This window comes from Carcharhinus amblyrhynchos, chromosome 29 (assembly GCF_965287045.1).
Source record: "Carcharhinus amblyrhynchos chromosome 29, sCarAmb.v2.hapA, whole genome shotgun sequence".
Classification (NCBI taxonomy): domain Eukaryota; kingdom Metazoa; phylum Chordata; class Chondrichthyes; order Carcharhiniformes; family Carcharhinidae; genus Carcharhinus; species Carcharhinus amblyrhynchos.
In genome coordinates this window covers 15,338,891-15,582,683 of record NC_137352.1, presented here as the reverse complement: position 1 = coordinate 15,582,683, position 243,793 = coordinate 15,338,891, and the positions used below count along the sequence as shown (strand labels likewise).

The 243,793-nt window shown below is 41.0% G+C and overlaps 4 protein-coding genes across 4 annotated transcripts; all 4 read right to left on the bottom strand.

The window, feature by feature from the left end:
- Positions 1-5,540: 5,540 nt before the first annotated feature.
- Positions 5,541-120,295, bottom strand: LOC145359822 (uncharacterized). The gene is made up of 39 exons (XM_080214605.1): positions 120,283-120,295; positions 118,146-118,287; positions 106,760-106,811; positions 103,534-103,693; positions 101,918-102,005; positions 101,763-101,819; positions 100,966-101,092; positions 99,194-99,276; positions 98,467-98,561; positions 96,917-96,979; positions 95,071-95,125; positions 93,155-93,320; positions 87,010-87,046; positions 86,644-86,827; positions 84,344-84,717; positions 79,800-79,914; positions 74,288-74,407; positions 65,184-65,264; positions 59,215-59,336; positions 53,072-53,198; positions 51,285-51,410; positions 49,642-49,743; positions 49,212-49,298; positions 46,929-46,996; positions 43,641-43,726; positions 42,016-42,053; positions 35,648-35,689; positions 34,939-34,982; positions 28,040-28,445; positions 25,715-25,777; positions 24,080-24,229; positions 21,917-22,056; positions 18,889-18,945; positions 18,622-18,718; positions 16,409-16,512; positions 13,878-13,965; positions 12,155-12,906; positions 10,150-10,276; positions 5,541-8,487 (listed from the first exon to the last, which is right to left on the bottom strand). Exons 2-39 carry the CDS (start codon positions 118,224-118,226, stop codon positions 8,275-8,277), a joined length of 4,977 nt encoding a protein of 1,658 aa, XP_080070731.1. The 5' UTR covers positions 118,227-118,287; positions 120,283-120,295; the 3' UTR covers positions 5,541-8,274.
- An 8,019-nt stretch (positions 120,296-128,314) lies between these two features.
- LOC145359857 (heat shock cognate 71 kDa protein-like) lies at positions 128,315-134,009 on the bottom strand. The gene is made up of 9 exons (XM_080214680.1): positions 133,898-134,009; positions 132,108-132,317; positions 131,541-131,746; positions 130,969-131,121; positions 129,938-130,493; positions 129,605-129,807; positions 129,298-129,496; positions 128,871-129,103; positions 128,315-128,669 (listed from the first exon to the last, which is right to left on the bottom strand). The coding sequence occupies exons 2-9, from the start codon at positions 132,310-132,312 to the stop codon at positions 128,493-128,495; spliced, it is 1,932 nt and encodes a 643-aa protein (XP_080070806.1). The 5' UTR covers positions 132,313-132,317; positions 133,898-134,009; the 3' UTR covers positions 128,315-128,492.
- A 7,152-nt stretch (positions 134,010-141,161) lies between these two features.
- Positions 141,162-153,272, bottom strand: LOC145359856 (heat shock cognate 71 kDa protein). Its single transcript, XM_080214679.1, has 9 exons — positions 153,119-153,272; positions 150,373-150,582; positions 149,671-149,876; positions 148,598-148,750; positions 145,812-146,367; positions 145,327-145,529; positions 144,386-144,584; positions 143,804-144,036; positions 141,162-141,538 (listed from the first exon to the last, which is right to left on the bottom strand). Exons 2-9 carry the CDS (start codon positions 150,575-150,577, stop codon positions 141,356-141,358), a joined length of 1,938 nt encoding a protein of 645 aa, XP_080070805.1. The 5' UTR covers positions 150,578-150,582; positions 153,119-153,272; the 3' UTR covers positions 141,162-141,355.
- A 7,181-nt stretch (positions 153,273-160,453) lies between these two features.
- Positions 160,454-201,283, bottom strand: crtam (cytotoxic and regulatory T cell molecule). Its single transcript, XM_080214745.1, has 16 exons — positions 201,207-201,283; positions 192,357-192,503; positions 186,816-186,968; positions 186,198-186,338; positions 184,010-184,171; positions 182,990-183,034; positions 181,562-181,660; positions 177,197-177,245; positions 175,791-175,882; positions 175,657-175,707; positions 169,715-169,810; positions 169,570-169,620; positions 167,376-167,477; positions 165,305-165,454; positions 164,476-164,565; positions 160,454-160,870 (listed from the first exon to the last, which is right to left on the bottom strand). The coding sequence occupies exons 1-16, from the start codon at positions 201,253-201,255 to the stop codon at positions 160,734-160,736; spliced, it is 1,614 nt and encodes a 537-aa protein (XP_080070871.1). The 5' UTR covers positions 201,256-201,283; the 3' UTR covers positions 160,454-160,733.
- Between the last annotated feature and the right edge of the window lie 42,510 nt (positions 201,284-243,793).

Here is a 243,793-nt window from a genome sequence, read left to right as displayed (position 1 = left end):
GAATATTGTATATATTTCAATATTTTTATCACAAAAAGTAAAAATCTTTATAAACCATATCCATTAATCATGTTACACTCTGAGGTGCTTTGACACATTTGTATAGAATTAGAATTAAGCACACAGTCTGAGTGATTTTACCTGGTTACTAGCCCCTCGTTGTACATTGGCTGAAAGCTCTTATACAGTGGCCTTTCCCCATTGTGCTTTGGTGGCAGCTGCCCCAAGCTTGAGTGCATCCCTCAGCATGTAGTTCTGGACCTCGGAATGTGCCAGTCTGTAACACTTGGTCGAAGACAATCTTCACTCTGAAAGATCAACAATTTTCAGGCAGACCAAAGAGCACCTTTCACCAAGTTGATGATCCTCTAGCAGCAGATAATGTTTGGCTCTTTGTGCATTTGTGGGAATAGCCATAGAGCACTCTGTAAATATGTTGTTGTAGTTGCTCCAGCTGCCAATACTTAGCCCAGCTGTATCACTGATTCCGATAACTGGGTCAATCTTTTTTCATTCATTCATTTGACATTCATTTTGGACTGCATGCTAGCACAGTGGTTAGCACTGCTCCCTCACAGCTCCAGTGACCTGGGGTCAATTCCCAGCTTGGGTAACTGTGTGTGAAGTTTGCACATTCTCACTGTGTCAGTGTGGGTTTCCTCCGGGTGCTCTGGTTCCCTCCCACAGTCCAAAGACGTGCAGGTTAGGTGCAATGGCAATGCTAAATTGCCCCTTAGTGTCTCAGATGTGTAGGTTAGAGGGATAAATGGGGTAAATACGTGGGGTGATGGGGATAAGGTCTAAGTGGGACTGTTGTCAGTGCAGACTTGATGGGCCGAATGACCTCCTTCTGCACCGTAGGGTTTCTATGACTCTACATGAGCATCGCTGCCTAGCCAGCATTTATTGCCCATCCCTTGTTGACCTTCAGAAGGTGATGGCAAGCTGCTTTCTTGAAACATGCTGTGGGTTGACAGTGCTGTTAGGACAGGAATTATTAGATTTTGACCCAGCAATTACAAAGGAACAGCAATATATTTCCAAATCAGGATAGTGAGTGGTTTGGAAGGGAATTTGTAGGTGGTGGTCTTTCCTTGTATCTGCTATTCTTCTAGATGGAAGTGGTCACGTGTGCTGTCTCTAAGGGTTTTTGGTGAATTCCTGCAGTGCAACTTGTAGATAGTACACACACCACTGCTACTGAACATTGGTGGTGGAGGAACCGGATGTTTGTGGAAATGTGGTGCCAATCAATTGGGCTACTTTGTCCTGGATGATGTCAAACTTCCTGAGTATTGTTGGAGCTGCTTCTCTCCTACTCTATGCAGTTTACTGCCATTGACTGATTTCATAACTAATTACTTAGGGAAATGGATCTTATCCAAGCTTATACTTTGAGACATTTTATAATTGTTTTTAAATAGAACATAAAATGAAAAGGTTAGAGGGTTGCTGCAGTAGCACAACAGATGGCTGACAAAGCATTAGTCATATTGCAACTAACCACCCCCATGGAAAGTAAAAGGATGTGGTCCAGAAAACAATTTAATTCAGGAATTTGTTATTTATTTCACGATAATCTCTTGCCAATTGGAACACAAGTTAAATTCTCCATGTAACGTCCCACACACTGTTCTCTTCCTTTGTTAATGGATAGCAGTCTCCCAGATGTCGAACCTCCCAAAAGCAGTAAACAATTCAATGGATGTTAGATCCAGTCTCAAGGGGAGGCAGTGGCGTAACGGCATTGTCACTGGACTACTAATCCAGAGATCCAGGTTAATACTCTGGGGACCTGGGTTTGAATCCCACCATGGCAGATTTAAATTCAATAAAAAAATCTGGAAGTAAAATTTTAATGATAACCATGAAATCATTGTTGTAAAAACCCTTTCGGTTTACATTCTTGTGTAATTCCCTTTAGGGGAGGAAAGCTTGGTGACTCCAGATCCATAGCAAATACTCTGAGCCGCTCGATTCAAGGGCTACTAGGGATGGGCAATAAATGCTGGCCAAATCAGCAATGTCCCCATCTCATGAATGAAGACACAATTCATTGCAGGTGTAGGAAGGGCTAAGTTAGGCTAATAAAACACAATCTTGGTTTAAGAACACTGCCATAATACTGACTTAAGAGTCAATGATCTTAGACTATGGAGAGCTGACAAGAAGATTGCCATTATACAAGATAGCTCTATTTGAATGACAAATGTACCTCATTTAAAACATGTATTTTGAATTTACAAAATGGATGCAGTTTGCTTTTAGAATGCATTTTGTGAAACCTCAGTCAATGGCAAGATACAGCAGGGCTTGATGGGATGAGGTAGGAGACAGTGCCTGCATGCCAGAGGACAATAGTTCTACAGAATGTGACTATATTATCAGCAGTTGTCAGAAACAAAATGGTTATCAATGCCAGTTTGATGAATAGAACCATACAGCTCCAAGCTGATAACACAGGTGCAAGGCAGACATAAGAGTTTTCTCAGGACTGGACGAGTGCCATGTGGGTTTGAGACAGTAGGTATCATTCTGTCTCACTGTCCAGTGTTGCTGGGTAATTGAAGGGAGGTAATGTGTGTAATTAATGACAAATGAGATCCCATGAGGTCAGGATTGTTCTTGACTGGAGTTAATTAGTGATGATTATTGACTGATTTGTATTAATATTTACTAGATTATGTCCACTGGAAAGGTGGGAAATATGAATTTGAAAATGTATAATTGCCCCACACAGGCATTGTATTTCAGAGTGATATTGAGCTGCCTGCATTCTCTACCTGGAGTGCTGAGCTTCTTTATGCCATTCGCTCATTTGGTTAATAAAGGCACATCTTAAACTCAGTACATTGAGTTTAACAAGTCTCATGATTTAAGTTTAGCAATACACAGCCTCAAGAGAAAACTCCTGTCAACACTTGCATTGCTACATAATGGAAGGAGCAAAGAAAACAATGATTTGATGGTTCTCGCGGTGTTTTGGATTGTAGGTCATCCTAACTTTGTTGAGAAAGCCCACTCTTGTGCTTTCAAGGTGTTCAAACCAAAACCAAAACTAACTCCCCGCAGAAAAATAACTGCAGCCAGATTTGGCCGCTTTCTAAAGTTCAGCAATTCGCAGCTTCTTGCAAAGATAACCCCTATTGATGATAGCAAAATGGAACAGTCCAACTATAGCCATGATCGTGAAAGGTTTTACTAGCATGATGTTCAAGAAAGATCATGGCAATTGCAAATGAGAAAATGAGGGCCCCAGGTGGTTAATAGACAGTTTATACAGAACTTATACAAAATACTCCAAAATGAACATGAGACAAATAAGGCATCAGACCAATCAACAAGGACACAGCAGTAGGTCATAGAGTGGGAATGCCAAAGAAATTAGAAAGCACACAGAGGTTATTTATTATGAGAAACTCAGTGGACAACTGAAAGGATAAAACACAAGTTATCTTACACTGGAGATTATGGAGGATAAGCAGGGTGGAAGGAAGAAATGGACATGTTGTATGCATTTTCTCATTGGTGATTATTTTTAGGTGCTTGTAAATAAAAACAATGCAAATGATAACACAATGATGGCATCACCACCATTCGCGACTGCACCGTTCATTGCAGGTTAAGTGGAGGTAGACAGTCTGCATTCCGCAGCTGATCTTGCTGCACTCAAAAATCCTTTCCTGCAAAGAATCCAATTCTGAGACTGATCTGGGCCATGGGTGAATCTCAGGGGAGCTGAACATATGGAATTTTGTCCAAGATTTTTGAAAGTGTGGATATAGCTTGAACAGATTACAAGCTTCCAAGATGGCATCATCTCTCACTGCCAAACAACTGATCTTGCTGGATTTGCCAGTTTTTGGTGGACTTTCTAAAATGCTGGGTGCACATTTCTGCCTAAAGAAGGGTCTGTAATGGTCAACTGGATCAGCAGTATAGCATTGCGAGTCAGATTACATAGATATGAACCACAGACTTGCTGTTTAGGATTTCAGATGGTCATGAGGCACCAAAAGTAGACATTTCTTTGTTGAACTCAGAATCCACGTGTTAAGAATTGGAGTTGTGGGTTTAGCTACAGGCTTCTTTCAAACATTTCATTCATTCTGACTGACCAAATGAAAAGGGGTTACTCAAGATTGGTTGGCATGATTTTTTAAAAAAATTGTCTCATCCTTGCAGGCTGTTAGCTCAGTTTACTGATGGTGGACTTAGAAGGAAATTCAATGGAGTAGTGTGCTGGAGCAAAATTACCTTTTTGCTTCTAGGCTCTTCGCTGTCTGGAGAATTTTCTTTCAGGAGAATTTACTTTGCGCCTGTAGCTTCAGTTAGGCATTTTTTTCAGTTCAGAATCCACTGAAGGTGCCCTTTTCCTTAGTTTTTCTGCGTACTTGTGAGGTTAATAAGGAACTTTGATCCAGATTCTGCCACCATGAAGGGCAGTGTGACTGCTGCCTCACAGCGTTAGGGCCCCGGGTTTCTCGACTTGGGTCACTGTCTGTGTAGAGTTTGCACATTCTCTGCGTGGGTTTCTTCCGGGTGCTCTGGTTTCCTCCCACAGTCCAAAGATGTACCAGTTAGGCGGATTGGCTATGCTAAAATTGCTCCTTAATGTTAGGGGGACTAGATAGGGTAAATGCATGGAGTTATTGGGTTAGGACCTGGGTGGGATTTTGGTTGGTGCAGATTCAATAGGCCGAATGGCCTCCTTCTGTACTGTATGATTCTATAATGAAGTAGGCTTCATAGTCTTGTGTATATTAACAAGTCTTTATTAACAACTCAGAACTATGTGCATATATACGACAGAGGATACAGGTAATAACTTATAACTATTGTATCTGCATCCCCTTTGGAATAATAGCCTATATTTTATGCACCTATCAAATTATATCACTTACTTCTCTGCATTAAATGTCATCTGCCATATGTGGGCCCATTCCACCAGCCTATGGCCTCTTAAAGTCTATTGCTATAGGGAAAGATGGTGGCATTGCCAGTGAACCAGCAATCCAAAAACTCAGGCTAACTGATCTGGGGACATGGGCTCAAATCTCAGCTGGTGGAAGAATGTGAAAGCTTTAAAAGAGAGTTCAGAAAATATTTACAAGAATCGTTCTGGGATGATAGATTTTCAGCTACACTGGTGAAGCTGAGGCTGTTCTCCTTAAGAGAAGAGAAAGTTGAGAAGAGATTTGATAGAAGTACTCAAAATCATGATGGGGCCAGATAGTGTAGCTGGAATAAACTGGTCTCATCAGCAGAATAATCAAACAAGAGTTCACTGGTTTAAGGTATTTGGCGCAGTCAATGAAGTGAGAGAAAACTTTTTTATGCAGTGAGTGGTTAGAATCTGGAATACACTACCTGGAAATGTGGTGAAGGCAGATTCAATCTTAGCTTTGAAAAGGATAATTATCTGAAGAGAAAATATTTCTAGGACTATGAGGAAAGGTTGGGGTGGGCCAAATGGCCTCCTCCTGTACGGTAATCATTCTATAATTTATAAAAGTAACCGCCCCCCCCCCCCCCCCCCCCCAAAACCAATATTCCATTAGATTGTATGTACACGAGGCCACTCTTGAAGACAATTAATTAAATAGATTTAAAACACCGTGATAGGCAATTACTCATATTTAGCACTATATTATTGCTAGGCGGCAAGGTGGCACAGTGGTTAGCACTGCTGCCTCACAATGCCAGGGGCCCAGATTCAATTCCAGCTTCAGGTCACCATCTGTGTGGAGTTTGCACATTCTCCCAGTGTCTACATGGGTTTCTACTGGGTGCTCCGGTTTCCTCCCACAGTCCAAAGAAATGCGAGTTAGGCTGATTGGCCATGTTCAATTGCCCAAGTGTCAGGGAAATTGGGAGGGTAAAGTTGTGGGGTTATAGGGATAGGACCTGGATGGGATTGTTATCGGTGCAGGTTTTTTGGCCTCCTTCTGCACTGTAAATTCCATGTAATGGTATCTCATTGGTTTTAGACAGGAGTATAATGAAAATACCTGCTTGTCATCAGCTGTAAAATTAAACTTGCAAATATATGGTGTGAACTGAAAAAAATGACTGCAGTCTTTGACACTGAAGAAAATAAATATTCAGACAGGAAAACCACAGAGACAGTTTACTGTCCTTTGTTTTTCTCTCAAATCATGTATAGACAGTGAAATTAGCCAAATGCTTTGATTCCCTTGTAATTATAGACAAACCACACAAAGTTGATTTAGACTAAAAAATACAGACATCATGTCAGTGTCTGGCCTGCAGCTAACACAACATCACCAGTGTCACTTTTGCAATATTAAACTCATACCCATTTAACTGGAACATTTTCTTCACAAGAGTAACATAAATAACAATGTTTTAGAATTCAATTCAGAGGTGCATGTTCTCAAATCCAACATAAATTAGAGTTCTCCTTCAGTTTACCCAAACAAGTGCCGGAGTGTGGCATCCAGGGGATTTTCACAGTAATTTCATTGTAGCGTTAATGTAAGCCCACTGATGAAACTATAAAATAAACATTAAAAACAACTTGGCCCTGTTGCTGAACATTCATTCACAAATCATCTATAAATGGCAACAAATTCAAAACAATGTTGGAATCAAGGTTCTCTCTGTTTTAGGGTCCACTAAACCTTTGTAGGCAATTTATTGAGGTTAGCACTGACCAAAAAATCCAGGCCATTGTCCTTGTGAGCTTCCACAATACGTAAATAAAGTACATGACATATAAAAGCATGAAATTATATAAATGAAATAATTATCCACTGCAACCGTTAGGTTCAAACCGCTTTTCCATGTGCCAAATATGATCATACTTTCAAAATAATATTTTTTTTTAAATGACACAATTCAAATTTTACATGCTACTTCTGACATGATTAGCTGATTCTTGTAGTGTTTAAACTTCAATTTCAAACTAATATTGCAATAGGTTTAGACAGAAAATTGTAAGTTCCTTTTGAAGTTTTACCAGTGGACTACCATATGCTTTCACAGTATCAATTCACCAATACAAACTTAACAAGCATTTTTTTTTATAACCTGTACCTATTTGTTATAGTCACCTTTCAGCACTTTATCCTGGCCAAGAATGGACAAAATGGTGCACTGAACCTTTACAGACAGAATGCCAAATAAAACAGCTTGCAGTAAATATCAAAAATCAAGTGAAAAGAGAATGGTGAGTGGACTTGGGAGAACTTGTACCTGGATTACAGGCCAATATTCACTTGCCATCAGTTGTCTACGCCTCAAGTTCTGGAATTCCCTCCTGACATTTATTCGCCTTTCTACCTCACTTTCCTCCTGTTTCTATGTAGCAGCTTTTTTTTTTGTTCTATACCACTTGATGACTGGTAGCTTCCTGATATACTTTGACGGATAAAAGTTGATGTCACATTTTGCCATTCTAAATGCTGCGTGTGGCTTGTAAGTCATGACACAGAAATGCTAAAGTGGAGAGGAAGTGTATGCAATAGCCAATGCTTAAAAGATATAAACTAAACATTGACTGTAACATAATGCTTAATATTAAATTCCATGTAATGGTATTTCATTGGTTTTAGACAGGAATATAATGAAAATATCTGCTTCTCATCAGCTGTAAAATTAAACTTGAAAATATATGGTGTGAACAGAAAAAAATGACTGCAGCCTTTGACATTGAAGAAATTAAATATTCAGACAGGAAAATCAAATGCACTGCCATATTTTGACCTACAACAACTCAACCAGCAAACAATTAAAAATAAGGAGTTAAGAATGAATATAACAAACAAACAAAGTTCAATATCTAAGGAAAAAATTAATAAAGCTAGTTTGATCAGAAAAAACTTCGCACTTTTACTCAGTAACACTTACCCACTTTCTTGCAGATGTGAAAAATCTGCAAGCATCTAACTGGAAGAAACTGTCACATGCATTAGAAAGGGGTATCACACCAAAGCAAACTGATTATTGGTATTATCATTATTTAAAGCAAAATGGTATTGTCACTATACTAAAAACAAAGCTACACTGGCAGTGTAATTACAGTTCATAAAGAAACAGAACGATGATTTACAGGAGGTCAATGCACAAGTTTAAAATCAATTTTGTCGTTAGTTGCATCTATATTGGAGACTAGATATGGTAGAAACATTGCAGATTTTTTTTTTAGTTGCATGGCAATTTCAAAATAACAGCCATTTGTTAGCCAACAGCAAATATGTTGCCTACGATAAATTTCATGTCCAAATTTGATTGGTAATGTTTCTTCAAACTCTACAAGGTATCAAAACTGCCTTCCAGCTCCAGTATGTCTCCAAGCGGTAATGATTCAAAGCATAAGGGATCTGCACTTGCAGACATAAGGCTACCGAATCTATCAGGTGTTGCTGGTGACCGATCAGGCTGCAGTGTGGAGTGGCTGGGGAAGAAAGAGCTTTCATAGTTTGCAGAGCCAAATGGAAAAAGTTCTGAAGGAGAAGGATGTGTCTGAAAGATAGACAAAAGACACAAGGTAATTAAATTTGCAAACAACAATTGAAGTGTTCTCGTGATTTACAATTAGTAACAGATGTGAAGCGTCTTACTTACAATATTTATGTTAGCGACCATTTTGATTCATTACAGGTCAATGAAATTTATTACAGGCTTTAAATCAAATGTTACAAAATGTTTAATTTGCAAGTCTAGAAAATAACCAAATCGGATTGTTGTTGGTAATAAACACTATAACAAAAAGTACAGCTACTTTTTGTTTGCAAAGCAATGTAAATTTTAGGTTATTATGCTCTGCCTATCAATTTAGTTCTGCTTCAACTGTGGTGACGTGTCACAATCTTCTACTTGTTTATTTTTAATAACATGACTGGAAACAGGACCATAGCATTTAACAGCAGCAGTGTTCAAGCTGGCAAAAATATATGGAAGCTACAATCTACAGTAATAAAATTCAAGTTGGCAAATTAATGGCACAGTGGTTAGCACTGCTGCCTCATAGTGCCAGGGATCTGGGTTTGATTCCTAGCTTAGGTCACCCTGTGTGTGGAGTTTGCATGTTCTCCCCGTGTCTGAGTAGGTTTCCTCTGGGTTGTTTCCTCCCACAGTTCAAAAGACGTGCTGGTTAGGTGCACTGACTGGAACAGATGCCAGAGTTTGGCAACTAGGGAAATTTCATAGTAACTTCATTGCAGTGTTAATGCAAGCCTTACCTGTGACTAGTAAATAAACTTGTTTTTAAATCTTTATTAAAGAGAATCAAGCAGTTATTTCTTTACTCCTTTACATTTTTTCACAAAATTCTAATGCAAAGTTCTTTCATCTTTAAATTTCATGCATTGTAACACTTTCAAAATGAGTGGGTCAATAATATTTTAACATTACATCCTGAAAAAGTAAATAAAAATGGTACACATTAGCCCAATGCTAAAATCAAATATAAGCAATGAGTGGACCTGACTTTAAAATACATTTGCAATTGAACAAATCCATTCACCTATCAGGCATCTTATTTACACATATATTGATTTTGACATTGTTTCTGTTCATGTGAGGAAGGCAATCTGTTTTACTGTAATGGAAAAGGTAAGAAAAGTAACTGTCAAGTGTGATATGCATGAAAGAAACAAAGACCAAGAATAGTATAGCCATCAATGAAAGGGAGGGAAGCAGCAATTTAGTAACAGCAATGGAAAAATAATAAATACAACATTTTGGAGCTTCATTTTTTTGTTTGGTGGCAGTCATTTTATTGAGAGTATCTGACGTCAGTTTGTTTTATTATTCAATGTGGCATGTGGTGACACTGTAATAAAGGCAATATTGGGCAGCATGGTTAGCACTGCTGCCTCACTGAGTCAGGGTCCAGGTTCAATACTGGCCTCAGCTCACTGTCTGTGTGGAGTTTGCACATTCTCCCCGTGTCTGCATGGGTTTCCTCCGAGTGCTCTGGTTTCCTCCCACAGTCCAAAGGTGTGCGGGTTAGGTTGATTGGCCACAATAAATTGACCCTAGTGTTAGTGGATTAGCAGGGTAAATGCGTGGAGTTACAGCAATAAGGCCTGGGTGGGATTGTGGTTGGTAGCCACCGACTGTATTGCAGGAATTCTATGTGTGATTAGAAATACAACAACCACAGAGATAAATTGTACTTACCATTTCTAGACGGGTGCCCTGGATAACATGGCGAGACACATATCTAACTAGATCAATGACAGATAAGCCTGACAGAGTACCACCATTTTCCTCTTTCACTTTATTAATAAGTGAATGAAATACATCTCTGTTAAGATAAAACCAAAGGATAAAACTAGTCAGGTTATAGGCCTTAGAAGATTAATCTGAAAAGATTACATATCACTCAAATTATTGAGCAAAAAACAGCTGAACCACTATGTACTCACTGAATGTCTACAGTTTCCATCATGACCCCCATTTTTTCGCCAAAGCTAAATGCAGCAATCACAAACACATGCAGTGCACATACTTCAAAGTTAAATATACTAAACAGTGATTTTTTTTAAAAAAATTGCTTTTTCTCATCAACCACCAACTCATTTAATAGCAATTTCAAATGTGTGACTCCAATTAGTGAAGCTGCTGGTATTCAAGCAAGATACATGAGCCACTTTACACAGCATCTTGGCACAAGGAATAAGTAGTGAGTTTTATTACTTTCTGTGTTTCTCGAACCACGCACATTCTGTAGCTGGCAGACACCTCAAATGAAAATTGTCACTTTCAAGCTAGCTAGTTGGGGTGGTACAGTGGTAGCACTGCTGCTTCACAGCACCAGGGACCGAGGTTTGATTCCCTGCTTGGGTCACTGTCCATATGGAGTCACTCTCCCCATGACAGTGTGGGTTTCCTCTGGTTTCCTCCCACAGTCCAAAGGATGTGCCGGTTAGGTGCATTGGCCATGCTAAATTCTCCCTCAGTGCACCCAAACAGGCAATGGAGTGTTGCGACTAGGGGATTTTCACAATAACTTCATTGCAATGTTAATATAAGCCTATTTGTGACACTAGTAAATAAATAATACCAAGAAGACCTCAAGCTTATTTCAGAGATATGGCTTCACATGTGCATAAATGTTGGTATCAACCTTTTTTAAATACGCTATCATATTGCTCTTCAGCACTTCAACAGGTTACACCAAAGACCGACTGGTGGCATACTCAATGGAGTCAAAAAATGCAGGATTCAAACCACAGTGGAGTTTGGGATCTGTACCAGATAGCGATGATCATTGTCACAACATAAATGTTTTTACTGTGAGCACTAATGTAGCAGCCTGTGACTGTGAGTAAAATAGAATCATTGAAAGGAAACCACATGCAGACAAACATCAGGCCAGAAATACAAACACAGCAAGGTGACATAAAAACTGACATAGAAATTGGCCTAAAAGCAAAGGACACTGGGATTACCTCAGTCCAAAACAATCTGCCTGCAGACAGGCCCTTCGCAAGATTCGAGCTTAGACAATTGAAAACCAAAGATGCGCCAGGACATATTAGTATGTGTAAAAGGACAGTTAAACATTTCCTGAGAAACAAATTACTACTAGGTACATGGGACAGACATGCATCAGTGAAACAAAAGATCTGATGCATATTGAAAGCTGAAAACTAGATATCTAGCTATGCAGGACACAAACACTAAGGGTCCACTGTTGAAACTCATTAACACCCATTGAAACCCATCAATGATGTGAAACTAATCAGATCTAAGCACTGATATGCCAAATCTTCCAGATGCCGGAAGGTAGCCAGACAGATATAAGAAAGCTATGCCAGCTGCGTCTGAAAGAAACCACCTCTCCAGCTTCCCCAGAAGCGTTTCAGAACATGGCAGCGACAAGAGAGAAAGACTGACAGACTTGAGAGTTTAATGTATTGATGGAATCATGAGAATCTAGGGTAGTACACAAATTTCTAAATAGTCAATTAGCTAAAGTGAGAATTGTTAAAATTGGAAAACTTAAGTCTTTTACTGTTTGGAATAAAGTTGTGACTTGGTTATTTACTATTTGTTCGTGTGTGTAGTCCTGATGTATGCAGAGGTTTTGAGCAAAATCAATTAAACACAGTGCTGGCTGAGTGAATCCCCAGGATATTGGAAATGCCCTGGATGACACTATAATAAAATGAAAGCTTACATGCTTGTTGCAGGGAATTTGTGGAAAAGTTGTTCCATTACTGCATGATAGGATGATCTTGGTTCTGCAAGTACAGATAATCCGCCATCAATTCCTAAACTGCTGGTAGTGGATGTCCCACCATGTAGCCTTTGGCTCTGTAAAGCCTGGAGGTCCTTATTTCTCTTGGCAATTGATTGCATAGACTGTAAATGATTGAAGGGTTTGGATGTTGAATGAGAAGGCTCAAATAAGTGGTTTTGGTGATTCTCCGAAACACGTGAAGTTCGTAATGTAGCAAGAGAAATGTCTGGGATTAATGGTTTTTCTTCATCTGGCATTTCTATACCTCCACTGGCAAGGTGAAGGGGAAATGGTCTTTTTTGGCCAGCCAATAACCTAAATTCTAATTCAAGATCAGATTGGGCACGGTCTAACTGATCAAGAGCCGAATTAGATTGCATAGTTGGTAGTATTGAGTAACTGGGTGGCCAAGCAGCTGGCATGGAGGCATCCTTTTCTGCTCTCAGTGATGTTTTCGCATCAAGTCCTATATCCCTGGATCCTGGTGAAAACCAGGCACTTTTAGCAGAATCAGAGTTTCCAGCAAATATAACATTCTGACCCATTTCAATGGCTGCAGGCGATGGCATTTGTTGATTCGTAGAATATTTTTGATGTTCAAATTTGTATTGGGATGGCATCAAATTGCAGGAACTCTTGGAAAAGGCACCATCATTATACATTCCCATATCCTGTGGCAAAGAGGCGGCCTAAAAAAAATAAATTATTAGTAAACTCCCATACAATACTGCACACTAGGCACATACTTTGATATGTTTTCAATCCAGATATGTATTATACACTGTTAGCCAAAGGTAGGCAAGCAATGGACCTTTTGTAAAAAGTCCATGGGTGCGGTGGTGCATGGGGAGGGAGTAGGATACGTGAGTGTCAAAGATATCCTCCAGTTTAGCATGGGTGCTAGGCATGAAGCTTAGCAAGAGTTGAGCATTAGTTAGTGGTGGCTGTTGCTTATCAGAAGGCAATGCTGGGAACCTCAACGGAGATCTTTTGCAGAATGCAAAGGGCCGAACATAGGGCAGCTATGGTCTCGTTTACGGGGGAAGGCAGAAGTGTAATCATGGTTGGGGTAAGGATGGGAGGTGCAAAAGTACTGAAGGAGGAAGAACTGCAAAGCCATGAGAGTGACAGGAAGGTGAGGAGACAGGTGAGATAAAAGTGTGAGATGGCATCTGAAGTGAACACACACACACGCATACATAGATAAGTTTTGAAGAACGAGAGCAGCCGGAGCCCAAGAAAGTTTGAGAGGAGTATGAGGCAGCGGGAAAGGTTGGGGCCCAGGTGAGTCTGAGCAGAGTGCTAAGCAGCCAGGGTTGCGGAGGACCCAGGTGAGTCTGAGCGTCAGGCATCCAGAACAGTGGGCACAAGGATTTTGCTGATTGTTATACATTGGAAAAAGAAAGATGACAAAGCAAAGTTTCTCATCAAAACTAAACAGGCTGAAATTTTGATTCAAGAACCTTGTTATAATAAGCAAAAGCAAATAATTCATCCAATTTTTTTTAAGATTAGGCAAGGCACTTGGTGCATCTTTATGATGTGTAATGTTCTCATCTGGAAATTATCTTTGAATGCATACTGAGGAAAATGCACAATTTCCCATTGCTGTGGAAATGCCAAGAAAGTCAAAATTAACTAAAAATTTTGAAAGACTTACATTGACCAGAGTAATTTGTTCCTGAATTCCTTTCATTCTTTTTTCCCACATGTTACAAATAGCAATTACATCCGGAGAATTAACATTCCTTCAAGATATAATCAGAAACATATGAAGGGATACCAGTTTAATTTAGAACTGTTAAGGTAATCATAATTTCTCATTTTAAATGAGAGAAGCAATATTACTTTCACAACCAGTAAGTACTGGGTAACTCTTAGTGAGGTAACTTGGGTAATAAATGGTTATGCAAACAGTTTGGAACAAGTTTAGAAACAGTCAAATCCTAATACTACATTGCTTAGCAGAAAATGCTCAATTTAAACGTAACAACATTATTGTTCAGGTAAACTTTTGTCACAGATTTATTGAAATGCAAGTATAAGTTGAAAAGGCAGAAATCTATTGAATAGTTCCCCTCTGTACACAGCCATCAGGGCGGCGTGATGGCACAGTACTTAGCACTGCTGGGACCGGGTTCAATTCCTACCTCGGATAACTGTCCTTATGGAGTTTGCACGTTCTCCCCGTGTCTATGTGGGTCTCCTCCAGGTGCTCCGGTTTCCTCCCACAATCCAAAGATGTGTGGGTTAAGTTGATTGATCATGATAAATTGCCCCTTAGTGTGAGGGGGACTAGCAGGGTCAATATGTGGGGTTACAGGGATAAGGCTTGCATGGGCTTATTGTTAGTGCAGGCTCGATGGGCTGAATGACCTTCTCCTACACTGTAGGGATTCTATGAAACATCTGATCAAGCTTACTCTGTAATATTTCAGCAAACTACATATTACTTTTCTCAGTTACAAATCTCAAAAATACAGCAGTGAAAATGCCTTTATTTAATTCCTGCTTCAAGTGTTACTGTGAAAGAAGTTAAGCCACTGCATGCAGTTAAGAATTGTCGTCATCTCAGTGGGGATGGTAGAAATTAGGGACGTTGCTCTATTCACATAGTGCACCACTGCGCTATTATTTTGGTGGAGGATTTTTCATGTTTTTTTTAAGAGATCTTCTCCTCAACCACATCCTCAATTCCTAACCACAGGAAATGTCATTATGGGGACAGGCACAAAGAGAACAATTTCCCTTCACCAATGAAATAAGTTGGGTGCAACCCATCAATGGACAAATTGTTCATGACTTGTGGAAATAACAGATTTGAATACCATTTTTTCAATTTTCACCTTCTCACATTCAATCAATTTTATATCTGTAAAAGAATCAAAGTTACACGTGATGAAAGGTCTGTGAAGTATGCCACTATCAAATCCTGATTCGAGATTCAAAATCATTACAAATATCAAGTTTATGGAATTGTTATTTGTGGACTTGCTCTTTGATTTAAAATAAAATGGTGGAAAGAAGGACATCATGTGACTTTTCTGGACTCTGCCTGACAAGAAACTTGAGTGGCTTGATTGTTAAAGAGGGCCAGGTTAATATATTGGGATGGAAATGCAAGACATTTGTAAGTGTAATCAATGGCAAGAGCATCCATGATGGCTCAGTAGACTGCTGGTTTCCAGGTTTCACGAGAAGGTGTTAGGAATATCAGGTTTTATAAATGGTTGTACCTCAAGTTATCGATTCAATTCCAAGGTAAAATAAAATTGAGGGACTAGAGGGCAGCTGATGAGTATTTTTACCTGGATACAAAATTCATGTGATTCACGTTGCCTTCAGCTGGGCTTTAAGAACATAAAGGTCAATAGAAAGCTGTTGTGATATCGATTGCAGCTTTCTTAAGATATTCCTGACCCTCAAAGACAGGTGGCTGCAAGAAACAGAGATAGCGAGCAGAGAGATGGAGGCAGCTGGTTCTGCACCTGAAGCAGGGAAAATTCTGTCTTTATTATTGACCAAGTGGAAGATGGGTGGGAGTTCACACTCAGATGGAAAATACTAATTATTGAGGATTTAAACAAGGCTGGAAGATCACCTAACACTAACTGGAGGGAGAAATCTCCAGAATAACCCTCATTGTGAAAGTCAGGTTATGTGACTGAGAAAGCAAAAAGGAAGCAGGCCATTGGGAGCATAAAACACTTCGGACTCATTCCGAGAGAATCAAGTGTCTATTTAAGGGACAAGTCAAGTAACCAATGGCAAGGGATTTGGCTGTTTGTAGAGTTAAATGGGGAAACATTTCTGTGGTTTCGAGTTAAGTTACCTATAAAAGTTGTTTACTCAGTATTATTTTTTAGTTTAATTGTTACAATGTAAGTCTTAAAACTTGGCATTTTGCTGAGTGATCCTTCCAGTTAGTGAAAATGCAAACACTTTTCCAAATGTTATCCATCTCTACCTTAAATCTATCTCAAAAAATCTTTCCAAACCTGTTTCTACTTTCTGCTGCATCAGATTTTGGTTCCAACGTTTTATTAAAGTCAGCATGAAATGAGCAATGTTCCAGGAATCAAGAAACAAGTTATGTCTTGCATTCAACTCGTGATCTTTTCGTTTATGGCATCAACAGATTCACACATCTCTTTAACATCCAATACATGACAAACAGTAATGAACACTTACTGGCTCTTCTGTGCAGTGTAAAACTTCACATTTTCAACAGCCTCCTGAAGTAGACTATTAAGAAAATATAACCTTGTATATTTCTTCCATTCTTGAATCTGTGTCTAGAGAAGGAAACAAATTAACATATGGAAAATATGTATAGAAAAGGCAATTATGTTATCTTTAATTAAATAATATACCAGATATGTAACCATAAACAGAAATTTTATTATTCTGCCATTAGTGCATACTCTGAACATTTATCCTGATTACAGCATGCCTAGAAACGCTGTGACTCTCCGAAATATCTGTGCCCCTCTAAATCTGGCCTCTTGAGCACTCTCAATGGTCAAACGGGCAAATAAGTGGGAGATGGAATTTAACTCTGAAAAGTGTGAGGTGATACATTTTGGAAGGAACAATTTGACAAGGATGTACTCAATGGATGGCAGGACACTAGGAAGTTCTGAGAAACAAAGGGACCTTGGCGTGATTGTCACAGATCTCAGATGGGCATGTTAGTAGGATGGTGAAAAAGGCATATGGGACACAACTTTATCAATCGAGACATAGAATTCAAAAGCAAAGAAGTCATGTTGGAGTTGTATAGAACTTTGGTGAGGCCACAGCGAGAATACTGGGTGCAGTTCTCATCACCACATTATAGGAAGCATGTGATGCACTAGAGGAAGTGTAGTGGAGATTCACCAGAATGCTGCCTGGGATGGAATATTTAAGTTATGAAGACAGGTTGGATACGCTTGGTTAATTTTCATTGGAGTGGAGAAGACTGATCGAGGTGTACAAGATTATGAGACACATGGATAGTTTGGATAAGAAGCGTCTGTTCCCCTGAATTGAAGAGTCAGCCACAAGGGAACATAGGTTCAAGGTGAGGGGAAGAAGATTTTGGGAAATGTGAAGAATAACTTTTTTACCCAGAGGGTACTGATGGTCTGGAATGAACTGCCTGGAAGGGTGGTAGACAGGATGTCTCACATCCTTTATAGAGCACCTGGATGAACATTGGCATCCCATAACATACAAGGCTATGGGCCAAGTGCTGGTAGATGGGATTAGATGGGAGTTCAGGTGTTTCTTGCATGCTGGTGCAGACTCGATGGCCTGAAGGGCCTCTTCTGCACTCTATGTTTCTAAGATCTTCAATTTTAAGTGCACAACCATTGATGGCCATGCCCCCCACTTGCTTGGGCCCTAAGTTCTGGAATTCCCTCCACAAGTCTTTTTGTCTTTCTACTTCTCTTCCTTCCTTTACTCTTTCAAATGTATCACTTTGTTCAAACTTATTGTCATCTGCCTAATATCTCCATTATGTGGCTAGGTGTCAAATTATGCTTCAGCAAAACGCCTTGGGCTAATTATCACGTTAAATTGCTGAATTACCAAAGATCACATAGATAGGGTAGATTTGAGCAATGTCATTTTTACAATATGACTTTATATTGTTAAATTCCATAAACTGACATCTGTACAGATGATCTCCAAAATTTTCCAATGTATGAGACAGGAAAGACATCAGCTAAGCTGCCATTGGGCAGACAAGTTAAATGAAGAGATGCAAGTGATTCCATTTTGTGTGTCCTTATAAATATAATACAATTTGCAATATGCTAACAGCACAAGAATCTGATAGTGCATCATGCTTCATCAAGAACTGAGTGATGGAGTGGAAAGGTGGCAAACTGCCTCATTCCATTTGTGAGTCTTAGTCACGTTCTTATGAAAAGATTCAAAACAGACATCAACCATTTTTACTACCAGGTCACTCTTGAATGCACTTTGGGGATTTATTCTGAGTGGTAGAGGCGTGGGAGCAGAAGCAGACAATGCTTGGACCCGAGCCAGAGCTGAGAAAAACCAGAGAGAATCAGGAAGAATAATCTCTTTAAAAATGACTGTAATTTAAGGTTATTTTGGGAGTGAAGGATGTGGGTTATCATAGAAATAAAACTAATCGACAATGCAAATGAAACAGTTCAATTTATCAGATCGGCAATACGAACATCATACCTTTCTTTAAATCTACATGTACAAGTAGCTGTAATTAAATTCCACATGAACAGAAATAAACCACAATTCTCCAAGTAGATAAAAGTAAAACTAAAGAATAATCTAAGTATCAGTTTGCTCCACATTGATTTCACTTTTGTCAGTTTTTCACACGTATCTATGCAAGCATCATTTACGTAATCTTTCCCAGTAACAAGTACCTCAACAGAAAGCAGTCTGTTTGCCGATTCTCTACAATTTTCCTTCACCTTTCGACAATTTTTCTGCAATTTCTTCCTCTCACTGATCAATTTTTCCCTGAAAGGGAAATCAATCTGATGAAGGCAGCCTCAAAATTACTGGTTGTTTGTTATGTGCAGTATGGACAGTTTAAGATATATGGTGCAGCTCTAAACATTAACATATATTTAAGCACTTCAACTGCCAATATTAAAAAGCCTAAAATAAGTTGAGCACTGCAAAAATACCTTCCTTCTTTTATTTTCTGGACTTCAGTATCATTTTCATGAATAGCTTTTTTGGACCTGGAAAGAAAAGTTAGATTTGAGATTTTATTCTACCTCCTTGATCAAGCTTTTAGACATCTGCCCCAATATCTACAGTCTTGTGTGGTAGAGCGTCAAATTTTAAATAATGCTTCCAGAAGTGCCTTTGGAGACATTGTTACATTAAAGATGCTACATAAATACAAGGCTTTGCTGTTTTCAAGTATATATGCAATTCCATAAAACCTCTGCAGCAGTCTTTCAAGTTGCATGCAAAGTAAAAAAAGTATTTTTAAAAAAATCATTCCATTTTTGTTTTAAAAGGCTAGAATGAGAAAACACAATCGATTTATTTCCATGAAATAAAGATGTCTCCAGTTTAGGAACAGAGACTAAAAATTCAGCCATTTTAAATACATCTGAAATCAAAATACAACGGGTGGGATTCTTCCAAAAAATTCTAAGTGTCGAATTTGTGTGAAAACTGGACTAAATCCCGCTGATTTGTTCAGCGGGACTTTCAAACTGAATCTCCCACACTCTTGCATTCAGTGTGCACTAGCGTGAATACCATTAAATATCAGTGGGTGGGGCACATCCCTGCTGAAGAGGCCGGCAGCAATTGCTGAATGGGCCATTGTGAGCCGATGTGTCATGATCAGCGTATCCACAGTAGCCCTGTACTGCCGGCCTCCCGATTGCCGGCCGGCCACATGACGCTGCCCCTCCAATGCCCCCACCCCCCATTTGCTGGCATCCTGGACAGGTCTGGGCCAGCCTCAACACTCCCCTCACCCCGGGCCAGCCTTGATTCCCTGCCCCCCTCCCCAATGGCCTCCCTCTCTGTCACCACAGAGTGCAGAATGACAGTGGGTCTGTTCCTCCCTCCCCCACCTATCTCCCCCACCTCCCTGGAGGCTCCATCCCTTGGCAGTGCCTGATTATCAGTGCCAAGGTGCCCTTTGAACACTGCCACTCTGTCCTTGGTGCACTGCCAAGCTAGCAATGCGCAGGGGCACCCCCCTCACCCTCTACCTCTTGCAGACGTCCATGCTCCCCCTTCACTCCAGCAGGATGGAGCTGCCAGCTGCCCTCAAGTGGGGAGCTATTGTAAACTCCACTGGAGTTTAACACTTCTGCCAAGCAGGATGGTTGGGGTGGGTGAAGACACAATCTCGTGGGCCCGAGACTTCAGTCCCAGGCCCACTAATGACATGGAAATCACCATCTAAATAACTAATGCAGCTTCATGCCAATTTTTGGCGTGGAGCTGACGGCGCCGGAAATCCGATGGCTGAAGACCATAGCACCAGCAAGGAGCCCCCTACACAGCCTATACTTGAGTCTTCTGCACTGCGGACTGCTGCACTACAATCACCCCCAACTAAATTTGAAGTAATGCAAAAATGACATTAAGTTCTAGGGCTAAATCATCATGTTCTCAAATATTTGCACATTAGTTAAATTTGTAATGACCGTGAAAGGGAATTGACTTGTTGTGAAGGCATGACAAAGTAAATGCCATTCAAGGTTAGGTATGGTATGTTAACCCATTCAGTGCTCTGCACCGACCTCCCAATAAGTTATTAACGTGACTCAACAGAAAACCATTTCACCTCTGAAGGGGTTTTGCTAAAATATCAATTGTTTGAAAAACTTGATAAGACCAGGTTTCTGAAACCTGTCAGTTAACTCCAAAAGGATTACTTATTTTTATTCATTCATGGGATATGGGCATCACTGGCTGAGCCAACGTTTATTACCCATGTCTAACATCCCTTAAACTGAGGACATTTTAACGGTCAACCACATTGCTGGAGCAGATTTAAAAGACATTAGTGAAGCAAATGAGTTTTTCCAACAATCAACAATGGTTTCAAGTCTAATTTCAGGTTTTTAATCAGTTCAAATTTCATCATCTGACATAATAGGATTTCAACCCACATCTCTGAGCTTTATTCTGGGTCTCTGCTTTAATAGACCAGTGACATATAACACTGCGCCACTGCCTCCCCTGTTACATAGGATATATGGCACAGAAACAGACTATTCAGCCCAAACTAGTCCATGTCAATGATTAAGCTTCACTCAAGCCTCCTCTCATCTTGTCATCTAAATCTGCTCTCATAACCATTTATTCCCATCTTCCTCATATGCTTGATTTGCTTCCACTGAAGTGGAGCTATTCCATTCCCTTCAACTATGCTGCAGGGGTGGGTTTCACATACTTACAACTCTCTGGGCGAAGTTCTGAATTCCCTATTGGATTCAGTCACTATCAAATATTAATCACCTCCAATTATGCTCTTCCCTACAAGAGAAAACACTGCTTCTCTCTCTCTCTCCATTCTTTCAAAACATTTTACAATTTTAAAAATCTTGATTAGGTCATCCCTCAGCCTTCTTTCTTCAAGACTGAAGAGATGAAGCCTGTCAATCCTTTCCCAGTTAAATGTTAATTATTTGATGCAAAATTGTCAATGTGAAGAATATGTCGATTGCTAAATGTATTAAATCCTAAATCCATGCTTATCTACTGAAGTTTTTTAAAACATGCTCAAATTTAAAATTTATTTATTAGTGTATTAGTGTTACAAGTAGGCCTATATTAACACTGCATCAAAGTTACCATGAAAATCCCCTAGTCGCCACATTCTAGTGCCTGTTTGGGTATACCGAAGGAGAATTTAGCATGGCCTGTGCACCTAACCTGCACATCTTTGGACTGTGGGTGGAAACTAGAGCACTTGGAAGAAGCCCATGCAGACACAGGGAGAACGTGCAAACTCTGCACAGAAAGTGCCCCAAGCTGGGAACTGAACCCGGGTCTCTGGCGCTGTGAGGCAGCAGTGCTAACCACTGTGCCACTGTGCTGCCCGAAAGGCTATGAAACTTCAGTCCAACTTTTCAAAAAAAAACATCCTTAGAATATACAGAGTTGGAAATTATTGCCCAACTTTGAAACTCAGGAGCTTCAGGAAATCTGTTAAGACATTTAGATTCATCATACCTTTCTAAATTATGCTTTATAGATTTAAGTTCTTCCTGTTGCGCACTGAGTTCTTGCGACTGACATTTTCTTTGATCATGAAGTTTCTCTTTTTCAGTCTCCAACCGTATCTTTAGTGTTGTGAGTTCATCCCTCAGTTTCTATTACAAAGAGTTAGCAAAGGAATAATCTTACTTTACATAGTTATATTCTATGCCTCTTTCTAATTTCCACCATTTTCCTTTGGTAAATTAACTATACATCCTCCAAAACCATGAAAACCTAATACATTGACAATATGCTTGTAGGATTTTAAAATATCTGTACTTTATTGAACTTCCCCAGTCTTGCAACTTGAATAGTTCCTTAAACCTCAATTAGAATTTTAAAAAATGATTTCTCACCAATCATTAGTATACCCGTTCCTCTAAAGACTGCAGCAGCAATTTCTATCTTCTTTTCGATGTAAGAAAATAAAACTTATCTCCACCAAGACTCTCAATATTCAGTTTTGTTTACAATTCCCAGTCCCAAATAATTTTGGAATGTTGAATGTGGATGGATGATAAATCTATTCAGTTCTCAAAATATTAAGAAATTAAACTGATAACATATATATTGCACCAGGTGCAAGATAGCAATTACTATGGCTAATATGGAACTGATCTTATAGTTTTAATGTGCTGTGATTTTAAGATCTTACTTCACTATTTCTCCAGTAAAATTTATTCTGTCCAGTTCAGTAGCAGAAATAAGGTAGATTATTATTTGAATGGGTGTAAATTGAGAAGGGTGGATACACATGACACCTTCGTCTCCTCATGCATCAGTCGTTGAAAGCAAGCACGCAGGGACAGCAGGCAGTAAAGGACGCAAATGGCATGGTGGCCTTCATAGCGAGAGGATATGATTACAGGAATAGGGATGTTTTACTACAATTGTATAAGTAAATATAGTCCCAGATGACCATAGGCCGTAACTGGTGCTGATTTAAGCTGAGGATCACCACACTCAAGTGAGGGGCAAGGTTGAGAAGGTGAGCCTTCATGAATTGTATAGTGCATCGGTGAGACAACACTTAGAAGACTGTGTGCAGTTTTGCTGTCCTTAACTAAAAAAGAATGTTCTTGCCATAGAGTGAGTGCAGCAAAGGTTTACCAGGCTCATTCCTAGGATGACAGAACTGTCATGAGGAGAGACTAAATCGGTTAGGATCATATTCATTGGAGTTTAGAAGAATGAAAGGGAATCTCATAGGAACTTATAAAATTCGAATGGGATTAGACAGGGTAGATGCAGAATGTTCCCGATGGTGGGGGCTCCAGAGATTCAGGATAAGGAGTAAGCCTTATAAGACTGGGGTGAAGAGAAATTTATTCACTCAGAGAATGGTGAATCTGTGGAATTCACTACCACAGAAAGCAGCTGAGGCCAAAGCATTGTGATTTCAAGGAGAAGTTAGGTATAGCTCTTGGGGCTAAAGGGATCAAGGGATGTGGGGGAAGGCGGGATCAGGATATTGAATTTGATGATCAGCCATGATCATAATGAATGGCGGAGCAGGCTCAAAGGATCGAATGGCCTACTCCTGCTTCTATTTTCTATGTAAAAACTTTAAAATACCAGCAGACTTCTTTTAAGCTTATCTAAGCACTAAGAATTCTCGTTATCCTATTGTAACACTCACCTCTAATTATTCCCACTGCTTTTAATGTCATTTGTATGTTCATTTTCCACTCCTGTAATCTTTGAGTTACTAGGCAAGTTCAAATTTGCACTTTATATAATGCCAATGATCTTGCCTTGAAGTCTAAAATTTGCTTCAAATCATTTTGGGTATGAACAGATTCCCCATTGGAAAATCTAGGCCTATTCTTATTGCTCAATTTAAGAACTATCATTACTTAAATGAGAGGCAAAATACTGTGGATGCTGGAATCTGAAACGAAAACAGAAAATGCTGGAAAATCTTGAAACGCTGGCTCTATTCTCTCTCCACAGATGCTGTCAAACCTGCTGAGATTTTCCAGTTTTTATCACTTAAATTAGTATTGCTGAATCCATGTGCAATGTTATGAAATATTACATCATGCATTTCAAGTTGATAGCAGGGTAAATCTTATGCTTAAAATAATACGTCAACTTTATCAGCAGCATCAAGTGTTATAATGAAGTTTACCCCACCTTCTCATTAAACGTGAGCTGCTCATGCTTTTCTTTGAAGGTTTTAATCTCATTTTGTGTGTCAGCACAAAGTTGAACATACATTTTGTGTGACTTCTCATAGTTCTGCAAAAGGTGAATATTCTCATGGTAAAGATACAAAAAGGTTCTCTGCAAATCAAAAACAAAAGAAAAGCACTTAATATGCATCTGATATCTTGTTCAGAACAAAGACTATTCACGCAAAAGAATTATTAGATAAACCTTTTGTTTGGAGAGAGAACAGTCTTTCATTACAACATTAAACAAGTGTGAAGTGCTTACTGTGACATTAGTGTACCTTTAAGAAAATTATTTTTAAAAAAAATCATGATCTTCGCAGCTCTCGCAGTCTTTCTCAGCTTATCAGCCTTAGCTGATGTCATTATGTGCCGGGCTGACTACATTGAGTACTTTTATTGTTACTTAAGTGGTTTAACTGGGGTTGTTTGTCTTTACTCTGGGCTTTGTTTTACGATTGTGCATTGTTAGGACAGTGGTTATGTGTTTTTTCCCCAGTAACTTTCAGTTCTGAGCTGCAGTTGGGTTTTAACAAGGATAGCAAGCTAAACAGAAGTCTCTCTCTCCCTGTTTTATTTGGAAATTCTGTTGGTGATCTTAAAGCAAGGTTTTGCCTTCCTGAAAGAAAAAAATCTGCTGTTAGTAGTTTGCTTAAAGTCCCTGATGTTCTGGGAAGTTGTTCTGACTTCAACCTCTTTGGAGTGAGGTAAGACAGAGTTTTCAATTCTCCAATCAATTTCCAGTATCCCATGAGTATTAGTCTGTCCTCTGTTAAACTTGTAAAAAGGGTCTTATTGTCTATGGGATTGGTTTGACTGAAACACATTAGATGTATTTGTTAAGGGCTACACATTATAGTAGTTGTTCTGTTTCTTGTTTGTAATTGATAAAAGTTCTCGCTAATTCTCTGACTATACATGTTAACTATATTCTTAAATAAACTTTGTCTGATAAAAGCTCCCTAGTGGGTCACTTGAATCATACCGGAACTGAAACAAATCATGCTTACTCTAGCCAAATTCAAGATGCAAAACTATGATCCAGGCAGGTTCCGTAGAACACTGTGGACTTTCTGACCTGAACCGTAACATTACTATCTCACCAGAACTGTTACTTAAATGTTACTTGTTAACTGTCCACTGAAAGTGCAGGCATTTCATTCAACGGAAGAATACTAGGACATATCTATGACAGAATTGTAGGATTTTATTATGTTGAAGACCATTTGCTTCACCCTTCTGTGCTGGTTTGCTCAGAGTTTTGTAATTAGTCCCATCCTGATTTTATAGTATTGTATTTTCTGCTGTGTGTTAGAAAAAAAGGCTAAAAACTATTCAGAATAATGGAAGGCAGTAACTTAAATGTTCAAGTTTGATCACACAGCTTCAGCTCTTAACTACAACTCTGACATAGAAGCTCTACAGTCAATGCAAGGTCCTCATTCTTACCAGTCAATTCTGCTCAAAATAATGTACTTACAGTGGTTAGTACAGGACTTCTTAAATTTCTTAGTTACTCATGCTTGGGATTTTTTAAATGAAAGGTAGGTGCAAAATCACATTTCTGCTTAGAAGTGTTCTTAAGATTCTGACTTACCTCTTTGCTTTCAAAAGGTTTTATAGGATCAGTGAGAACAGTGGCATCCCTAGTTTTTATGTTCTTTAAGAGGAAAAGAGAAAGAAAAAAATCAGCAAATAGAATCATAGAATCCTACAGCGCAGAAGGAGACCATTCAGCTCATTGAGTCTGCATGGTCACAATCCCAAGCAGGCCCTATCCCATAACCCCATGCATTTACTCTAGCTAGTCCCCCAACGCTAAGGGGCAATTTAGCATGGCCAATCCACCTAACCTGCACACCTTTGGACTGTGGGAGAAAACTGGTGCACCTGGAGGAAACCCATGCAGACACTGACAGGATATGCAGATTTCACACAGACAATCACCCAAGCTGGGAAGTGAACCTGGGTCCCTGGTGCTGTGATACAGCAGTGCTGTCACTGTGCTACCATGCCGCCCCATATTCTGTAATTTTATATAACTTCTGAACACTGGCCACATAGGAATAGTATGTACTCTGGAAAATTGAGATATCCACAAGAGCGATAAAAGATGATCAGAATTTCCATATTGTATCCCATGGTTAATGTGTGGTATTCAAACAATTTTCCATTAAAATACTGTCACACACTGGCTTAAATCTATGACTGAATCAAAAATTGTTTTTTTCTTTTCTATGCTTAACTAGCCTATTTTATAGCTTTGGTAATAGCTCCAGAATAAAGAGGGGAAAAAAAGCATAATTCTGCCTTTTTGTTTGACAGCATTTGGCTTGTGGGCCAAAGTAGTTTCACTAATTAAGCATCAAAGAATTACTATCCATCATATAATTAAATACAGTGCAATATAAAAAGTAAAACAATGTTTTCTGTTTACAATAAATTCTAATTATAGTGATTGATTTGGCAAGGTTCCCATGCCAGTTATAGTTCAGAAGATGATGGTTAACTACAAATTTCGTATTTCCCACACAAAATCAAAAATGGGAAATTGCAAAGCTGCATGAATAGCAATACCTGCCATCTTTTACCCCTTAGCTTAACAGGAAAAATTCACAGCTGGGAAAAATGGAAATCAAAGTTATCATAGAATATCATAGTAATTAGAAAGATAGTAGGAACCCTACAGTGAAGGATGCCATTCGGCCCATCAACTGACGACAATCCCAGCCCAGGCCTTATCCCACCGTTAATCTCTCTAACCTACACATCCCGATACACCAAGGGGCAATTTAGCATGACCAATCAACCTAACCGAGGAAACCAGAGCACCTGGAGGAAACCCATGCAGACACAGGGAGAACGTGCAAACTCCACACAAACAGAGACCCAAGCTGGGAATCGAACCCAGGTCCCTGGAGTTCTGGAGCAGCAGTGAAAACCACTGTGTCACCATGCCATCCGTTATATTTTCCCTTAACAGCACAGGAAGAAGCCATTTGGTCCATCATGCCTCTGAAAGAGTGGTTTTGCTCTGCCTTTTATCTGAAACCCCTCTAAGTCTCAGCCTCCTATTCAACTCCTTTTTGAAATAACATAAGAAATCAGCTTTCATCAGTCTTTCAGGTGGAAAGCTCCAGGTGCCGAATATTCAATGAACAACTTCTCATCTCTCCTCTTCCCAGTGATTTTAAATCCATGATCTCTGGTTACAGAACTGCTCATCTGCAAACTTTATAACACTGCTCCTTGTACCCAAATCCACATTGTATATAGAAGTTGAAAAGACTAATGGGCCCATGACCTTTTCGAGAACAAAGACAAATCACCTTTGTCTAAGAAAGGCCCATCAACTCCCAACAACATGAACAAATTTTGTATCCAATTTGCCATTTTCCCTTAATGCTATAGGTTTCCAACTTCTTAATATGTCTCGTGTGGAACTTCCTCGATGCCTTCTAAAGTCTTCATATACATCTACCTGATCAACTTTCTGTTACCACGTCAAATAGCTCAATTAGGTTAGTCAAACACGATTTGTTTTTAACAAATTCATGCTGGTTCTCCTTGATTAACCCAGACCTTTCCACATGGAAGTTACTTTGTCTCTGATAATGACTTCCAGTAACATCCCCAACTGATGTTAGGCTGCCCGGCCTGTGCTTTAATGGTTTATCTCTCTTCCTCCATTCTTGAGTCATGGTATAACATTCATGACCCTTCAGTAATGCAGCATTATTCCTTTATAAGAAGTATTGTCAATCTTAGTTAATTGATGTCAGAGAAGAAATAAAAAAGGTGGGAAAATTCTCTGTGAAACCAACTTATCACTGATAAAAATACAAAGGATTGTTAAATGGACGAATAGAAGTTAACAGCAATTATAAAAATTGACGTATTGGAAATAGAGCAATTCACCTACCTTACTGACAACACTGTGTTCATCTGGTCCACAGCTGATTTTTAAAGACTGAATCTTAGAGTAAGAATCATCCGAGCTTCCTTGTTCCTCTGCTAACAAGGCTGAATGTGGGGAATTTATAGGACAGTGGGATTCATACAGAAGTAGGTCATTGCCGGCAGATCGTGAAACACGCTCTCCATCTTTGTGCTGTAATGTTCCACATACTTTAGTGTTGCGCTTAGTTTTTTTAATGGAATATGACTCCAAATTTGAGTAAACCTCATCTTGAAGAACATTATTTAAATATTTATTGGTGTTAGAGTTTTGCACCTTTTCTTCTTTCAGTGCCCATTGGTAATAGTCTGAAGCCTCAGAATCCACATAATTGTTTTCATCCAATTTAGGTGCTGTCTCTGCCAAAAATCTGAAAAATCAAAAGTTATAAATTTTTTTTAGTAAAGGCAGTATCACTTCAAAGATCACGCGTAGATCACTCAAAGCTATGCCAATTCACTATAAGCACAACTAATTTTGGTATGATAAAAGCAAAATACTGCAGGTTTTGGAATCAAACAAGAGCAGAAAATGCTGGAAAATCTCAGCAAGTCTGACAGCATCTATGGCAAATGAAGGATCATTTAGACTCGAAATGTTAGCTCTATTCTCTCCCCACAGATGCTGTCAGATCTGCTGAGATTTTCCAGCATTTTTCAATTTTGGTATGAATTACTTTTGAAAAGTAGTGACCATTGGTTTGCACACAGTACCTACTAAATATTACAATGCCTTTATAATATTTTTGAAATAACTTTTATTACAGCCAGCAGAAATGTCAAAACAACCATAACTTTCCAATTAAAAGATGGCATTTGAAGCCAACTAGGATTACTTTCTGGGGAAGAAGAAATGGGCTTGGAAATAAAATGTACACTTAGCATCTCCAACCCAGAACGCTTGGGATCAAGTCATTTCTGGATTATAAAATGAACCATAACCATGTGATCCAGAAAACATTACACATGTAAATATTTACTTGACGCATAAATCAGTGATAAAACACTGTAAATCAGAATTAAAACTATTTTAATTGGCTGAGTATTGTATCTTCCACATTTCTGCTCCAGAAGTACTATATTAAAAGCTTGGAGGTGCTTGGGACTGCTCAAAATAATTCTGAACAGCTAGCTTTCCCGAACAAGGGATTTCAGGGCTGGAGAGGTTATAGTGCATTCCTTTTTTTTGATCAACCAGAGTGGTGCCAGTACGAGCGAGTGCAAAAACTTTTCTCCATTTGCATATTTACGGTTTAGAACTCCCAGGCCAGATAAAGCACTGCTAAACACAGGAAATCTACACTGCCTCATAATAGTACTGCATAGTGTACTAATGCAAACTTCCACTTCCTAAAACAAAATAATAAGATTAAGAGGTTATTTTAAGGAAAATTTGTGTTCTGATTTTACGTCCATTCATTATCGGGTTACAACTCTTAAGTTCATTTGTTATTATAGCTACAGGGAAAGGGATACTTGCATTCTAAGAGTGAAAGGTTTGGTATTGCCTCAACTTTCAAAGTATCATGGGAAATTGAGTAGTGCTGCTAAAAATATGATTGGATAAGGTAGAGATCACTATAAAATAAGCTCAAAATAGAAACAGCAACTGTTCAATTTTGGAAACAAAAACCTTTTCCGAACCTTTCACATTATTCATTCTCCACTAGTAAGGCTCAATCTTTTTTGCACTTCTCTGTCAAATTTAAACCGGTCTTCCTATTTTCAAAAAGCTTCTGACAAGTATCAACATTGGCCATTAATGCCTCAAGGAAGGAGCTGAGTTGTTGGAAGAGGTCCACTTCTTCAGTTTGACAGAAAAGGAGGTCCACCCTCTTGGGAAGAATGTGCAAGTTAGCTAAAAACAAAAAGGTCTAAATCCTGGAAAGCTGTGTGAATAGCACAGAGCTGCTAAAGGTCTGGGTGTTTTCCCTTGAAGTGACCAAATCCATGAACTGGGTGTCATTGGTTGGTCAGCTGATAAAGAACTCCGGAAAGCTACACCGTCAGGATTGTCATGACCTGAGGGGGAGACCGAGATCAGATGGGGCCTCAGCTTAACTCCGCATCCAAAAGACAGTACCTCCAACAGTTTACTACTCCCACAGTATGCTGCTCCATCAATACTGCAGTTGAGTGTCAAACTTGCAATTTGTGTTCGAACCCTGGACTCACAGACAGAGCACAGAATCTGGTGAACTGGGTGGCAAAAATAATCTCTCCTTCAATGTCAACAAAACGAAGGAGATTGTCATTGACTTCAGGAAGTGTAAAGAAGAACATGCCCCAGTGTATATCAATGGGAACGAAGTAGAAAGGGTCAAAAACTTCAAGATTTTAGGTGTCCAGATCAACAACAGTCTGTCCTGGTCCCCCAATGCCGACACTATCGTTAAGAAAGCCCACCAACGCCTCTCCTTTCTCAGAAGACTAAAGAAATTTGGCATGTCAACTACAACTCTCACCAATGTTTACAGATGCACCATAGAAAGCGTTCTTTCACAGCTTGGTATGGCTCCTGCTCTGCCCAACATTCCAAGCAACTATAAAAGGTCGTGAATGTAGCTCAATCCATCACGCAAACCAGTCTCCCATCCATTGACTCTGTCCACACTTCGCTGCCTTGGCAAATCAGCCAGCGTAATTAAGGACTGCATGCACCCCAGACATTCTCTCTTTCACCTTTTTCCTTTGGGAAAAAGATACAAAAGTCTGAGGTCACGTACCAAGAACAGCTTCTTCCTTGCTGCTGTCAGACTTTTGAATGGATCTACCCTGCATTAAGTTGATCTTTCTCTAAACCCTAGCTATAACACTACATTCTGCACTCCCGTTTCCTTCTCTATGAACGGTATGTTTTGTCTGTATACAGTGCAAAAAACAATACTTTTCACTATGTTAATACATGTGACAATAGTAATCCAAATTAAATCAGAGATGAGAGTGAAATTAACAATGCCATGTGCGACAATGCTGTGCCTTTAAGAAAAGTACTTTGATCATGTTCTCTTCAAGATTTTTTCAAGCAGGCCTGGCATTTTTGTTTTGATGCCGCACTTCTGAAACAGGTATCTTTTATTGTTGCTGAAGCAAGATAATTGAAATATTTATTTTTAATCTAGAAAATTTGATATCCTGAGCATTTTTATCCTATATCTTGGACCCTTTTGAATTGTTGGTGGTAAATGATTGACAGGTCAGGTCACGCCTGAGGGACAGTTTCTTCCCCACAGCAAAATCCAAGGATTTGGCTTCATTTTGGCTCCGAGGCTGCCTGGACTTGAGAAAGAACTCTTCCTGGTGTTGGAAATCCTGCTGGCTAGAGGCAAGCAGGGACTCTGTCTCTTTCTCTCTTGAAATGTGCTGAAAGTTCCAGGGCTGGGAAACCACAGTTGTAATCCAACATTTCAAAGGACCAATTCACAGCAGGTGTTAAAAGCTGAAAAATCCAGCATCACGTAAGCGTCAAGTCGGGGAAGGGGCGTTTGTCTAGGATGTTGCTTGGCTTAGAACATTATAGTTAGCTGACTGTTAAGGTTTATATTGTATCTATGCTTAAAATTTGCAATCAGTAGAGATTATATTAAGTGTTTATTTATATTTTAATTGATTTCTTAAATAATTTATTTTAATAAAAGTTTCCTGGTGGGTCACCTGAATCATATCTGGAGTGAAACGCCTTGGAGTTTCTGGCCTTGCTCATAACACTTGTCAGAGGCCCAACACTTGTTCCAAGCTTATGCAGGATGCCTATAGACTGCCCAAACTAATGTGGCATCAAATATGTTTGCGATGCTATTTGACATTGGAGGTTGGCCCCCTAACTTTGCCTCTTTTCTTTTACCCTGCGAAAATGAGCATAGCAAGGTTTAATTTTACACTGGACATCCCATCCAAGTTGTGCTTTTAGCACTGGTGTGGTTGTCTGCACTAATTATAATCTCCTCATTTTTATATTTACATGGATAGTCATCATAACTTAATTTTTAAAATGGATGCTAGTATTGAGGACAATTCTTCTTTTAACACAAGTTGTGTTACAATTTCTGTGATTGTTGTACAAGTGAAAGTTACAAATGTTGAAGTCCTTTTTATTTGAATATCAGCTATAGTCACAGGTTTATGGTTCCTTTCTAAATATGAGGTTTCATCACATTCAGTTAAAATACTGGCACAGTAGATCAATGTAACATCATGTTATCTCAACAGTTATTTGGATTTGATGTTCTTCGTTTCTTTTGGCAAAATATTGACAAGTGTTTATTGGTTTAGTATTTTCCACCAACCTTACAAAGAACAAAAAAAATTACAGCACAGGAACAGGCCCTCCAAGCCTGCACCGACCATGCTACCTGACTGATCTGAGACCCCCTATGCTTCTGGAGACTGTATTGCTGTATTCCCATCCTATTGTGCATTTGTCAAGTTACCCCTTAAAAGTTACTTTGGTATCTGCTTCCACTACCTCCACAGCAGAGTGTTCCAGGCACCCACCATCCTCTGTGTAAAAAAACTTGCCTCGTACATCTCCTTTAAACCTTGCACCCGCACCTTAAACTTATACCCCCTACTAATTGACTCTTCCACTCTGGGTAAAAGCTTCTGACTATCCATTCAGTCCATGCCCTTCATAATCTTGTAGAGTTCTATCAGGCCGCCTCTCAACCTCCGTCATTCCAGTGAGAACAAACCAAGTTTCTCCAACCTCTCCTCATAGCTAATGCCTTCCATACTGAGCAACATCCTGGTAAATCTTTTCTGTACCCTCTCCAAAGCCTCCACATCCTTCTGGTGGTGTGGCAACCACAACTGAACACTATATTCCAAGTGCAGCCTAACTAAGGCTCTATAAAGCTGCAACCTGACTTGCCAATTTTTAAACTCAATGCCCTGGACAATGAAGGCAAGCATGTTGAATGCCTTCTTGACTACCTTCTCCATCTGCATTGCCGCTTTCAAAATAACCTGTGTACCTATACACCCAGATCCCTCTGCCTATCAATACGCTAAAGGGTTCTGCCATTTACTGGATATTTCCTATCTGCATTAGATCTTCCAAAATGCATTTCCTCACATTTGTCCAGATTAAACTCCATCTGTCATTTCTCTCTCAAGTCTCCAACCGATCTATATCCTGCTGTATCCTCTGATGGTCCTCAATTGCTATCCACAAATCCATCAACCTTTGTGTTGTCCGCAAACTTACTAATCAAACCAATTATATTTTCCTCCAAATCATTTATATATATTACCAACAGTAGAGGTCCCAGCACTGATCCCTGAGGAACGCCATTTGTCATAACCCTTCCACTGCTACCCTCTGTCTTCTATGATCCAGCCAGTCTGTATCCACCTTGCCAACTCATCTCTGATCCCATGCGACTTTACCTTCTGCGCCAGTCTGCCATAAGGGACCTTGTCAAAGGCCTTACTGAAGTCCATGTAGACAACATCCACTCCCTTACCCTCATCAACCATCTTCGTCACTTCTTTGAAAAACTCAATCAACTTAGTGAGGCACGACCTTCCCTTCACAAAACCATGTTGTCTTTCACTAACATGTCCAGTTATTTCCTGTCCTGAAGAATCCTCTCCAATAATTTCCCCACCAATGATGTAAGACTCACTGGCTTGTAATTATCTGGATTATCCTTGCTACCCTTCTTAGACAAAGGAACAATATTGGCTATTCTCCAATCCTCTGGGACCTCCCCTGTAGCCAGTGAGGATACAAAGATTTCTCTCAAGGTTCTAGCAATTTCCTCCCTTGCTTCTTTCAGTATTCTGGGGAATATCCTATCAGACCCTGGGGACTTGTCTGCCTTAATGACAAGAAATTAATTGCACCAGAAAAATGCCATTTGATCTGCACCAAATTAGGTGGTCATCTGGAAATAACAGTCTACATACACAGTGAATTAACTAAGACAACATGATTCTTCCAACCAGACAGTTGTAATGTTCACCATTACAATATTTAAAATGAAACATATTGAACAGTACTAGTGCTGCCCAACCTGCTGAGTATTTCCAACAATTTTTTGTATTTCAGATTTCCAGTATCCACAGTATTTTGTTTTAGCACTAGTGAAGTCTTTGTCATACCCAGCTCAAGTAAATTCCTCTAGTCTTGACTACTGTAATGTTTCCCTGGTCAGCCTTCCGGCCTTCATGAACATCATCTCTTCCAAAATTCCACTCATCCATCATCTTTCTGGCCCTCGGTAACTGATATCGTTTCTCCACTTCAGCATTACTAATTTAAAATTCTTGCTTTCAGATTTAAGACACTTTGTAGCCTCGTTTCTGCTACCCATAATCTCCTAGCCCTACAACTATCTTCCCCTCACCCACCACCACCCTCCCTTCCCACCAATATCTCCAGGTCCCGAAATGACCATTCTTCTAATTCTCGTGTCTTCCCTTCTCTTTCACCACCAGCAGCCATTGAGATTACATGCCGCCTTTCCTAATCTCTCCCCATTTCTCCTTATAAGGCCCTCCTTAAAACGCACCACTTTTAGGCTAAACTTTGATACTCCTTGTAAGTTCTCCTTCTTTGATTTGCCATCCATTCTGCTTTGACTAAGACATTATTAAATATGATGGGACTTTTGCCTACACCGAAGGCACTACATAATGCAAGTCGTTGTCTTAAAAGGAAATTTCAGGCTTCTTGATCCATATAATCAATGTATTAGTTTTGAAGAGGATGTCAGGACAGCATGCCACCATTATAGTGCCCTCTTTTACTGTTACTAACCTCTTAAAAACAGCCTAGATCATTTTTTAAAAGTTTGTTGCTAATCAACAGCAGACTTACTCAAACAGCTATTACGCTTTTAACACGACTTGAATTCTTACCTCCTTTTATCATTCTTCATCCACTCGTTTGGAAGTCCTATATTCTGAAGAGAAGTGGGGAAGAACAGGGATGAACAAAAACTAGAATACACTTATGTCAGCAAGTTAAATCAAGTCCCTTAATTAAAATATTTAGCTTTTTTTGAAAGAAAGATAGCTCCATACAATTGTCAAGATCTATGAATTCCATATAGGTTCGCATGAAAATTCTTTAAAAATCTCTGGCTTTTAAATTATATCTATATTTAATCAATCCTTCACTAGGTATACTGTGTTACCATAGAAATTTAAGAGTAATTATCTGGTTAACCTACTTTCCACTTAAACTGACTTTTACATTTTTTTTATTAATTCGTGGGACATGAGCATTGCTGGCTGACCAGCATTTATTGCCCACCCTAGTTGCCTAAGGACAACTGAGAGTCAACCACGTTGCTGTGGCTCTGAGGTCACATGTAGGCCAGATCAAGTAAGGACGGCAATTTCCTTCTCTGAAGGACATTAGATGCGATTTTCCAACAATTAACAATGGTTTCACGGTCATCAATAAATTCTTCATTCCTGATGTTTTTTATTGAATCCAAATTCCATCATCTGCTGTGGCAGGATACAAATCCAGGTCCCCAGGACACTAGCTGAGTTAAATGTATCTAAATTAAATGCAGCTAAATTCTGTTTTGTCTAACTCTCAAGGGAATATTTTAAATACCTTTGCTTTCCCTTCCTTCTTTCTGGCTCCAACTGTTTCATCCTATTAGAAATTTAAAAATACAATTTAGCAAACTCAGAAGGGAAAAAAGACCAGATTAAAAAAATTAATGTACTCAAAACAGGACATTTTAAACAGCACCTGGGTTCAAACATGCAGTCAACTGAAATTGTATCAGCAAGTGCCCTAAAGCCATACACCAAACGTGAATGAACAATTGCAGGGGGAAAAATCCATCTGTGTAAGACATAGAACTGGCACTGAGGCTTTTCTTTTCCTCCAAGATTAATATTTATAATTGAAGTATGTTTATAACTCATGAGATTGCAGTAATACAGCAGCAGGGATTAAGGAACTAAGCAGACAAATTTATATTCAGTGAAGTGAATAATCTGATACTACAGAATACATGACTATCCAATATAAGGAAGGGCTTCCCTCAACCTTTATGAAACATTTTGCCTCTGACACACAAATCGAATCATTTGACATTCTATAGGGAAGAAAAAAATTTGATTGCACCATTTCCTTAATGCGGTCTATAATGTACACTCTAATGAATCAATAAAATCTACTTCCAGAGTTTTCACAGGGAATCTGTTCCACTGACTTATTCATGGAAATAACATTTCCACAGATATGCTTTGAATTTACCCTAGCTTCAAGGGCAGGTTATGTCCCTGGGTTCAACAGCTATGGGGCGATAACAGATGCAGGAAAGGATGTCCCGGGGCATGGTACAATGGGGAGACTATGCAGATGCTACGGCAACAGATAAATGAACACCGCTTGACAATCACCAGGCAGGAGTGTTCTTTTCCTGTTGGGGAACACTTCAGCAGTCACGGGCATTCAGTCTCTGATCTTCGGATAAGCATTCTCCGAGGCGGCCTTCACGACACACGATAACGCAGAATCGCTGAGCAGAAACTGATAGCCAGGTTCCGCCCATGAGGATGGACTCAACCAGAATCTTGGGTTCATGTCACACTGTCTGTAACCCCCATGACTTGCCTGGACCTGCAAAATCTCGCTAGCTGCTCTGGCTGGAGATAACACGCATCTCTTTAACCTGTGCTTAACGCTCTCTCCATTCACATTGTCTGTACCTTTAAGACTTGATTGCCTGTAAAGACTCGCATTCCAACCATTATCTTGTAAATTCAGTTTGTGTCTATATATGCCTTGTTTCTGAACACAACTCCCACTTACCTGATGAAGGGGCAGCGCTCTGAAAGCTTGTGGCTTGTGCTACCAAATAAACCTGTTGGACTTTAACCTGGTGTTGTGAGACTTCTTACTGTGATAAATTAGACCATAGTCCACATTATTTAGTCCTTTTAGAATCCTAAAAATAGCGCATGTATTTTTTTCTGGCAAGAACAGATGTAGCCCAATTTACATAGTCACTTCTTATAATCCAGTGATATATTCATGTGATCATATTTCTCTCTGTGACTTGACAACAATTCTGGTCTGATTGTGCTTTTTTTTTATTCATTCATGGGTTGTGGGTGTCACTGTGTGGGCCAACATTTACTGCCTCTTCCCAATTGCCCTTGAACTGAGTGGCTTGCTAGGCCATTTCAGAGGGCAGTTAACAGTCAACCATATTACTGTGCGTCTGGCAGATTTCCTTCCCTAAAGAACATTAACTAATGAACCATATGGGCTTTTCTGACAATTGACAACGGCTTCATGGTCAGTTTTTTTATTGAATTCAAATTACACAATTTGCTATGGTGGGATTCAAACCCAGGTCCCTAAATCATTAGCCTGCATCTCTGGTTGGTTAGTCCAGTGACAATACCACCATGCCACCCTCTCCCCTGAAACACCTTGGGATGTGTTGTTGCATTAAGAGCACTATAAAAAAGGTTGTTGAACTTCTTCCAAAGAGACAAAATAACAAATGTATGTAATTTAATAGTTTACAAACAGGAATATGTCAACAACATGCAGAATTGACAGTGAAAACTCTTACTTTACAGTTCTAGATTGACTTGGGCAGTTTACTGCTGCAATATTCTGTGTTGTCAAGAATTGTTTGCTACAAGTCCACAGACTGTTCTAGATAAAATTCTGAGATATAATCTACATTTAATTATAAGGTGGTCATCTCATAAAACATAAGAATCAGGAGGAGTAGGCCATTTGACCTCTTGAGCCTGCTCCGCCATTCAATAAGATCATGGCTTATCTTTTCAAGGATTTAGTTCCACTTACCTGCCCGCTCACCACAACCCTTAATTCCTTTACTGTTCAAAAATCTATCTATCCCTGCCTTAAAAACATTCAACGAGGTAGCCTCAACTGCTTCATTGGGCAGGGAATTCCACTGATTCAGAACCCTTTGGGTGAAAAAGTTCCTCCCAACTCACTTCTAAATCTGCTTCCCCTTATTTTGAGGCTATGTCCCCTAATTCTGGTTTCACCCGCCAGTGGAAGCAACCTCCCTGCTTCTTTCTTTCTTATTTCCTTCATAATTTTATACGTTTCTATAAGATTTCTCCTTCACTCTTCTAAATTCCAATGAGTATAGTTCCAATCTACTCAGTCTCTCCTCAAAGTCAACTCTCAACTCTGGAATCAACCTAGTGAATCCCCTCTGCAAACTCTCCAGTGCCAGTATATCCTTTCTCAAATAAAGAGATCAAACTGCACACCGTACTCCAGCTGTGGCCTCACCAGCACCTTATATAGCTGCAACATAATCTCCCTGTTTTAAAACTCCACCCCTCTAGCAATGAAGGAAAATGTTCCATTTGCCTTCTTAATAGCCTGCTGCACCTGCAAACCAACTTCCTGTGATTCATGTACAAGGACACACAGGTCCCTCTGCATAGCAGCATGCTGCAATTTTTTACCATTTAAATAACAGTCCATTTTGCTGTTATTCCTACCAAAATAGATGACCTCACATTTACCAACACTGCACTCCATCTGCCAAACCCTCGCCCACACACTTAAACTGTCTATATCCCTTTGCAGACATTCCGTGTCCTCTGCACACTTTGTTCTACCACTCATCTTAGTGTCATCTGCAAACTTTGGCACACTATACTTAGTCCCCAACTCCAAATCCTCTCATGAATAAAATGCGCGCTCATTTTCTCCAGTGTGCTCTGCCATGAGAGGAACAAGCGCAAAGAAATGCACTAAGATAGGAAAATCTTGTGCTCAGTGAACATTAGTTAATGTCTTTTTCCTGTGGATGAAATACACTCTATCTGGTAAACTGTAACTTAAAAATACAAATCTCAATTTGAAAGAAATGAATGAAAAAAAGCTGTCACAGTTAAAAGAAAAAGTTTTGAGAGTCCATAGGTCCAGCTCCCGAAGTTGTTAAACTCACATTGGCAGGAAATTCGCTATCTTATTTGAAAAAAAAGGGTTAAAACTGTCACTGTTTTGAGCATAAGGCTGAGGTTCATGTGAACTGACTAGCCCAACAAATAATGATACCAATTTACTTGGAATGAAATTTAAATTTCGAGTGGCTAAAGCTAAATGATTCTGTGGTCCATGCGCACTTCATTAAGTGAGAAATCACTAACTGCAACAAAATAGTAATCCTGATTCAGCAGCATTTAAAAATACAATAATATTGTTGGCTTGTTAAACCCAATTTTGCATAATTCTGGAATCCACGTCAGTAAACTAATTTCTCTGGACATCAACATTCATGTTTTGGATGGATTGTTTGTTGGATTGCAGCTAGTAGGCACAGCAGCTTTTGGAAATTCTGCAAATTTAACCTGGTTCTCTCAAGAGTGATCTTGTCAAATGGAACCTCTGATCAGTCAACCATCAGAGTCAGAATCGATTGACAAGGAATATCGAATGTACAACACTGAAAACCAAAATGAATACAAATCACATCTTTGTCAGCCAGAAAGTTAAAAGACTGCAATCCTCTGCTGAATCTTGTGAATAACCTACGTTATGCATGAGAACTACAAAGACTAAGCTAAGAGATCAATCAGCCTTTTGAGAGCACTACTCAATTTTCCTGAAGTCTGCTAAAGAATCTCAGTAGTCCCTTTATGGCAAACGATAGTTAGAAAAGTTTATATTGTAGCTTGATGGATATGCATAAAGGCACCCAGTGAGGTGAAGGCACCAGCAAAACTTGATGGTTAAAAGGGCTAACTGTGATCAGGCTGAGGTCTTTTGGGGCAGCAAAGAACAGGACGTGCAGCCACGGAACAAGCAAGGGAGCTGACTGGGCAACGGCTGTTGCTATACCTTGAAGAGAGTGACCAATCACAGATCCCTGTGTGTCTTGTTTCTGACAGAATTATGAGCCTTGACAGAGACACCACTGTTCAGCATTGTGACCAAAAAGACAGTGATTGATTAGTGCCTGTCCTGTGAGTACCTGGCAGGCAGCATGATCAGTGCCAGCAACATCTGTCAGAGACAGAGAGAGATTCAGAGACATCACCAGTAGGAATCCAGGATCAAGTACTGTAGAAGAAGCAGCAAGACCCCAAGTCTGGGACTCGGAGACATCAGAATAGGAAGGAATCTAATCGCTTCGTCATGGGTAGTACCTCAAAGCCCAAATCATGAGTTTGGATATTTTGTGAAGTTCTGAAACCCTTCGAATATTTTGCGTATAATGAAGTAGGTCAGAGATCAATTAATTTGTGTATAATAAAGTCAGTCAGAGATTAAATACTTTGCGTGTAACAAAGTTGATGCCTGGTGTACTGAAGCTTTGTAGTAGAGTTTGGTATTTTTATGGTAATTTAGTAGCGAACCATCAAGATTTATGCACAATAATTCGAGAGTTTGAGTGCCTTTGTCATGACATCAGTTGAGCTGAGTTTGAGGACAACAATACGGACTCGTACTCAACAAGTAGAAAGAACAACTAATAATTGAGGATTCCCTTTTGTGGGCAATCACTGTCTGTTCTGAGACAAAATTTTTTATCCTTCCTTATTTAACTATCCAACAGTATTATATGCTAATCTTTGTAATATCCCTTAGATGCATCTGCATTGGAGTGATCTCCAATCAAATGAAAGGCAATGGTTTGAAATCACCATGGCTGAGCAGTCTGCTAAAGCCAAAGGTTCACTTTTTCTATGGCACCTTGTGACACATACTGCAAAGGACTCAGGAGCATCTGAAAATATTTAATATTTTAAGGGGAAAGCAATTTTCTTTAGCATTAGATTTGTCAAACAGGATTCATAAAGGTCATTAACTGAATTGCATTTTGTCCTTATAGCCACAGTATTTAAATGGTTAGTCCAATTAAGTTTCTTGTCAATGGTAACCTTAGCATGTTGATCGTGGGCCACTGAATGTTTTCTGAGGAGTTGATGAACATTGGGCAATTACTCGCAAACGCCCCCTCTTCTGACCTTTTGATGGAAGGAAGGTCATTGATGAAGCAGCTGAAGACGGCTGGGCCTAGGACATTATCCTGAGGAACTCATGCAGTGATATTTTGGAATTGATATAATGGACCTCCAACAACCACAGCCATCTCTCTTTCTGCTGATTATGACTCCAACCAGGAGAGAGAATCTCACTGATTCCCACAGACTCCAGCTTTGATAGGGCTCCTTAATGCCAAACTCAGTTAACTGCTGCCTTTATGTCAAGGGCAGTCACTCTCACCTCACCTCTTTTGTCCATGTTTGAATCAAGGCTGTCAGGAGCTGAGTGACTCTGACGGAACCCAAACTGAGCATTAGAGAGTAGGCTATTGTTAAGCAAGAGCTCTCGATTGTCCTGTTGATGTCTTGAAAGGAAGAAAGAGAGGGAGAGACATTTAAGTAGTGAATTCTAAAGCTCACAATCTTGTCAGCTGAAGCCATGACCATCAAAGCACAGTGATTAAAAACAAGGTGCTCAACAGGTCACAGTATTCAGGGGATTGTGGGTCTAAAAAGGATCACAGAGATAGGGAGGAACCATAAAGGCATTTGGAAACAAGGATAAGAATTTAAAATCAAGACACAGTGTAGGTCAGTGAGGCTCAGGGATAATGATACTTGATGCAAGTTTGGACATGGAAACACAATGTTGAATAGCCTCAAGTTCACATCAATTAAGAGTGTACTGACATGCATAATACAATGCATGGACATGTCAACTAGTGCACTCACACAAGTACCTGACTACGAAACAAGTGCTTTCAAAAAAGCTGACTGTATGGAGAGAATATGCATGGCAACTGAGTGGACTTAAGATTGCTTGCAAAGAAATTTCATAGTGTGTCTGACTAATAGGACACACTGTCAAAGCATTAATTGTAACAATTCTTCAGCTGTTTAAACTTTCTTGCTGAGAAGCGAGAAAACAACGTTGAACTCTTGCAATTCAAAATAACAATATATTTACTGTACCTTCAGATCATTCTGGTCAGATTTTTTGTTTGAAATATCTGTGTTAAAAAGAAGAGTTCATAAGTCTGTCATGTTAACATTGCACTTTCTTGTGAGTACAGCAGAGCTATTAAGTACCAATCCTACAAGACTTCCTTTAAGGCTTTCAAAATAATTCATTTTTATTTTATATTTACCATTTTCCAAATTAACATTTTGGTACGCAAAGTCAGTTTTTAAAAAGATGCTGTGCAATTCTTCATAGAAATCACAGAAACCCTAAAACACAGAGAGAGGCCATTTGGCCCATCAACTTTGCACTGACCACAATCCCACCCAGGCCCTACCCTCATATCCCTACACGTTTTACCCACTCATCCCTCTAACCTATGCATCTCAGGACACTAAGGGGCGATTTTAGCATGGCCAACCAACCTAACCTGCACATCTTTGGACTGTAGGAGGAAACCGGAGCACCCGGAGGAAACCCACACAGACACGAGGAAAACGTGCAAACTCCACACAGACAGTGACCCAAGCCAGGAATGGAACCCAGGTCCCTCGAACTGTGAATTCTTATGATAAATATTAAAATCCAAGGCATTGAGAAATATGAATTGAGGCACTTAAAAAGCTCCATTTGCGCTGAATCTGAAGCTGACAATGACAGAAAACTGATATACGATCAAAGTTCAATACAGGTCTGCCAATTTAGAATCACAGAATTCTTACAGAGCAGAAAAAGACCACTGAGCCCATCAAGCCTGCACCGACAACAATCCCAATCCTGTAACCCCATATATTTACTCTGCTAAACTCCCTAACACTAAGAGGCAATTAAGCATGACCAATCGACCTAACATGCGCATCTCTGGACTTTGAATTAGTACCAATGTGTTGAGTGGTTTAACAGGATTGCTGCAGGTTATTCAAAAAGTCAAGTAATATCTTACATCTTACTTCTGAGGCCAGGAGAAATAGCAGGGCTTCACTTGCGCACACACATAAAACAAACTCTGATGACCCATTCAAGTCCCACGTCCCAAACATTCTTCTTGGCCTGACTTACTTACTGGTTCAATGTGGAAGCCAGCCAATTTCCTGTACTTCATACTTGGCAAGCAGCAGTGGTACCCATTTGACACTCTCAGCTTACTGATCATGGTCAAAGTGATGTGAAAGTGATTCAGTTCTTCTGATGCCAGCAGTGGGAAATCAGCCCCACTGTCTCTAAAGTTCCCTTTTTTGATCATCTTAAATTTGTGTCCTTGTGCGAACAATCTAATGCTTTTTAATCTCATCAGAAACTTCATGCAGGACACTAGGCTAACATTCAACTTTCTCAGTCCTACTGAAAAGTGGACTAACTACTTCAACGCTAATTATTACTCATTATTGTGGCACCATCCAATGAGCCTACCCTGATCTTTTCCAAACAGACAGAAATATATCAAATGTACGCTAACTGAAGCCTCAAGTAACAAAACTGGTTCTCATCGTTTCAATTGACTCAAAAAATTGAGCTCGTTCCAATAAGGAGACCTTTCTACAAATGCAATATTCTTATGAACCAAAATGCTCTAGTTAGAAAAAAGAATCATATAAGATGTTCTAACAGGGTTGTTGAAATCATCTAAACTACTCACCAGTTTGTTCCTGATGGATGTTAGATAGTCTTCCTGGATTTGGATGCTTCCTTTCTTTTTTTCTGGTAATTTTCTTCAAGTTGAAACTAATGGAAGGAAATACAATCTATATATATGTTTCAGATTCTTAAAATTCCTTAACTATGCACATACTGACTGGGCTCTAGAATTGTTGTAAGAAGCACTGTTTGAAAACTAAACAGCACTTTTATATCCAAGTTTATGTATTATAAAAACAAGTACCTGTTAACGATACAAAAGCCAAGCCCATAAAAATTTATCAGTCATCAACACTCAGGTTTAACTAATGGCATTTGTAGTGGAAACACTGCATTTTCTTTATACAATAAGATTTTATGAATTATATAGGGACAGCAATAGGCCATACAGTCCCTTGAGCCTGGTCTGCCATTTAATAAGGTCATGGTTGACTTGATTGTGGCCTCAACTTCACATACCTGTCAGTCCCCCTAACCCTTCACTCCTTTGTCTATCAAAAATCTATCCAACTAAGCTTTGAATAAATTCAGTGACCCATACTCCACTGTTTCCTGGGAAACAGAATTCCAAAGAATAAGGACACTCTGTCTTAAAAACAGAGGCCTTATTCTTAAACTATGTCCCCCATTTCATATCTCATCCTGTCATCCATTCCATCAAGTCCTCTCAGGATCACATGTGCAAAAGTTCTTCTTACCTTCAATGGGTACAGGCCCAACCTGTTCAACCTCTCTTGATAAGATGAGCCTTTGATTCCGGGAATGAGTCGAGTGAACCTTCTCTGAACTGCTAATATAATTGTAAAACTAAGGGGAACAATACTGCACACACCAATGTGATCTCACCAATGCCCTGCAGCTGCAGTACCATTTTCTTGCTTTTATATTCCATTCCACTGAAATAAACATCAGCATTTCATTTGTCTTCTTCATCTGTCAAATCTTTGCCTACTCATTTGATCAATCTATATTTCTTTGCAGATACTCTACTTCTTCTTGACAACTTGATTTTCTACCTATCTTGGTGTCATCAGCAAATTTAGCTACCATAAGATTGAACAAACTTGGATTGTTTTAATTGGCACATCGGAGGATGAGGTGGGACCTGATAGAGGTTTACAAGATTATGACAGGCTTGGATAGAGAGGTCAGAGTCTTTTTCCCAGGATCGAAGGGGGCATATTATCGGGGGCAAAGATTGCAAGTGAGAAGGGGTAAGTTTAAAAGCGATGCAAGGGGCAAAACAGCAGGTGGCGAATGCCTGGAATATACTGTTGGAGGTGGTGGTGGAAGTAGATTCTATAACAACGTTCAAGAGGCATCTGGATAGACACATGAATAGGCAGGGAGCAGAGGGATATGGACTACATAGAGGCAAGGAAATATTAGATTAGAGAGTGTGTCGACACAGAACTAGGTGGGCCGAAGGGCCTTTTCCTGCGCTGTATTGTTCTTTATTCTGTGAAAGTGCAAGACATGGAGAGATGACACTAAGCTGGGTGGCAGTGTGTGCTGCGAGGTGAATGCTAAGAGGCTTTAGGGTGACTTGGACAGGCTGAGTGAGTGGGCAAATACTATATAATATGGATAAAAATGTGAGGTTATCCATGTTGGTGGCAAAAACAAGAGGGAAGATTATTATATGAACAGTGGCAGTTTAGGAAAGGGGAAGTGCAACCTTACCTGGGTGTCATGGCGGAACAGTCACTGAAGATTGGCATTCAGGTATTGTAGAGGGTAAGAAAAGCTAATGGCATGCTGGCCTTCAAGGCAAGAGGATTTGAGTATAGGAGCAAGGATGTCTTGCTGCAATTATACAGAGTCTTGGTGAGGCCACATCTTGAATATTATTTTGGTCTCCTGGTCTGAGGAAGAACATTCTTACTATCAAGGGAGTCCAGCAAAGGATCACCAGACTGATTCCCAGAAATGGCAGAACTGACATATGAAGAGGGACTGGATCAACTGTATTCACTGGAATTTACAAGAATGAGAGGGGATCTCATAGAAACATATAAAATCCTGATGGAACTGTACAGGCTAGATGCGTGAAGAATATTTCCAATGTTGGGGAAGTCCAGAACTAGAGGTCACATTCTAAGAATAAGGGGTAAGTCATTCAGGATTAAGATGAGGAAGAATTTCTTCACTCAGAGAGATGTGAACCTGTGGAGTTCCTTGCCACAGAAAACTGTTGGGACTAGTTTGTTAGATATGTTCAAGCAGGAACTGGATGCGGCCCTTGTGGCTAAAAGGATCAGGGGATATTGGAGAGAAAGCGGGACTGGGATACTGAAAGCACATCATCAGCCATGGTCATATTGAATGGTGGTGCAGGCTTGAAGGGCCGTATAGCCTCCTCCTGAACCTATTTTCTATGTGTGTACGAGTAGAAGATTTGCCCTTAAGCAGATCACATTTGTAATGAGCTTTCCCATTGACAAAGTCTGACATAGGGATTTTCAGTAAGAAGTCTCACAACACCAGGTTAAAGTCCAACAGGTTTATTTGGTAGCAAAAGCCACTAGCTTCGTCAGGTGAGTGGAGAGAGCTTTAGTGGCTTTTGCTACCAAATAAACCTGTTGGACTTTAACCTGGTGTTGTGAGACTTCTTACTGTGTTTACCCCAGTCCAACGCCAGCACCTCTACATCATAGGAATTTTCAACATAATTTGAAACAGAACACTGCGATGATGCTGGACAGACATTTTAATATATAATTTAGAACTTGGACCAGAATTTTCTTCTGTACAGAATATGACAGGAGAAAAATAATTTCACAGTTCATTTCCGGCTAAGTCAAGAAAAATATATTCTGTGAAGGGAAGATAGGCACAATCTGCAATCTTGCAAATTACCTTTTCAGGTCAGACTGAAATTATGCAATACTTTAAGATTATATAAATATGGTAGACTGTACACTGCAGTACACCTGATAGGTCACTATTTTTTTTGTTCATACTTCCTTCTGTCTAGAGAATTTAGGCAGATAGACAGACACCTTCAAGCACAGAAACGTACCAACAGATTCAAGACCAGGCTTCTTCTCTACTGCTACCAGACTTTTGAATGGACCTACCTTGCATTAAGTTGATCTTTCTCTACATCCTAGCTATGACTGTAACACTACATTCTGCACGCTCTCCTTTCCTTCTCTATGAATGGTATGTTTTGTCTATATAGCACTCAAGAAACAATGCTTTTCACTGTATGTCAATACATGTGACAATAATAAATCAAATCAACGAGTGATAAGAAGAACTGAAACCAGTTAATTGTTGAACTTACCTGCTAGCAGATGCCTTGGTTTCTGCATTTTGGCTAACTTTATTTTCTTTTGATTTTGAACATTCAATCTGCAACAGATACAAGAAGAAAATGTAAACCTACAAAAATGGCTCTTAATTTATTCTTCTTGCAAAGTGGCACTTCCACATTTTTTACCCAGTTACCATCGCAGAAGTGTTAGCCATTATGTTTGCCACTTCCATTTAAAAGACTCAATGTTGGGGAATTCCAAACAGTTTGTTATAAGGTGAGACAGAGAAACTACACTTTGGATAGAATTTTACCATTTCGACCCATCCACTGGTGGGCAGAGGGCACCAGTAAAACTGCACGAGAGCCGAGAAATCAGGATCATGCCAAATTTCTCAGCTCCCATGTCGAAATTTGCTGATGACACCAAGATTGGTGGAACGGCAAATTGCGCAGAGGGTGTGGAGAGTCTGCAGAAGGATCTAGATAGGCTGGGCGAATGGGCCAGGAAATGGCAAATGGAATTTAATGTTGGCAACTGTGAGGTGGTCCACTTTGGTAGGAATAATGGTAGGAAGGACTATTACTTACATGGCGAAAAACTGCAGCAGGCGACAGTGCAGAGGGACCTCGGGGTCCTTGTGCACGAGTCGCAAAAACCCAGCCTGCAGGTGCAGCAGGTGGTCAGGAAGGCAAATGGGATGCTGGCCTTCATAGCGAGGGGGATTGAATATAAAAGTAGGGAGGTCTTGCTGCAGCTGTATAGGGCATTGGTGAGGCCGCAGCTGGAGTACTGTGTGCAGTTTTGGTCGCCGCACTTACGCAAGGATATTTTGGCCTTGGAGGGAGTGCAGAGGAGGTTTACTAGGCTGATACTGGAGTTGAGGGGGTTGAGCTATGAGGAGAGGCTGAATAAACTAGGCTTGTACTCGTTAGAGTTTAGAAGAATGAGGGGAGATCTCATTGAGACGTATAAGATGATGAATGGGATGGATAGGATAGAGGTGGAGAGACTCTTCCCGCTCAGAAAGGACAGTAGGACTAGGGGGCACAGCCTCAAGATAAAGGGGGGGCGGTTCAGAACGGAGTTGAGGAGGAACTTCTTCACTCAAAGGGTGGTGAATCTCTGGAATTCTCTGCCCGTTGAGGTGGTGGAGGCTGCCTCGCTAAATATTTTTAAGACGCAGGTTGATGGGTTTTTGAAAAGCGAGGGGATTAAGGGTTATGGGGAGAGGGTGGGAATGTGGAACTGAGTCACGACAGATCAGCCATGATCTTATTGAATGGCGGGGCAGGCTCGAAAGGCTGGATGGCCTACTCCTGCTCCCATTTCTTATGTTCTTATAGAACTGGATTTCTGGTGTGGTGGACCTCTCGCCCATTTCTGGAGAGATGCTGAATAATTTATTGAAGTATATTTAAATGTGAATTTGCATGTGTTTAGTGAGTCGAGCGCTCAATCATCCGAGCCCACTTGTCTTTATTGCTTCGCTGGGAGAGCTTCTCTCCAGCGAGGAAAACTACTGCCCATGAAGGGGAAACAGTCATATTGCTCTCGCTGGTAGAACTGGAGGCCATTGCTGCAGATAGTTGGTGGAGGGATGAAGGGGCCCATGCTACCGTTCTGCCTGCGATTGGTGGTGGTGAGTGGCGATTGGTTTGGGTGGCAGGGGCTACAATTTCAGGCAGTGTAAGGCTCATAATTGGCCACAGGCCCCCACAATGGGGTGGGGAATGGTTCAGGCTGGCTGCAGCAGCAGAGATCTCACAGTGCTCTCTCTGTCAGCCCAATGCAGTTGGAGTTGCGCATGTGCAGACAGTGAAGTCTGCACATGCACAATAGCTCCCTCTGCTGCTGGCTGGCTGAAGCCCCACCCACAGCCTGTAGTAGCTAGAAACAATCTAGCCCACTTTTTTCATGCGGTGTGCACAAGAATGGGTGTAAAAACTCACCCAAAATACGGATCTGCAGCTCTTCCATTTTCACACTAGCTGAACACTTAGAATTTTTCTCGTAAAATTCTGCCCTGTATTTCAGAATTCTGCCATTCATCAGATAAGAGTGAACAAATAACAATTAAACGAATGAGCCCACCATAACGCTGCAATAAAATGTTTTGTACAGAAGTTTGATCAGAAGTATCTACCCATCTGTTGTGTTCTGTTCAGGTGGTTTCTTGGAAGTCTTTTGTTTTACATTTGTCAAAATTCAAACCGTACTGCACACTTCATAGTAACAACTGCTCCACAGTTGCAAATACTAAATGGCAGTTTAAAACAGTTATGGACAAATAAGCTTAAAATATGACTTACTGTCTTTTGCCGTGAGTCCTGAAAAATGTCCACTTTCCAGATGCATCCTGTACAGTCTGGTGTAAGGCAATCTAAACCCATAATTTCCTGCAATAGTTCAAAAAAAGTGTCAAAAGTGGAAAAATGTGCAACACGAATCTGATTCAATTATTACATTACATCAAGAAATAAAAGTATCTTCAATATTTTAAACTAAAGGAATCTGCATTGTCAGTCTTACTGCTGTCGCAACTGTGGTTAAACAAACCGGCAGGGTAGATGTACTCTTAGATACTCAGAATCAATTCTAATCACCGTTGCATTTAATTGAATATATTTGTTTAAAATAAATAATCACTGTATGAAATACATGATACGTTGCAAGTACATTTGTCAGAACACTATTTCCAAATAACCTCAAAAAGCATACAATAAATATTATAATACAAACCTTTTCTACTTTATCTTCGAGTTCTTTAATTTTGCAGCGTTTCCAGCAATACAAATGGTATTCAATGTGACAATTGTAGCTGCAGTGCACTCGAGTAAACCCCTGCAGATACAGAAAGGTGAGCCTATAACTTCTACAACCTTTAGAAAAATAACTGAACTTAATCTGATAGTATGAGAAGGATAATTCAAGTAACGAATTGAAATATTAATTAAAGAAATAATTATAGAAATAACCTGGACATAACAGCAATAGAGAATGTTGAAACAGAGTATACAAGTTAAAATATAATGATCGGGAGAAACTGCAGTTTACTGGTTCAGTAAATTGAGAACTTCTTCTTCACGTTCAGCTGTTCAAACCTCTTCCCCTCTTGGCTTCATCACAAGTTATTTGTAATTTTGGCAGGCAGTGTGGGAAATAGATAACTCAAACAGACACAGGAGATACTAACTGTCCAGGGTTAAGGCTCATTGTTGAAGTGGTGTAGTAAAGGTTTCAACTAAGATCTGATTTGATCTCATATTACACGACAGGAACGCTGCATGCCAAAAGAAGAAAAATACTGTTCCTTTCCAAGATACCTTGATAAGCTTAAAAAACTACAAATGGCTCCAAAAGATAAACATATCATGCAGTATAACAAAGAACCACACCATCCCTGATGTGTGCTCAGTCTGTTGGAAGTGCCAAAGGTAGAGCCTGAATATCCCATGTATTAAGCAACTACAGTTGCTTTTACCCAAGCAATTATCAATTGCTGAACATCCTGTTAAGTGTGCTTATTCAGGAAGCGGGTGAAGATTTATTATTTAGCTGTGATATCCTCCATGCCCGAGCTGCTTTCATGTGGAAAATAGTGATTATGGCAGGGTGCTTGAGGACTAGCAATATCCAAGGAAAAGTAAAGCTATAGGTGTGACAAGCAAACTAAATGCAATTTGCCATTGTTGTATTCTGTTTCAAATGTCAAGGCGGAGGTGAGAGAAGGTGAAAATCTTGGATTGGCATTGAAGATTATCAGATCCATTTCTGAAGTTGGCTCAGGATTTTCTTCACAAGGAACACACAATGCGTAATGACATTGCTCTACCACATAGATGAAGAATGAAGCAACTGTCAAAACTTCATCTAGAATTGTAAACTATTCTCTTGAAGATTTAGTTCAAAACAATTGTGAGCATTTGCTTTCAGATGCCAAAACTTCAATTTATTAGAATTACAAAAATATTAACTAATCTAAATTAATATTTGAGTCCATTGCTCTTTTTAACAAAATAATGGAGAAAACGATTCTAGGCTTTAGTACTTCAATATTACAAATTAACAACAGAATAAACCTAATACAATGTTCAAGATACTCACTCATTTGAAGGTCTACTCAACAGGTATTGGTATTTCATCCTCGTATTACAAAACGCAAAATATCATCCCAGAAACAGCAGATTAGAGCACAGAATTTCTTACTGTCTTGCAATGAAATGTTAAATTTTCTCTCTCTGCATTGCTACCAAACTTGCTGTGAATTTCGAGCATTTTCTGTTTTTGTTTCCAATTCTTCTGCTCAGTTTTTTTTAAACAGTTCAACTGATGCAAGTTTATTACATACACGTGCAAAATGTGCGTAAGTAAAATAATCTTACCTTAAAGTCAGGATCTGATTTATAAATGTCACGTTTGTTGTGGTGGGTATAACAGAACTGATAATGGCACACAGCATCAGGCCGTGGGGGGCACAAGCACTCTTTAAGAAGGGACTTCAACAACTCCTAGGTTAAAACATTGTGCAATAATTCAGAACATAAAACTAAAACCAACCAACTTGATTATAAACTTTAAAAGTACATCAAAAATTCAATAAACTCTGAAGGAAGTTCCCACACAAAGGGTTGGTGTAACTCATCAGCATTGCAAATACCCGTGCTTAAATATGCCAACTCAGTATTCAGCAGCTTATTTAGAACAGTCACGTGACAAATACTTTAACAATATCTGATATTATGTATAATCAAAACTATTCCAGTTGTGACAAATAATTTAATACTTTATTTTGTTTATTTTCTTATGGGATGTGAAAACTGGCAAGACCAGCATTTGCTACCCATCCCTAATTGCCTCTGAACTGAGTAGCTTGCTGGGCCATGTCAGAGGGCAGTTGTGAGTCAACCACAATGTTGTGGGTCTGAAGTAACGTGTAGGCCAGACCAGGTAAGAACCCTTCCCTAATATCAGTGACCCAGGTGATTACCATTACTGGGGTGAGCCTACAAATTGCAGATTTTATTAACTAATCGAATTTAAATTTCATCAGCTGCAGTGGGGGATTCGAAACCCTGTTCCCACAGCATTAACCTGGGTCTCTCTGGATTACTAGTCCATTTACATTACCACCACCTCCCCACCTACATTGGCTTTCACTCCAATCCATAATATTTTGTTCCAAATGTTTTGAAATATCACAAAGCAAGATTTGAACCGGAAATTAAGTCAGGGGTGATGGCAGAGATGTTATGCTTGGTTTCTGACTCACTGCAGTCTTGGTCACCATCCAGTGACCTCTGCTTACCTCCCTAACAATACAATTGAGAGTATCCACATGTCAGTGCAAACTTGATGGGCCAAAGGGCCCTTTCTGCACTGCATGGCTCTAAATGTAAATACAAGAAGAACATGAAGATTATCTACTTTCATATTTTACTGCATTCCTTGCGTTGACAAACAGTTGTCTCCTCTACATCTGTGCACAGAGCTCTTAATTTTATTGGTTTAACCATCTTACTATAAATTTGGAGCTTCATTACCTTGCTGATTCTGATTAATCAACAATCACCCCATCCTCCGAACATACATCAACATCCAGCTTCCCAATGCCTTAAATTTAAATCTTTTATCTTCATGAAATCTTCACATCTTCATGATCTTGCCCCTCCCTATCTCTGAAATTTCCTCCTATCTTACACCATTTCCTGAACACACTGTTCGTTTCATCTCAGTTTTTGGCTTCAGAGCCTCTCCTACTATTTGACCCAGTATTACCAGTCCCGCCTTCAGCTATCTTGGCTCTTGGAAATCATCCATTTTTGAACCTTTAAGAACCTCCTCAAAACTTACTTATTCAGTCAAGTTTTTGATCACCTGTTTCAATACCTACATCTTTGTTTTGGTATCCATTTTATGAAATAAATATTTATTCACAGGGCCTTTCATTGCAGTTTGTTTCTCAATTTGATTCACGGGTTAAGGTTACCTGATCCATAACGATGAATTTTTAACCATACTGCTTAAAAACAAAAAAAACTTTTATATCAATAACACACTATCATCCCATACACAGTCAGTTTAGTTTCATAACAGAAGGGGCTAATGGTTGGATTTGTATCAAACAATCACTTTCAAATTAAATGTAAAATGCACAATTTTATTTCCTTACTTTCAGTACTCCGTCCCGAGTTTCTTCAATTACTGTATCTGTGCCCGGCCAGGTTCGCAGTCCTGGAACTAAATTACTCTCAACCAGTGTAAGAGACTTCTCTAAAGTTGTCCTAGCTTCTTTATATCTGGAAAGAGAAAAAAGTGCAAATTATCATTTTTTTCCCTACTTGTACTTTTGGATAATTCTTAATTATGATTGGTGTTGATATGTTAATTATGATTGGTGTCTTAGTCATATCCACTAGAGAAAACTGCCAACCAGAAATGGCAGAATCAGGTAGTAATTTAGTTCTTCAGTTTTTCAAATTCATTGTACAGATTCAGTAGATTGGTAAACCTCAGCAGCTACTGAAGCGGAAATCCTATCCCTCCATCACAAAATCTGAAGCTAAGTAAGTGATGCCTTTATCACTTTTTCTGTTCATCGGAATAAAGAATAAACTATAAAACTGACTATCCTATGCATTTGAAAATAAAACAGAAGCTATCTTTACATAATGAGGAACTGGGTAGTTCATTTTAGTATTTATTCACAGAAGATCACACATTTTACAATGGTTTTGTGCTAGACAGAAACATTTGCAATCCTGTAGTTTTTATCATCCTCAACATAAGTGACAAGTATTCATATGATTTATGAAGGCCAATAAATGATTAAGGATCTCTTACCAACTGTGGACAGTTAATTAGTGCAGCTGTGCTTCAGCACAAGTGAACAGATGGTGCTTGATCCAAAGGTAAGATTCTTCCCCATATGCATTCTATTACCACTTCCTGCGACCTTTATGCAAAGTCCATCTCCCACTTTCTACTGCCAACATCTATTCCAGGCCTTTACCTTAGGGGAAAATTTCAAACATTCTTGCAAATAGCCTCCCTATCACAACATTACTCAAATGACAATGTGTTTCAAATGAGTGTCTACATCTTGCCCTGCACATTCCAAATATCTCCATTCTTGCCGGTTCCCCATGGCTAGTTGATTGACTTCAAGATCCTTCCCTATTACTCATTACACCTCTTCCAATCAATTCCAACCATCTCCCCTCCACATTGGTAGATGTTTTTTTCAGCCATCTTAGCTGCTCACCGACATTCTGCTTGCAACTGGGCCCAAACCCAATGCCTTCTACAGTCTCTGTAAAAACAGACATCGTCAGCGGTACCTTCGGCCTCCTCTTGATCTTCCATTCTGCTCATTATAAAAGTTTCTTCAACCTGTAAAGCACTGATTGATACCTTTATGAGACTCCTTTAATGCATTATTGAACAAATGTTTTGACAATGAACCACATAAAAGTGACATTAGGCCAGATGACCAGACGTTTGGACAAAGAAATGGGTTTTATCCGGCTATTTGCACATGACGGTCCTTGTCTGGTTACAATCAGATTTATCCTGTCACAGCCAGAGAAACAACCGCGATTGCTTCTGTTCCCATTCCAGCTCAGTTACTCTGGAATCTCCCTACCTCCTGGGTGGTCTCCCATTTCCCATCAACGTGTCCTCAGAGACATCATTAGAAAACACAACATCAGGTTCCACACGTATGCAGCTGACATCAAACTTCACCCTTTTTTAATGCTATTTGTGGTGAAAGATTGGAGTGCTGATTTATAACATTCTAACAACAGATCCTGATGCTCAGTAACGTCACAGATCTGACCATTTGAGGCTCAGCACATGATTTATTCACAATATCTCCAACTGGTTCCCATGAAGTTACATTATTCACCCCTAAAGTCAACTTTCGAAGAGATTGTATTACTTAAAATTGAATAGCCTGGTTCTTCATAAAGCTGAACCTCATCCAATATTAAAATGGAAAAGACTGACCAAAACTCAAAACTACTAAGCGTGTATATCTGTCTTTAAAGATCTGTAGTATATTACAAATATCCCATCAATTTATGGTTTGATTAACACTTCTCTACAAAGAGAGGATACCCTCACATCAAACTACAAATAGACAACAAATGCATTTCAAGATCACGGTCCCATAGAACACAGAGCAGTATAGCACAGTACAGGCCTTTCGGCCCTCCATGTCGTGCCGAGCCATGTCCAAACCCAAGATCAAGCTATCCCACTCTCTATCATTCTGGTGTGCTCCACGTGCAAATCCAATAACTGATTGAAAGCTCCTAAAGTTTCCGACTCCACTATCACAACAGGCAGTGCATTCCACACCCCAGACATTCTGAGTAAAGAATCTACCTCGGACATCCTTCCTACATCTCCCACCATGAACCTTATAGATATGCCCCCTAGTAACAGCTACATCCACCCAAGGAAACAGTCTCTGTATATCCACTCTACCTATCCCCCTCATCATCTTATAAACCTCTATTAAGTCACCTCTCATCCTCCTCCGCTCCAAAGAGAAAAGTCATAAGAAATAAGAAATAGGAGCAGGAGTAGGCCATCCAGCCCTTCGAGCCTGCCCCGCCATTCAATAAGATCATGGCTGATCTGTCGCTGCTCAGTTCCACTTTCCCGCCCTCTCCCCATAACCCTTAATCCCCTCTCTTATCAAAAACCCATCAACCCACATCTTAAAAATATTTAGCGAGGCAGCCTCCACCACTTCAACGGGCAGAGAATTCCAGAGATTCACCACCCTTTGAGTGAAGAAGTTCCTCCTCAACTCTGTTCTAAACCGCCCCCCTTTTATCTTGAGGCTGTGCCCCCTAGTCCTACTGTCTTTTTTGAGCGGGAAGAGTCTTTCCACCTCTATCCTATCCATCCCATTCATCATCTTATACGTCTCAATGAGATCTCCCCTCATTCTTCTAAACTCTAACGAGTACAAGCCCAGTTTATTCAGCCTCTCCTCATAGCTCAACCCCCTCAACTCTGGTATCAGCCTAGTAAACCTCCTCTGCACTCCCTCCAAGGCCAAAATATCTTTGCGCAGGTGCGGCGCCCAAAACTGCACACAGTACTCCAGCTGCGGCCTCACCAATGCCCTATACAGCTGCAGCAAGACCTCCCTACTTTTATATTCAATCCCCCTCGCTATGAAGGCCAGCATCCCATTCGCCTTCCTGACCACCTGCTGCACCTGCAAGCTGGGTTTTTGCGACTCAGGCACAAGTCCCAGCTTCCTCAACCTTTCCTCATAAGACCTATCCTCCAAACCAGGCAGCATCCTGGTAAGTCTCCTCTGCACTCTCTCCAATGCTTCCAAATCCATCTTATAGTGAGCTGACCAGAACTGCACACAATATCCCAAATGTGGTCTCAACAAGGTCCTGTATAGTTGCAGCATAACCCCATGGCTCTTAAACTCAAACCCCCTGTTAATAAACACTAACACACTATAAGCCTTCTTCACAGCTCTATCCACTTGAGTGGCAACCTCCCACAGATCTGTGCATATGAACCCCAAGATCTCTCTGATCCTCCACATTCCTCTGAACCCTGCCGTTGACTCTGTAGTCTGCATTCAAGTTTGTCCTACCAAAATGAATTACCTTGCACTCATCAGGGTTAAACTCCACCTGCCACTTTTCTGCCCAGCGTTGCATCCTATCAATGTCTTTTTGCAGCCTACAAAAGCCCTCCACCTCATCCACTACTCCACCATTCTTGGTGTCATCGGCAAATTTACTAACCCACCCTTCAGCCTCCTCTTCCAAGTCGTTGAGAAAAATCACAATAGCAGAGGACCCAGCACTGACCCCTGTGGTACACTGCTGGTAACTGGCCTCCAGTCTGAAAATTTTCCCTCCACCATCACTCTCTGTCTTCTCTGAGACAGCCAGTTACTTATCCAATCTCCCTTCTAAAGGCCAAATTTCCTTCTATCCGCACTTTCTTCATGAGCCTACCATGGAGAACCTTATCAAACGCCTTACTAAAATCCATGTATATGACATCAACTGCTCTACCTTCGTCTACACACTTAGTTACCTCCTCAAAGAATTCAATCAAATTTATGAGGCAGGACTTATCCCTCACAAAACTGTGCTGATTATCCCGGATTAAACGGCATTTTTCCAAATGGTCATAAATCTTGTCTCTCAAGACCCTTCCCATTAACATACCGACCACTGAAGTAAGAGTAACTGGCCTATAATTACCAGGGTTATTCCTATTTCCTTTCTTGAAGAGAGGAACGACATTTGCTACTCGCCAGTCCTCTGGCACAATACCCGTGGACAGTGAGGACCCAAAGTTCAAAGCTAAAGGCTCCGCAATCTCACCCCTTGCTTCCCAAAGTATCCTAGGATATATCCCATCTGGCACAGGGGACTTATCGGCCCTCAGGTTTTTCAAAATTGCAAATACATCTTCCCTCAGAACATCTACCTCCTCCATACTATCAGCCTGTATCTCACACACATCCTCAAAAACATGGCCCCTCTCCTTAGCGAACACTGAAGAAAAGTATTCATTTAATGCCTCACCTATCTCTTCTGACTCCATGCACAAGTTCCTACTACTATCCTTGACTGGCCCTAACCTCACCCTAATCATTCTTTTATTTCTCACATAAGAGTAAAAAGCTTTGGGGTTTTCCTTTATCCGACCCACCAAGGACTTCTCATGCCCCCTCCTAGTTCTAAGCCCTTTTTTAAACTCATTTCTAGCTACTTTGTAACCCTCAAGCGACCCAACTGAACCTTATTTTTTCATCCTTACATACGTTCCCTTTTTCCTCTTGACAAGACATTCAATCTCCATACAATATGAATCACAAATTATCTGAATCAGAAAATAAGCTGAGAACTGATTTTCAATCTCATTTCAACTTATTTATGACCTTTGCCCTTTGTTATCTTCGCTGTTCTCCAATATTTTGATCCAAAACCATCAACAGGGGCTACATAAAGTTACCTCTACCAAAGTAGCTTCTTAACATTTCCCTTCTTCCTAAAAGTCCATGATTCTATTCTTAAATCACAACAGCATGCCATACTCCTCAAAGCCTTTCTACCACCTTCCAGATACAGCCTAATAAATTATCCACTAGCTTAGATGCCTGGAGCAAGATTCAAGAACCTCAATAGCTTCCGAGATCAAACAATTTGCTTAAGTGGTACCTCATCCCTTCTTTGCTGGTATAAGATCTCTGCAAAGTGCTTTGGTTAGAGGATGCATGGTAGCAACTCGCCAAGGTTTCTCCAGCAGTGCCTTCAAAACCTGCAGAATCCAGGAACCACAGGTGGTGGTTCACTACCAGCTTCTAACAATAACTAGGGACTGAAAATAAATGCTAGTTTTGCCAATGACAAAATTATGCACAATTCTAATTGTAAATTTTTTATATATTTCGAAAGAATATGACACATGGTAATTCCATATAAAACTTAACAGAACGTACCCTATCTTTGTTGATGTCAATATTGTGTTATAACTTTGAATAAATTCCCAGCCATCTCAGCATACAGCTGTGCTCCCCAACACAGCCAACTGAGAAATTAATGCAATTCAGAAAAAGCAGAGTCCCAGATACTACTGTCATGTCTGTGCTGATTTACCTGATCTGTGTCAGGGTAATAGTATAATATCGTGTGGTTTTCTACGAGGTTCGCAAAATTAATTCCTGGGTTTAAGAGACTGCCCTCTGAGGAGATTGGGACTCCAGATCTCATTTAAACATACATAATTCTAACATGGCTCAACTGGGTAGACGCAGGAAGAATGTTTCCCCTGCCTGGGGTGTTTAGATCTACGGAATACAATCACAATAAGGGGCAGAGTTGTTTAGAACTGAGATGAGGAGGAATTTCTTCACTCAATGGCTGATGGATCTAAGGAATTTTCTATCCCCAAGAACTGTGGAGGCTCAATCATTGAGCATGTAAAAGACTGAGATTAATTGGTTTCCACACGCTAAAAATATCAAGCTTTATGGGGATAGTGCAGGGAAGCGATGTTGAAGTAGATATCAACCATGATATCACAGAAAGACGGAGAGAAGGCTCAAATGGCCTGGCCCTGCTTCTATTTCTCTTTTTTTTCGGGTAACAATGAAAACCTATCTTATTAGGATATTTGCTATCCATATGAATATGGAAAAACCTAAGAAAATTATGTTTACTGTTTAATGCCAGCACCTTTAAATTGAATAAATTAAAAGGACTAACTATAATGATTATTTTCACAATTAAAGCAATTATTGAATTGGATTACCTATTCCATTTGAGGTAGACCCGGCTGAGACCATAATACGAGAGACAGTTGAAGTGACTAGAATCTTCTTCCTTGAACTCTTCAAGAATTTTTGTAAAGTGTTGCTCAGCCTCCAAAATATCCTATAAAAACAAAGAAATGAAGGGAATAAGTTTCACAAGTTTTCTCTTCAACTTCATATGCCCCAGGGGTCGGTGCTGGGGCCTCAGCTATTTACCATTTATATAGATGATCTGGAGGAGGGAACCGAGTGTATGGTGTCAAAATTTGCTGATGACACCAAGATTGGTGGAACGGCAAATTGCGCGGAGGGTGTGGAGAGTCTGCAGAAGGATCTAGATAGGCTGGGCGAATGGGCCAGGAAATGGCAAATGGAATTTAATGTTGGCAACTGCGAGGTGGTCCACTTTGGTAGGAAGAATGGTAGGAAGGACTATTTCTTACGTGGTGAAAAACTGCAGCAGGCGACGGTCAGGAAGGCTAATGGGATGCTGGCCTTCATAGCGAGGGGGATTGAATATAAAAGTAGGGAGGTCTTGCTGCGGCTGAATAGGGCATTGGTGAGGCCGCAGCTGGAGTACTGTGTGCAGTTTTGGTTGCCGTACTTACGCAAGGATATTTTGGCCTAGGAGGGAGTGCAGAGGAGGTTTACTAGGCTGATACCAGAGTTGAAGGGGTTGAGCTATGAGGAGAGGCTGAATAAACTAGGCTTGTACTCGTTAGAGTTTAGAAGAATGAGGGGAGATCTCATTGAGACGTATAAGATGATGAATGGGGTGGATAGGATAGAGGTGGAGAGACTCTTCCCGCTCAGAAAGGACAGTAGGACTAGGGGGGGGGCGGTTTAGAACAGAGTTGAGGAGGAACTTCTTCACTCAAAGGGTGGTGAATCTCTGGAATTCTCTGCCCGTTGAGGTGGTGGAGGCTGCCTCGCTAAATATTTTTAAGACGCGGGTTGATGGGTTTTTGATAAGCGAGGGGATTAAGGGTTATGGGGAGAGGGCGGGAATGTGGAACTGAGCCACGACAGATCAGCCATGATCTTATTGAATGGCGGGGCAGGCTCGAAGGGCTGGATGGCCTACTCCTGCTCCTATTTCTTATGATCTCATTATGCTTTAATGCTGGATAGCTATATATTAACTGCAATGTCCTTGAAGAATTTTAATATATTTTGGACCAACTTTTTACATTAATTAATGAACTCCAGCTGTCTGACCGTGCAACAATTCAGACTGTGGATCTTTTCATGGCTGGCATGACTCATCCTTTCTTCCAGGAATTAATAATGGAAATGAGACATAACTATAGCAGGAGCCATCTGTCAAATTACAGTTTGTTCAGTTGATCAAAAATTCAATTGCATTACTTCTCAACACAATGGTTAGCACTGCTGCCTCACAATGCCTAGGGGCCCAGGTTCGATTCCCATCTTGAGTCACTGTACCGAGTCTGTATGTTCTCCCCCTGACTGCGTGGGTTTCATCTGGGTGCTCCGGTTTACTCCCACAGTATGAAAGGCATGCTGGTTAGACGCATTGGCTATGTTAAATTCTCCTTCAGTGTACCTGAACAGACGCTAGTGTGTGGCAATGAGGAGATTTTCACAGTAGCTTCATTGTAGTGTTAATGTAAAATGACTTGTAACACTAATAAATAAACTTTTTAAAATTAAAAAAAAACTAGTTGCTGTATAATTTTCCAATTTTAAAAGTGTTATGAGTTCTTTTATTGTTAAATTTAAAAATATGTTCTTACAAATTGAGGCGATGTAATTATTCCTACCACGCTTATTTACCACAATGTAGAAGTTCACTTTCCTGTGGGACAATCTCTAGCCTGTAACAGTATCTAGTAACTTCTCATGAAAAATGCAAATATAAACAACTCTGTTGCAGCACTCCTGTCTCCGAGTGAGACCTGAGCACACAATCTAAACTGAAACTTCAGTGGAGTATTGAGAGATTACTGCATTAGTCGGAGGTGTCCTCTTTTGGATAAGACATTACAGTATCCATGCCAGCTAATATTCAGATCTAAATAGGAATGTGGAACTTCATCAGATGACTATTTCCCCTTTTCTTGAAATAAAAACCACGTGATTTGCTAGGATTATCTAACAAAATCAACGTTGAGAGCCTGACAGCGTGACAAATCAGCACTGTTCATGGCCATCAGACAGCCACCTGTAAAGTTAACTTAAGTGAAGTTAGTTGATGGCAAGTAGTCTTTGTTGCCAATAGGGCAAGATAGATTCAAATTGAAGGTCATGCAAGATGATTTGCAATTCTGGATCATTCTTCATATGAGATCTAATTTTTACTCAGTAGTCTACAATGCTGTAATCAGTATAATCACAAGAGTGACGCAAGCGATGGACAGGTCATAGAGAGCAGTGCAATGTAAATTATTGCACAATATAATAACGATTAGAGACAGATTGTAGCATTTAGAAACCAATTACAGTCTTAAAGTGATGAGGTTTTATCTTTACATCAATTTAAAATGTGCAATAAAATCTAGGGTTTATATAACCTGAAATGCAGTTAGGCAAGTGGCTCATTATAATTTTCAGAAATCAACGTTACATTAATTCCACTTCACACCAGCTGCTGTGTAGTTGCAATAAGTAGATTGAATTTTAAATAGTTCAGATGGAATTTTACTTTGTTCCTTTTTAATCAGCTCTCTACCTTCGCCAAAGAATCAGAAATATAACTTTGGCCTGCACTGCCCTCAGCAGATTTTTTCTCACCAATTTTTGCTGTTCCTATTCCCCTATGCAGACATTGACATGTTGCTGTGACAATTGCTGCCAGTCACTCTCTGGAATACTGTTCTAAGTAGTCACTTGTTTCTGAGTTTGACAGTGAGCATCAGTAGGCTATTTAAACATGGGGTACAATTCTAGTAATCTGTCACTGGAAGCAAGGTCTCAAATTGATGTTTCTACTCATCCCTAAACTGGGGGTACTCAAACCAAAGACTAATATGAATCTGTGAAAATGATAAACAGAAAAAGACATACACATATGCCACCCAAAACCATATAATCTCCTTAAGAGGTTAAAATGATTAAATATCTAGGCCAAGGGAGGGGGGTGGAGAACATTCCTCTCTTATCCCTTTAGGCAACTGCTAGACCAGGAGATCACAAAAGTACACATTATTCAGCTCCAGGAGATAGCATATGATATCATCAAAAACTCTGGCAATATAAAGCATTACAACTGTGTCTCATATTATGGTCTTAGCCGGGTCTAACATATTTTGTTGTTTTTCGTTATAGTGCACAGTCTATACAGGACCTCAGTAAGACCACATTTGGAATATTGTGGGCAGTTCTGGTCACCTCACTATAAGAAGGATGTGGAAGCATTGGAGAAAGTGCAGAGGAGATTTACCAGGATGCTGCCTGGTTTGGAGGATAGGTCTTATGAGGAAAGGTTGAGAGAGCTGGGGCTTTTCTCTTATGAGCAGAGGAGGATGAGAGGCGACTGAGGTTTATAACATGATGAGGGGGATAGATAGAGTGGATGTGCAGAGACTATTTTCTCGGGTGGATGTAGCTGTTACTAGGGGCATAACTATAAGGTCCATGATGGGAGATATAGGAGAAATGTCCGAGGTAGATTCTTTACTCAGAGAGTGGTTGGGGCGTGGAACGCACTGCCTGCTGTGACAGTGGAGTCGGACACTTTAGGAACTTTCAAGCGGTCACTGGATAGGCACTTGGAGCACACCGGAATGATAGGGAGTGGAATAGCTTGACCTTGGGTTTGGACATAGCTTGGCGCAACATTGAGGGCTGAAGGGCCTGTACTGTGCTGTACTGTTCTATGTCATTTTCTGATGAAGATCCATCATGAAGGCATATGAGTGAAACGGGAATGGAGGGATATGGTAGGGGCTATTAAATAGGGTAAACCTCGGGAGACACCGGAAGGGCAGGCTGTATAACTAATATGTTTTGTCTTTATTCCACAGGTGGAGGTCCACCTCGTGTCAAGCGAGGGGCATGCACACGGCGGGTTGTGCGTGGGCTGCTCTTGGAAGTCCAGGAGTGGCCTAGTACTTCATGTCGGTGTGTGTGCTTGATCCTGGACCGATAGACGGGCTCCACAACAGCTCAGTGACTAGCACTGCTAGCTGTGCAGATACATGGATTTGGGCCTGTGTCTGTGGGAGTTTGCGCATTCTCCCTGTGGCTGCGTGGGTTTCCTCCGGGCGCTCCGGTTTCCTCCCACACCCCAAAGATGTGCTCTTAGGCTAATTGGTTTCCACCAAATTGACACTATTTCTTGCCTGAATCTGACTGAGTAGGGTCCCATTCGTAGACATGCAGGGTAGGATAGGTGTAGGGCGATGCGGCGGCGCGGGCTCGTTGGGCCGAAGGGCCTGTTTCCCGTGCTGGGTTGTTCTTTGTTCTTTGTTCTTTGAATGCTTCTTTAAGCTACTACGGCAACATGTACTTAACCTATTGAAGGTCACAGGGAGGATTGTTCAGCATATTATTTAGAGTCAGAAGAGAGCGATATTGATATCCAGATTTATTGTCCTGAGTTTTATCGTGTACATGCATTTACTTTTGGTTACGTTTACTTAATTTTTGGCAGCTAACCAAAGGGCTATTGAACATCAAGTTAAAACAAGCACTGAAATAAGATCAGTTTGTGTGTTTATCCCTCCTTTGGAGGAGTTAATCAACATTCAGATTTCAAAAATAGATGTAAGATATAAGATTCAAACTTATACTCTTGGATTTCTTTTCCTCACTGTGTACATTCTACAGCATCTCATCCACACCTATATTTGTAACACGAAAGTTTCATCATGCAACATCACAGCTGAATCCAACCATACCCAGTCTCAATATGCCCAAACAATTCCATTTGTAGTATTTGGATAATGATCAGAAAAGGCAATTGTGTTGACTGTCCTATCCAAATCCAGATATGCGGAGGTCAATTTCCATTCCAGTTTTATCTCCAACGCCCTGCTGACATCTGTCAATCACCCAAGAAGTGTTTTCTTTATTTAGTCATTTGTGGTTGTGGGTATTGCTAGCTAGGCCAGCAGTGTCCATCGGCAAAAACCTCTCAGAAGGCAGATTCACACTGGTATTTGCCGGGCCTCTGCTGATAGTTAAGGCAGAGGTGAAGCACGAAAATTGGCTTGAGCACCTCTGGTTTAGGGATGGGTAGAAAAATCCATTTGAGCTCTTGCTTCCAGTTGGTTACTAGAATTGTACCTACAGTTCATGTTGTACCGGTATCCCAGTGCTATTAGGGAGGAAGTTCCAGTACCACAAAAAGGAAAATAACATAGTGCATTTAAGACGATGCTGGATAAACACATTATGGGGGAAAAGAATAATGCTTATGCTGATAGGATTATATGAAGCGGAATACAAGGAGGCCCCTTAGGAACATGAACACCGGCATGGACCAGCTGCACTGAATGGCCTATTTGGGTGCTGTATGTTCTATGTTAAAAAAAAGTTAATGTCACCTAATATAACACAGGCAAGCTAATCTTCCCAGTGTGCATGTGTGCTAACAATTGCTTAAAATTTGTTAAGTCATCAGAATAGCCGATTTCTTGATTTTTATTTTGTTGAAGGATCATCATTTATCAAGTCAATGCTTGTCAGTACATCAGGGACAATCTTAATGGATTTTTTGGGAAGGCCATTATTCTTCCTATCTCTCAAAGGCTGTGGTACCACACCCAAGTGACCTTTAAACTGTGAAGGATATTGCAGCAAACCTGAATTTTTTCCTCAACTAACTTCAATAACATGAATAATGCAAAGATAGAACATACCAGGAATCAAATCTGGGAGCATCCAATCTGTACACTGCAATACTACACTGGGAGCGCATGATCCACAAGGCCTTCAAGAACATTTTTTTATTTTAAAGATTTAATGACCGAATCCTCCTCACTCTGAACACTGAAGTACATACCTGAATTAAATTGTTTCCAAGAAATGACAATCCGCAGGCATACTCGATAAGAACATACTCCATTGTAGTCAGGTTATACACCTGTAACAGAAAATCAGCTGCAATTAACTAAAATTCAAGAATTCAATATTTACTAGGTATAGTACTTTACCGAACAATGGCTACACAGTTGAGTACACTATACCAGAAATGGAACTCATTTGGCTAAAAGGTACAGCACACTGCTACGTCAGTGTTATGGAACAATCAGAAGTTAAACTTTACAAATAACATCTTCCTGATCACAACTTTATCATTTTCTTTATTCCTGAAAAACAATTAGTATTATATCAGAGAGAGGATAATAAGAACATAAGAACATAAGAAATAGGAGCAGGAGTAGGCCATCTAGCCCTTCGAGCCTGCCCCGCCATTCAATAAGATCATGGCTGATCTGTCGTGGCTCAGTTCCACATTCCCGCCCTCTCCCCATAACCCTTAATCCCCTCTCTTATCAAGAACCCATCAACCCGCTTCTTAAAAATATTTAGCGAGGCAGCCTCCACCACTTCAACGGGCAGAGAATTCCAGAGATTCACCACCCTTTGAGTGAAGAAGTTCCTCCTCAACTCCGTTCTAAACCGCCTCCCCTTTATCTTGAGGCTGTGCCCCCTAGCCCTACTGTCTTTTTTGAGCGGGAAGAGTCTCTCCACCTCTATCCTATCCATCCCATTCATCATCTTATACGTCTCAATGAGATCTCCCCTCATTCTTCTAAACTCTAACGAGTACAAGCCTAGTTTATTCAGCCTCTCCTCATAGCTCAATCCCCTCAACTCCGGTATCAGCCTAGTAAACCTCCTCTGCACTCCCTCCAAGGCCAAAATATCCTTGCGCAGGTGCGGCGCCCAAAACTGCACACAGTACTCCAGCTGCGGCCTCACCAATGCCCTATACAGCTGCAGCAAGACCTCCCTACTTTTATATTCAATCCCCCTCGCTATGAAGGCCAGCATCCCATTCGCCTTCCTGACCACCTGCTGCACCTGCAAGCTGGGTTTTTGCCACTCATGCACAAGGACCCCGAGGTCCCTCTGCACCGTCGCCTGCTGCAGTTTTTCGCCACGTAAGTAATAGTCCTTCCTACCATTCTTCCTACCAAAGTGGACCACCTCACACTTGCCAACATTAAATTCCATTTGCCATTTCCTGGCCCATTCGCCCAGCCTATCTAGATCCTTCTGCAGATTCTCCACACCCTCCGCACAATTTGCCTTTCCCCCAATCTTGGTGTCATCAGCAAATTTCGACACCCTGCACTCGGTTCCCTCCTCCAGATCATCTATATAAATGGTAAATAGCTGAGGCCCCAGCACCGACCCCTGGGGCACCCCACTAGTCACCAACCGCCAATCCGAATAGCACCCATTGACCCCCACTCTCTGCCTCCTATTTGACAACCAATCCTCTATCCACGCTAACACCCTACCCCCAACTCCATGTCCCCTGACCTTCTGCAATAACCTCTTGTGAGGTACCTTGTCAAACGCCTTCTGAAAATCCAGAAAGACCACATCCACCGGCTCTCCTCTATCCACTGCCCTAGACACATCCTCATAGAACTCCAGTAAATTTGTCAGACACGACTTCCCTTTAATGAAACCGTGTTGCGTCTGCCCTATCAAGCAATTCCCTTCAAGATGCCTCGCAATTTCCTCCTTAATGACGGATTCTAACATTTTACCTACCACAGACGTTAAACTAACCGGCCTATAATTCCCCGCCTTTTGCCTGGCACCCTTCTTAAACAACGGCGTAACATTAGCCGTTTTCCAATCTTCCGGCACTTCCCCGAAATTCAGCGACGTCTGGAAAATAACCACCAAGGCATCCACTATAACCTCCGCCATTTCTTTCAGAACCCTCGGATGCATTCCATCCGGTCCTGGGGACTTGTCCACAATCAGCCCCTCCAGTCTGTCGAGCACCACCTCTCTAGTAACAGTAATGTCATTAAGACCCTCCAGTCCTACCACCTTTCCATCGCTAACACCCGGCAAATTATTCACGTCCTCCTCCGTGAAGACAGAAACAAAAAAGTTATTCAAGACCTTAGCCATATCCCCATCCCCTACCACTAGCTCCCCTTTCTCATCCTCTAAAGGACCAACGTTCAGCCTAGCCAGCCTCTTCCTTTTTATATATTTATAAAAACTCTTGCTATCCTTTTTTATATTAAGTGCTAGCCCAGCTTCATAGCTTCTCCTACCCTCCTTTATCAACTTCTTTGTCAATCTTTGTTGACATTTAAACCTTTCCCAATCCTCTTCTCGCCCACTGCTCTTAGCTACTCTAAATTCCTCCGCTTTTAATTTAACACTTTCCTTCACCTCCTTCGTTATCCACGGCTTATTACCTCTCCTCCTACTGTCCTTTTTGACCATTGGAATAAATTTCTGCTGAGCACCAAGAAAGATCTCCTTAAAGATCCTCCACTGCTCCTCAGCAGACCTACCTTCCAACGCGCTCCCCCAGTCCACATTCACCAATTCTTCTCTCATCCTACCATACTCCCCTCTATTCAAACAAAGGACGCGTATCTGGGAACCCACTTTCTCCTCCTCCATCTGAAACAGAAACTCCACCATGCAATGATCACTCTCTCCAAGAGGATCCTTCACCGCAAGGTCCCTAATTCTACCCGCCTCATTACATAGCACCAGATCCAAGATAGCTCGCTCCCTCGTCGGCTCCAACACACACTGTTCAAGGAAGTTATCCCGGCAGCATTCCAAGAACTCCTCCTCGAGCCCACCTCGTCCAACATGGGTCGACCAATCAATATGCAGATTGAAATCTCCCATAACTACTGCCGTCCCATTCCTGCACGCCGCACTTATTTGCGCATTAACAGCCCGCCCCACCTCCAGATCATTATTTGGGGGCCTATAGACGACACCCACCAGCGTCTTCCTCCCTTTGCTGTTCCTAATCTCCACCCACAACGATTCCACTTTCTGCTCTTTGGCTCCGATATCATCCCTTGCTACCACCTTGATACTATCCTTAATCAGCAGAGCTACGCCACCCCCTCTTTCCTCCTGCCTATCCTTCCTAAACACTTGATAGCCCTGTACATTCATCTCCCAGTCCCTGTCACCTTGCAGCCACGTCTCTGTAATGGCCACCAGATCGTATCCATTTGTGTCGATCTATGCCACCAGCTCATCCACTTTATTCCGAATGCCTCGTGCATTCAGATAAAGCGCTTTCACCCCAGCCTTCACCTGGACCCTATTTGCCGTAACGCCACCAATTGGGACATCCTCGGCCTCTTCCCTTACCTGTACCCTATCCTTAACTTTAGACCTCGTAGCGTCACCTACCCTCGCACCCTCCCCCCCCCTAATTAGTTTAAAGCCCTGTCTACAGTCCTATTTACACGATTCGCCAGGACTCTGGTCCCAGCACGGTTCAGACCAACCCCATCCCGCCCGAACAGGTCCCACCTACCCCAATGCTGGTGCCAATGCCCCATAAATTCAAACCCATTCCTCCCACACCAATCCCTGAGCCACCCATTCACTTCCTTTATCCTGTCAACCCTACGCCCGTCTGCACTCAGTTCAGGCAGTAGCCCAGAGATGACCACCTTGTCGGTTCTACTTTTTAATTCCATTCCCAGCTTCTCATACTCCCTCCCCAGATCCTCAGTCCGCACTTTGCCTACGTCGCCGGCACCCACATGTACCACAACGACCGGATTCTCACCCTCCCACTCCAGATTCCTCTGCAGCCCAGCTGCGACATCCTGTACCCGAGCACCAGGCAGACAACACACCTTCTGTGCACTTTGTCATTGTGACAAAGGACAGTGTCAATACCCTTCACCTCACTATCCCCAATCACTACTACGTTCCTTTTCCCCTTCTCTTTGCCTATGTCCTGCTGCATCACTGTACCGTGTGCAGTTTGCTCACCAACCTCACCTGCCTCGTCCTCTTCCAGACTAGAAGCAAGAACCTCAAACCTGTTATGCAGATTAAGAGGCTGAGGCCTCCGCTCCTCACCCCCCTTCCTCCTCCCAGCAGCCCCCTTTTGTCCCTGACCCTTAGATTTAGCCAGTCTAGGGGGGGGTGGATGTCACTTGCACCCCATTGACAATGGCACCCTCTCTCCCCCTGATGAGCCTCAGTGTCTGTAGCTCAGAGGCCAGCTCATCCACCTTGAGCTGGAGCTCCTCCAGCAACCTGCACTTACTACAGACATGGTCACTGGGAAGGACCCTGGGGTCCACCAGTTCCCACATCATACAGAAACCACACATCACATGCCCCTCCATTATTCACTGTAATTTTTTAATGGGGAAAAAATTTTTTTTCCTTGTTTCCTGCTGTAGTAGTTTTGAAAAAAATTTTTTCCTTGTTTTTTCAAACAAACTCACCTGGCCTTTTTCCTTCAAGCCCTTTTTGATATTAAGCCCTATTAACTCACTCTGCTGCCCACTCACTCCGCTGCCCGCTGTCTACACCAGGCCTCCTTTTAAACCTGGCGCTGATTTAAAGCAGGCTGGTCCACAAATGCCTTTTAACCACTCCTTCAGAATTCTTAAAGCAGTAAATACAATAAATAAATGCTTTAAACAGTTCTACAAAGAGTAAAGTGCTTTAAACTTATTTTAAACAGGTTTTTAACAGGTAAAATCTTAGCTCGCTCTCTCTGCTCCAGCAAACAATGGAAGGCTTCACCGTGTGGCCCCTTGATAATTAAAGCAGGCTGGTCCACAAATGCCTTTTAATCACTCCTTCAGAATTCTTAAAGCAGTAAATACAATAAATAAATGCTTTAAACAGTTCTACAAAGAGTAAAGTGCTTTAAACTTATTTTAAACAGGTTTTTAACAGGTAAAATCTTAGCTCTCTCTCTCTGCTCCAGCAAACAATGCCCACCACCCACCGAATGCTATAAATTACAGCATTTTTACTTTCTCATACATTACTTATAGGGACACAATGTGTAAAATTAACTCAAAACCTTCAAAAATGCCCTGAAATTCAATTTCAAACTGAAGAAATATGTTGCTGCAAACAGAGTCAGAGCAGCTAAGGGCAATTGTGTATTATGTAATCATAAGTCCCAGTGCAACTATGATTTCTTCAAATTATCTGTCCTATGAAGCATGGTTAAATCGGTTTCATAAAAATCTATACAAATCTCTGACGGTTAATTTAGCCCAATATTTCAGTGTTCTTCTACTGACATCTAAGTACTACAAAAAAAATCTTTATATCTATAGCATTCCAAACAGTGGATGTTGAGTAGGAAGAAGGTAAAACGACTTTGTGAGAACCAAAGGTTAATAAAGGGGCTCGAGAGGGCTTCTGAAAGCAAAATAAAAGGTGGGGTGAAATTTTCTTGTCCCGCCCACCATGGGAATCATAGTGGGCAAGGCATGAACCAGGCAAATGTCTGTTGACCTTGGGTGGGATTTTCCAGCCTTGGAGCAAAGGCAGCCGGAAAATCCTGCCTGTGGTATAGTGTTCCAAGGAATGAGTGTGTAATGGTCGAATTGAGCAACCACCAACTGCAACCTGCAGAGAATGGGGAACAAAGAGAAATTGAGAGAAGGTAGGGGGAAGCACAGGGTGCACGCAGCAGCAAAATAATTTGAAAAGGATAAAGGGACAACAGAGAAGCATTTGTAAGTTTGAAAAACAATTAAATGAATTTGCAGAAATGGGAATGTGAAACTTAGAAAAATATGAGAATGTAGGCTGCAACATGGTAGATGAGTTGAAATTCGAGGGTTGAGGCAGAAAGCTGCATTAGGATTGCGTTCTTAGTGTCACAAAATTTGTAGGTTGGGGGATTATCAGGGTAAATGTGTGGGGTTATCGGGATAGGGCCTGGGTAAGACATTCTGCTGGACAGTCGCTGCAGAATCAATGGGCTGAATGGCCTCTCTGCACTGTAGGGATTCTACAAAATTGAGTCAGCAGGTAATGAAGGCAGGAACTAGAGTGTCAGCAGCAGAGGGGCTGAAGTAGAAAACATTCAAGGGAGACATGACCTCAATAATGGAAAAGAATGGGCGAAATGAAGCTTAGCTCAGGATTAAGCATTTTCTTTCTGATCTGATAATTCAACCTGATTTAATGAGGTATAGAAATACTGGCCAAAGAGGATGGCTCCAGTGTCATTAGGCTGGAGCAATGTTGGTTTATGAAAGTTTTGATATGAAACTGCCAGTTACAGAATAAATCCATGACTCAATCTACAGACCTGAATAGTCTGTAGAAACTACATACCTGTTCTGTCAGTTAGTCATTATTCCCAATTCTACTGGCCCTTTGAAAGCTCCTGGAATGGTGAATATGGCAAATTTATTTTTATACAGCAATGGGAAGCAATTCTTCCTTTTGATTTCTCAGCTAAGGAGCCGCAAAACTAGCTGTCCATCTTCTCCTGTCTATGTCAACACCCTCTTGCTCCTTCGGCATCCTGTTGCTTCCCCCCAGTGCCAGGCAACTGCACAGGCTTTACACTGATGAGTCCATTCTTCTGATGTCTTCCACTGAAACTTCTCAATAAAAGGTCTGTTGCTCTCACCCCTTAGCTCACACCATAAATATTGTTTATATTTCAACAATCAAAATTCAACGCGTGCAAACCACAGAAGGCCTCTCAAAACAATTCCGCCATCGAATTTGATCATGGTTATTTGCATCTTAACTCCTAGAACAATCTTTGATTTTCTCGCTTAACAAAAATGCAGTATGAGCAACATATGACAAGCCAGAAAGATGACTGATCTGCTTCCACCTCTGCTGACTTTGCCGATCTTAGACATACACCAGCATGCAGGTTTGCCCTTTTAAGTCAATTGTGAGACCATTGACTGGGTCATGTGAGCTGAAAGGGACACAACCAGATCCCCAAAGATATGCTTGATGATGAGCTAGCTATCAGCACAAGAGTAAACAGGTCATCCATGTATGCAATACTACGCTATCTGCAAGTGAGACTTTACGTTGACCAAGATCAGAGTCAATGCATGGGAAGTCCTTGCTGCTGACCAGAGTAGTTGCAGTAAAGCAATCAGGGAGGGCGTGGGAAAAGCAAACAACAAACAAAATGGCCAGAGGGCAGAAAAGAGAGCCCACCAGAAGGAAAACAATATTAGCCAACCTTGGGCCAAAGCTGTTCATCAACTGACAAAGGCACCAATGAATTGGCCTCAAACTACAACATACGATGTTCAATGCAGAACCAACATACACCTTGGGTGCAGATCATCCTCTCCATGATGAATAGATGTTAATAGAACTATCTCTGACTGTGTTCCTCTTTTTAACTCCAGGTCAGCTCTAGCTCCAATCCAAGTTCCTTTTTCAGCCCCATGGATGGCTACTCTCCCTATCCAGTCTCCGTACCCACCTCTGAAGTGCAGGCTACCATTTTCTTGCACAAAATGCAGTTTTAAAAAAAGTTTACATACAAAATGAGTAAACCAGTAATGGAACTGAAATGTGGCCTACAGAGCGGGGCAGACAAACACAGGGGGTGTCACGAAGAATCCCAAAAGAGATAAAGGCAAAGAGGAATTCAACTTTAAATCACTTCAGTGCAGAACCAGAGTAAGAGACAGCCAGAAAGAATTAGCAACACAAGCATAGAGTGACACGTGCACATACTCTGATACACACCTTATAGGTTTATGGTAAGGGGCAAGAGATTTAGAGGGGATTTAAGGAAATACTTTTTCACCCAGAAGGTGGTGGGAACCTGGAACACTCTGCCTGAAAGGGTGGTAGAGGCGGGAAGCCTCACAACATTTTATAGCATTTAGATGAGTCCTTGAAACATCACAGCATACATGGCTATGGACCAAGTGTTGGAAAATGGGATTGGGATAGGTAGGTGCTTGTTGACTGGCACAGCCACGATGGGCCTAAGGGTTTTTTCCTGTCCTGTAAAACTATAACTCTATGAGCAATATCACAGATCAATTCACTTCAATAAAGTTAAAAATGTCTTCTTAAAGTTAAGTTTGATTATTCATCTCAATTTTAATATTAAATCAACTTCAATTCAAAATCTGTAGAAAGAAACTGAATAACAATATGTCAATGTTTCAGATTCTTTTTACCAGAAAAGACTTTGCTTCCTTGCAGACATTTTCACAAGTATGTAACCCAGGTCATCTTTGAGGAAAATGTTGCATCCCTGATTTCAGTGATAGTCTAGACTGAAAAACTAGACTATTTCCACAAAATGGATTACTTTCCAAAACCACAAAATAAAGGGTCAGTTTCAACATTGAAAATATGCATACTAATTCATAGTACAAGCCAAGAAGGCAAGTTGGATAGAGTAGGATTGACCTTTAGCATTAAGATTAAACTTTAGCCTTATCCAAAGGCAGATCATAGGTATGAAAGGAACAGCTAAGACTAGCTACCTTCCAGAATTGGACACTGAATTTAAAGTGTGAAAAATTCAGACGATTTAATATTTGCCTCCATATATTGATGCTTTATGATAGTAGTCTAATACAAAACAAAGTACAATACTTGAAAACATCTGTTGCCTTTTCAAATGAATTGATATAAAAATACTATGTTAATTCACAGCAATTAAATCCAGGGAAAGTTAATATTCAATAGCCACATAGATTTATCCAGAGAAATCACATGAAGCTTTCCAACAAATTCTATACTCATGAAGCTTTCCAACAAATTTTTTACACAACTTGGTTTAGGTCAGCTACCTTTACTGATGTGCCTAAAATATGGTATGTTTACAGACACAAGGACCCTGAAAAAGAATGTTTCCCAGTACTGCCATTATTTGCCATACTTGACTTTTTTATCACTTACAAAAAAAAGTTTTTAAAGTTTTTGTTGTCATTTATAATTGCATCTTACTGAATGGAAGATAAATGGTTAAAATAAAGTTGCTCCCTTTCTCCATTTTTCCCCCCCATCAATTAATGAAAGATATATCAAATTGTACGCAACAGCCACATAGAAAATTCTCCAGTCTGCAACATTGCACTGGCCTACTAAGGGAAATTTCATAACATTAAAGCAAGTAGTATTTTAAGTTGCAACAGGGGAACTTACTTTTTTTTCTTTTATGAGTTTAAGGGCATTCAAATAGTTCTCCTGGGCATTTCTGAAATTAGATGCCATCAGTGCCTCGGAGGCTTCTTTAAGTTTGCATTTTAGCAATGTTTCTTCCATCTGTAACACAAAAATATCATCAATGACAAACTGAATTAAAAAGTTTTGGCTTAATAATGAAACTGATAATTTCTTACTTAGGCATTATTTTACACATGGTGTTGCTATTATCAAGGTAACAGTAAAATTCTATTCTGTGAAGAATAGATTGAAAATGGATGAATTTTGAGGACATTTACCTCTGTATCACAATGCACAAAGCAATAAGCCAGTCTTTTATAAATATACCATTTTTACAATAAGCATTCCTTTTTCCATGTGTTTTATTTTTACAAACTTTATATGAAATGATCTTTCCATTAATTAAGATATATCATCATTCTGTAAAGCCAAAGTGATGTACAGTTAGCATAATAATGCATTTAAATCATTTCACAGGAATCGATCACAGAATTATTACAATGCAAAAGGAGGCCATTCAGTCCATTGTATCTGCACCAACTCCCTGAATGAGCACTTCACCTACTGTCACTTTCTGCCTTTTGCCTGTGACTCTACACATTATTTAATTTCAAATAATCATCCAATTCACTCTTTAAAGCCTCGATTGAATTGAGTCCACCACGCTCTCGGGCAATGAAATCCAGACCCTAACCAAATTCAGCTCTAGTCAACGCTATGGACAATTCTGAGCAGTGTCCAGGAAAAATGAAAAGGTCTTATAAGGGGTACAGAGAAGGTTCACCAGGGTGTTACTAAGGATGAAAGATCCAGCTATGAGGGAAGGTTGGAAATTTACAAGTGTTCTCCTTGGAACACAGAAAGTTGAGAGAAGATCTAATAGAGATTTAAGAGAGATAGAGACAATGCAGAAAAAAACATTTGAGGTCCCTGATTTTAGACTTTTTCCAGCCTGAAACTGAGATCTCAAGACTGGGGTAAATGAGTTGTGCAATGCTGACATGAAAATTGGGTCCACTATTGAATAAAATTCACAAAACAATGTTTTTTTTAAACAGAAATGATACTTTCCAAGATAATTCCTCAGATGATTAAAATAATCTGTAGTCAAAAACACAAGTTAGGGACTAGGTCCCCTCTGTTAGTTGATCAACCTGTAGGGTGGAGCAGACAAGAGGGTCTTTAGGAATTTCCAGTCATTCCACTGCTGGGATGACGATAACCATCAGCTCCCTTTAGGAATTTTATTTACCAGCATACAGGATGACAACATTATAATGATTATTCTTGAACTCCTGCCAGCAAACCTTCCATCTGGGATCATGAAATTCCTCACTGTTTCATCCTAAGCAGTGCTCAATAACAGAGCAAATGTTTTTTCCCCCCTGGAAGACTAATTTTGCCAACTTTAAGTAGAAAATGAGAAAGGATTGAAAATTTGAAGCCAAAATTATTTTGGGAACACAATGTTTATGCATGCTTACTAAATTCTGTTCTTTACTGCAAGATTTGAGATTTGTGAATATTGGGTATTAAAAAACCCACCAACAATCATCCACAATAATGAATAGAAAATTAAACAGAAAAGTTAATGTTTGGGAAGCTAATTTGATTGGATTATTATTGGAAACTTTACAATGCCAATGCAAGAACATCAAATTTCCCTCTTAAGGATAAGGGAAAAAAAATTGGCATTACTTCAAACTTCATTCAGAAATTTCTCCACTTAACATTTTTGTGAACTTGCGTGTCCACTTCAAGGAACAATGCCAGGGATGTAGGTGGAGATACATTATAAATATAATTTCCATCCCAATAAAGATTTGTATCAAACAGAAATACATGACACAGATGAAACTTATGCGGCTGCTTAGCATGATCTCAGCGGTAAGTTGCTAAACATTGAAGTTACTGCATTTTATATCAATTAAGTAGATGTGTGCAAATTTAAACTCTCTCTCATTGAAGTAATTTGAAATGCTTAGTGCTGATAATTACTTTCCAAATGTGTTTTTTTTCCCCTGCAAAAGGAGTCAGTTATTCTGATGATTTAAACCTCCACTGAGCTGCCAGTAATAACTGCCAGAAGTTTGCAATCATTTTTAGACTGTGTACAACTGTGCACTGCTATGGTTTCTCCAATTTTTCATTTATGTCTTGTATTTTTACCTCTGCCAAAGTTATGCACTCAATTTGCATTACTGCTCCATAGATAGTGATCTCCCCACTTCTCCCCAAATGCAAGTTTTGACAGTGACAAAGGAGATCATTCCAGTGTGAGGCTGTGGCAGCCAAATTGGATTCTACTCCTTTCCCACATCCAAACATATGCAATATTATTGGCTTACAAGTAGAATATTCTCCAGCTCAGGGGTTCTCAATCCTTTTGCTCGTGTTACAAAAATTCCATCAACCTTTTGCAAGAGAACACAAGCTTTTACTCTGTATAAAAATGAGTTGTACGGTGAAATATTCTTTTTACTTGCTGGTATTGGGCTCCAGTGAGGGGCATGGACAGAAGACTATGTTTAGGGTGTATGACATATTGCAACTATGAGCCTGCCTGTGTGAGTGGCTAAGTTCAGTTATTGACCATTGCTGAATGGATGTGATACTGAAGCTTGGGTTTAAATATTCATCTGTAAGAGAGGGGGAGAAAGGAAGAACAAGACATAGGTGGATTGCAGAGGGCCTCGCATTCTAAATATTCTCCAGTCATTTTTGTCATATCCACATCATATTCTGTTCACTCCACCCTGTTCTCACTGATTCACATCGGCTACTAGTCTCTACAACAATTCAATCCTCACCCTTATGTTTAAATCCTTTGCTGGCTTTGCCCCTCCCTATCTCTGCAACGTGCTGCAATATCTTTAAACCCACCAAGAAACATCAACTGTTTCTTCAGTGTAGGCTTCTTGTGAATTTATGCTCCCTTTGAAAACTATTCAGAGATGAGAGAACAAACCAATATGCGGGTAGAATATAAAGTGACTTAAACAAGAGGATGAGAATTTTGAACAAGGTCCTGGGAGACAAATACAGGCATGATGAGTGAGCGGGTCAAGATACAGGCAACAGAGTTTTGGATTAACGAAAGCACAAATTTGAGAAACAGGGAAAAGGGTCTCTTTCAAATACTCTCCTTTTTAACTGTTTATTATGACAAGTGTAACTGTGTAAAGCAGTGCTTCTCCAAATTTCATTGCAGTTTCAACTTCATGTTGAAAATTGTATGTGCAGGGTGTTCAGGCAGAGTAGGACGAAGAATTTGGTCCACAAAGATCTGGGTGTGTGAATTAACTCCATCTGCTAGGTGCTACAACTGAGCAAAATAGTGATTCCCAACTCCACATTAATTAATATACACTCTCCCTCCCATTCTGGCTTTCTATCTACATAAAGGTTCCTTTACGTTTACAGTAAAGTGAATAGGAAAATAATAAATCAGCATATTAGAACATGGGGAAATAAAGCAACCTTCTGACACCAAGTGACAGAATCAACAGTCGAATAAAGAGGGAGACAAAGAAAATAGCAAAAACAGAAATGGAAGTAGTCAGGAGCCCCAATTCTTGAAGGTGAAACAAACAGCTGAGAAACAGTGCGAGTCCCAGAATGTGGCCACAAGCCAGTCCATCTCACTAGCAGATGGAGTTAATTCACTATACATTCCAATTTGAACATCAGCCTCAAATGGCTCATTCTGCTCCAGTGATCTTATGTGCAGTGACTCACTGAAGTTTGCATAAGCACTGCTTGCAAACCAGATTCCTTTCAGTGCTCACTCTGCTTGGAAATGTGAAATACAATTTTATCTGGCAAACTTTTCATCTGAGAGAAGATGCCGTTTCAATTTGAATTTTCGTATATGTGCGGTGGAATGGTGGGGATCTAAGATCAATTATCAAAAAATCAATACTAGGAAATGTGGTTTTGAAAGTAATTTGCAATGGCACACATTGTTAATTTTTAGCAGAACCAGAGCCTCAGGGTAAGAACCCTTGTTCTAATCAATACTCCTTTCCTCATTCTGTTGACAGTATTGTCAAATAACATATTTTCATTGTTTCTAGTTTGATCCCTAGTGTGTATTGTATTGGCTGAGATGACTAACACAGCAATCTAAATCTATACTAATCTCACCAGTATACATTTATCAATTTCAACAATACAGCTCACCAGTGAATTTGCTGCCTAATAGCTCAGTGGTTGCACAACTGATTGAAAGGTTGAGAGGAATGGCTGGAAATTTTAAACACAAAACTACAGCCTGTAGAATTAATGCTACACAATAACATCTGCTGAACACAGAATTATCGTACAGCTGAGAAAGTCAGACTTCCAAAGATCAGGATATTACCTTTTGCAGGTTTTCCTAACAAAAACACTTGCCGTGGCCTCAGATTTCTGCAGTCTTCATTCTACAACCCTTTTTCGGATATCACCTCCCTTTGCAACTGACAAAAACTAGGTTTGCAGAATTCTTGTAAACTGACTTTTTTTTAAGCCTTAACAGAATGGTTAACTTATAACTTGCACAGTCCATTAAGAATTAGATAGTCACAAAACCACAAACATTTCAACTGCAACAAATCAGGGGTGGCACAGTGGTTAGCACTGCTACTTCACAGCTCCAGGGACCTGGGTTCGATTCCCAGCTTGGGTCACTGTCTGTGTGTGGAGTTTGCACATTCTCCTCATGTCTGCATGGGTTTCCTCCCACAGTCCAAAGATGTGTGGGTTAGGTTGATTGGCTGTCCTAAAATTGCCCCTTAGTGTCCTGAGATGCGTAGGTTAGAGGGATTAGTGGGTAAAATATGTAGGGATATGAGGGTAGGGCCTGGATGGAATTGTGATCGGTGCAGACTCGATTGGCCGAATGGCCTCTTTATGTGATGTAGGGTTTCTATGATTCTTCTATGATTCTAAATTCTAACATTTACACAAAATGGCTGTGGACACAACAAACTGATATAGATTTCAGCTTTTAAAAGTTCCATAGACGAAGGGCATGAACTAAATTGATTTCTATAAATGATGCAGCTGAAACAAAGACAATTTCATGACCAGGACATGCACTCTCTTTTGAAACAAAACACTGCAGATTTACTGTAAGACAATTTCACTTAAGCTAAAATATTGATCATTTTAAACAAATTTTGTTGCAGCTAAAAAGCACAACATGCGCAGTTCAGAGCTCTGATTGTTTTGGGTGCGCTAAGCCCCACCTGCAACGCAATTCAGACTCGCAATTTTTCTTTCATGGGGTGCCCAAAAGCAGTTTTCCAAGTTGGATCTGAATTGCACCCAGATTCAGTACTTAGAATGAAAATGGTAAAATCGGGCCCTCTATAGTTTAAAGCTGCTACTAATAAAGTCTCAAGTAGGTTGGTTGTGTATTGAATGTGAAAACTACAAATTAAACACCTCTAATTTCAAAGAATTTCTCTCTCATTCTTGCAAAACATTATTTTCTTAATGTTCCTACCTCTGAATTCACTTGCAATGTGTTTTGCTTTTCCTGCTGCACTTCCACGGCATCAGCCAACATATTCTGCTTGCTCTCACTATTTGCTTGGTCCATTTCCTCAGATAGTAGATCACTGTAATGCAGAGAACGTGACTAGCGTTCTATTTTAATGGTAAAATTATATTTACTACTGGATCATAATTGAATTACATTTTGGGAGGAAAAATTTTCAAAATAATCACAAGTGCTTATAAATCAATACAAACGCTTGAGACTTGGATAAAAACAAATTACTACAGATGCTATAACAGCTTTGACAAAGGGTCATCTCAACGTGAAACGTCAGCTCTTTTCTCTCCTTATAGATACTGCCAGACCGGCTGAGATTTTCCAGCATTTTCTCTTTTGGCTTAAGAATTGGATTGCGATTTGACAGAACTTTTTTCCAGTTTATATATTTTGAAATTGATGAATGGGAATGAGACAAACACAGGATGTTCACATTTTATATAGGAAAGGTTACAATTATGTAAAAGAATGTGGAAATTTCTGGCAGTCACTTTAAAAATTGCACCCATCCAAATTCATTTGTCATTAAATTTAATCTTGGTGCTGTTCAATGTAAAATTCAAGCCACAAATGTCCCAAATTCAATCTCAGTCTGGGTTTAATTAGCTGATCTCAGCTTATGTATTACTATACAGCCACAACTGATATCCTTATCTGTGGGGAATGATGTGGGGTTAAAAAACACAAACCACTCAACAACCTGCTTCTAAATTCACGTGGACACCAGGCAAGGCCACTTTGGGCTTGGCCCAACATCCTTATGGTAGAAATTCCTGCATCCAGTGATGTGACCCTCACAAGAAAAAGTTACATTTACTTGGTCCCTCTCACCAACTGAGGGCACTTCAAGTGAAAATTGGCTGCTGCACTTTCTAAATTACAACAATGATGACAATTCAGAAGTATTTAATTAGCTGTGAAGCAGTCTGGAATGTCCTGAAGTCATGAATGAAAGGCACTAAACAAATCCAATTGCTTTCTCTATGCTGCAATATAGTTTAGATTTGTAAACATGCAAATTTAAATACAAAATGGATCGCAATGCTTTGGAATATCATATAGGGAAGACAAATAACAATTTTTGATTTAATGAAAAGGCATTTTAACATGAGGCAAAAACTTATTACTTATGAATGAATAAATATTCGTTATTAAAAATGATAAATTTCAATAATTATCCAATAACATCCAAGCTATCAGAATGACAGGCAATGCCCAAATATAGAATATTTACAGGCTCATGGTACATTATGCATGCAGTTCATAGTCAGACCATTTTCAGAAGGAAATCAAAAGAAAATAAAATCACATGACACGCAAAAATTTCCAAAAAGGTTTGAATAGTTGAGTGACATTATTTCCATGATTATTAGACACTCTGGCCTACATGTAATTAATAGCTGTTGTAACAAAGCTAGCAGTGAAGAGGCATAATCTTCATGGGCCACGGCTAAATTGCTTTGGAATATTTTCCTGTGTTCATTTCAAACCCAAACTACTGAATTGATAAAGTCTACTTGAAGTGTGATTATACAAGCTCTGGCTGCCACATCCAGGAACTGGCTGACAAAGAATAGTACAGCACAGGAATGGGACCTTTGGCCCGCCAAGCCTGTGCCAATCACATTTACCTATCTAAGCTAACCGCATATATCTCTCTATTCCCCATTTGTTCATATGCCTATCAAGATAAGTCTTAAGTGTGGCTAACGTAACTGTCTCAACCACCTCATTTGACAGTGCATTACACACCCTCTGTAAAAAAAACTCCACTTGCACATCTCCACTGAACCTTTCCCCCCTTATCTTGAACTCGTGCCCTCTTGTAATTGCCATTTCCACCTGGGGAAAAAGCCTATATTTCTCATCATTTTATAAACTTTTACCAGATCGTCACTCAGCCTCCATCTTTCTAGGGAGAACAATCCCAGTTTATTTAATCTGTTTCGTAGCTAGTTCCCTCCAGGCAACATCCTGGTAAACCTTTTTTGCACTCTCTCCAAAACCTCCACATCCTTCTGGTAGCGTGGTTACCAGAATTGGTCACCAATGGCTCTGTTAAGTACTCAAAAAAGTCAGAAGAACCTGGAATCCATCTTCTGGTTCCACAAAGCAACTTTAGCTACCCAGCCGGCCATTTCCTGAATTCCTCCCATCCATGGACTCCGATATTGGCAAGGCCCAGACAAGCAAGTTGCACCAGGGAGCCTCAAATGACCTGGGTTGTATTATTTATTGTCACTAGTAGGCTTACATTAACACTGCAATGAAGTTATTGTGAAAATCCCCTAGTCGCCACACTCCAGTGCCTGTTTGGGTACACAGAGAGAATTTAGCATGGCCAATGCACCTAACCAGCACGTCTTTCAGATTGTGGGAGGAAACCGGAACATCTGGAGGAAACCCACACAGACACGAGGAAAACCCGCCAACCTCACACAGACAGTGACCCAAAACGGGAATCAAACCCGGGAAGTGCTAACCATTGTGCCACCATGCTGTATCAGTGCAGGTTTATGGGTTGAAGGACCTGATCCTGCATTACACTGAGCTTTCTTCTTTAAACATAGTAAGTGGATGAGCATTGAAAGCAGGTACTACACTTCTACAGACTATTTGTTTACATTGAAAGTAGATTAAAATAAACAGAACTGATTCTTTTGCAACAGGTAGTGATTGTACATTTTGAGATTAATATTAAGATTTGGTAAAAAATCATGCAATCACAAGATCTTGTGTACAAACTCTAATTGTGCACCAGTAGTCACAAATAAACATGAGATTATGGAGCATCTGACACCAGATTTCAAATTAAGACAGGCAGAATTTAGAATTCATTACACCAATAAATTACGAGACAAAAGGCCAAGTTTGGAGGAGTCTCCCACTGAAAGTCCTGACACAAAGCAGGACTAATATCTGAGGTGGAAGCATTGTTGCAATAATACTCCATCACAAGACATCCGACCTCCTGTGAAAGTCACACTGCGCTGATGACATGAGTATGTTAAGGAGCAGAAACCCATCACACCATTCCCACATGAACATATCACAGGAAAAAGATACCAAAGCCTGCAAACTGCAGGGTTTTGAAGCTAAGCCAGATGAATTTTGTGCTTGGCGTTTCGCACATCTGAACCCCTCAGTTAGATTAACACCATGTAACTCAAGTTTATTTATCTGCAGTGAGGACAAAAACTAAAATCTGTGCGTTCCCATGATAACCACAGGCCTCGGCAAATGTCAAGCTGCATCTTGGCCATCTCTTTTGTATCAGACACCCAAATTCTCTAATGTAATAGCACTCCTGACAAGTCCCAGTGCCCTGCCTCTTGTGTAACATCAAAGACATAGTGATTAATCATTCTCCTCTCTGGAGATGACACACAGAAGTAAAAAAAAACCTGCATCCTACATTAGGAGAACTTGTTACCTAGGAAAGCAATCCGTCACAGCAGCGTATCTGAGAAATAACTCCCATCTGCTGCCCATCAACACATTTCTCAGAATACACCCTGCTGTCAGGCACCAGGTTAAAAAAAAGATTATTTCATCTTTTGCCAATTCCAAGTAATCAAAATGTGAATTATTCCAACTGGTTTAATTTTTTTTCCCCCATCTGCCTTTTGATCTGTCCCCTTTCTTCCATTTTTTTAGGAATATTCAGCATAGCTGTGTGGCTGTGATTAGACACCCCAGATAGCTGACATGGCTCATTTGAACGCTCCACAATTCCCAATCAATTCTGATTAACTATTCATTTGAACTCACCAACACAGGAGATGGTGATCACTGGAACTTTAAATGCAATCTGAGCTCTCTGCATCCACATGAAGTATTTATATATATTTCATGTTCTACTGGAATAGGCCACGGAGTCTTGTCAAATTGTATAAACTGTGCAGATCCATTGGATGTTTGATGCTCACCCTAGTTAAGTGCTTTCCACCAGAATAAAAATGTGGATGTCAGCAAAGCTACACTATTCTCCAGAGGTGAGCAAATTCAATACATGAAAGTAGAAAGGTCAACAATAGACGCTTGCATCTTCCTCAGAATGAATAGTTGTCATTTTCTGTCGTTGGTACCGTGGGTCCAATGAATTTTTTGTCTAGCTAGCTGTGTATTGTGAAGCCACATGTTTTCCAGAGATTAGGTATTAAAATGTTCATATGCTGACTATGCCTGTTGCCCAAAACCCTTCATTAGATTATGGCCCAAAGACAAATTGAGATTGTCTTTCAGGCTTCTCCATTCTGCTGTGTTTTGGTTGTGTGCCATTGGAACTGCACCTTCTTTAAGAAGCTAACAAGTTTAAGTGTGTTGGTGTCTGATGGTGGAATTCTGTACAAAGATTGCTGAAAACTTAGTGAAGCGCTCCAAATCTCAGCAAAACTTTTACATTCTGCTGAAAGACAGCTCCAGACAAATTTTAAAATTGGGCACTGACGAGGTAACCAATTTTTGCAAATCGTTCAATTTTAATACCTTACCTTTCATATGACGATGGTTGCACTACTGAGGGTACGGAAGATGAGAACGTGTCCTTGCTAGGATCCATAGGAGATGGTAATGCAGCTTCTACAGGATCCATAGAAGGTAAGAGCACCACTTGTCCAGGATCCTCAGACAGAGAAGATGGGACTTTAGTAACAAATGCATCTACAGTTTTTTCCAGGTTGTCGGATGCCAAAGAATTACATGGATTTCCAACATCTCGGTTTTGTTTCAAACTGTAGTTTGACCCTGAACCATAATTATCACCTTCAGATGACACCTTTGATTCCTGTCCTTGGTTTGACTTGTCAACGCTATCATTTTCAGACTCAGAGCTACTGGCTTTAAAGTTCATTGACAGGAATGGAATCTGAAAAATAAAAAGTTAAAAATAATTTTAGAAAGCTATTTTCTAAATATGTCATTCAATGTATCAGGCTTCAGGTCAAAGATACAAGTTTATTGTATAAATTCAAATAAAGTTCCAAAATGAACTGAATCTAACTGGAAGTGCTTTACCCAAGTCATAACTTAAACAGAGGGAAAAAGCTTACAATACAAGAGGAAACCATTTGGCAGCACTCTGCTGGAACTATAACAGATAAAATATTTTTTCCACCAATGTGCAATCTTTACTTTTATTTTCTTCTTATTCTGCTCTGAAAGGCATAGTCTCGTACCATTCTGTCGGCATAAGCAATGAACCTGCACTGTAAATGGCATCAAAACTTATTTTTAATATTATTGGATTAAGACTTTGCTGATAAGGCCTCATCCCTGCGATAATCCTCATTGGGAACCACTGAAGTCCATGTGGCAAAGATATTCCAATAATGCTGTTAAGACAGGCAGTTTCAAGAAATTGACCAGCAACAATGAGGAATAAATCTTTACGTCCCAATCAGGGTCATGTGTGGCTCAAAGTTTTAGAGGCGACTGTGATCCCATGCATCAATTGCACTTGTCCTTCCAGGAAATGGACTTCCATTATGACTTAAGCTTGTATCCATGGATGACAATTCACTTCCTACACAGGTCACTAGAAGCAATCAAGTTCATACCCAATTCTTGGCCTAGTGTCACTGAGGACAACAACGACGAACTGAACTGAGATGGCTCAAGGTTTTGTAACATAGATTTAATACTAAATTAGCACTTGGATAGATTTTTGTTTCAGAAAACTATATTTTTCACAAACACAATGTTAGTTTATGAAACAGTACTAGAAATATGGGTTACCCAGAATCAGCACTTCATTGGAATGCATAGAACCAGAATAATTACAGTTCAGTTCAAGGCCATTCGGTCCAGCATGTCTATGCCAGCTCTCTGTAAGAGCAATTTTTTTGGTGTCAGTCCACCCCCTTTCCCCTTGGCCCTGTAAATCTTTCCTCTTCAGATAATGATCCAATTCTCTTTTGAAAATCATGAATGAATGAATCTGTCTCAGCCACACTCTCAGACAGCACATTCAAGATCTTAACCAGCTGGTGTGTGCAAAAATTTACCTGAAGCTCCACCCGTGGGTGTTAATGCTGCAGTGATAGGGGGTTTATGCAATAAAGTGACTCTTGATCACAGCAGCATCTGCACTCATTGGTGACTACCATCACAGGTATGGACCAAGATGTGAAAAACAATGACACCTGTGAAGACCTGATAACAATAAACTGAACATTTCTGTTATGTCTTTGGAAAATAAATGCTGCCACATTTGGGTCTTTCTGTACACTTGGATCTCAATTTGGCAGCACTTAACTTTACTGGACAGATTGTCTGGCATGGGTTCAAGAAGCTTCATTTGCAGCAGGTCACCAAAATACAATATTAGGTGTTGTTACCCAAATCAGACATTAAGCAATTCAGCGTAAACTTGTATGGCTCAGAAATGTACCATTTTGTATAGTAATTCAGTGATCCAGTCATCAGTACTCCTATTGACGGAGACAAACTCCTCTAGAAGTTAAGTAAGTACCACTGCAGCGACATGTATTTTTCTCCAGCAAAATTGGCTGCAATGACAAACTGAAGACAGGAGATGGGGCCAGATATCATACACAAAAATTGCCTCCTTTATGAAATAAAATAGCATGTTGCTCTGTCTGTTTTGCTAACAATAATTTATATGCAGTATTACAGGAATGATTAAAATTTGATCAACAGGTGCTACATTTTAGCATGACCAAATAACAGTGCAAAGCTATCTGACATTGTGTAGAATAAAATTTCATGGAGATTTTTCAGAAAGTAAAATTGCCATATCAAATTGGATATCGGGAATACATTGTAAACTTACGTCCAAATGTAGAGCTTGCTGATTTTGCTCCTGATCAGAGTAAATGTTATCTTTGGTATTTTTTACCCAAACATCCACAGATTCTACTGTAGGGATCACATCATCATCTTCACTAGATACATCATCTTCCTCATCATCCTCTTCAATTGTAGAACTCTCAGAGTCACAGCTTTGGCCTTTCAAACTTTAAACAGACATGGTTTTCCCAACATTAGTCTTATGACTTCACAAATTTAAAGTTCAACATTTAACAGGCACATGAGAAACATTTTTGTTTTTTGAAAAGTGATTTAATTTTAAAAAAAAACTCTTGATAAAATGACAGTCAGCACTCTAATCAGGAAAAGCGACAGTTTAAAGTTTTACCTGATGTCATCTTTCTCCCAGTTCCCAGCTGCTTTTTCTGAAAATAAAACAAACAGAAAATATTTGTAAGTAACATTACATTTTGTGTTAAAACTTCACTCCCTAAATATAATGAACTAATGTCATATAGTAGTGGCCTCACTTATTTGTTTGTTAGTGTTCAATACTATGGTCTCCATTGTTCAGTTGTAATTAATATTCATTTTGGCATCAGTATCTCTTCCAACCATCAAAAAAGCCATTAACTTTGTCTTTTGTGTAATCTTTCTGTTCTTAAAATAACTAACACACTTCAGGAGTCACACAGGACCATGGGATCTATTTCTGGCTGAATTCAAAATGGGTACATGGGAGTAGGATAACGTTAGGCTCATTTGATCACACTAATGATGACTCTTACCAGTTCACTGGTGATTGGGTAAGACCGATAAGAGCAGGAATTGCTAACATCGGATTTATTTTCTTGATTATATGGCATAATTTTTTACACCAGAGAACAGTAAGTAGTCTCACAACACCAAGTTAACGTCCATTTATTTGGTAGCACCAGCTTTCGAAGTGCTGCCCTTCATCAGATGAGCAACTCCACATCATGGACACCACAGAACAACATTGCAATTTAAGAAAGCACGATGTGATTAACTCTGCAGTTTGCACAAAACTTGCATTTTTGAGATATACACTTAACCCTTAGTGAAACTATACTAGGTTAGTTCTGGGAAAGTAATTTGCCATTAGATTTTCTAGCTGTGAGATCATTTCTACAAAGTAACTTAGTGACTTGACATCTCTATGGAGAGAAGATATGGGTAATCAAGAAAGGCAAATAGAAGCTATCTGTAGGGCCACTAGAACTGCAGAAGAACTCGCACAGAACTTCCAGTGCTGAGGAGAAGCAAGCAGGGCTCTCTACAAAAGAGATCAGGTTTTCTGTTTTGCTCTAACAAGAACACACAGAACCCCTGCAACTCCTGATTGCTAGCTGAAAGGGAATAAAAGCTAAAACCCAAAGCACACCAAAAAGTTGAGTGCTTGTGCTAAATGGGAACAGACTGAAGTGGGATGCTTTGTTTGGTCAATTGAAAATGAACTCTGGAAAGTCCGGCCACCAGAGGAGTGAGAGACCAGAGGGAGAAAGAATTTGTGGAAGTGGACTGGATTGTACCAGGGGGTCTCGGATGAAATAAAGCTGCCGGTGAGAGCAGTTCAAACGCCAAATCCAGTGTGGGAAAAGTAAGAGATCTTATTTGCCGAAGGCAGGATTTGAAAGACTTTGGGGGGAATTTTCCTGTCCTGCCCACCAAGGGAAAAGTAGCAGACAGGGGCGGACTACATAAAGGTCTATAGACCTCGGGCGGGATTTTCTGGTTTTGGGGCAGTTGGTTGCATCAACTGTTTAAAATGAAATCCATCGTTTTTATTGATATATCATTTGTCTGTTAATGCATGCTTAATATATGCTGATCTGGCATTTGATTTTTTTCAGTAAAGGTTTTAAAGTGAAATCTTGTACTTCAGTTCCTTTTATTGGGGTTATCTGGGGATTCCTTTTTTTTTACAGGTTATTTGTCTCCACTGGATTCATAACAGCATAAAAATCAGTTTCCAGAGCTGGGCTCATACAACCATTGCTGTGCATCAAACGCATTAAACTTCAAACATTTAGACCTTTAAATAGCAAAGATGCAATTATGTAATATCCAGTGAACACGAAACATGAAGTAATACCACCAGTTTCTATTAATTTTACACAATAGTACATGTTACAAAATATTTTCAAATCACAGAAATTGGAAATTTGTGAGGTTACATAACATAAGAAATAGGAGCAGTAGGCCATCTAGCCCTTCGAGCCTGCCCCGCCATTCAATAAGATCGTGGCTGATCTGAAGTGGATCAGTTCCACTTTCCCGCTTTCTCCCCATAGCCCTTAATTCCTTTGTCTGTCAAAAACTTATCTGCCCGTGACTTAAATATATTTAGCGAGGTAGCCTCCACCACTTCAACGGGCAGAGAATTCCAGAGATTCACCACCCTTTGAATGAAGAAGTTCCTCCTCAACTCCGATCTAAACTGCCCTCCCCCTTATCTTGAGACTGTGCCCTCTAGTCCTGCTCTCCTTTCTAAGCAGGAAGAATCTCTCTACCTCTACCCTATCCATCCCTTTCATTATCTTATACATCTCTATAAGATCCCCCCTCATCCTTCTAAACTCCAACGAGTACAGACCCAGTCTATTTAGTCTCTCTTCATAGTCCAACCCCCTCATCTCCGGTATAAACCTAGTGAACCTTCTCTGCCCTCCCTCCAAGGCCAATATATCCTTGCGCAAGTGCGGCGACCAAAACTGCACACAGTACTCCAGCTGTGGCCTCACCAGTACCCTGTACAGTTGCAGCAAGACCTCCCTGCTTTTATATTCTATCCCCCTCGCTATAAAGGACAGCATTCCATTCGCCTTCTTGATCACCTGCTGCACCTGCAGACTGGGTTTTTGCTACTCATGCACAAGGACCCCCAGGTCCCTCTGCACCGTAGCATGCTGCAGCTTTTCACCCTTTCAATAGTAATCCCTCCTACTATTATTTCTGCCAAAGTGGATAACCTCACACTTGCTAACATACTCCATCTGCCAGGTCTTCGCCCACTCGCTCAGCCTATCCAGATCCCTCTGCAGACTTTTCACACCCTCCACGCAATTTGCTTTTCCATTCATCTTCGTATCATCAGCAAATTTCGCCATCCTGCACTCAGTCCCCTCCTCCAGATCATCTATATAAATGGTAAATAGCTGAGGCCCCAGCACCGATCCCTGCAGCACCCCACTAGTCACCAACCGCCAATCAGAATAGCACCCATTGATACCAACTCTCTACTTCCTATCAGACAACCAATCCTCTATCCACGCTAACACCTTACCCCCAACTCCGTGCACCCTAACCTTCTGTAGCAACCTTTTATGAGGCACCTTATCAAACATCTTTTGAAAATCTAGAAACACCACATCCACCGGTTCCCCTCTGCCTACCATACTAGTCGCATCCTCATAGAAATCCAATAAATTTGTCAAACACGACTTCCCCTTAACGAATCCATGCTGCATCTGCTCTATCAAACCATTCCTTTCTAGGTGCCTCGCTATTTCTTCTTTGATGACGGATTCAAGCATTTTTCCAATTACAGACATTAAACTAACCGGCCTATAATTCCCTGCCTTTTGTCTGCTACCTTTTTTAAACAGCGGCATAACATTAAGCTGTTTTCCAATCTTCCGCGACTTCCCCGGAATCCAGTTAATTTTGGTAAATAATCACTAAGGCATCCACTATCACCTCTGCCATTTCCTTCAGAACCCTGGGATGCATTCCATCCGGTCCTGGGAACTTGTCCACCTTCAGTCCCATTAGTCTGTCAAGCACTACCTCTCTAGTGACAGTAATCGCATTCAGGCCCTCAACTCCTACCATCCTTCGATCTTTAACATCTGGCAAACTATTTGTGTCCTCTTCCATGAAGACCGAGGCAAAAAACTTATTTAAGGCCTCAGCTATTTCCTCATCTCCCACCACTAAATCCCCCCTCTCATCCTCTAAGGGTCCAACATTCACTCTAGCCAGCCTCCTCCTCTTTATATATTTGTAAAAACTCTTACTGTCCTTTTTCATATTTACTTTAGATATTGTAATTTCTCCCACCCCTGCACCCTCCCCTCCCCCAATTAGTTTAAAGCCCTAGCTACAGTCCTAGTCATATGATTCGCCAGGACTCTGGTCCCAGCACGGTTCAGACGAAGACCATCCCATCTGAACAGGTCCCACCTGCCCCAATACTGGTGCCAATGCCCCATAAATTCAAACCCATTCCTCCCACACCAATCCCTGAGCCATCCATTCATCTCTTTAATCCTATTTACCCTGCGCCCATCTGCATGTGGTTCAGGTAGTAATCCAGAGATAACCACCTTGTCGGTTCTGCTTTTTAATTTGATTCCCAGCTTTGCATACTCCCTCTGCAGATCCTTAGTTCCCATTTTGCCTATGTCGTTGGCACCCACATGTACCACAACGACCAGATTCTCACCCTCCCACTCCAGGTTCCTCTGCAGCCCAGATGAGACATCCTGGACCCGAGAACCAGGCAGACAACACACCCTTCTGTATTCTTTATCATTGTCACAAAGGACAGTGTCTATACCCTTAACTACACTATCCCCAATTACCACTACATCCCTCTTTACTTCTTCCTCTTTGTCCTGTGTCTGCACCACTGTACCATGGGCAGTTTGCTCGTCAACCTTACAGCCCTCATTCTTGTCCACACTGGGAGCAAGAACCTCAAACTTGTTGTGCAGATCGAGAGGCTGAGGCCTTTGGGTCCCCCCCTCCTTCCTCTCACCCTTCCTCCCCACTCCCCCCCTCCTTCCTCCCCACTCGCCCCTCCCCCTTCCTCTCCACACTCCCCACTCGCCCCTCCCCCTTCCTCTCCACTCCGCCCCTCACCCTTCCTCTCCACTCCCCCTTCCTCTCCACTCCGCCCCTCACCCTTCCTCCCCGCCCCTCACCCTTCCTCTCCACCCCTCCCCACTCCCCCCTCACCCTTCCTCACCCCTCCCCACTCCCCCCTCACCCTTCCTCACCCCTCCCCACTCCCCCCTCACCCTTCCTCTCCCCTCCCCACTCCCCCCTCACCCTTCCTCTCCCCTCCCCACTCCCCCCTCACCCTTCCTCTCCCCTCCCCACTCCCCCCTCACCCTTCCTCTCCCCTCCCCACTCCCCCCTCACCCTTACTCCCCCCTCACCCTTCCTCCCCACTCCCCCCTCACCCTTCCTCCCCACTCCCCCCTCACCCTTCCTCCCCACTCCCCCCTCACCCTTCCTCCCCACTCCCCCCTCACCCTTCCTCCCCACTCCCCCCTCACCCTTCCTCCCCACTCCCCCCTCACCCTTCCTCCCCACTCCCCCCTCACCCTTCCTCCCCACTCCCCCCTCACCCTTCCTCCCCACTCCCCCCTCACCCTTCCTCCCCACTCCCCCCTCACCCTTCCTCCCCACTCCCCCCTCACCCTTCCTCCCCACTCCCCCCTCACCCTTCCTCCCCACTCCCCCCTCACCCTTCCTCCCCACTCCCCCCTCACCCTTCCTCCCCACTCCCCCCTCACCCTTCCTCCCCACTCCCCCCTCACCCTTCCTCCCCACTCCCCCCTCACCCTTCCTCCCCACTCCCCCCTCACCCTTCCTCCCCACTCCCCCCTCACCCTTCCTCCCCACTCCCCCCTCACCCTTCCTCCCCACTCCCCCCTCACCCTTCCTCCCCACTCCCCCCTCACCCTTCCTCCCCACTCCCCCCTCACCCTTCCTCCCCACTCCCCCCTCACCCTTCCTCCCCACTCCCCCCTCACCCTTCCTCCCCACTCCCCCCTCACCCTTCCTCCCCACTCCCCCCTCACCCTTCCTCCCCACTCCCCCCTCACCCTTCCTCCCCACTCCCCCCTCACCCTTCCTCCCCACTCCCCCCTCACCCTTCCTCCCCACTCCCCCCTCACCCTTCCTCTCACCCTTCCTCCCCACTCCCCCCTCACCCTTCCTCTCACCCTTCCTCTCACCCTTCCTCCCCACTCCCCCCTCCTTCCTCCCCACTCCCCCCTCCTTCCTCCCCACTCCCCCCTCCTTCCTCCCCACTCCCCCCTCCTTCCTCCCCACTCCCCCCTCCTTCCTCTCACCCTTCCTCCCCACTCCCCCCTCCTTCCTCTCACCATTACTCCCCTCAGCAGCACCATCTTGTTCCTGACCCTCAGAGTTAGCTAGTCTAGGGGGTGTGAATCTCTCTTGTACCCCATTATCCAGTTTACATTATCCAGGTTAAAGTCCCTTCCTGAGGATTTTCCATTCACCAAACATATTTCATTATCAAAATCATACGATAGAAAGATGCCAAAATACAGACACCAGGATTATTTTAACCACTTCAATTTCTCACAACAAGATAAAGCACTGTAAAAGTATGTTAGTTACAGGATTAAAAACAGGATTAGGGATAACGATGTTAATGTTTGTTAAATTGTCCAGATATTGATGTTATCATAAATGAAGGAATATCAATTCTTTGGAATAGTAAATTCAGCAAGTAAAAACATGTCTGCACCAACCTTTTAATGAAAGCATTTGTTCAGTCTGGATCAGTTCTCGCTGTTCTGTTAAACCCTTCACATTCAACCCTTTCCACTGACATACTTGAATCGCCAAAGAATTAGCCTTCAAAGCACGACTATACCAGCCTTTACCACAGAGCGCTCCTGCAAAAAGATAATGACCCTAAGAGGGAGAGAAAAACAATACTCAGTATACAGTATAAATAGTCAGTACACAAATACATGAGAACTGGCGATATGCATGTTACTAATATGCCCTACATGAATATTTTGGTCACACATTGTTAATATTGGTACAGAATTCAGTCCCAACTTATTACACAGACTTCAGAACCTGAGAATTTAAAAATTTTGAGTTTATTCATTTGTGTCACAAGTAGACTTACTTTAACACTGCAATGAAGTTACTATGAAAATCCCCGAGTCGCCGCACTCTGACGCCTGTTCGGGTACAGAGGGAGGTTTTAGCATGGCCAACGCACCTAATCAGCACATAGAGCATGGAACATTGGAACATGCACTGCAGAAAGAGGCCCTTCGGCCCAACGAGTCTGCACCGACCACAATCCACCACTGTGCTACTGTGCTGCCCACATCTTTCGGACTAGGGGGGAAATAGGGCAATAGTGTCAGATGGAAAAAAAGTATCTATGAATAATGTTAAGCCCATTAATCGAGGTCCTGCCAACAAACATACCAGCAGCTCTGCAATTTATAAATATTGAAGAGACGGAACAGAGTCCTAACTGTACCGGAATACAAAAGGCCATAACTGCCAAGGAGCGGCAACCAGCATCAGATTGCCACTCTGTATTCACTTAGCCGCAATAAAACTCCTAAGCGCCTGACTCAAGCTGGTGAGATTCAGGCAGCACAATGCATCCTGGCTCCATTGTCAAAGACCAAAAGCAGCAGGCCAAAGGAGAACACTCCCACTTTTCCTTTTACAGCACTGGCTGCTGTAATAGGAGTTTAAAGGTCCTAATGAAAATAGCAGGGAGAAGTCTTTAGGTAAATGGATGGGGGCGGGGGCGCCTTATGTGGACCCTGGTCAAGATCTTCAAAATAATTACACTAAAGTTAAAAGTGCTTTTATTTCCTTGAACTTGTTTATCGTAACTATTGAGTTATAGGTAAATAAAACATGCCTTTTTTTAATGACTGAGGCGAGAGGTGTGGGCAGTTGGGGTAGACAAAGGCCCCCGGAGGTTCGGGGTGTGAATGGAGTAACATGGGGTTCTGTGTAGAATTGTACAAAGTTTACCTTGAAGCTATCAATGGTTTAAATTTTTCCAACTGTTCCTGGGTAACTGTTGATGAAATACAGTTGAAACATCCAAAGTTTGCAGCTTAAACTGCATTTTAGAATGATTGACACAGTAAGAAGTCTCACAACACTAGGTTAAAGTCCAACAGGTTTATTTGATAGCAAAAGCCACAAGCTTTCAGGCCGCTGACCCTTTGTCAGGTGAATGGAGAGTGGAGAATGAATACAGCAATTGTCCACATGAAGTCTGCACTTCCCAGGCAATTGCTGTGCACACATTCCATGGGAAGTTCTCCAGCACAATATTGGGTTACCCCAAAATGGTACCCTTGAGCTCAGCTGTTACAGCCTAACAGTTTATTTCCTGGCAATGAATAAAAAACTTCAACTTAAGAAGTTTAAAGTTCAGGTGCATTAGTAAGCTTCAGCAAGGACATCATTACTACAAAAGGGATCCAAAGATTTGCCACAACAGTGTCACCAAAGGAAAAAAAGTGCCTTCGCCAACTCATACTATATAAGATGTAACTTCTAAGCAATAATTTATATGGGGTTCAGATACCACTGAACTTTTGTGCTTATGCTGTTGTCACTAGAAACTCTTAATGAAATCTAATTACCAACAAAACGTTTATATTAAACTTACCTCTATGGAATGAGGCCGCAGGACAATACACCTTTTGGCATCACTCCATGCTTTCCTGTCAAAAGTGGCACAATGTGAACAAACTGTAGTGTACAAATACAATCTTATAATAATAATGGTTGCACTGTAATCCAAATGTAGAGATTAAGATTCAAGCATTGAAACAAATTGGGCTTTTGCTATCAAAATTAATTTTAAAATACTACTTTCAAGGAAGAATATTTAATGATTTCTCCATGGGAGGAAAAAAAGGATAAAAGCAAAGTACTGCAGATGCTGGAACCTGAAATCGAAAGAGAAAATGCTGGAAAATCTCAGCAGGTCTGGCAGTATCTGTAAAGAGAGAAAAAAGAGCTGACGTTTTGAGTCCAAATGACCCTTTCTCAAAGCTGACCTGCTGTGATTTTCCAGCATTTTCTCCCTAAAATGAGAAATTGGAGCAGGAATCTCAAAAGAGATGACAGAAAAAGAAAGTCCAGCCATTGTTCTAAATGCGTAAATGCAAAAATTTTACAGGTGCACTTCTTAAAACCTGACACAGGAAGAATGCAAGGCCTTTTACAAGTCATAGCATTTAACATAATTCTATATTTTCAAAGGCAAAACTTCTGCAAATGGCACGTAACGATTTGACAGAGCAATGGGCAGTAACATGTAACATTTCATGATAACCATACGCTAAAAATTTAAATATTTCACAAATGTTGCTTGAACTTTGCCACAGTTACTACTCAGTATTTAGCTGGAAGGAAGACATGGAGTCCTCATGAATAAGTACTCAGAGTGAAGTACTTAGCCCCGATGATTTGGAGTGTGGCCATTACATTTTTTCATTCAATAAAATTAGGAATTGTACTTGAGCATAATCCGTCATTAAAAAAAAATTGTCCACTTCCTGGAAGAAGAGGAGAACTGCAGTAGAGATTCCTCTGAGGTTTATGCTTAGTATTCAACACTGTTATCACAATATGTGAAGTGTTTCTGAACAGGACTTTATATCTTCATACTTGAGGAAATCTATGAAAAGGGGGTGAAAGTTGTGTTTTGATTTAAAAAGTTAGACTCAATAATGTCTACTCGCTGGATATTGTCTTTGCAAAATAATTCACTGCAATCGGTCTAACAAAGGACCATAGAATCCCTACAGTGCAGGAGGACATTTGGCCGACTGAATTTGCATAACCTCTCCTCCATAAGAACACTTTATCCAGGCCTGCCTGCCCCACCCTAATTCTGATATCCCAGGCATTTACCATGGCTAATCCACCTAACGTACACATTTTCTGACACTAAGGGGCAATTTAGCATGGCAAATCCACCTAACCTTTGGGCTGAGAGGGGAAATCAGAGCACTCCGAGAAAACTCACGCGGTAACAGGAAGAATGTGCAAATTGCACACAGTCACCCAGGACCGGATTCGAATCCAAGTCCTTGATGTGGAGAGGCAACAGAGCTAACCACTTTGAGAAAGGGTCATCTGGACTATGCCGTCTATCAGCCAGATATTAGAACATTTTAGAACAAGAATAACCAAGAGTTCCTGATGTTTTAGAGGACTGGTGTTGACCTGGCTTTAAACCTCATCAGAAAGAAAATGAACACAAAATATAAGCCGTGTTTCAGGGATACCCTGGCTGGCTCTACCCTTAACATATTGCAAGACATGCATATGTTTAGGATTTAAGAGAAAAGCTCTTCAAAAACATCACCCAACCCATAAGTTGCATTAATAAAAACACAACTATCCCACGAGATATCCAAGACCAAACTTTTCAAGTGTAATGCATTATCTAGAATTATTTCTTTGCTAAAATGACAATATGTTGTGAAAAGATGATGACTTACTTGTACTGACACAACTGGAAATAGCAATAAGATCTCTTCTCATACAGCAAATGATTAAATGCACTACAACAAGAATTTACACAAATTACTTCTCCATACCATAACATTTCACAGAATGCAACAAAAATCACAATGTAGAATTTGTGGTAACATAAACAAATAGAACATTTTGAATGCATAATCTTTGCAAGCAAACATAATCCATAATTTTTAATACCTATTTTCATTGATGATCTAGGCTATATCAGCTGTTTTGAGAAATTACTTCAAAATGTTTAAATCACACATTAAGTTACAACTTATACGAATAAAGGGGGATAAAACCTATGAAAGATAAAATGCTTCAGCTTTTTCTTTCTTTCATTGGGAACTGAGACTTAAAACCTGTTAATGCTCTGCAATCAGAGTAAATCATAATCATAAAATCCTACAGTGCAGTTAGAGACCCTCCAGCCCATCAAGTTTGCACTGACCACAATCCCACCCAAGCCCTACCCCCATTTCCCTACATTTTACCCACTAATCCCTCTAATTTATGCATCTCAGGACACTAAGGGGCAATTTTATCATGGCTAATCAACCTAAACCGTACATCTTTGGACTGTGGGAGGAAACTGCGCAGATGCGAGAACGTGCAAACTCCACACAGACAGTGACCCGAATCGGGAATCAAACCCAGGTCCCTAGAGCTGTGAAACAGCAGTGCTAACCACTGTGCTATAGTGCCGCCCAAAATGTTTGAAAAGCATCCTTAAATAACTCATCATTGTCTCAACGCCTACTTCCCCCACATTACAGGAAGGACGTTGAGGCTTTGGAGAGGGTGCAGAGGAGGTTTACCAGGATGTTGCCTGGTATGGAGGGGAGGTCATATGAGGAGAGACTGAGGGATTTGGGGTTGTTTTCGCTGGAAAGAAGGAGGCTAAGAGGGGATCTTATTGAAACATATAAGATGATTAGAGGTTTAGATAGGGTGGATAGTGATAGCCTTTTTCCTCGGATGGAGAATGCTAGCACGAGGGGGCATGGCTTTAAATTAAGGGGTGGTAGTTATAGGACGGATGTCAGGGGTAGGTTCTTTACCCAGAGGGTGGTGAGGGATTGGAATGCCCTGCCTGCTGCGGTTGTAAATGCGCCTAGTTTGGGGGCGTTTAAGAGATCTATGGATAGGTTTATGGACTAAAAGGGATTGGTTTAGATTAGTGGGTCAGTGTTTTTTTTTTGAAAAAACTGGTCGGCGCAACATCGTGGGCCGAAGGGCCTGTTCTGCGCTGTAATGTTCTATGTTCTATGTACTTTGAAATTTCAAGCTTACCGTTTGAAAAAAAAATCACTACCATAAACCAACACCCATTACCTTAGGTCTTTTCATCTTTAGAATTGCACTTTTGGCAAGAATTGCTGCACAGAAGCCCACAACTGGATAAAGTGAAATTAATTCATGCTCAAGTGAAGGTACTAAAATGCGTACATTACCACTCTAATCCATTAGCCTTACTCATGCATTCAAAAACCTGAATGTGCACGTATTCTTAACATGGAAAGCTTACCACACTCTTATTGCTTCATTCAAAGACCTCACTGCAGCTTCATAATGCTGCTTTTTCATGTCCGATTCCCAATGTTTGTGAAATGCTTTTGCTCTCTGGTCATAAAAAAAGTTAAAGATATTAATAATACTAACCCTCAATTAGCAAGGCCTGATACAAAATCAAATAAAAGAGATTCTGAAAGTTTATCTTCGTTTGGCAGAATTTTTCTGTACATTGGCATAAGGATGCTGGACAGAGAAGTGGAATTAGAACAGAATTTTCAAACCAACAGGGAGAGAGGGAAAACACTTCTTTTTAGTTTGCTGTTCCTTCTAAAACTCAACTGCAGTTCAGAACTAAAAATGAAGCCTTAAACCTAACAATGCAGTGTCATAAAATTAATCACACAGTAAACACAAACAACCCCATTTAAACCACTTAAGTAGCAACAAAAGGACCCATCGTAGTCAGCCACAACAATGAGAAAAACAGAGAGGCTGAGAGCTGCAGAAATCATGATTTAAAAAAAACTTTCTTAAAGGTACAGTAACATCACACCTTTTATACTGTTTTTTTTGTGTTTCAAGGAACATTTTATTTAGAAAAGTATGAATCCTCTCAAAATATATATTTTTTCATTCTTAATTGTAGCACTGAACATACTTGATTGAAACATATCTGAATTCATAGAATTTTGTTATGAATGAGGCAATATTACTTCCAAAGGGTCAGGTGAATATTTTACCTCCTCTTCCTGAAAGCACTGATCTTCAAATTGTTCAAACAGATCATTATGATCCATAGAGTATTGCTTTATGAGACCGAAATCTACAGGAGAGAAAGAAAATCCAGCTAAATTACAGAACAAGGATCAAGTTTAATCCTAAACTGCTAAAGCATAACTTCATAGAAAATCCTGGTGACAGCAGGAGAAGTAAACATTCTTTCATGGACTCAATTCAATACCCTCTTAAAAAGAATTAAAGGTTTCTTATTACACACCTTCCCAGATCATTCTACTTTGCATTATACATTGTTTAACTTTAACATGCTGCATAAAATTTCTGGTATGTCTTTCAACTGTTGAACACGTTTAGTTTTGAGTGTTCAAGAGAGGCATTAGATGGAGTGGCGAGGCAGAAAATTGCATGGCCGATGTCAAAACAGCATTGTATGCTAACTAATGTCTCAATCTACCCATTCTGCATACTTTCAGCACCCATGACAAGGTGCTTGGAGTGTGAGCATCATTTTGACAACAATAGGTGCAAGGAAGTTCTATCATTAATGAAATTAGGTTGATGAGGAACAGAGCAAATTCGGAACAAGCAACACTTAAGATATACCAAAACATATTCTGAAGACTGACAGGAACAGGCGCAATGGCTGTATAAATGCATTTAAAATTGGCAATTTTGAGATCATTTTTTAATGACGGTCTTTAAAAAGTCTGAAAAGACAAGATTTTTACATGCATAACGTTTTTGAAGAGCTGACACGCATGTTTGATTTTGGACCCAAAATAGACAACGGAATAAACTAAAAACAACATTACATAATTCATACTAATTGTCATTCAGAATCTGATTGCATAAATAATCTTAAATGTAGAAATGTTTTAATCATTTAGTTACTAGTGTTTTGTTTCATTAGTATCTATATATTCACAATGAAATTGGATAATTAGCACCTCCAGTTTGATTATTAGATTTTTGGGCTTTGATCCCTGAGAAACATGGGTCACTTTTACACAGGAATGTGAAAAGTTAGTTTTTTAGGCCAGAAACAATGGGACTGACACTTACAGGATGATATATGCTAACTTCATAATGGCATGGTTGCAAGATCACTTTTCTGTCTGTCTTATATACTAGGCACAATGGAACTTAAATTTTAAAGTCTTCCAAGTCTATTCATATAAATAAAATGCTATACACACAAAATCTGAACTGTTTATGTAAACTAAACTCATTTGAACTTACAACACAGGAAGATAACAACTGTCATGAAGCAAATTATAAATTGCTCTATATCACTTTTGCTTTCCCCACTCCTGTACTCTCTTTCCCCATTGCTTCCCTATGTCCAGTGCCACTGAAGAATGTCTCATGAGATAAATGCATCCCAAAGTTTACCCTAAACTTTCAACTTCTCAAGTAAATAAAAAACCTAAGAATTGTTAGTAGATATATTAAGTGCATAACACAAAAAAGTCTGCAAGCCATAGGCAAATACACCAGTGAGTTAAATTTGCCATCAAATGGTATATTTCCAAAGCACACGTTTAGCATTAGCATACAGCCAATGCACCAATGCTTTCCTGCAGTACGTTTTTGCTAACTTTCAAGTACTAGTAACTTGAAATATTTATCTTTCAACAAAATTTCAAGAGTTGTAAAATCCTTCCTGATTGAAAGATAGAGGCTCACTTTAAACAATGCATAAATTATCAACTGGATGTAGGAAAGAGTCTCAGAATTCTTAACAGACAGTAACATGTACTGAGGTAATACTCACAATGAAGACCAGTAAGAGCAAGGACTGTAGCCACCTGCATTTTATTCCCAAAAGTCAACGTCTTCCAGACATCCCGAAAAATCATTTGTTGCTTTACCACTTGTATTGCTTCTTCCAAAGTGGAACACTAAAAATAAATCTGAATTTATTTTCTGAATTAAAATGCACACGCTGCATCTTCAAGACATAATAAAGCACAAGACTCATAACTATCACAGTAAACAGAATGGGCAGGATTTTCCAGCTGCACTCGCCCCAAGACCAGAAAATCTCGCCCGAGATCAAATGGACCTTTGCACGGTCCGGTCCTGTCCACTACGATTCCCGTAGTGGGTGGGACAGGAAAATTCCACCCAGTAAGTCAAGATAGTGTCAATATATTATAAAACCTAGTTATAGATCTGTATGTAAAGGACACTACAGTTTAGTATTTTTAGTTATGTTAACCTTTGAACATAACCCAGAACATACCCTTTTCGCCATTTTGTTGGGTGATGCATCATCTTTAGTTGAACTTATATGATAAATATCCAGAAAATTTAAATATCAGAGGAGGAAGAAAATCCATAGGCATACACAAAATGATTTTTATCAAATAATATTTTTAAAGGACTAAGATCTTGTTTTGATAGATTGATCAGTGATACTTTCTGGACTTTGGATTTGGTCTGATACAGAGTGATGGCCCTGACCAAACCTTCACATTTCATAAATTTAGTTTAAATATTTATACTTTGTGTCATTTACAGCTTTTTAAGAATCAGTAATGCACAAATGGAAAATAACTGGGTTCTTACCTGAACAAGGTTTTCATCAACAACACGAACAAACTGGATCAGTAGTGGTCGCTTCAACTGAAAAAGGATTTGAAATTAGATGAAAAGCTAGCATTTAGGGGCATGAAAAAAGGAGCATGAAAATTAGGCCTTTCAACCATTCTGTTGGCACTTACAGCATAAACAAGCAGAGCCCTGTGTGCAGATTCCAAAAGGTCAATTATCTTCAGTGTTTTGAGATCAAGGTCCCGCAGTTCATCACAACTATGAAGGAAAAATGCTTTGTGAATAACATCCCACTATTGGACAAGGTCATATTACCCTCCTCATCCCTCCTGCACACAACCCTTTCAAAAGTCAGCTTAACCATGTAGATACTGATTAGTTTGATGTGGTTAAATTCATGCTCATGATAAGTAATATCAATGCTGAGGAATAGAAAACATAAAAACATGAAGGGGCAGAAACAGGTCCCTGAACAAGATCCCACGCAGGGATAAGGACAATCATAAACAGATCTTGTTAAATAAAGTTGAAAGGGGCAGAATAATAAGCTCCACGTTAAAGACAGAGAGAGGGATATGAGGAGCAGATTTGAAATTAAGTTTCAAGAGAAACCCAGAAGATCTGTGAAGCAGTCGAAGGTTGCAAACCAGAAGTGCAAAGGCACACTTATGGCGCAGTGGTGTTCTGCCAAAAATCTTAAAACGTGCTTGGAAGACAAGGCTTGAGTGTACTCGGAGAACGAGGAAGAAGGAATTTCAGAGTGTGAGATTGAAACCTTGGAAAGGATTCTTTTTTAAGCTGTCTGAATAGGATGAATATTTGGAGGGAATTCAATGCCAGGTTCTTCAAATGTGGAGATTGGAAACCTTTGTAAGAATGACAGAGTTTGGGTTGTTAGGAAAGCCACGGAATCTGCTTTGGTCACATCTGTCATTTGGAGCGTAGTGTGTCTGACCACAGCTCGCGCATACTTACCCGGAATATTAGAGTATGAGAGACATGTTTTATTTTTCTGATTGTGTCTGTAGAAATAGAATAAGGTTGAAGGAACAGTGAAAGTTTGAAGCATTGTTTTGTATTAAGATATTTCCAATCATCTTATCAGGTGCAATATAGTTTATTTACAATGTTTAATATTTTATTATTTATTAAAGTATATCAGCATACTCTTGTGAATTTGTTCAGTAATTTTCCACCACTTTCAAAAAAAAGTCCGAATCTATCAAGCCAGGTTCCTCTCTGCAATCTGACTTGTCAAGTAGTAATATCAGCTGTGACTACAACAGCCCTCATTGGAGGCATCAGCCGGCACTATTGCAAGTGAAAACAACACCCCATTCGTAACCCCACAATATGGACTGCCCATGTAATGTTCATGCAGTGTGGTCAAGGAACAGTTCATTTTAACCACCTCATGCATCCCTGGCATATATAGCTTTACATTTTGCATTTTCTAACTCAATTATATACTTTTTTGACAATATAATGCAAAGAGAGGAGATAACAACAATCAACAATTCTACGTGCAACGGAAAATCAAAATTTGTAAAAGATAGAAAATCTTACAATTCATCAGAAAGGATGGCAAGACTCAACAGTTTGGAGTTAAAGATCAGTAAACACTGGAAAATTTATACATAAAAGCTGGAAAGGATATAAGGAATACTATATAAAGATACCTTTCTATTGAAAATCTTGAACCAAAATTCACATACAAAATGATAGCCTTGCATGCTTAGAATTCTATGCTTTTGAGGATGCATGATATTGATTTAGCAGAACTTACTCATATTGGATGAGCTCTGCTTCAACTGCCCAGTTCCTGTGGCGTTCATCCAGGTAAGGCCTGCCAAAAAGAATTGGGCCCAGTAGCTGAACTTTCACAATGTGACAGTACCTCTTCAATACAGACATCCTCAGGTAACACCATCTCTTAGGGATCAACACTGGAAACAAGAACATGCATTACCTTAGGGGAAAAAGATGCTAGTTGGATACCTGATCCAGACAATCTTTCAACAACATAAGCGGCAAAAATAAAAATAAGGCAGTTAACATCAGAACAGTTAGTACCTCCACTATTACTATAACATTTATAAGAATTTTGCGTCCATTGTAAAATCAAGCCTCTCTTTTCTAAAATAACATTATATTTGTCATGCTGAATTGGACACAGCACAGAGAAATGTATTGAGCCATTCAAAATTAATAGACTAAAAACAAAACTGTGTTTAGCAGGTATCAAATTTCTTCCCTCATGTCTTCAGTGTTTGGTACAACTGTTGGTGCAGCAGCATTTTGTTCTACAAAATGATAAGATCACTACTTTGTGTCAGGTCAGTTCCAAATTCAGCCCATTTGTCAGGAATTTGGCAAGAATATCCCAACTTCTTCAGCTCAGTGAGAGGAAAGTAGAGGAGAAAACACAGGAGGGGAAAATCCTCCATTAAATCAGCAGCCTAGTTATTGCAGGTAGCTCCGGCATATTACGCTGCAGCAACTTAAAGCCTAGGCATTGGGGTGCTTGCCTAGTATCTTCATGAAGGAATGTCAATTTTACACCAAAACATATAAAAAAGTAGAATATGTGAGCAAAAAAAAAACTGCCTTAACCTTCATCTTACAAATGCCTTTTTAATAAAAATTGTAACAGCATTATATGGAAATCCTGCGCTACAATGCAGTGGGTATCCTAAAATAATTTGCAATATTTGGAACAGGTAACAGATAACGGTGCAAAATATCAGTTACACTTGTGTTGCAATAACGTTCTACCATAAATCAAACTGGCATCAGTAACTTTAAAAATATTCTCCCTCGAACTTGGTAGGCAAAACCGCTTGTAATGTGCCATTTCAGTTCACGAACAAATGGATCAGAAATTCAAGACCCGGAACTTTGACAAAACTTAAGTACTTTATTCCAAATGATCCCATTACTACACATGATAACTACACTGTTTTCAATTGTTTTCTCCATAATTTCTAATTCAAAATTTCAAGATTTCAAAATTCTAAACCTGACACAAAATAAACTTGGAAGAGGATAAGCTGCCAAAGGCCAGGAGCATTTGCTCCTCGAACACAAGAAAAAGTCAAGTTTAACAAAGAATTGGCAAAATCAAGTCCGTGATAATTATTCAACATTTAATCCAATCTTCATTCCATCGTTTTGGCAATTATTTTTGTAAGAATCGAGGGAACAGATGTTACGGCTGGTAACAGAATACATTCAACGGAAGCAAAGCAGTCCATTGCTCTACTTTAGCCCCAAACAGAGCAACTGTTATAACAAAATGACTTGCCAATGTCCACTTTTGTGGTCTCATTAGACGATATAACCAATCAGGTCCCAACCTAATGGTTTGATTCCATGTGGGAATTGAATTCAGATTATTTAAACGTTTTTCATACAAGACCTTCATAAGCAAGAGGTGGATAGGAGGCTTTCATTCAGTCTCTGTGGCATTTAAATCTGTATACAAAGTTGAAACAAAAACAGTGAAGTGTTCTTAGCCAACTCAAACCTATTGCTTTTGAAAACGTTTAAACATTGTCTTTTTGCTTTGATTCACTAAACCAGACACTATTTTCCAGCTGAACAAAGTGGTCTGCTCCATTGTCTCAGTCAATGCTTACTTAACATAGTCTTCAGAGATACACAACTGTGGTCCACAATAATACATTCTACAAAATTCCTTTCGTTTGGGAAACTAACTATTTTCAACTTAACTTTACAATGAATCAGCCATCTGTGATTTTATCACCTGGAGAACTAGAATAAAATCTGACTGTTTCTTCAATGTGCTGCCTGCTTCTGCAATCCTTAAATCAAATAATTTACCACAGCACAGCTAAAATTAGAGCTTACTTTAACTTTTGTACCTAGTTCTCAACCTTCCTTCCATCCTAAGATCAGAAATGGGGATGTTCGCTGATGACTATAATTTGTTCAGCATCATTTGCAACTGCTCAGATACTGAAGCAGCCCATGTCCAAATGCATCAATACCTGGACATTATCCAGGCTTGGGCTGACAAGTGGCAAATAACATTTGCATCACATAAATGCCAGAAAATTACTATCTCCAATAAGAAAGATCTATCACCCTTGACACTCAATGGCATTACCATTGCTGAATCCCCCACTACCAATATTCTGGAGGCTATCATTGACCAGAAACTGAATTGTACAGCCACATAAGTACTGTGGCTATCAGAGCAAATCAAAGGCTAGGCATCTTACAGTGACTGACTTACTTCCTCGCTCCCCAAAGCTTATTCACCATCTACAAGGCACAAGTCAGAAGTGTAAAGACATGCTGGTTAGGTGCAATGGCCATGCTAAATTCTCCCTCAGCGTACCCAAGCAGATGCTGGACTGTGGCGACTAGGGAATTTTCACAATAACTTCATTGCAGTGTTAAATGTAAGTTTACTTGTGGCACTAATAAATAAGCTTTATAAACTTTAGTCTTCACTTATCTTGAGTGCAGCTTCAAGAAGCTCAATACTACCCAAGACAAAGGAACCAGCTTGATTGCTATCCCTCCAAACATTCATTCCCTCCACCACTGATGGACAGTGGCATCTGTGTGTGCCACCTACAAGCAACACTGTAGGAACTCACTAAGGTTCTTTAGGCAACACCTTCCAAACCCATAACTACTACCATCCAAAGGATAAGAGGAACAGGTACCTGGGAAGACCACCAGCTGGAAGTTCCCTTCCAAGCCCTCATCATTCTGACTTGGAAACATAACACTATTCTTTCAGTGTCACTAGATCAGAATCCAAGAACTCTTTCACTAACAACACTGTGGGTGTACTTACACCTCAGGGATGCAGCGCTTCAAGGAGGAAGCTCAGCAGCATCTTTTCAAGCGCAATTAGGGATGGGCAATAAATGCTGGTTTAGCCAGTGACACCCACATCCATAATGAATAAAAAAAAGTTAACTGTACATTAGTCAATCTTATCTCCCAAACAGAAATGGGTCATCAAGTTTTCTTACCTTCATAGCTTAGCTGTGGTGGATCAATTGGAGGAAACCATGGTTTCAAATCCTATAATTATAATTAAACAACTTTATTAGTAACACATTCATCCCATTACAAAAACAACCAAAATTTGGGACAGTTGACAGAAATCTAATTTATTTGCAATAAGTAGAGGCTGCTTTCCCTGACTGACTCTTGAATTAGAATCATAGTCTTAGGATAAGAGGTCATCATTTAGGACTGAGATGAGGAGAAATGTCTTCATTCAAAGAGCAGAGAATCAGGGCAGTACAGTGGTTAGCACTGCTGCCTCATAGCGCCTAGGACCAAGTTTCAATTTCGGCCTTGGGTGACTGTGTGGAGTTTGCACATTCTCCCACATCTGCATGGGTTTCATCTGCGTGCTCCAGTTTCCTCACACACTTCAAAGATGTACGGGTTAGGTTGATTGGCCATGCTAAATTGCCCCTTAGTGTCAGGGAGACTATCAGGGTGAATACATGTCAGGGGACTAGCAGATTAAATACATGGGGTTAAGGGGGATAAGGCCTCGATGGGATCGTTGTCAGCGCAGACTTGACAGGCTGAATAGCAGAATCTCTGCCAATGCAGAATTAAATGATCTTAGGAATTCATCATCAAGAGAACTGCAGATGCTCAGACTTGAATATATTTAAGACCAAGATCAAAAATATTTGGACATTAAAGGAATAAGGGATATGCAGAGGAGAGGAAGAAAGTGGAGTTGAGACAGGAGCAGGTTACAAGTTAATCTGCTGCTACTATAACATTTTTCTATTTGATGCAATATTTTCTAGACATTTAGTCACACCTAGTATTTAAAAATTCAGGATGACATTAAGCAGACTTGATGGATGCTGGAAATTGAAAAGACTCTACGTCCCTGAAGATCTCAAAAGGAATTTCTTGAAGCTTTTTAAACCTTCAAACATACTACTTTTCTATTAATTGAAAGACGCAAAGCATTCATAACAGCAAACTCTGCTGATGCATACTTTATTTTGAAATGAAGTTCCAAACAATAATGGAATCTGGTTTTGGTAATTTCTGTTCAGAAATATGAAAACTACACAGTGGTCATCATTTTACTACACTTCTTTTTCCCAAAAGGGCTGTATGCACTGTGTGGAGTTTGCACGTTCTCCCCGTGTCTGCGTGGGTTTTCTCTGGATGCTTTGGTTTCCTCCACAGCCCAAAGATGTGCAGGTTAGGTTGACTGGCCATGCTAAATTGACCCTAATGTCAGGAGATTGGCAAGATAAATATGTGGGATTATGGTTGGTGTAGACTTAATGGGCCAAATGGCTGCCTTCTGCACTGTAGGGATTCTATGGTTCTATGACTTGTTCCACTCGTCAATTGAATCCTAGACTAATGGAGTTGTAAAGATCTTTGAATATTTCTTGATACCCCTGCCTAATAACAAACTGTCAATCTATCTTGAAAATTTCAATTGACTAAGCATCTATGGCCTTTTCAGGAAAAATTTCTGCGAAACTTTTTGCAAAAAGATGTTTCCTAATTCAACTGAGTGATACACGTTGTTCCCCCACCAGTGGAAACTGTTTTATTTCATCTACACCACTGAATCCATTTAGCATTTCAAACACAATTAAATTAGTTGTCAACCGTTGAAACTTAAGATATGTTTACGTAACCTGACCTCATAATTATACGCTCTAAACTTTGATATACATCTGACAAATCTACAGGGAACTGCCTCCAAGGTCAATATAACCGTCTTCAAGTACAGTGCGCAAAAACTAAACTAGTACTCCAGATAGGGTCCAGCCAGAACATGAAAACTGAAGCATTACTTCCTCCCAATTTGTATTCTTGTTCCCTGAAAATAAAGGCAACATTTCACAAGTATTTTGTGTACTTTTATAGCATTTACAAAATGTATGTACTTGCGACAATCAAATCCCTGTTCTCCACAGTTCCCAGTGTCTTGCCATTACAATATTTGACTTTTCTTTTTTGAATGCAAAATTGATTCCCAATGCATCCCCCCTCCCTATTGAATTTCATCTGCTACAATATTGCTACCCATTTAAATCCACTCATATTCATTTGTAACCTGTTGCTCCCATCTATACAACTTAGTGTCATCACACATACAAGCATAAAAATATCCCACTTTCTGCATTCATGTTTGGACAGACTGTTTTACAGTCAACTGCTACTATTTCATGCAATTTAAAAAGAAAAGTAATTCACTTCCCTGCCAATCAATTTTGAAATTGTGAAAATAGTTCACAGATAAAAGTTAAAAAATATGATGGAACATTTGCAATGTGATATTGTCCCAGCTTCGCCTGATCATTTTAGCTTAAAATTACCAGTACGTAATCAACACAAACCTGCTTTAAATACTTCAAACTGCAACATTCATTAAGATTTGCTTCAACAAGTCCAGGAAGTTATAAATAACAACTGTCACCGTTTCATTTTATTAATTTTTATGAATATTTTTATTGACCGCTTTCCATTTTACCACAAGAAGTGACACTTCCCAAAAACCTTGTACAGCAGTGATCATTATTCTACATACACATAAAAGATCAGCAAATATTCAAATAAATGGTTCAGATTCTCAATCACAGCAGTCAGTGTCTCCTTTTGTACGAATAATGATAGGATACCAGAAGGAATGGGGGAATCGCAGGATAAAGCCATCAGGATATGCTACCACGATGCATGCCCTCTTCCACAGGACAATAAAAACAGAGCTATACAATATATGGGACCCTTTATGGGGTAAAATATGGCCCAACAGGACCTAACTCAGCATCCCAAGATCTCCAAGCAATGAAAGAATACTCCAGAACATCAAGATAAACCAAGATGGTACAAGATGAGACATGGTAGTGTACACTCCAGTGCAGAGGAGCCAGTGAGCCTAGGATTATTAAGGCACACCAACACAACAGACCTCATTCCCCTTCAGACATATTAGAGGCACTGTTAAGGCCCCACCATCACCAGAAAATTAAACCAAAAAAAACCCTACTGAAGAAGAGAAGAAAAATCGTCAAGACAACCATCGACGGAATATGTCGGGAAGAGATAAATCTCCTCCTTCCAGTAAGGGAAACCCTCGAGAATTATATATAACAAACCAGAACCTGTACCAACACCTCACTTATCCAGATAATGAAAGGAAATACCAGGATTAACCAATAGACACCAAACATGGTCTAGCAGTGTCCGCTTTTGCAGAAAGGATACCAGGAACAGAACAGCATACCTTCACAAGAAATAGTGTACTGCCCCTCAAAGGGAGTCCAAGTCTCAAGGCAGAACACAGTCTGGAAGTTGCAATATAAGACCACTTGGTGGAGGGCGTCCTATTCCGCCATCCAGCCAAATCACCAACTGAAGAAAGGCTCTAAAAATATTAAACTGAAGCAGTTAGACACACACTCAGTCTCCACAGCCAACAGGATACTAGATCCCTACGTGAACAAAGTCTCAAGGAGATTAGTTCCAAAGCTCCAAAAATGGGTGATCTCAGCAAAGAGTGATTTACAGTCCATGCAACAAAGTCTCCACCTGACCTGGATAAAATTACACTGCCCTAATGTAGCCAATCAAGTTAAATTAGGATCTATGACACACTAGAATAAGGACCGTCAGGCCAAGAATACTCACATCATTCTTATACGTTGAACAAAGCAAACTACTGCTATCACTAAATACCCCAGAGATGCCACTTAGGCTCCACCAATGAGAGTCGATCCATTTCCCTTCACCAAAGAAACTCTAACAAGGGTTGACATGGATGACATGCCCACCATACATTACATGAGCCAAGTAAACAAGTAATTACTGTCACTACCTGCGTGGCCAACTGAATATAGAAGACCAAAGGTTAGAGATACAAGAGTTACCAAATACACCCGGGAGTACACCAGTACACATTTCCCCCTACCCCAACAACACCAAAGGCGCCAACGACAGAATAATAGAATCCAGGGTATGATCTTAAGGAAAAGGTTCTATGTGCTGAGTGAGCTAGAAAATGAGAGAGAATCACGCTGGATTTCTTGGCAAGCTGCAAGCCTGAGCTCACTGGTTAAGCCAGCTGCCATGCTCTTGGGGTACCAATGCACAGGCATCCCAATATCCTAAAGTCACCACGTGCCTTTCAACCCCCATGCTGGTCGACCACCTCCCAGTTGATCACCCTGTGTACCCTTCTACCCACCCACCCATGCCAATCACCACAGCCACACAGAGGTCTCTCCCTCCCCGATCACCAACACTGCAGTTCCCTCCTTTGCAATCACCACCCCTGCAGAGTTTCCTTCCTTCTCTGATCAGCCCCCCTTGCAGAGTTGCCCCCTCCCCCAATCAACCCTCCAGAATTCCCTCCCCTCCCCAATAACCATCCCTGCAGAGCTCCCCTTCCTTCCCCCCACTACCACAGTCCCACCCCCATTCAGGATCCATCCTCCCTTAGGCCCCAATACTATTACAGTACCCGGCGGGCACTGCCCCAAGGATACTATCCGGCCATGCCCCTGACAACCCAGGGGATTCAATGGTCTCCAATTCTCCTAGCGAGGCCATCACATCTGGTCTCCACTGGTGGAGAGACCAGCTGTGATTCTTGCCAGTGAAAAACTCAACCAGTGAAAAGGTAGCATCCAGCAATAGTGTCCAGGACTCGCTAATGACATGTAAATCATGTCATTAATACTGAAATTGGCTTTGCACCATTTCTGGGTCAAAACCAATTTTGCCAGCTAAATAGGGCTGGAACAATAGTGGGGGGGACGGGGGTGGGGGTGGGCAATTTTTCCTCTCATCTGATCATATCAGCTCGCATTTCTGAACAACAGGCAGGTCAAGGTCACAGGATCGTGCCACTAGTCTTTTCCACGATACATGATCTGTCTGTATCTTCATAGGAGACAAGTATGGATTCCTTAGTTCCAAAATGATGAAAGGAAAATGCATACCAATAGTTCTAACAGAAGTTTTCCCTCACCCACAATGAGCATTTATAAGGCAGTGCCAACTACCTGTATACCAAACCACCTCCCCACCATCCTGCTGTGGTGCTACTCATCTCATCTATAAACAAAGTGAAAGGTACAAAAAAAACTCCCTCAGTGTAAATGTACAGCATGCAAAAAATAAAACAGGTAAATACCACACAACCTTCATGTCATCCAACCAACTCAGCATGTTCCCCAATAGAAACGAGAAATATAATCAATCCATAAGCACTGAAACCCATTAATTAGAATTTGGCACAGGTCCAGAAGCAGGGTGGGCAAGACCCCCTTATCCACCCCGCCCCCCCAGGACCACATACCAAAACAAGATTGAATGCAAATGGTAATGCACATTAAGCTAAGGCTTCCCTGTTCCACCAAAGAGAAAAAAATTCTGATTTTCCAGCATAATAGGATATCAACAAAAGCCTGTGTGCTCATATATCATACAACCGTGTCAGGATAAAAGACAGTATTGCGAAATCAGGCGTATGATAGTACTGGAACAAAGTTCAAGATTAATGATGAATTGCAGGATAATATAACCATTCACAGAGCTTGAAAAGATAAAAGGCACAACAGAATCGTTGAGCAACATCCAGGATTCATCCAGAGTTTTACTGAAGCCTTTCCACCTCCACCATGCTGTTGTCCCGAAGAGAAACCTAGGCTCTGGTGGGTGGCAAAGAGCCATCATGTCCCACCGCTTCCAGCGCTTCTTGAAGAAAACCGAGGACAGGACAAAGTAAGACCAGTGGTCAAAGTGTTCAACTGACCTCAGGCCTCGAAAATCAGATACAATGTGCTCCATTAGCTGTTAATAAAGGATAATATCAGGGCAGTATAAGAGAAGATATGGGGTCCAAACAGCAAAATGTGGAATCGTTGCAGGTGGAGATAAGAAACAGTAAGGGGAGTAAGTCACTGGTGGGTGTGGTCTATAGGCCCCCAAATAATAATTTTGAGGTGGGGCAGACAATAAACAAGCAAATAATTGATGTGTGCAAAAATGGAACGGCGATAATTATGGGGATTTTAATCTGCATATTGATTGGTTGACTCAAGTCGGACGCAGAATGCTGTCGGGATAGTTTCCTTGAACAGTATGTAATGGAACCTACGAGGGAGTGAGTTATGTTAGATCTGGTACTGTGTAACAAGGCAGGTAGATTTAGGGATCTTGTTGTGAGGGATCCTCTTAGGATGAGTGATCACAATATGGTTGAATTTCTGATGCAGATGGAGGGTGAGAAAGTAGGGTCCCGAACCAGTGTCCTCTGCTTGAACAGACGGGAGTATGATAAGATGACGGCGGAAATGGCTAATGTAGATCGGGGCCGCAGATTGGTTGGTAGGACAGCTGAGGAACAGTGGAGGTTTTTTAAGGAGATCTTTTTCAGTACTCAGCAGAAATTTATTCCCATGTAAAGGAGGATTGTAAGAAAAGGAATAACTAGCCGTGGATATTGAAGGAAATAAAGGAGAGTATTAAATTAAAAACTGACGCGTACAGAGCGGCTAAAAATAGTGGGGAATTAGGAGACTGAGAAAGATTTAAAAAACAACAAAGAATGACTAAGAAAGCGATAAAGAAAGGAAAGATAGAGTATGAAGCTAGACTAACTCTAAATATTAAAAATGATAGTAAAAGGTTTTACAAATATATAAAGAGGAGACTGGCTAGAGTGAATGTTGGAGGACGAGAGGGGGGATTTAGCGGTGGGTAACGAGGAAATGGCTGAGACTTTAAATAAGTTTTTTTGTGTCTTCACGGAGGAGGACACAAATAGCTTACCGAATATTAAAGATAGAGGGTTGGTAGGAGATGAGGTCCTTAATACAATTACTGTTACTAGAGAGGTAGTGCTTGGTAGACTAACGGGACTGGAGGTAGACAAGTCCCTGGGGCCGGACGGAATGCATCCTAGGGTTCTGAAAGCAATGGCAGAAGTAATAGCAGATGCCTTGGTAATTATTTATCAAAATTCGCTGGACTCTGGGGAAGTGCCGGCGGATTGGAAAACAGCTAATGTTACACCGCTGTTTAAAAAAGGTAGCAGACAAAAGGCAGAGAACTACACACCGGTTAGCTCAACGCCCATAGTTGGAAAAATGCTAGAATCCATCATCAAAGAAGAAATAGCAGGACACCTAGAAAAGAATGGTCTGATCAAACAGACGCAGCACGGATTTGTGAAGGGGGAGTCGTGTTTAACAAATTTACTGGATTTTTATAAAGATGTGACTAGTGCCATAGACAGAGGGGAAGCAGTGGATGGGGTGTTTTTAGATTTCTAGAAGGAGTTCGATAAGGTGCCTCACAAAAGGTTGCTGCAGAAGGTTAGGGTACACGGAGTTGGGGGTAAAGTGTTAGTGCAGATTGAGGATTGGTTATCGAACAGGAAGCAGAGTGTTGGAATCAATGGATGCTTTTCTGGTTGGCAGTTGGTGACTAGTGGAATGCCGCAGGGATCAGTGCTGGGGCCTCAACTGTTTACCACATACATAGACGATCTGGAGGAGGGGCTGAGTATAGGATAACAAAAATTGCTGATGACACGAAGATGAGTGGAAAAGCAAATTGCGTGGAGGACGCGGAAAGTCTGCAGAGAGATCTGGATAGGCTGTGAGTGGGCGATGACCTGGCAGATGGAGTACAACGTTAGCAAACGTGAAGTTATCCACTTTGGAGAAATAGTAGGAAGGAATATTACTTAAAGCGTGAAAAACTGCAGCATACCACTGTGCAGAGTGACCTGGGGGTTCTTGTGCACGAATCCCAAAAACTCAGCCTGCAGGTGCAGCAGGTGATCAAGAAGGCGAATGGAATAGAACATAGAACACTACAGCACAAACAGGTCCTTCGGCCCACAAGTTGTGCCGATCACATCCATACCTACCAAGCCGTAGAACTATCTGTAACTCCCAAACCCATTAAATCCCATATACTCATCCCGAAGTCTTTTAAATGACCCCAGCGAGTTCGCCTCCACCACCACCGACGGCAGCCGATTCCACTCACTCACCACCCTCTGAGTGAAAAACTTACCCCTAACATCTCCTCCGTACTTGCTTCCCAGCACCTTAAACCTGTGTCCTCTCGAAGCGACCATTTCAGCCCTGGGAAATAGCCTCTGAGAATCCACCCTATCTATTCCTGTCAACATTTTATAAACCTCTATTAGGTTGCCTCAACCTTCGTCTCTCCAGGGAGAAGAGTCCTAGCTCTCTCAACCTATCTTCATAAGGCAGGCTTCCCAATTCAGGCAACGTCCTTGTAAATCTCCTCTGCACCCACTCAACAGCTTCCACATCCTTCCTGTAGTGAGGCGACCAGAACTGCACACAGTACTCCATGTGGGGTCTAACAAGGGCCCTATAAAGTTGCAGCATTACCTCCCGACTCCTAAACGCAATCCCTTGATTAATGAAGGCCAGTACACCATACCCCTTCTTGACCACATCCTCCACCTGCGAGGTCGATTTAAGAGTCCTTTGGACCCGGACCCCAACATCCTTCTGCTCTTCAACACAGCTAAGACTCCTACCCTTGATATTGTATTCCTTCATCCCATTGGTCCTGCCAAAATGGACCACTACACATTTATCCGCGTTGAAGTCCATCTGCCACTTCTCCGCCCAGTCTTGCATCCTATCTATGTCATGCTGCAACTTCTGACATCCCTCCAGACTATCCACAACACCACCAACATTCGTATCGTCGGCGAACTTACTAACCCATCCCTCCACTTCCTCATCCAGGTCATTTATGAAAATGACAAACAGCAAGGGTCTTAGAAAAGATCCCTGGGGCACTCCACTGGTGACCGACCTCCATGCAGGAAAAGACCCATCCACAACCACTCTCTGCCTTCTGCAGGCAAGCCAGTTCTGGATCCACAAGGTCAAAGCCCCTTGGATACCATGCCCTCTCATCTTCTCAAGAAGTCTTGCATGGGGGACCTTATCAAACACCTTGCTGAAGTCCATGTAAACCACGTCCACTGCTCTTCCTTCGTCAATGTGCTGTCACATTTTCAAAGAACTCAACTAGACTCGTAAGGCATGACCTGCCCGTGACAAAGCCGTACTGACTACTTCTGATCATACTAAATTTCTCTAAATGCTCATAAATCTTGTCCCTCAGAATCCTCTCCATCAACTTACCAACCACTGAGATCAGACTCACCAGTCGGTAATTTCCCAGGCTATCCCTGTTCCCTTTCTTGAAAATAGGAACTACATCTGCAATCCTCCAAATGTTGGCCTTTATCGCGAGGTGAATAGAATATACAAGCAGGGAGGTCTTGCTGCAACTGTACAAGGCACTGGTGAGGCCACAACTGGAGTACTGTGTGCAGTTTTGGTCCCCTTATTTGCAAAAGGATATATTGGCCTTGGAGGAGTACAGACAAGGCTGATACCGGAGATGAGGGGGTTAGCTTATGAGGTGAGATTAAATAGACTGGGCCTGTACTCGTTGGAGTTTAGAAGGCTGAGGGGGGATCTTATAGGGACTTACAAGATAATGAAGGGGCTGGATAGGGTAGAGGTAGAGAGATTCTTTTCACTTAGTAAGGAAAACAGAACTAGAGGGCACAGCCTCAAAGTAAGGGGGGGGGTGCAGTTTAGAACAGAGTTGAGGGGGAACTTCACTCAAAGGGGGTGAATCTCTGGAATTCTCTGCCCATTGAAGTGGTGGAGGCTACCTTGTTGAATATATTTAAGTCATGGGTAGATAGATTTCTGATAGACAAGGGAATTAAGGGTTATGGGGAGAAAGCGGGCAAGTGGAACTGATCCACTGCAGATCAGCCATGATCTTATTGAATGGTGGGGCAGGCTCGAAGGGCTAAATGGCCTACTCCTGCTCCTATTCCTTATGTTCTTGTCGAGATTGAAAAGCCCAGCTTTCAAATTAAGATTATGAAAGCACGGCAGCTAAGTATCAAATTAGACTGGGAATTCATTCCCTGTTCTCCTCAAAAGACTGGGTGCATGGTACTTCTTCTCCAGGCCCAACTCCTGGAATCAACCAGGATGTTCGACATGCTATGCAGCAGAATTTCCAAGGAGAGATGGCGAACCTCCAACGAGGAAACTGCCCTCTCAACTGGCAGCATTCTTTTCGGAGCTTCATCCATTCTCTTTAGAGCATCTCATGGTTCATCAATGTGAGCACCAATAATCGGAGCCAAGACTGCTGCTCACAACTTCACTCAAGGGCTGCCATCATCTTGATGACTATGGCACCGCCAAAGCATAGGCCCGTACACCATCAAACAAACAAACATTCCCTTGACTTAATTCAGCTGCCCGTTCCCAAAATTTAGCCCGATCTTCCAGGAACATAGCACAGATTATATACAAACCAAGTAATTATGGATTGTGCATCAGGATTAATAAAACAATTAAAAGATGAGTAGTGCTAGCACTTGCAAAAATGTGGTCCCTCCTGCACTTACATCAGACAATCCCTATTTTATTCCACATGTATCTGGGTGCAAAGGAGCTTGGTACACATTCAGATTTGGCAACCCTGTGTCAATGTCACACAATCTCTGAATTGGTTTCATAGATGGCTTCTACCTGTGCAATGGAGTAAAAACTTCTGCTTCCCATTATATTGGCATCATAAACATTGCTCTTAAACACAATTATAACGTTGCTAGTGACCAGATTGACTCTTTCCATAATGAATTTCAATGTATTCGGCAAAATGCATTTTTTAAAAGACTGGAAATCTTCTTCAGATTTCCTCATAAAGTAATGCTAAAAGATACGGAAAATCTGCACATATGACGGAACTACAGTAGCAAGGAAATGGGCTTGGAACACATTGACTGCCGATAAATCCAAACAGTAGTATTGATACTTCATTCACCTCTGTATGAGCCACTGACAAAACATGCAAGCTTTAATCAATTTTCTTGCTCTGATTTTTTTCCAAACACCATCAGGCCTGCTGTCCTCAAAAAAGTGTGGCTGAATTCAAGCATTTGGTTGATAATAAAAGAAAGATCACAATTTACATTTGTGCACTGACTAGATTTTTAAAAAATAATCGTGTACAACGTTCTTGATGCTCAGAGATGGCAAAATGGAAAATGAACATTATAAGCTCATGTCTTGTTCACCTGAACCACAGTTCCCATTTATTATGAACAAATTATGTCTGCAGAATGTTTGGAAAATGGTGAGAATCTTAATGTCTTGTCCTGTACACTTCACATGGGAAATGAGTCACTGCGCATTGTTGCTTTTGTACTACTACAGATTTTTTTTTAAAGTACAACTGAATAGATATTTCTTCAGCTTGTCAAAATGCACTTTGATCACAAAAATTATCGGATTCCATTTCATAATTACTTACCTCATCAGAGGAAACTAAATCTGGCAAATCACTTGAATCAGATGTAGTACAGCCATCACTGTCCCAAATCTCACAATCCATAACCGCAATCTGGCAATGGCAGTATTAAAAAGTAAGCACATATAGTGCTTTCAAGCACCTCCTGTCCAAAGAAAACAAAAAAGTAAAGCTGATCAACAGTTGGCTTCATAGCTCAGCAGGGTTAGAGCACTAGTCTTGTAAATCAGGAGAGTTCAATTCTCACTGTGTAGAGTTTGTAAGTTCTCCCTGTGTCTGCAAGAATTTCCTCCACGTACTCCGGTTTCCTCTCACAATCCAAAGATGTGCAGGTTAGGTGGATTGGCTATGCTAAATTGTTCCTTAAGTGTCCAAAGATGTATAGGTTAAATGGATTAGATATGGTGAATGCATAGGGTTATGGGGATAGGGCAGAGGGGGGAAGCTTGAGTGGTATGCTCTTTTGAGAGTTGTTGCAGACTTGATGAGCCCATGGCTTCCTTCTTCACTATGGGGAGTCTATGATTGATTCTGTTACACACTATTAAATCTCACACAAGTAACTGACCTTTCTTAGAATAGTGTACATGGAGTTATGTATAAACTGAATTGAGAATTAACGTGCAGAGAAAAGTACAAAACTATAATATCAACCCTCCACCATATAAATGTGTGAATGCATGTACATAACATGCAGATTAAATGCAATGAACATCCAAATAAAAGCATGAAAAAAAAATCAGCACTTTACAACATTCAAATAATAGGATGTGAATACATACAGGCAACTTTCATATTAAACATAAACAACAAACAAATCCATGGAGCAAGTAACCATTATCTCCTCCCAAAATAAACATTTACATTTAAAACATAGAATAGTATAGAAAGAGGCCCTTTGGATCACATTGTTGCGCCGCACATAACACCAAATTAATCCTTTCAGCTTGCCCTTGGTCCATATCCTTTTATTTCTTGCATATTCATGTGTTTATCTAAAAATCCCTTAAACACCCCAATATTTGATTTCACTACCAACCCTGGCAGTGTGTTCCAGACATCTACCATTCTATGTAAAAATAAACTTGCTCCTCACATCTCCTTTGAAATTTCCCCCTCTCACCTTAAATACAAATTCCCTAGTATTAGGCATTTCGACTCTGGGTAACTTAAAATGTTTTTTTGTGTCATGAGCAGCAACGTAAGCGGGACAGAACGGGAAACATCACTTTCAAAAGGAATTTAAAGTTTATTTGACAAAATAAGTCCAGATGACCCTTTTGACAAAGGGTCACCTGGACTCGAAACGTCAGCTCTTTTCTCTCCGTACAAATGCTGTCAGGCCTGCTGAGATTTTCCAGCATTTTCTCTTTTGGTTGAAGTTTATTTATTAGTGGCACAAGTAGACTTACAATATAACATTGCAACGAAGTTACTGTGAAAATGCCTGAGGCGCCAAACTGCGGCGCCTGTTCGGGCACACAGAGGGAGAATTTAACACAGCCAATACACCGAACCAGCACATCTTTCAAACTGTGAGAGGAAACCCACGCAGACACAGGGAGAACGTACAGACTCCACACAGACAGTGATCCAAGCCTGGAATCGAATCCGAGTCCCTATAGCGCTTTGGGGCAGCAGTGCTAACCACTGTGCCCTTGCACTTTTTAAATTTAAGAACGCAAATTTGATGCCACCGTGGTGGCTTGGCCCAAACAGCAGGAACAATTTGGAATTGTTCTCATTTCGGTCAGCTGCAAACTCGAAACCACCAAATCCCGTCCCTCGAAGAATTGTGGCTTTAATCATGCAAGAAGGAAAGCAACGGCAGCTGCTGGCTTTGGAGGAGGGACACAGTAAGACGTCTTACAACACCAGGTTAAAAGGGCCAGGGGTTTTGCTGCCCCCGGGAGGGTAATGCTCAAGAGCCCGAGCTCCTCCTACCACCGCCGCTCGGCTTCTCCAACTAAACTTTGGCCGCCTCTCCCAGCCGGCTCGCCCTGGCACCCAAAACCCTTCATCGGTAACTGGAAGCTAATCGTGCAATGCTGCAGCGATTCCCACCAGATTCCCCTATGTGTTGTGTTGTTAACAGAGAGACAATAAACAGCCCACTACCCTCCCCCCGCCCAGCACTCACACGCTCAGCCCTCAACAGCCACAGACTCACCGCCAGCTAGCAGCAAAATGGCGGCCTCCTCCCCTCCCCGGTCTCGCGACAACCGGCCGGAATCTCGCCGCAGAGAACGTCGGGAGTTGTAGTTTCAGAACAGTGCAAGAACTCACATTCTGCGCAACGAATGAAAGCAAGTTACTGTGGATGCTGGAATCTGAAAGCAAAAGACAAAATGCTGGAAACTCTCAACAGGTCTGGCAGCATCTGTAAGGAGAGAACAAAGGTGATGTTTCGAGTCCAGATGACCCTTTGACAAAGTTGTCAACTTTGACAAGTTATCTGGGGACTCTTTTCTCTCCTTACAGATGCTGTCAGATGGGCTGAGATTTTCCAGCATTTTCTCTTTTGGTCCCATTCAGCATATTTTGCTAAAACTATACAAGGCCTTCGGTGAAGCCACCACAAGAATACTTTGTGCAGTGCTGGTCTCCATATCTAAGGAAGGTGGTACAGCAAATGTTCATTAGGTTGTTTGCTGGGATGAGATGGTTGTTTTGAGGTGACACAGTGGTTAGCACTGCTGCCTCACAGCTTCAGGGGCCCAGGTTCAATTCCGGCCTTGGGTGATTGTCTGGGTGGAGTTTGCACATCATTCCTGTGTCTGTGCAGTGCTGCTCTGGTTTCCTCCCACATTCCAAAGTTGTGCAGGTTAGATTGATTGGCCATGGTAAATTGCCCCTTAGCATCAGGGGGATTAGCAGAGTAAATTCATGGGGTTATGGGGATAGGGCCTGGAGAGAACTGTTGTCAGGCTCGATGGGCTGAATAGCGTCCTTCTGCACTGTAGGGATTCTGAGATTCTATGATGAGAGACTGAGTAAATTGTGCCTCTACTCTCTGGAATTGATTTATTATTGTTGCACGTATTAGTATAGAGAAAAGTTTTGTTTCTTGTGATGAAAAAACTATAGATGAAGCACACTGTATATAGAGAAGGAAAGGAGAGTGTGCAGAATGTAGTGTTACACTCGTAACTAGGGTATAGAGAAAGATCAACTCAATATAAGGTACATCCATTCAAAAGTCTGACGGCAGCAAGGAAGAAGTTGTTCTTGAGTCAGTTGGTACATGACCTCAAACTTTTGTATCTTTTTCCTGACAGAAGAAGGTGGAAGAGAGAACATCCAGGGTGCATGGGGTCCTTGATTATGCTGGCTGCTTTTCTGAGGCAGCAGGAAGTGTAGATGAAGTCAATGGATATGGGATTGGTTTGCGTGATGGACTGGGTTTCGTTCATGACCTTTTGTAGTTTCTTGCAGTCTTGGACAGAGCAGGAGCCATACCAAGCTGTGATACAACCTGTTCTGCATTTAGTGTCTGCATCAGATTAATATCCATATTCCACTCACATTTATATGGGTTATGGTAGACCTGATAATGAAAATGTTTAATTAGAAATAATTAAAGATGAGACTTGAAGACTTCAAGTGATGGGGCCATGATTATTTCCTTTGGTAGTTTGCCTCACTATAGGATAGTCTTTGTGAAGATTATTGATAGTCTTAGAAACAAAATGGTTCTTGCATTCTGTGTGAATGGCTAACTTGTGTTTTGACATTACCTGAGGACATCAGGTTCTTGTTTCTGTTAATTCCCACCAATCCATTTCATATTTTAGAAAACATGGTCAGCCTATTTTTCCTCCCTCCTTTGCTGTGATGATGCCCATTCCAAATCTTTGATCAAGGTTGTGACATTGGTGTATTTTCCAAATGGATTGATGCAGAATTGTATATGATATCCTCGTGTGGCGAAAAACTGCAGCAGGCGACGGTGCAGAGGGACCTTGGGGTCCTTGTGCATGAGTCGCAAAAACCCAGCTTGCAGGTGCAGCAGGTGATCAGGAAGGCGAATGGGATGCTGGCCTTCATAGCGAGGGGGATTGAATATAAAAGTAGGGAGGTCTTGCTGCGGCTGTATAGGGCATTGGTGAGGCTGCAGCTGGAGTACTGTGTGCAGTTTTGGGCGCCGTACTTACGCAAGGATATTTTGGCCTTGGAGGGAGTGCAGAGGAGGTTTACTAGGCTGATGCTGGAGTTGAGGGGGTTGAGCTATGAGGAGAGGCTGAATAAACTAGGCTTGTACTCGTTAGAGTTTGGAAGAATGAGGGGAGATCTCATTGAGACGTATAAGATGATGAATGGGATGGATAGGATAGAGGTGGAGAGACTCTTCCCACTCAGAAAGGATAATAGGACTAGGGGACACAGCCTCAAGATAAAGGGGGGGCGATTTAGAACGGAGTTGAGGAGGAACTTCTTCACTCAAAGGGTGGCGAATCTCTGGAACTCTCTGCCCGTTGTAGTGGTGGAGGCTACCTCGCTAAATATTTTTAAGATGCGGGTTGATGGGTTTTTGGTAAGAGAGGGGATTAAGGGTTATGGGGAGAGGGCGGGAATGTGGAACTGAGCCACGACAGATTAGCCATGATCTTATTGAATGGCGGGGCAGGCTCGAAGGGCTAGATGGCCTACTCCTGCTCCTATTTCTTATGTTCTTATATCTTTCAGTATATTGTGACACCAGTGTGCTTTAAGAAATGTATTTTTAATCATGTTTCTCTGAAACAGGCACTGGTGTTATTGTTGCTGTGCTGTCTGTATCTTTTATTGTTGTTAAAGCAGGATAATTGAAGCAATGTTTATTTTTAATTTCAGGTAGTGCAGTGTCCTAGAGTTTTATGACCCTTTTGGAATTGTTGGTGGAGCATGACTGATATGTCAGTTACTGGCTTTGGACAGTTTTTTTCCCCACAGGAAAATACAAGGTTTTAGTTTCATTGATCAGAAGCTGTTTGGACCACAGACTGGAAGTAATCTTATTCTTCCTGGAAAATTCTGTTATATGTGGTTGCTAGCTAGAAACTGGATGCAAGCAGTGGCTGTATCCCTACTTCGAGGTGCGTTGAAAGTTCCAGGACTGGGAAGGCCTCAGCATTTTCAATTCAACATCCCACATCAGGTGTTAAAAAGATGCAAAATCTAGCATCACATGAGTACATTGTTTCCTGCGCCAAGCCTAGAGCTGGATGTATGCTTGTGGGTGTTGTTTGATTTGGAGTGGTATACTTAGCTGTTAAGGGTTAGACAATATCATGTTTTTTTTATAATTGGTAAAAATTATGCTAATTCTCTTATTATATATTAACTGTGTTCTTAAATAAACCTTGTTTGATAAAAGCTTCCAAGTGAGACACTTAAATCATACCCAGAGTGAAACATCTTATGCTCACCCATAGCAAATTCAAGAGCAAAACTTGTGGCCTAGGCTGACCTCAAAAAATAGCTTGGAGCTTCTGGCCTGGAATATAACACATTAAAATTGCACAGTCTGGGATTGGATGAACAAATGTTCAGTAAACTATAACAGCTCCTCTTGTTCCAATGCAAGATTTCTCCTCAGAAATCCAAAACCCCTGTTTTGGGTGTTTTCTGTTGAATGTGGAATCCCTATTGATAATTGTTTTTAAAGGTGAACCCTTAGGTACGTTTGCATGTCTGCCTTGATTTTGATTGTAGGACTTAAAACTATCTGTTGGTGGATCCTTGTTGATAACGCCTATGGCATCGTGTTTTATTGACATTGAATATTACATCCCATTGGTTTGGAGTTTAGAAAAACAAGAGGTGATCTCTGCAACAGGCGAGATTTTGAAGGACCAAGTCTACACTGAGAAGTTGTTTTCCCAACCTGGGAATCTAAAACATAGATGCACAACCGAGATGAAAATTTTCCACTCAAAGTGTTGTGAATCTTTGGAATTTTCTACTCCATGGGGTGCTAGATACACCAACATTAAATTTATTTCAGGTTGAGACAGACAATCAGGGGATATGGAGAGTAGGCAGGAAAATTGAGTTGAAGCCAAAGACCAGCCCTGATTGGATTAATAATGGTGGAGAAAACTTTATGGGCCATATGATCTTTGTCTCCTAATTCTTATGTTCATGTGATTCTTTTAAACTTTCTGTTTCATCCTCAGATTTGCATGGCTTAAATGACATTTGGGCAAGTTGCTTTCAGAGATCCATAATTGTACTGTATAATTGGTCAGAAGTGGTACATATAGAAGTAGGTCTAGCTGACTCATAGTTGGCACTCCTCTCTCAGTTCCCATCTGGAACAGATCCTGAGCTCCATTTGACACTTTTCTAGGAAGCTGACTAAGATCAAGAATGAATCAACTATGGTATATCATGCAATATAACAATACACTAATTCCAAAGTGCAGCAGGCTATATTATGAACCATTATCAGGATAAAGTAATCTTGATTAACTGACTTCTAACTACAGGTTATAGTCTTGCCTGCCCATTAACCAAACACTTGATCAAGAATTTGTGTAAATGGCATCTCACAAAAAAAATTCCAAAGTCCAGGACAAGCGAGGGAATTTCTGTTCTGTTTTTTGGGCGAGTCCAAAGGAAAAAAAAACCCGAAAATGGTTTCTCACCTGTAGGGTGAGGGGTTGGAGCTCGTCACTGAAATGCTGGCTGAGAACAGCAGAGGTTGCATTGTGCATGCTCAAGTCTCTAGCACCAGAGACCTGTCACAGTTTCTGCTACTCTCAGCCGGCCTCCGTGGTCTCAAGTAAGCATCCCCAGTTACTGCAGGGACCCACTGTCTATCGTGACTGTCCTTGGACTGACCGGCCTCCTGAGTCCCAACTTGCCTGGACTGATCGGTCCTACAGCTACCCCCAACCCACTGTTGGGGACCAGCAGTGATTCTCGTTGGAGAGTATCCTGTCCCAACAAGGCCTCAGAGGCATGTGAGCCCAGGCAATAACCTCCCAAGCTCATTAATTCAAAGCAAAACACATTTAAATTTAATTTACATTATTTAATCAGCCTTGCACCACATATGGGTGCAAGACTAACCCAAGTATCAGGTGCTGCAAAGATTGCAAGAGGCAAGAAATTGAGCGCAAACTTGATTTTGTGCAATTCTGCCAGTGGGGCACAATGTTAAGACTGCCCAACACATATACAATTGTTGAACGGAATATTGTTGAGAATATGATGGGACAATGATGAACTGTGACTTCAGTGAACATTATAATACTCCCCAGTCCAGTTATAATGCTTTTTTAAGTGCCAATGGTGGGACATGTAAAGATCAGAATTGGGAAGCCTAGAATAGCACTCACTCTCTCCAACATCTGAAAATTGAGAGATCACCAAAGTCACTGTTAAAGACCTGAAGGCTGTCCTGATTTTTTTTTGGGGGGGGGGGTTGCATGTTGGGCTACATTTCAGGACTCTTGATGGAGTGGGTGGGGAACATGTTGGAGGTTGGGCAAGGGGGACCATCAGGGTGACTGCAACATTAGTAACTCCTGTCTGGGAGGAGGGGGGGGGGGGGGACAGGGTGGGCGGAGCTGCAGATGTTTTCTGGGAGAATTCTGCCCAACATTTACCCAAAGGACGAATAGAATCCCACAGTGCAAAAGAGGCCATTCAGCCCATCTAATCTGCACCAACCACAATCCCACCCAGGCCCTATCCCTCCATATTTACCCACTAATCCCTATGCATCCTGGGACACTAAGGAGCAATTTAGAACCGCCAAACAACCTAGCCCCCATATCTTTTGGGCTGCAGGAGGAACCCCACAGTGACCTGAGTCAGGATTTGAACCCATGTTCCTGGAGCTGTGAAGCAACAGTGATAACCACTGTGCCACCCCAAATCATAAGTCCACAACAAGCAGTTAATTTATGTTCTGTTGATTTCTGCATAACTTTTATTGAACATACAGTTGTGACTTTCAGTTTTGGTATGCATTGAAGAAAACTTGAATGAACAGTTGCTAAAAAAAAAGCATATGTCCAAAGATCCTGTTAACTGAAAGTGGGAAAGCAGTTCTATGCATTCATCATATGACCATATTTGTTATTTGTACCAGCAGCAGCTTTGGAATCTTAACCTTAAGAGTGGCAATGTGTAATAACAGTATAAAGTACAAAAATAAAAACTGTATAGAAATATGTTGATAATCACTAGTTTGTCCAGGTTAGATGGATTGGTCATGTCAAATATCCCCTCGGTATCCAATGGTGTATAGGTTAGGTGGATTAGTCATCATGGTAAACATGCAGGGTTATAGGCACAAGACAGTGCTGGGCCTGGTTTATATTTTCAGTGGTAATGTGATGGGCCAAATGGCCTCCTTCTCCACTATAGGAATTGTATGGTCCCTATAGTGGGAAAGGGTAGAAAGAGTAGGGGTATGGCAGTGTGGTTCAGAGACATGTGCAATAGTAAGGGCATTTTGAGATTTGTCCATAAATGGACTATTACAAATGGGAATCCAAGTATTGGAAGCAGCCGGGCAGCCACATTGTGCTTCCTTATCTCAAATGTTCTGGTTAAAAAAATCCAGGTAAGTGGAAATCACTGTTGGTGAATTTTAACCCAAGGTATAGAGTGTTGTTTAATCCAAGTCCACACCGTGCCATTCCATTTTATGTGAAAAGTGCAATGTCATCAATTGTCCAGGTGAAGCAAGAAACATTTAAAAAAAACTAGCACAAGATTAGAAAATCCAGGCAAAGTGATAGTAGGTTATGATACAACTGTAAGGCAGAGAAATTGGAGGTGTGCACTCACTTTAGTGTGTAAATACATCACCCAACACCCAGGGACTATGCAAGATGTCTTCCCAGCCATCAGGCCACTTTAAAAAGCAGCTGGGATACAAGCAATGCAACTTACAGCATAAGATAACTGGTCTTGTTTATGCTTGTTGTATCTCAACTTGTTAACTAGGTTCTATGTTCTCACTGTTTGAGTTTTTCCTGAAATTCTTAATGAAATCCCATAAAACACTCCCAGCAGCAATATTTGACTAACACTAAGCTTTGTTGTCAATGTCACTTGACAACTGATCCAGATGCCTAGTCACTACTCTGGAAAAAAATGGTTCAAGTGCCAAAATTCAAAGCTTAATGGTGACCACAAAACCATTATTAAAACAAACTATCATCCTCACCACCCATGGAAAATGCTGTTTGAAATGGAGTTGTAGCAAACAGTCTAAAAGCAACAACTCTGGACTGACCACCTTGCATGAAGGTTGGCATCAGCCCCGTCAGCATTGCAAAGTCCACCTAACACCTGAAAGCATGTCAAAACTGGGAGGGTTGTCCTAGAGACTAGTCAAGCAACAGCCTGACAGTTGTCATTCATACCCTACAACATCCCAGACATCCACCATAACCCTACCCTGGGTGAGTCTGTTAACAGCAACAGATGTTCATATACCACAAATCAAACCAGAAACCTCCTGTTACCACATACCTGTCCCCCCCTGCCTCAGCTCATGAAATGTGTTTTGAACACCACTCAGGAAGGTCTGTAAGTGGCAAGGGCTCAGAACATATTAGGTTGGAGAACTTCAATGTTGCTGCTTTGACAAAAGGGTCATCTGGACTTTAAAATATTAGCTTCCGCCCCCCCCCTCAGACTTGGAGATTACATTTAAGCACACAACTGATTCAAATGTTTAAAACTCAAGGAATTCATTTGAATATTATGCACCAAAGCCAAGAAACATCAGCAATTGCAAAGTATAGTGGAGCTATTGATAATGTTGGGGGAAAATAGCACAAACCTTCTTGCAAATGAAATACAGCCTGGAGCCACTTGTTTCTGAAGCAAAGCCTTCAAGGTCACCCTCTTGAATACCTATATCTTGACAGGACCTTTAGCATCCTCCCAGGCAGAACCAATATTGCAAAGAAAGCAAACTCCACTTTTTAGTATAGCTTTGTCACACTTAGCTCCTCATGTACAATATGCCATTTAAAATTAAAATGTGTGATAGCTGATCTTTATCTGAAAGTTGTCAAGCGTTTCACAAACTTCAGGACCCTTAAGGAAGGGAATCTGCTTAATCTGCATGTAATTATAGACCAGCAAATTAGACGAAGAAAAAGAAAAATGCTATTTTCTGTATCCTTAAAGTTACACAAAAAAAAGCAAAACAAACCAAGTTCTGGTCATAAGGTTTTATTAAGATTGACACATTATATTGATGTTCATGTGCATCTGAAACTTTGGCACTAAGGTCAGCTCCTGGAGTCTTAAAATATGTCTTGTAAACTGATCTAAGTGCACTTAAAGCCAATCCCAGTCAGACACAAATGACCAAATAGACATGCTGTTTTACTCTTAATCAACCTCCTCAATGGTTGGACCAGATGATGCACCCGCACCAGAAGGAGCACTGCCAGCACCAGGAAAGCCACCTGGTGGTCCACCAGCTCCCTGATAAAGCTTTGTGATGATAGGGTTGCAGATCTTCTCCAGCTCCTTCTGTTGGTGTTCATATTCATCTTTTTCAGCAGTCTAAAAAAAAAGATAAATATGGTTACTCACTTGTTTTGGGAAAATTTTAAAATTCATTCAGAAAAAAGTACGCTCAGACATCCAAGGAAGATTTGCCATCACAACCCTTGACAGGGTTCTAGTGGAAACTACGAATGGTTATGGTCATTACTTCATCATAGCGTACAATTTTTATACTGAAAATTTTCCCTAATGATTTACCTGATTCTTATCTAGCCAGCTGATAACTTCATTACATTTGTCCAAAATCTTCTGCTTATCATCATCTCCAACTTTTCCTTTCAGTTTCTCATCCTCAATTGTGGCCTTCATGTTAAAAGCATAAGACTCCAAAGCATTTTTGGCAGCAACTTTTTCACGTTGTTGGTCATCTTCAGTTTTGTACTTTTCAGCTTCCTGGACCATACGTTCAATCTCTTCCTTGCTCAAGCGACCTAAGTTACAAAAACATGATTAGTATGCAATTCAACAAGTCCATGGTTAACCAACCATATAGATGGCTGTGCTCAGATGTCCAAGAAAGGTGATTTAGCCAACAGTCATCTCAAGATGTCTTGTGGAAACTATGAATGGTTTTGGATATCTCTTCGGTGCAGAAGTAACTACAAAAATAGTACTAAGTCTTCACCTTTGTCATTTGTGATGGTGATCTTGTTTTCCTTTCCTGTGCTCTTATCCACTGCAGACACATTCAAGATACCATTGGCATCAATATCAAAAGTCACCTCAATTTGAGGCACACCCCGTGGAGCAGGTGGAATTCCAGTCAGCTCAAACTTGCCCAGCAAGTTGTTATCCTTGGTCATGGCTCTTTCACCCTCATACACCTAAAATGGAAACATGATACACATGCATGAACAATTTAAAAAGCAACTTCAGTGCCTGTATAATTAGTACAACAAAACATGCAATTAGCCAAACACAGCAAACCTCACCTGGATCAGCACACCAGGCTGGTTGTCAGAGTAGGTGGTAAAGGTCTGTGTCTGCTTTGTTGGAATTGTGGTGTTGCGCTTGATTAATGTGGTCATTACACCACCAGCAGTCTCAATACCCAGTGACAGAGGAGTAACATCCAACAGCAGCAGGTCTTGTACAGCTTCAGACTTGTCACCAGCCAAGATAGCAGCTTGCACAGCTGTGAACAAATATATCCTTTAAAGTGGATAAACAACTTGCATAACCAGAAAGCACTGTTAGAATACATTGCCTCAAGTGCTCAAATTAACAGGGGAGAACTAAACAATTTCTAACCAAGTGAAAATTACCTGCACCATATGCAACAGCTTCATCAGGGTTGATGCTCTTGTTCAGCTCCTTGCCATTGAAGAAATCTTGCAGCAACTTCTGGATTTTGGGAATGCGGGTGGATCCACCAACAAGGACAATATCGTGGATTTGAGCCTTGTCAATCTTTGCATCTCGCAAGGATTTCTCAACAGGATCAAGTGTGCCTCGGAAGAGATCAGCGTTGAGCTCTTCAAATCGTGCCCTGGTGATGGAGGTGTAGAAATCAACACCCTCGTACAGAGAGTCGATTTCAATGCTAGCTTGCGTACTGGATGACAGGGTACGCTTGGCACGTTCACATGCAGTGCGGAGACGGCGAACAGCTCTCTTGTTGTCAGTGATGTCTTTCTTGTATTTTCTTTTGAATTCAGCAATAAAATGGTTGACCATGCGGTTATCAAAGTCCTCACCACCAAGATGGGTGTCACCAGCTGTAGACTTGACTTCAAATATACCATCTTCAATGGTCAAGATGGAGACATCAAAGGTGCCACCACCCAGGTCAAAAATCAGTACATTTCTTTCAGCACCAACCTGCAGAAAAATGGAAAGGTTGATGAATCTAAAAAACTCAACTGTGACAAATTAAGCTTCGAAATACTGAATTGCGAAAATTTAGCTTCACTGCTACACAAATATTTATCTTGCTGTCAAGGATAAAGTGAATGCTTGATCCATGAGACAGGAAGAAATAGCACGTGAACACAAATTCAAGAAGCATTACAGCAAAAGTATTGCTGCCAAAGAAAGCACATGAAATACAACACCACAAGACTTAGTTCCAGCAGCACTGGGATTCCTGCTGCATGTGTCTGGTCACATGATTTATTGACAGGTGAGAAATCACAAATGGGGCTCTTCAGTGGAGGTCAAACACCCAATGACTATTAAAAACAGACATTCCATGTCACTGTACTAAAGAAAATAAGGATGTTTCAAAGTGTACACCTCAACTGGAAATGCTGCAGTGACTTATTACAACAATCACTGCAGATTGTTAACTACATACCTTTTTGTCCAGACCATAAGCAATGGCAGCTGCAGTTGGTTCGTTGATAATACGTAGCACATTGAGACCAGAAATTGTACCAGCATCCTTTGTAGCCTGTCGCTGAGAATCATTGAAGTAAGCTGGTACTGTGATGACTGCATTTGTTATTGTCTAGATTTGGGAGGAAAAAAAAACAGCAGTTTCAGCATCAATTTTCACAATAAAGAGGCACCAATTTGGCACAGTACCAGGGACATGGATTCCATTCCAGTCTTCAGTGACTGAGTTTAATGTTTTCCCAATGTCTGCATGGGTACATGCATGTGTTCTGAGTTCCTCCCACAATGAAGATGCCACTGTTGGACTGAAGCAGACAGACTTCTTAAAATGTTCCTTCCACAGCCCAATGTGCATCTTAGCTGAATTGGCTAGGCTCATTTGACCCCCTTGTGTCCCATTCAGTTAGGAAGATTAACAAGATAAACACATAGGGTTGCATGGATAGGGTGGGCATGGTGAAAACTCAATGGACCAAGTGACCTCTTACCATAGTAATTACAAAATACCTGAAATTAAAGAAACTATCCTACCTTCCCAAGATAGGCCTCAGCAATCTCCTTCATTTTAGTCAACACCATGGATGACACTTCTTCTGGATAGAAGGTTTTCTTTTCAGCTTTGTACTCAACTTCAACCTTGGGGCGGCCACTATCATTGATAACACGGAATGGCCAATGCTTCATGTCAGACTGAACTACAGAATCGTCAAACCTGCGGCCAATAAGACGTTTGGCATCTGAAATTTAAATTCAGAACACTGAATAAATAGCAAGTCAATAAAACCATTCCCACTAGTTGCAAAGCCTGGTCTTTTGCCTTCCTCTCTTCTGAAACCCCAAAATCCACAGCAATTGCTTTACCATCAGAAGCAAGACTTTGCAAATTGTTTAATACAACCCACCAGAATTACAGCAGTTGTTAACTTGAACATTCAGCAAACCTAGCCATTTGATTGATGAACAAACCCAGCATTCACTAATTTGGTTCAAAAACCTGCTACTCAAATAAAGCTCCTCTTTGCATTTCCCCCTTCAAGAAGCCAGTATAAAGTAACAAGCACAAGTACTGGACAAAAAGACAGTAGAGCCAAAACTCACCAAAGACAGTGTTGGTTGGGTTCATTGCCACCTGGTTCTTGGCTGCATCACCAATGAGCCTCTCTGTATCAGTGAATGCAACATAGCTTGGAGTGGTTCGGTTGCCCTGGTCATTGGCAATAATTTCAACTTTCCCATGCTGGAAGACACCCACACAGGAGTAGGTTGTCCCAAGATCAATACCAATTGCTGGTCCCTTAGACATTTCGCCTGCAATAATAAGTTGTATATACAAACTGAATACCAGAGCACTTATTTGCACATATTAGTCACTTGGCTAGAAAATTGCACAAGAAACTGAGTCACCAAAAAGGGCTTTCGCAACATCCAATGATTAGTGATTTAGAAAAGCAATTCATGTCACAAGTTGTCCTTTTCAAGCCAACACCTTGCAAGTTTCCTTCCACCTCCCTACATTGCCAACAAATTCCTACCAATACCTTAACACTGCAGATAGGAAAATTTAAGTGGAAAATACTGGTATATAGACCCAGGTTCAATTTCAACTTTGGGTGACCACGTGCATCTTGTACATTCTCCCATGTTTGTGGGTTTCTTCTAGGTACCCCAGCTTCTTCCCACACTCAGATGCATCTGTTAGGTTGATTGGCCAAATTGCCCCTTGGTGTCCTAAGACATGTAAGCTAGATGGATCAGCCATGGTGAAGCGTGGAATCATGATGTGGAGATGCTAGCATTGGACAGGGATAAACACAGTAAGAAGATTCACAACATCAAGTTAAAGTCCAACAGGTTTATTTGGTAGCAAACCAAAGACATTTTGCCTGCAATAAGTTAACTGTAGAAACTTTAGACCAAATACCAGAGCACACCAATTTGCATGTATCAAGTGCTATATGGCAGCAAACCAAATAAACATGCTGTACTCTAACCTGGTGTTGAGAGACTGGGCGGGGGGGGGGGGGAAAGAAAGGACATTGTGCCCACTCTTGCCCAGACTCAGAATGGGCTGAACAGCCTTCTTCTGCACTATAGGGAATTTATGAATCCAATTCATGTGCCCCAGCGAGAAAAAAAAGACCCAAGCTGACGTAAGACATTGGATAAAAGGAAGTTACTGAGTAGGCTGGAATGGGAAAACCAAAAGAGAAAGCGCTAGAAAAAAATCTCGAGCAGGCCTGGCAGCATCTGTAAGGAGGGAAGAGAGCTGACTCTTAAGTGACCTCTTGTCAAAGTTGAACAAGGCATTATACTGATACTTTCAGGCAAAATTTCCACCCAGGAGCACCTTAGAAGATTAAAATAAAGACTCCCTAGTGAAGCTCCATTCACACTGGAAGTTGAACTAAGTCTCTCTACCCACCCCCGCCCCCGCCACCCACCCCCTCCCGCGCACCTGGGGACCACGTGCCGGGGGTACGGGGTCACCCTAGGGCTGCAAAAGGGGCCCAGCGCACGCGCAGCGCTTTCACCAGGCAGGAGGAAAAGAGGGAGGAGTCAACTCCCCCGGGCGAGGGAAGGCAATAGAAGCTTCCAGAAACATCTCTCCCGTCCCCACACGACAAAAGAAGGCGAGACGCCGGTAGCTTCCCCCCCCGCCCTCAAACGGTTTTGAGCCGATCGAGTCGGAGGAGGTGAGGCAACTTCCCCCTCCCCCAATCGATAATACGATTAGGACAATTTTTTAAAAATTCTTAACCGGAATCAATAATTGCGACGAGGGAAGGAGAAAGCGGCCGAGCAAAATAAAAATTAAACCGACACCGAATCAAATTGAAAGCGCAGACCGGGTGTGATTGACGTTAATTTGGAAAGCGGTGACCAGTTACCTGGTGTGTTACGGCGGGGTGCTGTATGCTGAAAGCTGTTGGCGATGTCCGCAGCGCTGCAATGAGGCTGAGCCGCACCCAACGCCGCCTTTTAAACCCCCGCAGAAAGTTCCAGAAAGCGGATGGCGTCATTCCTGCCCGCTCGCCCACCAATCAGCGCCGCTTCCGGCCCCCTGCGTCAGCGGGAGTGGCGGGAAACGAGGCGAGAGGGCGCTGATTGGCAGAGGAACCGAGGGCAACGCCCCGCATCCTTGTCAGGCTGCTGGCCTATCGGAGTAAAAAGTCTGACAACGCCAGGTTTTAGTCCATACGTTGGACTAAAACCTGGTGTTGTCAGACTTTTTACTGTGTTTACCCCAGTCCAACGCCGGCATACCCACATCAGGCCTATCGGAGACCAGAACTGAGTGCAAGTGGATAACTATGTAGGACCAAACATTCTGCAACCGTATAAGACTTAATGTAAGCATTTAGGACCAAACATAGTGCAAGCAGATAGGGGGCTACAGTAGTACAGGGGTTTAGCACTGTTACTTCACAGCGCCAGGGTGCCGGATTCAATTCCGGCCTTGGGTGACTGTGTGGTGTTTGCACATTCTTTCTGTGTCTGCATGAGTTTCCTCCCACAGTCCAAAGATGTGTGAATTAGGGTAATTGGCCATGCTGCATTGACCCTAGTGTCAGGGGATTAGCAGGGTAAATATGTGGGGTTGTGGGAGTAGAGCCTGGGTGGGATTGTGGTGTGCATATTCAATGGGCAAAATGGCCGCCTCCTGCACTGTAAGAATTCTATGATGCATATAGGACCAGACATATTGCATGTATATAGGATCAAACATTCCACAAGTTGATCTTTCTGTACACCCTAGCTATAACACTACATTCTGCACTCTCTCATTTCCTTCTCTATGAACAGTATGCTTTGTCTGCATAGTGCACAAGAAACAATACATGTGACAATAATAAATCAAATCGAATATAGTACCTTAAAAGAGGACCATGGCTAATCCATTGAACCTACACATCTTAGGATACTAATGGGCCACGTAGCATGGTGAAACCACCTAACCTGCACATCTTTGGACTGTGAAAGGTTTCATTTTCAAATTAACACCTTGAAGATGCATGCAGGAAGGTACACTGGGACAAAGAAGTCTGTTTCATTTGGCATCCCATCCACTGCCTCAAACATGCATTCCCTCCACAGTGTGGCTGCATTATGTGCCATCTATGAGGCGCACTGCAGTAACTCACCAAAGCTTCTTCAACAGCACCTTCCAAACCTGTGAACTCTACCGCTATGAAGGATAAGGGCAGCAGATGTATGAGAACATGACCACCTGCAAATTCCCCTCCAAACCACACACCATGCTGACTTGGAACAATATTACTGTTTTTTACCCATTGCTGGATCAAAATCCTGGAACTCCCTTCCTAACAGCCCAATGGGTGTAACTACATCACAGGGTCTCCAGTAGTTCAAGAAAACGGCACAATGCAACCTTCTCAAGGGCAATTTAGAGATAGGCAATAAATGCTAACCTATATTCTCTGAAATAATAAGAAAATACATAAAAAGAGGGCAGAAATGTAAGGTCATTGGTGGAAGATTAGTGAAGATACAGGGAAAAACCTTAGGCCCAGAGGGTAGTGGGCATTTGAAAATCACTTCAATTTGGTGGTTGAGACCTTTCAATCTTAAAAGATGACGGAGAGCATCATATATATATTACATTGTATAGAAATAGATAAATCTGATGTTACTTCAGGGTAAATTACAACAATAGGATAAAATTGCCACCAGGTTTAGCTTTTTAGTGTGCAACTGTGCATGGCCATGCAATCTCCTGTACAAAGTTAGAAGCAGCTTTTGGTGCTTGGGTTACACACAATTATATGCAATATCAAACCAAATTTGTTATTCTAATTATTGATTTCAGTTTGCATAGAAATCACATTTCACTTTAATATCGGCACCATCTTGTAGACATTTCAGTCTTTGCATGGCTTTGTACAAAACAAAAGGGTGCACTGATCCAGACTGTCTGAGGTCAAATTTTGAATAAGTCCAAAACTGCTTTTAAACACAGCGATCAACACTCAGAACAGATATTCCCAGATAATGGGTGCAAAATGTTTGGAATTATTTTAGATTGTTGGAATGTTAGGCTGGGGATTATAGATGTTTCTAGATGGATGAAATAATATGGGCCACATAACCTTGTTTCTATTTTTACCAACTTTGCAAACCTATCCCATTACAGTGCTGGGCTGGCAGCTGTCTACTCATTGCCATCTGTTATCATCTTTTGTCTTTTCTCCCCTAATCTCCTCACTTCCACTATTTAAATCCCTCTGGTTGTAGTGGATGCATTTAAGCTCTCTTAAGTTCAAGCTGTGGTTTTAAAGTAACCTTGTCCCTTCTCCAAATCCACAATTGCTTTTTGTTTCATCAGTGGGCGATGGACCTTTGCTCAAATTTTGCTTTCAGTCCCTTTACCTTTCTGCCATCAAGACTTTGCACTGCACTGGACTAGTCTGTAAGAGTCAAGTTGCTGTGACTCTGATCTTCTATTTAGTTCTCAAGTTTTAAGGTAACTTTCTTTTGCCTACAAACTATCCCTCAGCTTTCCTGTTCCTTGCTGAGTTTATGGCCATCCCAACGATTTTTCAGCTTTATTTTGCTAATGTTATTTTGCCATAAATGCAGTCTCTGGGCCAAAGTCCATTTCTTGGCTGCCTATCACGACCTCCAACTTCACCGTTTTTCTGCCTCACAATTGATTCAGAAATGTCTGGCATTTTTCTTTTCCACAGAAATACCTCCAGAACAGCATTCTCCTCTATGCTACATTTTAAAATAAATCTGAACTCACTTGTCATCCAAATCCGTCGCTAAACCTGGCTATGAATTTGTCAATGCTCCAAGCTAACTCCAACCTTATATGACAATTTTATCCCACCACGGAACTTCTTAACTTTGGAGTGTCTCCAAATTTCCCCTTTTATTACCAGGACCCATCTGGTTCACTAATGTCATTTCGGGAAGAAAATTTGCAATCCTTACTTCAACTGGCCTACATGACTCCAGAACCACATAAACGTGGTTGACTCTTCCCTGAAAATGACCTAGCAACTTATTCAGTTCTAGGGCAATTAAAGATGAGCAACAAATGCTGGCCTTACCAGCAACACCCTCATCCCTTGAGATAAATCAAAATCTACCTTGATCTCCTGATGTACACCATTGCGAGTTGAATTCTCCCATGTCCAATCATGGAATCTAACACCACTTCTGTTTTCCCCAAGTATTGAAAGGTATTGTCACCAATCAATTCTATGTCCAGCTGATCTGCAACCCCTCCAAACAGGTTTTTTTCCTGCTTACAACATTGAAACAGCTTTCATCAAAGTCACAAGTAACATCCAAGTGACTGTGGTAAATTATCCCTTTTATTCATTTTGACACACCTGCAGCATTTGACACAGTTGACCATACCATCCTCATCTAATGCCTCTCCAGCTGTTGTGGCTATACTCAACTGATCAGACTTTCACCTATTCAATCACCAGAGAATCTTCTGCATTACTTTCTCTTCTCACCGAATATCTTTCCTTCTGGATCCTGCAACTATCTATCCTTGGCCGTCAGCAATCTCACCCAAAAATGTTATACTAGAGTCCACATGTACACTGACAACAGCCAGCTCTCCCTAACAACCATCTCTTTCAACTATCTACTTTCATCTTTGTCTTTTGCTTGTACAACATCCAGTTTTGGATGAGCAGAATTTTCTTCCAACCAAATATTGGGCAGACCAAAGCAATTATCTTCAGCCCCTGGCATTCTCCATGTCACTATGTGAGTGCGTTCTCAAGTTGGACATTCTACTTCATGCTCAGATGAGCTACCAAGACACACCTACTCCATTACCAAGATTGCCTCCCCTCTTAATGTGGAGTAGTTACTCCTTCATCAGCTTCATTCCCCAACCCTCACTCATGCCTTAGTTGCCTCTTGACTTGTCTATTTTGATGCACTTCTGATCTCTATTTCATGTTCTACTCTTCACAAACTCACTCATGCAAAACTCACACCAAGTTCTGTTCACCCATCATCTTGCTGACGTTGAATTCTGATCCAGCAACACTTTGATTTTAAGATGCTCAAACTGGTTTACAAATCCCATTATGGCTTCACCCTTCCCTACCTACCTCAGCAACCTCTTCCAGCTCTACAGCCCTGAGGTAATTGTGCTCCTTGAATTCTGCTTATCCCTCTACCATTGGTATATACCTTCAGCTACTCAAGCATAGACTTGAGTTCCATCCCTCTGTCCACTTGAGCTTTCTTTTATGATGCTGCTTAAAGTCTACCTTTGGCACCCATCCCACTACTGCTATGTGTGGCTCGATGTCAAATTTTGTTTGATGCTGTCCCCGTTAAGTCCTATACTCAAGGCAGCACATAGCAAGCCTGACATTTCTTGCCCTGAAAAGGTAGTAATCAAAAGGCCAATGACTTCAGAGGGAAAGAGAGTAGCCCACATTAATATGAAACTGGAATTGTGCTCAGCACAAACTTAAGTATGCTTTCTTCCCCAAAAATACATTAGTGAACAAGTTGAGCTTTTATGACAATTTGGCAGCTCATTACCAGTTTTTCACCCCCCCCCCCCATATTTTACATCCTAAAACAATTACAATGAGATTTGAATTTGCATTCTCTAGATTACTTATTCAGCTACAACCACTAATCTATGATACTCAAAATTGCAAATTACTAACTAGGATCAAACATTTTATACAGATGTGATAGTACAAAGTTAGCATACTGAAAAACTACTGTCAATTTATCAAAACAGACTATAATTCTGTTAATGGGTTAATTGCCTTCCATACACAAGGTAGCTAAGTGTACAACCACATTAATTTTAAAGAGAAAGCAGGTTATGCAGTTCTTTCATACCATCTACTTTGACATTCCTCATTCACCAGGCTAATATCGTCCTTGTGCCATTTTAGTGCCTTGACTTTTTTTTTAAATTAGTTATAAGTAGACTTACATTCAGTGTAATGAAGTTACTGTGAAAATCCCTAGTCACCACACTCCAGTGCCCGTTCGGGTACACAAGAGGGAGAATTTAGCATGGTCAATGCACCCAAGCATCTTTGAGCTGCAGGAGGAAACTGGAACACCTAAAGGAAACCCATGCAGACACAATGTTCAAACTCAATGACCCAAACCAAGAATTGAACCCAAGTCCCTGGTGCTGAGATAGCAGTGCTAACCACTGTACCACCCTTAGTCTACTCACCTAGTTCCACTTACCCACTCTTTCCCAGAGCCTGCAATTTTTTGTTCAAGTGTTATCAAATTATTGAGCCTACCACCATCACCTTTTCAGACAGTGCATTCCAGATTCTAACATTTGCTGTGTAAAGATTTCTTTGAGTTCTTGCGACAAATACCTTAAAATCTGTCTACTGTTTACTGACCCTTCTACTACTAGAAGCATTTTCTTCCCTAGTTATCAAAACCATTCAAAACTTCAAACATCAGACCTAGTGGGTGATAATGGTAAGCACTGCTACCTCAACTCCACATTCCGAGCTTGGGGCAGTCTGCACAGATATGTCCAGAGAGTTTCCCCTGTCAGCGATAGTTAGGTGCACTGGCTATTTCAAATTTTCCTCAGTGTACCCAAACAGGCAGAGCATGGCAACTAGGGGATTTTCACAGTAACTTTACATTATTAACACAAGCCTACTTCTTTGCTCTATGTCTCACTCAAGGTCCCAATGAATCAAAACCCTTGTGTTCCTGAGTATTTACTGCAAAAAAAAAATCAAATTATAGCCAAACTTAAGGCAGAAAAGCATCAATAAATGCATCATGATGCCTAAAGCATCATAAGGAAACATTTCCTTATCCCCAATAGGTACACTTGATTCATTACTGTACTGATATTTGTACTGAGGAGATTGAAGAAAATTGAACTCTTCCCAGTTTAGAAAATTGGATAGGTCTTCATAAAATTCATAAGGCTTTACAGGGTACATAGTGGAGCTGATGTTTCTTACACTAGAAAGACTAATTTTTAAGCACTTCAGTAATCACCAGGCCAGGTGAGAGCAGGAGGCAGTCTTTAATGGTGTCATTGATTGTGTACACCACAGCTACAAGATTTCCTACAAGACCCCACTTGTGCCAATTTGTGGCACAAAATTTTTTTTTTTTACACTGGCTAAGGATTAAATGCCCAATGTTGGCATGACAGGATAATGTAGCATGCAAAGTAAATTTTACAATCTCAAAACAACCCAAAGATGTACAACCAATTAAACGTTTAGTGAATTTTGTACTCGTTGTTGGTTTTTAAATGGAACAAACTCGAGCACAAAAGGAAAGGCAGGAAGTAATTGAAGGCATGGATTTGGTACAAATTTGGGAAAAGATTTATCTTGGTAGGCACACCATAAATAAATGCAGGCAACTGAACCAAGTCTGAAACTTAGAAGTCCATGAACTCTACTTGTCAACAGGAGAGACAGAATACTTAATCAAAATTTGTTGGTGGCTAAAAAAAGCAGCTGGAGGTTTCACCACTTTAAAATTATTCTAGAATGAGTATTTGAAAAAGGAGTGAGGTCGGACTGCCCTTGGTATGAACAAGATTTGGTTATGAATCAGACAGACTGAAGTCAGCATTTCTTGACCTCTAGAAAGATGGGCCCATACTCAAATAGAAGCAAGGTAGGCAAGAATGTATTACAAAAGGAATGGATCAGGATAGTAAAGACAGAGACAAATATTTACAATTTAGAAGGGCAAATACCAAGTGTTTTTTCCCCCTACCCAAAGACAGGGGTACAGCTGGAGATACATTTGTTTAGGCTTTTATGACAAACTAATTTTTTATTCAAAAAGACCATCCTCAACAAGATTCAAGTCCAGGTTTCACTGGAGTAGGTTTAAATGCATCCTCAAGTATAAAGGGTCAAACCAATAAGTGCAATGGCCTATCCACAATTTTATTTGTAGGATTGATAATTCTACTTTACTGGCCAAAAAGGAAATGTCCTGGATTGGGTAGGAACACAAGACTGGGTTTAGGTAATGTTCTTCTTGTCAAAGCCAGTTATTCAAGGTCAAATATGAACATGATCACAGTACTGGTAGCATTAAATCACACCAGATGATTTCAGCCAGCACCTTTAAGACAGATGAGTCATCAAATCTAGGAGTGAAGGAAAACAACTTTTGGTATGTAATGCTCTTTTATTAGAAGATGCAAAGATGTCAACTAGAATTTCAAGTAACAAGATGCTTTTCAGTCTCAAACTTTTACATCATATTTAATTACAGTGCAATAGTACATTGTGGATTCTCCTTAAATCACAGTACACAAACATCCAGTTTCCTATTCTCACCAATTCTTACTGTACATTAATGTTTTAGTCAACTTCTTCAATGGTTGGTCCAGAAGATCCTCCTCCAGGAGCAGCACCAGTACCAGGAAAGCCTTCAGGCATCCCACCAGGCATGCCACCAGCACCCTGATACAACTTGCTAACAACTGGATTGCAGATCTTCTCTATTTCTTTCAGTTGATGTTCATATTCATCCTTTTCTGCGGTCTGAAAAACAAAAGCATATGACAAGTCAGCCTAACACCATTAGGTATACATATGAACAAGCATTTCATCCAATTACATTTTTGAAATTTAACAAGGTTCCTTTAAGGATCTGTCAACCTGTGACTCCAGAAAGATCAATCCCTCTCAAGGCTAAATATAAAATGTTTGTCTTTCTTACAAGAATGGCTTTTGTGCCTCCTCTAATCCTTTCCTCATTAAAATGCTTTCCCACTCAAATTTGCACTAACTGAAGTCAAGATTCATTTGTCATTTTGAAAGAAACCTAGGCTACAGGTTGCTGCACCTCAGGTGGTTAATGCCTGTGTTCCTAGGAATTGGCCAATCAGGCCTGTCTACTGCCTAAGAACCTCAACCTTAAGTTCTTAAAATTGAATTCAACTAGCAACCATAAACTGATAAAATGCTTTCATTTTTAACTCCTAAATGGCTTAGTATAAACATTACACATGGAATTGTTTTTCAGAATGCTTCCACTTACTGATAGAAGTTTCTCTATCAAATCTCTCCATGTAATCACAAATCAAGTCACTCAAATCTAAATGCAAAGTTCATTTATGCAGCTAGTACTTAATCTTATTGTATTCTGGTAAACCTTTACTGTACTTCCAAGGCCAAGTTAATTTCCAACAATAGATTACAATACTCATGAGACCTAACCAGTCCCTGACATAAAACTTAACATTACTGCAAAACGTCACTGCTCCTGAAGCAAAGCCACTCAATTTGCATGAGTATTTTGTACAAACACAATCACCCAAGTATCTGGACAACTAAATGGCTTTGCTCTAATGCAGTTACACAAGTTGCATTCCTTATTCATTTGAGTGTGACATGATGACATTTTCCTAACTAGCCTAGATGTTGATTGTGCTCTTGTGGCACAACACAATTGAGTGTTCCAAGTTTGAGCCCATGTGCCTGCCAAGTTAGCACTACAATTAATCGATCTCATACTGAGTAGAAAGGGGTGGTAAAGCCAGGATTCATACAAATTGACTTCAATTCAGGAAATGCACACACTGCATGATGAATGGGTACTGTACTTGGTTCTCAAAGACAGTCAACACTAACTTTGAATTGACCAAATAGAACCATGGAATCCTTACAATTCATTAAGAGGCCATTTGGCCTCAGTCTGTACTAACTGAAAGAACATTCCACCAGGCCCTCCCCTCCGACCTACCCTAACCCTCTCCATTTACTATGGTTACATGCTTAACTGACATCTTTGGACTGTGGAGGAAACCAGAGCACTCAGGAACAGTCATCCAAAGCCAGAATTGAACTGGGTCCCTGGCACTGTGATATTGAGTGCTGATCACTGTGCTGTCATAGAACATTGCAGCGCAGAACAGGCCCTTTGGCCCACGATGTTGTGCCGACCAATTAAAAAAGCAATGACCCTCTAACCTAAACCAATCCCTTTCCATCCATAAACCTATCCATGGATCTCTTAAACACCCCCAAACTAGGCACATCTACAACTGCAGCAGGCAGGGCATTCCAATCCCTCACCACCCTCTGGGTAAAGAACCTACCTCTGACATCCGTCCTATATCTACCACCCCTTAATTTAAAGCTATGCCCCCTTGTGCTAGCTTTCTCCATCCGAGGAAAAAGGCTATCACTGTCCACCCTATCTAAACCTCTAATCATCTTATGTTTCAATAAGGTCCCCTCTTAGCCACCTTCTTTCTAACGAAAACAACCCCAAATCCCTCAGTCTCTCCTCATAGGACCTTCATGTTTGCAGCTGTCAGAAAACAAGGAAATTGGGGGACAGCCAAATTAAAATGGGGAAGCCAAAGGAAACTCCAAAACAATCCTTCAGACAAAATTTCATGTTTATTAAAAAATTTACACTAAGCATAGGAATTGAGGATTCAGATGTCAGGTCTGCAATGATCTTCTAATCTGCTCTAGATATAGGGGAGGTACCAGAGGATGGAGCAGCATCTTAAATGCAAGGAAGAATATTCCACCTAACTACAGGCAGCCAGGAAGGTTTTAGAAACAAATTTAAATATGATATACCAAAATAAGCAGTTTGCATTAGCAGACTGGTGACCTTGATGTTTATAGATCTGTGCCACAAATGGTGCAAATTTCTTCTGTACAAGGACCAGAAATTGGATGCATAGTTGAGGGAAATAACTTGATGGGACATGAATAGCCTTGTGCTGTAATCACATTAGTTATTGCAATTGTCCTTTAACAGAATAACCTTCATTAATTGCAATTTACCTGGTTCTTATCCAGCCAACTGATAACTTCATTACATTTATCTAAAACCTTTTGCTTGTCATCATCACTTATTTTGCCCTTTAGTTTCTCATCCTCAATGGTAGCCTTCATGTTGAAAGCATAGGACTCCAGAGAGTTCTTTGCTGAAACTTTGTCACGCTGTTGTTCATCCTCTGCTTTGTACTTCTCAGCTTCCTGGACCATACGTTCAATGTCTTCTTTGCTCAAGCGACCTGTTGATATAATCCAAATGTTACTTACATTATTCATTATAATGTTGATCTGCACTTAATCCCTGTTTATGTCCAGCTCTAGTAATCTAGAGTAGCACAAATTCTGCAAGGCCTCAGTTTCAGAAAGAACTGTGGAATAATGTGGGAGTGAAGCAGTGGCCTTCAAGGAGTAGCAAAGATCCTATTTCTATGCTATATCAGACTGTTAACTTATGAACCTTGTAAAAAAATATTGTCAATCTTTTAGTTCAGTGGCAAAGTGTTTAGTGTCGATTTTCAATCTCAATCTACTAGTGTTATGAGCTAGCTTTGGCACCAAAAATTAAAATCCACCACAGCAGTGATTCACCTTTGTCATTTGTGATGGTGATCTTGTTTTCCTTTCCAGTGCTCTTATCCACTGCAGACACATTCAAGATACCATTGGCATCAATATCAAAAGTCACCTCAATTTGAGGCACACCCCGTGGAGCAGGTGGAATTCCAGTCAGCTCAAACTTGCCCAGCAAGTTGTTATCCTTGGTCATGGCTCTTTCACCCTCATACACCTAAAATGGAAACATGGAGATTAAATTGTTAGCAACATCTCCTGGAAAGTGAAATATTGTGACCATTAGGGAAATAAAACTAATTCAGCTGCAGTGTTGGCATAATAATCACAATCCAGGAAGAGATAAAGTCCCTGCAGTCAGATTTCAACATTTGATTCCATATCCTCACTATGACCAAAATAGTTAATTGCCATCTCTGGAATCAACTGCCTCCACCATCTGCCTTTTGTCACCAATTCATTCACATTCTGCTGCCTATTTTCAGTTGTAGATCTCCAAAGCACTGATGCATCTTACTGTGTCGAGATGTTCTATTATTGCAAGTTGGTCTAAGTCAGTAATGATTGTATTGATTCCCAATGCCTCAATTTAAAACTCTCAATTCCTCCATGGGCTCACTTACCTACAACCCAGAAATATTAATTTCTCCACCAGTTCTTCAGGCACTGATCCTGTGCATTTCCCCACACTACCTCCATTCAACCCACCATGAACACCTATGCCTTCAACTTACTTGAAGTCACTGTTCTTTTGCTTCACAAAGCAAGCAGCTTTTTAAACACCCACCTCCAACTAAAATTCAGTCACTCAATTCCATATTTATGTTTATCTTCCCCCAACTATGAATATTGGGCCTTAGAATGTTCAGTGAAAGCATTTCTTGCATATTTATATACCCAAGTGTATTTGGCAAATTATAGACACACTGACCTTAGGGCAAAACAAACCAAGTTCTCACCTGGATGAGCACACCAGGCTGATTGTCAGAGTAGGTAGTGAAGGTCTGTGTTTGCTTTGTTGGAATGGTAGTATTACGTTTGATTAGGGCAGTCATTACACCACCAGCTGTTTCAATACCCAAGGAGAGTGGAGTAACATCCAATAATAGCAAATCCTGTACATTCTCTGACTTGTCACCGGCCAAGATAGCAGCCTGCACAGCTGAAAACACATTATATTGCATTACCAAATTAATGCTTAGACCACTACAGGAATATTTGTTTCATGATCAGAAATTATATCACAAACTCTCCATTGTATGCAAGATCAAAATAATGGAAGCAGTGAATAGTTCCTGGTACCTACTGCAAGATCCAACTTTTTCCATTTATACTTATTGCAAATATTAACAGTTGCAATGTTCATTTAAACATCCTATTTAAAACGCATGAGATTTTGCAACAGGTAGCAAATATTTTCATCTACAGAAATAAGTTTGGTTACCTGCACCATATGCAACAGCCTCATCAGGGTTGATGCTCTTGTTCAGCTCCTTGCCATTGAAGAAATCTTGCAGCAACTTCTGGATTTTGGGAATGCGGGTGGATCCACCAACTAGGACAATATCATGGATTTGAGCCTTGTCAAGCTTTGCATCTCGCAAGGATTTCTCAACAGGATCAAGTGTGCCTCGGAAGAGATCAGCGTTGAGCTCTTCAAATCGTGCCCTGGTGATGGAGGTGTAGAAATCAACACCTTCGTACAGAGAGTCGATTTCAATGCTAGCTTGCGTACTGGATGACAGGGTACGCTTGGCACGTTCACATGCAGTGCGGAGACGGCGAACAGCTCTCTTGTTGTCAGTGATGTCTTTCTTGTATTTTCTTTTGAATTCAGCAATAAAATGGTTGACCATGCGGTTATCAAAGTCCTCACCACCAAGATGGGTGTCACCAGCTGTAGACTTGACTTCAAATATACCATCTTCAATGGTCAAGATGGAGACATCAAAGGTGCCACCACCCAGGTCAAAAATCAGTACATTTCTTTCAGCACCAACCTGCAAAAAATAGTTTATGGCTTTCAAATATCCAATAAATTACTTGGAAATACATTCTGCAATTTTTTGTATACAAATAATCCCATAAACTACACGAGATAAATGGCCATTCTTAAATGGTACTGATGGAAGGGGGAAAACAATGGCATCAGGCAGAAACAGTATCCCCCCCGCACCGATTAACTGCTTCACGATGAACTCTAGCCTAGCTTGCAATTCCACATCCATTACCTGCCATTGAAACCTTTATCCATATAGTGTTGAGCCACCAAAAGCATCTTTGTTAGCCTTCCAACTACTGCCCGTGAACTTTCTCAATTTAAATGCCTGTGGCTCACCACATACCAAATTTTAGCTATTCTTTACTCAGGTTCTCAACCAACTCTGGTTGATGCTTCCACCGGGTTCCAGATCATATTTCTCTAGTCTTCTACCACTTCCCATCTACTTCAGTCTGATGAATTTATGCATTACCATCCAGGAGAAAAGAACTTTCAACTACATTCTTCAAATCTGACATTTTTCCCCCCAAAGTACTCAAAATAAAGTTGTGTCAGGCTCATCTTGTCTGAAGGATGACAATTCCAATAACAAAGCATTCTCTCATTGGAGAGTGTAGAAAGATAGAAAAGGGCTACTATAAAGATTGATAAACTTTACTAGGGTTTTTGTTTAATCAACTTAGATGCAAATTTACTATCAATGGGCAGCAAGTTTGCTAGTAATTGTAACAAGGTGTTTTAAATACTTTGTTTTAAAAGGTACATGTAATACCTTTAACTGGTCCATACATACAAATATTTCTATACATTAGAAATCAACTTAAATACAGTTAGTGCCCCTTGATACCAAACACATTAGATACATTTTTAAAGCACTGAACTGTTGAAATCTCAAGGCATAAAAAGTTGACTTAATTGCCTCAGACACCTTAGCAGAAACAACCGAAACAGGAGTTTTAATGAAGTTGCCTTCAGTTTCTAATCAAAACAAGACTAAGATATTAATGTCCTAACTAATGAGAGTTATGGTAGGCAACTTACTGGAAACAAGAATTAATGGTAACAATACCCCTTGAATTAGTGATGAAGTGCTTAGTCATTGACTGGATAATCAGTACATACACATGTATTTCATTAATTTGGCAATAAACAATTTATCAGGGCTATTAATTGGGAAATATCCTAAAGGCAAGATGAAGTGACCACAGTTAACTTCACTGACAAGGCCATTAGTACCAACGGCTTTTATAGGTCTTTATCAAAGAAAGGATACCCACGTGAGACTGTTTTAGTGAAGATGCTTTGTGAAGCTATCAAGAGACATGAAGTCTGACTAAGACTAGAGGACAGGCTTAGGGATAATATTGGTACCCATAAGGTATCATGACCCCATAGGAATATTGAATCACACTGATCTATTGTATCAATAGGCAAGGTATGTCATTCATAATACTTGATTGAATTGTGTCCAACTGACTGAGCTGCAGAATTGTGTAAACCAGGATGATTTTCTCTGTTGGAGTGGTGTCATGACTCCTCCCCTTGCTAGCAAATAAAGACAATCTGCCAGTTAAGTATCTTGTGTTAAAATCAAACTCAGATGTTGAGATTTCAACATGGGTAAGTGTAGATTACACCCTCCAATAGTATAAATGCAGTCAGCTAATTAAGTGATTTAAACTTGGCTGTGAGAAATACCCTTTAAGCTTGGAATGTGTCCTGGGACCTAATGTGTCAATGTCTGAACAGGCAGGTTGGACAACCAAAGTGGAATTAGGGAAAACATGCATTTGGCGCCTGTGAAACACACAAAGTACCTCAAAACTCTGCTGTGACAGTGGGGGGGGGGGGGGGGGGGGGACACACTGCCACAACAAGAAAAAATGTTTTGTTGGATGTTGTTGAAAGAATACACTAAATATGGTCTAGAACACAAGATTCCTTCCTCCACTCTGGGACTTTTCACATCCTCTCATGAAATGAAAGGTAGACTGACATTTCATCCGAAATATCATCTCCAGTATAGCACTCCCACAGTACTCTACTGGAACAGTGTTAATGTTAGTGCTCGTCTTAAGTAGAACTTGACATCTGATTCAAGATTTGATTACCACCAACTGAGCTGTGGTCAACACAAGCTATGTTAAAAACCTGATGGGACTAAGATTTGCTACAACATGCTTCATGGCACAGGACTTTCTGCATTTAATTTCAGTCATACTTTATACCTTTTTATCCAAGCCATAAGCAATGGCAGCAGCTGTTGGTTCATTTATAATACGAAGAACATTCAGACCAGAAATAGTTCCAGCATCCTTAGTTGCTTGGCGTTGAGAGTCATTAAAATAAGCAGGTACTGTGATAACAGCATTTGTAACTGTCTGCAAGATAGAATATATAAATGTATGGCAAGTTAAAAATATTGGTCCAGTATAGTCTGCACAAGACTTACACATACATTAAAATGACTTCATTTTCAACACATCCTTGCTAAATTAAACTAATTGCCTTCTGCACTGAGCCCCTTCTGATTGTTCATTGCCCCCAAATTTGGTCATGCCCAACCTACTTTTCCCCCAAAGCACACCACTTATTGATTGCTTAGTTACAAGTTAAACAAGTCCAATCACATGATGATTCAAAATCAAAAACTATCTTCCTGTCAGAGGCTACTGTATCCAGTTACATATTCCATTATACACTTAACCAGAATAGATACTTATTCTTTCACAGAATGGCAGTGTGGCTGGCTAGGTCAGCATTTTTATTTCCCAACTCACTGTCTACAAGATGGTGAGGAGTTGCCTCCTTGAACCACTGGAGTCAGTGGTATAGTACACTGCTATTAGCAAGAGAGTTACAGGATTTTGACCTTGTGACAATAACAGCAATATTTTTCCAAGTCACAACAGTATATGGCTTGGAGGGAACTTCCAGGTGTCATCTCATGAATCTGCTGCCTTATTCTTTTAGGTGGTTGTCACTGGTTTGTAAACTACTGTCAAAAGATACCTTGAGTGGCTACAATGCATCATGTGGATGGTACAAACTGCTGCCACTGTGCATCAGTTGTGTGGGGGGGGGGGGGGGGGGGGGGGGGAGAAACGACTGCCAATCAAGTAGGTTGCTTTATTTGGAAGGTGTTCACCTTCAAGCATTGCACTTATCCAGGGAAGTGGAATGTATTCCACTGCACTTATCTTTAAATTTCAGAATCCTGCAGATACAGGAGGCAAAGGCTAAAGAAAGATGTTAATAGTATCTAGGGTATGGGTCTATCATGAAGCAACATGTTACGCACCTTTCCAAGGTAAGCTTCAGCAATTTCCTTCATTTTTGTGAGCACCATTGAAGAAATTTCTTCAGGGTAAAAACATTTGTTTTCCCCTTTGTATTCCACTTTAACCTTGGGACGACCACCATCATTTACCACATCAAAAGGCCAGTGCTTCAAATCAGCCTGAACCACAGTGTCTTCATATCTGCGTCCAATGAGGCGCTTGGCATCTACAAAATTAATTTGAATATTGAAGACAAGCAACAGAAAAATAATCTCATCTGCTACAAGATGATTAGTTGAGTAGTTTCATGAAATTCATTTTTTCCGAATGTGAAAATGTGGTCCATGCTAGCAAGTTGATCATCAAGATATCTGGGCTACATGACTTTAACTGTGCTCAATCCCATCCATATGGAGGAAAATTTCCATTCTACCAACCCAGGATACTAACAATTAGCAATACTCCACTAACTGCAATGAATCAAATTAGCTCAGTTAAGGAATTGAAGGATGGGTGGAGTTATCCAAGTATGACATTATCCAGATAATTTAGTTAACAAGCCTGTGCACTTAAAAGCATACTAACCCCAATTTTTGGAAGATAAATTAGAGGAATTAAATCTTGCACTGCAAAACCAGAATTCTCAAAATACCAGAGAAAGAAAACAAAATTTAATAGTATTCTAACTTTATTTGCATAGCATGAAGTTTTATGAAACTCACCAAAGACAGTGTTGGTTGGGTTCATTGCCACCTGATTTTTGGCTGCATCACCAATGAGCCTTTCTGAGTCTGTGAAGGCAACATAGCTTGGAGTGGTTCGATTGCCCTGGTCATTGGCAATAATTTCAACTTTCCCATGCTGGAAGACACCTACACAGGAGTAGGTTGTCCCAAGATCAATACCAACAGCTGGTCCCTTAGACATTTTGCCTGCAAAGGAATTGTGAAAAATTTGTGATATCAAATGCTCAAATTTAGATTTTTCAGCTTATTCAAAGTTGAGGCACTAGACAGAAGTCAAAACTGTTCCATTAGTGTAAGGATCATGGACACATTAACTTGCAAAAGTAATAATGGCAACAGGAAGAAAAACTTTTCCAAAACATCAAGTGGTTAAGATCTAGAATGCACTACCTTTAGACTGTAGTGCATTAATTGCATCTACCTTCACATGAGAGAATTGGATCATATAAGAAAGAATGTGCAGGGCTACAGGGAGTGGTAACAGATGAATTGCTTAGCCACAATGGGCCGAAGGGGCTTCTATAACACGAGATTCTATAGATTAGAAATTGAAACTTAGTTTACAAGGTTATATTAATTTCCAATCTAGTAGCAAAATGTCTTACTTTTAATAAATGGCATGCTATTTAGAATTATGATACAGTTACCTAAACTCTTCCCTGCTCAGAGTAACAAAAATCACAAGATATGCATGTCAGCAGAATCAGGCTCCTCCTCTAGACATTGCTCCTGGTAATTTGTTTGGGCAAGCCACTGATTTCCACCATTACATTAGCCATATGTAGCTAGTTGGCAGATGTGAAAACTGGATTTTTAGAATCACTTAAGTGAACAGACATGTCACTGACATTTCAACTTATTTTAAGACAAAGCAAAACACATTTGTTTTGATCAGTAGTAGGATATTCAATAAGAATGCAAGTAGGGCTATCCTGGGATTATTGAATGGTAGCACTCAGCTGAACATCACTGCACACAATTGTCACAATCGATTCCAGCTGATGTCACTACTGATTAAGATACCAGGATGGAAGCTGGCTCAATAGATCCCAACTTTTAGTTTTTGTGTAGATACATGAGCAGAGGGCTGCTGATAAACTCAACTATAATACATTCCTTCACCCAGATGTGTAAGGATTATGCAGGATACAAGTGTCATCTTAATGTGCAAAGTATACAGTATATGCAAACCAATAGGCAAGAGTGTGGTCAGACACACCACACATCAAAATCAAAATAGGTTCTACTATAAAAAAATGTGGGTATCTCATTGTTAGGATGATAAATCTTTACATTCAGAATTCACATTCTATCCCTGTCCACTGTCCTGTCTGGTTTTGCAGTTTCTGTGGAATGCACCTTGCTTGTGTTACCTGATTCCAAACTGAAATCAAGTGCTTTTCATTGCAGAAATGTTTTTGTTTTTGATCGTTTTTACATTGTAAAACCTTCATTACAATGTAGGCAAATTTTAAAGTGAAACTAAACTGATGGATTTGAGTTTAAACATGAAACTAAACTGAAGTTAACCCTTTCTTACCATACCAATACAGAAACAGATTACTATTTAAGGCATGTGTTTAACATTACAAAAGTTTACTAAAACTATCACCATTGACTAACAATACACCTCAGTGCATGTGGCACCTCAGCATTTCTATTGGCCTGCACTGAACTGGAGAACAAAGAATAGAATACATTTTAAACAATATTATCAAAATTTTTTAATGCTACCATCTCTTTGGGATAAAGACACTTCAGAAACATACTGAATTGTGCACTATCTTTTTGGGCCACATGACAGCACAGCACTGTGGACCCAGGTTCAATTCTAGCCTTGGGTGACTACTGCAACTTGCAAGTTCTCCCTACGTCTGCACAAGTTTCATCCAGGTGTTTCAGTTTCCTCCCACAGTCCAAAGAGTCTAGGTTTGATAGATTAGTTATGATAAATGTTTAGAGATAGGTGGGGGAAGAAAAACCTCGGGTAAAATTCTCTTTCAGAGAATTAGTACAGACTCAATGGACCAAATGGCCTCCTTCTATACTATAATTCTTCAGATCTACTGAATTGCAAATACAATTATAAACCTCAGACACTATTCCTTCCAATTTAAGTTCACATTTTCTACATGGGTGGCTACAGAATATTAATTACTAAACCTTAAATAGACAAATATTCTACACTAAACTAGAAGCAGCACCCATCCACCTAACAAACAAAGGTAAAATAGCAATGATAGGGCTTCACATAATTCTTAAATGACTGAAGCTTATAAGACATGAACCAGCAAGACCAAATGCACAAATCATGTGTTTGAACCTCAATTAACACTTGCTTGAGGACTAGCGATCTAAAAAAAAGCCTATTAACCAATTTAAAATTTGCACAAAACGAGTTTAAAGAAAATTAACTTCAGGTGTTAATAAAATACTAGCCAGTAGCTAAGAAGCAACATCTATTTATAAACAGGGATGCAGAAGATGCTGAGATAAGGATTTCTCTTGAGAAGTCACCCCCTCACCTTCAGACGCCAGCGTCAGCGCTAGATCCAATTATCTAAACCCTCCCCAGCCAAATAAATCCGTTGTCCCCGTTAATAAACCACAGGCAAATTTAAAATAAGACGAATGCAAAATAAGACGATAACAAAGGGATGCTTCATTCATCGAAGACCAACCTGTACATTTATTTTGTTTAAATAAATAAAACAATACTTACTTTTATAAATTGGGAATGAGAGTGGAAATAAAAGGGAGACTTATAATCGCTCTGTAAATGACCCGACTAACAAACAAAAAACGGGAACGGTGGAGATGAAACTGCCAGGTGCTCACTACTGCTCTGCCAGCTCGCACTGCGGCTCCGAAACGCTTTTACCAATCGCCGTAGAAGTTTCTGGAAGGAACTGGAACCTTCCAGCCAATCGGCAGCGTCTGCTTTGGCCTCCACCCCGGCCCGGCGTCTGGTCCACCAATAGGAAGGCGGTCCTCTTGCATATAGCCCCGCCCCCTTACAACAGACTCACCAGTAGGAAGGCGCGCCCATTGCTTATCGCCCCTTCGCCTTACATCAGACCCGCCAATAGGAAGGGGCTCCATGGCTCTGAACTCCGCCCTCCCCGGCACCAAGCCCGCCAATAGCAGGTCGCCGCCGCGCCTTGGTCCTACCCGCTCTGTGAAGGCGATGATGTCTTGTCGGTGGAACAATCTGGAAGGTTCTAGATTATTCTAGATGAGCGTCAATGGAGTGGCTTCACCCATGTGAGGGTAATGGTTAAATTGGGTTGGATTAGATTAGGATGGTCAGAAAAGCGTGTTAATCTTTTAAACGAAGTGAAATATTTATTAACATATGAGTTACTTTATCCATCGCGAAACAATCTCCATTATCGCATTTTAAAATTGGAATAAGCGTGTATTTTATTCGGTTAGACTTGTCCGAATAATTGAATTATGGAATAAATGATCCAAAACTTTCTGAAGAGGGGGAAAGAGTGTGTAATCATTTTAAACAAACTGGAATATTTATTAACATATGAATTGCTTCCTCTCCCTCGCCACCTCAAAGTCAAAACACTTCCAATTATCACATTCTTAAGATTGAGAAGACCTCCGATTGTCAAATCAATGTGTAAGTCTTTAATACAAAATGAAATATTTATTAGCATGTGAATGACCTTCCCCTTCTCCACCGCAAAAAATGTCTCCATTATCGCATTTTAGAATTGAAATAAGCACATATTTTACTCGGTTAGACTTGTTCGAATAATTGAATCATGAATAAATGAGTTATGAACCAAAACTTTCCGAAGAGGGGGAAAGAGTGTGTAATCACTTTAAACAACTGGAATATTTATTAGCATATGAATTGCTTCCGCCACCTCAAAGTCAAAGAACTCCCAATTATCACATTCATAAGATTGAAACGACCTCCAATTGTCAAAGCAATGTGTAAGTCTTTAATACAAAATGAAATATTTATTAGCATACGAATTACCTTCCCTTCCCCCATCTCAAAAATATTCCTATTATTGCATTTTAAAATTGAAATGATTTTTCATTTCCAATAAACACATGTTTGCCAGTTAAATTTTCAACTGAGTCTGAATAATGAGTTATGATTTCAAACTTTCCCAGCTCCCTTTGTGTAGTTTCAATTCTCCTCCCTCCCCTCCCCCGCATTTCCCATTAAAATAATTCTGCTTTGCTGATCTCACAATCTGAATCACTTCGCTTTTGCAGTTGCACTGCACCATTCCTTTGAAAAAAAATGCCTCAGACCTGTCCCATGACAGGATAAGAGGTGGACCACAGTTCAAGGTGATTGCACATGTCCTAGGTCATCAATGAGGAATGAATGCTGTGATTATTTTTGGGTTGCAGTTAAATGTGATTAGAATTTGAAGCTCAAGATCCTCTTCATTGTGCTAGCTATTCTCAGCTAACCAGCAAATACAGATAGATCCTTCAGTTTTACGTTGAGAATAGAATAGATTGCCTTGCGCAGAAATGCAGCGGATGCCTGCATCACCATCTAGAGACCAATCAGTGAACCAACATTGTGGATGTCCCTTCATTCATTAGGCTATGAGAACGAAAAACATTTACATTTTATTTGTCTTGAACTCTGAGAAGGGCAGCTGCTACTTGCCTCTTGCTATAATGACAGAAATGATCTTACAAATGCCATTAAGCAGCTGGGATGCTGCAGGACAAAGCTGTACCACAATGTTATTCTTCATAGTTTTTATCTTCTATCAAGTTCTTTTATTTGTCTGAAATGTGCTAATTTAAAATGGGGATATAGTTCAATTTGGGATCCCTGCACTCCAAGTACCCACAGTTTGGGATTCTGTCCACTCTGAATGGGACAACTCCTCAAAGATGGGGCAGATCACAGTTGAGCAATGCAATTCTCACTCAATTTTTTTTATTTCAAAAATGTACTTTATTCATAAAAAACTCTTAAATAAGCTATTGCAAAATGACAGATCCAAAAATTACAATAGTGCAAAGAAAGAAACATTTTTCCAGTACAATATGTTTGACAAGGTACCTCACAAGAGGTTATTGCAGAAGGTAAGGGGGCATGGAGTTGGGGGTAGGGTGTTAGCGTGGATAGAGGATTGGTTGTCAAATAGGAGGCAGAGAGTGGGGGTTAATGGGTGCGATTCGGATTGGCGGTTGGTGACTGGTGGAGTGCCCCAGGGGTCAGTGCTGGGGCCTCAGCTATTTACTATTTATATAGATGATCTGGAGGAAGGAACCAAGTGTATGGTGTCGAAATTTGCTGATGACACCAAGATTGTTGGAACGGCAAATTGCGCGGAGGGTGTGGAGAGTATGCAGAAGGATCTAGATAGGCTGGGCGAATGGGCCAGGAACTGGCAAATGGAATTTAATGTTGGCAAGTGCGAGGTGGTCCACTTTGGTAGGAATAATGGTAGGAAGGACTATTACTTACGTGGCGAAAAACTGCAGCAGGTGACAGTGCAGAGGGACCTCAGGGTCCTTGTGCATGAGTCGCAAAAACCCAGCCTGCAGGTGCAGCAGGTGGTCAGGAAGGCCAATGGGATGCTGTCCTTCATAGTGAGGGAGATTGAATATAAAAGTAGGGAGGTCTTGCTGCAGCTGTATAGGGCATTGGTGAGGCCGTAACAGGAGTACTGTGTGCAGTTTTGGTCGCGGCACTTACGCAAGGATATTTTGGCCTTGGAGGGAGTGCAGAGGAGGTTTACTAGGCTGATACCGGAGTTGAGGGGGTTGAGCTATGAGGAGAGGCTGAATAAACTAGGCTTGTACTTGTTAGAGTTTAGAAGAATGAGGGGAGATCTCATTGAGACATGTAAGATGATGAATGGGATGGATAGGATAGAGGTGGAGAGACTCTTCCCGCTCAGAAAGGACAGTAGGACTAGGGGGCACAGCCTCAAGATAAAGGGGGGGCGGTTTAGAACGGAGTTGAGGAGGAACTTCTTCACTCAAAGGGTGGTGAATCTCTGGAATTCTCTGCCCGTTGAAGTGGTGGAGGCTGCTTCGCTAAATATTTTTAAGACGCGGGTTGATGGGTTTTTGATAAGCGAGGGGATTAAGGGTTATGGGGAGAGGGCGGGAAGGTGGAACTGAGCCACGACAGATCAGCCATGATCTTATTGAATGGCGGGGCAGGCTCGAAGGGCTAGATGGCCTACTCCTGCTCCTATTTCTTATGTTCTAATACTATGTATCTTTACATGACATTACATTCATTACATTTCGTTGCGTAAAACTATATACATGCCTCACATTTTACTGTGTGCTGTTATTTTTCAGATTGGCACACAGTTATGCAGACCGAGGGTATTCTGCAGTTACTGGGCCCTTGGTCTGCTTCGGTTGAAAGGCTGTACAGTGTGCCATTCCGTATTGTGCCTTTGCGGCAGCTGCCCTAAGCTTGAGCGCGTTCTTCAGCACGTAGTCCTGGACCTTGGAATGTGCCAGTCTGCAACACTCGGTCGAGGACAAACCTTTCAGCTGGAAGATCAGCAAGTTTTGGGTGGACTAAAGTGCATCCTTCACCAAGTTGATGACACTCCAGCAGCAGTTGATATTTCTCTTGGTGTGTGTCCCTGGAGACAGCCCCTAGAGCACAGAGTCCTGTGTCACCGAGCTGCTTGGGATGAACCTTGACAAATAACACTGCATCTCACTCCAGACCTTCTTCGCAAAGGCATGTTCCACAAGGAGGTGTGTGACTGTCTCATCACCCCTGCAGCCACTTCGAGGGCAGTGTGCGGTGATGTTGAAACCTGGAGCGTGCATAAAGGATCTGACAGGGAGTCCCCTTTTCACCACCAGCCAAACCAGGTCTTGGTGCTTGTTTGTGAGTTCTGGTGATGAGGGATTCTGCCAGATGACACTGACAGTCTGCTCAGAGAACCATCCAACAGGATCCACCATCTCCTTTTCTCTCAGGGCCTCGAGGACGTTAGGCGCTGACCACTGCTTGATTGCCATGTAGTCAAAGGTGTGTTTGTGGAAAAATTTCTCCATGAAGGACAGGTGCTGCGATATGGTCCAACTACATGGAGCATTCCGTGGCAGTGTAGCCAGGCCCATCCTCCGCAACACTTGGGACGGGTAGAACCTCAAAAAGTAGTGGCACTTGCTGTTAGTGTACTGAGGACCTACACACAGCTTGATGCAGCTGCACACAAAGGTGGCCATCAGGATGAGGGTGGCGTCAGGAATGTTATTCCCTCTGTTCTCTGGAGATTTGTGCTTCGCTTCCTTCCAGACGCAATCCATCTTTGATCTCTAGATAAATTTGAAGATGGCCTGGGTCACTGCTGCAGCACAGGATTTGGGAATAGGCCACACCTGTGCCATGTACAACAACACGGACAGCACTTCACATCGGGTACCAGGTTTTTTTCCAGTGATAGAGACAGAGCGTTGTTCCCTCAAGCTCAATTTTTGCCTGACTTTAGCGATGCGTTCGTCCCAGTTTTTGGCGCATGCCCCTGCTGTTCCAAACCATATCCCAGCACCTTAAGGTAATCTGCCCTGATGGTGAAGGGGACAAAGGATCTGTCAGCCCAGTTCCCAAAGAACATGGCCTCGCTCTTGCCCTGGTTGACTTTGGCACCCGAGGTCACCTCAGACTGTTCACAGACTTGCAGAAGCCTGTGAACAGACAAGGGGTCCGAGCAGAAGACAGCCACGTCATCCATGTACAGGGAGGCTTTGACCTGCATGCCTCTGCTGCCTGGGATTGTAACCCCTTTGATGCCTGGGTCGCTTCTGAGGGCCACGACAAAGGGTTTAATGCAACACACAAAAAGGACAGAGGAGAGAAGGCAGCCCTGCCTGACTCCAGACCTGATCTGAAACCTCTCTGATTCCCACCTGTTGATTGAAACTGTGTTACTGATGTCTGTGTAGAGCAGTTGGACCCAATTGCGGATTCCCTCCCCATAGCCCATTTTGGAGAGCACATCCATCATGTAGCTGTGCGATATTCTATCAAATACCTTCTCCTGGTCTAGGCTGATGAGGCACGTATCCACCTGCCTGTCCCGTACGTAGGCGATGGTACCCCTGAGTAGTGCGAGGCTATCAGATAGCTATCAGGCTATCAGTCTTCCTGCCGGGTACAGCACAGCTTTGATCAGGATGGATCACTGACCCCAGCACAGACTTGACCCAGTTGGTGATGACCTTGGCCAGAGTTTTATAGTCCACGTTCAATAGTGAAATGAGTCACCAATTTCTAATTTCTTCCCTTTTCCCCTTCTGCTTGTAGATAAGGATAATGATAGCTTTCCTCATGGATGTCAGGGAGGGAAGGAGGGAGGCGGTGCTAGGAGGTTGGTTGGTGAAATGGGGGGCTAGGAAGTGGGGATGTTAGTGGGTCGCAGGGGGGAAGGAGGTGGGGTTGGGTGTGTCAGCTTCCACCAGCTGTACTTAGGAAAAGCAGACTTTCAAACAATCTAATACATGGCGCATAAAGGAACCATTTTTTAGGCCACAAACAATATGCTAATTCAGCTATTTTTATATTTACCTGAACATCAAGCTGGGAAGAAAAATAAAATGGACTTGTATTTGTACAGCACCTTTCATAAACTCTGGATGTCCTAAAGTCTTTGAAGCCTGAAAGCCTCAGGAAATATTTTTGTGAAGTGAAATTATTGCTGCAACTTAGAAACATAACATCCAATTTACACACATCAAACTCCCACTTACAGCAATGCGATAATCTATTTTAGTAAGCTTATTTCATGGATGAATATTAGCCAGAACACTGAGGAGAAACCCTGATCTTCTTTAAAGTAGTGCCTTGTGGTCTTCCACATTTATCTTAGAAGTTAGACAGGGTTTGGGTTTGACGTCTCATCTGAAAGGCAGCACCTTCAAAACCACCTCAGTACTGCACCAGAGTGCCAATTCAGGTTTTGTTTGGAATTGCTCAAGTGCATCTTGAACCTACGACCTTCTCGCGGTGGAAGTGATACCACTGAGTCATAGGTAACATCAGAGCTGATGGGGGGATAGGTGCTCTACCTAATTCTTCCAACCCAATTTTTCCTTTTCCCAGTCATCTACTTCATGTATCTGAGGGTTACTGGAACATTATTGGCCCAATGTTCAATCATGTAAGCTATCTGTTTTTCTCTGAAGCTCACTGGCTCAATAAACATTGTATAATAAAAGGTCACCCGTCCTCATACTCAATATTGATAGCTTCTTTCATCTCAATATTCATGTGCTAGGACTGTTACTTTTATCTCAAATATGCAGAAATTGATGCAGTTCAGAGCAGTGTTTTTTTAAATGTTTGTTCTGGCAACCTAATTCGTAAGCCATGATGTATGTATGCTTTTACCTTCACAAAAGAAACAACACTGAAAGTGGTAAGATATTTGCCCTTTAGCACCACACTTGGGTGCTGTTGTACCAATAGATGGACTCTTCCGCCTCAGTCTCGCTCCACTCCTGTCATGGTTTCTGCTAATGGAAGAGTTTCTCATTTCTGTCAGCTCTGAGTGACTTCTTACAAGAACAAGAGCCATCATCCCAGATGTAGGAGTTCCTTCCACCAGCAGGAGCACTAGGGTAAAGTACCCTACTTTCATCCATTGGTGCCAGTAGTGAAGTACAAATTGTCCAAAAGGTAGATTAAATTATTACGAGCAAAGGGTAGAAGTAATGTGAAGGATCAAATAGCACTGAGATAGACAAAAGATGATCGTGCTTTGTTAGGTAGTTTGCTGGAAGAGCTGCGAGTGGCATTTTGGAAATGAGAGAGATAGGAAGCATTAACTGAAATGTAATGAAGAGGGAGACTGCCAGCATTAAGAAGTGAAAAGTGCATGCATAAACCTGGCGTAGTGATCTAACTCCCCAGTGCGCACCCCCATCAACAAGACTCCTGCCAGAGTCCAGTAAATTATCTGGTGAAGAATCAAGGAAGCTTTCCATTTCCCAACACTATCAATGCAAACAAGGACAAAATAAGTGTGTCTTAAAAAGTTAAAAAAATCTTGTTTTTAATGTGCAAATAGCAATAAATATCAGTGCAACAGTTATGTACAATTAAAACACTTAAACACAGTCACATTTTCACATTTTACAGCTTGGAAATAAAAATTTGATGAAAATGCATTTCTGATTCACATTCAGTCAACTGTAGCAGTATGTTTTTCATAAATTATAATTATTCCCAACATATTTTTCAAAATATTTGCAACAAAGGCAATTATTTTCAAGAATACTTCAAAAAAATACAAAATAAGAGATAAAGCTTTACATTAAAATCTAATGCAAATCTATGTTGTTGTGGTAACAATAACTCATACTGTGCTCTCCTTGTCCAATGTATTTATTTGATCTTCAGTGTTGGTAGTATATTCAGTAATGTTGTTAGTATATTGTTTCCTTTGTTCTTCTGAATGTATTTGAATTGTGTAACGCATACCAAAATTGGGATCTGTTCAGGAGCAAAAACAATGGTTTTAATTTCTAATCTTCGAAACTGAGCACATTGAACAGTAATGACAATTTTAGCACTCATCACTATTATCAAGCATATCTTATTGTATAATTGCAATTTAAACAAATTTAGTGCAAGGACTGTAACACTACATTTTGTGCCTTCTCCTCTATGAATGGTATGCTTTGTCTATATCGTGTGCAAGAAGCAATACTTTTCACTGTATACCGATATATCGAACATAGAACATTACAGTGCAGTACAGGCCCTTCGGCCCTCGATGTTGCGCCGACCAGTGGAACCAATCTAATGACCCTCTAACCTAAACTATTCCAATGTTATCCATATGTCTATCCACTGACCGTTTGAACACCCTTAAAGTTGGCGAGTCCACAACTGCTGCAGGCAGGGCATTTCACACCCTTACTACCCTCTGAATAAAGAACCTACCTCTGACATCCATCCTATAATTACCACCCGTTAATTTAAAGCTATGTCCCCTCGTGTTAGCCATCACCATCCGAGGAAAAAGGCTCTCACTGTCCACCCTATTTAACCCTCTGATCATCTTGTATGCCTCAATTAGGTCACCTCGTAACCTTCTTCTCCAATGAAAATAACCTCAAGTCCCTCAGCCTTTCCTCATAAGACCTTCCCACCATACCAGGCAACATCCTGGTAAACCTCCTCTGCACCCTTTCCAATGCCTCCACATCTTTCTTATAACGTGGCGACCAGAACTGTACGCAGTACTCCAAGTGCGGCCGCACCAGAGTTTTGTGCAGTTGCAACATGACCTCACGGCTCCGAAATTCAATCCCTCTACCAATAAAAGCTAACACACCGTAAGCCTTCTTAACAACCTTATCAACCTAGGTGCCAACTTTCAGGGAGCTATGCACATGTACACTGACAACAATAAATCAAATCAAATCAGTGCATTTACGAATCTACTGAGAATATTAGTACAACAAATTTAGACAAAAGCTACATCTAGGCCTACAAGCTTTTATTTTCTGCTCTTCTGCAAATTTTAATTCATTATCTAATCTTGGTCCCATCACTATCATTGCTGGTGGCTGATTTGTAATCACCTCAGTGTTATGCAACAGCTTAAGATACTGTCTCAAGAAAAAAAAGTAAGAAGTCTCACAACACCAGAAAAAAAAGACAAGTTTGTATCAGCAATGCTAGCAGGTTTCACAAACCAGTTATTAAACTTTACTGAAATATTTTTAGTTCTGAACAGGGGAATAGAATTATAATTAATAGTTAAAAAAATTCAGGTTGAGGTGCATTGTTGTGAAAACGTGATCTGAAATATTATTTAAAGAACTTAGGGAAAGAGGCATTAAATTTTCACTTGTGCTTCAGTGTCATTAGTAAAGATAATTGTAAACGAGAAATTGTATTTGGAAAAACAGCAGTGATAATTTCTGCAAGTTAAAAAGAACTGTGCTGCAAATAAGTAATGGATTATGAACCGAGGAATAATTGTTTTGTGAAGAACATTGATTATTGTAACCAATTCAGTTACACCTTACATATGCTAGCGTTATGAATACTCTTGTAACAATAACTTGTACTGATGAAAAGTAGTTCTTCTGAAATTGTCTATTAGATGCGAGTACCCAGCATACCGAGGCACCAATATCATTTACATTTCACAACATTCATTGCCAAATAATTTTGAAGACTGATTTATTTTAGACTTATTGGATAAAATTCAAGTGGATATTGTTTCCTTTCAGATTTCAAAATGTATAGAAATTGCTCAATCTTAAAGGGATGTTGTAATCTTAGTGTCGTATATGCTAACGTATGGACTATCAGGTCAATTTGAAGATGAAAAGCTATTCATCTGAGACAACCTCTTATCAGTACCTTGCAACCGCCACCACCTCCCCCCCCCAAACCATCTCATTTCTTTTCCCTTCCTTTCTTCCTTTAGTGTCTATTATACCAGCATTAAGTTTATAGAAATTCAGGCCATTCTTTCTTCAATAATATATCAGCGTCAGATATCCAAATTTGTCATCATTAAGACACTGATCCTTGCTTTGCTGTGTTTCTGCATTATAACTCTGTTCAACTTTGGTGAAGTTTCATTCGATGGATCTTGGTTTATCTCCTCTTTGGTAATTTAGAAAAATGTATGAATTTAATAAATCTCATTTGTTTTTCATAAGAACATAAGAACATAAGAAATAGGAGCAGGAGTAGGCCATCTAGCCCTTCGAGCCTGCCCCGCCATTCAATAAGATCATGGCTGATCTGTTGTGGCTCAGTTCCACTTTCCCGCCCTCTCCCCATAACCCTTAATCCCCTCTCTTATCAAGAACCCATCAACCCGCTTCTTAAAAATATTTAGCGAGGCAGCCTCCACCACTTCAACGGGCAGAGAATTCCAGAGATTCACCACCCTTCGAGTGAAGAAGTTCCTCCTCAACTCCGTTCTAAACCGCCTCCCCTTTATCTTGAGGCTGTGCCCCCTAGTCCTACTGTCTTTTTTGAGCGGGAAGAGTCTCTCCACCTCTATCCTATCCATCCCATTCATCATCTTATACGTCTCAATGAGATCTCCCCTCATTCTTCTAAACTCTAACGAGTACAAGCCTAGTTTATTCAGCCTCTCCTCATAGCTCAATCCCCTCAACTCCGGTATCAGCCTAGTAAACCTCCTCTGCACTCCCTCCAGGGCCAAAATATCCTTGCGCAGGTGCGGCGCCCAAAACTGCACACAGTACTCCAGCTGCGGCCTCACCAATGCCCTATACAGCTGCAGCAAGACCTCCCTACTTTTATATTCAATCCCCCTCGCTATGAAGGCCAGCATCCCATTCGCCTTCCTGACCACCTGCTGCACCTGCAAGCTGGGTTTTTGTGACTCATGCACAAGGACCCCGAGGTCCCTCTGCACCGTCGCCTGCTGCAGTTTTTCGCCACGTAAGTAATAGTCCTTCCTACCATTCTTCCTACCAAAGTGGACCACCTCACACTTGCCAACATTAAATTCCATTTGCCATTTCCTGGCCCATTCGCCCAGCCTATCTAGATCCTTCTGCAGACTCTCCACACCCTCCGCACAATTTGCCTTTCCCCCAATCTTGGTGTCATCAGCAAATTTCGACACCCTGCACTCGATTCCCTCCTCCAGATCATCTATATAAATGGTAAATAGCTGAGGCCCCAGCACCGACCCCTGGGGCACCCCACTAGTCACCAACCGCCAATCCGAATAGCACCCATTGACCCCCACTCTCTGCCTCCTATTTGACAACCAATCCTCTATCCACGCTAACACCCTACCCCCAACTCCATGTCCCCTGACCTTCTGCAATAACCTCTTGTGAGGTACCTTGTCAAACGCCTTCTGAAAATCCAGAAAGACCACATCCACCGGCTCTCCTCTATCCACTGCCCTAGACACATCCTCATAGAACTCCAGTAACTACAGTTTTTGAACAATTTCAAAGAATAATGTTTCAAAGTAGAATTGATCATTTGGAGTCAATTCATAATTTTCATAGAATACATTCTATATATTATGTTGCACTTGAAATGCTACCAGTGTGCTCAGGAGATAATCTGCCCCACCTTACCTCGATTATTGTTTTCAGGTCGGACATTTTCTTCATTACTTGATCTGTTTGATTTGTTACTTTCCACTGTTAAATCAGAATCATCTTTTTCTGAAATAAGTGAAAGCAAATTGTAAGCAATGGCAAAGAGTCCAAGGTTCTTTTTATTCAATCTCGCGTCACTCACTATAGAGAGTATATTAACCTATTCTGTGTTCAGAATGCAGGGTCACATTTGAAAAAAAGTAGAGGTGCAACACATCAATTGGCAGCACAGGATCTGGAAATAATCTACTCATATCAATTGCATTGAGCTTTGGCTATGCTAGTGAAACAGCTGGATATCACAGAATCCCTACAATGCAGAAGGATGCCATTTGGCCCATCGAGCCTGCACCGACCACAGTCCCAGCCAGGCCCTGTCCCCATAACCCCATGCATTTATCCAAGCTAGTCCCCCTGCCATTAAGGGACAATTTAGCATGGCCAATCCACTAACCCACACATCTTTGGGTGTGGGAGGAAACTGGAGCACCCAGAGGAAACCTACACAGACACAGGGAGAACGTGCAAATTCCACACAGACAGTGACCCAAACCAGGAATTGAACCTGGGGCTCTGGTGCTGTGAGGCAGCAGTGCTAACCACTGTGCCACTGTGTCGCCCCTGATTAATAGCCTGTCAATCCTCAGTCAAAGCTCACACCTGTGTAATGGCCATCAGGATGAGTGAGGGATTGGAGGCCAACTACAAGTGGAACTGTTTTTCAACAAAGAAGTCAGTATTTATTGTGGAGGTGGGGATAGCTAGAAAATTTTAAAGTTAAAAATTGTATTAAAAATAGACTTACGTTTTCTCCACTTTAAATGCTCCTTCCTGAGCTTTAACACGAACAATTGGAACACAATCAGTAAAGCACAGATCAGGAAAGCTATGAGTATCAGTAGTAGGGCACTACTCTGTTTCATTCGTTGTTTCTGTGCTGTTTCCTTCTTGTCCACTGTAAGGGATAGAAACACCGTTACTAATGATTGCCTACAAGTAAAAAGCTTTTTTTGCTTGGCCTTTATATTACAGACAGTGACAGCAAAAATCCAATAATTCAACACGGGGTTATTTTTATATGTACAGTGTATCTCTCCATGAGCATAATGCAGTGAACTTGCATTCGGGCACCACTTCCATGACTACATGAAATTAAAAAAAAATCAAATTGCTGCAAATTCCAAGAAAATGGTTGCATTGATAACATATTTTAAAATATTTCTCCAGATTTTATTTGCAGGGGAGAAAGTTGGCAGTGAAATTGTCACTGGATTAGTAATCCAGAGACCCAGGGCAATGCTCTGGGAATCAGTGTTCTAATCCCATTGCGGCAGATGGTGAAATTTGAAATTAAAAGGCAAATTGTCAATTGTTCTCAAAACACATCTGGTTCACGAATGTTCCTTTAGGGAAGATAATCTGACATCTTTATCTGGTCTGGCCTACATGTGTTCCCAGATCCATAGCAGCGTAGGGTGGCAAGGTAGCACAGTGGTCAGCACAACTGTCTCAGCTCCAGGGACCCAGGTTCAATTCCCACTTTGGGTCACTGGAGTTGTCACATTGTCTAGTAGGTTTCTTTCAGGTGCTTTGGTTTTCTCCACAACCCAAAGATGTGCAGGTTAGGGGAATTGGCAAGTTAAATTTCCCCTTAGTGTCCTAAAATGTCTAGATTAGATGGATTAGATGTGGTAAATATGTGGGGTTACAGGGATAGGGTGGGGGAGAGCGCCTGGATAAGATATTCTGTCAGAGAGTCAGTGCAGACTCAATGGGCCAAATGGCCTTTTCTGCACTGTTAAGGATTCTGTGCTGTATTCTATGACTCTTAAATGGCTGAGCAAACCACTCAGTTGAAGGACAATTAGGGCAATAAATGCTGGTCTAGCCAGTGGTGCCCACATCCCATGAATCAATGGAAAACAATTGATTTTATTTAGAACCACGCTTGACTAATTAGCCAAATGTTCTTGTACAGATACAGAAAGTGCTGAAGCTAAAGCAGGATACACAACTGATCGATCATCTTTTTTCAAACTCTGTTTGGAAGTTCCTTAACTTTCAATTTTCAGCACTGATCAGGGTCTTTCCTGAGCATTAACCTGTGTTTTAGCAATTTTATCAACATTGAAATTAGTGGAACTGAATATTGGAAGGGCACAAAATAGGTGACCAATATCCTCTGTGCTGTAAGTAACTTTGCTATTTCCATTAAAACTAAAAATATTGGTGACAGAATATGAATTGTTAATGCTAGACAAGATTCCCTTAGTTTTCCTTCCCTGACTCTTTAAGACGACTTTCTCCATTGGGAAAGGTAGCAAATTCTTGTTCTCATAAAGTGATCAGTATGTGAAATGAAATTCTAGGTAAGGTAAGGGTGGCAAATTAAAAAGTGCTTTTATATTCATCAGGGTAGATTTGTTATTTTTACCATCTCATTAAGTCAGGCAATACCATGTTGGGCATGGTATTTTTGGCACTCCAGTAAACCCAATGGAAAAGCAGCTTAAGCTGCAGTTGTATACTATTATGAGAAGATTAGTTCTGAGGGATGAGTTACAATGTTCTGAAAGGTTTTCCCTGCACAAATATATCCAGTGATCTTGTGAGTCTTTGCCTAGCGGACTGCTGATATGCTATTCCACTTTTTATGCCATCAATCCAGACAAGTGCCACACTCAACGTTACTTGACTGTACTACTGGGACTTAAAACTTTCCAAAATGGTATTCACATCTGCTGTTATAGACACTGAGCTTTTCCACTTATCATTCATTACAATTAATAGTTATCTCTTGACAATAGTCTTACAGTGTGTTTTTGTTTCACACCAATGATTGTGAATTTAGAAATTAGTTTTTCAAACTGACTTACTGATTTGATTGTTTTCGTATTTTACTGTGGAAGTTGAATTTTCTTGATGTAATGATGAAGTGTTAGTTAAACTCCAGGCAGTTGTAGAGTTTATGATCTCTTCTAAACAATAAATGCAGAATTATATTTTCATTATCATGCAGAACAAAGTAAAATAATTATTGATTAATGGATACTTAAAATGAATACAATATATTGTTCTAAATAAACAGTGTTCAAGTTATGCTGAATCATGGCCTGGTGTCCAAGATTAAATCGTGTCCCTTCATGGAACATTTTACATAAGATGCAAAGTGTTTAATTTTCTGTGTGTTTGTAGTTACAGTCCATGCTAGTTAATTTAAAGTAATTTTTGCTTATCATTTTTGCTAATCTGTTATGTTGTGGCTGTTATGACATCATGAAGAGATTTCCGACTTTGTTAGGAAAACAATGGCAGTGATCTTACTTCCGCCTCACCAGCTGATAGGCGGGGTGAGCCGGTAGGATTGTGAGAGAGCCGAGAAATCGGGTTCGTGCCCGATTTCTCATCTCTCGTAACCTTATCAGTACTGGATATTTGGTGAGATATTTCAGTACTTAATTGTGGATTTAGATATTGCAAGTGAGCCTAGGATGCAATCATATGGTCCCCATCAATGGGTATCAGATGTGATGCCCTCACCAGGTCATTGAGAGTCCCTGGAAGCCCAGGGAGGGGGTGCCCCTTAGGCATTGCCAGCCTGGCACTGCCCACCAGGCACCCTGACACTCAATCTAGCATACTGGCAGTGCTCACCAGGCAATGCCAAGGGGGCAGGCTCATCGGGGGAGAAAGCTCTGCAACAGTTATTGCACGGGGACATGCTGCATGTCATGCAACAGAGATCGTTGGGGGAATGCACATTCTGCAACCGATGATCATCTGGTCCGTGCGCAGGGAGGGTGGGGACTTGCTGCAGAACCTTGTATTAGCAGAGGGAGGGAAGCAGATGACCCGTGTGTGGAGTGGCAATCAGTCCAGGGAGGTGGGGGGAGCCCTTGGCGGGGGCTGGAGGGGGTGCAGAATCCGCCACGAGGGCTAACTATAGCTGAAGGAGGCAGTGAATGACAGTTCTCCATGTTCACAGACATAGAGATCTGAACATGCACAATGGTGCTCTCTGCTGCTATCCTCCAGCTTTCTGCAAGTTTAGGCCCTGTTCTCCCCCAGCTTGCGAAAAACAGATTTGGCTTCATTTTTTTGACAGTGAGGCAAGATTCCATCTTAAACTCGCCCAAAACCACAGCACGATTCTCTCCTGTCTTCACTCTTAGCAAAATAGTACACATCCTATCCAGATCAGATGACTTTAAATATTAGCAGCCTCTCCAATACATCCTTTTTATTTTTATTTCACCCACCATTCTTAAAACCTCCCTATTTACAGTAGCCTCATCAATGTCTTCTTCCTTGGTAACATCGATGCAAGGTTCTCATTTTGTATTGCAGAAACCAAGTCACAGTAGGAGAATTGTGCCCAATTCTGAGTAGCACACTTTAAGCAGAATGTGAAGGCTTCGGAGAGGATACAAAAGAGATTTGCTAGGTAGATTCCAACAATGAAAGATTAAAGTTACTTTTGCAGCTTTGTTAAGAGCAGAGAAGGCTAGATGTGCTTACAAACAAGAAGGATTTTAGTAGAGTAAATAAGAAAAAGTGATTGAACAGTTGATAACTGGGCAACAGATTTAAGGTGATTGATAGGTGATAAAATTTTTTTTAATGCAGTGAGTGGTTATGATTTAAAAAGCTTTCCCTGATAGGGTGACAGATAAAGATTCAATGGTAGATACCTAAAGGGGATTGCATACATATTTAACCAGAAAAAAGATGATGTGATATGGAGAAAGAGCAGAGAATGGGACTGACTGAGTTGTCTCTGAAAGAGTTGGCATAAAGTTACTGGACTAATTGGCCTCCTGCAATACATTATGAAAGAGCAGAAAATTGGGAGGCACATCAGGAATAATATTGAGATTTAGAGTGGTAGTAATCCATATAAAACATATTTAGGAGGAAGACACATCATTCTCATCCATCTGAATTGATTGCTGACGCATTGTTCGAAGTGTAGAAGTAGATTTTAAAGATATAGTGACCCATTTTGAAAACTGTGTTCTCGTTAGTGACGTTTATGAATATTGTGGAAATATACTCGTAATAAAAACATACCCTTTGTCTCTGCGTTGTTTTCAGTTGAATTGTGGGGATTGCTGTAAGTTGCTGAAAAAATGAGAAAATTGAATTAAAATATCACAGCCATGAGAATTGTACATTCTAAAAGAAAATAAGTTTGTTTTATTAACAGCTAACTTACAAGTGAAGGAGTCTGCTTTACTCTGGGAGGTGTTTTGTTGAATCTCTGTGATAGATAACTCTGTGCTGGCTGTTGAGTTTACATTTGTTTTGCTTTCTGCAAGTGGGAAAAAAAAAATCAGAGATCAACCAAAAAAGAAGTGGCAAATGTTTTAAACAAATCATTTCGTTTCTTAAATAAACTTATAAAAATGTTAGTTTGGGTCAGTTGGTAGCAATTACATTCAGGAATTAAAAGTTGTGGGTTCGGAATGAGATTTTAACTCATAATATTAGCTGACATTTCAGTGTTGTACTGAGTGTGTTTTGTGTTGTCAAATGTGCCATCGTTTGGATTTTAAACCAAAGTTCCATCCTTTCAGATGAACTTAAAAGGCCTTATTGCACTTTTCCAAAGAAGATCAAGGACTTATAGTGTCCTAACATTAATCCTTCAGCTGACACCATTTAAAGCACAAAAACAAAATACTGCAGATGGCTGAAAATATGAAATAAAAACAGAAAATACTGGAAAAGCTCAGCATGTGTGACAGAATCTGTGGAGAGTGAAATGAACATTTTGAATCCATGTAACTTCTTCAGAGCTTAAAGCAAAATATTTGCAATTAATTTTATTCTGCTTTTCGGATCTTGCTTATCACAAATTAGCCGAGCATTATCTGTGTAAAAGCAGCAACTACACTTATAAAAGTAATTAATTGGCTGGGGAATGTTTTGAAATGTCTTGGAGATACATAAGGTGCTATATCAATACAATCTTTTGCCTAGGATGATACTTTAATGCAATGCTGAAGGCTCTGCATTGCTGAAACTATGGGCCTTTAGGCCAAATAGTTGCCTGTTCTGGAAGCTCAGGTGAGTGCTAAGATCTCATTAGCCCTTTCAAGGCAAAGCAAAGAATCTTCTCAGCATCCCTTTCTCAATCAACAGCATCAAAAGACCAGATTTACTGAGAGTTTGTCATACTAATATTTATGAATCATCCTTATGAAAATTGGCTGTCTTATGTGTCAATGTAATAACAGTTGTCACATTTAAGTGGTAAGTGATTTAAAATGCTAAGCAGAAATGTAAGTATTGTTATTTAATACTATTGAACTGTTTTTCTGCTTGTTGCAGCTACAGTGGCAGTACTGTGAAAAGAGGCAGTCCCTAATATTGCTATCTGGAACACTTCATGAATTTTTTATCACTCTGACAAAAGAGACAATGCACTGAACATACAGTACGTAAATACAATATTGCATAACAGCCACAACTAAACCCAAAACACCACTATTATCATGTAAGAAATGGACTTTTTTCCAACCAAAAACTTCAACTTCAAAACCAATAAATTCCTATGTTAAAGAAAAATGTCTGGAGATATTTTAAAATGGAGAACAGAAAATTCTTACTTTTCTCACTAAGTTAGCCACTTAAAATTGCTAAATTATAGTTTTGACAGGTACAATTTCTTTTGGGCCATTATAGGGAAAAAAGCAGGAATTCTGCTATATTAAACAAGTAACATCGCTCCTTGAGTCTTACATTTTCTATTGACATATAGGTCATTGTAATGTGGGCATTATTTAATACGCATGTTGCGCATAATGCGATAAGTACCAGTATCTGATCTGTTTTCCATTTGCAAGTGCCAAAGAACTCCAGCTTAGATATGACGTATACTTTTAGACAGGACTAGAAACATGGTAACTATTACAGTCGGCAGATGGTATTCTATAATATTAGCATTTCAAATGTCACAACTGTTATGCCATTTCTAGGGACACCAGTATAGTGCATATGTTACAGGATTATTAATCCAGAAACCTGGGCTAATGAACTGCATGATGTGGAGATGCTGGCATTGGACTGGGGTAAACACAGTAAGAAGTCTTACAACACCAGGTTAAAGTCCAACAGGTTTATTTGGTAGCAAAAGCCACTAGCTTTTGGAACGCTTTTCCTTCATCAGGTAAGTGGGAATTCTGTTCACAAACAGGGCAAATAAAGACATAAACTTAATTCCCAAAATAATGGTTGGAATGCAAGTCTTTACAGGTAATCAAGTCTTAAAGGTACAGACAATATGAGTGGAGAGAGCGTTAAGCACAGGTTAAAGAGATGTGTATTGTGTCCACATAGGACAGTTAGTGAGATTTTGCAAGCCCAGGCAAGTCGTGGGGATACAGATAGTGTGACATGGACCCAAGATCTTGGTTGAGGCCGTCCTCATGTGCAGAACTTGGCTATCAGTCTCTGCTCAGCGACTTTGTGTTGTCGAGTGTCATGAAGGCCGCCTTGGACGTCCTTTCCTGCAGTGTATCAGATAGGCAACGTTGGCTGAGCTACAACACCTTTTCTAGAGCCTTCAACATGTCATTGATGAAGACGAACATCTCGCCAAGGCCATTCCCACACCCCCACTTCTTGCCTTCAAACAACTGCACAATCTCAATCAGACCATTGTCCGCAGCAAACCACCCAGCCTTCAGGAGAACAGTGACCACAACACCACACAACCCTGCCACAGCAACCTAGCAAGACGTGCTGGATCATCGACCCAGGTGCCACTGTCTCACGTAAGAACACCATCCACCAGGTACAAGGTACGTACTCTTGCAACTCGGCCAACGTTGTCTACCTGATATGCTGCAGGAAAGGATGTTCCGAGGCATGGTACATTAGAGGGCCCATGCAGATACTATGACAATGGATGAACAAACACCGCTTGACAATCACCAGGCAAGAGTGTTCTCTTTCTGTTGGGGAACACTTCAGTGGTCACGGGCATTTGGCATCTGAGCTTCGGGTAAGCGTTCTCCAAGGCGGCCTTCACGACATGACAACGCAGAGTCATTGAGCAGAGACTGATAGCCAAGTTCCGCACACATGAGGATGGCCTCAACCGGGATCTTGGGTTCATGTCACACTATCTGTACCCCCACGACTTGCCTAGGCTTGCAAAATCTCACTGTCCTGTCTGGAGACAATACACGTCTCTGTAACCTGTGCTTAACGCTCTTTCCACTCATATTGTCTGTATCTTTAAGACTTGATTACCTGTAAAGACTTGCATTCCAACCATTATTTTGTGAATTGAGTTAACTCCCACTTACCCGACAAAGTAGCAGTGCTCCAAAAGCTAGTGGCTTTTGCTACCAAATAAACCTGTTGGACTTTAACCTGGAGTTGTGAGACTTCTTACTAATGAACTGCAGGCATGAGTTCAAATCCCACCATTGCATTTGGAGATTTAAATTCAATTAGTTAAATAAATCTGAAATAAAAAGCCAATAATAGTAATGGTTACCATGAAACCACAAGATAGTGGTAACAATCCACCTGGTTCACTAGTGTCCTCGAGGGAAGGAAATCTGTCAACTTAGCAATCAGGAATGTGGTTGACTCTTATCTGCCCTTTGAAATAGTCAAGCAAACCACTCACAGCTGTAACAAATCGCTGCAAAACAAAACTCATAGATCGCAATGGTTCAAGAAGGCAGTTCACTGCCACCTGCTCCGAGGCGATTAGGGATGGGCCAGAAATTGTCAATGAAACCTATATCCTCTGACTGAATGAAGTTTGTTCTACATTCTAGAGTATGTTTTGTTTCTGATAGAACTCTAATTTAAAAAAAAATCTTTGTGCATAAAAACATTTTATTCCAGACCTGAATAAAAATTACATGCACAAATCTTGTGCTCCTTTTAATTGTTTTATAGACAAGGTGAATGACATGCCTGGTGTTAACACTGCCACTCTCAAGCTACCTGATTTCTATATGGCTGATGCCTTCATTTTCTTGTTCCAGTTTTTATTGAATGAACCAGTCAGGATTATCTGATAGCTGTATCACTTTAAGTGAACTTTCCACTGCAAGCAGAATTCAATCCACACAAATGCTTTATCATTAATGAGACTTGAGGATGCAATTTCAGATTACCACAACTGTCTTATTTTAAAATTATCAGGTGGTATCTTGTCACATTACATTGAAATGCTATTGTGAAATGGCATCAAGTCGGAGAATTTGGCTTCACACTTACTATTTCTCACATGATAACTGGCTTGCAGTCAAAAAGAGGTTGGAGTGCAGAGAACTGTCACCAGCTTGAGTACAAAGGAAAAATAGGCTGAACCACCAGAGATAGCTCTTGCACCACCTAGTGGCCACCTAGTGAGTAACCCTATAGAAACCTGGGGTGAGATTTAAAGGGCCCATTCGCTACGGGCGCAAATCCCGTTATGGCCACTCAATTTCATGAGAGGACCAAAATGGGATTTGCGCCAGCAAAATCTAATTTGAGATCTTCTTCACCCCCTGCTGGTGATGTAATCTGAATGTTAACCTGATTTACATGAATCGGGGAGACACAGTGGCACAGTGGTTAGCACTGCTGGCTCACAGCGTCAAGGGTCTGGGTTCAATTCCGGCCTCAGGTCACTGTCTGTGTGGAGTTTGCACGTTCTGCCTGTGCGTGGATTTCCTCAAGGTGCTCTGGTTTCCTCCCACACTCCAAAGATGTGTGGGTTATGTTGATTTGGCCATGCTAAATTTACCCTAGTGTTGGGGGGATTGTCAGGGTAAATATGTAGGGGATGGGAATAGGGCCTGGGTGGGACTGTGGTCAGTGCAGACTCGATGGGCCAAATAGCTTCCTTCTGTAGTGTGGGGATTCTGAGTGCTACGCATTTAACTAATTTTAAATATAATTAAATGGCATTATGTCGTATTGTCTGGCATATCCCCTTTCCTCACCATGGTGGCTTAGTGTCACGTTGATGTGATTCACTACTGGTTTTCAAAAACAATCAGTTGAGAGGATCATGCTGGAGTGTGCGGAGGTATCTGAAGCCCCGGGGGGTTTCACTGTACAATTTGCCCTTGCAATACGCACTAGCTGTGGCATAACCAGTGATGTACAAAAGTTTACAATAACTTGCCTGATTTTGAAATTTATAAATTATGCTTTTTAACAGTCTCACCAACGCATCCTACCATCTTGAACGATGTTATATGAGCCACCAGGTTCCACTTCATTCAACAAAGAAATGTTATTGGACTTATGTTTTCCTTGACAGCAGTGAGGAGTATTTATATTACAGCACTATAGGTAATGGAAGATGTGCAAGTTGCACTTCCTAATAGAGAGGGCCCCACCCATGGTGAACTGATAGTAATGGCAGCCCATGGATATCTATGAAAGTGCCACCAGATTGAGCTTTCTCATCCATTGCATTTTCATTGATATGACAGCTTGGTCCCTATGTTGCTGAAGAATCCAGCATGACTTTAAAAATGAAGGGAAGAGTAACACATGGAGGCTACTCTCTCCAGGAGGATTTTCACAGTAACTTCATTGCAGTGTTAATGTAAGCTTACTTGTGACAAATAAATCAACTTTATTTAATTAGACCAAGTAAAAGCATCCTTTGGTCTGTCTGTTCTTGAAAAATAGTGATAGTCTGAGACAAGTACACACAATAAAACAACAGTTCAATAGAAAAGGGTGAACATAATGGAATATAAATAACATATCAGGTACACATTTAAGTGGAGCTGAATACATGAGCAGATGTTAAACAAACCTATTGTTATCCACATACTAAAAGTAAAAGAGCATGCGATTTATAACAGTCAGAAATGCTGAGATTTTTCAGCATTTTCTCAAAGTGTCATGGAGAGAGGTTAGAGCCAATGGCCGGAATGTTATCACTATTCATGCCAGTGGGATAGTCCCACCCTGCTGCAGTGAATGGAGATTTGGTTGGGTTGCCAAATTGTCCGACCTTGCTGCAATGGGAGAGTGGCATGAATGGGCAGTAAGGTCACACCCAGTGTTTCGAGTCAGAACCCTTTGTCATTTGCATTAACATTTGTCTCCCTTTCCACAAATGAATGGCATTTTTTTTAAAATTGAGAGATAGCAGGCTTGCTTCACATGGTGATTACGTACCGTCTGATTCGGTGATGCTTTCAGTCAAATTGTGGGGATGGTTTGTATCAGCTGAAAGATGAGAAAATCAGGTCAAGACAGTTTCAAAGCAAAAGATAATTACATTTCTTTCTAAATAAAATATTTTCACTGACAGGTGGGTGAGTCTTTTGTAATCTGGAAGGTGCTTTGCTCTGGTATGGATATTTCTGTGTAGGATGTTGAGTTTAGATTGGATTCTGTCTCACTTTCTTTTGGTGGAGAGAAAATCAGGCATTAGAAGTGAATTAAAGGATGTTGCATTCTTCAAATAAATAACTTTATTCCATATAAACTTGTATCATCTATTGGCTTACTTATATGACTGGGATTTTTCAACCCAACCCCAGCTCCAGCAACAATACCCGCCGGTGTCAGAGTGTTTAGTAACAGTGAACAGTTAGCATTCAGCAAAAGGTAGCAGGGAATTCAAGCAAGAACCCATAACAAATTTTTAAAAATCTATTTTATAATATTAGAACAGTAACATTATCTTGCAAGGTCTTGTGGCACAGTAGGTAGTGTCCCTGTCTCTGTGTCAGAAGCTGTGGGTTCAAGTCCCACTCCAGGACTTGTTGGCCAAGGAAGGTGCATTCTTTAGTTGTAACATGGCTAAGCTGCAGCAACTTGTAAATTCCTCCAGCATGCACCAATAGCAGGTGGTATGATTGAATTAAATAAATTGGAGTCACTATCCATAGCTCCAAGTTATAACAACTAAGACATTATGTTGCCACAATAACTTGGACCCTTGGAGAGTAAATTTGTCCAGATGGCTGGAGAGCTGGTGTGGATTAGATTGGTGCCAATCCCCGTTTTGGCTGGGATGAATTTGGGACCTGTTCCCTTACCTTTTACCTGTGATGGAGGTTATGACACTGGATTGGACCTGCCTTCAGGCAGATTACTCAAGAAAAAGATTGTTGTTACAGAACATGTAGGTCTTCTTGAATTTAATTATATTAGATGTAAAACATGTTTTAGGTTGGGCATTCACTTCAGACCACAAATTAAATGGTATAATTTACAATAAATTCAGAAAGAGGAAGGTCATCAAAGATTGGAAAGCATTTCTAATGATTTTTAGAAGCCATATTTGATAGTTAGTTTCTGACAATATGTAAACGGGTGAATCATTTAGCTCTTTAAGCTGGTACTGCCAACTATTCAATGAGATCATGCCTGATAGGTGATCATACTCCAGGTGACATTTTGCAATGCTGAGTTTGATTTAAGACATCTGTAAGTTCTTCTCCAATTTCACAAACCAAACAATCCAGGCTTGGTAATATGCTTCCTCAGCATCACTGGATCAAAATCTCAGAACTCCTAACCTAAAAGTGCTGTACCCACACTACATTAATTGGACTAGTTCAAGAAATGGCAGTGGACAATTAGGGATGGAAAATGAATGCTGGTTTTGCTAGCAATGCCCACGTCCTATTAATAAAAACATTCTTGTATGGAAGTCTTTGAAAATTGGCTCTGTGCTTGATTTTGCTAACTGCTTCAAATTAATCACTTACCATTTGTAAACGGCTTAGGATCTTCTGTCAATCTGAAGAAGTCATCTGTTAAATTAGAAAATAAGTAAGTTTACACATTGTTTCAATAAATTTCTACTCTTTACATTTTGTATTACAAATCTACAAGTTAGACATAATAAATTCATTACTTTATGTTTCCTTTTGTGAGTATTTTCCAAAAGTATTTACATTTCTGATTTATTCAGGCATGTCTCCTTTTAAAAAGAACAAAGAACAGTGCAGCACAGGAACAGGCCCTTCGGCCCTCCAAGCTACGCCGATCGCTTTGTCCTGCCTAGACCAACCCATGTATCCTCTGTTCTCCGTCAGTTCATGTGTCTACATGTCATGTAAATTACATTTTTGTTGTTGGTCTGGATTCTGAGTGTTTTACTGTCATCAACTTATTGGTTTGGTTTCAATAAATTTGACTTGTCCAAGTACGTAAATATTATCAGCCCTAGTGTGACAAGAGTAAATGTTTAGACTGGACCAAATTTGATTTTGTGAATTGCATTTAACAACTGAGGTCAGAATTCTTGAACTTGTCTACATAAAACAATTTATTTCTTTATTGCTACATTTCTTATAACTGGTGTCACCAGATTTGTCCACCATTTACAGTGTACAGTAAGACCAATAAGTGAAGTAATTGACATACTTAAGAAAAACCTTGAAATCTCCATTTAGCAACTGTCTCTCCTAATTGTTAGTAATTGCAACCAGAATCTTATCTGGAAGATAATCACAATGTAATGAGGCGTCAATAGCTGAAATGGTTGGAGACTTGATTTTACCTGAAGTTAGTAGAGTGTTTTAAATTGGTAAATACAAAGTAAGTATTTATTTAATTGCCCTAAATATTCCAATGTGTTTGGTACAGAGAATTAGATAGAATTGTATAGATACCATTCGTCTCCTTGGGTCTATGCCAGTGTTTATGCTTCATAAGAGCCTCCGTCTACCTTACTTCATTTCATTCTATCGGCATATCCTCTGTTTCTTTCCCATTTATGTAACTAAGTAGCTCTTGGTAGCAGGTTGCAGATTCTTAGCACTCTGTGGCAAAGAAGCTTATTATTAAATGCATTAATTACTTTATGGCCCTGTGGTTTGGATTCTTCCATGTTATAAGTCGGATCTTTTTAGTTGATTGTTGTGAATGGCTAGCACCCATAAATGTGATTTTTTTTATTGAAACAAGGAAAACACTCACAATTGGAATCTTGGGTGCTGTTCTCCACCATGCCAGTTTCAGGTTGCTCAATGTCAGTTGTTGACTCTGGGATGAAAGTTGTGGCAATGTCTGGTCATAAAACAATTGAGTAAAGGTTGAAGTAAACAAGAAGAATAAAGTAGCATCATTCATTGGTTATTGAAAACAGTACTGTGGTTGCTGCTAGCACAATGAGTTGCTGATCAAGTTTACTGTTTGATTTGATTTGATTTATTGTTGTTCATGCATTAGTATACAGTGAAAAGTATTGTTTATTGCATGCCATACAAACAACACATCCTTACATAGAGAAGGAAAGGAGAGGGTGCAGAATGTAGTGTTATAGTCATAGCTAGATAATAAAGAAAAATCAACTTAATACAAGGTAGGTCCATTTAAAGGTCTGATGGCTCCAGGAAGAATTGAAGTATTGTTACAGAGTTTAAAAGTTAAAGTAGAGTTTTAAAGCATAGAATGAGAGTAAAAGATAGAATTAGAGGGTATGCTGGGCACAGCTTGCAAGAAGTCGCCACACTCTGGTACCATCTTGGACATTAATAATGTCACACAGAAGTGTTTGGATCTTGATTCCTGCAATTGCACAACCTGATTCTGGAAGCTAAGTGAAGTGGGATAAAAAGGAGGATAGTGATCAGAAAGAAAATCAAAACAACAGGTCTAACTGTTTCACCCTGAAACACCTCCCAATGGCATATTAAGAACGTCAGTGATAGAAGGCTTCCACAGATTGTCTGTCACTCTCATCGTGGAATGATGGAAGGATCTCAAGGCTTTGAGGTAAAGAAAGATCTTAAATAGATTTAATTTTTTTAAAAAGTGAAAATGTTAATATGCATCCTGGAGAATATTGGTAATGAATAGGCAGAATATGGGTAATTCCTTCTGTTGCTACTGTGACAGTGTTGATTAACTCTGTTTAACCACTAGGTGGAGCATTTTAGGTGAAAGGATAGTTTCAGCACAAGAAAATATAGCTTAAGTGGGCTGAAAAATAATCACGTGGCTGGTGGACGTAGGACTACCTTTTCTGCCCGTCAATCCCTTGCAGCCAATATTCAATCCAGAATAGGGTGAATGCTATAGAAATGAGAGTACAGGGCATATTAACTCTGTACCCACACATCTGTAAGTAGTCTCACAACACCAGGTTAAAATCCAACAGGTTTATTTGGTAGCACAAACCACCAACTTAACAGCTGATTACCTGTAAAGACTCACATTCCAACCATTATTTTGTAAATTGAATTTGTGTCTTTATATGCCCTGTTTGTGAACAGAACGCTCACTTACCTGATGAAGGAGCAGCGCTCCGAAAGCTAGTGGCTTGTCCTACCAAATAAACCTGTTGGGACTTTAACCTAGTGTTGTGAGGTTTCTCACTGTGTCTACCCCAGTTCAACGCGACATTTCCACATCATGCCCACACATCTGCACAGGGATATTTGCAATTCGCTCACATTGACAGAATGGTGGAAAAAATGTTATTTTTTAAAAAAGTTATTTGGATAATTCACTTGCTCCAAAGGAATTGTCTACACCAGAGCATATGTTGTGAATATATGAAGGCTGAAGAGTCAAATATACTAAGCTCTCAAATGGTAGAGGTGATGCTTTTCAATGTCCCGCATCATTTTTAGGGATGTACAAATGTCTGAGGAGAAGTGACAATATGAAATTACAGACTGAATCTGACCTCCCATTGCTTTTCTTGAGCATCAATAGTATCAAATTTCTTTTTCCTCAACCATTAGGTGGAATATTTGAGGTTAATGTCTCAATTCAGAAAATATAATGACTAAGAGAAACTACAATCTCGTGGGAGCTGAAAACCAGAATAGATTTTGCCATTCTCTCGTTCTCTGAACTAAAAAGGTGACAATCAACAGGTTTTGCTGCCATGATGGAGCATTTTTCAGTAATTAAACAAAGTATTGTTTTCTGCACTATTTCTAACAATGGCCAAAATCTCCCTGTGTTGCATTTGTTCCCTCTGAGTGCTCTGATTTCCTCTCACACTCCAAAGGTGTGCAGGTTAGGTGGGTGACTGACCATGCTAAATTGCCCTTTAGTATCCCAATTTGTGTAGGTTAGATGGATTAGCCATGGTAAATATGTGGGGTTATGGGGATAGGCTAGTGGAGAGGACCTGGGTAATCATAGAATCCTACATTGCAGAAGTAGACCATTTAGCCTATCGAGTCTGAACTGACCACAATCCCACCCAGACCCTACCCCCATAACCCCATGCATTTACCCTAGCTATTCTGCCTAACATTAAAGGGCAATTTAGCATGGCCAAAACCCCTAATCTGCATATCTTTGGACTGTGAGAGGAAACCGGAGCACACGGAGGAAACCCACACAGACTTGGGAAGAACGTGCAGACTCCATACAGACAGTGACCCAAACTGGGAATTGAATCTGGGTCCCTGGAACTGAGGCAGCAGTGCCAACCACTGTGCCACTGTGCTGCCCCAAGATACTCAGTCAGAGAGTTGGTGCAGACTTGATGGACTGAGTGGCCTCCTTCTACACTGTAAGGGTTCTAGGATGTTCCATACTTGTTTGCAGTTGGGATTTTCTGGTGCTGCTGAAAGTGAAAGGAGTTTTGGTTAAAATGCTACATTTTCCCTTCTTGCTCACAACTGCCAATGGACCAGACCAGAGAATTCCACTCACTGATTTTGGTAGGAAATAACTGAATTTCACATCATTGTACCCCCACTTTCTCTTCTGGTGTAATATGGTGAAAAGTGTCTGTATACATTCACTATCTGTCATTTAAAATGAGACAACGAATTACCATCTATCACTGGTAAAATCAATAGCAAAAGAAAAATACTTGCATGGTCACTTAAAGCAAATAATTTCTGTCTCTTTTTGTTCACATACTTTTTTGTGAATTTTGTGCCCAAAAGTGACGTAGAATGAAGTTGAGAAATGGGACACTTCCCACTATCAGTATCAAACATTTTGAGGTCAGACAGAGAAGTTAGATGGAAGTGACATTTGTCGGATTAATCATGCCAAGAATGGAGTGGATTGTGCTGTCGGCACTATATGCACCAGGAACCAAAGCAAATTTAAGCAAATGTATTCTGCTTTTACAAATCTGTAAACTCACAGTTGGCTGTGGGAACATCTTCTGTGCTGTTTTCCTGAGTGATTAATCCAAATAATTCACTGGAGCTTGCTGATTCTGGCATGGAAGTTGTGTTCATTTCTGATCATGAAAGCAAAATAGTTAATTAGGTAATTAATATTTAGTTGCCCGTTGCTAATTTTAGATGTAAACAGAAAATAAAGCCTGCAGAAACAAAATAATACAATATGCTATTTCTTTAACTCAAACTGTTCAGAAAACAATAATTAAACTGTTGGGGTGACAGAATGTCCTGTATATGGACATCCTGCTGGCCCTTTAAACCAACAGATGCACAGTAGGTTTGAACTTTGACCTGCCAATGGGATAGGCTCATTTAAATATTTGCAGTAGTTGCTCACACCTATCGAAGGGCAGCTGAAGTCTTTATTTCTCAAGGGATGGAGGTACATCAGCTAGGAATGATTTTTTTTCATTCAAGGAACCTTTTAAAACCCACAATAGGATTTATATCTGCCCTCTTTTAAGATTGGATAGCCCAGTAGTTAGGATATAGTACTAGCAGGTCAATGGTTGTGAGTTCAGATTGCACCTTGATCAGTTATGAAATGAATTCAGTGCCCTTGAGAAATGGAAGCAGTTGGATGGTTGTAAAAACTCAATGGGTTCACTATAGTCCTTATCTGGGCTAACCTAATCTGACTTCAATCCTGTAACTACACTGTTGTTTCTTCTTCCATGCCTAGTGAGGAACACATTTCTTGTTGCTTTAAGTGTCACAGTCTATGCTTTGGGTCTTTCTGTAACAGAGGTCCTTGTTTTTGTAGGCAAGCCGTTAGCCTGATTCATATCATCTGACCAAGAAAACTAACTCAATCTGATGGTGGACATTGTCACTTCAGCCCCATTTTATGCCAGTACACTGCTGGATGTCAACTCAATATTCAGAGATGAAACCCCCCCATTTCTGTTCACTGCACTTTTCTGAATGGTCCTTAAACCAATCTCACTCCTACCTCTCCCACCACCATCTGGGTCCAGTTATCTTTGGCATGTTCTGATGTGTACTTGGTCTTAGTCATCAGATCCCATGAACTCATTTAGTATTTTTAAAAAAGTAATATTGCCAACTTCTCCCCCCTGCTCACCAGAACATGAATTAAAGACATTTTTTTGTAAGTCTGTGTGGGTTTTGCAAGGATTGCAACATGGGAGTGGGTTGTCTCACTTGACATTTCCCCTGCGTCACTCTTTGAGCCTGTGCTGCTGAGTGACTGAGCTCAGAGTGGGCTAGATGCAGTAAGGAGGACTGCAAACATATATATTTTCAATCTGCACCCACGTTACCACATGTGGTGGCAATGGGGGAGATTGTGCGTGCAAATCAGCCACATTGAAGGGTGGGGGATGGTGGGGAAATTCGTCATTCAGTTTGAAACAAAAACTCACCATTTACAGTTTGAGTGTATGATTCTGTTTGTCCAAAGGAATTGTCTGTTATAAACAAAAAACATTAATAGTATACAGGTTATAGAGATAAAATATTGATTGCTTTTTAAAAAGTTATATTTGGTAAATATTTCACAAGTGACGGAGCCGATGATTTCATTGCTGTTGGTCTCTGACATTTGAAACATGTCTTTGAATTTCACAGTGTTTTTGCTAATTGCACACATTATACATGCTGATGTATATGCTGCTGTGAGAGAAGAGAGGTTAACACAGCTTGAAACAGCATGCAGAATGAATCCAGTCTCTCACTAAATCCCTCACTAGTAAAAGATACAAAACTCTGAGGTCATGTACCAAGTGACTCAAGAACAGCTTCTTCCCTGGTGCCATCAGACTTTTGAAAGAACCTATCTTGCATTAAGTTGATCTTTCTCTACACCCTAGCTGTGATTGTAACACTACATTCTGCACTCCCTTGTTTCCTTCTCTATGAATGGTATGCTTTGTATAGCATGCAAGAAACAATATTTTTCACTGTATGCTAATACATGTGACAATAGTACATCAAATCAAATCAAATAATTTTTTTCTGTATATATTCAATTGAATCCAATCAAAGTCCACTTCAGCAAGTGAGACATTCCAGATCCAAGCTGACAAGAGACTTCCCACTTCCTGTCTTGGGCTTGATCTACATAATCCAAGCAGATTGGAGCAGGCATTGCACCTTCTCCAAGGCTTTGACCTTATTTATATCTTAGCCAAAAGGCCTAGATGCCGTTTCAAATCAAATAATTGTTGTGCTTACTCTGCATCAACAGGTAAAAATCACTAACATTTTACACACATACACGCACATACACACACATGCACACACACAGACACATGCGCGCACACACATACACACACACGCACATACACACACATGCACATACACAGACGCATGCGCGTGCACACACACACAGATATAAATCTAGGCACATTTAACATAATTATGATGGTGAAGATTCTACTCACAGCTGTCATCAAACTTGTGGGTTGCTCTAAGAACCTTGCCCATTAGACCTTCGTGACGAACCAAACAGTCAATTCTGGATTCCTGGTCATGTGCTTTGATTTTCAACATGCTGATTGCTGTAAACTTGGGCCCTTTGTTTTCTGGAACATATTTTGTGTGTCCTATGTTTTAAAAGAAAAGGTTTACTGAGAGTTATTAAGATGGTGTCTAACTGTTAAATACTGCAACTAGATTCTACTCATTTGCAGCACTTGTTCTGGACCTATAGCACCCTCTGCTGTAATGTTCTTTTTTTATCAACAGGAATTTGTGACTAACATCAGTTGGAAACTGAAAGTCACACACACGCAGAGACATAAATCAACAGAAGCTTTTAAAGTTCACACATATGTTTCCAAGTAATCATAAATAGGCCTGCACAAAGAATATGGGCTGGATTTTATGAACCCTTGCTTGGTGTTTTTGGCTGGGGGTAGGGGTAAAATATGCCTAAACCACTACCTGTCCAACTACCACCAATTATATCCAAAATACACTGGGTTGGCACAGAAATTAGCAGCTCCCCTCCCTCTGTCCTTTTTAAATACATAATTAACATGCAATGGAGCTAGTCAACAAGGCAAGTGACCTGAATAAGATGCTGCCCACACCATAAAGTTGTTGGTATGGTCAGGGGAGTGAGATTCCAAAGCCATTTTTGCATAGAAAATGTAGGAAGGGACAGGGTGCATCTTTTGGGGAGGAGTGTTCCGGCGGTACAGCGCAATATTATTCCACTCATTGTTTCTTCCTGCCCGGCCTTGACCCTAGTTAGACCCCTGGATTCTGCTGAAGGGTCGTCCAGCCTCGTTAGGGGGGAATTTTCCAGCTGTTCATGCTGGCGGGACTTTCTGGTCCCACTGCAGTGAACGGAGATTTGGCTGAATGCCAAATTCTCCCCCCTCACTGGCAGCGACAGCGGGGTGTGAACTGCCAGAAAATGCCATCACTGTTCTCTCTCCCCAAGTGCTGTCAGACCTGCCGAGATTTTCCAGCATTTTCTGTTTTGTTTCAGATTCCAGCAACTGCAGTAATTTGCTTGTATCCCTGATTCCTTACCACTCTAAAAGCCCAAGACTTATCTTAGTCTGGAATCCGTCGATACTCGCTGTGGGCCTTCTTGCAGACTCAGTAGCACCTACTAGTGAGCTGTAGTGCTGCTGGAGCAACCAGCCCATCAGATTGGCCGGCAGTTGTCAAGAGCAAGACTTCCTCCCACTCACCGTCTTGACTATCAATCAGTGCAGCTCCAACCTTCCTTCTGGGATGGGGGTTTGTTTGCTCAATTACCCTCATCCCACCTTCACCTCCACCTCCCCTTTTCCCCCCATAAAATTCGGCCCACATCATTTAAGCTATTTGAAAACATATTTATTCTAACAACTGAGGTTGAGCTACCAACCTGGACCTAGTACACTCTTTTCCCTGAATCAGAAGATTGTGGATAAAGATTTTTCATTAGTGTCACAGGTAAGCTTACTGCAATGAAGTTACTGTGAAAATCCCCTAATCGCCACACTCCGGTGCCTGTTCGGGTATACTGAGGTAGACGTTAGCATGCCCAGTGCACATAACCAGCATATTTTTTGGACTGTGGGAGGAAACCCAGAGCACCAAGGGGGAACCCACGCAGACACAGGAGAACATGCAGACTGCACACAGTCCATGACCAAAGTCGGAAATGGAACCTAGTTCTCTAGCGCTGTGAGGCAGCAGTGCTAACCACTGTGCCACCATGTCACCCATGCCAACTATCAGGGAATATTGAGCAGCCTTCGTTTACATAAAAAAAGATTTAAGGGGAAATCTGGTAGAAGTCTTTAAAATTGTGCTGGGGCAGATGTGGAAAAACTACTTCCACCTGTTTTCTTCCAGATGCCGAGTGGCCCATTTTAACTTTATTTCTGATTTTATTTCAGACATCCTGCATTTTTAAAAATTTGACTTAGTTCATGGATAACAGCTTAAATTGTGGCATACTGATTAAGACACAGAATATACAGCTAAGATGGAGCCTGCCACCTCATCATTGCACCGCTGATGGGAAGACGATTTGTGTAAATGCGATAGGATTGAAAGGAAAAGTGAGTACACAGAAATAAAAACAAATATATAATAAAAGGGATTTCGATTCCTAAAGCTCCTTACCATGTAACTCCAATCTGTTATTTAAGAGCCAGGTTATTTGGGGCTTTGGCTTGCTTCCCTTGGTGATACAACTGATTACTTTTTTCTCTCTTCCATTCTGAAAATGCGTGGTGATGTTCAGGACAGGAGGAGATGGTGGTGCTAGGGAAATAAAAAAAAGGTTTGCAACTGCTTTAAAATGCTGCATGAAAGAAAAAAAACTTGCAAAATGGTTAATGTTTTCCTCAAAACTGGCTTTTATTTTGTTTATATATCCAATTCAATCCAATCAAAATCCAATTCAGAGTCTCAATAAGTTGAGACATTCCCGATCCAAGCTGACAAGACAGGCCTCTCACCTCCTGTCTTGGGCTTGGTCTATATGATCCAAGCTGATTGGTGTAGGCATTGCACCCCATCCAAGGCTTGATCTCATTTGCATCTTAGCCAAAAGACTGAGATGCCGCTTTTAAAAATTGCTTCAAAAGAAGCCACAATGTAACCTTATGACTTCAACCAAGTCATGTTGGTACTATACCTGATCTTAGCCAAAAGGCTGAGAAGTGAAACTGGCTTTTATTTCTTTCAATCAAAGGACAAAATAATATTACTGCTTTCTTATCCCTTGAATATACATACCTAAGACAGTGAGGTACACGTGTTTGGTCACTATTTGGTGGTCATAATATAAACAGGTATACATGCCATCATCTTGCACTGTGGTATTGCGCAGAGTGACGATTAATTTTGCGTTCGAGTAATGCACTAATTTGTATCTTCTGTCCCTTAACCCTGTTGGAAAAAATAATTCCTTCATGATCTTTTGTGATTAATATCCAAGCAGCCATACATATAACTGAGAATGAGAATGACGTGTCTTGATTTGATTTATTATTGTCACATGTACTGGATGCAATGAAAAGTATTGTTTCTGGCACGCCATACAGACAAAAACATACCGTTCATAGACTACATAGGGGAGAAGTAAAGGAGAGGGTGCAGAATATAGTGTTGCAGTTACAGGTATGGTGAAGAGAAAGATCAGATTAATATATAATAAATAATATAATAAATAATAACATATAAAGATCAGCTAAATATATAATAAATAACATAATAAATAATAATACATAATAAAGATCAGTTTAATATATAGTAAGTCCAATGTCTCATTGAAAGCTGGAACTTCAATATTGTAAAGTGAGAGAAAGTTATTTCTGCAGAATGTTTTATTACTTTTGAATGATATTTGTTCATCTTGTTCTTTGAGGACACCAATAGAAATGAAAATTACATGTTTAAAAATGATGGATGGCTGATGTGGAGACAGCTTGATACAAGATTTAGAAGGGATTGGGGGATATGGGTAATTGGGACTAGCTGGGAGGGCCCATGGTCGGCATTGGTTAATTGGGCCAAAGGGCCTGTTTCTGTACTGTATTATTCCGTGGCTCTATTGCTGGAATTTTAATGGCACACCCATCCCAATTCTGGGGCGGGCGAGTCTTGCAGAACGGCATTCTCTGTTGGCCTTAGGTGGGATGTTACTAGCCTTGATCGAGCGAAGTAGTAAAAATTACAGTGTATGACTCAAATATAGAGATAGTCTCCATTCCTAAAAGTAGCTATATTGTGTGCTGCAAAACCCCTCATTGTGCTCTACTCTTTGCTAACTAATTACAGCATGCTCTATCTCAACAAGGACTTGGCTGGCTCCAGTTTAGTTTTGCCTGCAAAATCATGAGAAACAGAGCAGAATACTATTAGTCTTATAAATGAACTGTGTTCACACTATCACAACCGCTGTTGAAACAAAAATGCAAAGTCTTGTGGATGCTGAAAATCTGATAAAAATCTGCTGGAAACATTCAATAACTAGATCAGAATCAGTAAGGAGAAAATACATCTCAGATGTAAACCCTTCTTCAGAATGATGAAAGGTTTAAGTCTGAAACTATGAACTTGCCTGTTCCCTCCAAAGATGTTGGATGACTTGTCAAGCGTTTCTAACATATACTGTTACAGATAAGGGTTTAGAAGGCTGCACTTCAAACATTTTTAACAGTGTCTCATAAAAAGGCCCCTTTAATTGAAGTAGTATAATCAAATATGACATACATTTCTGTCATGGTGGTTTCAAGAAAAAGAAACCGTTAGAGTAGATTGCAACGCTGTGTCATAATAGTAAGGAAGGGGCTTCAAAAAAGACAGCTAGTAGGGTGTTTTTGTCGAGTTGCCATGTGAATTCAAGCCCCCACTTTATTTCACTGGATCACCAAAGGCAGATGGAGGGAAGAGAAACTCAGAACACTGGAGAATCATGGATTTAAGTTCTGACTGGTGTTGATTTGCAAAATAACCAATTTTAATGTACATATCTTTGAAGAACATATATAACTTAGTTTCCAGATTACGCTAAAAATAGATAATCACTCAAGTAAATCTAGAGTAAGCTACATGCGTCAGACCACAACAAAGTCTGTAGAGCTTGGACATTAGTTTCACAGGCCGTCTGACAGGAAAAGCTTAACCCAACAGACACAGCACTCAGTGGCTATGTGCAAAGTCTGCAAACTAAAGTTCTGGTCATGACGTCAGAGCAAAAATATTTAGTGTCTACCTTGACATCCCTCTTTGACCAAGTGTCCTAATATGTCTTGGTGTGTGTTTTGGTATGAAATTATTTTGCTGTTAAACTGCATCAGATAATACTCCTGTCTTGGAATGCTATGATTTACACACAGGTTTTCATTGTAATCTGATCGATTAATTCAGCACAAACCAAGGACTGAACCTGGAAATTTCTTGCTCTCAGGCAGGGTGTGGAGGTTCCATCCTACTCTAAAAACCCAGGACTTATTCCTGAATCTATCGATATTTGCCATGGTCTTGCAATGCCAGTAGCACCTACTATTGAGCTCTGGTGCTGTTGAGACTGCAGGAACATTGGGGTAGGAGGAAGGGTATCAGGTTTCTGAGGCATTGGGATTGGTTCTGGGGCAGGTGGGACCTGTACAAGATGAACAGATTGCACCTTAGCAGGACTGGGACTAACTAACATCTTTGCAGAGATATTTGCTAGTGCTGTTGGGGAGGATTTAAACTAGACTGTCAGGAGATGGGAATCTCAGAGTGAGCTCAGGTTGGAGGAAATCATAGAATTATACAGTGCAGAAGGATGCCATTCAACCCATCGAGTCTGCACCGATCACAATCCCAGCCATGCCCTATCTCCATACATTTACCCTAGAAAGTCCTCCTGACACTATGGGGCAACTTAGCATGGCCAATCCACCTAACCTGCTCATCTTTGGACTGTGGGAGGAAACCAGAACACCTGAAAGAAACCCATGCAGACATGAGGAGAATGTGCAAATTCCACACAGATAGTGACCCAAGCTGAGAATTGAATCCAGGTCCCTGGTGCTGTGACGCAGCAGTGCTAACCACTGTGCCACCATGCCACCCCAAAGAGGGGAGAAAAGCAGTAAGTGAAATTAGAAGGCAAATTAAGTGAAGGCTAGCATCAAATGAATCACCTGACGAAGGGGGTAACCTCAAAAGCTAGTGAGTTTACTATCAAATAAATCGGTTGGACTTAAACCTGGTGTTGTCAGACTTTTTACATTGATCATTTAGGACAGATAGGCAAAATGAAAAAAATGATCTTAGATCAAAGGATCAAAATGCAGCATCAGTTTTGGTGGAGCTAAGAAGCAGCCAAAAAAGGCAAAAGTTGGCTGGAGTAGTTTATAAGCTGTAGTGGTAATGCTGGGCATAGCATAAATCAGAAAATTGGAGCTACATGTGACATGGGAAATAAAATGATGATGGATGGGTTTTTAGAGCAGTACGTTGAAGAACCAACCAGGGATCAGGCTGTTTGAGATTTAGTTTTATGTAATGAGAAAGGGCTAATTAATAACCGTGCTGTAAATGAGTCTTTAGGAAATAGTATGGCCATAGAATGATAGAATTTTACATGAAGTTTGAAAGTGACATAGTTCATTCTGAAACTATGGTTTTAAATCTGAACAAAGGAAACTCTGAAGGGTATGAGGTACAAGTTGGCTACGGTAGATTAAGAAAATACACAAAACGTTTGCCTATAGACTGGTATTGGCTGGTATTTAAAGAAACATTGCATGGTTTACAACACGTATACATTTCTCTCAGACACCAAAAAACCCAACATGAAAGGTAAATCAACCATGGCTAACAAAGTAAGTTAAAGGCTGCACTAGATCAAAGGATTTGGTTTTGGAACAAGTGGTAAGCTCAAGGATTGGGAGAAAATTAGAATCCAGCAAAGGGGAACCAAGAAACTGATAGAGAATTGGAGAGGAGAATAGCTAAAGGTGAATGAAACATAAAGGTGGACTGTAAAAGCTCTGCAGAGGAAAAGATTAGCAAGGACAAATGTGGGACCATTGTAAGTGAGGACAGGGGAATTTATCATGGAGAATAGGGAAATGACAGAGAAACTAAACAATTATTTCATGTCTCTCTTCAAGGAAGAAGATACAGAAAAATCTCCCAGGAATAATAGGGAAACAAATGGCTTGTGAAAATAAGGAACCGAAATAAATTATTATTAAAAAAGAGGTAGTTCTTAAAAAATTAATGGACTTGAAAGTTGGTAAATCCCTTGGACCTGATGAGCTACATCCCACGGTACTGAAGGAGGTGGCTGTAGAGATTGGATGCATTGGTGATTATCTTTTAAAATTCTGAAGGCTTGAATTTTCTGCTCCCCCATGGCAGGTTCTGAGGTGGGGTGGTTGGGGAAGAAATGTAAAATTGCATGGGTAGAATTCCGTTTGGAACTCATCCTATTGCCTGATACCGAGATCATCACCCTTCCTTACTCCCCAGCACATACTAGAGTCCTCCCTCCCTGGGGCTCCTGGTTCTTACCTGAAGTATGGCCCTGGGATTTCATTTCAGGCATGGCACTGCAGTACCTCTTCTAGCCACAGTGGCGCTGTGCCTGGATGGACTGGAGAACTGTTGGCTAATCTGATTAATGAATAAATGGGTCATTCATTGGATAGCAGGGTGTTACTAGTGGGGTATCACAAGGATTAGTGTTGGGGTTACAGTTGTTCAGACTCTATGCAATTAATTTGGATATGGGGACCAAATGTACTATTTCCAAATTTACTGAAGACACAAAAACTAGGTAGGAATGGAGAGGAATGGAAAGGAAAACCTGTGAAGAGGATGGAAGAAGGCTTCAAGTGGATTTGGGGAGGCTAAGTGATGGCGCAAGAACATGGCAAATGGAGCGTAATGCAAGTAAGTGTGAAGTTATCTACTTTCGTATAAAAACAGAAAGGCAGAGTATTTCTTAAATGGTGAGATATTGGGAAGTGTTGATGCCCAAAGGAACATGGGCATCCTTGTTCATGAGTCATTAAAAGCTAGCATGCAGGTTCAGAAAGCAATTAGGAAGGCAAATGGTGATTTTGAGAACAGGAATGAAGATGTCTTGCTGCAATTGGACAGAACCTTGGTGACACTGCACCTCTAGTATTGCATACAGTATTGGTCTCCTTATCTAAGGAAGGATATATTGCCATGTAGGGAGTGCAACAGAGGTTCACCAGAAGAATCTTTGGGATGGCAGGATTTTCTTATGAGGGGAAATTGACGAAACTGAACCTTTATTCTCCAGAGTTTTGAAGAACAAGAGGTGATCTCATTGAAACTTACGAAGTTCAGATCGGTCATGACAGAGTAGATGTAGTTTGGATAATTACCCTGGCTATGAGGATAGGATCAGAGAGCGCAGTCTCAGAATAAAGAGGCAGTCCATTTAGGACTAAGATGGGAGGGGAGGTGGGGGAGATTTCTTTACTCAGACAGTGCTGAATCTTCCAAATTTTCTACCCTTGAGGGCTGTGGAAACTCAGTCATTGTGCCTGCTCAAGACAGATATCAATAGATTTCTGGATACTGTTGACATCAAAGGATGTGGGACTAGTGCAGGAAAGTGGCATTATGGTAGATGATCAGCCATGATGGAACATGTCTGGTGGAACAGGCTCAATGGGCTGAATGGCCTCCTCCTGTTCCTGTGTTCCCATCTTCTGAGAAGTCATGACTCAGATAGATAGTGGAATAGGCTCGAGAGGCTGAATAGCCTACTTCTGTTACTATGAATGATAGTACTCTTACCTTGAATATTGTTAAAATATGCAACTTGCCACCGTGGATTTGTCCATTCAATAAATGACTTCTCAATTCCATCCATCGTACAATTGAGGACTACTGATTGCCCCTCAATCACAGTGATGTTCTCTCTCTGCAGAATGGTTGAGTTTGCTGAAAGTATAGAAGATATTTTTTTCAAACCAGCATTTGAATTTCATACATTGAATTGGAAATGTTATTCCTTACACACTGACTGTGTGAAGAATCGAGTTCTTTGACAAATCTCAACTGGATTACTCCTGGGTCCTTTATAAAAAACTTGAAAGCCAGATATTTATTCAAGAGCGAAACAAAGTATTATGAGCGTCAATGTGCAAGCAAGCTGGATTTTTGCTCTTTGAAGATTTTTAGAGTAAGAAGTCTGTCAATACCAGGTAAGGTCCAACAGGTTTATTTGGAATCACGAGCTTTTGGAGTGCTGCTCCTGCATCAGCTGAGCACTGCTTCTTTATCACTCACCTGCTGAAGGAGCAGTGCTCCGAAAGCTCGTGATTCCAGATAAACCTGTTGGACTTTGACCTGGTGCTGTGAGACGTCTTACTGTGCCCACCCCAGTCCAACGCAACTCCACATCAAGATTTTTTGAATATTGAGCGTAATTTTATTGAACTCAGTGGAAGAGAATGTTTCAATGGGTGATTGATTTCATATTGTGCATTTTACACTGTACAATGTATTTTGCTAAATGATAAAATTTCCCCTCTGTGTTAATGATAGTTCACTGTACTTGAGTTAATCAGCATTATAATAATTTCTGGATCACAAGATCCTGATAGTAATACCTCCTTAACAACAGTTCCCAGGGAAAATGAACAAATTGCACATTTTTTGGGAAGAATCAATATCCCTGTGGGTTGCATTGAATCATAGAAACCCTACAGTGCAGAATGAAGCCATCTGGCCCATTGATTCTGCACCAACCACAATCCCACCCAGGCCCTACCCCCATATCCCTAAACATTTACCTGACCACAAATCCCTCTAACCTATGCATCTCAGAACATTAAGGGGTAATTTTAGCATGGCCACCAAACCTAACCCACACATCTTTGGACTATGGGAGGAAACTGAAGCACCTGGAGGAAACCCATACAGACACGAGGAGAATGTGCAAACTCCACACTAGACAGTGATCCAAGCCAGGAATCGAACCCAGGTCCCTGGAGCTGTGAAGTATTAGTGCTAACCACTGTGTTACCATGCCGCCCTATATATCCATGTATATCCACAACTAGGAGAAACCATTTAACGCAAGACTTTTCTTGGGTAATTTAGGGATTCCTAAATTGTGCTTTTCCAACTTTACAGGGAGGGTCAAAATTCTGGGAATTTAGTAGATCACAGAAATTCCAATTTGACAACTGAAACAAAGTGGTGCAAAATGATGTGAGGAAGTGAGAGAGAAAAACCCCAGCTTGCTCGTGGTCATACAAGTAACGAGGGGAGGTCACATGTGGAAAGTTTGTTATATGACCAGTGTGCAAACTGTGACTTTCCAACAATCATCTTGTCCGCAGAAGCAAAAGAAAAAAGCAGTTAAGAAGAACTTTAGTCTGTACAGTTCGAATTGGCATGGCTAAATGTGAAATGGAGAAGGAAATGTTAAATAATTCAAAGATTTGGATGTCTAATGCTTTAATCTTTTCAAAAAGGAAAGATTGCTGTATGTAACTTTCCATCCCCCCCATCACCCCCTTCTCCTCCCTAATCTTCAGACTTGGTGACCACAGTGGACTTTCTGGTGTGAAGGCGACTACAAGAGGATATGATTCATTGTTAACACTTTAAAAGCCCCCTCTGGAAAATTATTGAGGTGTTACTTTGAGTTTGCCAAAGTCACATCAGTTGTAGCCCTTATGTTGTTCACATTTCTATTTTAAACACATTAGGAGACAGACTATTTTCACTTTGCAATGATTCACCCGAGTTAAAGCCAATGAGTCAATGATGCAGGCTTAACCACAAGCCATACTGTAACTTCATGGAGTAAACCAGTGATAAGCATAACTCAAGTTACTCATTCTCAATTTGTTGTTCCTTAAGTATATTTGTGGTACTATCAGCTCACCACATGAGATATCACAAACAAATGCCAGCAAGGACTGTGCTCTCCAAATCTGTGAAATAAAAACCTTGTTTCATTTTCCATCAATAAATGTGATCAAATGGAATCCTGATACAATTCTTTATCTACCACTGACAGTACTCCACTTGTCCTGAGAAACAGTGCATGATGTAAACCAAATGACCATTAATATCATTGGGAGATATGGGCCGAAGTTCTCCCAAAAAAATTCGAAGTGTTGAAATCACATGAAAACTGGGGTAATTCACGCTGGCTTTTTCAGTGGGAGTTCAGTGCACTCTGTGCACTGGAGAGGCCACGAGCATGAATATCATTATAAATCAGTGAGTGGGGCCTATACCCGCTGGGAGGCTGAAACCAACAGGCCTTTCTGCATGCACAGTGGCTCCGCACTCTCAGCCTCCTGATTGCAGGCCAGCTCAATCACTGGCCAGGCCTGGACCCCCGCAGTGCTGTCCTTCCAGCCCCTCCATGGCCTGATCGTGACCTCCCCCAACCATTCCTGGGCCAACCCCAACCCCGGTCCCGGACTGGACTGCCCTGATCTCCAGCCACACCCCTAAAAGTTATCCTCCCTGCCAGCAGTGATGATTCCCCCCCAGTCCCAGCAGGCAGGCAGACCTCCCCCCACCCCGCTGACCCCCATTCCTCCCGGATGATGCCCCCCTCTCCACCGGCTGACCACCTCCCCCCCATCCCTTCCCCCAACTCAACCCGATTGCTGGTCGCCCTCTTTAGTTGACCGATCACAATGACAGAGTGGCAGCGGGACTCTCCCATCCCCACTGATTACCCCCCCAAGGCCCCGTCCCCATCAGGCCCTGCCGCCTTGGCACTATCCTATGCTCAATGGACAGTGCCAAGCTGTCCCTGGACACTTTGACTCTTGAGCAGTGCCAGGAGGTACAGGCTAGCACTTTCAGAGTGCCCGTGCCCAGGGGACACTATCCACCTACTGACTGACCCCTTAGGGGGCCCCACTTGCCCCCCTTCACTCCAGCAGGGTCAGGCCACTCGCTCCCTGAAAGTGGGGAACCAGTGTAATCCCCCTGGAAATCCAGTGCAAGGAGATGCGGCTGGGGTGCGAACTCTCATGCGAGTCCCACACGTTGTACCCCACCACGGTGTGATTTGCCCAGCCTGCTGTTCTAAAAAATTAGCACAGTGGGATGGGAGAATTGTGGCCATGACCTTTGCCCCTTAAGAGGCCCAGTGATATCAGTAAATTCAGCCTCATGAAAATGATAAAGAGAACAGTTTCAAGGGATGAGCAATGGAAGGCATTGTAACTAATTGAAAAGATTACACAACACTATCAATTCGCAACATAGCTCCAGTACTTGAATCCTCCAATACAAGTTGCATGCTGGAAGACTCTGAAGGAGTTGTTAGATTTGTCTGTATTTTCTGGACAGGTTCAACTACGCAGAAACAAAACCAAGGCAATCACTCAGATATTGGTTAAGCGTTGAAGATTCACCAAGGCCTTGATGTTATGAAAAGGATATAAATAGTTTTGGATTGAGCCTGATCTGCTGAGCAACAGAAATCTGCCAAGAACTTTTTTTTTCCCTATTTCATTACAGCTTTATCAATCAGTAGCAAAATGCATCTGTTGGCAGTACAGTTTTGGTATTTGTAGGTTATAGCTGAGGTCCATTTACTGGGATATTGATTCAAATGAAATGAACGTTTCTATTAATCAAAATTAACAGTACAGATTGTTTAATGTGTTATCATATTTCCACTTTGTTCTCATTGGAAGGTTAACTTAAATTAATAGATTTTTATACTGTGCAAGACTGCAGCATGACTTTAAACCAGATTTAAAACCAACAGCACCACAAATAGATTGTCTGGTTATTCCATCTATTTCTGCTTGTCGGAGCTTGTGCACAAACTGGCTGCCTGAATGAACACTGCATTTTGAGGTAGTTCATTACTTGGGAAAGGCTTGAGGGAAGTCACAGGGCTTGACACAGATGTGAGTTTGTTGATCACAAAACCAACCAAGCTGTCTTCTCAGAATTCGACTGGTTCACCCTAACGTTCAATACCGGCTTCCTGTACAATGACTACTTTGATCCTGCAGCCTCTAATAGCTTATTGTATTGGAATGTGGGCCTAGGCTTTTGAATTTGATGCTATAAAGGAGGGAAAGTGCTATTAAAATATTTTGACAATGTGGACATTTGGTAGTTGATTCTTGCAGATTGATAATTGAAGAAAGTGAGCAAGTTAAAAGGGGAGGTGACATTGACTTCCCATTACACGAAGGGACATAAAAATAACTGCTGTAGCGTCTCTTCCTGTCACGCTGTGTTAATGTGAATAGATATAGTAAAACTTGAATTGCCACAAGATAAGAATCAAAATCAAGATATGAGAAACCATACAACAAAAATTTTTGAATAGTTTTATTATAATTTGTCACAGTTTGGTTGTCGTTTATTCCTGAGATTTAAATAACTTTCATAAATTATTTCAGTTCATGTTTGCACGCTTTCTCTTTAATCATGTAATGGGCTTTATGGTGCACCAAAACTATCATTAATTTGTAGTTAGTAAACCATGGGCCTAGAAGTAATGTGCTGTGGTAAATGTGTTTGAATATTTAAGTTGTTTTTACATTGAAACTGTAGCACCGAGCAACAGTGTTAATGACAGTGTTAAGGCCTGATGGTCATGGAAGGAGATGGGATGTATTGAAGAGTTCTTAAGATCTCAGTAAGGCAAATTCAGTAATCCTGCACTCCCATGTGCGAAGGGAGTATGAGGGCTATAATATTCTAGCAATATCATAAAACATGTTCAAGTTGATTTCCTCAGATATTGCCAATGAAATTATAAATATAATCATTGAAATATCATGATTTATAACATGTCATGATTTTGCTAGAAATACTAAACAGAAGAAATTCTTCACAAACACGTTCACAGTTTTGTGACACGGTCAATGATGGAGTTTTGTGCCAATATTTCTAATTGGCTGCTCAGTGAATTTTTTTGGATAATTTGTCACACAAATCTATCTGCCTCAGGGAGAAGAGCTCTTGTCAATTCCTATCCATGTCTCAAAATGCAGAAATAAGAAAATTCAAGCCAAGAGGTCTGTTCTTGTCCATTTTGCACACACAAGATGTGTTTTGAACTTGTGCATAAGTTGAATGAATAATATTAAAAAAAAACTATGTGAAGTTATGTTATGGATTTACAACCTTCAGTTGTTTCAACAGAAAATGGAGTTTCAACATTCACACTGCAATGAAGTTACTATGAAAATCCCCTAGTTGCCACACTTCAGCACTTGGTCAGGTACAGTGAGGGAGAATTTAGCTTGGCCAATTCACCTAACCAGCACATCTTTGGACTGTGGGAGGAAACCGGAGCACTTGGAGGAAGCCCACACAGACACAGGGAGAATGTGCAAACTCCGTACAGACAGTGACCCAAGCCGGAAATCGAACCCAGGTCCCTAGAACTGTGAGGCAGCAGTACTAACCACTATGTCATCCTCAGATCTCCAAGCTTAATTTCAAACATACAAACCATATTTTCAAAGTAAAATAAAAGAGAAAAATGCATGTTAAAAATCTTTTCTGACCTGGCAGAATTCACATCCAAGCTTTATTAGCTAACTCAGAAACAGAGTTTAAAGTCATGACTTTAATACTGTCTGTGTCTGGTTCACTTTGGACACTGTTGATTGAACCACAGGATGGTTCAATAAAACAGGATGGTAGTTCAAATTTGTAACCTGCACAGTTTTAATTTTGAGGCCCATTTTCCTCAGCAAATTTAGCAACATTTTTATCGTATTACTATATCAAACAACCAGACAAAACACCAACTTTAATTTAATAATTAAACTTTATTTAATTATTTTAAGGTAGATAACATGGGCTGTTGTTTATTATATAAATAATGAGTAAGGGGGGAAGACCTTTGTCATTCGTGCATTACAATGATGACTTTCCTATCAGTAGAATAAATTGGACATATATTAGGCATTTTCTCTATTTACTATTATAATTTGAAATATCATAATTTTATACAAAACATGTTTCTATATGACAGAGTGATAATGTCACTCGTAAGATGTACTTTGATTATGCCCCTTTGTTCCATTGCAAACTACTCCCCTCCTCCACATAGGGCCATCTGTCGCAAGTTCTTTAGTTTTGTCTTTGTGAACATTAACTTTTGTTTTCCTAGTAACTCATTCTGCTATTGCGCCTTTATTATAAAATATGGAATTAAGAATCTACTGATGACCAGGAAACCATTGTTGATTGTCGGAAATCTGCTTCCCTTACCCAGTCTGGCCTGCATGTGACTCCAGAGCCACAGCAACGTGGTTGACTCTCAACTACCCTCGAGGAGCAAGGGATGGCCAATAACCAGCCAGCAAAACCCATGTCCCACGCATGAATAAAAAATGACATTATCATTTAATTTTTAAAGCCATTATTAAAATCCCTTTGTCTTACTTCTGTGACATCTTTGTCAGTCTCTGTTTAGCTCCTACCAATCCCTGTCCTTCTATTCTGCTCCACCTTTTCCAGCCCCCTCACCAACTAAATAATCCATCACATTTCTACCCATCTTCAGCTCTAAGTAAGAGTCACACAGACTTGAAACGTGAATTCTGTTTCTCTCTCCACAGATGTTGCTAAACCTGCTGAGTTTATCCAGCATTTTCTATGTTTACTTACAGCCGTTTAATGTGCTTTGAGAAAAGTCCATCTATTGTGCTTTCACAAAAACTAGTCAGGTTTTTAAATAAAGTCTGTGTCCAGATGATCACCTCTCATTTGTTCATGGAAGCCCAACGCACCCATGCATTTTTCATTTTTCATGCAATTTATGGTCCTGTTCATTTTAAGATCATTATTTACAGCAGCTGCTCAGCACATCAATATTTGGCACTTCTGTAAAGGGACTTATAGTTACAATTGCACATAAAACATAAGGTAGGTAGCAAACTGGCCTGAATGTCTTTTTATTCAATTTGCTATTGTCCATTTTGCTCCCCTCCTGAAGTTGAATTTTGCCTATGTTTAACATTTTAACAATTGGTTAAAAACCAATGCAGTGTTGTAGAGTTGGAAGTGCCATCCTCCAAATTAGATATCCAGATTCCAAGCCGTATGGGCCCATCTGACAGGTGGTCATGAAAGTTCCCATGCCACAATTCAAAGAAGAGCTGGGGATTTTTGCCAAGTGTTCTGGCCAACATTTATCCTTCAGTCTACATCACCAAAACATACTAAATTGCCATTTATCTCATTGCTATTCCTGGGACCTTGCTGAGCACAAATTGGCTGGCAGATTTCCTACACTATAACAGGACATCACAAGTACTTCAGTGGCATTAAAACATGTTGGAATGTTCTGCTTACTTGTTGAGCCACAGCTTCACAAGCATCGGGTGCCCTCAGATACCGTGGACAAACGACCATCGTTCCTGTGTGAGCTTTGACAACGAGTGTCAAAATGCTGTTTAAATGTGAGGGGGCATGACAGCTCGCCCATCACAACCTACACATGACAACTTGCTTTAGGCACCATAGAATGATAATCAAGAAGAAATCCATTTGATTGTTTCTTCCCAACGCAAAAGTGCTGAGCCCAATTGTAGTACTCCTGCCATATTGAACTAAATTAGTACAGACAAGAATGGAACCTGACTACTCTGTAGAACTCAATGACGCACTGCAACTGAGATATCATGAGAGACATCTACAATCTTTTAAATATGGCAACTGCTCTCATGCTCAGTTGAACAAGTGTATTGGAGAAAATATGAGGAGAAGCCTGCTACCTAAGTAGGTATAATATTTGCACCAATGCAAAATATACAACACTTTGATTACTTTAACTTCAACTTAAAAAATGCAGCAATTAAGATAATTGCAGTGAAACATGAATTGTTGTCATAACTTTAATGAACTCATTCTCCTGAATGCCTTCAGCTTTCTGAACTGTTAGGTAGTAATGGCAATGACTTGTTAGGAACTGCCTAACAAGTGTTTCCACAACATAAGAGTGCATGTCTCAGATAAATTCCCATCACTGAAGGCAAACAAGGTTTGTTTCCTCATAGCAGCCCTACAGCTGATCTTGAGCTTGACCCAGGACTTGCCTGGTACGCACACTTGCAGTAGGTTTCTCACACTGGCAATTGGGAATGTGAACTTGTTGATATTTCTCTGCAGGGGGGCAGCAATTAAAGCACCATTCATGGTGCTCTGGCTGACACAAACTACTTCAGCACAGACTAAATATTGAACTTCCTGGTGCATATGGGCTATTCACTGCAAAAACTCACAGTGCTACTTGAGAGAGCCCACAACTAAGTTATACTTCGTTGAGGGAAATTTTCTCAATATAGGATGTCATACAAATACTTTGGCTATTATAACCAGAGGGAATCCATCGCTTTCAATTATCAATAAATATAATCGTTGAATATGCAATTAATAAAATATCAATATAACCATATAATTCTTCAGAAGATAAGTGCCCATACCTCAAAATCCCTTTCTGTACTCAAAATCAAATATTAGTTTTCATTGAAAAAGCTTAATATTCAACTTCTATGAACAGGATGCTAGTTAACGAACTCCACTCCTCAGTCTCGTCTTACACATCGTGCTGTGGTTTGCTAGTGTATTCAAAACTAAAATTACTTTAGTTTTGCTTTTGAGAAGTAAAGTAAAGCTTACCTTGCAGCACTAAGAATGCTAGAAAATACAGCACTGAACGAAGAGCCATGGTGTCCTTTCACAAACCGTACACTGTCTGGTCTCTTCCTCTACTTGAGGATTTAGTGCAGCACCCTCACACAATACAGGACGTGGGTTCCCGTGACATCACAGAGCCATAAGTGGTAATGGACTTTCCACCCAGTTTTAACTCTACGTATAGGCAGAAATCAGCCTGGGTAAACATTACAATGTTTCGATTGTTGTTTTCTTCAAAATGAATGTGACATTTTTCATTGCCTAAAACCTTCAAAGATGGCTGTAAATGTCTTCATATTATACAAATTTCCTCAATGGAGGAATGGTAAGCAATTTAAGTTTCCTTCATCTTCAGCAAAACCTAAGAGATTGGAACGTGTAAATGGCAGAATAAAGAACATCCCATCTACCAAATCCATTCACTCACTCAATCTACCTATATCCCATTTAGTCTTTTTGGGGGGAGTTTGCCTGACCCACCCACCATGGGAATCAGAGCGGGTGGGGGTGAATCTTTCAAGGCTCCATTGACAACGGGAGGGATTTTTTGGTTTTAGGGGTGAGCACGACTGGAAAATCCTGCCCTTTACCTCTTCTCGACAACTTTGCTCACATCATTGCCATAGCCATGTCTTAGTTGGAGCATAATCCAAAGACATATTTCTGATATGATATGGTGATTTTTTTAAAAGGCATTCTTTTAAATTTTGCCACACTAATTTCCACATGTCCTATATCTCCTGTTTCTATAAGTTCAGAATGAATTACACCAATAGAGAAAAACAGCCACTTTCTGTGCTTAATTTCCACAATTGTCTTAATATTTTAGTTTTCTTGCATAAAGAAAGATTTAAACTAGATTATTGGCCAAGTTTTGTGGCACAGTGGTTCGCACTTCTGTATCACAGTGCCAGGGACCTGGGTTCAATTCCGGTCTTGGGTGAGTGTGTGGAGTTTGCACATTGCCCTGTTTGTGTGGGTTTCCTCCGGTAAATGGTAAATGTGGGGTTATGGGGATGTGACCTAAGTAAAATACTCTGTCAGAGTTTGTGCAGACTCAATGGGCTGAATAGCCTCCTTTTGCACTGTAGGAATTCTATGGTTCTGTTTCTATCAAGTTCCTCGATATCTGTTTTATTTAATTCCGTTTTCATGTTCCAACATATGCAGTTTAGATTCTCAGGAGAATTGCAATCTTACCATTACCAAGTCTGCTGAAAGTTTTGGTATAACTTCTGGCAAAACCTTCAGCTACATGTTTGCTGGAAATTTCATGCCAATAATGGGAATGGCAGTTAGTTCCAAAGATCGTGTTGCTAAATTTATTGCTCCGCCTTGCTTTTCATTCTACCATTTTGCTGACCTGCAGTGGACAACAATGATATTTTCACATTCCAGTGGGTGGAATGCAAGCTGTTTGTACTTGACATAGAGCTGCCTAACCAGCAGTGCTAACTGCTCACAGATCCCTGGAAAGGAATACTGTTTGGGTTTCAGAAATGCAATCCTGTACTTTCTGATGAACTGACTTGCCATAGCCATGTAACCATGCTTTGAAGCTCTGTTGTGGAAGCAGACCACAACCAGGCCAGTTGAATAAAGGTGGTAGTGCAGTGGTATCGTAACTGGACTGGTAATCCAGAGATCCAGAGCAAGATCTAGGGACCCATATTCAAATCCCAGCAAGGCAGGTGGTGAAATTTGAATTCAACAAAAAAAAATCTGGAATTTGAGTCTTGCAATGATCACAAAGCCCTTGTCGTAAAAATCCACCTGGTTTAAAAATGTCCTTTAGGGGAGGAAATCTGCCATCTTTGCCCAGTCTGGCCTACATGTGACTCCAGGGCCACGGCATTTTAAAAATGCTTTTTGAAATGGAGGGCAATATATGCTGGCCCAGCCAGTGGCGCCCACTCAGAAATCTTAGAAAACCTACAGTGCAGAAGGAGGCCATTTGGCCCATTAAGTCTGCACCGACCATAAACCCACCCAGGCCCTATCCCCATATCCTTACATATTTACCCCCTTGTCTCTTTAACCTACACATCTCACGACTCTAAGGGGCAATTTTTATCATGGCCAATCAACCTAACCTGCACATCTTTGGACTGTGGGAGGAAACTGGAGCACCCGGAGGAAACCCACGCAGAACACAAGGAGAATGTGCAAACTCCACACAGACAGTGACCCGAGCCAGGAATCAAACCCAGGTCCCTGGAGCTGTGAAGCAGCAGTGCTAACCACTGTGTTACCATGCCGTCCATGAATGGATTAGAAAAACAGAAGAAGACACTAATGACCATTGCTGTTTGTACTTGCAACAAATACTTGACCTGGCTCCTGAAAAGCCCTCAGATCCACTGGTTATCTTTTCATTGCCACTTTAGAGAATACCTATCCCTCCACCTTGGCTCAGTGAAGAAACATCGGATTTGGCACTCTCTGGATCAGTGGACTGCTTCACAAGAACACAAGAAAAGTGAGGAGAGTAGACCATATGTTTCACCAAGCTTGCTGTATCATTCTGCACAATAATAGCTGATCTTGGATTTCAATTTCACTTTTGCCACCCCCCCCATATCTTTTGAATCCCTGAGAGACCAGTAATCTGTTGATCCCATCCTTAAATGTATTCAACGATGGGGTACCCAGAATACTCTAGGATGGAGAGTTCTAAAGATTCAACCCTTTGAGTGAAGTAAATCTTCCTCTTCTTAAACCTAAATGATCCTTATCCTAAGACTTGCCCTTTGTGTTTTAGATTCCCGGACTGGTGGAAACAACTTCCCAGCAACTACCCTATAAATCTCCTTCAGGTGATCTCCTTTGTAAGAGTGCCATTCCAATGCTACATGTCTAGTTTACTGGTGGTCTAATGGACCCTGTTATCACAGAGTCATAGAAACCATACAGTGCAGAAGAGAGCCATTTAGCCTATCAGTCTGCATCGCCTCTCTCTGACACAGTACCTTACCCCAGGCCCTTTCCTTCACCCTATCCCTGTAACCCTACACATTTACCATGGCTAATCCATCTAAACAACATATCTTGGAACACTAAGAGGCAATTTAGCATGACCAATCTACCTAACCTACACATCATGGAACCCTAAGAGGCAATTTAACGTAACCTATCGACCTAACCTACACATATCATGTCACTAGGGGCAATGTAGCATGGCCAATCCATCTGACCTACACATTGTGGGTCATTAAAGGGCAATTTAGAATGGCTAATCCCCATAACCTGCACATTTTGGGACACTAAGAGGTAATTTGGCATGGCTAATCCACCTAACCTGCACAACTTTGGACTGTGGGAGGAGCACCTGGAGGAAACCGATGCAGACACGGGGAGTATGTGTGAAGCCCTCACAGACAGTGACCCAAAGCTGGAATCAACCCTGGGTTCCTGGTGCTGTGAGGCAGCAGTACTAACCATTGTGCCACTGTGCCGCATCAAGTTTTGACTTTTCAATATTTTAAACACAGCAGGAAATAGAATTATTTTTACAGCTAAATATAATGAGTGGCTACTCAGGATAAGTATTTACTGATTTTCCCTCAGGTTGCGTGGAAACTGGACTGAAGTGAATTGCCCACACTACACTTAGATCATGACTGTGGTTTGGAAAAACCAGAAAAAGTGACAGCCTATGCAGAATGATTTCGAAACTCTTATAAGTGCTGGCCGCGAGAATCACTGCCCATCAGTGACCTTAAGTTGTGACCACAAGCGGTGGAATCAGAGTTGAATTGTTGCAGTTTATATTCAAGAGTGGAATAAAACTTCACACCCCCCCCCACCAGTTCTCACTGTAAGTTCTTCTAACCCACGAGGAAAAAAATACACAGCTGAGTAACTGGAGGGTTACTCATCAGTGGGGGCAACCTCTCTAGAAGAGACTATTTCCTGTTCTATAGCTTCTTTATACATCAAATGAACTTATTTGATTTTAAAGTAATATGTGGATTGTGGGGTAATTTGAGATGGCCGATTATGTCTTAGCTAAGACAATGAAAAACTCACCAGGCAAGTATCTCTGTATAAAGATGTAACACTTATTTTAAAAGAAAAACACAAGACAAGCGAACAGCTGCCCAGACACCATTAAAGGATTAAGTAGCTTTGGGATTAGAGTGACAGAACTTTTCCAAAAGGTCTAATGTGTACAATCACAAACAGATCAATTATAGATTTTCTCATCAATCATCACTGCCTCATATTAGTTTAAAATCAATTACATTCAGTAAACATACATCAGTAATAATTCCCGACAAGCAACTCAGCCAATTTCATTTTACCATCCAACATAATGATATCCCTTTCATCCATCTAATCAGATGTGACTCCCATCTTGGTTGGACTCACCTCCCTGTTGCTTTGTAATGAAGGAAGCTCAACATGGAGGTCAAAGTGAACATTCCACCAGCTCACTGACAAAGCTGGACAGACATATGTTTCTGTGTCCAGGTATGTATCTATTCTATGCCTAGACAATGACTGTCCCTATTCATAAAGTTTCAAAATGTGTTCCCTCACCAGAAACTTTCTGATATGAACTCTGCTAACAAATGAGGTTCCCAGGCCTTTGGCTTTGAACTCTTCACTTTTACCACCAAACCTTGCAATAATTTGCTTTTGGCTGAAATGAAAAAATCTTTCAATACTTAAAATACATTTAAAATATTGGCATATCTGTTTTAAAATCATAATTACTTATTTAATTCTCTTATTGCATTCACATAGGTGTAAACTATTTGTTTCATTAGCTTATTTTCTATGTTCTAAGAATCATTTAACTCTTTGCTGGTAGTGCCTGATGTATTCTGTTTAAAATCTTATTAGCTGATCACTAATTTCCCCCTTCAATGTGCATAATGAATACTTGCCAAAAAATGATGATCAATTTGATTAATTAGTGATTGACTTATTTGACAGGTAATGTTTAACTAGAAGTCTGATTGTAGGTATCTTTTATCTATGTTTTATTTCATTGTATAAAGTCTTGGTGAAACCACAATGGAGGACACTGTTTGGTCTCCTTATGTAAGGAAGGATATACTGGCTGTACAGGGAGTGCAACAAAGCTTCACTAATATTATTGGATGAGATAATATGACAAAGAACCTTTAAATCACAACAGTGATTTATTAAACAACAGCAATAACTATATATGCACAAGATCAACACAGATGCAGGTCTAGCCCTATTAACTCCCGGGCTTACGCTGTGGGTTAGACTTACCCGGGCCTGTGCCCTAACATTCAATACGCTAATGTTCACACACTCCAATAGTTTCTAGGGGGGGTTATGTGACCCACAAACATTTGTCCCTTATGGGGACCACACTGTCACATTCTTCCCCGTTAAGTTCTCTTAAAATGATACAAAAAAAACTGTCTTAGACACAACTACATACAATCAAAACAGAATATCCAGAAAGAGGATAATTTGGCAAAGTTCAGAAAGTTGGTCTGTCTAGGGACTTTCAGACTTTCATGGAGTGTGGGAACTCCACAACCAATTCCTCTAAGTTTGAGGCATGAGAGACAACAACTGTGGTAGCAGATTGAGAGAATCTGAAGATGAGTCAGTGCCAACACCCTCTTCCTCTGTTTTTGCTGACACACACAAGATTCTCTTTGGGAAACAGTGGGTTCTGCTAACGCCAGTTTGGCTGCTAGCACACTTGAAACTATTACTGGGTCCACTGCTCTAGAGGTGGGGCTGTAGCTTTCTCTCTTGGCCAGCATGGTGGCACAGTGGTTAGCACTGCTGACTCACAGCGCCAGGGACCTAGGTTCAATTCCCAGCTTGGTTCACTGTCTGTGTGGAGTTTGCACATTCCCCCCATGCCTGCATTGGTTTCCTCTGGGTGCTTTAGTTTCCTCCCGCTCTCCAAAGATGTGAGAGTTGGCAGATTGGCCATGCAAAATTGTTCCTTAGTGTCAGGAGACTAGATAAGGTAAACAAATGGGATTATAGGGATAGGGCTTGGGTGGGGATTGTGGTCGGTGCTCTCTTGATGGACTGAATGGCCTCTTTCTGCACTTTAGGATTCTCTGATTCTGTGCTCTTCTTGTATGGTCTATGTGCTTCCGCAGTTCGTGGCCCTGTAGGTCGATGACACAAAATACTGGGTCAGTCCTTGCAATAATGTTCCTAGGCACCCAAGCTTGTTGCCTTGAAGTTTCAGACAAAAATAATCAGCCATTTCAAATCACTTGCTTCCCTTATCTGAATCATGATCCTTCACTTTGTCAGAGGCTTGTCACTGAGAATCTTCCCATTGCCAGCATTGCTGCTATTTCAAAATCCAGTGCAATTGCTCCAAAATTGTAGACATGTTTGTCAAAAAGTGGCCATATCAGTTGACCATCCCTAAAATGGACTTTAATTTGGTTACATTCCTTGTGCAGATACCCTTTTTGTTGCCTTTATCTTGCCTTCTAATGGGTGTTCCACCGACTCTGAATCCTAACCACATGAACTTACTGACCTGAAAAGTACACGTTTCTCTTTTCAGATTTACACTAGCTTCTTTCACTTTCCTGAGGACTTCCTCCAAATTGACTCTATGCTCTTCAGGTGATGCTCCTGTTGCTAAGGCATCGTCCTTTGTTTGAACAGAGGGGAGTACGATAGGATGAGAGAGGAATTGGCGAATGTTGATTGGGGGAGCGCATTGGAGGGTAGGTCTACTGAGGAACAGTGGAGGATCTTTAAGGAGATCTTTCTTGGTGCTCAGCAGAAATTTATTCCGATGGTTAAAAAGGATCGTAGGAGGAGAGATAATCAGCCGTGGATAACGAAGGAGGTTAAGGAGAGTATTAAATTAAAAGCTGATGCATTTAGAGTGGCCAAGAGTAGTGGGCGAGAAGAGGATTGGGAGAGGTTTAAATATCAACAAAAAATGACAAAGAAGTTGATAAGAAAGGAAGGATAAACTATGAAGCTGGGCTAGCGCTAAATATAAAAAAGGATAGTAAGCGTTTTTATAAATATATAAAAAGGAAGAGGCTGGCTAGGGTGAACGTTGGACCCTTAGAGGATGAGAGGGGGGACTTAGTGGTGGGGGATGAGGAAATGGCTGAGGCCTTGAATAACTTTTTTGCTTCGGTCTTCACGGAGGAGGACATGAATAGTTTACCGGGTGTTAACAATGGAAAGATGGTAGGAGTGGAGGGCCTGAATGACATTATTGTTACTAGAGAGGCAGCGCTAGACAGACTGGAGGGACTGACTGTGGACAAGTCCCCAGGACCGGATGGAATGCATCCAAGGGTTCTAAAAGAAATGGCGGAGGTGATAGTGGATGCCTTGATGATTAATTTCCAAACCTCGCTGGATTCCGGGGAAGTGCCGGAAGATTGGAAAACGGCAAGAATCCGTAATCAAGGAGAAAATAGTGAGGCATCTTGAGGAGAATTGTTTGATAGAGCAGATGCAGCACGGTTTCGTTAAAGGGAAATCGTGTCTGACGAATTTGTTGGAATTCTATGAGGATATGTCTAGCGCGGTGGATAGAGGAGAACCGGTGGATATGGTGTTCCTTGATTTTCAGAAGGCGTTTGATAAGGTGCCGCACAAGAGGTTGTTACAGAAGGTTAGGGGGCATGGAGTTGGGGGTAGGGTGTTAGTGTGGATAGGGGATTGGCTGTCAAATAGGAGGCAGAGAGTGGGTGTCAATGGGTGCTATTCGGATTGGCGGTTGGTGACTAGTGGAGTGCCCCAGGGATTGGTGCTGGGGCCTCAGCTATTTGCCATTTATATAGATGATCTGGAGGAGGGAACCGAGTGTAAGGTGTCCAAATTTGCTGATGACACAAAGATTGGTGGAAAGGCAAATTGTGCGGAGGATGTGGAAAGTCTGCAGAGGGATCTAGATAGGCTGGGTGAATGGGCGAGGAACTAGCAAATGGAATTTAATGTTGGCAAGTGTGAGGTTCTCCACTTTGGTAGGAATAATGGTAGGAAGGACTACTACATACATGGCGAAAGGCTGCAGCATGCTACGGTGCAGAGGGACCTCGGGGTCCTTGTGCATGAGTCGCAAAAACCCAGCCTGCAGGTGCAGCAGGTGATCAAGAAGGCGAATGGGATGCTGGCCTTCATAGTGAGGGGGATTGAATATAAAAGTAGGGAGGTCTTGCTGCAACTGTACAGGGCGCTGGTGAGGCCACAGCTGGAGTACTGTGTGCAGTTTTGGTCGCCGCACTTACGTAAGGATATTTTGGCCTTGGAGGGAGTGCAGAGGAGGTTCACTAGGCTGATACTGGAGTTGAGGGGGTTGAACTATGAGGAGAGGCTGAATAAACTAGGCTTATACTCGTTGGAGTTTAGAAGGATGAGGGGAGATCTCATTGAGACGTACAAGATGATGAATGGGATGGATAGGATAGAGGTGGAGAGGCTCTTCCCGCTCAGAAAGGACAGTAGGACTAGAGGGCACAGCCTCAAGATAAGGGGGGGGGCAGGTTAGAATGGAGTTGAGGAGGAACTTCTTCACTCAAAGGGTGGTGAATCTCTGGAATTCTCTGCCCGTTGAAGTGGTGGAGGCTGCCTCGCTAAATATATTTAAGACGCGGGTAGATAGGCAAGGGGATTAAGGGTTATGGGGAGAAGGCAGGAAAGTGGAACTGAGCCATTTCAGATCAGCCATGATCTTATTGAATGGCGGGGCAGGCTCGAAGGGCTAGATGGCCTACTCCTGCTCCTATTTCTTATGTTCTTATGTTCTTATGTCCAGATACATGATAACTCTTGGCATCCCTTGTAGAAGGGTTTCTATGGTGCGTTGAAAGATAGTACATGTTGTATTTGACCGAAAGTTAACATTGTTCATTGGAATAAGCCCTTGTGTGTGTTAATAGTGACAAATTTCCTTGTGTCTTCCTCCAGCTCAAACTACTGGTACACATGACTTAAGCCCAATTTTGTGCACTTGAGACCTCCTGCCAATTTCATGTAATGGGCTGTGGAAGCTCAGTTATTGAGTATGTTTAAAGCAGAGGTCAATAGATTCCTAAATATAAATGACATTAGGGGATACAAGGATATTCCACAGGATGATGTTGAGGTAGAAGATCAGCCTTACTCTAGTAAAATGGTGGATCAGACTTGACGGGCTAAATGGCCTACTCCTACATATGTGGCATGTTTGATTACCTTTCTCCATAACTGCAGTTAATCATGGTTTTTGTTCAAAATTGGCCAAGACAAAGTAGCCAGTTTTTCACAACGGATATCTGGTAACTCTGGTAGAAGGTATATCCATCACAAAGAGATGAGGCAACAGAGGAAATGAAAAACAAGTGGAGAAGTTGAAAGGGGAGAAATGAGATACAGTGACTGTGAAAGAGAAAAAGAGCGAAGAGGAGCTAAGGGATACGGGGTATAAAGAAAGAGTGAAGATGAGTTAAAAGAGGAGATAATGAGTAGTTCATAGTCAGCAAGTTAGCTCAGAAGGGAAAGTAAAAGACATATCAAGTGACAATAACAAAGAAATGGAAGGGAAGCATCAGGAGACGACGACAGTAATAAGGATGAAAATAGAGAAAGGAGACTAAGGAAAGGAAAATACCACACAAAACAAAGGAAAAGTTAAAGAAAAGGGTTGGGTCTTGGTTAGGTGTTGAAATTTCCTTTGGCCTCTTTTCAAGGCATTAATCAGGAGGTCTGTGGTCAGTCTGAAGTTAGGCCTTGAATCACATTAACGTCATCTAACTGAATTGCCACATCTCCAAAGGCAGCTCTCCTATGTCATACGAGCCTTTTGAGCCAAGCTGCCTTGCAGCAGCCCAATGGTGAATTCTTCTTGGGGGCAGTGGTGGGTGGGTGGGAGAAGGATTGGTGCACATAAAGGAAATTCAAGGGGTGGAAAGATTACTCATGAGCTTGAAATAGGAATGCTGTGGAGTTGGGAGGTTAGATCCTAATCATCTGACTTCGTATGAAATCTAATAAAAGTGTTTGGTTTTAAAGGTGGTTTTGCTATGATGTATTGCTGCCTGCAATACCTGAGAGGAGGAGACCAATGTTTAATGCAGTAAAGCCCAACTTTCAATGCAGATCCTAAACCTGGCGTTTCAGCCCTCAATAATAGATTCCAACCTAGTTTAGGTGATTATCTTCGCTGCATTTTATCGCCATTAACAGGGCTGAGTTCTTCTGCACTGTAATGCCTCAGTGCAGTAAAACAAAAAATTCCACACATGGATGTATCAAACTTAATTCTGAATCGTCTTTATAATATTTTGATATTAGAAATTGAGCAGGTCTGCAATCAACATAAACTATCAATCTCTCATATATTGGGCAGCATGGCGGCACAGTGGCAATACTGCCTCACAGCGCCAGGGATGTAGGTTCAATTCCAGTCTCTGGTCGCTGTTTGTGTGGAGTTTGCACATTCTCCCTGTACCTGCAAGAGTTTCCTCCAAGTGCTCCAATTTCCTCCAAAGATGTGCAGGTTAGGTATATTGGCCATGCTTAATGTCAAGGGGATTGGCAGGCTAAATATGTGGGGTTTTGGTGATAGGGTCTGGGTGGGATTGTTCTCGGTGTAGGCTTGATGGGCTGAATGGCCTCTTTTGCACTGTAGGGATTCTATAATTCTATTTTGTGATTCTATAAAACATGTCATGCGCCGGTCTGGGAGTACACAATGGGAACAAAATCTTCTTAATTACTATGGGTTGCAAAGTTACATCTCTCTGAAGTGGTCACACAGGGATTTTGTTTCCTCTCTGCTACTTTCCCGGCCCCCGTTGAACACCCGCAAACAACAAACTGAGTCGGTTCTGCATGGGTGATAAAATATAAATCTGTGTTGGGCAAAGTTCTCTCAAGAATAAAAAGAAATCTCTGCAGGTTTCACTGTATGAATGCAAAGGTTCAATGCAACTGTTGGGAATTCCAATGGTGCATCAGTAGCATTATAAACTTGAAGGAACTCAGTATGATTGGGGAAAATCTGAAAAAGTGAACCTTTTGCAACATGGGTGTATGTATTTTTGGGGAAATAGGGAGCCTTGTGATGTGAGATTCAATTAGAAACATGGAAAGGGGAAGCTTACATATTAACATGTTGTTAATGAGAAATACGTAGATGTGTGGCAACTGAACATGATTTAACTGATTGCATTATCCAATGGATAGATATTGAAGTTGATGTGAAATGTTCATTATCTGGATGTTTACCTCTGTAGAATAAGTTGAGAATTTAAATAAAGAAAATAAATTGCCACTGTTCTCCAAAAGTTGAACACTATTAATTCACAGTGGTTAGCACTGCTGCCTCACGGCATCAGGGAGCCAGGTTTGATTTTTAGCTTGGATCACTGTCTGTGCGGAGTCTGCACAGTCTCCCATGTCGATGTGGGTTTCCTCCAGGTGCTCTGGTTTCCTACCACAATCCAAAAGACATGCTGGTTAGGTGGATTTGCCGTTCTAAATTCTCCCTCAGTTTACCTGAACAGGCACCGGAGTGCGATGACTCGGAGATTTTCACAGTAACTTCACTGCAGTGTCAATGTAAGCCTACTTGTGACACTAATAGATAAATTTTAACCTTTAACCGAAGACATTTCTTATCAACAAATGGAATAATTGCTTTGATTAGAGGCTACGCTTCAGAAGAAAGAGGCAAATATTTGGGGGATTGTTGTCACATTGATCAAGGTTAAGAAAAAATTGAATAGATTTTGAAAATTATGAAAAAATGAGTAATGAAAAATCATTTCCACTGGATGGCAAATCACTAACAAGCAGCATAGGTTTCTCATTATCACCAAAAGAATGAAGGATCAGTAAGATTTTTTTTCTCAGAAAGTTATTGGGACATTGGGTACAATTTCATTCTTGCCAGGCATGCTTGATGGTTAGAACTGGAATTCCGTTCCTGCCCACTTCCAATTTGAACTCACGATAACACGTTGGCTGCCATTTAAGCCCATCACAAACTTCAGAAGTGGCTTGCACTGACTGCAGAAGAATACTCTGTGAGCCATGACAGCAGCAGGAGGCCACTGCAGGGAGGGGAGTACGGGAAAACAGCAAGTGTCCCGTTTCCTGGATGACTGCCTCTGAACAGTTGAGGCAGTCACAACCAGGAGGGACATTCTGATGCTGAGGGTTGGGAGGAGGAGGAGGCCACCCATTTCATCAAGAAGGCATGGAACGAGGTGGCAGTGGAGGTCAATGGACAAGACCTAGTCCGGCAAGCCTGGATCTAGTCCTGGAAAAGGTTCAATGACCATCTGCTCTCAGCACAGGTGAATAGTGAATGGTTATTGAGCTGAAATGAGCAGAGGAGGATGGTCATACATGTTTGGAATCAAGTGTATTCTCAGATCACACATTTCCCTCTGCGCCCTAAGTCTGAAGAGTTGTATCAGCAGTTTCTGCTCCGTCATAGGTCCAGCTTTCCAGGTTCTCAAACCTTTCAGGGGTGTTAGAATGGGGCAAGGGTGGGCATCTAAGTCAGGTGTTCGAGGTGAATGTTTCAGCATTCAATGGAACTCTACATTGACTTGCAGAAGAAATGGAACCACAACATTCAGGAATGATCTGCAATTGGTGGCTGGGTGGGTGGGTGGGAGGAGAGGGTGGTGGGTGCTGCCAAACCTGGTGATCCTCACCAGCCATGAGCTGGAAGTCCTGGAGTTGGAGGGCAAGCAAGGAGGAAAGTAACCAGGTTGTGGAGAAGCTGGCATCCTTGAGGAAGGTAAGAACCCATTGGGCTGAAGCTTGTGTCATTCAGGGCAAAGGTGATGACCTTCTGTGATCCTGTGATTCAGGTGGTTGCTACATCAGATTAATCACATTAATCACAGAATACTGCAGGGCAAAAGAGGCCCTTTGGCCCATCGAGCCTGCACCGACACATGAAAGGCCTGATCTGGCCACCTAATCCCACTTGCCAGCATTTGGCCCATTGCCTTAAATGTTATGGTGTGTCAAGTGCTCATCCAGATACTTTTTAAAGGTTGTGAGGCATCCTGCCTCCACCACCCTCCCAGGCAGTGCATTCCAGACCATCACCATCCTCTGGGTAAAAACAATTTTCCACCAATCCCCCCAAAACTTCCCACCCCTCAGTTTTAACTTGTGTCCCCTGGCAACTGACCCTTCAACTATGAAAGGTCTGACTCTAGGAAGTTCCAAAGCAAAAAGGGACCCTGGCATGTCTGTCCATAGATCTTTGAAGACAGAAAGGCAGGTTAATAGGGTGGTAAAAATGCATGTGTCTTTAATCAATCGAGATATAGATTACAAAAGCAAAGAGATCATGATGGAGTTGTATAGGGGAAGGGGAACGGCTCCCACCTATTAACACTGTCCATGCCCCTCATCATCTTGAACACCTCAATCAGGTTGCCCCTTAATCTTCTCTGCTCCAGAGAAAACAATCCAAGCCTATCCAACCCCTCTTTTTAACTTAAATGTTCCATCCCAGGCAACATCCTGGTGAATCTCCTCTGCACCCCCTCCCGTGCAATCACATCCTTCCTATAATGTGGCGACCAGAATAGCACACAGCACTCCTGCTGTGGTATCACCAAAGTTCTATACAACTTCCTTATCAAATTACTCCTTTCAAAGTGTATCGCACAGTGTTAAATTCCATCTGCCACATATCTGCCCTTTTAACCATCTTATCTATATATTCCTGCAACCCAAGACACTCAACCTCACTGTTAACCACCCACCAATCTTTGTGTCATCAGCAAACTTACTGATTCTATGAACAATAAGGGACCCAGTACAGATCCACTTGTTACTGGTCACTAAAGCAACCGTCTGTCATCCCCCTCTGTCTCCTACCATTAATGATGTGGAGATGCCGGCATTGGATTGGGACCTGATGAAGGGGCAAACCCTGAAAGCTAGTGGCGTTTACTACCAAGTAAACCTGTTGGACTTTAACCTGGTGGTGTGAGATTTCTCACTGGTCCTACCATTAAGCCAATTATGAATCCACCTTATCAGGTCACCTTGTATCCCATGTGTATTTGTCTTCTCAATAAGTCTCTCACGTGGGATTTTGTCTAAGGCTTTGCTGAAAGCCATGTAATGCAGCGGCCACTGAGAAACATAAATGCGACCAAGGCCAATTGCAACCACAATGGACATCATGCATTGGAATGTCAACCTATGTGATAAGTCTAATGAATGTAACCCTTTGATTCCATCCTTCAGATGAACTGTCTGTCAAAGCCAACCAGTAGGCCTCACTCAAGACTTCTGGAGATGCACGGGTGACAAACAAGTTCTCAATACCCAACACCAGCGCAGATACATGCACACCAGTGGCTGTGACTCGCCTGGGAGAATTGCGAGGGAACAGCAGTGAAGGCACTTCAGGCTTGCATGGGCAGATGGTGGAGGTAGGGAGTGTCTGGAGGTCAGCGATTGGAGGACGGCTGGGAATAAGAGCCATGCTGAGTCCAAAGAAAATTATGAGTCTCTGGAGTCATCCATAATGTGGCAAATGCTGGATGTCCAGTGAGATGCATGGGAAGATCTACTGGAGATCCCTGAGGGTCTGTGTGCCATAGCCTTTGTCATGAAAGAGTCCTTGCAGAACATGTCTCACAAATTTGATTGAGTTTTTTGAAGGGGTAGCCAAGAAGGTAGATGAGGACAGTGCAGTTATGTGGTCTACATGGACTTTAACAAGGCCTTTGACAAGGTACCACAAGGTTGTTGCATAAGGTTAAATCACATGGGATCCAGGGGGAAGTAGCCAAATGGATACAAAATTGGCTTGATGACAGAAGACAGAGGATGTTGTAGAGGGTTGTTTTTCAAACTGAAGGCCTGTGATCAGCAGTGTGCCTCAGGGATTGGTGTTGGGTCCACTGTTATTTGTACATATTAATGATTTGGATGAGAATTTAGTAGTAAATTTGCAGATTGCAAGATTGGTGGCATAGTGGACAGTGAAGAAGAGTATCTAGCATTGCAATGGGATCTTGATCAATTGGGCCAGTGGGCTGACGAGTGGCAGATGGAGTTTAGTTTACATAAATGTGAGGTGATGCACTTTGATCGATTGAACCAGGGCATCAGTTAATGGTAGGGCGTTGGAGAGAGTTGTAGAACAAAGACATCTAGGGGTACAGGTTCATAGCTTGAACGTGGAGTCACAGGCGGACAAAGTGGTGAAGAAGGCATTTGGCATACTTGGTTTTATTGGTCAAAACATTGAATATAGGAGTTGGGACATCTTGTTGAAGTTGTACAAGACATTGATAAGGCCGCCCTTGGAATACTGTGTACAATTCTGGTCACCCTATTATAGAAAGAATATTATTAAACTGGAAAAAGTGTAGAAGAAATTTACTACAATGCTACTGGGACTTGATGGTTTGAGTTATAAGGAGACGATGGATAAATTTGGACTTTTTTCTCTGGAGCATAGGAGGCTTAGGGGTGATCTTATAGAGGTCTATAAAATAATGAAGGGCATAGATCAGCTAGATAGTCAATACCTTTTCCCAAAGGTAGGGGAGTCTAAAGCTAGAGGGCATAGGTTGAAGGTGAGAGGGGAGAGATCCAAAAGGATCCAGAGGGGCAATTTTTTCACAAGAGGAACGAGCTGTCAGAGGTAATAGTAGAGGCAGGTACAAATTTGGCTTTTCAAAAGCATTTGGAAAGTTTCATGGGTAAGATGGGTATGGAGGGGTATGGGCCAAATGCAGGCAATGGGAACGAGCTTAAGGGTTATAAAAAGGGGCAGCATAGACAAATTGGGCCAAGGGCCTCTTCCTATGCTGTAACTCCCTATGACTGTATGAACACTGAGTTGACCTTTAGCACCTCATCCATTGAGAAATTGACATGTGTCATAGTGAGGCAGCTTGAGGAGTACAATGACATGCTATTTTAGTTGTGCTTGGACCTACAAGCCCTCACACAGGCACTGACCTCAGAAGGCCAGTGTGCCACTGAAGATAGTTATAAGATTCAAGATGGCGCCGGAGCATGGTGATTTCTTGCGAGCTGTCCCCGCATACCCTCTAAATCTATCTTTAACTCTCATTCTATACTCTTAAAATTTAACTCTAACTCTCTTAAACTCCAATCATGTTATTTCTGTGCACTCTAGCTATGACTGTAACACTATACTCTGCACCCTCTCCTTTCCTTCTCTCCTTTGTACTCTGTGAACGGTATGTTTTGTCTGCAGAGTGCACAAAAAACAAATACTTTTCATCGTGTGCCCATACATGTGACAATAATAAATGAAATGAAATAAACTACTTCTCCTCCTGCTCATGTACCCACTGGAATTCCCAAAAGATCTTACCTATAACCCTTCTTATTTCTAACCTATACGCTGCCACTACCTGATATCATTTGAAAATACATGTACGCTTGTGGCTGTATCTCACAACAACTTCTCTGGACCCTTCACCACCTATGATTAGTTACACTTGCTTGTCCAACATCCAGTATAGGATGAGAAGATACTGCCTTTGATTAAATATTGGGAAGACTGAAGACATTGTCTTTGACCTCCTTCCATGAACTCTGCTCACTAGCCACTGATGTTGAAAAAAAAAATCATTTGTAGGACATGGGCCTTGTTGACTGGCTGGCCAGCATTTGAATTGACTGGCTTGCTAGGCCACTTCATAGGGCAGTTGAGCATCTGCTGTGGATCCAGACCAGATAAGAGAGGCAGATTTCCTTCCCTAAAAGGACGTTCGTGAACCAGATGGGGTTTTCTGACAATTGACAATGGTTTCATGGTCTTCAGTAGATTCTTAAATCCAGATAGTTTTTTGAATTATTGAATTCAAATTCCACCATTTGCAGGATTCAAACCAAATTTCTGGATTAATAGTGGATAATACCACTAGGCTATTGCCTAATGTCTTTGTCTGAGGCTGTCTGAATGAGACCATTTGCAACCTTGGTATCATATTTGACCTGAGGTGAGGTCTCTGCCACCAACTGCGCTCACCTCTGCATCAGCCATGTCCACCTGTCTCAGCCCATCTGATTTTGAAATCCTCATCCATGCTTCTGTTGCCTTCTGACTTGACTATTCCAGTGTTCTCCTGGCTGGATTAACACTTTCCACATCAAACTCCTCTTAAACTCAGCTACCCACATCTTAACTTCTTCCTTTCTATTCAACCGTCACTCCTGTGTTAATATTATATCCCAGTACAGCAATGGCTCAAACTTAAAATTCCCATCCTTCTATCCTTCCATGGCCTCATCCTTCCTAATCTCCTCCAACCATCTCAGAACTCTGCATTCTACGACCTTAATTCCCTTTGTCATATCATACAGAATCTGAGGATTCAGGCAGACCATTTAGGATGGAGGTGAGGAGACATTTCTTTACCCAAAGAGTAGTGAACCTGTGGAATTTATTACCACAGGGTTGATGCCAAAACATTGGATGTATTCAAGAAGCGGCTGGATATAGCACTTGATGCGAATGTGATCAAAGGTTATGAGGAAAAGCACAATCATAATGAATGGCGAGGCAGGTTCGAAGGGCCAAATGGCCTCCTCCTGCTCCAATTTTCAATGTTTCTATGTTTCTATACCTTCAACTGTCTGGGTCCAAGGTTCTAGCATTCCCACCCCTCTCTCTTTAGAACCTACCTCTCTGTCAAATCTATTGGTGAGCTGTCCTAATGTTGCCTAATTTCATATTTCAAATACATTCTTAGCTTGGATTTGCTTCTAAAACTCTGATACAGAACACCAGCATCATTAAGTTTTAGTTTTAAACTTGGAATTTTATAACGCTTGTTTCTCACTACTTCTTTGGAAATCCCCAGCAGGACAATGTTTAGTTTCTATAAGGAAGAAGTTATAATTAGCTGGTGTGAACATGTGGAGAGGGTGCCTAAAACTGAATCTAACTGAGGGAAATTGCTGCTGCAGGAGAGTATATAATTCTCCATTTTCACTGGTTTTGAAAATTGTGAAGTTGATGTTTTGTGATAAAAAAACTAACTGAGAGATAATCTGTATTTTATATCAGTTGACTCTCAGTTTTATAACCTTACAGCAAAGTTTATGTTCAACAAGGGATTAGTACTGTGCTGTCTTCTGAATACATATCTCCAGGAATAATATGTTTTTTTCTTCAAATGGAAGGACATTGAAGTATTTGAACACTTTCTTGGGAATTGACCAGGGTTTTTTTTACAAAAGAATTTGGACTGTGAGCAAACGGGCATTTTCAAGATGTCACATGAATTCAGCTAAATGGCCAACAAGGACCTGAGCAAATACTTACAATAAATAGAAACAGAAAGCTGGGTAAACTCAAGCAGGTCTGGCAGCATTTCTGGAAAGAGAAATGGAGTTAAGGTTTTGACTCCATATGATCCTTCTACAGAACTGAAGAATCATATGGACTTAACTCTGTTGCTCTCTCCACAGATGCTGCCAGATCTGCTGAGATTTTCCAGCACTTTCTAATTTTATTTTGGGTTTCCAGCATTTGCAGTAATTTGCTTTTATTTGATAAGACCTTTTTTTTCTTGAACTTTAATTGTTGGAGGGGGAAAATTAGATTTCAGGTTGCATGATCCTGGTGAATTTCTGGAAATCAGCTGACTGAGATAAGTTCTTGCTTTTGAACTTGTGTTTTGGACTCAATCTGGGAATAAATCAAGAAGGCAAAGTTTGCCCAATTTATTCTCTCCCTGTCCTGTCTGCAATTCAGTATGGTTATTGGCGTCCGGCTGGAAATCCTTATCTTAGCATAACTCATCTATATTGGGAAGCCGAGGCAAGAGCAGGAGTTTAATGACATTGATTCCACCCTGTACTCCTCCACACCAAAGATTATTTGGAAAGAACTTCCAGGCAATTATTGTGACCACTGATCCGTCTTCAAATGCAGGACCACCAGATTAACAGTGTCAAAACCCTTCAAACTTTATCCTTTTCATAAAGTTTTCCCTTTGGCCAAAATGTGATTTTTTTCCCCCCCTTAAATGCCAACCACCAAGGGCAATTTACCATTTAGATTCTAAGTGCTGAATTTGGGCGCAATTCAGATCCGACTTGGAAACTTGTTCTCAGGCAGCCCAATACGTACTTAGTCTGAAAAAAAAATTGCGAGTCTGAATTGTACTGTGGGCCAGGCTTATCATGTCTGAAATGCTGCTCCAATTGGAGTCTTCAACTGCGCATGCGCAGTGAAAAAAAAGTGTGAAAAAGGCAACCCTGTCGCATTGCTCCCAGGCCACAAAATACAGATAAAGTGGCCTGGGAGTGATGCTCCCCACAGACATCACCCCACCCCCACAACATAACTGTCCTTCTTATCCACCTCTCTCTATCCAGGCCGATCACACCTCCTGACCACTGCACCCCACCGATCGCCCACAGAGTGGCAGCAGCCCCCCGATTCTCCCCCCACCAGAGATCTATCTGGCCTTTCTTCCCCTCTCCCCCACCAGAGAATGATCGGGCCTCTCTTCACCTTCACCCCCCCACCGAGTGATCTGGCTCTCCCTCCTCCCCCGGACCAGAGAATGATCGGGCCTCCGTCCTCCTCTCCCCTACCCCACACCAAGCAATCTGACCCTCCCTCCTCCCCCTCCACCAGAGAATGATCGTGTCTCCCTCCTCCTCTCCCCCCTATCAGAGATCCATCTGGCCCTCCTCCCTCTTCCTCTCCCCCACCAGAGAACCATCTGCCACCAGCACCCACCCTCCCGCCCCCCACACCCACCACCGCCACCATCACCAGAGAATGATGTGGCCTCCCTCCTTCCTCTGCTCCACCAGAGAAATATCTGACCTGCCTCCCTCCCGTCCCCACCACCGATCTGAGTTAGAGAGCTGCTGGAAACTCTAACTTATCTCTTCAGAAGCTGGAGTGCCTTTGCTGAGCATATCTGTTTCGCACCGAATCTGGATGGGCAAACGCAATGGTAAAGGGGGAAATGCAGGCAAAATTGGGCGTCCATCTCATTAAGTCAGTTTAAATGCATGCAAAAATATTTAAATTGACATTGCGCCTGTGTCGGATGCAGTTCGGATCGTGGCCATTTTCGGGTCTTGGTAAAGTGGGCACCTGCACGGACGCGGGTGTGGGTTGCAATAATCGACTAACGCCCAACTTTACCAAATTTTTGCACCTGAAAACAATGGTAAAATTGGGCCCACTATATTTGTACATTTATACTTAAAGTACAACCTATCGAGTAGTGAGGTGAAAGAAACTGCGCACTCTTTCCATCCCTGTCATAATATCTGTAATCTCAACTTTCTTCTGCACTATAAAGATTTCTTATATGTTCTGTACCTGTTGGTGATTAATTTGCGCACAAAATATATAAATCATTTCACTTGGAACTCTTACAGCTAACAAAGAAAGCAGGGGTTTTCCTTCTGGGCTGGATTCAAATCCCGTGTTGTAGAGGTGAAGGGAACAATGTTCTAATCTCTGGAGTAGACTTTATAACCAACTTTCCCAGCAAGAATAGATTAAGTTAGTGGAGAGCCTTTGTGTCTTGTTCCTGAGGTATTCTTGGTTGCTACCCTTTCCCACCACAGAGCCTCAGGCAATTTTTATGGATCCACTTCACATTGAATGTTTGAAGTCTGATGACATCATATAGTGCTGCAAGACTGTTTTAACTAAAACCTTGGGAGGCCTGCATGAGGCCAAATCTGACTGGGAGACCTGGTGTTGGAAGTCAGCCAGAGAAGACCAATTATTCTGGTTCTTTATGGTTTCTGAGGATGACTCCTAGGCCTCCACAGTCCTGGCTTTTCTCTCGCCCAAAGGTTGCATTTCCTGTCAAGCCTCACTTCCCAGTTTTAACATCATACCATAGACCGTTCCCCTCGGTACCTTCACGTTCCTTTCCCGCTTCCTGTCTGCACTGGCATCACTCCAGTCAGGAGGCAGCTAAGATCCTTGCTAATCAGATGTCACCACATTGAAATTCACTGCAGATTTCTTGCATTGAACTCCCCATCTTGCACCGTGCCTGCCATCCCTTAAAATCAACCTCCTGTCAAGTCTAATTTTTTATTCATCATTCAGCAACAAGAATATGCTCATATTTTGCATAAAATGCCAACAAAATGTCAAAGCTAATACTAAAAAAGGCTGAAATGTGTTTTGTGCCAACATCCCACATGAAAGCTCCTGTAGGCCTGTTACAGGTGGATCAATTTTAGTTCATTATTTCGCTTTTAATCTGACACTGTTGGTTGTACAACAAAGACCAAAGTTTCTTAGAACTCTGAATTCTGAAAGTCTAGTGGGTTGGGATTTGTAAAGCTGCTTTGAAAAGATGCTAACTCCATTCAAAATCTTAGGATGAGCGGATTTCAGTAGGGATGGAGTAATCCTTAATGGGGAAAAGAGTAGAATTGAGTAATTGTTCTATTCCCACAGAGAAACCAAGTGTGAATTCTGAGGTACTCCTAGCTAGTCTCCTACCTGACATTCTTCATCACCTTGAGTTAATTTGAGGCTGCTACTGATATCCTAAATTACACAAATCCCATTTACCCACCACATCTGTGCTCACTGACTTCTATTGTTTCCTTGTCTGTCAACACCTTGGTGTTTAACTTTTTATTTTACTTGCAAGTCCATCTATGGCCTTGGCTCTCCCTATCTCTGTAGGGGGAGCTGGTGACGTAGAGGTAATGTCACTGGACTGGTAATCAGTGGTCCAGGTTAGTGCTGTGGGGATACTGTTTGCTCCCACTGTATATTGCATTATGAGTTCTTAAAATGTCTCAATGAGGAAATCTTGAATTGTGTATATTTAAACATGAACTGTTTATTGCTCGTTTTTAACTATTCACAGATCCAGTCACGCATGGTTCTGCTCCATGCAGGTAGACTGCTATTTTACAGAGGACCTTTGTTCTCCCAGAGGCTCTTACCACATTCCTCTGTACATCATATCGCGGACATGGACTATTCTCCAGTACAATGTTAACCTTACTCTGCTGAGCACCTTTGCATTACAATGGCATTCAGGCAATATCCACAGCACCCCCTTTCTCCTCTAAAGACAACTTTCCTTCCCTTTATGGAGTATTACAATAATATTTTTACTTGCCATCCCCATCTCAAGTCTCTGACTTTATAATTTCAGAGGGTCTTGATGCGTGAGAGTTGATCCACATGTTGTCTGTTGTGTTTGGAGGAATGGTAGTAGTATTCTGTGTTCCTGGTACTTGGTTACCTCCATTTGATTCACTCTTTGCGCTCCTCTTGAGTTGCATTTCTCTTTGTTAACAACTTGTCTGCTTTTTGTGGACTCTATCCTGTTCCTTCCGAGGGGAATGTGCACAACTTCAGTTACTACACTAAAGTCAAAATTTTCTTCTCCATGGTGTGTGCCATGTCCTCACTGAACATTTGTCTTTCAGAAATGGAACTTCCATTTCCACCTGTTTCACAATTTCAGCCAAACGTTTTTTTGCTGTTTTTTTTTTGAAACTTGTTTTGCAACTTTACGAAACTTCTCATTCACCTCAATAGTTTTCAGTACATCTGAGACACCCAGAGCTCTTCTTTCTTCAGGCGCCTCGTGCCTCAGTGTCAGATTTACATTTCCTGATTTCATTTCTGTCTATACTTTGTCTGTCACTGACGTTTGCCCTTGCTCTTCATTCTGGATTCACTGTTGGCCTTGACTGTCTCCTGCGAAATCTCTCAGTTCTGTAGTTCTGTCCTACTCCTGGCGTCATTATCTGCTTGCAGCTTGGAAAGTTCTAGGGCTTTTCCTTTCAATGCCTACTCTTTTATATTCAATTGTTTCTTCAGTCTGTTCCCCATAGCTTTTGGCTTTCTCCTGGTGTATTAAACATTGCCATCTCTTTTTTGCTGATTGATTCTTTAGTTTTTTCAGAGACATTAAATTCAGTTTGCATTTTTTCTTAATGCTCCAGAGGACTAAGCTTTGACCTCAGAGATTGTGGCAGGGTGTGAATATCTTTTAACAGGGTTTCCTTTTTTTCTGTGCAGCTCACTTGCTTCAGTTTGAGCTTGCCTGTAATTCAGCAAAGGCTCCTCAAGCTTCTTCTACTGTGCTTCCATCCTGCAATTTAAGACAGTCATCATTTCTTCAAGTAGCTGCGTGGTCATATGTTCGTTTTATGTTTCATATGAAGGACAATCAACCATCCTTTCAATTGTTTATTTTCTTGTTGCCCTCTCTCTGGGTCTTTGGAGTCTTTGGCAGAGTTGCCGTCTCTCTAAGGTCCCTTGTTGCCCATGATGCATTATTGGGACCACTCGTACACCTGGTGTAGCCATTTCCTTATCACAAATGGGCGACACAATGGCACAGTGTTTAGCACTGCCGCCTCACAGCGCCAGAGACCAGGGCTCGATTCCCAGCTTGGGTCACTGTCTGTGTGGAGTTTGCACATTCTCCCTGTGTCTGTGTCGGTTTCCTCCATGTGCTTCAGTTTCCTCCCACAGTCCAAAGATGTGTGTGTTAGGTGGAACGGCCATGCTAATTTGCCCCTTAGTGTCAAGGTACACTAGATAAATGGGGTTATGGGGATAGGGCTTGGATGGGATTGTGGTAGGTGCACACTCAATGGGCTGAATGGCCTCCTTCTGCACTGTAGGGTTTCTATGAAATTGTTCTATGAAACAAATGCATTTGGCTTTTTAAATTTCCTGTCAATGGCGGCTTGTTTGTTTCTCTTGGATTTATTGCCACATTAAGACAGAAACTGTTTTATTTAAATTCATCATCAGCAGCTAGCTAGTTTTCGTTGCTTGCAAATTTCCTGTACTTTTTGACGTCTTGGCAGTTATGGGCCTTTTGTTTCCAATATGTTCTCTAAATTGTTAAAACTTGATTTTTCTATTCTTAAAAAGTGCAGCATTTAAATTCTGCAGGTTTTCTTTGAACTCCAGTCAATATACTTCCCTTCAAAGTTGTGAGTTGCCAGTTCCTTGTTGTTTGATTTTCCCCAGCTTTTCACGTTTTGGCAGGTCTAACTTAAAGGTACAGCCCTCTGCTTGTTCTAATTGCCATTTTAAAAAATATTTTAAGAAGACCTTTTCTTTTTACTGTGTGCTGCAATGTCAGTTAAACTCTGTCAGCCTTTTCTCTGCAGGATTTAAAACAAAAATCTTTGTTTTTTACTTGCATCCCTCGATCAGCTGCCCTCTATATGCTGAACCTTGGGTCTGCCACCTATTCCAAAATGTAAGTACAGATTTTTTACATTTTTGTTCACCCATCCTGTAGTCTCTCACCCAGGGGTCTTTTGTTCTTAGGCTTGTTTCTCTCTAGCTGCAGTTGCGTTTAGGTTTTTATATCTTGGATGCTGTTCTGGGTTCATGCATATGAACCCAAAACAGCATAATGAGGGGCACAGATATCAATATCTTTTCCCAAAGGTAGGGGAGTCTAAAACTAGAGGGCATAGGTTTAAGTTAAGAGGGAAGAGATACAAAAGTGTCCAGAGGGGCAATTTTTTGACACAGAGGGTGATGAGTGTCCGGAACAAGCTGCCAGAAGTAGTAGTAGAGGCGGGTACAATTTTGTCTTTTAAAAAACATTTAGATAGTTACATGGGTATGATGGGTACAGAGGGATATGGGCCAAATGCGGGCAATTGGGATTAGATTAAGGGTTTTAAAAAAAAGAGCAGCATGGACAAGTTGGGCCGAAGGGCCTGTTTCCATGCTGTAAACTTCTATGACCCCATATAGCTGCCACCTTTCCTACCACCCGATTACCATGGTACTGTCACCATCGGCCATTGCCGCCAACACTACTGCTGCATGCCATGTTGTATTATTGTATTTCACTGTTGTGGAGTTGTCTCAGGGAGGAGATCATGATACTTATATATTCAAAAATTAACTGTTTATTGCTTGTATTTAACCACTTATGGATCCCGGGTTACAGTAATGCATGGTGCTGTTCCATGCAGATAGGCTGCTTATTTACAAGAGTTCTCTCTAGATTATTCTCCCAGAGTCTCTTACCATGTGCCTAGAAACATCATACCATAGATGGTACTATTCCCCACTTTAACCCTTGCTCTGCCAAGTACCTTTACGTTTCAATGACATTCAGGCAATTTTGCAACAGACATGCGTTCAAATCCCACCACGCCAGCTGCTGGAATTTGAATTCAATTAATAGATCTGGAATTAAAAATGATCACCCATCTAAATACCCATCTAATTCACTGATGTCCATTAGGGAAGGGTATCTGCCATCCATACCAGATTTGGCTTACACAAGTCTCCAGATCCACAGCAATATGATTGACTCCTGTGATCTGAAATGGCCCAGCAAGCTACTCAGCTCAGGGACAATTAGAGGTGAACAACAACTGCTGGTCTTGCTAATGACGCGCACATTCCATGAAAGAATAAAAAGTCTTCGCACTGTCTTGAGCCCCACAACCCTCCAAAATAAAAGGAACTATTTAAATTTTGGCATATGCATCTCTCATTTTAATCACTCTATTACTGATGGCCGTGCCTTCACTGTCCACGCTAAACTCTGAAACTTTCTTGTTAAATCCCTTTAGTCCCTCCTGTTCTAAGATGTTCCTTAAAATCCACCTCTTTGAACAAACATTTTATCATCTGTCCTAACACCCCCTGTTCATGTTGCAACTGTACAAAACTCTGGTGTGGCCGCACTTGGAGTATTGCATACAATTCTGGTCGCCGCATTATAAGAAAGATGTGGAGGCATTGGAAAGGGTGCAGAGGAGGTTTACCAGGATGTTGCCTGGTATGGTGGGAAGGTCTTATGAGGAAAGGCTGAGAGACTTGAGGTTGTTTTCATTAGAGAGAAGAAGGTTATGAGGTGACCTAATTGAGGCATACAAGATGATCAGAGGGTTAGATAGGGTGGACAGTGAGAGCCTTTTTCCTCGGATGGTGTTGGCCAACACGAGGGGACATAGCTTTAAATTAAGGGGTGGTAATTATAGGACGGATGTCAGAGGTAGGTTCTTAACTCAGAGGGTAGTAAGGGCGTGGAATGCCCTGCCTGCAGCAGTTGTGGACTCGCCAACTTTAAGGGCGTTCAAATGGTCAGTGGATAGGCATATGGATAACATTGGAATAGTTTAGGTTAGAGGGTCATTAGATTGGTTCCACTGGGCAGCGCAACATTGAGGGCCGAAGGGCCTGTACTGCGCTGTAATGTTCTATGTTCTATGGCTTGGTGTCAATCTATGTTGATAATTTCTGCCCCGAAGTGGCATACTATGTTAAAGGTGCTTTATAGGTACAGGCTGTTTTTGATTCCTTTACGGTTGAGTACTGCAATAGCTTAAGAGTTAAGTTCACTGTGGCTGCATGGCAAAGGAAAAGTGTGTGTAAATATCTGGCACTCCATGTAAGTGAGAGTTCATGCATCAATGACAAACCTTTTACACTATCAGATTGCAGACAGGAAATCACACTATGATAGCTCAAAAGAAAAGCAATGTCACATCACTTCCTGAGGTGCTTCACTTGCCAAACCACATGCATTTTTGCAGAAAGCAAAGGTTGAAAATGTAAAGGTAGTTATCACTTATGCATCACTAGATCGGCTAATATTTACATATAATTATCACTCTCTTGGTTGCAACTGTGTCTTTCTGGATGCAATTCAACTGAGACAACAAAATAAACATTTTCCTGCAGATAGTTTTGAGAGGAAAGATATGTTGGGAGTATAATTTGCTCCACACTGTCATCAGATAATTGTGGTCCAGATGTCACATTTTGCCTCTGCATGTCTTGGGTGGGCATTACATACTCTTTGTCTACAAGTGATAATTTGCTTTACGCAAATGGTTGTGTTGCAATAGTTTTGATTATATGTATTCGTACATGTGGAAATTATAAGGAAGAATGGCTGCAAAGGAATTTAAGGCCAGTGATCTTGCATTCCTGGCACAATCGTCTACTTCTAATCTGTGGAGACTGATAAACCCATAGCTTAAATGTGACACACATAGCAATGCTATTGCGTTAAACCCAAGTGAAAGTGAACGTTTCCTTCAGCTATGATGTAGGATACAGAGACAAGACAAAAATGAGATTCTTTCTTTTGCAGATGAACCAACTTGTGGTCTTGAAAACCTAAATTTTGGCTCTTTTTCTCCAGCGATTCCTGATGTGTTCAGGATCAATCCATCTGCACACGAGCCATTCCAATTTCCTCTCTGTCAACATTCCTCACCCTGAAGAAAGTTTCCATCAAACTCAATAAAATAAAAGCAAAATAATGTGGATGCTGGAAATCTGACCTGAAAACATTTTCCAACATTTCAAATTCAATATGACGTCTTCAAGAGAGATAGGAATGTGATGGAGTTTATACTGCGCCACAGACAAAAAGAGGGATAATAGTAGTGTTATGACAAGGAGATGTCGTGTCCATCTGCATTATTTTGGAACCACCCAAAGGGATATTCCTCACTTCGTAATCTTATACGAATGTGTGTGAGGTAGTTGGATGCTATCTGACACTCTGTATCATGAACAATTAACAGGCCTTTATTTTAAAACTGGCGACAACCTTATTAAAATAATGAACAAACTGAATAAAGTTGAATATTACAAGACTCATTCAGGAATAATGAAATAAATCATTATAGAATAGTTACTCTCAAAGAATGTCTTTTAGAAGTGTGAACATTCTTCTGTGGTGCTCTCATCTGGCATATTTTCTTAGCTGGCATCTCTAATTTAGATGGTGATTTTCCGCAGATATATATATATATTACTGCAGGATTCTATACGAGAGCATCGCCTCCCCTCCTTCCGACTAACGAGGTGGCAAACTTACTCTATCAGTCATTCCCCCTTGTCCAGGTTTATATACCTGGAATTACCTCACAGTATTCTGGCAATCTGAGTGGCTTGAGGCTGTCAACAAACCTCACATTTGGTCCTGTGACTCTGCGCGATGGCTTTAAACTCATTAGTCCAATTCAAAAGCCTGTTTTGCTATGTTGGAACACTGACTTCTGTTTTGGATACAAGTGTTGCAAACTTGCTGCTGCAGTTTAAAATCCACAGAAAGATACATGATCTTTAAAGAGACAACGCTATATGATTTCTTCTTTTGGTTTCAGCATTTCTTTTCAATATCTACATTTGTCAAACACCATATTTTTAACCTTATATATGCAACTACATAACAATAGTATTAAAGACATGCTCAAATTTCTTCCTTAATTAGCCTGCCATGGTATGCCAGTGAACCCCAACGCAAACTGGAGCAGCATCTCTTCTTCCTGTTAGGTACTTACCAACCTTCTGGGCTTAGCATTGAGTTCAACAACTTCAGACATGAACTCTGTCCTCCATTTTGATTTTTTATTTTCCATGACATCTTTATCATTCAATCTCTCCTGATCTCCAACCTGTCCCTGACCTTCTATATTGCTCCACCTGCTCTATGTTCCATTTCAATAGCATAAAACCCATCACCTTCTTCCCTGTTTTCAACTCTGAAGAATAGTCATACAGACTCAAAATGTTAAGAGTCATAGAATTCTACAGTGCAGAAGGAGGCCATTCAGCCCATTAAGCCTGCACCGACCTGAATCCCACTCTAGTCCACCTGACACTAAGGGGCAATTTAGCAGGGCTCATCCACCTTTCAATTGTGGGAGGAAATCAGAGCAGCTGAAGAAAACCCACACAGACACAGGGAGAATGTGCAGACTCCACACTGACAGTGATCCAAGCCAGAAATCGAAACAGGGCCCCTTGTACTGTGAAGCAGCGGTGCTAACCACTGTGCCCCTGTGGCCCACCCTGTTAACTCTGTTTTCCTTTTCACAGATGCTGCCAGACCTGCTGCGTTTTCCTTGCATTTTCTGTTTTTATTTAATCAAACTGTGTTTTGTCCGCATTTATCGGCAGTGGGCTATTTGTTTGCTGTGTGCAAGTAAACAAGCAAAGCTGGATGCAAACAAAAGTAAGCCTCAACAAGCATATTTTGGATGAGTGTGAGGAAAGATTAATACTCTGAATTAAATATAATTTCCAATTGGATTCAGCATATTTTTGGCATCCCCAGAAAAGTGGGAAAACACTTATCATATTCACATTTTAATCCTGTCAGTAATTATCTAAAGTTAGTGTTTTAGTCAACTTAACTTATTTTGTTAATGTCAACTTCAATGGTTCATAAAAATGCCCAACGGTGATATTTGCTTTAATTGTTGGATTACTGACCTAATCAGGGGGCGGCACAGTTAGCTGCCAGGGATACCCAGAGGAAGCCCAATGATTAGCACTGCTACTTCACAGCTCCAGGGGCCTGGGTTCAATTCCCGGCTTTGGGTCACTATCTGTGTGGAGTTTGTACATTCTCCCCTTGTCTGCTTGGGTTTTCTCCGGGTGCTCCAGTTTCCTCCCACAGTCCAAAGAAGTGCAGGGTAGGTGCATTGGTCATGCTAAATTGCCCCATAGTGTCATGGGATGCGTAGGTTAGAGGGATTAGTGGGATAAATATGAAAGGTTACGGGGATAAGGCCGAGGTTGATTGTTGTCAGTGCAGGCTTGATGGGTCAAATGTCTTCCTTTGGTAGGGTTTCTATGATATTCTATGATTTTCCATCCTTTGTATGGAATACACACTCTTACCCATATTTACCCATATAAACTGTGTACCTAATATTGCTAGGATGTGCTTTTCAATACAAGATTGTAGAAGAAGACAGATTTTGAAGTAAATATAAGGTTGTATTCATTTTTCCAAATCACCTTTTCATCGCTATTTCTTGTCAATTCAATGTTGAAAGGAATTAGTGCTTTTTTGTCACCAAGATTAGGAAAATACATTATGGAAATCAATCTCTCTTTGTGTTATTTGGACAGCAGAGGAATAAAAGGATAGCTGATCGGTTTGGGCCACTGGAAAACTGATACTCCCTCCATTCCCCTTCTAAATATGTATGAAGTCAACTTTGATTTCTATGATTCTAGTTAGCATCGGAGTTTTCTCTTCCTGAATATACACATACACAAATATCTACAAACTGATAGAATGGGAATAATTGAATATTAGATAAAATGAAAGAAAATGAATATGCAATATCATTTTCAGATTATGGGCAGATTATCTATTTTTGGTGCATCTCCCTCTCCCTCAGGGGATAGGGTAGGATAGAGGGCCTGAGTAAGATACTCTGATAGAGAGTTGGTGCAGAATTGATGGGCCGAATCACCTCCTTCTGTACTATCGGGATTCTAGTTATGATTCTCACTTTAGGTAAGTTACTAAAGAAAATGAACTGGAAATGTGTGGAGAAAATTAAAAGATGTGTGGAGAAAATTAAAAGATGTGTGGAGAAAATGTGTGGAGAAAAAGAAGAGATCAAACAACTTTGAAAAGGAGAAAGATGGGTAACACAGGGCTGGAGTGCCGAAGAAGAACAGTGCTCGCAGTAAGGAGTTGCACGTATGGCGACAGGGAAATGGATGGTGGTGCAGTGGTCCCCAGATATGATTGCGTGCATCCTCTTGGTGTGGTTCCTTACTGGGAACATGAGATTGTTTAATGTGCCATGCAATTTAGATCAACATTCTGGTGCAATGCTGAGAAAATGCTGCATTATTTGAATGAAAGGTGTCAGTGTGTTCCAAAGGTTCAGACAGATGTTAAGTTGTCTCCACTGGCATTGTTAATCTTGGGAACCTGCTGTCCAAATCTTGGTCACTATACCTACCAATTTAACAAGTGACAGCACTTCAAAATATTGCATGCAAAATGCTATGTGACACGACAATACTTTCATTCTTGTTTGCAAACCGCTCCATCACCTCATAGCTCCCTATTTCCTCCAACCCAGAAGAGTGCATGGTGGCACAGTGGTTAGCACTGCTGCCTCACAGTGCCAAGGACCCAGGTTCAATTCCTGGCTTGGGATATTGTCTGTGCGGAGACTGCATGTTCTCCCTGTGTCTGTGTGGGTTTCCAATGGATGTGCTAGTTTCCTCCCACAGTCCAAAAGACATGCTGATTAGGTACATTGGCCATGCTAAATTCTCCCTCAGTGTACCCGAACAGGTGCTGAAGTGTGGCAAGTAGGGGATTTTCATAGTAACTTAATTACAATGTTAATGTAAGCCTACTTGTAACACTAACAAATAAACTTTTAAAAATATCTTTAACCCTTTGGAGGCATTCCTCCATTTCGAAGCACCTTTGACCATCCTCAATTTTAATTGCTTCCTCAATGGTGGTTGTACTTTCAGCTGCCTGGGGCCTTAGCTCTGTAATGCACAGTCTAAAGCTTTCAGCCTCTCAAGCTTTATTTCCTCCTTTCGGATATTTGGTAAAGCCTATTGGCCTAGCTTTTGGTCATCTCTCTTGATATGTTCTGACAATGCACAAACATCTTTTTATTGGTAAAGCTCGTTAAGATCCTTGGGACAATTGCTGCATCAAAGGTACTAAAAAGAATGCAAGTTGTTGTTGTAGCTGCTGCAGAGAGATTTAATACAGTGCATTATGAATATGGCCACCATTGACATTTTGACAGAATTGATTCATGAGCTTTAATCCTATACTTAGATATCAGCGTATACTGTTTTTGAGAGAACAAAAATCAATGAATAAGTAAATTAAGTGGGGGAATGGAAGTGACAGTTCCTTGGTGGGGCCCTGTAACTAAAGCAAAACTCAGAAGGAAACTTAACTAACTGAACCAAAATATCATTTCAGAGGGTGGCACTGTGTCACAGTGGTTAGCACTGCTGCCTCACAGCACCTGGACCCGTGTTTGATTCCTGGCTTGCTTCACTGTCTGTGCAGTCTGAATGTCTTCCTCTTGTCTGCGTGGGTTTCCTTCGGGTGCTCTAGTTTCCTTTCACAGTCCAATAGACATGCTGGTTAGTTGCATTGGTCATGCTAAATTTTTCCTCAGTGTACCCAAACAGGTGCTGGAGTGTGGTGACAAGGGGATTTTCACAGTAACTTCATTGTAGTGTTAATGTAAGCCTGTTTGTGTCACTGCTAAAAAAAAATGATGCACCCCAGATCCCGTGATGCCCATTGGTCATTGAAGGTGGACATTGTGTGCTCCCCCTCCAAGACCACCTAGACACAAATGAGGCAAGGCAGAGGGGCATACAGGCAGGTCGGATGACTCTCTTTACCACCCACTTCCTGGACCTGTTTTTGGCCACCTTGGATGCAGGCTTACGAGCAGGTCCTGCCCCCACCAACACCCACCCCTTCTCCACACCAGCTGACTAAAAGTGTTGTAGCTGAAGTGCGACTGAAAGCTTGAGGAACAGGCCTTTCAAATAACCAAAAAAGGAGCTGCAATCTCAGGCAATCTATATAAACATGGAGAACAGACTCCTGTTGGTTAAAGAAAGGACATGCGGCCTGGGAGTCTGTGAATCTCCTTAATCCACCATTGCCTGGCATAAGTATGTGCAAAACCAGGTCCCTGATGGGAAAAGTGAAATCTCCCATGCAGAGAGGCCTCCACTAAGGATCCAGATTTCAGTGTATATGGGAGCGGTACAATTAACCTATCTGAACATTCCTAATGTCAAAGTCAAAGATGCAAACAATCTTCCAAGGCTTCCAGTTCTGGAAAAATTGTAGGTGCTTTTGTGACTTGCATTTACAAAATTGTGCTGTCTGAATAAATCACAAGATCGATCTCTCTCGCCCTCTGGTGTTCTCATGTTGATAATCCCACGTCCCGTGGAAGATACTTCAGTCTGGTCTGATTAGAATCAACCATTTGGGAGCCGCCTTCTGGTTAGATTAAAAATGGCATCAGCTATTCTCTAGTTTAAATGTACGTCAATGCTTGAATGTAATTTGAGGCTGACAATGTGACTTACTTTGCATGGTAAAACAAAGCCCATGAGAATCAGTATTATTAGAAAGAATATCATTTGTGATTTTTCTCCATATTTGTATTATAATGCATTATATCTCTGTTCCATGTTGCAACATACTCAAACCTTGATTATATTGGGTGCCCTAATTTCAAAACCTATGTTAACCCAAGCTGAACTTACTTAGAAATGGTAAGAATATATGCAATGTTATAACTTTTATCAGGAAATGGATCTTCTATTCCAAGTATCATCCTTGAGATTGTTCAAGGGTTGCTGAACCAAGGTTTATGCTGTGATTTTACTTTGGGCAGGGGCAGGTCTCAAGATTAATTTGCTGGAATGGGGATCAAACACCATACTTTTGCTATTATTCTGAACCATATGCTAGCTGTCTAGCCAACTAGCCTATCTGTCCATCCTCCCCTCCCCTGCCTTGGGATAAATAATTGAAAAAGACAAAATATAATAGTGCTCTGGAAAAACAAAATTGGATACTTCTTCAGGAAGTCAGATATAAAGTGCCCAATTGCCGTGAAATTCGATACGAGGAAATGGGTTTCAGAGTAGAGCTAAAATCCAAAGACTTGAGTTGGTTCAAGTGCAGTGATTATATTAGATATCAGAATGAAATTTCAGCAAATCTTTACATATCTTATCCAACTCACTTTACGATTTCTACGTTGTCTCCTCCAATTCCTCGGCTCCTTCGGCTGTACTATCGTTTCCAGTTTGGAACATTTAACACTGAAGTCAATGTGCAAGTTCGAGGCAAATTTACAACAAGACTTTTTACTGTCATTTTCCCCCATGATGTGAATATGATAGCATTGGACTGGGGTGGGCACTGTAAAAAGTTTCACAAGTCGAGATTAAAGTACAACAGGCTTATTTGGAATCATGAGCTTTTGGAGCGCTGCTCCTTCCTCCAAATAAACCTGTTGGATTTTAACCTCGTCTTGTGAAACTTCTTACTGTGCCCTCCCCCATGATATCACTCCCCCCTCTCATTAGTATTTTTTTAAAATTAGCAATCTTTTTCTTTTACTTGCAGCCAACTTCTTACCAATTCACAAAATTTACTTTGACTCCTACAGCATTCATAATAATTTTTCATATGAAGCCTTGTCAAATGCCTTTTAATAGGTTTGATATGCCAGAGAGCATACCGCAAACCAGATTGAAATGTCACTTCCTCAAAATATTTGAGAAAGTTAATCAAGGAAGTTCATGTTGACTGCTGTATGGCAGGCAATTATTGTATAGATAATTCTGAAGTGTGTTGCTAATAACTGATTTTTATTGTTTCACTCAAGTGGGAGCAAAACTAATTAGATAACTACATCAGTGTTGGCACCCTACGAGTGCAATCTTACCGTTCATGCCGCACTCCCACTGCAGCGAGGTCAGGGAATTTGGCACCCAGCCAAACCTCTGTCCATTGTAATGGGATGGGAAAATCCCACCAGGGTGAATGACTGTAACTTCCGGCCTCCGTTTTTGTGTGACGTAACTATTTTAGCGCTTGTCCAGTCTAATTTAACAGCATCCCTTTCATAGTGATTGATTGTGACTTAAAAATTTAGTTCTGATTCTCCCAGCACTCTGGGGATTGATTTATATCGGAGCCCGTTTAATCTATATCAAATTCATTGATTTTAATTTGATGAAAATATTGAGGTGTTTGTCTTTTTTGGCACTCCTGACCAATCTGATTTACCTAATTGATTCAATAGAGAAAGAGACTGACCTTTTTCTCTTGTTCTGCCTTCAATGAATCACTTAATTTAATTGTTAATTGCCTTGTCAGGGATTTGCTAGCCCATTTTTAAAAAGTGGCGAAACTGGTAGAAACATGTTTTTGAAAACAGGAAAATGAAGGAAATGTCTGAATGTTGCTGGCATAAGCCAGAAGCTAGAATCTGTTACACAATGGTGGCAATCAACACTGGAATTGGAAGTACTTTACTAACTAAAGTTTCATTCATCTGGATTCAATGTTAAGCTGTAATCATGATTAAAATTTGTTAGTTGGTGTTTAATAACCATCACAGATGAGATAATCTTGACTCCCTAAACTCCCTTCATGTTCTCTTATTAAAACAGCAATTTTTCATGCTTGGTGAACTGTTGTTTATAATTTTACAATCATGACATGAATTAAATCAAATTGCATCACTGTGCATACTGTTATGGGAATGACACATGGTCCTTCACACCCTTAATAAGTTTTAAACTTAAGTTTATTTATTATTGTCACAAGTAGACTTACATTAAAACTGCAATGATGTTACTGTGAAAATCTTCTAGTCTCCACATCCTGGCACCTGTTTGGGTACACTGAGGAAGAATTTAGTATGACTAATTCATCAAACCAGCACCTTTTTCAGACTGTGGGAGGAAACTGGAGTAAACACATGTAGACGCGGGTAGAATGTGGTGACTGCACTCACACAGTGCCCCAAGCCAGGAATACGAACTTGTGTCCCTGGCACTGTGAGGCAGCAGTGCTAACCACTGTGTCACCTTGGAAGCTAGGCTGGCATTTTATTTCATGATGAGTGTCTCAGAGAGTGGATTTATCCTGCAACATTACAGTTACAACCATATTAAAGTGACATTTGAATTCAGGGGTCTGATTCTGACCTGTCAGTGTGGTAGTAATACTTCTGTGGAGAAGATAATCTCACACTGCAGAACGTCACATTTGAACTTGAACGTAGATACAAATTGCATGCTCATTGGCGAGTCCTTTGGATGCCAGTTACACCTTTCAAACTTATTCAGAACTTACAACAATGTATTAAACATTCCTCTTTATGCTCTTAATACTTTCAAAATTGAATGACCTGAAGTGCAGGTTAGGACATGAGTATAGACCTCATGTCTGCAATTGATATTCCAAATTGTAGTGAAGCTGTATAACTGGGCATTGCTGGGTGAAAATGGATACTATAACTGGCAGTCTGAAATTAATAGTTACGGTACCTTAAGATTATGAAGGAGATGTTTGAACTTTGTGTACAGAAAATATGCTATTTTTATGAAGTTTTTTTCTTGTTGTGGAGCAAATACGTAATTTACTTTTGTGATTTCCCTCCCCTGTGATTCACCATTCCACACAATTAATTGTAGAGCCATTGAATCTCTGTGATGCAGAAAAAGGCCATTTGGCCCATCAAGTATGCACCTACTCTCCGACAGAGCATCTTATCCAGGCCATCTCCCTTGCACTATCCCCATAGCCCCACATATTTATCCTTCTAATCCCCCTAACCATCATACCTTGAGACACTAAGAGGCAATTTAGCATAGCCAATCCATCTAACCTGCACATCTTTGGACTTTGGGATGAAACTGGAGCACCCGGAGGAAACGCATGGAGACACAGGAAGAACATGCGAACTCCACACTGATGGTGTCCACGGCCAGAATTGAACCCGTGTCCCATTTTAAAGTTTATTTATTAGTGTCCCAAGTAGGTTTATAGTAACATTGCAATGAAGTTACTGTGAAAATCCCCTAGTCACCACACTTCCAGCATCTGTTCTGGTACACTGAGGGAGAATCACACATGGCCAATGCACCTAACCAGCTTGTCTTTCAGACTGAGAGGGGAAACCGGAGCACCTGGAGGAAATCCATGCAGACACAGGGAGAAATGTGCCGACTCCACATAGACAGTGAACCAGGCCAGAAATTGAACCTCGGTCTCTGGTACTATGGGGCAGCAATGCTAACCACTGTGCCACCGTGCCATGATGTAGACTTATTAAATTTATAAGAATGAGTAGAACTGCGATTTCTCGAATGTGCAAACAATAATATTAAATAGAAGAAGAAGAATGAGGAAAGCAGTCCAATAATTAATTGTCCAATGCTGAACCCTGATTCTTGCACTTCTGCACCATGAGAATGTTGGTGCAATGCTTTTAACTGTATATGTAAGAAGTCTCATAACACCATCCTGTTCATGTATTCTGGGGACCATAGGGGTTTTAGTTCAGTCAGGCAGCATGGCTAGTGCAGGCTTGGAGGGCCAAAGGGACTGTTCCTGTGCTTTGTTCTTTGTTCTTCCTTTCATCTGTTAATATTGGGAGATAGGACGAACTGACATTTTCTTTCAGAAGTTTGTTCTTTTTTGGATCGTTTTAGAATATTGTGGATTATCTCGGACGCCGTGATAGAATTTGTAACTGCTGTTCAAGTCTTAGCAGAGTTTTCAGAGCAGGTTGTTGGATGTGGATTGGCCTGAAGTCTGAACAGTGAGATGGAAGCGGCTTAATCAAAGCATTTTTTTCAGCTAACAGAATGTCAACCAGGAATATTTACTAAATGTGATAATGTTGAGCTAACACAGCATGGTTGAAGAACGCACTCAACTGAGTGCCCTCTTCACTTGGTTATATTACGTAATTCAATTACTTTCCTATGTTTACGTTGAATAAACCTGAATTAAAATCTTCCTCAGTTCATTGGCGATGTACTGGTAGGCTGCTGATGCGTGTGCAACTGCACTTCAGCCAGGATTGGTTTATTCAGATGAAAGTTGGCATGGGATGGTGGCGGGGGGGTGAATAAAAAATAATTTATTTACATCACCTCCCCTGATCCTACTCCAGCTTTGCTTTGTGCTACTAAATAGGCAGACATGCTTGGAGAACTCATTGTTGTTATCCTCAGGCAAGGACCAATCCTGTGATGCAGAAATAGCTCCTTCAAATGATGATGGATGACCAATTGGAGATGAATAATGGTACTGCAGTGCGTTCCAGATAATGTAGTGCATTTATAGGGAAGTATTAAAGGATGGTTGAAATTACATCCTGTGGAAAGAAATTGGTTACAATATTTCTGAGTTAACTATTTAGATATGCTGACTGTTATTGAACCATTAAATATGTATTTATTTTTCTAATACTTTGGCATGCAATTCAAAAATTTATCCGTATTTCCCTTTCCCTTCTAGGGCCACACACCATTCCTCATCACTAATCATTTGGAAGAGTGGAACTAGGGGAGATTTTGACGTCTCCCTGAATGCATTTGATTGAGTGACTTACACTGGGTAAATTACAAAGCGGCAGTTACCCCACTTCCACAAACTCTGCCCTACAATAAGTTGACCACATCAGAAATTGACTTTAGCTTTAATGCTGTGGCTGATAATTGATAATTTGTCAGAGTGAGGCATTTACATAAGTTAATTTAGTTTACATTTGGAAGTGATTCTAATGGGAAAGCGTAAGTAGACTCCAAGGCTGATTTTAAGAAAAATAAAATTTATTTATTTGTGTCACAAGTAGGCTTACATTCAAACTGCAATGAAGTTACTGTGAAAATTTGCCTGTCGCCACGCTCTGTCATTGCCTGTTCGGGTACACTGAGGGAGAATTCAGCATGACCAATGCACCTAACCAGCATATCTTTGGACTGTGGGAGGAAATCGGAGAACCCAGAGGAAACCCACACAGATACATGGAGAATGCAAACTCTGCATGGACAGAGAACCCAAGCCTGAAATTGAATTCAGGTCCCTGGTGCTATGAGGCAGCAGTGCTAACCACTGTGCCACCGTGCCGCCCAGATGGAGAATGGGCGGATGGCCAGTGGCCTTCTGGATCATATCCAAGATAGTAGTGGCTACAGTAGCAGTGTAAATTGGGCAGTCAGTGACCTCATACTGTTTTCATTCCTTGAGTTCCCTGTTTAATCTCCTTTTTTATAAATTAGCTCTTGGGATATTGACATTGCTGGCTGGGCCAACATATTTTGCCATCCTTAATTGCCCTTGAAAAGGTGGGCTGCCTTTTTGAACTGCTGTGGTCCCTGAGGCGTAGGTACACCCACAGTACTGTTAAAGAAGAAATTCCAGGATTTTGACCCAACAAGGGATTTGATCCGATCGGGAGAGTTAAAATCAGTCATCTCAAGATTTGTTCAGCATCTGGAAAATCATAGCAAAACTGGAAGAATTTTCCACATGTCTTGTAGAGGAATTCCAGGTTATGTATATGGGGATGGGTACTCTCTTTGTTGCTGAAGCGAACTATCAAATAGTTTTAAAATTCAGTAATATGTGCCAGCAGAGCCTAAGTTATTGCTTGATTTGGGGGAGCCATTGACAGCTACCCATCCGGAAGTGGCAAGCACCTTAGTCAATTGAATTGCCAGTTGAGGCCACTCTCCAGAGATGGAATAGAATTTTCCAATTGGGATGTGGGTCTCCTGCTGAGGCTGCTAGCAAGAGCTGAGAACTTGGCGCGGAACTAAAAGTTCATTCACTACAGCGGGAATGGAGAATCCTAGCTGCGGGCGAGGCCAGAGAGATTTTGGCCTTTGTCTGCCCTTTCCACATTTGAAACGTTTTGGTCAGGTCACCCCAGATCCTAGACATAACATGGTGCATAAACTGGAAACTCCAAACAAAACAGAAGCGGGGCTGGGACACAGGACGATTAGACCATTCTAATCGTCTCACAGTGCCAGGGATCTGTGTTTGATTCCCGGCTTAGGTCACTGTCTGTGTGGAGTTTGTACGTTATTATGATGCGATTAGGCAAGAATTAGGGAGCATAAGATGGGAACAGCAACTGTCAGGTCTGGGCACAAATCAAAAGTAAAGCTTGTTCAAGGAACAGACACTGCATGTCCTTGATAGGTATGTCCCTGGCAGGCAGGGAGGAAATGGCCGAGTGAGGGAACCATGGTTCACAAAGGAGGTTGAATGTCTTGTTAAGAGGAAAAAGGAAGCGTATGTAAGGATGAAAATACAAGGTTCAGTTGGGTCACTTGAGGGTTACAAGGTGGCTAGGAATGAGTTAAAGAAAGGGCTTAGGAGAGCCAGGAGAGGGCATGAGAAGTCCTTGGCGGGTTGGATAAAGGATAGTAGTGGGAACTTGAGCATGGAGTAAGAAGAGATAGGTGAGGCATTGAATTTCTTCAGTGCTCACTAAGGAGAGGGGCCATGTTTTTGAGGATGAATGCGTGATAAGGCTGATAGGATGGAGGAGGTAGATGTTCTGAGGGAAGATGTATTAGCAATTTTGCAAAATCTGAGGATTGATAAGTCTCCTGGGCCAGATGGGATACACCCTAGGATACTTTGGGAGGCAAGGGATGAGGTTGCGGAGCCTTTAGCTTTGATCTTTGGATCCTCACTGTCCGTGGGGATTGTGCCAAAGGACGGGAGAGTGGTGAATGTTGTTCTTCTCTTCAAGAAAGGAAATAGGAATGACCCTGGTAATTATAGGGCAGTTAGTCTTACTTCGGTGGTTGGTAAGTTAATGGATAGGGTCCTGAGAGATAGGATTTATGACCATTTGGAACGATATAGTTTAATCCGGAATAGTCAGCATAGTTTTGTGAGGGGTAAGTCCTGCCTCACAAACTTGATTGAATTCTTTGAGGAGGTAACTAAGTGTATAGACGAAGGTAGAGCAGTTGATGTCATATACATGGATTTTAGTAATGTGTTTGATAAGGTTCCCCATGGTAGGCTCACGAAAAAGGTAAGGAGATGTGGGATAGAAAGAAATTTGGCCAATTGGATAAGTAACTGGCTGAATCATAGAAGACAGAGGGTGGTGGTGGAGGGAAAATTTTCAGACTGGAGGCCAGTTACCAGTGGTGTACCACAGGGATCAGTGCTGGGTCCTCTGCTATTTGTGATTTTTATCAATGACTTGGAAGAGGGGGCTGAAGGGTGGGTTAGTAAATTTGCTGATGACACCAAGATTGGTGGAGTAGTGGATGAGGTGGAGGGCTTTTGTAGGCTCCAAAGAGACATTGATAGGATGCAGAGCAGGGCAGCAAAGTGGTAGATGGAGTTTAACCCTGATAAGTGCGAGGTGATTCATTTTGGTAGGACAAACTTGAATGCAGATTACAGAGTCAACGGCAGGGTTCTCAATGTGGAGGAGCAGAGAGATCTTGGGATTCATAGGCACAGATCTCTGAATGTTGCCATTCAAGTGGATAGAGCCATGAAGAAGGTTTAGAGTGTGTTAGCGTTTAAGAGCCATGGGGTCATGCTGCAACTGTACTAGACTTTAGTGAATTTGGAATATTGTGTTCAGTTCTGGTCACCTCATTATAAGAAGGATGTGGAAGCGTTGGAGAGAGTGCAGAGGAGATTTGCCAGGATGCTGCCTGGTTTGGATGGTAAGTCTTGTGAGGGAAGGTTGAGGGAGCTGGGGCTTTTCTCTTTAGAGTGGAGGAGGATGAGAGGTGACTTAATAGAGGTTTATAACATGATGAGGGGGATAGATAGAGTGGACATGCAGAGACTATTTCCTCAGGTGGATGTAGCTGTTACTAGGGGGCATAATACACACACATAAAGTTCATGGTGGGAGATATCAGAGGGATGCCTGAGGTAGATTCTTCACTCAGAGAGTGGATGGGGTGTGGAATACACTATCTGCTGTGATAGTGGAGTCAGACACTTTAGGAACTTTTAAGCGGTTATTGGATAGGCACATGGAGCACACCAGAACAATAAGGAGTGGGATAGCTTGACCTTGGGTTTGGATGTAGCTCGACACAACATTGAGGGCCAAAGGGCCTGTGCTGTGCTGTACTGTTCTATGTTTCTATGTTTCTATTCTATGAATGTGCAAACCAAGGCAGTTGAAAGGGAGAAAATGAGCTTTTCTTAAAAAGGGTAAATGTTATCTGTAGAATGGTTCAAATCAAGGTTAATGTTGATGAAAGGGTTAAGACAAGCCAATTAAAGAAAGAAGTTCAATGAATCAATCGCAATACTTCAAGAACCGCTATTCCACTTCATCTACAACCAGATTAATTCTCGCCTTTTTTAAACTGTAATTAGCCAAACCACATATTTTTTAAAATGATGCACAATGCACATCCAGATTCAAACATATTGATCTATCAATTCAGTTAATTGAGCAGCACACCCATCTTATTTTCCAATTCCTTTTCACTTCTGTCAGCAAGTGATTAAACTAAGCTTTCTCAGAAAGTATAATAAGGCAACAGTCCGCGTTATTTATGGTGGCGGGGGGAAGGGTGGGGGAACAGCAATTAGACTTCACATAATAATTAGATATTTCTTGGGAGATGAGCTCAACAGTAATTCTCCAATTAACATAAGAAGGTTGTGTTAGTTTAAACCTAATGCACCACCATCCATTCAGAGGCTTCGATAAGAGAGGGCCATTCACTGAGGGCAACAGGGACTGTTAACTCATTTGCACACACCAAGGCACAATGCACGCCATCAGTTAATAAACTGTCAAAAGCTGCAGTGACATGGCGCTCCCAATAAATCTATCATGTGTTGTTGTTTGATGTGAGGTACAGGTGCATGCTTGGTGACCCTCATAAATCCAGACTTAAGAACACATCCCACCACCTGATTCCCTGCCTGTCGGCTTTTGTCAATTGCTTGACTGAACAGCTGGTGTCTTTCTGCTCTGTGAGAGTTCTGAAATCTAGTGAAGGTTCTTGCTAGACTTTTTTTTTGTTAATAGCGTGTCATTCAGAAGACTTCATTATATAGGGCAAAATTTTATTCGTTTAACTTTATAAAATTGTAATGACTTCAATAAGCAGAGGGTCCAGTACAATTTGGCTTTACGTTGTGTGCACTTGGACTTTTTTTTAAGTGCACGATGTGCTCTGTGTAAAGTGTTGCAAGATCATAAATAAAAGAATCCTGAATAGATCTGGCAGGTCCATTGTTTGCTCTTGTCATCCCTTTTCCTTGGGA

Coding starts and splice junctions, on each gene's coding strand:
- LOC145359856 (XM_080214679.1), bottom strand. CDS start 150,577: ATGTCTAAGGGACCAGCTGTTGGTATTGATCTTGGGACAACCTACTCC. Junction 148,751..149,670: donor CTGAAGCTTACCTTGGAAAG/GTGCGTAACATG, acceptor TCTATCTTGCAG/ACAGTTACAAATGCTGTTAT. Junction 146,368..148,597: donor CTTATGGCTTGGATAAAAAG/GTATAAAGTATG, acceptor TATTTTTTGCAG/GTTGGTGCTGAAAGAAATGT.
- LOC145359857 (XM_080214680.1), bottom strand. CDS start 132,312: ATGTCTAAGGGACCAGCAATTGGTATTGATCTTGGGACAACCTACTCC. Junction 131,122..131,540: donor CTGAGGCCTATCTTGGGAAG/GTAGGATAGTTT, acceptor TCCCAAATCTAG/ACAATAACAAATGCAGTCAT. Junction 129,497..129,604: donor AGCCTGGTGTGCTGATCCAG/GTGAGGTTTGCT, acceptor TTTCCATTTTAG/GTGTATGAGGGTGAAAGAGC.
- LOC145359822 (XM_080214605.1), bottom strand. CDS start 118,226: ATGGATTGTGAGATTTGGGACAGTGATGGCTGTACTACATCTGATTCA. Junction 51,411..53,071: donor CTCGGGACGGAGTACTGAAA/GTAAGGAAATAA, acceptor GTTTTAACCTAG/GAGTTGTTGAAGTCCCTTCT. Junction 16,513..18,621: donor ACAGACTGCTTTCTGTTGAG/GTACTTGTTACT, acceptor TTCCTTCTCTAG/ACACAGATTCAAGAATGGAA.
- crtam (XM_080214745.1), bottom strand. CDS start 201,255: ATGGCTCTTCGTTCAGTGCTGTATTTTCTAGCATTCTTAGTGCTGCAA. Junction 186,969..192,356: donor ATATTTTAACAATATTCAAG/GTAAGAGTACTA, acceptor TTTTTCCAACAG/GGTTAAGGGACAGAAGATAC. Junction 175,708..175,790: donor TACAAAAGACTCACCCACCT/GTCAGTGAAAAT, acceptor CTCATCTTTCAG/CTGATACAAACCATCCCCAC.